The sequence below is a fragment of the Ricinus communis genome, chromosome 4, assembly GCF_019578655.1.
Source record: "Ricinus communis isolate WT05 ecotype wild-type chromosome 4, ASM1957865v1, whole genome shotgun sequence".
NCBI lineage: Eukaryota > Viridiplantae > Streptophyta > Magnoliopsida > Malpighiales > Euphorbiaceae > Ricinus > Ricinus communis.
The window spans coordinates 23,998,600-24,242,392 of NC_063259.1; the positions used below are offsets into that span (position 1 = coordinate 23,998,600).

The 243,793-nt window shown below is 32.5% G+C and overlaps 30 protein-coding genes, 7 long non-coding RNA genes, 3 other non-coding genes and 1 pseudogene across 68 annotated transcripts; 20 read left to right on the plus strand and 21 right to left on the minus strand.

Moving 5' to 3' along the window:
- The first annotated feature begins 4,601 nt into the window (after positions 1-4,601).
- On the plus strand, positions 4,602-5,619 carry LOC8264621 (protein SOB FIVE-LIKE 4). Its single transcript, XM_002514499.2, has one exon. It carries the CDS (start codon positions 4,912-4,914, stop codon positions 5,350-5,352), a length of 441 nt encoding a protein of 146 aa, XP_002514545.1. The 5' UTR covers positions 4,602-4,911; the 3' UTR covers positions 5,353-5,619.
- Positions 5,620-6,701: 1,082 nt separating this feature from the next.
- On the minus strand, positions 6,702-9,139 carry LOC107260907. Its single transcript, XM_025156591.2, has 2 exons — positions 8,638-9,139; positions 6,702-8,085 (listed from the first exon to the last, which is right to left on the minus strand). The coding sequence occupies exon 1, from the start codon at positions 8,805-8,807 to the stop codon at positions 8,658-8,660; it is 150 nt and encodes a 49-aa protein (XP_025012359.1). The 5' UTR covers positions 8,808-9,139; the 3' UTR covers positions 6,702-8,085; positions 8,638-8,657.
- Positions 6,931-7,532, plus strand: LOC8264622 (serotonin N-acetyltransferase 2, chloroplastic). Its single transcript, XM_002514500.4, has one exon. It carries the CDS (start codon positions 6,931-6,933, stop codon positions 7,504-7,506), a length of 576 nt encoding a protein of 191 aa, XP_002514546.2. The 3' UTR covers positions 7,507-7,532.
- A 357-nt stretch (positions 9,140-9,496) lies between the features above and the next one.
- LOC8264624 (chaperonin 60 subunit beta 4, chloroplastic) lies at positions 9,497-14,971 on the minus strand. Its single transcript, XM_002514502.4, has 14 exons — positions 14,696-14,971; positions 14,472-14,597; positions 13,634-13,771; positions 13,279-13,374; positions 12,893-13,135; positions 12,581-12,815; positions 12,139-12,308; positions 11,542-11,619; positions 11,385-11,456; positions 11,193-11,297; positions 10,836-10,928; positions 10,646-10,738; positions 10,104-10,230; positions 9,497-10,007 (listed from the first exon to the last, which is right to left on the minus strand). Exons 1-14 carry the CDS (start codon positions 14,966-14,968, stop codon positions 9,964-9,966), a joined length of 1,893 nt encoding a protein of 630 aa, XP_002514548.3. The 5' UTR covers positions 14,969-14,971; the 3' UTR covers positions 9,497-9,963.
- Positions 14,972-18,144: 3,173 nt separating this feature from the next.
- On the plus strand, positions 18,145-20,555 carry LOC8264625. The gene is made up of 4 exons (XR_003078367.2): positions 18,145-18,414; positions 18,948-19,748; positions 19,843-20,001; positions 20,085-20,555. It is a non-coding gene; the product is annotated as an F-box/FBD/LRR-repeat protein At1g13570 (transcript).
- Positions 20,556-26,057: 5,502 nt separating this feature from the next.
- On the plus strand, positions 26,058-26,997 carry LOC125369907. Its single transcript, XR_007215591.1, has 2 exons — positions 26,058-26,610; positions 26,777-26,997. It is a non-coding gene; the product is annotated as an uncharacterized LOC125369907 (long non-coding RNA).
- A 2,416-nt stretch (positions 26,998-29,413) lies between these two features.
- On the minus strand, positions 29,414-30,265 carry LOC8264628 (basic leucine zipper 43). Its single transcript, XM_002514506.4, has one exon. The coding sequence runs from the start codon at positions 30,176-30,178 to the stop codon at positions 29,576-29,578; it is 603 nt and encodes a 200-aa protein (XP_002514552.1). The 5' UTR covers positions 30,179-30,265; the 3' UTR covers positions 29,414-29,575.
- Positions 30,266-43,091: 12,826 nt separating this feature from the next.
- On the minus strand, positions 43,092-43,538 carry LOC125369867 (secreted RxLR effector protein 161-like). Its single transcript, XM_048373136.1, has one exon. It carries the CDS (start codon positions 43,536-43,538, stop codon positions 43,092-43,094), a length of 447 nt encoding a protein of 148 aa, XP_048229093.1.
- A 7,577-nt stretch (positions 43,539-51,115) lies between these two features.
- On the minus strand, positions 51,116-52,637 carry LOC8264630 (fe(2+) transport protein 1). Its single transcript, XM_002514508.3, has 3 exons — positions 51,992-52,637; positions 51,692-51,841; positions 51,116-51,567 (listed from the first exon to the last, which is right to left on the minus strand). The coding sequence occupies exons 1-3, from the start codon at positions 52,589-52,591 to the stop codon at positions 51,262-51,264; spliced, it is 1,056 nt and encodes a 351-aa protein (XP_002514554.1). The 5' UTR covers positions 52,592-52,637; the 3' UTR covers positions 51,116-51,261.
- Positions 52,638-52,854: 217 nt separating this feature from the next.
- LOC8264631 (protein PHYLLO, chloroplastic) lies at positions 52,855-69,594 on the plus strand. Of its 5 annotated transcripts, XR_001534927.3 has the most exons (29): positions 52,865-53,220; positions 53,292-53,504; positions 53,620-53,837; positions 54,266-54,383; positions 54,488-54,604; positions 55,214-55,315; positions 55,979-56,035; positions 56,191-56,250; positions 56,853-56,957; positions 57,024-57,218; positions 57,633-57,731; positions 57,917-58,486; positions 59,688-59,912; positions 60,513-60,815; positions 61,473-61,540; positions 62,036-62,194; positions 62,651-62,776; positions 62,862-62,993; positions 63,087-63,204; positions 63,717-63,872; positions 64,014-64,253; positions 64,414-64,581; positions 64,922-65,065; positions 65,751-66,209; positions 66,729-67,028; positions 67,114-67,271; positions 67,380-67,487; positions 68,411-69,034; positions 69,222-69,594. XR_001534927.3 is itself a non-coding variant. In XM_015716539.3 (28 exons), exons 1-28 carry the CDS (start codon positions 53,068-53,070, stop codon positions 68,694-68,696), a joined length of 5,157 nt encoding a protein of 1,718 aa, XP_015572025.2. In that variant the 5' UTR covers positions 52,865-53,067; the 3' UTR covers positions 68,697-69,594. The 5 variants fall into 5 exon arrangements, 3 of the variants coding, with proteins under 3 accessions (XP_015572025.2, XP_015572027.2, XP_025012318.2); XR_007215457.1 differs by lacking the exon at positions 69,222-69,594 and having other exon boundaries at positions 52,855-53,220; positions 67,364-67,487; positions 68,411-68,640; XM_015716539.3 differs by having other exon boundaries at positions 68,411-69,594.
- Positions 69,595-86,709: 17,115 nt separating this feature from the next.
- Positions 86,710-88,451, minus strand: LOC125369940. Its single transcript, XR_007215653.1, has 2 exons — positions 88,297-88,451; positions 86,710-87,030 (listed from the first exon to the last, which is right to left on the minus strand). It is a non-coding gene; the product is annotated as an uncharacterized LOC125369940 (long non-coding RNA).
- A 937-nt stretch (positions 88,452-89,388) lies between these two features.
- On the minus strand, positions 89,389-90,280 carry LOC125369909. Its single transcript, XR_007215597.1, has 2 exons — positions 90,149-90,280; positions 89,389-89,743 (listed from the first exon to the last, which is right to left on the minus strand). It is a non-coding gene; the product is annotated as an uncharacterized LOC125369909 (long non-coding RNA).
- A 1,010-nt stretch (positions 90,281-91,290) lies between these two features.
- Positions 91,291-92,146, minus strand: LOC125369900 (putative defensin-like protein 298). The gene is made up of 2 exons (XM_048373266.1): positions 91,936-92,146; positions 91,291-91,808 (listed from the first exon to the last, which is right to left on the minus strand). The coding sequence occupies exons 1-2, from the start codon at positions 91,988-91,990 to the stop codon at positions 91,408-91,410; spliced, it is 456 nt and encodes a 151-aa protein (XP_048229223.1). The 5' UTR covers positions 91,991-92,146; the 3' UTR covers positions 91,291-91,407.
- A 2,164-nt stretch (positions 92,147-94,310) lies between these two features.
- Positions 94,311-96,258, plus strand: LOC125369883. 2 transcript variants are annotated; one of them, XR_007215570.1, is made up of 2 exons: positions 94,311-95,268; positions 95,934-96,258. It is a non-coding gene; the product is annotated as an uncharacterized LOC125369883 (long non-coding RNA). The 2 variants fall into 2 exon arrangements; XR_007215569.1 differs by having other exon boundaries at positions 95,952-96,258.
- A 2,569-nt stretch (positions 96,259-98,827) lies between these two features.
- On the plus strand, positions 98,828-103,094 carry LOC107260915. Its single transcript, XR_001534923.3, has 2 exons — positions 98,828-99,999; positions 102,484-103,094. It is a non-coding gene; the product is annotated as an uncharacterized LOC107260915 (long non-coding RNA).
- A 2,584-nt stretch (positions 103,095-105,678) lies between these two features.
- Positions 105,679-107,066, minus strand: LOC8264635. Its single transcript, XM_002514513.3, has 3 exons — positions 106,947-107,066; positions 106,751-106,831; positions 105,679-105,985 (listed from the first exon to the last, which is right to left on the minus strand). Exons 1-3 carry the CDS (start codon positions 107,005-107,007, stop codon positions 105,777-105,779), a joined length of 351 nt encoding a protein of 116 aa, XP_002514559.2. The 5' UTR covers positions 107,008-107,066; the 3' UTR covers positions 105,679-105,776.
- Positions 107,067-107,768: 702 nt separating this feature from the next.
- On the plus strand, positions 107,769-108,318 carry LOC125369934. The gene is made up of 2 exons (XR_007215638.1): positions 107,769-107,972; positions 108,076-108,318. It is a non-coding gene; the product is annotated as an uncharacterized LOC125369934 (long non-coding RNA).
- Positions 108,319-111,046: 2,728 nt separating this feature from the next.
- Positions 111,047-111,829, plus strand: LOC125369929. The gene is made up of 2 exons (XR_007215629.1): positions 111,047-111,418; positions 111,517-111,829. It is a non-coding gene; the product is annotated as an uncharacterized LOC125369929 (long non-coding RNA).
- A 530-nt stretch (positions 111,830-112,359) lies between these two features.
- On the minus strand, positions 112,360-116,470 carry LOC112534049. 2 transcript variants are annotated; one of them, XM_025156584.2, is made up of 3 exons: positions 113,948-116,470; positions 113,055-113,116; positions 112,360-112,981 (listed from the first exon to the last, which is right to left on the minus strand). In XM_025156584.2, exons 1-3 carry the CDS (start codon positions 114,028-114,030, stop codon positions 112,761-112,763), a joined length of 366 nt encoding a protein of 121 aa, XP_025012352.1. In that variant the 5' UTR covers positions 114,031-116,470; the 3' UTR covers positions 112,360-112,760. The 2 variants fall into 2 exon arrangements, with proteins under 2 accessions (XP_025012352.1, XP_025012353.1); XM_025156585.2 differs by having other exon boundaries at positions 112,360-112,975; positions 113,948-116,469.
- On the minus strand, positions 115,832-115,905 carry LOC112534052. Its single transcript, XR_003078373.1, has one exon. It is a non-coding gene; the product is annotated as a small nucleolar RNA R160 (small nucleolar RNA).
- Positions 116,018-116,103, minus strand: LOC112534055. The gene has a single exon (XR_003078376.1). It is a non-coding gene; the product is annotated as a small nucleolar RNA R160 (small nucleolar RNA).
- Positions 116,471-117,586: 1,116 nt separating the features above from the next.
- LOC8264639 (cytochrome P450 87A3) lies at positions 117,587-119,954 on the minus strand. Its single transcript, XM_002514517.2, has 9 exons — positions 119,755-119,954; positions 119,223-119,550; positions 118,975-119,127; positions 118,631-118,879; positions 118,434-118,523; positions 118,268-118,346; positions 118,076-118,182; positions 117,825-117,952; positions 117,587-117,732 (listed from the first exon to the last, which is right to left on the minus strand). The coding sequence occupies exons 1-9, from the start codon at positions 119,952-119,954 to the stop codon at positions 117,639-117,641; spliced, it is 1,428 nt and encodes a 475-aa protein (XP_002514563.2). The 3' UTR covers positions 117,587-117,638.
- A 3,040-nt stretch (positions 119,955-122,994) lies between these two features.
- LOC8264640 (WPP domain-interacting tail-anchored protein 2) lies at positions 122,995-128,428 on the minus strand. Of its 2 annotated transcripts, none has more exons than XM_002514518.4 (5): positions 128,089-128,428; positions 126,493-127,039; positions 125,269-126,404; positions 124,841-125,020; positions 122,995-123,467 (listed from the first exon to the last, which is right to left on the minus strand). In XM_002514518.4, exons 2-4 carry the CDS (start codon positions 127,022-127,024, stop codon positions 124,883-124,885), a joined length of 1,806 nt encoding a protein of 601 aa, XP_002514564.1. In that variant the 5' UTR covers positions 127,025-127,039; positions 128,089-128,428; the 3' UTR covers positions 122,995-123,467; positions 124,841-124,882. The 2 variants fall into 2 exon arrangements, with proteins under 2 accessions (XP_002514564.1, XP_015571942.1); XM_015716456.3 differs by having other exon boundaries at positions 124,837-125,020.
- A 2,801-nt stretch (positions 128,429-131,229) lies between these two features.
- Positions 131,230-135,272, plus strand: LOC8264641 (retrovirus-related Pol polyprotein from transposon TNT 1-94). 2 transcript variants are annotated; one of them, XM_002514519.4, is made up of 4 exons: positions 131,230-131,362; positions 131,471-133,494; positions 133,637-134,297; positions 134,545-135,272. In XM_002514519.4, the coding sequence occupies exons 3-4, from the start codon at positions 133,652-133,654 to the stop codon at positions 134,838-134,840; spliced, it is 942 nt and encodes a 313-aa protein (XP_002514565.2). In that variant the 5' UTR covers positions 131,230-131,362; positions 131,471-133,494; positions 133,637-133,651; the 3' UTR covers positions 134,841-135,272. The 2 variants fall into 2 exon arrangements, with proteins under 2 accessions (XP_002514565.2, XP_048228520.1); XM_048372563.1 differs by having other exon boundaries at positions 134,584-135,272.
- A 7,197-nt stretch (positions 135,273-142,469) lies between these two features.
- LOC125369926 (defensin-like protein 295) lies at positions 142,470-143,108 on the plus strand. The gene is made up of 2 exons (XM_048373340.1): positions 142,470-142,583; positions 142,691-143,108. The coding sequence occupies exons 1-2, from the start codon at positions 142,529-142,531 to the stop codon at positions 142,984-142,986; spliced, it is 351 nt and encodes a 116-aa protein (XP_048229297.1). The 5' UTR covers positions 142,470-142,528; the 3' UTR covers positions 142,987-143,108.
- A 1,652-nt stretch (positions 143,109-144,760) lies between these two features.
- Positions 144,761-145,345, plus strand: LOC107260916 (putative defensin-like protein 263). The gene is made up of 2 exons (XM_015716507.3): positions 144,761-144,871; positions 144,979-145,345. The coding sequence occupies exons 1-2, from the start codon at positions 144,817-144,819 to the stop codon at positions 145,272-145,274; spliced, it is 351 nt and encodes a 116-aa protein (XP_015571993.2). The 5' UTR covers positions 144,761-144,816; the 3' UTR covers positions 145,275-145,345.
- A 2,880-nt stretch (positions 145,346-148,225) lies between these two features.
- On the plus strand, positions 148,226-149,142 carry LOC112534051 (putative defensin-like protein 298). 2 transcript variants are annotated; one of them, XM_025156592.2, is made up of 2 exons: positions 148,226-148,362; positions 148,607-149,142. In XM_025156592.2, exons 1-2 carry the CDS (start codon positions 148,311-148,313, stop codon positions 149,017-149,019), a joined length of 465 nt encoding a protein of 154 aa, XP_025012360.2. In that variant the 5' UTR covers positions 148,226-148,310; the 3' UTR covers positions 149,020-149,142. The 2 variants fall into 2 exon arrangements, with proteins under 2 accessions (XP_025012360.2, XP_048229233.1); XM_048373276.1 differs by lacking the exon at positions 148,226-148,362 and adding an exon at positions 148,369-148,539.
- A 16,708-nt stretch (positions 149,143-165,850) lies between these two features.
- LOC8264642 (transcription factor bHLH49) lies at positions 165,851-170,662 on the plus strand. Of its 4 annotated transcripts, none has more exons than XM_015716566.3 (8): positions 165,851-168,090; positions 168,178-168,405; positions 168,491-168,556; positions 168,662-168,730; positions 169,037-169,108; positions 169,294-169,494; positions 169,910-169,990; positions 170,095-170,662. In XM_015716566.3, the coding sequence occupies exons 1-8, from the start codon at positions 167,158-167,160 to the stop codon at positions 170,119-170,121; spliced, it is 1,677 nt and encodes a 558-aa protein (XP_015572052.2). In that variant the 5' UTR covers positions 165,851-167,157; the 3' UTR covers positions 170,122-170,662. The 4 variants fall into 4 exon arrangements, with proteins under 4 accessions (XP_015572052.2, XP_015572050.2, XP_015572051.2 ...); XM_015716564.3 differs by having other exon boundaries at positions 165,854-168,090; positions 169,910-169,997; XM_015716565.3 differs by having other exon boundaries at positions 165,854-168,090; positions 170,092-170,233.
- Positions 170,663-172,835: 2,173 nt separating this feature from the next.
- Positions 172,836-178,519, plus strand: LOC8264643 (putative pentatricopeptide repeat-containing protein At1g68930). Of its 8 annotated transcripts, XM_048373290.1 has the most exons (5): positions 172,836-175,628; positions 176,373-176,525; positions 177,295-177,865; positions 177,968-178,059; positions 178,168-178,519. In XM_048373290.1, the coding sequence occupies exon 1, from the start codon at positions 173,182-173,184 to the stop codon at positions 175,420-175,422; it is 2,241 nt and encodes a 746-aa protein (XP_048229247.1). In that variant the 5' UTR covers positions 172,836-173,181; the 3' UTR covers positions 175,423-175,628; positions 176,373-176,525; positions 177,295-177,865; positions 177,968-178,059; positions 178,168-178,519. The 8 variants fall into 8 exon arrangements, with proteins under 8 accessions (XP_048229247.1, XP_048229244.1, XP_015572019.2 ...); XM_048373287.1 differs by having other exon boundaries at positions 177,233-177,865; positions 177,968-178,519; XM_015716533.3 differs by having other exon boundaries at positions 177,968-178,519.
- LOC8264644 lies at positions 176,180-181,022 on the minus strand. Of its 2 annotated transcripts, XM_048373293.1 has the most exons (7): positions 179,179-181,015; positions 178,270-178,373; positions 178,002-178,158; positions 177,264-177,889; positions 176,854-176,962; positions 176,454-176,774; positions 176,180-176,375 (listed from the first exon to the last, which is right to left on the minus strand). In XM_048373293.1, the coding sequence occupies exons 1-7, from the start codon at positions 179,269-179,271 to the stop codon at positions 176,328-176,330; spliced, it is 1,458 nt and encodes a 485-aa protein (XP_048229250.1). In that variant the 5' UTR covers positions 179,272-181,015; the 3' UTR covers positions 176,180-176,327. The 2 variants fall into 2 exon arrangements, with proteins under 2 accessions (XP_048229250.1, XP_048229249.1); XM_048373292.1 differs by having other exon boundaries at positions 176,180-176,774; positions 179,179-181,022.
- A 3,675-nt stretch (positions 181,023-184,697) lies between these two features.
- LOC8264646 (amino acid transporter AVT6A) lies at positions 184,698-187,460 on the plus strand. The gene is made up of 5 exons (XM_002514524.4): positions 184,698-185,293; positions 185,598-185,750; positions 186,052-186,255; positions 186,445-186,910; positions 187,065-187,460. Exons 1-5 carry the CDS (start codon positions 184,882-184,884, stop codon positions 187,201-187,203), a joined length of 1,374 nt encoding a protein of 457 aa, XP_002514570.1. The 5' UTR covers positions 184,698-184,881; the 3' UTR covers positions 187,204-187,460.
- A 465-nt stretch (positions 187,461-187,925) lies between these two features.
- LOC8264647 (DNA-directed RNA polymerase 1B, mitochondrial) lies at positions 187,926-196,510 on the minus strand. 2 transcript variants are annotated; one of them, XM_015716554.3, is made up of 19 exons: positions 195,511-196,510; positions 194,353-194,583; positions 194,131-194,264; positions 193,983-194,049; positions 193,789-193,847; positions 193,495-193,612; positions 193,289-193,402; positions 192,939-193,070; positions 192,428-192,844; positions 192,185-192,235; positions 191,795-191,865; positions 191,354-191,438; positions 191,059-191,211; positions 190,906-190,980; positions 190,301-190,390; positions 190,127-190,174; positions 189,850-189,964; positions 189,655-189,758; positions 187,926-188,756 (listed from the first exon to the last, which is right to left on the minus strand). In XM_015716554.3, the coding sequence occupies exons 1-19, from the start codon at positions 196,321-196,323 to the stop codon at positions 188,646-188,648; spliced, it is 2,988 nt and encodes a 995-aa protein (XP_015572040.2). In that variant the 5' UTR covers positions 196,324-196,510; the 3' UTR covers positions 187,926-188,645. The 2 variants fall into 2 exon arrangements, with proteins under 2 accessions (XP_015572040.2, XP_002514571.2); XM_002514525.3 differs by having other exon boundaries at positions 194,347-194,583; positions 195,511-196,509.
- Positions 196,511-202,298: 5,788 nt separating this feature from the next.
- Positions 202,299-209,069, minus strand: LOC8264649 (heat shock protein 90-5, chloroplastic). The gene is made up of 18 exons (XM_048372742.1): positions 208,669-209,069; positions 208,161-208,234; positions 207,696-207,821; positions 207,513-207,606; positions 207,320-207,403; positions 207,054-207,197; positions 206,721-206,837; positions 206,247-206,294; positions 206,076-206,156; positions 205,777-205,881; positions 205,555-205,695; positions 205,197-205,367; positions 204,857-205,111; positions 204,283-204,385; positions 203,980-204,154; positions 203,770-203,875; positions 202,928-203,017; positions 202,299-202,845 (listed from the first exon to the last, which is right to left on the minus strand). Exons 1-18 carry the CDS (start codon positions 208,948-208,950, stop codon positions 202,639-202,641), a joined length of 2,403 nt encoding a protein of 800 aa, XP_048228699.1. The 5' UTR covers positions 208,951-209,069; the 3' UTR covers positions 202,299-202,638.
- Positions 209,070-210,061: 992 nt separating this feature from the next.
- Positions 210,062-213,613, minus strand: LOC8272797 (alpha/beta hydrolase domain-containing protein 17B). The gene is made up of 6 exons (XM_002535070.4): positions 212,394-213,613; positions 212,227-212,263; positions 211,362-211,598; positions 211,229-211,276; positions 210,384-210,838; positions 210,062-210,278 (listed from the first exon to the last, which is right to left on the minus strand). The coding sequence occupies exons 1-6, from the start codon at positions 212,699-212,701 to the stop codon at positions 210,206-210,208; spliced, it is 1,158 nt and encodes a 385-aa protein (XP_002535116.2). The 5' UTR covers positions 212,702-213,613; the 3' UTR covers positions 210,062-210,205.
- A 4,382-nt stretch (positions 213,614-217,995) lies between these two features.
- On the plus strand, positions 217,996-219,069 carry LOC112534050. Its single transcript, XM_025156586.2, has 3 exons — positions 217,996-218,192; positions 218,306-218,334; positions 218,548-219,069. Exons 1-3 carry the CDS (start codon positions 218,084-218,086, stop codon positions 218,902-218,904), a joined length of 495 nt encoding a protein of 164 aa, XP_025012354.2. The 5' UTR covers positions 217,996-218,083; the 3' UTR covers positions 218,905-219,069.
- A 1,040-nt stretch (positions 219,070-220,109) lies between these two features.
- LOC8264651 (UDP-glycosyltransferase 89A2) lies at positions 220,110-221,929 on the plus strand. Its single transcript, XM_002514529.4, has one exon. The coding sequence runs from the start codon at positions 220,355-220,357 to the stop codon at positions 221,789-221,791; it is 1,437 nt and encodes a 478-aa protein (XP_002514575.2). The 5' UTR covers positions 220,110-220,354; the 3' UTR covers positions 221,792-221,929.
- A 638-nt stretch (positions 221,930-222,567) lies between these two features.
- LOC8264652 (E3 ubiquitin-protein ligase RING1-like) lies at positions 222,568-223,214 on the minus strand. Its single transcript, XM_002514530.2, has 2 exons — positions 222,995-223,214; positions 222,568-222,821 (listed from the first exon to the last, which is right to left on the minus strand). Exons 1-2 carry the CDS (start codon positions 223,212-223,214, stop codon positions 222,568-222,570), a joined length of 474 nt encoding a protein of 157 aa, XP_002514576.2.
- Positions 223,215-224,155: 941 nt separating this feature from the next.
- Positions 224,156-225,403, plus strand: LOC8264653 (annotated as a pseudogene).
- A 625-nt stretch (positions 225,404-226,028) lies between these two features.
- LOC8264655 (putative pentatricopeptide repeat-containing protein At1g13630) lies at positions 226,029-231,416 on the minus strand. Of its 7 annotated transcripts, none has more exons than XM_048373171.1 (6): positions 230,521-231,416; positions 227,959-230,023; positions 227,690-227,760; positions 227,063-227,297; positions 226,589-226,732; positions 226,029-226,490 (listed from the first exon to the last, which is right to left on the minus strand). In XM_048373171.1, exons 1-2 carry the CDS (start codon positions 230,987-230,989, stop codon positions 227,970-227,972), a joined length of 2,523 nt encoding a protein of 840 aa, XP_048229128.1. In that variant the 5' UTR covers positions 230,990-231,416; the 3' UTR covers positions 226,029-226,490; positions 226,589-226,732; positions 227,063-227,297; positions 227,690-227,760; positions 227,959-227,969. The 7 variants fall into 7 exon arrangements, with proteins under 7 accessions (XP_048229128.1, XP_048229127.1, XP_015572102.2 ...); XM_048373170.1 differs by having other exon boundaries at positions 227,690-227,763; XM_015716616.3 differs by having other exon boundaries at positions 227,877-230,023.
- A 2,606-nt stretch (positions 231,417-234,022) lies between these two features.
- Positions 234,023-236,777, plus strand: LOC8264656 (DNA-3-methyladenine glycosylase). The gene is made up of 5 exons (XM_002514534.4): positions 234,023-234,769; positions 235,641-235,698; positions 235,792-235,875; positions 236,007-236,148; positions 236,345-236,777. Exons 1-5 carry the CDS (start codon positions 234,373-234,375, stop codon positions 236,621-236,623), a joined length of 960 nt encoding a protein of 319 aa, XP_002514580.2. The 5' UTR covers positions 234,023-234,372; the 3' UTR covers positions 236,624-236,777.
- Positions 236,778-238,234: 1,457 nt separating this feature from the next.
- On the minus strand, positions 238,235-243,380 carry LOC8264657 (protein NPG1). 2 transcript variants are annotated; one of them, XM_015716600.2, is made up of 7 exons: positions 242,941-243,380; positions 241,644-241,915; positions 241,269-241,521; positions 239,943-241,153; positions 239,578-239,725; positions 238,740-239,081; positions 238,235-238,647 (listed from the first exon to the last, which is right to left on the minus strand). In XM_015716600.2, exons 2-6 carry the CDS (start codon positions 241,815-241,817, stop codon positions 238,762-238,764), a joined length of 2,106 nt encoding a protein of 701 aa, XP_015572086.2. In that variant the 5' UTR covers positions 241,818-241,915; positions 242,941-243,380; the 3' UTR covers positions 238,235-238,647; positions 238,740-238,761. The 2 variants fall into 2 exon arrangements, with proteins under 2 accessions (XP_015572086.2, XP_002514581.2); XM_002514535.3 differs by having other exon boundaries at positions 241,644-241,888; positions 242,941-243,379.
- Between the last annotated feature and the right edge of the window lie 413 nt (positions 243,381-243,793).

Here is a 243,793-nt window from a genome sequence, read left to right on the forward strand (position 1 = left end):
CCTTGTTCCATTGTCTAGAGGCTTGTTTAAGACCATATAAGGATCTTTTAAGTTTACAAACTTGACCCTTTTGAGCTTTAGAATACCCTAGAGGAGGCAACAGATACAAATCTTCATCTATAAATCCATGAAGAAAAGCAATGTTAATATCAAGTTGATATAAAGGCCATTGTTTGATGGTTGCAATAGCAATAAGTAATCTGACCATGACTAACTTAGCTACAAGAGAAAAGACCTCAGTATAATCCTCTCCTTCAACCTGACTAAAACCTTTGGCAACCAATCTTGCCTTGAACTATCAACAGTACCATCAGCATGTCTTTTAATTTTAAATACCCATTTGGAGCGTATGGATTTCTTTCCTTTGGGTAAAACAGTCAAATCCCAAGTATGATTGGATTCTAAGGCACTTAATTCTTAATCCATGGTTTCTACCGACCTAGGGTCTTTCTGAGCAATAGTAAAAGATGCAGGTTCAGAATCCATAGATACATGAGCCACAAAATCTTTATAAGAAGAAGAAAAAGATAGGAAAGGGGTTGAGTTTGCAATGGCAAGTTCTGAAGAATGTCTTTTTGAAGGTTGAAAAGAGACATAATAGTCTTTAAGGTAACTAGGTAAATGAACAGTTCTAGGTGGAGGCGTAAAAGAAGGAAGAGGAATGCAAGTGGAATGAAAAGTACTAATATCAGGATCAACAACAATATCTGTATTAACAGGAGAATTAATAGGAAAACTTGTAAAATCATCATTTTCATGTGAAACAGTAGGTAAACAATCAACATAATTTTCAGAACTGTCATCTTCAACAAAAACAGGAAAACAAGTATCATTACTATTGGTTTTGACAGAAGAAAAAGGAAATATATTTTCATGAAAAACAATATCTCTACTAATAAGAATAGTATGTGAATCCAAATCATAAATTTTATAAGTCTTTTGCCCTGGTGGATAACCCAGAAATATACATTTGATAGCTCTTTTGTCAAACTTGGACTTATTTAGTTGAGTATTTGTAGCAAAACATAAACAACCAAAAACCTTAAGGGAATAATATGGTGGTGATTTCGAGAAAAGCAAAGAATAAGGTGATTTCCAGCCAAGAGCAGATGAAGGTAGTAAATTTATGAGATAGGTTGATGTAAGAATACACTCTCCCCAGAATTTTGATGGAAGAGAGGCATTGAGTTTAAGAGCTCTAGCAACTTGAAGAAGACGCTTATGTTTTCTCTCAACAACTCCATTTTGTTGTGGAGTATAGGGTGTACTTCTTTGATGAACAATGCCCTTTCTTGACAAGTATTCAGCTAAGGTGGAGTTTATGAATTCTATGCCATTATCAGTTCTTAATATTTTAACAGAGGTCTGAAACTTTTTTAATGAAAGCACAAAAATTCACAATAGTTTTAGGTACTTGAGTTTTATCTTGCAACAAGTAAGTCCATGTACATCTGGTATAGTCATCTACAAAGGTTAGAAAATATATAGCACCACTTAAGGACTTTTGCTTGAAAGGGCCCCAAAGGCCGGCATGTAAAATTTCAAAAGCAAGAGAAGTTGTAATCGAACTATTTGAAAAAGATAATCTTTACTGTTTAGCAAGAGGACACACAGTACAAATGTGATCTTTTGGTTTCTTTACATTCAGTTCTGAAATATGAGAACTTTAATCAAAAGAAGGATGTCCTAGTCTAGAATGCCAAAGAAGACAGCTTTGATCATTCATGCAACTAAAGGAAACATCCTTATTTTTATACAAACTTTTGGCAGTATTATTAATAGGTAAAACAAAAGAAGATATTACTTGTTGCAGTAATTCTATAGTGAAATGAAAACTTGAGGCATCTATCTTATATAAACTAGCTTGTTGTCTGCCAACAACAACAATTTGATCACCCCGCTGGTCCTGGAAAACACAGCCAAGAGGATAAAATGTCACCTTGACATTGTTATCAAAAGTTAATCTACTAACAGAAAGTAGATTATATTTAAAAACAGGAACAAACAAAACATTTTTCAATATAAATTTGGAATTTAAAACCACAGATCTTGTGTGAGTGATATTAGTACGGGTCTCATTTGGCAAGAAAATAGATGATGGTTTTTTTAAAGGTTTAGGCAAATTCAAATAGTGAAAATTGGCAGCCATATGATTTGTAGCACCTGTATTTACAATCCATATAGTTACACCATGTACATTTGCACATAAATTAGAATAGGCAGTAGAATTAGCAAAATCCATCTCCATATTTCCTTTGCCCTTCATGAACTTTTGAAACTCTTGTTGTACAACAGAGCTAACAATCTTACTAATGTCATTCATTTTAAAACCAATATCATTCTCCTCATCAAAAGGCGTCTCCATAGATTCTTTCTCAGAAACATATGCTGCAAACCTGCCTTTGTTTCCAACTTGACTTCATTTTCCAGAATTCCTCCCAAAATTCTTTGAAACTTCATAAGCATCTCTCAGCTTTTTATACCACTCAGGATAACCAATTAGCTTAAAGCACTCCTCCTTAGTATGGCCGTTCTTTTTACAGTAATTGCAAAATTTGTTTGGATCTTTTAGCCCTTTGGTTTCTCCTTTCCTTGTAAATTGATCAGTTTTCACCATCATTGCTGCATCTTCAATTAGTCTAGAAGCAGAATTAAAAACAACTTTCTGCTTTTCATCTTTCAAAACGAGTGCATAAGCCTTATTTGTACTAGGCATGGGTTCCATCATCAACAAATTACTTCTTACAGTTTTAAAAGAATCATTTAGCCCCATCAAGAATTGCATTATCTTATTTCTATTAGACATCTCAGCTAGTCTTCTATTAACATCACAGGTACATTTATTGCAAGAACATGAAGGTATAGGGGCTAATTCACTAAATTGATCCCATAATTTCTTCAGCTGAGTGAAATAGAGTGCAACAGACTTGTTGTCTTGCTTAATAGAACTAATTTCCCTCTGTTTGAAACTCCAAAGGTCCATTACATTCTCCAAATCTCTCTTGAATTTCTTCCCACAGTTCCTTGAGTTTCTTGCGTACATGAAGCCTTCTGATAAATCCTTTGCAATAGAATTCAGTATCCAAGACATAACCATCCAATCTTGCCTTTTCCAAACTTTATATTCCTTTGAGTTACTAGGAGGAGCTACTATATCACCAATTATAAACCCTAGCTTATCTTTTGCCCCTAGAACAATTTCTATGGAACGACTCCAAGAAAGATAATTGTTCCTATTGAAGAGTGTACTCACAAGAAAAGCCTCATTATTTCCAGTTGATTGATTTGATTCTTCAATTTCTAGGATTTCTGGTGTCTCCGAATTGATTTCAGTTGCCATTGTGAAAAGTAAGCAGAATTGAAAAAGTAAAATCAAAAAGGTAAACACAAAGATTGTGAATAAGATGAAAAGAAGAACAAATCAAAGAATCTTAATATCAGAAATGCTCTAATACCATGAAAAACTTGAATTCAAGTTCAATATCAATCAAGAATTGAGAGAATAGAGTAAAGTTATGTTTTTCGTCTATTTCACATTCATAAAACTTAATGAGAGTTTTAACTTATATACTAACTATAAGACAAAAATAACTTTCCAGCTCAGCTAATTTTGTTATAACAGAATTGTTATAACTAACTATAAAAAATACACTGTACACTGTGCTACATTATACTAATACGAAGTGCTGGACAAGAGTGGACATCCCTTTTTCTTTTGTAATAAACTTGAAAATTTCAGGCAGAAGCCTTGTCTACACAATCTGCATCCAAGAAAACGAATAGGACAAGGAGACTTACCATCCAGTTAGTAGGTCACAGGTGGCAACAGGTTAACTTGTTAAATGTGAGGACATGCTAAGTTGGCCAAAGAAATGAAAGTAGGATGGAAGCAATGGCCTACTCAATGATGGACAAGGCCTGCTTAACTCTTTCATGTGTAACAGCATTTAATTGAAAATACAGCAGGTGAGTTAAAGGAAACTGACAGAAGGCACAGAACAAGGTAAAACAATGCAGCAAGACATTCATATATCATATACTTAGTAGATACAAAATAGCTAGCTAGCTGTAGCTAGTCTTCTAAGTTACTTGATTTCTTTTTGTTTAGGAACTTCTTCTTAGAAGAGTTAGAGTCTCATAAATCCATAATACGGTAAACCAAGACGGACAAAAGACATGAGCCAATTTTACATGAGACTTAAAACAGAAAGATAAGGACAGTAAAGCTCAAGTAAAATGACCTTTACCCAATCTCACTCCGTCCGGATACAAAATGCCAAAACCCAGTTGGTTTATCTGCAAATTTTCCAAAGAAAGAGGCTGCCCTTTTGTTGATGACAAGACAGAGAATTAAAGATGTGAAATAAAAGCCTAGTGAAGGCTAATGTTGTAACCTATATAAGAAAATGGGTCACACATACTGGTTTTGGAGTGGGGCTCACCTGTACTGCTAGCTTCAAATCTGCTCTTGATTTATGAAATGCTCAGAGAAGTAAAGTTGGTAATTTTTCAGGTGAAACTGAAAGGTGTAATGACAAAATGAGCTACCCCAGTGCTTTACATTTAAGAACTTGGTTTCTTGTCCTGTTTTATCCAACAAATTTCCCTTCTTAATCACCATAACCAGTCCTCTAGTGATTCAACCTAGAGAAATGGTGGTGCCAGGATTGACAGGTGGTGAAATTTGCTCCGGCAATTGAATAATGAAGGATTTGTGTTCAGTGTCAGAGAGGGGTCTCTTTACCCCATGTGTGGGAAGATGCTCGTGATCAATGGTGAAAGACAAAAGATATAAAGAACTTCCAAAGGGGATATTCAACACTATAACATCCATCTACTTTATTGAAACTTTGTTCTCTTTGTTTGTTGTGCTGTATTTCTTTTTTCTATATTGCTCTTCTAGCTACAGCAATGGAGGCTTCTAGAATCCTAGGATGTAAAGAGGAAGACAGTGGGACTAGCGACACTGAGTCTGGGTGGACAACCTATATTGCCTCCCCATCTCAAGAGAACCGCCGCCGCCACCATGATGATGACGATCACAACACTTGCAATAAAGCAGATTTCAAAATGGGCAATTGTAGTTATGATGATGGAGGTGGTGAGAGTGATGACTCCATGGCCTCAGATGCCTCGTCTGGCCCATGTCATCATGAATTTCCATGTAAAAGCAATGAAAGAAATGTCGGCACAGGAACTACTAAATATTCATCAAGAGAAAAACTTCACAGACAGGTTAAGCAAAAAGATGGAGCAAGGCCATGGATCAAAGTAGAAAAACAAGAATTAGTACCAGAGGCAAAGAGTGCTGCCAGTCACATTCATGGCGGAACCAAGCCAAGGACCAAGTAAGAGGAATTATGCTCCTAAATTTTCACTTATCCTAAATGCTACGTACTTTTTTCTGTGTCTTTCCTGCTACTGCTCCTCATATGACTAGAAGCAGAGTGAACTCCATGCTACTGTTTGAGATTCCAAAAACTGAATGTGAATGTCATTAGTCGTTGTCTAAAAGCAAAGATGCCAAACATATTCCATGCACTAAATTCTTTGTTACTTTCTCAGTTCTCCTTGGAGAATATTGGCAAGACCATGAAGCAGACACCCATGTCGACATTTGCAATCCTGCGATATACATGCAAAATTAGAGATTAAAAAGAAAGTAGCTTGAAGAAATAAATTATATTATAAAAGTAATATATTTTATAGAAGAATAAAAGTAATATATTTTATAGAAAAATAACTAAATAACATATATAATTAGCTAATCTAACATTCAGTTATATTAATAAATTATTAAAATTAAAATAATATTTGTTGGTATAAGTTTATAAGGGTTCGTAAACCCATGATATATTAATGTGAGTCAATAATATGGAGTTTTACTATAACACTAATTCGGTAATCTAACATTATTCAGTTTATTTTTTAATCATCCACAATTAATTTGCTTAATTTTAATTAATATATTAATTTTTTATATCTTTTACTTTCTTAGATTGCTACTCAATCTATATATAACTTTCAATTATTTATATAAAATAGGAATTATATAAATGATATTCAAAATGGTTAAATACCATTAATTAAATTTTAAAAATAAATAAAATTAATATATTCTGTTCATCCATAACATAAGTACTATATATAATTAGTTAATCTAATATTTAATTATATTAACGAATTATTAAAATTAAAATAACATCAATTGTTGTAGATTTATAAAGCACCCTACATCCATGATATATAATAACATATATAAAAATAGAAATATCTTTTAAAAATCAGGACAGTTTTTCCGGCATTTTACTTGCAAAGCTATGTTTTTCAGTTAATACAGTTATTTACAAATTGAGTTAATTTAAATTAATAAATTAGGAAATAATTCTTATTTTAGAAAAAATAGAGCTTTTATGTGACATGAAAGTGGCCTTGTATACGCTTCAAATCATTTTCAATACCAGAAAAATAGATCGGCTAGGAAATAAATTAGGATCAGGGATAATAAAACTGACCTTAAGAAAAATAATTACAATCATAATAAGTAAATTAATTAAAATATTATTGGAATCATCTTAATAATTAGAAAGTTACATGTACTTTTGTTGGTTTATTTTTTTTGTTACAGAATAAAATAGGCTAATTTATTTTAGAAATTGTATTATCCAATTTTTTTTTTTAAAAAAGAATAAAAAGAAAAATACTATAAATTGTCAGGTATAGACATTGAAGAAAAAACTTTTTTCTTTTTCCTTTTACATTTTCAGCTGCAGCAGCCCCACAAATATCCCGCGCAATCTAGAAGATAACGGTAAAACAACAGCCACAAGTTCCAACTTCAAACCATACCCATAATCAGCCATTATCAATCAGCACCATCACAGACCTCCTTACTATAGAAGACGAAGCAAGAAGCAAACTTACAAGACAATGCTTCTGCGTGGCATTATCTCCAATCCTCTCCCTTCTCTCCACCTCAAGACCTCCCTTCTTCCCCACCAATTTGCCCCTGTTTCCATCCCGTCCACCTTCACTGTGAGTAACAAATACTCCATCTCCGACGAGGCCCTTGAGTCTCGAGGCTTCCTTCTACGCCGCACATTCTCCGACCTCAATCTAGACCACCTCAACTCCGTCTTCGTAGCAGTCGGGTTCCCCAAGCGGGATCCTGAGAAGATCAAACTCGCATTGGAGAACACGAGCTCCCTCCTTTGGGTTGAACACAAGAAGACTCAGAAGCCTGTTGCATTTGCTAGAGCAACAGGGGATAATGTTTTCAACGCCATTATTTGGGATGTGGTGGTTGACCCTTCCTACCAAGGCATTGGGTTAGGGAAGGCTGTGATGGAGAGACTAGTAGAGGAGCTATTAGAGAAGGGGATTGTCAACATTGCTTTGTATTCGGAGCCACGAGTGCTCGGGTTTTATAGGCCTTTGGGGTTTGTTGCGGATCCTGATGGGATCCGAGGAATGGTGTATTCTAGAAAACAGAAAAAGAAGAAATAATACAGAATGATCTTTTTTTTTTTTTCCTTCCTAGTCCTTTAATACTATTTGGTACATACTAATAAAGTTCTGATTTTTGGGTTCATTTGGTGATGATGGTAGCATTGTGAAACTCAGTTTTGATGATACCCCGGTCACTAATGGCCTCCTTTGACGAGTCTTTGACTCTTTCTGATATATATGGCAGTAGTTTAGCTCCCCAAATTGGAGTTCAAACATGCAACGCAAGCTTTAAATAGGCATGCATGCTTGAGCACTTGCAAATCACTTCCAACTTCTAACAGATGATCACAACCCAAGAATGCAAATGGGAGCCACAACAAGAAAGACTTTTGTTAATTCTCCTAACAGATGCAGGCACAGAATTAAAAAGCAAACAAACCCAAAAAGATTTTGGTGAAGGAGGACATGGCAATTCAAAAAGAAATTAGTTTCCTTTTGCCTTTTATTGTTGAAAGCTGGAAGAAGTACAACATTTCTCTTTGATATACATACAAGTGAGGTCTAGAATTGCCTCTACAACTGCAAATGCCCAGCTTTTATTGAGAAACATATCAAAAGATTTTCAAACTTGAGCACCTAAAACAATACATGAAAAGAAGCACAAGTCACTATTTATTTCATTAATTTGTTGGTACATTCAATCATATCAAGCTATAATGGATTAAAAATGACAATATCTGGCTGTTAAACTAGAAGATAATGGACATAGAGAGTAAAAACAAAAAAAAAACAAAAAAGAAAGATTCAGATTTAGATTGGATCCATAAAATCTGATCAAGAATTATCTCCATCAACTTTCAAGAAGGGAATTCTACATATTTATTTGCAATTACTGGATAAATTGCAACTTAATAAAATTGGAGGCAGATCACATGGCACATGAATTTATAAATATAAACCAAAACTTAATAAATACAACATTAAAATTGAACAAGAAAAATGAAGCAAAAACCAAAACCCAAAAAAATATTATAAATTTAATATTCTGAAGTAACTCCTAGGCTAAAAATTATCACTATTTTTATTGACTGGCAAGCTAATTGATGAATAAAAGCCTTCAATTATTATTTTCAAGAGAAAAACAAAGACAAAGAAAGAAATGAGATAAGAGAACGTGATACTGTATACCTTTTGGATAATAAGGAGATTCAAGAAACATCCTTGGCATTATGAAGAAAAGCAGCACTGCAAAGAATGGAAGCAATGAAAGCAAAAATACTAAAACCTATCATTAAAGAAAAACCTGCCACCATCAAATCCATTATGCACTGCAAACTTAAACCCATCAAGAATACCATATTCTTCTTCTTCTTCTTCTTCTCCTCTCTGTTTCTTGTCTTATATATATATATACACACAACAGCAACAAAACCCCAAATATCTGAACTGGGTTTTTTCTAATTTTAGCTCAATTTTCTTGATTCAAAGAAATAAAAGATCCTTTCTCCATCCCCACAATATAAAGCCATGATGAGAGAGAGAGAATTAAGACATGTTTTTTTTGTTTTCTTTTCACTTTGTGAAGGTTTTAGCAGGCTGGTAGTTTCTGTTTTTGTCAATCTTGGGCCGTTCAGGCATTATCTTATGGGCTGATATGGGACTAATTGGGCTTTCCCTTCTCAAAGGATGGATGGACATGGAGGTGATGAAACCAATAAAACCTGCAGAGAATTTTATCCAGACAGGTCGATAAGATTAGGTTATCTTTGTTCCTCTACTTGTTTGTTGTTATTAGGCTCGTAAGAGTAATGCAAGAAGAAAATTTATCAGTTGGGAATCATTTTCTTGGGAATTCAATAGGACCATGAGTCATACTTGATCAGGTCTCTGCACACTCCATATTTACTTGGCTTGTTTCTAGCAATAACTCTAGTAAATGCAACTTGCCATCCACAAGTTGCACCATCTTGTTATCGATGCAGTGCATGCACACAAGCCCAGCTTATTAGAACAACAGTGTCTATTAGGAGAAAAAGAAGAAGAAAGGGAAACAAAAACCAACTTTCTTATAGGTAACATCTAAGGAAATAACATTGTTGATTTGCCAGAAAGAGAACTTCCTCAGATGGTACATATACACAAGCCTTTCTACAGCATTATAGTAAACAGATAGAGCAAATTTATGATACATATAATACTAGTAATTTTTAGAATTTAACATTTCCTTGGAATATTTACTCTGTCACAAGCTAGTTGTATAATTATTATCAATGATTCTTTCTTATTGTGCAACCACCTTATCCTGGCGCATTACCCTTCTTTCTGCAATGCCAAATGGAAGAGTAAATGCTTTGCTTTTGTTCAGAGTAAACCACAAATTCCCTGGACTCAGATCGGATCTTGTACAGCTACCGGCGAGTTTATCAGCACCACTGAAAGCTTGTTGTGTCACTTGCATGGGTTGCTGCTTATTCCCTTGACGTGAAGCTGAAAGAAAAGCTAACTGAGGCATTTTTACAAAGTCTGTCGCCCCAACTGCAAGCCCATTGGTGCAATACCTGAGTCATTAAACAACAGAAATTAGGCACCGTTTATATTAGATGGACAGCTAAAGGTAACATGAAAGCCATTATATATGGTGGGGATGGACTTACTTGGTTTCTTTGGCATTGGTTTTCTTATTGGTAGTGGTTGTGGTACCTTAATTTCGACTACAACTGCATCAGAAGTAATAAATGTTTTCGCTACTGATGCAGCATTCTCCAAACAGCATCTAACTACCTGCCCCAGAATTTGATTAAGCATGGCAATCATCAGAAAGAAGAATGGTACTTGCATGAAGTCAAATGTGCAAGAATAAATCCTCTTGAAATGCATTATAATATTCTTCTCAGCTGATATTCTGTTGAGAATTGTACTTGCATGAAGTCAAATGTGCATCCAATCTAAATGCATTAGACACAACTTCCTTTCAGCTAAAATCACGCACTGACTAATGTATGCCTTAATACATGCACTATATGAATGATACTGCTACTTGTATATATAAATGATCAAGTTATATGTATTATGGCTGCACTACTCTAAAGCTCTGCAGAACTGGAACAAATTAGCATCCATTATCCATGACTATCAGGCAAAATGGTTATGTATAAGATCGTGGAATTTTTTAGATGAGTCAAATGATTAATGATACCTTTGTTGGATCTATAATTCCTGCACTTATCAAATCCTCATATCTGTCTCTTGCAGCATTATATCCATATCTTGGATCATCATTTGATAGAATCTACAATTTCCAAGATCAGAACAAATTCAGAGATCCAAGAATCTCAAGTTTCAACTTTGCCATCTAAAGAATAAATTAGGAACTAAAGTGAAAAGACCTGGTTTATGACAATGTTGCCATTTACTCCTGCATTCTTGGCTATCAGTCTCGTAGGATAACTCAAAGCCCGTTTGAAGATCTCAGCTCCAATCTGCATGAATACATGTATAACGAGATAACAATGGTAATGATTGTTTGAACAGGTCGATATCTAGGATAGAATATGCAGAACGTAAGATAAAATATAGTATGATATCTTTGTACAAATGGAAAAACATGAACCATTGATGAATGAAATTCGCAAACTACTCGCTTCCAATTGGTCAATCAAGATACTCATATCTAATCATATTGTTCACACTTTGAGTGGGAATAGATAAAAATAAAAGAAAACAAGGAGGCTATAGGAAGGTACCTTTTGTTCTTCGTTGTCCAAAAGTTCTTTAATAGCATCAACTTTAGTGGATAGCCTCAGAAGGCTACACCCACCACCAATTACCACGCCTTCCTCAATTGCTGCCTGCAATATTCAACCTAGATGCTTATTATTTATGATCAGCAAAAAATACCAAAGAAAGATCAAGAGAAGCAACCAGAAATCAGAAACCTTTGTTGCATTTAAAGCATCTTCAATCCGCAGTTGTTTATCCTTTAACTCAACTTGCGTTTGTGCTCCTACCTGTGATTTTTGATAAATCAAAAAGTCTTCAGATTTTCACATTTTAATTCGCAAAACTTGCTCATCACCCTAAGCGCTTGACTACCTGCAGAATGGCAATTCCTCCAGATAATCTTGCTATCCTTTCATTCAGTATTTTCTTTTGAAAATTTTCTTCAGTATTCTGAAAACCAAGAGACAAACAGTGTTGGTATTTTTAGGTAGACTATGCATTAGATCTTTCATAAACTAATTAATGAACAGCATTGGTCGTAACTAAGCTGCAAACTCCCATTTGTATCCTGACACTCTAGTTCCTAAGTGAGAGTTTTAACCAATTGCAAAAACTTTGTTTCCTCTCTGAACAAATGCATTCTTATTCCTGAAACTGTAAAACTCCTACTAATCTAGGAAGCAGATTGCATCAAAATTAAAGCACAAAAGAACCCTTTTTGAATCTATTTCCTATGTTTCTTTGCTAAGTGATTCCAGTGAGACTAAGGTTGACAAACTATTCATACCAACTTAACAGCCAAACTTGTCCTTAGACATGCTAATTCGGTAAGGCATTTTTATAGCTTATATCATTGCATTAATGAAGTCAAAACCATCTAACTTGCAGTCTTGCATATCTTGTCTGCATGAATATATTTGTCTTTGTACCCCATAATGACAAAGATATTATTAGAAAAGGCAGATGCACCTCAGCAAGACCGCGGATCTGAGAAACCCTCTTCTGAACAGCTGCTTGAGTGCTCCCGTCAGTAACTATAAGTGTAGAATCCTTTGTTATCACAACTTTGGTGGCAGAGCCTAAAACCTCCTTGCCAACCTTTTCCAGAGTCAGCCCCATCTCATCTCTGATTACAGTGGCTGCAAAACATCCGAAGAGCTTATCATGTATGTGCAAAACCAATAAACACCATAAGAAATTATTAGATATAAAATAGTTATCTATTCTATACAATTTAATTTTTCCATGAGTTGGAAATAAATATACCGTCACATAAAGGACTGCTTTAATAATACTGACAACTTTTATTTGCTATTCTATGCTAATATTCACAAATTTTCTATTTGGTCAAGATAATATGATTGGTTAATGAAATTCACAAGCGAGAATATATTGAGTCCAAATCCACTACCTCCTGTCAAGATAGCAATGTCATCTAAATAGTGGCCCTTGCGCTCACCAAAGGCAGGAGCCTTTATAGCAGCTGCCTTCAGTGCACCCCTGAGTTTGTTCCTAATAACTGGAGCCAAAGCTTCCTGCTCAATGCCCTCCGCAACTACCACAATGGGGTACTTCTCTTTAACCGCATTGTCCAATATTTTAAACATCTCCTTTGGATTTGTTATTTTTTTGTCCACCAGAAGTAACTGCAACCAAACAATTCATTCTTTAATCACTTCACAGAAAGAACATCCTCGACTATATAACAGCGTTTGGTTGCTACCTTGCAATTGTGGAACTCTACTGTCATTTTCCGTCGATCAGTAACGAAGTAAGGAGACAAATATCCACGATCAAATTGCATCCCTTTTACAATTTGTAGATTGTTGTCAATATACTCTCCTTTTTCAATTGTGACTACACCTCTCTTTCCCACTTCCCGAAGAGCATCAGATATCATTTTTCCCACAGCATAATCATTCCCAGCACTAACTGCAGCAACAGCCTCAATCTCATCATCCTCAACCTGCAATATAGTTCTAGCCAATGGTTAGTGTTCTTACAGACATAGAAGAAGCATCTCTGCTCCTCACTTTACATGCTTTTAATCTACTTCTATTGGATCTTATATGTTCTAGGCAAATGGGAGGGAGAAAAATAAACATTCACCTCTCTAGACATCAATTTGAGTTCAGAAACAAGGGCTTTTGAGGTTCTCTCGATCCCACGAGCAACTTGGACAGGATTCATGCCAGCTGCAATCACCTAGAAATTGAGTTATCTTTAATATAAAAAGTTTACAGAACTTCATATTAGTTTGAATAAAAGATGTCCATGAAGGAGATAGAAATTGATAACAAGGGGACATTTGAGGATTTAAATCAGAACAGCCTTTTCCAGCTTGTTCTAATTTTATTGTTTCAACATTAGCTTCTCTTAAACATGTAGAAAAGTAAGATCTTTCAGTTCTTGAACCATCAGAGTTCGGACTTTTTTTGTAAGAGACAGTGCAATATTGTCATACCTTCACACCCTCAGCTATTAAACCATGAGCCAGAACTACAGACGTTGTGGAACCATCTCCAGCAAGGTCGTTTGTTTTTGCGCCAGCTTGTCTCACCAGTTTCACTCCAACATTCTCCAAAGGATCCTCCAACTCAATCTAAGTATTAAAAGAGCAATTTGATTAGAAGAAAAGCACTTGACAGAAAACTAGAAGAGCAGTTCTCCTCTATATCAACAAAATCATTTCCACAAATCTTCTTATGAGTATCCACATAAACAACCTATATCCATTAGAGGGTTTTCCTCTTTGTTTTTCTTTTATTTTTCTAATATATACTGTTTAAGAAGTCTAAAAGTTTCAGGGATTCAATTAACTTGAATTTTATTTAGTCAGCTCTTGTGTTTGGAAAGGCCACAAGTACTAGATTTCAATTCTTTCAATTTTAATTGTTTTAAAGACAAGGCATTTTGAAAGAAATAAAACATGCCTAAAAATGAAATGATTTTGCAGGAATTCAAATTCAATTGAACTCTTCCTGGGATTTATTCCGAGCAAGTGGAGTTTGAGGGAGTAGGATTGTTATTTGACATTGCTGACATTTGAAGCCCAGCGCCTACTTTAAGATAGACTCACATTCACCATTAGAGCAGAAAGCTTCTAATCTTCAATACAGAGTTTTATCAATTAAAAATCTCAAATTTGCAAGTTCTGACATTCTCAATGAGGACCCAAAAGCGATTGCAATCGAAATCTAAATCTTGATTTGTACAGTGTGTTCGTAAGACGAAACATGAAGATAAACGAGCAAATGGACAAGGCAATTGGCTAATAATGGGTAATTAGTTATGCAAAATACCTGCTTGAGAACAGTTTCTCCGTCATTAACAATCTTAGGAGGTCCATACTTATTTTCTAACACCACATTCCTTCCTTTAGGACCTAAAGTTACTCCAACTAACTCTGCCACCATACCTACCCCTGCCTGCACCAACCCATATCAAATCACAAAACAAACATAATTTATTAATACAAGCAGTTGCCTAACATGTATATATATAGAGAGAGACGTTTGAAGAGTACCAGAAGTTTCTTCGTAGCAGAACCATCATGGTTAAAGTAAATATCTTTGGACATGGCTTTGAGATATAACATAGAAGAAGAAGGTGAAGAGACCCTTTTGGGAAAAGTTTGGTTAGTGAAAGATATTGCAGAGATTGGAGTTGGCGACGGTGTTGCCATGATTGAAGTAACTTGCATGCGTTCAGTTTCTGTTACTGATAAAATAGAAGACAGTGTTTGGTTTTGATGGATAGATACTTTTCCCTTTGGAGGATAAGGAGTTAGAGGGAACATACAAACTTAACGGGCAAAAATATCTCAAGCAGTTGATTTTGGCGCTTCTATGCACCCGGCTACCCAAGTCTTTGTATTTTAATAAATTATAAAATTATCACTTATTTAATTAGATATTAATTAATATTTTATAATATTAAATAGTTAGTAGACTAAAAAAATAAAAATAAATTAACAATACGAATTTAAATCTATTATAAAATAAATAAATCAATATATTTTTATTATTTCTCATTTTTTAATTTTATATTATATTATTAATACAAATTATTATTACAGTTATTATTTTATTTTTATAATTTATTATATTTTATATTTATTTTTTATTATAACACTAAAATTAATTTTAAGAATATGTTAATATTTTTATAACAAAAATATTTATATTAAAAATAATAAAAATTTTAGTCAACATAATTAAACGTAAACATAAGAAAAAATTATTTTATGTTTCAAAAGAATAAAAATATTTTTTTCAAACATTATCTTAATAATTTAAATTTATAAAATAACTTGTAGGTTCATATATTGTAAATTATAGATTCATCATATACCTATATCTAAGGTTCATAAGTAATAGCTTAGAAAATCATAAATTAAAAAACAAATTCATATGTTAATAACAAGTTCACCAGTAAAAATTAATAAATATACACTTCATATTTAATAAATCTTACACTAATAATAGATGAAGATACAATTATAAATAATAAACCTAAAATTTATATTCAATATACCTTACACTAATAATATATAAATATACAATTTATAAGTAATGAACCTAAAGTTTATATTTAGTGAACCTAACACTAATAATAAATGAATATACACTTTATAAGTAATAAATAATAGATTCACATGTTAAAAATATGTTCATAAGTAAAGTTAATGAATATATACTTTATATTTAATGCATCTTATACTAATATAATTGAATATACAAATTATAAATAATGAACCTAAAATTTATGTTTAATAAATTTAATACTAATAACAAATGAACGTATACTTTATAAATAATGAATCTAAAGTTTATACTTGATGAACTTTACACTAATAATAAATGAATATATATTTTATAAATAATTAATATACCGTTTGTGCATAAAACAAATTAGTATTCATAGGTTAAAAACCAACATGTTCATTATCTATAAACTACAAGTTCATCAAATGTACACTTGAGGTTCATTTAATATAGTACACATATTAATATATATAGAAGAGTCATTTAGTCTCAATTAGTCATTTGTTGCACATAAGTAAGCTTATTAAATATTTTTTTAATCTAAATAAAATACTAAAATACGTTAATTAGTATGAATATACACTTTCATAAGTGATAAATCTAAAATTCATATTTAATGAACTTGACACTAATAATAAATAAATATATAATTTTAAAAGTAATGAATATATAATCTGTGCATAATACAAATCAGTATTCATAAATTAAAAAACAACAGGTTCATTATCTATAAACTACAAGTTCATCAAATATACACTTGAGGTTCACTTAATATAGTACATACATTAATATCTATTGAAGAGTCATTTAGTCTCAATCAGATATTTGTTCTCTATAATTAAGCTTATTAAATACTTTCTTAATTTTAATAAAATATTTAAAATATATTAATTAGTATGGAATGAATGGAGTAACTATTAATAAAATTTAAAATAAAAAATAATTAATATTTAACAAAAATAAAATAATTTTAAAATTTAATACTTAATAAAATTATTAATTTATCAAATATGAAACATAAATATTGTATTATGAAATTTATAATTATCGTTTGTAACATGATTATTTTATTATTCAAAAGACCAAAAATAAGAAGTTATATACAATTAAAAGAAATAAAGTCTTGAAAAATAAATATTACACGTGTGTAAGATGACCAAAATTCAAAATGTTGTGCGAGTCTAGGTCTATGATATAATTTACTCTATTCCAAACACTGAGCTAACTGCATCGTTCTCAGTATGAACTGTCTATAGTAAGCCCATGAACTGCTGCTGATCGAAAGCCAGGCCAGACTAAGATTAGTTGGGCATGTGATTTTCATATCTCGGCTCAAGAGTGGCTCGATTAGCTATTCAAATTTATTTATTAAACACTTATTGAAGGCTTCATGAGTCGGAAAATATAAAATCCCGTTTATTAATATTAGTGAATTATAGATAAAAATATTAAAATATAATTATTTTAATTTTTAAAAGTGAAAATATCAATTAAGATATTTCTAAATAATTGATTTAAATTTTATTTTATTATAAATATCAATCAAAATGAAAAAGTTTCATTTTTATTTCCTTGATTTTTCTAATTACAAATTATTTAATTAAATGGATTACGCAGAAATTTACATATAAATCAATACACTGAAAACTAGAACTCAAGCTCGCAACTCTCAACTCTCAACAGAGACGTGACCATGACCCATAGAATTTTGACTTCGTTTGAACGTTGACTGCGCGAGCTCTTCATATAACATTGTGTAGGAATTTCATTAATCCTATATTTGGTGCATTAATTGTGCAAGGAAAAAGAAAAAAAAGTTAAAATGAGAAATAAAATAATGAAATTTCCTTTATATTGTTTGAATATAATATAAAATAATATTTTCTCCATTCTATATAATAAGGGTTATTTGAAGTTTTTTGCACAAGAATTAAGGATTCATTAAATGGCTTCAATCATAATAAAAAGCTAGTTTAATATGATTAACATATTTTTTTATTAATATATTTAAAATTGCTATTCTCTCTATTTTATACTGTTTTTTAATTAAAAAAATTTAATTATTTATCACTTTTATATTTTAATTCAATATTATTTTTTTATATTTTATTTTAATTTAGCTAATTTTTTTCTATATTTAAGTCTATTAAATATTTTTTTAATATTATATATTAATATTTTTTACTCTATTAATATTTTTTATTCATAATGAATAAAGATTAAGCTAGAAAAAAAATTATTAATGCTTTATGGGTTTCTTAGAACCCAATTAGTTTGGAATGAAAATAATTTTTAAAAAGACATTTTTTTTAAGATAAAAGGAATAATAAATTATTATACTTCTTTTAGATGAGTTTTTTTTAATGAAAATGATAAATTATAAGTATATATATAATTCATTAAATCTCTCTGCCTTGATTTCCTCTCAAAACGGGAGGAAATAAGTGAATTTCAGATTCCTTTCTTCTCTTTTTTAACAACTAAAATAGAGAAATTATAAAAAATAAATAAAAAAATCTAAAATAGAGAAAATGAGATAAAACCTCACTCTTATTTGTCTGTCTTTTCTCTTCCCTTCCCTCTAACCAACTAAAAGGCAAGAAAAAAATTGAATTGAATTAGACACTTCTCTTTAGAAATAGAAAGAATCAGAGTTGAACCAAGAAGGAGAACCTTATATTATGGCATTAATCAGAAGGTGTTGCTTCACACTCCCAATGATCTCTTTTTTTTTTTTTTTTTTTCCCAATTTTCTTTACGAAATATTGGGCTATCTGCTTCTGGGTTGTTACTTTCATATATGAAAAATGGGGTACCAGTATTTGATATGTTTGATTCTTTTTGTTATACTGTTAGTGATTTGATGAAAGATGCAATTTTTTTTTTTTCAAGTGCTTGTCAATTTACTTAAAAGTCAATCTTTTAAGTTTCTCCTTAGAAGTAAATTTAGTGCGAAACCTGAATTTAAGAAAGGATTATATATCGGTGTATCACTCTGTTAGTTTGGAGTTGCGAAGAATTAGAGAAGTATAATAGAGCAATGATTGTATTGGATAATTATGGTTCTTGGAGCTAATGCTTATTGCTACTGTTATTATTTGTTTATCTGTTTTGGTTTTTGTAGCCTGTACTCTATCTGAATTTAATTGATCAACAAAAAAGAGTTTCAATTAATCCCATCATCAACTGAATTTGGTATTCGGGTCTAATATAATTTTCTGATTATTTCAGACATAATCATTGTGGAACCATGGAAGATGATATTATCAGCCATCTATCGGACAATGTGGTGGACAACATTCTTATGTTCTTACCATTGCGAGATGCTGTAAGAACAAGTGCTTTGTCACAGAAATGGAGGCACAACTGGGAAACTCTTCCACAACTTGTGTTCGACAGTGATTTTGAGGAGAGTCTAAAACAATATCCAGCAAAGAATGAGCTTCTCTTCACTATCTATCAAATTCTGTTACTCCATCGTGGTCCAATACTTAAATTTACTCTCTCCATTTCAGGATCAAAGAGCTTCTGTGCAATTGATCCAATTGTATGGTTGCTTTCGAGGAATGGCATCCAGAATTTACTCTTAGCATTAAAAGGAATGAAAAATATAAAATGCCATCGTGTCTTTTTTCGTGCAAGAACTAAGACATTTGCAACTGTCTTCTTGTTTTTTCAACCCTCCTGCTACTTTCGAAGGATTTAATAGGCTAACCAGTATTAACTTTAAGAATGTCACCTTTGGTGATGATGTTCAAAACTTTATCTTGAAATGCCCATTGGTGGAAAATTTAATTATGCAAAACAATAGGAACATTGACCATCTTGACATATATGCTCCTAATCTCAAGGTCCTACACATTAAGGTGTTTCAATTCTATCTATTTCAGAAATACTCCACTTCTTATGACAGCTTAAATCAGAGGGCATGGGAATCCGGAGGTGCAGAATGGAAGAAAAATCAACATGCTTGAGGTTTTTGGTTGTCTACCCAGCATAGAGTACCTGCATGTAGATTATTATTTATTGATGGTAAAAGAATAGAAGTCCATTGACTTTGGAGTTTATTTATTAATTTTTAAGCGCACTATAATTGTATTTATCCTCCTTTATGTGTTTCTTGAAGATTTTGGCTGCAGGGGATATTCCGGAAAGGTTTCTAACTCCTTTCAATCTCCTAAAAACTCTTATATTACGTGAAATATCGTTAGATGAGGTGGCTGAATTTTCACTTGCTCTCTGCTTGATTAAGAGCTCTCCTCACCTGCAAAAACTTGAAATCAGTGTCAGTTCAAATGAACATCTTGTTGTGTGTGTTTTATATAGGTTCTCAAAAGCATTTGTTGAGATGGTTTCTTTCTTTTATAGGTAGATGAATGTCCAAATATTAACTCTGATGGTGCTGTAGAATTTCTGGCGGTTCAAAACAGATCAGACATTTCTTTGGATAAAGTTCAAGAGGTAGAAATGCTAGATTTAACAGGCAGGGGGCTTCAGATGGGGGTTTGTTAAGCTTCTGCTAGCCAAATCACCCATGTTAGAGAGAATGCACGTTCATCCTTTGCAGGGCATAAGCACCAATGAAGAACTAAGGCTTTTGACAGAGATTACTCGTTTTTGCTGGCCATCAGCAGTAGCAGAAATCATATACTCTGGCTTAAATCATGTGAATTCTTAGTGTGTTAGTCTGTTTATGTATGGAAGAATATGATATTTAACCGGCCTGATTGGAATTAATTTGTGGTTGTTTATTTTGATTTTTTTTATAATTAAGATATTTATTCTCGTACATGTAAAGAATGTGAAGTAATTTAACTCTTTCAATTATTTTGAGGAGAATCTTTTAGTTTTTCTTTTTTAACAGCAATGCATGACAATATTATGACTATTGCATGTTCATCCGCAAACTGTTCCTCTTGCTAGTTTGCTTGTGCTTAGACATTAGAGAAGGTAGAAGAATAAGAAGGAGGAGATGATTGATCTCGATCATATACACCCTTCTCCCTTTCTTTCTTTTCAGCTGCTGAATGGCTATGTATATCATCCAATCTTAAGCACATTATAGCTACTAAATTTGTTTCTTGTTTCTTGTTTATTGTTTCTTTCCTTTCTTCTTTTTTTTTTTTTTTTCCGTTACCATGTGCAAAAATTGTGAAATTTAATGAGTATGCTTGTTTTCATGTTATTTTTCTTAGATCACTCCAGGTGTTATTATATCATTATGCATTTTCAATGGATTTCAGTCATCAACCCTTTCTTTGTCTTGTCTTCAGTAGTTGTTAGTTCTTTACTTGCCCAGATTCTCAAATTTCCCCATTTCTAGACTTTCCAAACAATTATTAATATTTCAATAGGTGTCTTCATGGAATATTCAACTTAATCCTCCATTTCTTTTGAATTCTTACATTTTTAAACTTGCCAAACGGAGAAAACTTTAATTTGATATTAAACCTGTAATTATTGTCAACATGTTCAGGATGAGACAATTGCTTTGCTATCATCATTTCAAGAGGGCGCTAGTCAAATTAAGAAAATAGAGTGGGATGATTAACAAATTTTATTAGAACAACAGAAATAGGGCTCTATCATGTAAATTGCATTTCATTCAATGAAACATCTGAACGATAGAATCTGTCACACTTGATTAATCTTTCTGGCTCCAATTTGCAGAGACATGCGGTGGCCATTTAAGCATATCAATAGCCTGCAACCAGCTTTGAAACCCCCTTTCAACCACTAAGAAAGATATATAATCCTTCAAATTTCACCTTTGGTTCTTTAAACTCCGCAGTTGCACCAAGGTTTGACCTCAGCAACTCTAGATTATAATCATATAACTTTGAATAGTGTAAGTTTTCATCACCATTTATATAGTCTTCAAAGCATAATTCTAGGCCCTCTAAGCCTTCATTTCTCAATGATCGACTTCATATTTTTTTTCTTAAGCTTCCCAATAAAACCTTGCAAATCATATCTTAGGTCATTCCTAAAATCATACAAGTATTTCTCTGCAAGGTACTTACAAGTGATATGAAGATTTGCATGTACTTTCCTACAGCTCCGTTTTAGGTTCAAACACCTTAGTTGAATTTGCTAGTATATTGTTGTCCTTTTGAAGAAAAAATAGTTAGGTTTTTATGCTTGATACCTCCCTACGTATATGCATCTTTAAAATCCTCTTGTTCTTAAACAGTAAACTCCATTCAAAATTAAAGGATTGTTGAGATTGAAGAATTTTAAATGAGGGATTTATGAAATCTATGGATAACTCTAATTCATTATTTGGCAATTAGAAAAAGGTCTAAATTCATGGATTTTAAAAAGTCAATCATCTTCCAAAATACTTCATTTCTTATGGTTTTAATTTCTCATCTAGCAGGTGAGAAAGTTCAAAATAAATTTTTTAAAAAAAATAATAAATTATTATAATAATTTTTATTTTAATATTATCCTTAATAAATCTATATTATATTAGATTTTTTTAATTTTAGATAAAAAGAAAAAGAGAATCAAAATGATAGAATTTTCAAGATCGAAATCCATAAATTCTAGAATCTCTGACCCAAACTAGGCCTTAAGATTTTTATGTCTCTTTCAACATTAGATCTTGGAAACTTCAGCTTTTTCATTTTAGGACCCTCATCTTCACTCTTATTCTGTGCATGGCAACGAAGAAGAGAAGGAAGAGGAAGGTAATTTAATGGAAAGGAAAGAGAGTTGAAAAAAAAGAAGGAAAAAATTATTATCCTATTATGTTTGGTTACGTAAAAGCAATTATTAAAGGAAAAAGATGAAGAATATGTAAAATTTGTTTGAATGAGTGGGAAGAAAAAAAAAAAATTATTATTAAAAGACACAAAATAAAAAAAAATGAATAAATATGAAAATCTAATAAAAAATAATTTAAAATTTATATAAAGTTATTTTTAGATTATTATTATAAAAAAAAAGACCTTATGCATATGTCTTAATTCTTTCCCAATTGGAGTGTAATTAATTTCATCTTTCTCAAGGAAAATAAAGGAGAATTGTGCCCCTTCTACTCTCCTTCCCATCTTCTCATTCCCTTCCTTTTCCTTTGAATTACCTTTCATCTACACAGAGTGTTAATCTCACTTGCATTGAATATCTTAGCAGAATCCGATCCATAATGTAATGGCCCATCATTGACATTAAAGTGTAATGTTGCTTCAACCTTATTGGACTTAACATTTTCTTCGTTACCATTGGGTTTGCCACCAACATTTATTCTCACATTTCCCTTTATCACCTTCTTATATACCTCCACCATAATTCAACTTACTTGTCTCCCTCAAAATTGCTCGTAAATCCTAATATAGTATAGTTTGAATGAATTAATCTTCATTAAGATTAGTAATCTTAGGATTAGTTGCATCTCCTTGTTGTGTCACATACCCGGTAACAGGTTCTTCATGCTGCTCGCTATTATTATCACTCTCTTCTCCTACTTCAGTCTCGTGCTCGTCAGTCTCATGCTGACTTTTACTAACACATCCTTCATTTTCATTAAGAACAGATCCTTCAATTGTTTTCTAACAAATACATTAGTCCTTTTATTAATATATACAGGTTTATCACCATCCCTAAAAACTCACAACCCTCTCAGATTCACCCATGTCAAATATTGTATCCTCAAACTCAAAATTATCATCCTCACCATCATCTAATCTAACAAAGTCTGTCCTAAATGAACCTCCTAGCTATGGATAACTCACAGAAGCAAATCCTTTATTAAGGCCACCACTAGTTTTATGACCAATACTAGTCACCTTGTTAACCTTGCTACACCCAGCATGAACTATATTGCCTTTCTCAACGCCCTAAATAATGCCACTATTGTTCTTTTCAGGATATACTACATCAATCTCCCTTTCCCTTCATCCAACAATGCCATTTTAAACACACACCAGCATTTTCTAATATTTTTAGACGTGCCATAAAAATCACTACTTGGCTACCTATAATAATATATCCCCATAATATCCTAATGATTTCATCCACAAATCTATTCTAACTAATATTATCATATCAACTTCAAAAATTTTGTAATCCGTATCATCACCGATGAAGCTAATATTGCTAAATTTTTCAAGTGCATTAGACCAATAACATGCTAACCATTTTAATAGTTTAAAATTTACCAACTAGCACAATAAAAATAAGCATTATTTTAAGCCTTAAATTTAATATTTTACTCGAAGAAATACAAATTTGCACATATGCAAATTTAATAAAGATTTAAAATTCAAATCTCTTTTTTAAAAGAATTTTTACAAGTAAAGAATATGAATGAAGCCACTTTCAGATTGATTGAGCTGAAGTCTATTTTATTATAAACATCGATTAAAGAGAAAAATGTCTAATTCTTATTTCCTTGATTATTATTTTGAACTAGAAATTACTTAATCAAATGGAATCCAAAAGGAAGCTTACTGATCCATATAAAGTCAACACACTAAAATATAGTCAAATATAATAATGTGTATAACATGTACTGACCTTTAATTGGTGCATTTGTTAATTAATTTTAGGAGTTTACCCCTTTTATTTTTTCTTTCTCTCTTGGGTTTATGTCCTAATTAATGCCATTTACTCCATCAGGTTTCTTAATTTGACGACACAAAATGACTAAATTAATCTCTTAATAGAAATACTTAAATTAAATGTACTAATTATCTGTCATTTTTAATAAGGTAGAATTGAAAAAAAAAATTTAAACTCTTATTAATATTCTAAAATGATAGATATTTTAGAATTTTTTTTTTAAAAGTCACTTAAAAAGAATCAAATGAGTAAGTCTTATCTCAAACTAAACCCCAATATCAATTAATTTTGATTTATTTTAAACATTTAGTCCCATTATTTAGATTTACTTGCTTATTCAATTTTATTTTCTTTAAAGAATACTCAACAAATATAAAATATTAATATATTTATATATCACGTTGTTAAATAAATTTTTATCGTCTCATATATATTTTAAAACTGTTGAGACTCTTTATTAATAAATATGACAAGTTCTAGAATAAGGTTAAATATAAATATGCATATTCAAATAAATAAACGGTGATATATATATATATATAATATTTATCATAACATTTATTTAGTAATTAGTTAAATGTTTGCTATTGTTATTTTTTTCTTTAAAAAAATTTGAAACCAATTAGTTAGTTTATTTTTACAATAGACCGAGATATTTGTGGAGATTAAATTGTTTTCTTCCATTAAAATCATAAGATTCATTACTCTTAATAAATTAAAAAAAAAAATTAATTGCGGTGTGATGATTTCCAATTAAATATACAGTTACCATAATCTCCTCAACACGAAGAAGATCATATTGATAAGTGTCTGTCACATGGAGGCGAGCCAGCATGTGACATTATCAAACACCAAAAACCAGCTACCCCCATATCCTTTCTTGCATCGTCAACAACAAATAACTAAGAGGATGATAAATTTATTATTTTTATGATTATCGTTACATTTCTATTTTTATCTTTTTCTACTTTATGTATGTATTTTTGTTTCGTATTTTATATTAAAATTATAAATAAATATAAAATTACTCCCTCTGTTTTAAGAGTATAATCAACCCTTTAATACGTCTCAAATTATAATTCTTTTTTTTTAATTGTTAGTTCGGTAATTTTTATAGATATATTATTAATTATATAGATTAATTTTCACAATTTGTTTTAAGAAAAATAATAGTAAAAGTTAATAATATTAATTAAAATATTATATTTTTTATTTGCCTGAAAATTAAAATAAATTATCTTTTTGAAACGAAAATATTATTACATGTAATTAATTTTATATTTTGTATTTTAAAATTAGTGTTTTTATAGAATTTTAATAAAGGTATTTTGAAATAATAAAAGAAAATAAAGGTATTTTGGGAAAATAATAAAAAATATTAATAGCATTAGTTTAAAAAGGTTTACAATTATAAATTAAAAGTGATATGCTTTTTGACATTAAATGGAAAAATCTTTCTATAGAAATAATATCTTTTTAGTGATAAGCAATTATAATTTCAATTTGAACGAGTTATAAATAACAATAAACTCTTTATTGTAATAAGTTTAGATTTTTTAAATTCTGTCTTAAAAAATATTCCTTTATATAGTAATATTTATATATATAATTTTAAAAAGATATATATTTTATTTTATTGTAATATTATTTTATCTCTCCAGTCTTATTATTTTATCTTTAATTTATATTATTTTACTAATAAAATTAAATATTAAATTAAAAAATTAGTAATTAAACCACTATTAAATTATGATTTACTCATATTTATAAATTTTATCTAATTTTATATATAGCAGTTTATAGAAGTTTTAAGGTATATAAATAAGTAAGAAGAGATTATAAGAGACAAAGGGAAATAATGGAGTAAATTATATGGTTTAAGTCTGTAAATAAAACTATGAGAATCGGTTCTCATTGAATGGTGTCTCTAAAAGGTGATGTTTCCTAGGTAAAAAAATTAAAAAAATAAAATTAGGACATTGACCTCCAAGTGACAATTGGCTATGCTTTGACTTTTTTGGTTCTTGAATTCAATGCTCTCTTTCATGGAACCCTCTCTCTCTCTCTCTCTCTCTCTCTACCCCAAACCCAAAGTGATAAAGTCTCAGTTCTCAATGCTACATTTATATATAGCATTTACCATCTCATCTTCTCTTCTCCATCTTTATCTCTAGATTTTAATTTTCAACAGTCAAATCCTTGGTTTAACTTCATGAAAATGGCAAAGAAACTGATCACTTTCTTCATGTTGGTGTCATTGTTGCTGCTCTCAAGTGGAGAAGCCCCACCAGTGATATCCACTACCACCAAGCAACAATCTAACCCACAAGTATCACTAATTCCTTTCCTCTCATCTTCATCTACTTTTAAGTTCTTCTTTTCTTTTTTGGGTTCCTTTTTATTTGTTAAACAAGAAATTAGTCATATTGATTTCATTGTTTATTGCCACATGCATGCATGTTGCTTATTTTCTTCCTTTTCTCTTTTGTGTGTAGGATGAATCAAGCATCAACGACAATGATGGATGCGCAGGTTTAGGAAGTGAGGACTGTTTGATCATCAGGAGGTTCTTGGCTGATCATACAGACTATATCTATACTCAAGACATAACTGCACCCTGATTTCTGTAATTTGTTATTCTGCTTATATATGTAATAGTTTTAAAATGTCTTTTATGGAAGAAATGGAAACATAATAAAAAAATTGATTTGGCTGAGATAGATAGGAAAACTTTCTTTTAAATTTTTAGATTTAAATTTTAAATATATAATTGCGATAAAATTCTATTATTCGAAAGAAATTCTAAAGTGTTATGTAGATAATTTCTTTTATGTACTGATTATATATGTGCAAGATATGGTGCATTCCTATTAACATATATACTAACTGCCAATGTATATTATGCAAAAAGAAAAAAAAAACAGAAGGTACTGATTAATTACAAAATATATTATATACATCAACATTAATTTTGTTTACTTATTATTATATTTGCTAATTTCTTTTTATTTTTTTATTTTTTTATTTTAGCCTTAGTTATAGAAAGCAAAATAAAGTAAATGAGCAGCTACATCCATTTAGCACACTATCATTTAAGTGCTCACTACTAATTGTATTAATTGATGTCAATATCATTAAGGCCATTATTAGTACTAATGTGAATGAATGGTAGCAGTCTTATTTCATGGAGGTGGGCTTTTATAGTATTGTTGGTTTCAAACATTATCCAATTATTTTTTATACAAAAATACTTAAGGCAAAAATATGCATAATTAAATCTTCGTATATTATTTTTACATGGTAATTGTAAATTAAAAGATATTATATTATATTCAGAATTTTATTTTAAAGGAGATTTTAGACAAGCAATGTATATATTTGTACTAGTAGCTATATCTAATTTATTATATAAATAATATATATTGTTTTTATTTACTAAAGAATCTAGAGAAAAATCATGAAGTGGTTAAAAATCATAAGTTGATTAATTTTAGAATGAAATATAAATTGAAGATATTAAATTATAAATCAAATAATTCATTGGTAGACATAAAAATATTGTAAAAATAAATTTGACAAAATCTTTTCACTGAAATATATGAATTATAATTTAATTAAAGAAGCATAGAAATTATAGAAACGGGGCAAATAAACTTGTAGATAACTAAAAAGATTAGGCCAAGATTGTGAAGTAAATAACAAGAAAGCAAGCTCTATGAAACTATGACATTGGACCGTCTGTGGTTTAAATTTAGATATACAAAATAGTCATTCACACACAAGATGGCATGACGTACGCGGTCGTTTCTACTTCCTAATCATCTAGAGTGAAGTCTCTGTGATAACGGTAAATTTTGCAAATACGACTGAAATGATATATGCCCATTATATGTCCATCATTCTTATGCATGTAATTGTAGTGTTTTCTGGGCTTCCTTTTGATTTAAAATATGATGCCCTGTTGCAACTTTATGAAACTGAAACTGTTGATAATCTGCAGTGCTTCAAGTTCAAGATAAGCATATATAGCAAAGTAAGCATTAAGATGCTTGAGGTAAATGTATATTTGTAAATGCTTTTTCTTTTTTGTTTTTTCTTACTTGATTCCACAGAGATATGATACTCAGGAATCCGCATTGTCTGCTGCTTTATATTGAGTATTGATTCAGAATGCATCAGAGGATTGAAACAAAATCTAACAGAATGGAAGTTTTGTCAAAATGCTGTTTAATTTCTTACATCAGGCTTAAGGTAAAAGTGATTGAAACTTGAGAGTCAACTATATAATAAGAAATATTTCATGCCTTATCCAAGAGGATTAACATTAACATAACATATATATATATATATCTATGCTCTTTTATCAGCAGGAAAAGAAAACATTATGCAGAAGCTGCAACTGCGAAAGGCGGAAAGAAAAGACATAGGCCGCAGGCAGGCATGGACTTGACAGGCTGACGCAAGTGGCTGGCTATATGCCATGTATTGAAAAGAAAGTGTACCGCCATTGAAGCAACATCTGAAGCTGCGATGCCATGATCATAATTGATGAAAACCTTGGAAAATTTAAAGAGAACAAATTAAGTTTGGCAGGCGATGAGATGCCCCCACAAATAAAGAAATTTGAGTAATTTTGAAGAGGGTGGGCGTGTGTGCGATTAGTGGATAGCCTTTTCAAATGTTTTTGCCAATCTTATAGTAGTTAATTTTGTATGATGATGAGCCACTACCACCAGCACCTCCACCATCATTTGTCTTCTTGCTCCCTATCTCTCTTGCTATTGTAAGCAACACTTGACTGGAAATGGGGCCTCCCTCTCATCCCCCCTTTTCGAATTTGGCATGAATGGAGCCTGTTCAGACGAGGTCCACCACTGCCAAGAACTTTTACTTGTTTCTCCATCATATTCTAGTACACCTGAGAAAAGTTTTTTCTTCCCTCTTATAGCAATGATGTTGTATTTCATATCATGCATTGCCATATCCTTCTATTTTTTAACAATTTTAATCTGCCAGTTCTTTTTCATGTTCTGTCTATGATTAATAATGTAAAATATAATCAGGTCATCGAGTTCTTAAAATGATTAAAAATTATATATATTGATATATGTAAATATGATGATTAGACTGAGTAAGAAGAAGATGGTCAAGGGTTGTTATTGCAGTCTATTTCTGTTCTCATACAAGCTAAATTCGTCAGGGTAAAGACTGATTAACAACTGCAACAAACAGATAAAACATAAAGTAGTTATTTTGGAAAAACATCTCTCTCTCTCTCCTTTTTCTTTTTGTTTCTAATGAAGTAAGTCTACAGAACTAGAGATGGATTGGTTTGAAGATTCAGCTCTGAGATGGGCTGTGTTGCAGGGGACGTCTTCAAGGTCTCTTAAAGCACTGGCAGTGAAAGGACTACCAATTTGCAGGTCAGTTAGCATTTGGCGAAGATCAGAAGCTTCTTCTTTGAGTCTTGCGTTCTCCTGAAGAACACGGTCATGGCACTCAGATACATGATTCAATTTGTCTATCAGATTGTGGTTCTCTGTTCGAAGACGAACCACCTGAGACCATAGCTCATCCAGGTGTTTTTGTTTTCTCATTCGAGACCTGCGAGCAGACTCCCTGTTAGAAATCATTCTTCGCTGCTTCCTTTCGTCGATGATACTCAGTTGGTTTTCCTCCGCTTCATCAGAAGTTGAATTGTTGCTGAGACTTGAAGACTGTTGAGTGAAGTCTTGGACAGGCTGAGGGAAAGAAGGGTTACTGTAAAAGTTGCTTATGAGTCTATTATAATGGAAAGTCGGCATACTGGTCTGCTGCATCAGGCCAAGATTAGCTGAGAATGGAATTGGGTTTTCTGGCGCTAGATACTGAATACCTGTAAGCTCTCCTGGAAGCATGGCGAAAATCGTTGAGATAATAATTATTTAAGGTTATGGATCGAAGAGATTGTGGTAGCCTGGTAGGAGAGAATGGCAAGAGATATGAAGGGGTTTTATAGGAGGAAAAGAAAAAAATACTAAAGGCTAATGAAGTGGGCCAATTTCAGCTACAAGATTAACAGTATCAGGATTGCTTACATGAGCAGAATTTGGAAATAATTGTTAATTATGAATGGCACTAGAAATATGATGCATCCTATGAACATATGAACTGTAACATTGATGGGAAATGTATGCATATATCCACTCACTTCCTAAAGGCAATTGAAGGGTCAGATGGTTTGACACATTAATCCTTAGAGATAGGTAAAATCCATTACCAATCCCCTGAACTTTGTGGTTTTGTTCTATTGAGCCCCTTGACATCTATTTTGTTTCATTAAGCCCTCGAACTATTATTTTCCATCACATTTAAGGACTAATTTGACAGACTTGACGCAAGTGTTTTGTAAACACAGTTAAAGTGCATATAATGAAACTTTATGAAAGAGAAATAGATATAAAATAATATGACTAGGATAGAGAAAGTGATTTGTGTAAGTAAAACTAAAAAAAAAAAAAAATCAATTTGGAAAAAATTAACCTAAATCGAGTTGGAGAAGAGTAACTCTTTTACTTTTATTAAACCTCTCTTTTTTCCATCAAAATCATTATAATGTGCAGCTGAAAAATTCAAATTGACTCTCGCTACTCTGTAAGCTTGAAACTCCTTAAGCTCGTTGCTGTAAAGTGTTATTGTTTGAAGAAAAGGATCTACATGTTATAAAGGAAGCTAAAGATAATATTTTAATTGTTGTGGACCAAGTACATTTTGTTCTTGTATATTAAAATACTTTCTTTGTTTGGCTGATTATGGACAGTGAATGTGTTTATAGTGCTTGCCATTGTTAGGTTGATGTGGTCCCTAGTCTCTTTGTTAGCATAGAATCTTACTTATTGCTTTGTATGGTATGGAATTTATTGTAGCTTAAGATTCTAGGATTCATTTTATTTGGTCACTGTTAATTTATATTTTACTTGACAAAGTGCCTAATAGTCTCTATTTCACTGTTCATTAAATTAGTTCTTGTATTTATTTGATGTTGCAGAATGGATGATTTGTATGTTGAGATTATTATACATCATAAGAGGAAGGTTATTACAAGTAGTAATAGTAGATATGTTGGGGGTGAAACGACCGTGGTTGAAGAGTATTTTGACCTAGATTTGCTATCTTACCCTAATTTGGTAGCTTACATTAAGGAACTAGGACATATAGGTTTTACAGGGCTATATTACAAGGGTAGGGTTAGTGAGGACTTTATCTTACTGATTAATGATAGAGATATTTATACAATAGGAAGTAAGTTGTGCAGTGGTGATAAACTTGACATTTTTGTGCAATATTGTGAGCTGCCAAACATAGGTGTTGAACATGATAGCCAACCTTGGTCTAATGTAGAAAATTCAGCTTTTAAGGATAATGGTGAACCTCATCAAACTTTTGATGAGTTTCTATTTCCTCTTGACTTATTAACAAACGATGAAGATGATGAGTTGAAGGAAGCAAGAGAGAATTTTAGGAAGGATAGGAATAGAAGATCTGCTAAGGTAGTTAATAGGGAAAATAGAGAAGAAATTGCAGTAGATAATGTTGGCAAAATGGAGAAAGCAGAAAATGATGATGTATGTGGGCTGCCAGACAATGATGAATCTAATAGCTCATTGACAATGATGATATGGGGAGCTATTATAGTGATTCTGATATAGAATGTAAAGATTATGCATTGAGAAAACCGAGTTCAAAGGTCATGTTTGATGCTGAAGCTAAGGTGCCAGTCTTTTGTTTAGGCATGATTTTTTACCAATGTGCAACAATTCAGGTTTGATGTAGCCAAATATGCTGCCATGAAGGGTTTGACCATTAGGTTTGTGAAAAATAAGAAGAGACGAGTAAGAGCTTTATTGCAAGAAGAAGTGCCTTTAGGTTTTATTTGGTTCAATAGACAATACTGACGAGACATTTACAGTCTAGACTTACCATCCAAGACATAACTGCCATAGGGTGGACAGGAACAAGATGGCCAATAGTACCTTCCTGTCAATATTGTTGAAGCCTAGGATTATAAGCCAGCTTGGAATAAAAATTAAAGACATTAAGTCCTTATGCAAAATAGAATATAAGATCAAAGTGTGCATGTCCACATGTAGGAATACAAAAAAAAAAAGATTATGACAGAATTGATGGGTGATTTTAAAGAACATTTTGCTCATTTATCTGATTATATGGAGGAGGTAAAGGCTACTAATCCTGGCAGCATTTGTGTGGTAAAGGCAAGGAAAGAAAATGAAGATAATTTGAACTTGTTTGAAAGATTTTATGTATGTTTCCAAGGGTGCAAGCAAGGGAGGGTAGAGGGTTGTAGAAAGATAATAGGACTTGTTAGCTGCTTCCTTAAAGGCTTATGCAAAGGGCAACTTCTTTGTGCTATTGGTCGGGATGGGAACAACTAGATGTTCCCCCTTGCTTGGGGAATTGTGCAAATAGAGAATACATACAATTGAACATGGTTCTTAAGATGCTTAAAATTTGATCTTCCTTTTGGTGATGGGACTGGTTACACAATTATTTCAGACATGTTGAAGGTAATCGTGTGTAAAGTAATATTTTATTTTATGTTATTATATTACATGTACTTATTTGACATATTTTGTAGGACTTGGACGATGCTATACAAGCTGAACTACTAGTTGTATACCACCGAACATGTGTCAGGCATATTTATGCCTCTTAGGCAAAGAAATGGAGAGGCGAGAAAAGAAAGAAAGCATTCTGGGCTTGTGGCAAGTCTTCGTATAAGAGACAGTTGAAGCACAACATAGAGGAACTAGAGAAATTGGGAGAGGATATCATTAAAGATTTATTGGCACATCCTTTGAGGGATTGGACTAAAGCTTTTTTCGTAACTGACTGCAAGTGCGATGTTGTTGATAATAATTTAGCAGAAACGTACAATGGGTGGATACTAAAAGCCAAAATCAAGCTAATTATCACAATGTTAGATGAGATAAGGTATCAAGTAATGAATATGATATGGAAGAAGAAGAGATCTGCAAAAAGTTGGATTTATGATATCTCTCCAAGAGTAATGGAAAAATTAGAGAAGAATAAAGAGCTTTCCTATAATTGTTTCATGGAATTTAATGGAGATGATGGTTTTGAGATAACTAGTATCACTAATGCTACCGATAGACATGTTGTTCACTTAGATAACAAGACATGCAGCTGTAGAGAATGGGATTTGACAGGAATCCCCTTTCAGCACACAATCTGTGCCATATACCATATATTGAAGAGGAGCCTTACAATTGCATTGCATATTGGTATTACAAAAGTACCTATTTAAAGGCTTATTCTTACTCACTCTATCCTATAATAGGTCATCAAGTTTGGAAGAAATGAAATGAAGAACTAATTTTGCCACTAGCTTTTCAGATTATGCCTGGTAGGCCAAAAAGATGCAGAAGAAAGGACAAAAATGAGATAAAAAAAGGTTGGAAAACTATCCAGAAAGGGAAGATTGATCACTTGCACTTTATGCAAAAATACTGATTATAATGTAAGAGGCTGCCCTACAAGGACAAAAGACACACAGGTTATATTAACTATAGTTTGTTTCTTTATTAATTTGAACTTGTGAAATGTATATTTATTGTTTTATTTATCTTTTAGGTTAATCCAACTAAAATAAGAAGACAAGCAGCATCAAGCCAAATCCAAAGTCAAAACAATAAAGGGAAACAACCACTAGAAAGCACAAAGAATGCTGAAGCAGTTTAATGAATGACTATTATAATACAAGACAATATGAGAGCAACAAAAGTGATACAATTTCTACTACTAGCTTTTATTTTATATATTAACTGTATTTTACCTTTACACGGTTAATTTTTGGTGTTAGTGTTAACTTTTATGCATTTTACTGTCAAGTATAACTCAGAATGACGATGGTACAAGAAGTGGCAGATTTGGAAATCACTATATACCAAGAGCCAAATAATGTAAGGCAGCTCCAAATCCTGTGCTAGATTCTGCACAACTAGCTTGCAATAAACTACCAACATGGAGAGCTTGTTTGAAAGATAAAGGAATTGAACATTATTCAGTAGATTGGTTTGTCACTCGAGGTTACAAGTTACCATCAGCTCCAAATGGTTCAAACTATAAGTCAGTTTCTAGGAAGTAGGGACACAACGAGGAAGACTAAAACAACTCCAAATGGTTCAAATCTTTTTTGACAACAGATAATCAACATGAGTTTTTTTTGTTCTTTAATGTAAAGCATCACCAACTGTTTATCATAAATACTTATATATAGCTCACTTGAGATATTGAATTGTCAAGTCTTTTTTGGTTCACTTGATAAACTTATACTTTAAATATTTATATCTCTAGTATTTTTGGTTTTTATTATGTCTTGAAAAATATTTTATCTCTAGTATTTTTGGTTTTTATTATGCCTTGAAAAATATTTTATCTTTTGTAACAGTTGGGATGTTTGATTAACTTCATGTCAGTGATAATTGGATTTTACAATTTTACCATTTTACCTTTTTATATTCATTTTAATTTTACTTTGTCATACTATTAGGCAAATGCAACAGTTTACACTATATATAAATGGTGCATATTATGTATATAAATAGTGAAATTTTTGCTAATTTTCTGCAACAAAGTCCAATCTTCTTTCATAAAGCATTATGGAAGTTACAATATATCAATGGTTGCCATTAACAAAAAACACTTAAAACAACCCACATTCTGCTTAAGCATAATTAACTTCTCATTTTGTCTGACTCTAACACCTAAAAATATCACTTACAAAGCTTAAACAATAACAGACCTACAACAGTAAAAAAAAAAACCATCCCTATGGAAGTCCCTTGTCATTCTCATATACTTGGCATTTTGATTAGCTTCACTGAGCTCCTTCTGCATTATATGAACCTTTGTCAATATTTCAATTTCCTGAATTGCACTATCCAAACCATTGTCTTCTTTTTCTGAGACATTCTTGACTGAAGTTTCCATATGTGTATTCAGTACCCTTAACTCATTTATCATCATAGTCACCCTTTCACTGAGCCATTCATCATGCCATTTGAAGAAACCACAACTGATTTCCTACCATATGAAATCAACATAAAAAAATTAACACTTTTCACTATAAAAAATGCTAAATACTACTACAAAAACCATAATAACACATAATTACATAAAAACGACATCTTCAAAACTTCCTTCCTGGGTTATTTATTTCCTAGAGATGAGCAAACGAGCTCGATGCCCACAATAGCAGTAGACAAGAGCTTCATCCAACACTGTATTAATCACTTTTCCATTGTTTCGCCTTTCCTCATTTCTTATTTCATCATTGTTTCCGCTGTCGTTGCTAGAGGAAGCCATATCTAGAATTTGCGAACTGACTTTTCTATTTTACTTGTTTAGTCAAGAAGGAAACTCAACTTCCTTTATGAACCCTAAATTCCCAATTTCAATTGAATTTACCAATAATAATTCCTTTTCTTTTCCACCTCATTTTCTTTTAGTCATACGTGGATTTTATTAACTATTTTTAGTTATTATATTTAACACTGTTTACCAGTTGTGGCTTGCAAATATTCAGTCTGTTAAATTAGTTCTTAATATGATAAAAAATAATAGTTCAAGGGCTTAATGAAATACAATAGATGTCGAGGGGCTTAATAGAAAAAAACTGCAAAATTCAGGGGCTTGATTATAGATTTTGCCTTGGAGATATGCATGTGCACACTGTACTATTTTATGTATGTATGCAGAAGATCATAGTGCATGAGATCATTAGAAATGGATAATCATTTGGGTAAGATATGATGCTTACTTTGAGAAAAGGTTGATGATGTGGGAATTGCAATTATTAAAATATAAGAAGAAGAAGAAGAAGAAGAAGAAGAAGAAGAAGAAATAAGAAAATGATGTTAGTCAAATTCTCAGGGGAGGTTTTCCTCAGGAGGAGCCTGGACAATAAGTTCAAACTCTATCGACCAATTATACATTATGGTTGGTGACGCCAGGAAAATTCAGTTTAAAAAGTAAGTAAATTAATTAAGTAGCAATTATTTCAACATTACAATTTAAAATGACTCATTCAGCACTTGAAATTCTTGAGTTTGGAGGGGTCCAGTGTTGAAGTGGAATTATTATCTAATTAGTTAACATCAACTACCTAAATCCACATCTCTGCTAATTTTTTCTTTTCTATTAATCAACTCTGATAGATTTCAAACTCGAGACTTTACAGTTATAAAAATAGTTCCGTCACCGATTAAGTTACATCCGATTGGTTAATCAAAACTCTGTTTTTTTTTTAATTAAACTGATTTTAACTTGGCCAGAAACACCCTATGCAGAATCAAGTTTGATATCGTGATCATGATATTAGGACTTTCTTCATGTGTTTCCTTAGTCTCCGTCAATCCGCGTGCATTGTTTTTTATTTTTTGTTCAAAGGCAAAAAGCTCCATTTACCAAAATGGGGTGGGTTTTTGATGATTGTCCTGTGTCAATACTCAACTGTAGTAATGTCAATGAAACAGAGATTCAGTCCTATACTTTTCACGACAAGAGAAAAAAGAAAAAAAGTAAAACCGATCACTAGTTTTAAGGAATTATCCTCTTGAAAACCATTCAAAGTGTGCTTCTGCATATTAAAACTTCTGACTTGCAAAATCTTTTTTCGACCAAAGTTTGTGTTTAATCTTATCTGTCTATGTACAAGTATGCACTTGGTCACTGAATTATTAACCCAATAATACATGATAAAAATGATCGTACATGTCTATCGAGACTTTCATCACTAAAGTGAAGGAAACAAAAACAAAAACTATTAACAATTCACATGCATGATCAATGTGATATGTTAAAGAATAGATGCCTCTTCAACAAGATCACCACCTATTCTTAATATCAAAAACATGCACGAGCATCTCCATCTGAGCACCTAAACTAACTTTAGTGTATATATAATATAAAGAAATATCAGAACTAAAATGTGGCATCACTTAACTAATTAGTTCCTTCTGTTTGGTTTGTACATTTTTGCATTGAGACCCACTTGCACAATATAATAATTAGGAGATAAAAATCAGTAAAAAGAATAATGCTGGATCACAGAAATTTTGGCAAATCTTAGAGAGGCAGCAAATTGCAGACGCAAAGTGTTCATATTCTACTTAATTTATTTAATAGAGTTTGAATATTCTATATCTTTAGCTTTAATGATAAACTAATCTGATAATCAGTTTAGGTGATTCCCCACTGCAGAACTTCCCTTTTGCTCTAAAATTCCTTTTGCAGATTAGAAGAAAAGATGATTAAGGAACAAGAATCCAAGAAACTCATCCATACATATTAAAAAGAAAAAAGAACATATTAAATTAATCAATTTATGTTTGGATTTCATATGGCAACCTTTAATTTGTTTCTGTTAACAAAGTTAATTTATCGAGTGCATATGTATATTGCTCACTGTGCATGTTGCACTATGTATATGGATAAGGGCAAGCTTTCATGATTTGAAAAATTAGATTAGATTAGCAGGAATCTTGTACAAATTCAAAGTTGGATTAGCCAGAATGGAAAAAAGAAAATAGGAATTAAGAAAGTGTCTTATGTATATATATATATATATATAAAATATTGTGTAGTATAAAAAAAGAAAAAGAAATTGTACTTGCTATATGGAAAAATGGACTTGTAAATCACTTTCTGTTATGGCCACACAAATTGAAGATATGAAAAAAGAAAAAGAAAAGTTGCATGGTATTATGATTTTACTGTGAAGAATTTAGTTGAGAGTCTAATCAAATTCTGACCCTCCCCTTGTAAAAATGAAATATTAAACAAAGTAAAAAAAGAAAAAAGAAAAAAAGAAAAGGGAACAAAAGAAAGAAATAAAGGAAAAAGGAAAAGAGATTATATATGTAATGTTTTTGGGGCATCTAAAGCTGCCAAAATAAATAGGACAAGACATGATTGACCCAAAGTAAGTTTTGTGGGGAAAGATGCATATCAACTATTTTTCTACAATTTGACATAACATGTGGGTACAATTTTGGATGCTGTTTGTGGAAGGTAAATTTCTGCTTGCCACCCAATAATTTTATCTGTCCACTGTGCAACAAGTGACTGTTAAATTGACTACAGTGGTCGAGGCAATTCTGTAAGATTTTGTCTGATTGAATTGGGCATTGGATGGTGGCTGCGGTCTTAGTAGTTTTAATACATATTTTGATAATAGTATTTTTAAAAATTTTATGTGGGTATCATTTTCAATAATAAGATGTATTATATGCAGAATAGCCAAGAGAAATCCTTACACAATAATCGCAGTTTATGACAATAATTGTTAACAGAGAGCACATCCTGAGGAGAAAAATTTATGAACATTGTCAAGTGATCAAGAGAATGATTGAAAAACCTGAACTGTTATGTGCACTGTCTTCACTAAAATTAATGAAGATGCTTTGGTTTGATTATTCATTAATAAATATATGTATGTATGTATTGGAGAAAGACTATTCGAATAAGGGTCCTACCAATTGAAGAAAACAACAAAAACAGAAGAAGAAGAAGACATCATCATCAACTACAATAAACTACTGTTGCTGCACCTGTTTCTTTCTTTATCCACACAAAAAACAGAAAAAAAAAAAACAAAAAAAAAAAATACCCCTGCCTAACCAGTTACTCTAAATATAGCCACAGCTATAAAATGCAAACAGTGAAGAGAGAAAGCACCCAAAAAAAAAGTGTTAGTACGGCGGGGGACTGGATTTAACAGCTACCATTTGGCAACAAACATTGTTTTTGGGTAGGGCAATATTACAAGGGGAGGCATTTGGTCGTGCACACTACTAACGCTGCTGGGTCCATACATTTCTTTGCTACCTTGGGTGCCGGTGGCACCACCATCACCACCACCACCACCACCCTCCCACCATATTTGTACTGCCTGTCAACTCACTCCAAAAGAAGTCCATATTGGCATCTTTCACCATTTTTTTTACTCGCCCGGGGCTATGTGCGCGTGTGAATACACATATCTATATACTATATAATAAAATTCTTATATGATAAAAGTTTTATACGATAAACAATGAGATTACAATTAATTTTACTCTCATAAATTACTTTCTCATCCCTTCTGAAAAAACTATTGAAGGGTGTGACAGTTGTTCTGAGTATATTAATATTATATACATTGTATGAAGGATTTCAAAAAATGCAACTCAATAGATCAGGAAATTTAAATTGTAACTCTTCTACAATTTCTCACGGAACATTGTATATAAAATCTTGATAGTGAAATAATAACATAAAAATGAGATCCTAATATATAATTTAATAATATTTTATTGGTTTACACTTGAATTTTTAAGTGAAATTGCTCGCTGTTGAATTTCAGATCACCAAATTAAACAAATTTTCAATTAAACCTTGAACATTTTAAATTTTTTAAATAATAATATTCTAAACTCTAATATCCTTAAAATATAAAAAAGAAATAGATGCTCCAAGGGTAATGCAATTACATATTTGAATAAGTACTTCTCCAATCTAAGGTGCAAAGTATTGCCATCTTTTGGAAGTCACCACCTGAAATTACAATCTAGCTTGAAAATTCCATAAAAGCATAAGCCATTAAAGTCTATATTTTGAAGCCTTTTCTAAGGCTTCCCCATGATGGAGCCAACAAATTTTTGGGTACCATAACTTGTACCCTATGTGTGCCCTGTCTCCACTTTCCCCCCACTCAACCAAACCCTACTTTTCTCTTCCTTCTTCTTCTTCTTTTTTTCCTTTATAAAATACATTTAATTTGCTTAGGTCATCTCCAAACTTTAGACTGATTGGTCCAAAGAGGATAAGCTCTTCATCAATCAGTATATATTTATTCTTCTAATATTTCCTCTTTTGCTAATTATTATTTTTATAATCTCTGCAATATTCTTTATATAAATATATAAATATATACAACTTTTTCTTATAAAAAAAATATAGAATACTAGCATTTGGTGGATGGTGCATTTAGAATAATAATAATAATTATATACCATAAAACTTAGCACGCATGTTTAGTTCGTGCTTACGTTTGCTAATTAAGTTCGTAATCCACTAACAAAATGTGGATATTAAAGTTTGCTTAGCTGCTTTAAAAGAATCAAAAGAATTGACATCAACTTATTAATTAATGTAACTTGATTATATCTCCTAATTAATCAGTGGCGTAATTAATTAGATGGTGGCTCTACGTACGTGTCCATGGATGATAGCTCAAAAGATTTGGACACTAAGATTGGATTAAATTAATGCTGTATAATTCATTCTTATTTTTTATTTTTACAAAACTATTTTTAATATTGTAAAATTAAATAATAATTTTGTTAATCAGGTTGATAATAGTTGTAAATAAGAAAATGTGGGATGTTTAACATTTTATGGTTAGATTATAGCGTATGGGAAATTTGAGGATGAAAAGATTGGTCACCATCATATTCTTCTTGGTACTATCCACACCCACCCTTAATTAGTTTCTGCCCTTGCATACTTTGCAACCAGTAGACGTGCCACAATGATCAATCTCTATCTATCTTGTTCTTAATATAATAATAATTGATTAATTATTTAAAATTTTTCACTATCAATGACGAACCAACCTCCACATGTTTAGTAAATGATATGTTGTTATCGTGCAAAAGCTTCTTCTGTAAATTGATAGGCTGCCTCCATAGTGATATCATGCCATCTTTTTCAGGAAAACCAATAGCAAAATTAATTAATGGGTTGATATGGAAACATATCATGTTAACTATAAAGATTCGGAAAATGCTTAGCTAATATGGAGAGTCTTTCAATTAGTGTAAAGTTTTTTTTATAAAAAAATCAATAGATTTATAAGGATATTCCAACTCATCATGTAATTTAGCCTTTAAAATTATTTTAAAAAAAATAGAAAAATCAAAGCAAGAATCTGAACCAAAAAATAAAATAAAAATGAAAAGAGACAAAGCTAAGCTATTGCTAAATCTAAAGTTGAGTTTAGTGCAAAGTTGAAATTGCCTAAAATAATATTTGGGCAATGGATTATCGACAGCTTCACTTAGGTCATTATATTATTATGTCAATTGACGTTGAAATATTCGTAAAAGATAATTAATATTTATGCTCAATTAGCAGCAAATTATCATTGTAAATGTGCCAAAACATACAGCCAACCCGTTAATTCAGTAGCGTATTACTAATAGATAACCAATATGGATGACTATTAAATAAGGCACCAATCATTAGAGACAGGTTTACAATTGAAAATCTAATGACAAATCTTTTCATGCTGAAGTAAAATAATTATTTATTTTATAATATGTCATTGACAAATAATTCTTTTTTCTTTTTAAATTTTTTGCCACATCTTATTTTATAATTTATCAACGAAAATAATTCTTATTGAAATAAAAAAGAAATTCTTATTATATGTCATTGACGAATTACTTTTGTCAATGGAATGTGATTTGAAATGCCACCTATATTTTAATTTCATTAGTATTTAAGAAATTTTTCTTTGAATTTTCAATTTGCTGCTGGTAATTAAAATTATAGATAAAATATTTTTCTTCCATTATGTTGGCATTTAAAATATTCAGCACAAAATAAATAATTGGGTGAAAATGTCTTTTCCTAACATATGATAAGTAGTATTTTACCAAATAGGTAGATTGGAAGTCATTTGGAAAGATGTATCATTGGATGTGCAATTAAATTTTGATTGAAAAACAGCTGATGTTTAGTTCAAAAATTAAAAAGAAAAACAATAGTACCATTATAAACGATTTTATTTTCCAAAAAAACTATATACTTTGCACTTGTTATTTAGTATATATTTTTAAAAATATTAATTTTAGTATTATATTTTAATATTTATTTCAAATTTATCTTTAAATAAAATTATTAATCAAATTTGTTAACACTGCGTGAATTCTGGCGATAAAAAAAAATTGAATTAACACTTTTATTGCTATAGTGTTTTAGTACACAAAATTAATAAAACTCTAAAGTTAAAAGAATAAAAAATTAATTTTATATACTTCAATAATAATATTTTAGTCAAAATTAGAGTTGTTGACTCAATTCTTTCTTGTTGTCACCGGATTTCACATGCATTAGTAAATTTAGCAGATAATTTTAATAAAAATTAAAAATAAAATCAATATTAAGGTATAATATTGAATAAAAATCTAACAATTACATATTAAATTTTATAACAAATGCAAATTACAAATTCTTTTTGTAATTAAGCCATTTGGAGTTTGAGTAAGAAAGATTAGTGAGGGATTGTGCAAAGTGCCAACCTTTGCTTTCTTTGGGTTTGCTCTGTTGAAGAGTTTGAATGCACTACAATCCCTTGTCTTATTAGATGAAAATTAGGAGTTTAAATAAGAAGAAATAATGAACTAACTACTCAATCTAACAACAGTTCCTAAGAATAAGATAGCTTCCTAAAGACTAGCTATATTCCTAAAGACTTGGTCAATTAGTTAACATCTATTGACCAAGCACATTATTATTGCTAACAAACCCTCCCTTAAGCTAATTGTGGGACATAAAGTTAGCTTAAACATCTTGTCTTTGAACTCCCAAAAGACTTCTGAACTTGAGAAATGCCTTTGTTGGCAGAGGTTTTGTCATCAAATCTGCAACTTGATACTTGGTTCCACAGAACTCAACCTTAATGACTCCATTTGCAACCAACTCTCTTAGAAAGTAGAAACGAACATCAATATGTCGGCTTCTCCCTTATAACACTGGATTCTTTGTTAGCTTTATCGTGGAGCTATTATCACAATATATCACAGTGCCTTCATTATGACTACATCCAAGCTGTTCTGTAATTCTTCTAAGCCACACAGCTTGGCTTGAACACTCGTGCTGGCGATTGTAACTATAGGTACGTTTCTTGGATAACCAGGAAACTATCCCTCCCCCAAGCATGAACACATAACCTGACGTGCTTCTTCTATCATCCAAGTTTCCTGCATAGTCATTATCTGTATAACCAATTAAACCAGAGGTAGTTCCCTTATACATGATACCATAGTCCAGTGTTCCCTTGATGTACCTCATGATTCTCTTGGCAGGTTGCAAATGCAAATTGGTTGGCTTACTCATGAAACGACTGATGATACTGACCACATATGCTAAGTCTGGTTGTGTAGATGTTAAATACATTAAGCTTCCAACCATTTGTTTGAAGGTTGTCTCACATGTAACAGCTCATGCTTCATCTTTATGCAATTTTGTCCCTGGCACCATTGGTGTTTTTATTGTTTGACAATTCTCCATTTCAAGCTTCTCTAATATTTCCTTTGCATACTTCTTTTGACATATAAAGTTGCCATGAGAAGTTTGAGAAACTTCTATGCCAAGGAAGTACCTCATCAGTCCCAGATCAGTCATCTCAAAGGTGCTCATCATGGATGTCTTGAAATCTTTAAGCATTACTGCACTGTCACTTGTATAGATTAAATCATCAACATACACACTTACAATAAGTAGATTTCCTGCCTTGCTCCACTTAGTAAAGAGTGTTTGCTCACTTTGACACTTTTCAAAGCCTTCTTCATTGAAATATCTTTCAATTCTACTAAACCAAGCTCTGGGTGCTTGTTTTAGTCCGTAGAGAGCTTTATGTAGTTTGAGTACTTTCATTTCTGAACCTCTTCTTCTGAAACCTTATGGCTGCTCTACATAAACATCCTCTTCAAGTTCTCTATGAAGGAAGGCTGACTTGACGTCTAGTTGCAGTATTTTCCATTTTCTCTGTGCTGCTAATGCCACGATCGTCCTTACTGTCTCCATTCGAGCAACTGGTACATATACTTCACCATAATCAATGCCATGCTTCTGTGAGTAACCTTTCGCTACAAGTCTTGCCTTATGCTTCTCTATTGCTCTATTTGCGTCGAGCTTTGTCTTATAGATCCACTTGACTCCGACGACCTTCGTATTGTTTGGTAACTCAACAAGAGTCCATGTGTTATTCTTCTCAATGGACTCGATTTTTTTCTTCATTGCTGCGATCCAGTGCTTCTCCTTAATAGCTTCTTCAAAACAGGATGGATCATTGTTCATAACCATCATCATGTCACAGTTGACATTTTCGGCAGTAGTACCAACTTCGTAGTCACCAAGCCATGCAGGACTACGTGAAATAGTATTAACTTTATAGTCATCAAGCCATGCAGGACTATGTGAAACAGTATTAACTTCATAGTCACCAAGCCATGCTGGACTACGTGAAACTCTACCACTTTGAGTTTGACTACGTGAAACCCTACCACCACTTTAAGTTTGGGCAATAGTTGGTCTATCTTTACTTTGAAGAACATCATCGGTTGTTAATGTGTCAGTCTGCTCCTGTATGCTTCCTCTATCATCGGTTGATGATGTACCAGCCTGTTCCTGTATGCTTCCTCCAGTTTGTGTCTCGACATTTTCAATTGGAACAGCATCAGCATCTCCAATATCTTCCCTCCTTTGCTCTGAAATTTCTTCAAACACTTCTTCATAAAAAACATCATTATTTTCCCAGTTGAGTTGCATTAAGTCCTCTATTGTGTGAGTTGTTGTCCAGTCCCATTGTTTGTCCTCATCAAAGACAACATCTTTGCTTACAATAACATTGTTAGTAAGAGGATCAAGCAGTGTATATCCCTTCGATTCATCATTAAACCCAAGAAATACACATTTTCTGCTCCTGTCATCAAGCTTTGTTCTTCTTTCCTTTGGCACATGAGCATATGCCAGACAACCAAAGACCCTGAAATGTGCAACTGATGGAACTCGTCCTGTCCAAGCTTGTTCTGGTGTCATTTTTGTTAAGGTTGCATTTGGACATCTGTTGAGAATATGATTGCTCCATCTCACAGCAGCTGCCCATAACTCTTTTGGCATTCCTTTTTCAGACATGATGAAGCGCACCATATTCATCAATGTGCGATTCTTACGCTCAGCAACTCCGTTTTGCTGAGGGGAGTATGCTATGGTGAGCTGGCGTTTCATGCCATGTTCTTCGTAGAAGGTTTTGAAATCTACTGAGTTGAATTCACCACCTCGATCAGTCCTTAAGCACTTTACAGCTTGACTTGTTTCCTTTTCTACCATGCGTACAAAACATTTGAAGAAGTGAAGAGTCTTTGATTTTTCAGCTAAGAAATAAACCCATGTCTTCCTACTAAAATCATCAATAATGCACAAAACATATCTCTTGCCACTAAGACTTACTGGTTGAATAGGGCCACATAGATCTGCAAAAATAAGCTCTAAAACTTGAGTGGCACGCCAAGTGCTTTTCTGTGGAAATGGCAGACGATGATGTTTGCCAAGCAAACAATCTTTGCAAATTGTAGTGGCCTTTTCTAATACTAGTATTCATCGAACCAAGTTCTTAGTTTGAAGCTGTAGAAGTGCCTGGTGGTTTAAATGACCAAAGCGTCTGTGCCATAGTAAGGTAGTCTCCATGGTGCTAGTGGTAAGCATACATGTTGCTTGAACAAGAGACTTGTAGACATCTGGAAAAATGAGAAACATCCTATTGTGACTCATGGTAGTATGAACGAGCAGCCCCTTGCTTGGATGTAATATTCTACATGCCCCCTTATTAATCAAAATAGTAAGACCTCTCTCTTGGAATTGTCCAAGACTAAACAAATTGTTGGTTAACTCAGGAATATAGTAAACATCACAGATAACACAAATCTTATTGTTCAATGTTACCTTGATGTTACCTTTCCCTTGTACTTGCATTCTCTTTCCATTGCCTAGTTTGACAGAACTTTTGAAACTTGAATCCAGTGTGGTGAACCATGTGCGCCACTCATGTGATTGGAACAACCTGAATCTAGGTACCATTCATTCTTTTTTGTACTAGTAGAATGCAATGTCATTAACACTAGCTCCTTATCCTTTTCTGCACAATTAGCTTCATACTTCCAATCTGGACAATCAGATTGAAAGTGTCCAAGCTTGTGGCATTTGTAGCATATGATATGCTCCCTGGATGAATTCCCTCTACTGCGACCCCTACTGTGTCCTCGGAATGCTGTCCTTCCTCGGCCTCGCCCGCGTGCATATGTTCGATCATCATGTGCAGCTTGCAAGACCTGATAATCACTCTTCACCTCTTTGTCTTTCATAAACTTTTGTTCATGGACTAATAACGAACTTTGAAGTGCATCAATAGTTAAAGTCGTTATATCCTTGGATTCTTCAATGGAGCACACTACGAAATTCCACTTCTTTGTTAGAGATCGAAGAATTTTCTCCACAATCTGCATATCATCCATGCATTCTCCATAGCTACGCATCTCATTTGCAATGACCATGATACGAGTAAAGTAGGCTGTGATACTTTCATTAGGTTTCATTGCTAACATTTCAAACGAGCCTTTGAGACGATTGAGTTGTGCCCTTCGCACTCGTTCATTTCCTTGAAACTTGATTTGCATTGCCTCCCAAAGCTGTTTGGCAGTGTCACGATTGGTGATAGTTTTCAAGGTAGCTCGATCGATAGCAGCAAACAGATAATTCTTGGCCTTCAAATCTTTGAGGCGCAACTCCTCCAATGCCTTCTGGTTGATCACAGATTGTGTATCGTCATCGAGAGGAATTTCAGTCTCGATGACACACCAGTACTCTTTTGAGCGCAACAAGTTTTCCATCAGGAGACTCCAATGCTCGTAGTCTCCATCAAATCGGAGAATACAAGGTTGCGCAAAGTTGTTTCCACCTTCGTTCTGCATCTTTGTGAAACAAAGATTACGAAAGGTATAGCTGAAATGTTTATGTGCACTCAAATAAATCGAATAGAACAACCCCAAAGAACCTTGCTCTGATACCAAATGTTGAAGAGTTTGAATGCACTACAATCCCTTGTCTTATTAGATGAAAATTAGGAGTTTAAATAAGAAGAAATAATGAACTAACTACTCAATCTAACAACAGTTCCTAAGAATAAGATAGCTTCCTAAAGACTAGCTATATTCCTAAAGACTTGGTCAGTTAGTTAACATCTCTTGACCAAGCACATTATTATTGCTAACATGCTCCACCATTAATTAGCTTTCCCCCAATTCTTTATTATTGACATCAAAATACAAAGCCATATACTCGGCACAGGCAATGTGGAAACTGTACACTGCTTTAGTTATCATCATCATCTTTGAACCTAACCACATATAAACTGGCGTAAGCATTTTCATGTCAACTTCAAATCTTTTTGGCATCTCCATTATTAGAAAGTCACAATTAATTATCAATGACAAACTAATTTGAGTTCTTAAATAAAAGAAAATGATGCGTAGTATAAATAATTAAAATAAAAAGTAATTAAAAAATATACATTATTACAAATTTTTATTGGTAAAATAATTAAATTGTAATCAAAATTAAAATTAAATTAAATGTAAAATCTAGTCAATATTTATATTGTTAAGCAGAGATTTGAATTAGATAAACCATTATTGTGATGGCCATTTAACCATGCTATGATAGTGGTAGTGTAATTTCCTACTTCTCTTCGATTACGTTTTCTTTAGATCATTAATCTTTCGTTTATTATGAGATAAAAGTGCATTTTCAATTTAAATTTAACTAAAACTATGATCGAGAAGTGTACAACCAAAAATTGTTTCTATTATTCTCTAAGCCATTGTTTGGGAGGTGAGAAAGGGTAGGAAAAAATAAAGGAAGGTGTGAAAAAGGATGTAGAAAGACATCCATTCCATTGTTTGGAGGAGTGAAGAAAAACATGGAAAAAAGAATGCAAATAGTAAATTCTTCCCTTAATTCCACTAATTTTAATTCACCTTATTTTGGGAGAAAAACTTGTGTTTTCTTAGTGCATTTACTAATTTGCCCATCTTGTGGTATATATTCATCAACAATTTTTAACTTTTTGATATAAATAAATCACATTAATTATTTACAAAATAAATTTATAAAGATTTTATTAGTGAATTTTAATAATAAATTAAGAAAATCAACATTTAAAAATGACATAACTCAAAAAATATAAAATATAAAATATAAAATATAAAGTAGTAATTTAATTTTTTCTTTTTAATAAAAAGAGATTTTCTCACCTTTCTTTTTGGGTCACTTCACCTCTTTCCAAACAAAAATAACTTACTCATTCTTTTCAATTTCTTTCCTCATTTTTCTTTTCCCACTCTTTCTTTCCCTAATTGTTTTAATTTGAACATTTGTAACTTAGTCTCGGAAAAGTATAATTCATTTAGTAACTAGTATAAATTACCCATCTTGTCTTTAATTAAACAAATCAAACCTAAAAATATCAGTAACAAAAGTCTCGCTTTGACTAAAATTTGCATTAAAGAGAATTAACAAAACTTTCATGGAAAAAACCCATAAAACTCGTTGGAACAATATTAAATAAACATAATAAAATAAATCTAAAAATATGTATTTAAAAATAAAAATAAAATAAAAGAAATAAAGGAGAAAACCGCAGATGTCCTTAGAAAAAGTAGGACTACGGACTAAAAACAAAGAAAAAAGTTTATTAAATAATAAAATCGAAAACGAACCGTTTTGAAAATTGTTTTTAATTTTCTCCATTTATACAGGTTTAGCATATAGTAGTATATATATAATACAGTCATATTCTTGATCCAAACAAGACTTTTTCTTGAATTGCAATTCTAATTTGGTGTAATTTCTTCTCTTGTACAATGAATCATATATAAATACATATATTGCTGTCCACTACTATGTATTTAACATGTATTCTTCTTATTAGTTGCTGTGGTACTCGTTAATAAAGTCTTTCTATTCAAGTTGTACACTGGTTTTTCATGATAATATAGCAACAAAACAAATAATGGCAAAAAGGCTTTGACTTGATATCTAATTCTCACAAATAAAAATACCAACTAAATCTCCTGATTGTTATTATTGGTCATTATAGAAAGTGACATTATTAATTTATATATATATATTTAATGTGGGTTTGGTCTCATGAGGGATAATTTTAGATTAATTAAATTTGTTTTTAAACTATAGAAGATTTTCTTCTGCACCAAATATATATATTAAGTAGTGGGAGAATTATGGAATGATTTCTCTATTTACTTTGAGGTTGACTAATTGATGCAAAAAATAATATAAGAATTGGGCATTCTCTAAAATATCATCTGAGAAGAGAAGTGCAAGTTCACACAGAGCGAACCAAGGCCATATAAAAATGGTCACAAGTGGTAATGATTGCGATTTTTGATTACATATAAGAGAGAGTTGAGAGACACTAGTAACAGGCTTACTTGGGTGTCCCCATTTTTGAATGGGCAACTTTGGTTTTCTTTTTTGTTTTTTCTCCTCCAAAAGAAAACATACAATAACATAATATTATAATTTGTCCATAATAATAATAGAAGAAGATTTCTTGTTGCTTCTAGTCTTGTGGGTTTGTGGTTACTAGTGTTCAATGACCTAATCCATTTTCTTCTCTAGAAACAAGATCTTCATCTTCATCTTCCTATATATATTAAATATTAGTTAATGATTCAGAATAGTTAGCTCTGGCAACACATCTCAACCCTTAGAAGTTCGAAGTGTTATATACATAAAATGGTCCCAATAAGGTACTTCTGCATGTGTTTAAACTATATATATATATTGCCTAGTTTCAGTCACCTCTTTGCTTACACTATCTTGAGCTGGCCTTTTGTTGTTGCCCAGGTGTCGGAATCAATTAATATTCTTAGCATTATGAGTAAAATAACTTAAACCTGCTTATTGGAGCTTATATATTGGAAAATTCAAGCACTACAAATTGATTCTACTTAAAAAGGAGTGTCAGTAAATCTATTATCACTTTTTTTTTTTTTTGTTTCCTGTACTTGTTTATAAACTGGCATTCTTGCTATACCATTTCACCCTCTTAAGCTGTAATCATTCCTGACAATCTTGGAACATATATGTGAACGCACTATATTTATGATCAGCCATCTTCAGGAATGTGCTGATTGTCTTTTGTCTTTTATATCTGACCAATTTATTGTCTACCAACTGCTGTAGTCGTGTATTCTTGGTAAGGTTAGAGACCAACATTGAAGAAATTCTGAAATGCTCGTAACCATTATTTAAGTCAATAAAATATTCATACTCTGCTGGATATTATTTGTCACTAACAATAGACCTCCTGAAGAGGATATATCCAGGATGTTGATTCATGATCCAAAGGAAAAGAAAAAAAAAAAAAACCAACTAGGATGTTGGCATTAAGGACTACACTGAGTCAAGTTGCATCACTAAATGGCTCCACTACTACCATCTAGCCTTCCCTGACAGAGACTATACGTAATGGAAGCACTACTGGAGCGCCGACCACAATTATCCTACTTCAATCCCTCCTTTTCTTTTGCCTTTTAGTGTGTTATTCATTCCTGAATGATGGTTGCCATTCGGATCAATTTTCTTATTCCTGGTTATCTTGCCATGTTTTCTATTTTCTTTGCTTCAACATACTATCACGTGATGAAGAAGATCCACGATTGTTCTGGTACCAACAGATGTTACCATAATAAGATGATTGGAACTGTCGGAATTATTTTTGTACTTAATCAAGCTAAAGAATATGTGGCTAAATTTGCCTTCTGCACAGAAGATTGATGAAAAATTCATATCTAAAACTCTTGAAGATTAATTTCTAGTCTCTCATATAGGGACAACTTCGCAAGAGTAAGAGCATTACTTGACGATCTCCTTAATACTGCAGCTCTTAGCCGAATATTTAGATTTAATTACTGTAAAACCAAGGATACTCAAATAAATCATCAAAGACATTCCTGATTCTCAAAAATAAAGAAATTCCTAGATTTTTACAAAAAAAATTAAAATAATTTCAAAAAATGAAGATATTCCGAACTGTCTACGTATTCTAGACTGCCTAGGCCCATTTTGCCATTAATGACATGCCTCCAGCTCCTAGTAGAACTGAAACATATGCGAGTATCTGAAGCTTCAGATTTTGCTGCAGTTTAGGTCCCATAAAATCAGCTGCTAAGAGATCCACCAATGCCATGTAATTCAGTAATCCTGCCGATGAAGCATTTAATAATCCCACAACAATTAAAGCTGTAGGACTGTTATCACTGTATACATTTGATAAACCAATTCCTAGTGCAATACCCAATGGAGTGGTTGCTGAGAAGAAAAACACCATCATTGCTTTTATCTTCATCCCATATTCAGCCTGATCATATGATACAAGTATTAATATTAAGCACTTTTTGAGAAATTGACAAAATTACCAGTCATTTATTAGTGATGGTTATTCAAGATTAGGAATTAGTAGAGCGATTGGTTAATTAATTAACCTGTAGAATGCATCCTCCAAGACCCATTCCTTCAAAGAGTTGATGGAAGCAGAGAGCAGCAATGAGTGGTCTGATTGTACATGGATTATCTGAGGCCCCCATTGACAGACCAATCACTACTGAGTGCACTACAATTCCAAGTTCCAGTACCTGCATTATCATGCAAAATGTCTGTCAAGGACAAGACAAACTAAAACTAAAATGTTAAATTCACTGTTACATTGCAGTATATATTTGTCATTCCCATATTTCAGCCTTTCTATTATTAGGTTATAAGGCACTGGCTACAACAAATCATACCTGAGCCACGACACGGTGCCTTAGCAATACTTCCGAATTAGCCTTCCCATCAGTGTTATCCTCAACCGCAAGATTCCCCAATTCCTCAGCTCCTTTTATATGGTGATGATGACCACCTCCAGTTGCACCATTATCAATACCCCACTTCTTATAATAACTCATTGCAAACGAATCCACCATAAGCGTGAACAAAGCCGACAACATGGCAACAAACGTGGTAAAGGGAAACTTCCTCCAAGGATTTTCAGGCAAACACTCGGACCTCAAGCAATCAAAAGAGTCGGGCAATACATGCATGTACCCAGTTGCTAATATAACCCCTGAAGCAAAGGCTTTGACAATAGCAAACAAATCTCTATCGGGCATAAGAGCTGGGACTGCGCGCGAGAACAACGGCAGACACACTCCAATCATGCTAGTAATCAAGATTGAAGCTATTGCAATCAGCTTTAGCTTCAAAGATTTCGCCTTGTCGTGACACCCTCGACCGCCACCATCTGATTTCGACTCGCATTCTTCTGCAAATGCTGTTAGAGCAAAAGAGAGAATTATGAGCAGAGAAACAACCATCTTCGATCGGAGCTTTACCCTCGTAGCCATGATTCTATGTATAGTATTTATTTAAACAATGTTGGAGCTATAGAAAAGTAGTGTTCTTGCGATAGTGTTAATGGTGAATATATAGTCTGCATTGGTGCACTGTGACCGGGTTTTACTGGATACCAAAATGACTAAAATAGCTCTGGGGGACTGGGATTGATTCTGCTTAAAACGGTGTGGTAGAGTTTGTAAAATTCTAGACTAATGCTGGGCATTTCGGAGATTTTGACTCGACAGTAGAAAAATTGTGGTTAGCGTGTGTGAACACATGATTAACCATACCAACGAGAGAGCTCATCCCAGTACCAGGTTACGCTTGTCAGCTTATTTTATCTGACGTGGCAGGTCCAGCTCACGTCCCCTTATCTATTCACCTCGAAGTTTGAAACTTCCACTGTTTAGCAGCAGCAGCGCGCACACTTAACTCTCATTACTCTTATCAATTCCCTCACAGAAACAGAAGAAAAAAAATAAAAATGAAACCGCACATATTACTAATCGCAAACTATTCCTCAATTTCACCGCCGCTAAATCTTCAATTTCGCGTCAAAAAATCTAGAAATTCACCGTCTTTTCTCGCGTTTCTCAACAGAACCGCTCCTTTCCGCTTCAATCTTCTCAATTCTAAGGTCTGCTTTTACTATTATTTCATCTGCATTTTATTAATTTCCTGACGTTTATTTATTTTTTGTTCTTGCAGGTTATTATGGAAGCGGTGAGATATGATGGACCGATAATTGATTTTGACGAATTAGAAGCTGATAAAGATTGTGAGGTAGTTATAGAGACGTGCATTACACGCACGTTGACTCCAGCGTTGACTTTAGAGCACGGTCTTCGAAGTGTTAAAGAAGCTGTAGAGGAATTGAAGTTGAATCCTCCTGCTTCTAGTAGAGGAATTTTAAGATTTCAGGTACTTCTTTTTTAGGGAAAAAAAAATCAATGTGAAGCATGGCTTATTATGGCAATGTGTTTGATTTCAAAGGATTAGGATTGTGTGATTTAGAAATGCATTTATTTGTTTACAGGTTGCTGTGCCTCCTAGTCCAAAGGCTTTGAATTGGTTTTTGTGTCAACCGGAGTCATCTGGAGTGTTTCCTTTATTTTTTCTTTCTAAGGAGACAGAGAATGTATCCCGTAAATCTCTTTATTTGAATAGAAGCCGTGGTGTTTTTGGAATTGGAGCTGCTATTTACTTCATGGACTCTTCTTCTAGTATGTCCGGGGAGCAGCGACGGATAAGAAGGTTTGTCTTTTTGCTTCCCAATTGGTTCTTTTGTGCGCAATTTGAGAATGCAAGTAGTTAAAGGTCTGAACCGTATTGTTATTTAACTGGGAATGAAAATATGAGCAGACAACACCGTAATCATGAATGATGTTTCATAATTTGGTTACTGGGGCTGTTCCTTTGTGCAACAATCAAGAATGTTTCCTTAGAACAACTAATGTGCTTCTTTTCAATGACATGTGATTCAAAGGCTGGGGCCGTTGTGCATATGTGATAAAAGGATGATGGAGTTTTTGAGGTCTCGCCTTTTTAGTGTATACAATCTTGCACAATGCGGAGAACACTTTAATTGGATCAATGTTAAGGGCTTTTATTTGTTTAAAATAATTTTTTGATTTTTTTAATTTCTTATTTGGCTAAATAGTGCCCATGTAGTTTGTCTGCAGATATGTATCAAGTGATTCCATCCGTATAGCAACTTATGGTTTTATGGATACTAAATTTGACACCTTAACATATTCCATTAAGAATGAGGCTGGTTCCTTTTATCTTGTAGTTCCTCAGGTACTTGCCTTAATTTGCATCTCTTTTGTGCAACTTTACTGAGCTCCAGTTAATGGGAATACTATACATATAAGATGCTTTTATTGTAAATTTGATGTCAATAGATTGAATTACATGAGCATGAGGATGTCTCCGTACTATCAGCCACATTGGCATGGGATGATGCTTTCTTTTGTACATTTAAACAAGCAATTCAATCGTTTGAGTCCTCTATTTACCAGGTAATTTGATGTTATCATTTGTTTTTATGCAGTATTAGTTTGAGGTTATATTTGGTTCATTACTTTCCATGTGTCAAATATGTAGCTAATTGTAGAATTTATTAGTATAGCAAGATAATATTCAATGGACATCTAAATTATGCACTTGAAAATGGATATCTGAGTTTATATACAAAACCTATTTCATTTTGATATGCTGAATGTGCTATAGTGTATGAGTATAGCCAATAATTTTGCGAGTTATTTTGCCTACCGTTGCAGTTATGTTGATGTGTGAATTTATGTGAGTAGTACTTCAAAATCATCTTCCTTGATTTTGAGAGCCATTCTTGTTCATGTACTCTATCTGAACTGCAGTACAGAACTCCACAATTGTGTTCATTTGCAAATATCTTAATCTAGAGAGATTTGAACCAGACGTTAGCATGTGTACCTGTGCAATTGTTATTGGTTTATTTCCCAGTATCTTGCTTGCTGTTAGGTGGTACATTTTTTATTTCTAGTACCATCCTGTTCAGATGGAATATTCCTTCGAAAAACATTTTTTCTCCTTGTAATTTTTTGTTACTTGATTCTGTACCCTTTTTCAATTGTTAAATTACTTTTCAGGCAAGTTATCATTGTTGGCCGACAAGAGACAGAATCCATTCTTATTGCATGAGATCTGCTCTCAATAAGGGCTCTCTGGTGAAGGATGATACTTTCCAAATGGTATGCGTTCACTTTTTCTTGAGATAACACAAGTGGTTGATATCTATTACTGATGTTATTGGGGTATTAAAAATTTCTTTAACTGTACCTTTTATAAATTTTTTCATCTGTTTTTAGGGCTAGAAATTAGATTATTCATTCTGATTTGTAAAATAAGTGAGTCTGTAGCACAATTCGGAGCTCTATAAGGCGCTGGATTACTTCGCTTTGCATAGCGAGGCCTACGACTGTAATAGTCCTTTGAGAGATAACGCATGTAAATCATAGTTCTTGATAAAATTTCAAAGACCAGCCAAAGTGAGGCTTCCGAAGGGTGGCTAGAGGGATTGTATCCTGAAGGTTACATATTTACTATGATCCCTTCTTTTCCTGGAACTGTTACTCTCTCTCTCTCTCACGTCTCAACTGATTGGTGTTAATTTGCTTAACTTTGACCTAGTCTTTTTTCTACTTTTTCTGTTGCTCCATTATGTTGGGCTTATATTTTTATGTACTACTGGGTAGACAACATAGCTACTAATTCGGTTTTCAATTTGAAGAGCTTACACATGAAGGTAAAACGGGGGAGGGGGATTTCAGATTCTTAACGTAAAATGCTGAAATATAAGTCAGAACATGTATATGATCTTATTTTACCATTACTTGAGCATTGTGATTTTCTAGGTTTCCTCAAATGCACTGTTTTGGGACAGAAGGGATCAAGATGACCTCTTGGAACTGGTATCTCCTTTTACCTGGTAATTGTTCATCCTTTTCAAAATCCCTACTTCTCTACTAGGATTGGGCCTATTATCTTAAATATGCTAGGAGTACACTATAGATTATGCTCAAGAAAAGTTGTCTGAATGTTTTTATGTGCCAAATTTACTGTGCAGAGAGGGTTCTGTCAGTTTTTTTTCAGGCTTTCACCAACCATTGGTGTTTCCAACAACATGGTATGCTTCTGTTTAACTGTTTTAGGAAAAGTATCTCCTTCAATATTCTGTTTGTCACAATCTATGTAAATTGGAAATACAAGGGAGTAGTGGCTGAATGCAGCTACTGAGCTGAGAAGATTCAAACGAAAAGAATAAGCTATCTGAAAAATTTGAAGGTGGTTTGTGCATTTACTAGGTCAACTATATGCTAATAGATGTTATTAATTCCTGTACCTGGAGGATTAAGATCTACTTTGTTTAGTTAATTTCTTGGCGGTCATCATCTGCTGCAGTATGCATAATTTGGTTATGCATGAAGTAGGGATATATGATTTTATGTTGATATTATATTTTTTCAGAAACATAGTGAAAAGAGAGAAAAAGATAAGATTTTGGAAGTGTGAGCTTTTGGGTTCTTCTTAGGTCCCAATGAAGTTCCACTGCTATAATATCTGATTCCAGATGTGGGCCATGTGGCAAAGACAATATACTTCTGGGAAATGTTTTAGGACCTTCTCAATGCATGGATTAGTGTGTTTATCATACTTGTGTTGCAACTTTTACAAAGACAAAAAGTTTGACAAAAATTGCTAAGGTTTTGTGTCGTGTTTGACTATCAGTTGGATCATGTTGGGGGAACAAATTACTCCTGGCAAGACTATGCAAACATCAATGCAGTTTGGGCATCACTTATTGTGGAAGAGTGTTCTCGTCTTGGGTTAACGGTGAGACCTTAGTCGCACACCTATTACATTCTATTTTGTGCATGTCTGACTAATTATCTCTTCCAGTATTTTTGCATTGCTCCAGGATCAAGATCATCGCCTCTTGCCATTGCTGCATCAGTTCATCCCCTCACAACATGTGTTGCATGCTTTGATGAGCGCTCACTTGCATTTCATGCTGTTGGTTATGCAAGAGGTTCTCAAAAACCTGCTGTTGTCATAACATCTTCAGGAACTGCTGTTTCAAATCTTCTTCCTGCTGTGAGTTTCATTAACTGCATGCATGGCTCCTACTAAGGATTTCACTTATAGGTGGTGATATACATTTTTTTAACTAATGGTTTTTGTACTTGCTTTTATTTTGCTTAAATAATCTGTCATTGCATGTTATCTTTATTAAGTCAGTTATACCTGATAAGTCTGTGTTATGCCATTGAATATAATTGCGCAGCATATATAGACTTCTTCCTTTTTTTCTTTTCCAGAATGTTACCTCTTATAACTGAAATTTGGAATATGTTCATTACGTGTGTAATTTTTCTTTCTGCCAAATTTTAATTTAGATTTCTGGTTAACTATCTATTTCTTTGTCCATCTATTACATGCACAAACTTGGACTTTTTCTCTGAACTTGCATATGATGCATAAAATTATTTGATAGGCAACAATCTGCAGGTTGTGGAAGCCAGTCAAGATTTTGTGCCTCTTCTCTTATTGACTGCAGATCGTCCTCCTGAGCTTCAAAATGCTGGGGCAAACCAATCAATCAATCAGGTATACAACAAATGAATTTCATGCAAAATTGATATTTTACCTTTTGCAATTGGTTACTTTCCTTAATTATTTTCTTTATTTGTTTTATTTTATGTATGTTTATGTTATTTTTATATGCTTGTTTTTCTGGGTGTTACAATGCAACAACTTCAGTACTTAAAGAGATTGCTGAATTTGTATGGTAGGTGAACCATTTTGGCTCTTTTGTGAGATGCTTCTTCAGTCTTCCTGCTCCAACAGATAGTATTCCTGCGAGGATGGTGCTTACTACTCTTGACTCAGCTGTACATTGGGCAACCTCTTCACCATATGGCCCTGTTCATATAAACTGTCCTTTCAGAGAGCCCTTGGATGACAGTCCAGACAAATGGATGTTCAGCTGTCTAAAGGGATTAGATATTTGGATGTCTAGTGCTGAGCCATTCACCAAGTATATTGAAATGCCAAGTTCACTTCCTTGCGATGGCGATAATCGCATAGCACTAATACAAATTCTTGAAATAGTTCAAAGGGCTAAAAGAGGGCTTCTACTTATTGCTGCAATGCATACAGAAGATGATATATGGGCGGCTCTTATTTTGGCAAAACATCTTAATTGGCCAGTTGTAGCAGACATATTGTCAGGTTTACGTCTAAGAAAGCTCTTGTCTTATTTTCCTGGAGTAGAAGAGAATATTTTATTTGTTGATCACCTAGACCATGCTCTGCTCTCAAATTTTGTCAGGGGTTGGATGCAGTTGGATGTAGTTATTCAGGTATAGCTCGTGTATTTTTATATTTTTCTGAATTAGTTCTTATGGTGGTCTTCTGTTGATGCCCCTGACGTCTTAAATAAAATAATTCACAAAGATGACGGAAGGACAAAAATGATCTATGTGTTGCTCATATGAAATTTATTCTGAGCATCTAAGCTGAAGCAGGAGAGACTAGAATCTTGGACTGTGTAGGTTATATGGTTACTTTTTGTAGCTAACCTAGATTCCATTTGGGCAAAGTTAGCAAATTGTGGATGATGATGTGAAACATGTGATTACCAGAATGGAGGAAGGCAAAGTGTGAAGTGACGATATAAGACTGGAAATGCAATTTCAAAAATAGAAAGGGACAAAGTTGTAGGGAAAATTAGAAATTGTGGAAATGTTGAATATGATGTCTTTTAAGTAGTGTTGTAGCACAACACACAGAACTTCCATGAACGATTTCAAGTAATAGACTAGAAGTAGAGGCTGGACATTCCAAGAAAGGCTGGGGCAACAAAAAGAATTGTCTTGGGGTAATGCTTCAACCATAGTGTGAAAAAGCATCTCAATCTTATGAAAACCTGTTGAGGCTTAGAAAAAAGCTCAAGTGGTTAATTTTGAGTTGCATTTCAAGGCCCTGGATGCAGAATAACAACTATGGAAATCTTTTTTTTTTTTTTTTTCTGTATGCGTACATGACCATTAGTGAAAGTTTGACTAACCTTGCTCAGTTGATAGGTATAAGTTTAAGTGGTAAATAATTTTCTTAAATAGATCTGCAGTTGTAATCCACAGAACTGTTGCACTTATATTAAAGCCGTCCAGTAATAATTTTCCCATTTTGTTTACATTTTGATAAATCTTATGACTGAAGAATGGAACATGAACTTCAATTAAGAAAATGTTTAATAAGCATTTTTATTGATTATTCATGTTCTTTTACAAATTGCCACACATGCCTTTTCAGCTTTTACAAGAATGATTACATTCCTTAAGAATTCATAGTTCTATGTTTCTTCCTTCCATCACCTCGTCCCCTGAACATCATGTTTGCAATTTAAGATACATTGTTATTGCTCTGGCCTATGATCCTGTAATGGAGATGTTTTTGTTTTTATTATTGTATGTTTGCTCATTGTTTTATGAGTTCTATGTCTATGTGCTCGTTGTTTTATGAGTTCTATGTCTTCTTATTGAGGCTTCTGATTTATAACAGATTGGAAGTCGGATAACAAGCAAGCGAATTTTTCAAATGCTGGAGGAGCATTATCCGTTCTCATACATCTTAGTTGATAATCATCCATGCCGTCATGATCCATCTCATTTTGTAACTCATAGGGTGGATTGCTCCATTCTTCAGTTTGTTGACAGTTTAATGAAAGCTAAACTTCTTAATAGGAGCAGCGAATGGTGTGGTTTTTTAAGTGCTTTAGACAGGATGGTATTGCAACCCCATCCTATGCTTTTGTTATTTTAGTACTTTATCATTTTCAATCCCTACTCTTTTTTGATTTTATAATGAGTGATTCTCTTAATATAATTCTTACATATTCTGTTTAACACATATATGTAACTTTATCTTAGGTTGATGGATCTGATTGGTGCCATAAATATTTGAATGTTGCTAAATTAAGCTCCAGATATGATATAATTATCTACCAACTTCTCACATAATGCTTTGCTGTATTTTTTAATGTTAGCCATCAATTAATTCTATGTTTCAATCTGTGGTGATTTCTGCTTGGTTTGATTCATTGATTAATAGAGATGTCATTTAGATTCTCCTTTTCTTTTCCCTAAAAAATAAAACTCTGTTGCAGCATGCTCTTTTTGCAGTGTCATATATGCTAAATAGTAGATATTGATATTGATCTCTCCTTGTTTACATTGAACGGTCGTGTGAGATGTAGCCTTGGTTTTCCATCTGCTTAGGTGTTGTCGACATTGCTTCCATGGCCAATTGTTCATTTTGTTTCTTATCTAGCAGCTTTTCTACTCTTCTATGCGTTTGTCCTCCTAATTCTTTTGCAATTTCCTGTAGGTTGCATGGAACATATCATATCAGATTTATGCAGAGAACTTGTTGACTGAGCCACATGTTCTTCGTGCGATTTCAGAAGCACTTTCATCTGAGTCTGCTCTTTTTATTGGCAACAGCATGGCAATACGTGATGCAGACATGTATGGCTGTAGTTATGAAAACCATTCTTGTAGAATTGCAGATATGGTGCTGAACTCAGAACTTCAATGTCTTGGGATTCAGGTGGCTGGAAACCGGGGTGCTAGTGGTATTGATGGTTTGCTTAGCACAGCAATTGGTTTTGCAGTTGGATGCAATAAAAGAGTAAGTTCTGGGATTTGCTTGCATTTCTAAAAAGTTTTCTGCTATGAATTCCTGGTCTTTGATGTGATTAATATCCATCAAGAGTTCAAGTTGGAAGACAACTTATGCCTTCATGTGTTTCAAAAAGAACATTCAATGACAAAACTTTGTCGACCTCAAACACTAGAGGGGTGTGTGAAATTGAGCACAAATGCATGGCATGACATTTGCTTTACCATAACTTTCCATTTTCATTCAATTATTTGGAGTAATTAAGTGATGTAATATATAATCATTTAATATTTTGATCCTGTGTTGGGGCCAAAGGTCGTTAATAATAACAACAGAACTCAGTCAATTGATCACATCAGCTACCTATTATGGATAGTCAAATCTTGCAAACTGATAAATGATTTTCTCCTTGTTGCTAGTAATTTACTGAAAACCAGTTAATCAGGAATCAAAGAATTCTATGCTAGCCATATTTTAAGTTTACTAAGAACTTGATGAACTGCAGGAAAGTGCTGTACTTTTTCCCTCTTTTAGAAATTTTATCCTTTTCATCCGTTGCTCAACTTTGCGTTCCTGATTGCATTAGCTGACTTGTATATCTATTCTGCATTTGATTTCTAACTTCAGTGATTTTGTATCCTTTCATATTTCTGCAATCGTGTTTAGGTACTTTCTTTGATTGGAGATGTTTCTTTCCTTCATGATACAAATGGCTTGTCAATCTTGAGCACAAGGTAGAGAATTTACTTTGTTTCTTCTGGTCTCTATAATAGTATCTTGAGTTTTCATTGAGGTTTCTTGATATTCAATAATTCGTGTACTAATGTTGAGTTATAGGTGACGGCATGTCTTATGTAATCAGCTGCATGTTTTCTGTTCTTTAATTGATCTGATAATCTACTAGTAGTTACAGCTGCATGTCTTTTTGTCATACAGACTTTTTTACTGTTGTAGAATAATCTAGAATATTATAGAATATGGAGTAATTAATAGAAGATAGAGTATAATTAATTAGAGATAATTCTAGAGATTAGAATATTCTAGAATAATAGAGTATAATTAATTAGAGATAATTCTAGAGATTAGAATATTCTAGAATAAAAACTTCTCCAATTGTATATATATATATATATATATACTTCCATGATCAATAGACAAAACAACAATTTCAGATTTATTTCTACTTTTACATTTACTTTAATACTTATAAAGACTTACTTTGCTTGAAGGTTGCCAAGGAAGCCAATGACAGTACTCGTGATAAACAATCATGGTGGAGCAATCTTCAGCCTTCTTCCTATTGCAAATAGAATTGATCAAAGAATACTGAAACAATATTTCTATACTTCCCATAACATTTCAATTCAGCAGCTGTGCATGGCACACAGGTAAAGAAAAGCATCTGTCAGCTGGTTATATTTGATATACTTTTTTTTGAGTCTTGTTATGATTTATGATCTTCATCTTAAGCATGGGCTTGCTTATACTATTTTCTGCACATTGCATGATTTACTTTCATAGAATAGCTGCCATATGATTTGTGTTCTATGTGAAGTTAATCATTGCCTTAATTAAATAACTTAATAATTCGTATAGTTTTATGATTGAAAAAAACTCTAAGATTTATGGATTATCAAAGTAATGTTTGCTAATGAGGAGCCAATTTATCCCTGTTACGAGTTTTCTGGAACATATTTCTTGATGGCTTCTTTCCGAATTGCAATTTAGCTTATTAAATGTATTGAAGCTTCAGATTCTTACTGCTTTGGAGTTTCAATATATGATTTCTGAAAACAACATGATCTCTTCCTGACTTGAATACCATCTCATTAAATGGAGTGCAGCGTGAGACATTTACTAGTGAAGACTAAAAAGGAACTTGAAGATGCTTTGCTCACATCCCAGCGAGAGCAGACAGATCGTGTCATTGAAGTAGAGAGCTCCATCAGTGCTAATTCAACCTTCCACAGGTTGGTTTTTTCTCCCTTTTTTTTTCTAAACATTAAGGGCTTATTACTTGTGTGGTCCACTTACAAACTATGGTTCTTACCTCAGTACATTAAGAAAATCTGCATGCCAAGCAGCTAATCATGCCTTCACCGTTCTTTCAAGCCTTTCCGTTCCATTTTCCATCTCAGATGGTTTTTTCCTTTGCAAAATCCTCAAAATGGAGTATTCATTATACAGGTTAGGTTTCTGTAAGGGGAATAATTTTAAGTCACCTCAGCCTAGCTAATTATGGGCTATTTCGTTAACATTATTCAAGCTTTACTATGACAGAATTCAACTATGTGCCCCTCCTACTTCAGCTCCTGTAGATCTTGATACTAATGAGTTCCATAGGGAAGGCTACATTTTGTCGTTGTCTCTTGAAGATGGAAGTGTTGGCTGTGGCGAGGTTGGTTTTACTTAATACTATGTATATCACATTTTTAAATAGAAAATCAGAAATGGCTTATGATTCATTGGACTTTTAGCTTTTATTTGTTTATTTCTTTTACAAGCAGGATGGAAGGAATATGAACATATACCATTCGTTAGAGCTTTGATCTTTCTTGTGATTGTTATGCATATGTTTTGTTCTTTTATAAGTATTCTTTTACACAATGACATTGAAAGTGTGCAATATTCTAAAAGCTTGGATGTAGTATTTATTTAAAAGTAGATAAAAAATCTTGCTTATGAAGTGTTGGAGCTTTAAGTTTATTACATTGAGAGGGAGTTTTAAAATGTTTTGTATAATGGTGTAAAACAATGCCCTCTTTACCAATATATGTACATCTATTCCCATGAAAAACTTTCTTATACATTTGACCTCCCTTTACAGCCCCTATTAATATATCCATTGATGCTCTCTAGCCTAGTCTATTTTTATAATCAATCTCATGCGGCATTGCTCTTATTGAACAGGTTGCACCTATTGAAATTCACAAAGAAGGCATGCTGGATGTAGAAGAGCAACTTCGATTTCTCCTTCATGTAATTAAAGGAACAAAGATTAGTTTTTCCCTTCCTCTGCTGAAGGAATCATTTTCCTCTTGGATATGGAATAATTTAGGGATCCCGGTAGGCTTGTGCATCTCCAATGTGTATGCGTGATATTAATATAGGCAATTATCAGGAAATCGAGAATGATAGCTTCCATTCGTTAAATGTCATATCTCGTCTTTTTGATCAAGTTAGATTTGGTTCCTCTATGTTGTGCAGGAAAATTCAATCTTTCCTAGTGTCAGATTGGGCTTAGAAATGGCTATTCTCAATGCCATTGCAGAAAGACAAGGTTCCAGTTTACTAAACATAATCCAACCACAGAGAGGAAAAGAAGAAGCTTATGAAAAGTCCAACGTTAAGATATGTGGCCTTATTGATTCTAATGGGAGTCCTGCGGAGGTTGCTTATATTGCTTCCTCTCTTGTTAAAGAAGGATTTTCTGCATTAAAGCTAAAAGTAAGTTGTTCTGGGATCAATCATGTTTTAGATTGAGACAGTCTTTCCACAGTGCATTAAGTTTGTACATTGTACTGTCAATTTTGAAACAACTTATTTCAGATTGTAAATGCCTGCTAGGTTGGCAGTAAGCTGGATTTCTGAAAATCTTCTGCAACAGGTTGCACGTCGGCTGGATCCCATTCAAGATGCTGCAGTTATACAAGAAGTAAGGAAGAAAGTTGGTAGACAGATTGAACTTCGAGTAGATGCGAATAGAAACTGGTCCTATGAAGAAGCTATTCAATTTGGTTCTCTCGTGAAAGATTGTAACCTGCAGTATATTGAGGTATAACCTGCAGGAAATTTGCAAATGTTAGTTATTGCTTCTTAGTCTTTAGGGTTTACTTCAAGATATTCTTTGCGACATTCAGTAGCACATGGATTTGTTCTTCTCTACTTCTCCGCGAAGTGTTTATTAAGGAGCTATAAAGGGTAAAAAAAAATGATGTTTACTAAGAGGTCCTTGTGAGCTTCCATGTAATGAGTTAATTGTCACATTTTTATTATTCAACTCGATATATTTTATTCTTGGTTTGATTTGGACATTATCTGCTTATTAGTAGTGTAAGTACACTTTTTTTGGGCATCATTTTTCTTGACTGTCCTACAATGCTCTTATGATTCAGGAACCCGTGCAGGATGAAGATGATATTATAAAGTACTGTGAAGAGAGTGGCTTACCTGTGGCACTTGATGAAACTATTGACAAGTTTTGTGAAAATCCCCTTCATATGCTTGTGAAGTATGCTCACCCTGGAATAGTTGCTGTGGTAAGTGACAATGAATAATCTCTTAGTCTTGTCTCACATTATTGTGGTATCAGGGGATGAGCAGCATAATATGCATTCTTCTGAGTGAAGCATTGGCTTTGTAAACTTCATGAGTAGGTTTCTAGATATAGTATTGATCCAGTTGACGTGTTAGATGGTAAATAGTGAAGTGACTAAACTATAGTTTCTTATCTGCATTGACATGTCGAAATAATATTTAATATGAGCAAGTCAATCTATGAATGGTTGAATGTATAACTTTTAGATCTTCACTGCCAACTTTAAATGACTTTTGCTGGTTCTTAGACTGTTTCAGGCTCTTCTTTTCCTTTTATGACTATGACCATTCCCCATCCATAATCATCACCATCATGAGTAATGTAATTCTTGCAGACAATAACATTTTCATAATGGGAACTGGGACCATCGACATCACTTGCAAATACAAATAAAGGGCATTTAAAATACGCATTTACAGAAAAGTCAACAAAATCTTCTCATGAGTTAATATTACTTGCAAATACAAATAAAGGGCACTTAAAATGCTCATATGCAGAAAAGTCAACAAAATCTTATCATGCGTCACCTCTAGGGAAATTTTCTTTTACCCTAAAAGCATCCTGCATCACTAAGAAATAATTTCCCTTTTGATACATATTTGCTTTTGTTTTATTTGTCTGTTTAGGTAATTAAACCAAGTGTTGTTGGTGGGTTTGAAAGAGCAGCCTTAATTGCCGAATGGGCACATCAACTGGGAAAGATGGCTGTTGTCAGTGCTGCATTTGAAAGTGGCCTAGGTCTATCTACTTATATTCAGTTCTCCTCTTACCTAGAGGTGCAGAATGCAGATCTTTGCAGAGTTATGGACCGAAAGTTGGGGCCACCTGTAGCTCATGGTCTCGGAACTTATCAATGGCTTAAACAAGATGTAACAACTAAACCTCTGAGGATTCGGCATCTTCCATGTGGCTTTATAGGTGCATCTGTTTCTGATGCCATAGAATTCGTGCAGAAGTTTCAAATTAACCAAAAGGTTATTTGCAGAACTTTCACAGGGGAGCAAGTCTCTACATATGATTTTTCTGTGAATTCAAAGGGTTTCGCTTGCTCCATCAAAGTACAAGAGGTTGGACAAAAGAATGACGTAAGCACAGGGTTTAACAAATTCTTTTCTTATTTATGTTCTTTTCTCTTCTCATCTTCAATGGTGTCCTATGCTTGCTGTTGACATGCTGAGAAGCTTATAGATTCTTTGGGCAAATTATCACATAACATAAACAAAGGGTATCATAAGCTACTAAGCTTTAAACATGATTCTTATATATGATATTATCTAAATGATGATACTTTATGCTTCCATAATCTTTTCCCATTTGCAAAATTGCACCAGTAGGATGAAGACATTCATCCTTATTTGCTAAAACAGGATTTAAGTTTCCTTAGCTTGATTGTTTTTAGTTGGTTTCAATATGAAAACAGCAGTCAGCATGGTCTCCAGGCTTGTAGGTGGCGTCTTAAATCTTGAGACAAACTGCTTTGTAGTGGTTGTCAATTGCCAACAGGGGACTGTGCTATTACCAAGGCCAGTGAAATGTAGATTAGTATAATGTATTCGCTCATGCTCTCTACTCAATTGTTCACTTCATCATGATTTTTTGGGCAGGATAATGTGGTTTTATTTCTCCATGGATTCCTTGGGACTGGTGAAGACTGGGTCCCTATCATGAAGGCCATCTCAGGATCGGCAAGATGTATTTCAATTGATCTTCCTGGTCACGGGGGATCAAAAATATCAAACTGTGGTGCTAAAGAATCCAATAAGGAATCAGCTTTGTCTGTTGAATTAGTCGCAGATCTATTGTATAAGTTGATTCAACACCTAACTCCTGGAAAGATTTCCCTTGTTGGATATTCAATGGGAGCAAGAATTGCGCTGCACATGGCACTGAAACATGAAGATAAGGTACGTTAATTTCATTTGACATTTCAATTTGAGTTGAACATTTATGCTTATTTATATTTAGTTAAAAGAAAACTTATTTATGCAGATTAGTAGAGCTGTTATACTATCTGGTAGTCCAGGATTAAAAGATGAGATGTCAAGAAAATTTCGTCTTGCTAAAGATGTCTCCAGGTCACGCTTACTCATTGTCCATGGGCTACAACTCTTTCTAGATGCCTGGTATGCTGGAGAGCTATGGAACAGGTAAATTCTTGTTTTTCCTTCTTTCAGTTGCTATTTTTTAACTTTCTTTTGCTTAGGAACTTTGTGCTAGCATCAATTTTACGTGGCTAAAGGTTCTGCATGTTACAGCTTGAGAAGCCATCCCCGCTTTCAGGAAATAGTTTCCAGCCGCTTGTCGCATGATGATGTTTATAGTCTTGCAGAAGCTCTGTCTGGCTTGAGTATTGGTAGGCAGATGTAAGTTAATCTAGAACTTTCTAATTTTCTTTCTCATGCAAGGTTTCAGGTAGGGGTGAGCAAAAAAAACATTTCAACCCAACAAACGTGGAAACCAAACTGAAAACTCAGTTAAACAAGCCGGTCGATTTGGTTTTCAGTAACTGAATTGACAGTTTTATTACTTGTTTGGTTTTTGGTTCAAAAAATTTAAAAACCTGAACCAGTCTGGTCAGTTTCTTTGGGGGCATGGTTAGGTTAACCGAACAGTGCGCACCCCTATTTTTAGGTCCCTTGTGAAATTTTTTCACTTTTATCTTATTCTTTGTTATATACAATGAAAGAATTGAAGTCTTGATGTAAACAAACTAACATTATGCAGAAAACTGGTCTCAGCACCTACAAGATTCATGAGTAACAGTCTCTGAAAGCCAACTTTCATGAACCATGGCCATCATAAGAGTACCATCTAGTCAATGCACCTTTGGCAGAAATTATTAGACAGTAATTAACCAAAACGATCTCATGAGTTGTAAACTAATAAAATCCCCTGCAGCTCTATCTTTTTCAAAATATAAAGAATAAAAATTGACAAGTTTTTGTTGGATTTTTATTTTATTCTCTTCCATTCTTACTTATATTTTTTCACCAACTTTTCTTGTTTTATGATACATTTAGCCTACAATATATATAATTTTTGTCTGGATATTGACTTCTTCAAGTACATAATAAGGGACTGTCACTGTTGTCAAAATGAGAAACCCGTTCTTGATTTATGTTTGGAAAATAACTAAATGAAGGAACCAATTCCTGTGGAACTGACATTCTCTAACAAACATCAGTTATTGGTTGAACTTCTGGACAGCCTATTGTGTCAATTTGACTTGCAGTTATTTTCACTACTGTCTTGATTATTTTTGAAATCTTATACACTTCTATGACAGACCATTATGGGAAGACTTGAAGCAATGTAATATTCCCCTTCTAATCATTGTCGGGGAGAAAGATGAGAAGTTCAAAGAAATTGCCCAAAAAATGAGCCATGAAATTGGCCAATCTGGCGAGGGCAGAGGAGGAATGGGAAACAACATTGTTCAGATAGTTGAGGTTCCCAACTGTGGGCATGCTGTCCATATCGAGAACCCTCTATCTGTTATCAGGGCATTGAGACAATTTCTGACCAGGCCAAGAAAGTGTTCTACTCCAGGGCACAGTGAAGAGATGCTCTAATCCAGTACTGATAACAGATGATGACTGGGATGAAATTCATGCTCTCTGGTGTTCTGACCTTTTCGAAGTTCAGAACTAGAGGTTTTATCATATTGATGATTGCTTTGGAGATATTCTGCAAGCTGACCTTTGTAATGAAGGTTTGCAGTGGACAATTCAATCTGACAGAGTGCTGATCCATTTGACTATGAGGTCCAGCACTAATAGGGAAGATGCTCTGGCAGAGGAGAAACGGGCTGGTAAAGTTCATGTTTTATCTAACTTGGTTGGCTTAAGTCACAGCTGAAATACTCAAGGAGGGGCTCTCGAAAACTTTGTAGCTGCTGCATGAGAAAAACGTAAGTTGAATCTGTGGTTTATTTGTGTGAACCCCTCTCCATTTTTGGAAGAACTGATAATTGTTTACCATCATTCACATCTATCTTTTGACATAGTCTTCTCTTTTTCTTTACCTGTTTATGAGCACGCTTGTACTATTATTCAGACCAGACTTTAATACTTTGTTTATGCTTTGGGCATGGAAAGTTTTGATTGAAGCAAATCCTGATGCGCGGAGGTAATATCAATTGTTGAGAACTGGCTAATGAGGGCACTGACATCTTCTTGAGATAGGTGTCAGATATAATCTGGTGCACAAGTTTTTTTCTCCTGGAATTCTCTCTGTTAGTTAATATGGACGTTCAATGAGCGCAACTATCAGATTATTCAACAATATTTTTAGCAACAATTCCTTAGAGGTGCTTGCTAGTGTCTCTCTCTCTCTCTCTCTCTCTCTCTAAAATTAAGTATACGCTTGAATTAAGTTTTCAAGAACAGAAAACTACATTGCACCACGAAATCTCAATATAACGTATTAAAAATGATGTATCTTCATTTGTTTATTTCCGAAAGGGCACAACTTTGCGTTCAAATATTGATTGGATTTTGGCAGAATAGGCTGCTCGTCCTACACCTTCCGTAATAGGACGGATTCTTTCCTAGCTGATAATCATCCTTTTTCTTAAACAATTGTTTCTAACTTTCTATTAATGTGTATGCATGCATGTACATTATCAGAAAAAGAGCTGAGCGAGTTTCTAACTTCTATAATATTAGTTCCATAACTTGATGAGCATACACATGATGTACCCTCCTATTAACTAGACATTCGCCTCCCAATTACATGCAATTTCATGATAATAACTATTATAGGCTCATTATTTATATTATATAAAGTTTATTCGGTTTCCAAATTAACTCCCAGCTAAAACATTTCAGTAACAGCCTATAAATTTAACGTATCCTAAAAAATCACTCACTCTATCACAATGAAAGTCCAACTTGGGTACCTTCCACATTTCAATTGAAGGCAGTTAGCAGATTCTTCTTGTTTTCTAATACATATTTTCTTTCTTTTGTTAATTCTTTATTTTGTCTTTTAAACAGGCAGTCAACAACATCATCATTGTCATTAACTCCATCCTCGTTGTGTGGTCCCTTTTCAATTTTGCAATTAATTTGACATTTTTCTTCTATATTTTTTTTTTCAGTCATTAATATCACTATTGTTATTATTATTATTTTCTCTTTAAGAATTTGATTGAATTTGGACTACACAACAGCAGGTTAGTAGCCATCTCTTACTTTTTTTCGTTTCTTTTTCTTTCATTTTAGTCTCACCTCACTATCATCAACTAGTGAACTTTATTTGAGGTAGATGGAGAATACACCACATACTCTTATTGATTTTTTTAAAATTTTCTTTTACTGATCTCTTGTCGCTAAAGATGGGAAATTCATCTTTTTAATATCTGCAGAGTGCTACGATCATGCCATGTTATTTGGTGTGACCAATGATGAGAGTAAAAGATCCAAATCATCTCTACATATTCTCTTCTAGAACATTAATTATTGATTACTTCAACCCTATTATGTTTTACGTTATTTCCAAATGGTGGTGGTGATAATGGGCGGAGAGACGTTTCCTGACTATAGCTATAATTTTCTACATGCTCTATGTTCTATGGGGTCTATATTTTTTGTTTGTCACCTGGCGCTAAAGTGCACTCATCCCTTGACCTATTGCTTTACGCCCATGTGAGCTCATAGAATTGGCAGTCATTTTAAAATCAGGCATAAAGATACGTTTCACACCACATGGTCAATCTAATAACACTGTTTCTTGGATTGTGAAAGATTAGCTAAGATTTTATCAGCATGCAAACGTTAGGGTTTCTTTGTGATGTCCTCTTTAGCTTCAGTGATGCAAAATTCAATATGGTTGGTTTTTTAAGTTGTATTAGCTGCTCCAAAAATGTCCACACTTTTGATTGTTTAACGAATGTTACGATCCAAATCCAAGAAATAAAGGATTTAAAATTAGTTTCGGTCAAGAATATAGGAAAAAGAAAAAGAAAACAAATGGATAAGTTTAATTGAATAGCCATTCAGAGAACTGAAGCGAGCAAGAGCCTTTGGTTTTATTGAGAAAAACAGATTTGCTTTATTTATTAAATCGGACGGAGATTGCTTATAATCTTTGGGATTACAGAATTAAGATCACATTGGTTTTCATCAAGGAAAAGGTAATGTGTTGATTGTTTGATTTTCAACTAAAATAAATGGAGAACTAACAAAGATTTTCAAGCTGCTTTACATTGCACAAGACGAACCCTAATTCTGATAACCAACAATGAAGTAAGAAATGTAGGTTTCATATCCTTGCATGTGGTCACACCCATTTTATTCATGATTTCAGCAATATATATATTTACTGAATGAACAACTTCAAACTTAAGAAACTCTCATTTTATTGAATCCAAAAACCGATGAAGCTATATTAAGTTCGTATATAAAAAAGAAGGTTACCTTATTTTTTTTCTTACCTCGTTTCTCATAGTACATGACGAGATTTACATTTCATCTAACGTAATTCATTTTCTAAAAAAAGAATACAATAGATTTTCCCTACTTATCATTTAAATAGCAATGACCAGATAAATAAATGAAGATAGGTATTTTAGTGAATTATTAATTTGATATAGCAAAATATCATTGCCTATTTTAGATATATGTACTAATTCGATGGATGAGTAACATATTCATTAATTTTAAATAATTACATATATATCAATAATTTAATATTAAAATATAAAATATTTGTATATATACATTTATTCACTTACGGTAAAAATATATATTACTTTTACACCAGTACATTGCTCCACGGTACAAATTTGTGGATAAATATGCAATGAGATATACATGGGTGTGTGTGTTTTACCAAGTAGGATAGTTAAATTAATGAAATGGTATGATCTCGACTCCATCTGGGACATCTCCAAATGGCAGTTTTCTTTTTCATTGACAGAGGCTGACACTTCTGAGGATCACTAACCTTCATAAGCTCCTTTCCATGGCTTTCCACACCACTTGACTGTTATCCTTTCTACAAGGATAATGGTGGTCCTTTTATTTTTTTTTTTCTGGGTCAAAACGATAGTGACATTACGTGCAGTGGTTTTCCTGGTAAGATTTTGTTTTTTGTTTTTTAACAAGAGTGTGGTCCAGAAGGCTACGTATCTCGCCTCCTTCACACTGCTGATTTATGTTAATCAAGTTGATGAGCCGACCGGACATTAATTTCATTAAATTCATCCTTTGCATGAAATGCTTATGCAACTATAAATTCATTATTTGCATGCACTGCTTATGTAACATTTATGTAAGAATGACACTTTCTTTTTCTTTTTCAAGAAAAAAAGAATTTAGTTAAAATGGAAGTATATAATTAGTGCAAAGAAAAAGAACCGTCTAAAGTTGGTTAATCCAATTGACAATTAGAATTTCTTTTATTAAAAAAGAAAGAAAATGAAATGAAACTGAAAAAGAAAAACTTTTATCCCCAATTCATTTAGCAGGGGTAGCTAATTAAGTTGTATCTGTTTATGTACATTTTTTTATTTAATTAGCTTCGACTAAATTATTTTCATTACTTTATTTTTAACTAGAGTTTAAATTTAGGATTACACAACTCTAATAATTACAATTGAGCTACGGTAAATTCGACTACGAAGAGTGTTTCTTGATGAGTACCCACATGACTAAAATCCATAATGGCAGCTCATGAGTCCTAATCTCTCTTATATTGAGCAGCAACGCCAGTAATATCACAGTTTTTGTTAATTAAGCTCATTGATGCAATTAGCTTACAGTATACCTCCAATAAACCATGATTCTGTACTTTAGACTTAAATTCAAGTTCTTTTATAAGCGATACTAATTGAATTTTTAATCATATATGATGAATATAAAAAAAAAAAATGACTATCTCTATTATATTATCCACTACCTAAGCTTTTAATGATAATAATAATTATAATAATAATAAAACCATGCTTCTAGATCAAATCCATGCAAAAGGCATACAAGTCACTTAGGTCAAAAAGGGCAAGCTATCAGTGCCAGAAAAATTACTAATACCATCTGCACCTATTTTAAACCTTCCATTATTTCTTCTCTTTGAACGATCTATAGATCTCAGTGCCTGCTCACCACAACTCCGGACTTGCTAGCTTCCAGAGTCTTTTAATTATTTCTGTTTCTCTCCATAATCAATGGCCACACAAGCGATTGTCCCGGCTGACAATCGCTTAAATGTGGCTTTTCCTTTTCGCATTATATCTACCATTCTAAGCACAATAAGTTTGATCTACTCTTGCTTAGCCAAATCGAATGATCAAGATCCCTCACCAACTTCTGAATTATCAGCAATCGTCATTGATTCTTCATCTTCCTCCTCCTCATCATCATCGGCAGCTTCCAGTGATGACCCGAGAATAGCAAGGACACTAATGTATGAAGGCCCAATTTTCAGATCACTTCGAAACATGGTAACATCTAATGACCAATTGCCTTCTTATCACGTTGGTGGTAGTACTCTAGCAACAAGTGCAAACCAAAATCATGCTCATCATCAAGTTCTAGACCCCATAACTAGAGTTTTTCAAAACAAAGAGATGGGTAGGCACATACTTGTTCTCACTGTTCCAATGGTAACAGCATTTCTAACACTCTATAGCCGAGACCCCAATTCGCTCGTAGCCAGCTTAATTCTACTTCTCCTGTGTCTTGGATTCACAGCTACATGGAATGGAATCATGCTGCGAGAAATGTATCCTCGAGCATCAAATGCAACTGAGCAGATAGGTGTTACTCTCATATTTCTTGCCTTTTTTGCTCTGGTTGCTTGCTTCCTTCCACCTAAACTTGCTTGGATTCCTCTCCTGTATCTTGCTCTCTGTATATTTCCATTCGTCCTTATGTCTATATGAACTTGATCCACCCCATCATCAAAAGACTCGTCCAATGAATAACAGAAGCCATCCTCGTATTCAACTTTGTTTCTTTCAATTCCTTATCCTATAGTCACTATTCACCATATCTAGGGTTATCTCTTATGGTCTGTATATACATCATACTATCGAATTCAGAGAAATTTACATGTAAATAGTCTACCTAAAAATTTCTCATGAAGTTCATTGCCTTTTTAATTATATGTTTGGCCATTGTAATAAATTTGTTACTGTTATTATCTATTTATGGTCCATTGTTGATACAGAACATATTATTCCATTTTCAAAGTCTTTAGAATAGTACCCATGTACTGGAAGAAGAAAAATCCTGTTTGCATTGTTATTAATATCATCATCTGTGGTCGGTACCATATGATCCAAGATAATTGAACCTGTATTTAGTAAGACTATATATATTGAGGAGAAATTGTTTATCTAGGTTTTCACATCTACACTAAATCAAATAGATGATTGATACGTATTTATTAATATTAAATAATAGAATATGTGTCAATCAGTTGACTAGTACACGATAGACTTTTGTTCTTTTTTTTTTTATTTTTTTGTCTTTTTGACTTTTATGTTTTTACTTAAATCTTCAACCAGTTGACTAGTACAAGATAGACTTTTGTTCTTTTTTTTTTTTGTTTTTTTGTCTTTTTGACTTTTATATTTTTTTCTTAATAATTTATTATCCTTTAACTTAAATTTTATAATAACTTAACGAGTCATTCTATTGTATTTTAGGAGTACGGTACTATATAAATTTATAAAAATTAATTTTATTTTAATTTTAATAATTATTAACATAATTAAAGACTATAATAATTAGATTCTTTTTAAAAAATTATATTAATTAATTATATATAGTATTTATTTAATAATTAACTAAATAGTTACACTACAACTCATTTATATGAACAAGCATATACAATTTTTTTTTTCCTTTTTCTTTCTTTTGTATAGGAAATCCTCTAGTCAATGTCTCAAGGTAAATTTCTTTTCTTTTCTTTCTTTGTTTGTTTAAATTATTTATATATTATAAAAAATAAAAGTAAAATTCTAGATTTATACTCAATTTTACATAAATTAAAATATGCATCGATTATTAGATCAAGTCACTATCTACCAAGTACAGATATAACAATTACTGCATCAGTCCTTTGGTTGCCTCTTATCGAGCCCGTGGAATATTGGACGCGACACATGATGCATCTCAAGGCTGACTAAAGTCCACAAGTTGATATATTATTACTATTTTTATTCATTTTTCTTTATCTTTTTATTAATAATAAAATATATACGAATTATAGATATATTATAATAATTTTATAAGAACATCCTCGTTTATTTGATTGGCATACTTTTCACAATCATATCTAATAAACCCTTTTTTTGGATAGATGTATTCAATGGAGTTACAAACAAGCCTATTGGGTTTTTTATTTTTTTATTTAAAGACCCAATCTTTTTTTTTTTTCAGAAGAAAATATTGGTATACAAAAATCAAGGAGGCAAATGCCTTACATCATCAGAGATGAGAGTTTCCACAGAGGTTGGAACTTGTTCTATTCACACACATTCAATATTTACATAAGTAACTCACAATTCATAAAAGTCCATTTTATCACTCCTGATGCATTGCGCCAACGCTTTCTTACTGGCGTAGGATTGGAATTTGATTAACGATTAACTTCAAAATTTAAGCCACCCTTCTCATTTTGGATTCTTTTCTTTTTCTGCCCCAAGAGGAACTAATATAGCCAAACAATCTAGAATAACTACATATAAATTTTAAAATATTAATAAAAAAAAAGTCAAACTCGAGAATTTCTGCTACCAATATTTTACAACTAAATAATACATATATATATTTACTTCTATTTATGTTTTGTTCGCAACCCGTTAAGTTTTTAATAATAATAACAATAATAATAATTATATGCTTCTATTATTACCTCACTAAAATTTAAATTGTGCCCCACCAAAATTATAGTTTTAATTACCTGATTGAGGCTTTTATATGTGTTCATATATACGATCATGCTTCATTACTGATGTACATTCCATAAAAACATAAATACATCAAACGGTTTAATTTATTTGATAGTTATTATACTAATACAGTTTAAAGGAGTTGCTAACTAAACTAGGTAGCATCAGTAACTCTGTCTAACTAAGAAAAAGTTTACAAGTAAAATAAAATTAGGCATTTGAAGAAAAGATGTTTTGGACTTGAGATTTCATCTCTCGATATCAAGTATGTAGTCACCATATTAAGTCTGGCGATTAAAATTATGACTGTTTAGAAAGATATCAATAAGAAATCATAAAATCTTATAAGATAATACTAGCAAAAAATTGACACCACATTAATTCAATTATATCAATTAGTAATTATACAAAATATATTTTTTTAACGAGTCAAATTCGAGCGCTTAGAAATTAGAATTCGGATCTTAAATGTGAACAGACAGCAGATGCTACATACTTTTTTAAATTTGTGGTTCTTTTTCTTGTTGCATGAACATTAATGATTTTTTGATGAACAATCTCACACGAGAAATTATATTATGTATCGTATAAAATCAGCATCTAACATGAAAACTAAGTAATTTTTAATTTAAAAGTAATTAAACAGTTTTCTTTAGTTAATGAGTAGTATTTACTTTTTATTTTATTTTATTAATTTCTTACTATATGTAAAATGTCGAGATGAAATACTTATTTATTATATAATTTCAGCATATATATCTTTCTAATTTAATTTATTAATGCAATAATAATAATAATACTGTCCAATAAACTTTTCTTCTAGATTAATTTCAGATGTTGAAATCTTCGGAGGGGGCCACATGTTCCAGAAGCTTCTCAAAGTGTTACATCCATTGTGTTTCGAGATACCTGTGGTGTAAAGCTCATAAGTCGGATTTGCGTCTAATTTTGTAGGCGTGCGTCTTTTATTTATTTATTTAGAAAGAGAAATAGGATTAAATATTTCTAAACCCTCTTTTGAATTTAGTTTAATAAATAATTCAATTTTTTTTTATTGGCCAAGAGTATATTTGCACGTCTAAATTTTAGTTATATTAAATTATTAAATTAACTAAATAATACAAATTCAGACGTAATTAAATTTTTTTATAATATTTTTAACAATATTTTTTATTATTATTAATAATTAATTTTTTATCTTAATTTATTTTAAAATATATTTATATTCTAATAATAATTTTTACACTTTATTTAAGAAAAATATATATAAAAAGGGAGAATGTGACTCATGAAAAATGAAAAGAAGAAAAGAAAATAATAAATTATCTAAAAATTATTTTTTAAAATTTAAAGAGAGAAATTATTGCTCTTAAAAAATCTATAAAAAGAAAATAAATATCAGAATTCTTTAAGATTCTAATTCTAAATAAAAAATTGGATTTTTATTTTATTTAATAATTTAAACTTAGCTTATATGGAAATGCAATAACATTGCTCCAAAGAAGATATAATTTTAACATTTTAAATTTTTTTGAATTAAATTATTCTAAAATTAAAATATTAAAATAACTAAAAGATTTATTATTTATGTTAGATATTTGAATTAATTTATACTAAAAATAAAATTTTATTCGATAAAAAGATTTAAAAAAATTAGAAATTCAATAATAAATTTCAAGATTGAATTATAATTCATATCAAATTTAGTTTTTAGTTTTATTGACTTAAAAAAAAGAAGATGCTATAACATTTCTAGAAGTTTTAATGTATTAAAAAAAACTTAGGCTGACAAATGATAACCTAAAAAAGTAATCCCGGTCAACACTTTTCTTCCTGAATCCGGATCAATTTCAGTAAGACAAAGTCAAACACAGCAAACTGTATAAAGCTCAGTGCTCCGCGGGCACAACTACGAGCTGGATGTGTTTTCAGTAATTTCTGTTTCTCTTTATAAAAATGGCCACCGTAGATAATGGGCGGACTGATAATAGCTCCGACATGCCTTCTGCTTACCGCATTTTATATGCCATTCGTAGCAAAATATTAACTCTGATCCACTCTTTCATAGCCAAACCAAATGGTCACCATCCATCACCAACTTCCGATTTATCATCAATTGTCATTGACTCATCCTCTTTCACCTCCTCCTCCTCCTCCTCCTCATCATCATCATCATCATCGGCAGCTTCTGGTGATGACCCAATTTTCAGATCAGGTCGAGCAACAAATGCAAACCAAAACCATTCTAATCATCAAGTTCCACACTCCATAATTTTAGTTTTTCAAGAACAAGAGATGGGTAAGAATATATTTGTTCTCAGTGTTCCAATAGGAATAGCACTCGTACAACTCTACAACCAATTCCCCACTTCGTTTGTGGTAACAACCTTAATACCGTCTCTCCTAGCTTTTGGATTCACAGCTGCATGGAATGGAATCTTGCTTCAACAAATGTATCCTAAAGCATCAAATGCAAGTCAGCAGATATGTGTTAGTCTCATATTTTTTGCCTATTTTAGTCTGCTTGATTGGTTTCTTCCACCTACACTGGTTTGGATTCCTTACCTTTGTTTTGGTCTCTGTATATTGCCATTCATCCGTGCTTTTCGCGGCAGCACAAGGCATCCTCAAACTTAGCTATGTGGATATATATACAGTCAATGACTCACTATTCACTAGCTAGGGCTATGTCTTATTGATTGTATATTTTCTTTATAGTACCGATGTATCTGTTATCTATATTTTTTGTTGTGAAAATTCTATCATCTTTTTTAATAAATTGATGTCATTGATTCTCAGGACATTCGCAGTGAACAAATAATCTTAAAAATTATAACTTCAAATTTCATCACCTAAAAGCCCCACATCTCATTAGAAAAATTAAATATTCCACCTTAATGTGTATCAAATTTATCACATTATGTGCAGTGTAGTAATTTTATAAATTTATTTTATTTATCAAAATAATAACTTTAAAACATTAAAAACAGTTTTAAAATATGATACAAATAAAAGTGAGCTGTTAATGATAATATTTTTGTGGTCTCGTTAAGTTATTATTATTATTATTATTATTATTATTATTATTATTGTTATTATCTGCTGCTATGTATGTTGTTGTTATTGTTATTATTGATGTTGTTTTTTAATCTTTATCCACAATAATCCCATGTGAAAAATTATTTTTGAAAAATACCTTAAAATTTTATCAATTAAAATAAGTATTTATCTTCAGTAACAATTGTTGAAGGATGTGTCCCACATCGTATTTATAAAAAAATTTATAATAATTTATAATATAAAATTTGACTTAAATCATACTAATGGTTAGATCTAAATTAAAAATTAATTTATTATTGACCCATTCATACTTTTCTTATTTTTAAATTTTGAGTCTATAAGTTTCTATATGGTATTAAAGTCTGACATTGAATTTACCTTAGGGCATGTTTAACTTATGGACTATATAATTTAGGAGTTTAATTTTATATTGGCTTTTGAGCCTTATAATATTGTTAAATGCAAGTTGTATTTGAGGGGAGTGTTGAATTACAAATTATGATATGGACCCTAGACCATGTGGTCCAAGATCCATTCCATGTCGTTTTTATTTGTATAAGAGTTGGTGTATTAAATTTCACACGTGCGTTAAACATTTATGTAAAAAAAGTTTGAAAAAATAATTTATGTTTAGTAAGTTTGCATTAAATATTCATTAAATATATATTAAATATTTGTTATTTAAATATTAAAATATTATTGTTTGTTAACTTAATTTTTATTAAAAAAATATGTGTATCACAATATAAATATTTATAAAACTAACAAACACGTTTATAATATTTAGTTTATTATTATTTTTAAATAACTATAAAATATTAAAAAATGTTTATATATATACATATATATATATATTTAATTTATATTATTATTTTATAATCAAAATAATTACGGCATAATAGACGGGTAAACGACTTAACTTTTATAAATATATTTAAAATATTATTTTTGATATAATATTAATTTTAAATTTTTTTATTATAATTTTTAAAAATAAAAATTTCATACGTAAAAAGTAAATATACATATCAAAATAAAAAATTTTAAAATAATAATAAAAATAATAATTAAAACAGTCATATAACATACCAATAAATGATTTACAAAGAAAATAGAACATATATATTTTATAAATTTTGGTCCATATTATAATAAACCGTATTAAAGGATGTATCCTAGATTGAGTATATAAAAAAGTTTATAATATAAAAGTGTGAATCTATTAATTTGATTTAAATCATGTAAATAATTAGATTTAAATTAAAAATTAATTTATTATTGACTCATCCTCACTTTTCTAATCTTTGCACATGAATTTCTACAATAATAATTAATGTACAATAATACTTTTAAGATGAAATTAATGACCAAAAAGATTTAAGATTTTGAGATGAGTTATTCAGTGGAGCACATGCATATTATAAATCCACTTCTGCAGCTTTCCATTACTTTTAAATTTATTTATGCTGGCGTAATAATTGAACGCTTCAACAATCAATTTGTTTCGATGCTTAAATTAATATTTATTATCTTATTATTCCAGACATAGAATATTTTTTTGGTGGAAAATTTTAAAATTTCTTATTTTTATATTAATTTTTCTTTAAAAAAATTAAATAATTAGCTTTGGTATGTACATTTACTTTCATAATTTTATATTTTTAAAATTAAATTCATCAATAGTACATCTCTTGTAAAAGTCAAACCTCAGCAATTTCTTTTTGAATAGTATGAGAAGTTAAGTAAATATATTTTTTTTTAAATAAATTTCAAATTCGTCAGCAATATATCTCTTAAAAGAAATTTAAACCTCACCAATTATTTTCTTTTGAAGTAGTATAAAAGGTCAACAACTTCGATAGCAAGCAAATAGGTGTTATTTAAAAACATGTTTTAAATCATATCAAAGACTTTTATGAGAGATAATAATATTGATGATTACTGAAATTTATATTTAGTTTCATTTTAGTCACAAATTTTTAATTTATTTCGTTTCAATCATCTAATTTTAATTTTATTTTAATTTAGTTATTTTATAAATAAAAAAATTAACACGTAACAAAAATAAATAAATAAAATTATAAAAATATGTCACTTGTCAATTTCTTATTGGCAAGGTGATTAAATTGCAACTAAAATTAAAGTTGAAATATTAAAATAAAATAAATTAAAATATTATAATTAAAATGAAATTAAGTGCAATATTCATCGACCATTTATATTATTATCTTAATTTTTATTATATTAAATAACATAAGTAGATATTATAAATGGTCATTTTAGGGATACACCATTTGGCTATTTAAGTTGTGCTAAGTGATTGTTAAGATCAAAATTAATTGGTCGTTTTATTGGAAAATAATTGAGCATATAAATATATGATGGGTTCCAATTTGATGGAGTGTGCAATTATGTTGTTGTTTTTTTTTTAATAATTAGCAAATTTTATTATATGAAAGGGGAAAAAGCCAGCTTGCAATTATGTTAATTTTTATGTTGAGTTTAGATTAAGCAGATATAATGTAACAGAGCATAGAGCTAAAAATAAAATACTAAGACATCCTATAAAAACAATATATAAAGAACCCTTATAAATTAATAATATTTTACTTTAATAGTTGCAATTTAATTATCATTGGTAAAATGATGCCCGGAGATGAATTAGTAATTTATTAAGTTTTTATAAGAAGTTAAATCCATACATATAATATTGGGTTTTTAAATGTATCCTTAGGTTGGAGGGTATCATTATCTGCTTATGTCCATTGTATAAGTTGATTTTTCCTCTCAAGTTTTAGTAATATCCTATGCTCGGAAAATAGACAAATTAAACAAAAAATGACAAAAATTGTCAAAAATTATCCAAACCACTAAATTGATGTGACAATTCTACATTGCAAATTGAGGTGGCCAAATTGCTTTAAAACCAGACAAATAAAATGGCGATTTTAGTTTTTTCTTTTAAAAGGATTGGGTTGGGTTTCAAATTGACGTGGCCACGTCAACTTGATACACACCTGATGTACAATGAGAATCACAAATAATGTAATGAGCAGGACCATACACTCAGTAGCTGCCTAATCTGGATCTCTTTTGGATGCAAAAACACTTGGGTTTTCTATGGGTTCGTATCTCTTTTACTTCCAGAATTTTGAACCTTCATATTTTTACTTAGGACCAAAATGTTCAATTTTTTTTTCTTTTTGATACTAAAGTCTTTTATTATAATTTCAGATTTAGCAACCCAAAGATTTTTCAGAAAAATATGTCTGTTCTGCGTATACATCTATCTAATTTCTTACCAAGATTTTAAAATCTTTATTAATGCTATGTTTGGTTGAAGTTTATAATGAAATTGATTTCATTTGAAAAAAAAAAACGAAAAAAATAATAAAATAGAAATGATAAAATTGAAAGAGATATTTTTGTGTTGTGAGATGTATTGATTTACTAATATAGAATTTATTTGAAAAATCTATCTATTTTGTTAGAATTTAATTTATCTATAACCAATTCCACATAAATCTAATTATATTAAATATTAAATTAGTTTTCGCTCCATCTAAAGTATATAAATTTTAGATTCACATATAAATTCCATAAATTTAATGAATTTCAACCAAATATTAACTAAATTTCAGATTAACAGATAACCGTATCTAAGAATAAATTAAAAAGAATTAAAAGCATCATGGTAGTAATAGAACTTTTTGACTTTGAATGATATATACTTTTTTTTTTATATCATTAATAAACCTGTGATTTATCATAGCTGTTACTCAAGCCCAAAAAGAAAAAATATCCAAATAAAAATCATGTGTTATATATATGCAAGCCAACAGATGAATTTAGATGAGAGTGATAAATTAACAAAAGATAAAACTAAAATAAAATAGGGGAACTACTTATATATAAACCCTAAATTATTAAGCGATCAAATCCAAGTTGCATATAGAATCACATTCTTTTAATTTAGGTGCTTGGGTCCTTTAGCAGTTGAAAGGAAAACCATTCCTGTGTCAATACTGGATTTTCAAATTCTTTTCTGAAGATGAGAAGTGAAAAACAGAAAACAGAAAACTGAAGGAAAGGCTGAAGCGATCATAGATGCCAAGATATAGTGAGAATAAGAAATTTAAATATTAGATTAAAAAAGGATCCCTTGTAGAATGAATCTCTTCACTAATAATCCTTTTATTCAAAATTTGACAACATTCCTTCTGAAGAATATTTGAAAATTATCAGATATTTCTGTTGGGGAGAATAATAGCATAACTAAACTAACTGCACTTGTATCCGTTTACACCGCAATCTAGGTTATATTTCACAGGTTCTCCTTGGAGGACTTCTGGCACACAGTCACAATTTCCTTGATTATTACAAAACCCACCATGTGGACATTGAAACGCACAATCTACGTCCCGATAGCATTGTCTTGCTTCAATTCTCGAGGGTAGTGCATCTGCCAACAATATAGATATTTAAATTTATTAGATTTCGTATGTATACATATAAATAATTACTAGACTATCTATTTTATAATGTATTTGTTTATTTTCTACCCCAAAAGATTACAAATTTAAATATATATATATATATATATATATATATAGTTGCCTGGGAAGTTTTATGGGAATTTAGTAAACTAGTTAAACACTGATAGATGAAAAAGACCATTCCCATCATGTGGTAATTAAATCAGAATAAGACAACAAAAGTATTGAAAACTATAGAAGGCATGAAAATTATAATAAGCTGATTTGGTTTGTGCATTTGATCAAAAGAGCAATAGGAGGAGAAACGCACCGAATGAAACAATCAAGAGAGCCACAAGGACAAACAATTTGAAGGAAGAATTTGCCATGTGAGTGTGTGGGGACTCCTGATTCTGAGTGCTGAGTATATTGGGGATATTCAAGATTTGCACTTTGCAGCAATGTCACTAGTACGTTGCTTCCATAGGCAATTTATAAGTAGAGTGTAAAATCATACTTTAAGGCTATAGAGGAGTTTATGGAAAGGTTAAGTAATTTTGATATCCAGAATAGTTGTATTTTCCATATATGAATATGGGGTGGGATTTTTACAGTTTATTTGTTTATATTCGTACAATGATTTATTTAGAAATTTTTAATTAATTCAGATTGCTTAAATTATGCATGGCAACAAAGAGTGGATGAGAGGGAAAAGTATTCTAGAGGAAAATGAACGGAGTTTGATGGAAGGAAATATTTTACCATTTTTGTTTGATTGTGTTGCAGATAACCATTAAAAGAAAGAAGATAAATTAATTAAATTTGAAAATTATTATTAAAATCTATTAGAGTTATTCTAATACACTATAGATGTAGGATACTATATAAATTTATAAAAATTGATATTATTTTAATTTTAATAATTTATATTAATATAATTAAATGTTAGATCAACTAATTATATATAGTATTCAATTATTGATCAATTAAATATATTATTTTTATTTATTAAATTATCTTATATATTTTTAAAATTTAATTAGTGGTATTTGTCATCTATAAAATTTTTATCGTATAAATAATTAAAATTATATTTGAATTCATTTGCAATTTATATTATTCAAATAACATATAAAATAAATATATTATTTAAAATAATATAAATTAATAATCTATAATTAAAAATGACAGGTGCCGTGACGGTACTCTATCAGAACCTTCTATTAGAAATTGAGTTGATTTAGTTAATATGAGAATTGAGTGAATGGGTGAGTGTAAAGTCCAACTAATAGAATTGGACTTGGATTCAACCAATATGAAAATAGCTAGAACTAGCCAGTTGATTTACCTTATAAATTACTTGTGTTTCTTATTTTTTAGTAACGTGAGATTTCTAGCAAAATCATAAGAGAAAAAAATAATTAATTAAGTTTTTATTGTATTCCATGAATTGAAATATTTTACATACCAAATCTACATATAATTAATTTTATTTTCATTTCCTTCTGTTCCATTATCTTTCTATAAAAACTCTTATTGCCAAACACGAAGTAAACTCATTTCCTTCTATTCTTTTCCTTTTCCCTTCAATTTCCCACCCTATTAGTTAATAATTTATTGTTTGTAAATCCCATTTAAAAGGATTTAAATATATTTGAATGGATAAATTAATATTTTAGGACACCAGACAAATATGTTCTTCAATGGACTTGATAATATACAGGATTTATAACACGTAAAAAAACCATTAGGCGAATTGAATTATTTCAGTTCGAGAACAAGATTTTTAAAGCAGAATAAAGTCTTTTATTTTTATTATTATTCAACATTGGTATCCAAAATGTGATACTCAGTCGTCCTTATTTGGGAACGTGGTACTTATTTGTTTTCTGCCAAGGGTGCATCCTCTATATTGATTCATGAATAAATTCCTAAAATACCTTTTAAGACAATCAAATTCTAATTAAGAAAAGAATAAGATTAACACTGCACAAAAGAAAAAAAATAAAAATCTTAGCTGCATTTTCTCTTTCTTTTTTATTTTTTTTTATTTTTCATTAAAATTTTATTTTTTGGTCCACTGCCAATCATTTTTAAATTGGCGATGGTCCCTTTATTATTATTAATTAATTTTATAAATAAATATTAGTATTTTTTTTATAAGTTTTATAATCTTTCATTATAAGAGTTTTGAGTTATTCTTTTATAAGAGTTTTATAATTCTCCATTACGGGAGCGTTGAGTTCTCTCTTTATAGGAGTGATAAAGAGAAAAAAGAAATCAACTCTGACATTCAGATAATCAGCCTCGGTAAAAAATATTTATAAAGTCGATATGCATTCTTTGTAAAATTGCAATCTACTGCTCCATCAATACAAACGATAATTGTTAAAAGTAAATTTATTTACTGTATTTATTGGTGTTTGATGTATTTATCAATTCTCATTAATAGAATATCCATATTTTTTCTATAAAAAAGAAAAAGAAAAAGATAAGATTACTCTCTCTTGCCAATGGAACTAGCCCTCTTTTTCAACATTGTCAAAATTATCAACTTCATATTACATGATATACACATTCAGTATATATATTAAATTAAGTGTTACCAAGTGAGTAGTTAAATTAGTAAGGAGATAAATAGTAATTTTCTTTTACTGTGACTGAGAGACTGAGAATCTCTAGATTACTTTTATTTAGAACTTGAAAGTTAAGAAAAATTTAAAGATAAACAAAACTCAGTAGAGACAATCAGCCTTCCGAAAAGGATAATTGCTGATAAATATGTCACAAAAGAAACTTAATTTTTTGCAATTTATTGTTCATTAAGCATAGCTCGAATCAGGCATTAACTAATTAATTAAGCAAACTAGCTGTTGTGGGGGTGAAGCAGGCGCTTCGTAGCCGAGGATCACATCACAGACGCAGTTATTATTAATTCAATGGGCAGGGCCATACACCCAATAGCTGCATGCCCAATCAAAGAATCTCCTCATTATTAATTCAATTATCCATTATTCGAACAATAGCTGAAAGGTCCCTAATTCTAACAGTATTCATAATTAGCAAATAATCATTAATTAATAATACTAATTATCAAGAAACTCAATTAGCCATAGATTATATTAACCTGTTTATTAATAGTTAAAAATATAAGGGTACTCAAAAAGCTTTTATTTCTCGCCGATTGTTAATGCAAACATACACCACTTTCCGTCACTGACAAATGCATAAACCTGTAGAACAATGAATTTTCTTTTTGTCATTTGGGGTTACAATCACCGCCTTGGCAGCATTGACGCTAATGACGTTTCATGGAGTTGTCTTCATTAGTTTGAAGCCTTGGTTTGCAGAGGCAATAGCCGCTGTAACAACGAGCAGCCGGGCCTCCGGGACACTGAATGCTTTTGCAATCAGTATCATTGGCGCACGGGGTGTCTCCATTTATAATTGTTGCCTTTGATAGTGAGGTGCCTGCGAAAACTAACGGGACTCAATATTTGATAAATGATTCATGCAGTAAAAAGAAAGGAAAAATATATAGCCAAGTTATCAACACTGGACTTCACTAATTAGTTGTTCGGTTGTTTCTCCTAGGGTTAATTATAACAACAATCATTAAACTTTATATTATATTACTAAAATTTAAATTATTCTGTTTTAATTATTTAACTTTAATTTATTCTTCTTACAATTTAATCACTATGCTCTTAAGGGATTTACATATCACAATAATGTACATAAACATTTAGTTTTACTAGATTTAATATATATAAACTTTAGACTATCAATTTTATGATGTATTTGTTATTTTCTAGCAACAGATTAAGAATTTAAATAATAAGTTGAAATTAATATATATAATTACCTGGAAAATTTTATGGAAATTTAGTAAACTACTGTTAGATAATAAAAAGGGTAATTATTATCTCCCTCATGTGTTTTTCCATATTATACTATTTATCTCCTAACATTTAGAAATTTAATTTTCTTAATCATTTTATATTATAATTTTGTACTAAAAATTCATTCCATTAAAATTTTTGTTAGAAAATCGTTAATTAGATTTGATTTATACTATTTTCCTACTATATTTTATTTGTTGCACTAAAATCTCATCATATTTTGAAAGTTAATGCAATAAAAGAATTAAATTGATAAAAAATATAAATTAATTCTCAAAATTCTTATCAAAATTATAATTCTACTGTAACAAAACTATTAATAAAAATAATTTCTATTTTATTTTAGTAGTTTAAAATTAAATTATATGAATTTTTTATATTAATTAAGATAAATACTTTTAAGATATTTAGATTTTACTAGAATTTAATTATGCTAAATATCAGGGTAACTAAAAAATACTAATTAATTATTTTTGTACACATGCTAAAATTGATTTTTGTATAAAAATTAGAAAAGGAGAGTTTAGTATAATAAATAAACTATAAGAGACAACTGTAAAGATTATGAAGTAAATACTATAAAATCAAATCTAGTTAACGATTGTTTAACGGATATTCTAATGCAAGAGGTTTCTAGTATAATCATAAAATAGAAAAATGAAAAAATATATTTTTAGAATATTAAAAAATAACTAGTATAATATAGAAAAACACAAGAGGTAAATAGTAATTACTCCTAAAGTTCATTCCCATCATATGGCAATAAAATCGAAACAAAAACAAATTATTGAACACTATAGAACGCATGACAATTATAATAGTAGGAGAAACGCACCAAATGAAATAACTAAGAGGGTCACAAAGATAAACAATCTGAAGGAAGAATTTGCCATTTGAGTGAGTGACTTCCAATTCTGAGTACTGAATTTGTTGGGGATATTCAAGATTTGTGCTTTGCAGTAGTACGTTGCTTCCATAGGCATTTTATAAGTAGAGTGTAAAATGATAGTTTAAGGCTATAGAGGAGTTTAAGGAAAGGTTAAATAATGATAATATCCAATGCTATCTGTATTTTCCATATATGAATACAAGTTGGGATTTCTACAGTCTAATTATTTATGTCCGTATAATATTTATTAAGAAATTTCTAAATAATCCAGATTGCTTGAAGTATAGGAGGGGAAAGTACTTTAGAAAAAAAAAGGAATGGAGTTGAAAGGAGAAAGAAAAATAATAATTTATCATTGTGTTTGATTGTATAATAAATAACCATTAAACGAAAAAAAATTGTACAAAATAATATAGATGTGATGATAAAAATCTTTTTTAATATAATTTAAATTTTGAATTCGGATTTTGATATGCAACTATATTAAAACTCTTAAAATCAATGCTATAATAAAATGTAGAATTATATTTTAAGGCTATATAGGGTAGTTTAAAGAAAGATTCCGGAATATGAATATAGGTCGAGATTTTTACGATCTTCTCATTCGTATCTATACTTTTTAGAAAAAAATATTAAAAGAAGATAAATTGAATAAATTTAAATTATTATTAAAACCATAATAATTAATTAAACTTTAATGTCATTTTACAAGTTAAAATCTTTTATATACCGAATTTGGATATAAATAGATTTATCTTCAAAAAAAAAAATAAAAGAGATTATCTTTCTTTTATTCCCTTCTCTTTCTAAAAAAAGCTCTTATTGCTAAATATGATTTTAACTAAATTTTCCTCTATTTCTTTTCCTTTTCCCTTCAATTTCTCACTCTGTTAGTTAATAATTTAATTATTTGCAAAAGAAAATATTTATATGAACGGATTTCATGATATCTACGATTTACAGTACGATAAAAGAAAAGAGGATCTTAAACCTCAATTAGCAATAGATTACATTAACCTATTTTTTAATAGTTAGAAATATAAGGAAACCTAAAAAGCTTTTATTTCTTATTATTTATGCAAACATACACCTTTTAGTCAGGCAGAACACTGACAAATGCATAACCCTGTCGAACAATGATTTTTTTTTTTTTTTCTTGCTTTTCATTCGGGGATACAATCTGTTTGGCAATCACCATCTTTGCAGCATTGACGCTGATAATGATAAAGTTTTACGAAGCTGCCTTCACTAGTTTGAAGCCTTGGCTTGCAGAGGCAATAGCCGCTGTAACAACGAGCAGCTGGGCCTCCGGGACACCGAATGTTTTTGCAATCAGCATCATTGGCACACGGACTTGCTCCATTTATAATGGTTGTCTTTGAGAATGATGTGCCTGCGAGAATTAGAGGTAGATATTCAATTCAATATTTGATACTCTGATTGCATCTAAACCTGGTTTCTGGACTTAATAGTAAAAAGAAAAGTATATAGCTGAGTTATGAAAACCAGACTTCACTAATAGTTATTCGGTTGTTTGTTCCTCCTATGGGTAATTATAATAATAATAATAACTAAATTTTATATTTAATTTATTTCGTTTCAATCATAGCTTTCATTATAGTTCAGTCATTATAGTATTGAAAAATTGACATCACAATTTTATCTCTTAATCTTTGCACATGCAATTGAAATTTAAAATAAAATACATTGAAATTTAGTTACTAAATTGATCCTAGTCATAAATTTGACGTTCTCTTAATTCTCAAAAATAAAAATAAAATATTACTGAGATACTTACAGGAGGATACCATGAGAGAAAGCAGTAATACTACCATCAGGCAGTAAGCTTTTGCCATCTAATTTTTCTTTTCTGCTTTTTTAGCTGTTGCTTGTTAAAGTATTTTCTTTTAGTTAGTTCTGTGCTTTATGAAAGTCAATCTATCTAGTATTTATAGACCATGGCAATAACAACCCTTGGAAAATAATTGAGGGGAATTCATTTAATTCAAATATCTAAGACATGATCAGCCCAGATCATGAATTTATTACTATTCTTTTGTTGTTTCTATGATGTTAAGTCATGTAAAATTTATATTCTTTTCATGGTGCAATTATGTTCTGATCACATTTTTCTTTGGGCAGAATCTTGACCATATCACCTAAAAGGCAAGAAAATATGTAACGAAACATACAGATTTTATTTTTAGTCTGTAGATTACTAGAATTTATCTGCGAGAAGAAAAATTGAGAATTTTTACTAAAATATAGCAAAGCAAGAATAAAGAATTTCTTAAGTAAATTCAGTTTATTGTATTATTTATAGATAATTTTAATTGTATAGATTTATGTGTTATTATTTATTAATTATTGCACTTGCATCGATTAGTTTAAACATGAATGTTTATAGATAATAAATAATTTAAGTAATATAAATACTACTCTTAATAAATAATTTCATATATTAATATTTAATTAATTTATCTATTAAGTAATGTTAAAATTTATTTAAAAAACTTTCGATAAAAAGTAATTCTAATGCAAAGAAGAAGTCATAATTAGTCTTGTGATGAAAGAGACTAGTCGAAATTTGCATGATATTGCTGGATACTACCAGAACTTGATACCAAAATTAGGGGTGAGCATCCATTTCTTTGGTCCATAACAAGTCAAATTGGATTAACTGACCTTGCTAAAAAATGATATCCAAAACCAAACCGAATTTGCAGAGTAATTGAACCGAAATATTTAATTCGATTCAGTTTAATAATTATAAAATAAAAATAAAATTTCTGAATTAAATTAATAAATACCAAATTAAATTTTAATAAGGTTTCGTTGGGATTTTTTTTAGTATAATGGATAGTGCTCGCCCCTACTAAAATTCCAATATGCATGAACTAAGACAGATAGAGCAGGAGTGGTCCGTTGGTGGACCTAGTCTTAGGTAAAGTCTTTTATTATTTTTTTCTTTCTTGAAATATTAATACTGATTGTGATTTGTAAAGAACTTTTATTTCTTTTTAGTTATTCATGCAACAAAATTCTCATTCATCAGGATTAGCAGCTACAAAAGCATATACCCCCAATACAGTCTGTGGATTTGCATTTCCGGGGACAAATTGCTTTGCAATCACTATCTTTGCGACATCGACGTAAACCCTGATCTATGGAGCTGTCCAAAGTAATTCCAGGAGAGTCTTCTTGTATCCCTATGCAGACGCACTGGCTGCCATTACACGAACTAGATTTGCCTTCCGAACAGGCACTGCGTACGCAATCGGCATCAGAGATGCACCCCTTTGCCTGATTTATTACTATCGACGCCAAATCTTTGCAGGTGCAGAGTCCCTTAGTACAGTCAGGTTGGCCCTGAAAGCAGCCAAGATGTTTGCAATCAGCATCAGGGGGACAAGGAGTTGGTCGATTTACTACTCTTGATGCTTTTGAAAGGGAAATTCCTGCAAAAGTAATGATATTGATAACCCATTTCATAATATTAGTGTGTCTAGCTTTTGCGCTCAACTTATTATAATACAAGCGAGAAAACTAATACTTAAAACAATTATGCATTATACATACACTTACTGCTAGATGCCATGGAAAAGAGTAGTAATGCAATCTTGAGATAAGCTTTTAACATCTTTTTCTTCAGGTGATTGCTAGTTAAAACTATATTTTTTTAGATTGGTACTTTGTGTTTTATGAACCTTAATCTAGCTAAGATTTATATATAGGGCAGGATAATAACATTTTTGAAACTAATTAAGGGATTTGATTCAAGAATTACAACTATTTTATTGTTCCTATAGTGTAAAAAATATAAATATTCTTTTTGTAAGGTTGCAATTATGTAGTGATCATGCTTTTCTTTAGGCAGGATCTGCAGCCTTTAAGAAAACATATAAGAAAATCTGTGACTAGATGGTAATGGATATGGAACCCAAATTTGGATAACTTCACTTAAACCAAAACAAAAGTCAACTCCTTGACATTGAACAAGTTTGACAATTTCAGGATTTTCACCTACAGTAAACTTGAATAAATATTCAGAATTAAATAACTATATCTAACTGTTAACGGTCGTTGAGTTGTTTACATTCTCTACTCTCGTTTTAATAGATAAGTTGATATCGCAAGTTTAGTTTTTTTTCCCAAGTTAGATATTCTCAATTTTATTTATTTTCAACATCTTTTTTAAGAATTGAGATTTTCTTTTTTAACTTGAGTGAATTTGAATAATAGTGCTCATTTTTTAACATATTCAAATGGTAAATTGGACCGTTGATTTTTGTTTTAGCAACGGCTTGCCTTCCAACCAGAATGATCAGGCTCAACTTTGTGTTATGCCCTACTTATTTACATTAAAAAAATTTAGAAATTTGCTAAATTATGTATAAAGAATTTTCAAATTGGGTCGAGTAAAGAAAATTTAAACCTCAAGCTAGATCTACTTTACACTTCAGTCCGGATTCATGTGGGGTAGTTTAATTAAGTGTTATTCTTGCAAGATTTCAACCAGAGAGATAATGATAAAAAAGTAAATGTAAATCTAGTTGTTTTCTTTAAAAGAAAAACTTAAACTTGACTGCCATGGACGCTACCTGCAAAATTAACATTGAACAAAAACTAAACTTTTGTTATGTGAAAAGCTGTTAAACGCAAGACACTTAGAGAGTGTTTGATTGTTCAAAAGTTTGATGCAGTTGATAGTTATTTCTCATTGAACAACCATATTAAAGAGTTTAATAAAAATTTAAAAAACAGCAACTGATAGTTGATCCCTATGAGCTGTTGATTCTCTATTTTAAAGTTTTTTCTTATGCGATAGCTGATTTGATTTATTTATTTATTTGGACACTATTATTTTTATTAAAACTTATTAATAATAACTTATTTCAAATTGATTTCATATAATTAAATTTTTATATTTTAAAATAAATAATTATTATTTTAAAATTATTTTTAATAGTTAAATAATTATAATATTTAAGATTATGGTATTTGAAATTAAAAAAAAATTATTAATAGAATTTAAATTTAAATTTCTACTTTTAAAATAATTTTTATAAATATTTTTAATAATAAATACAATTGAGTTAAAGAAAACAAACTATAAATTTTTTAATTATTATAGATTATTTTTATTAATTTGTGTTATTAAATATAATATAATAAAATAAAAAATATTTAACGATAAATTATACCTCTAGTTGCCATTTAATATACTAATAACAACCGCTAATAAAATTCTATCAAGTGATTTAATTTATTAGTTATCAGCCACAAGCTATTAGCTAATAACCACCGGCTACTAACTGTATCGATCGACTAAATCAAAAAGACCCTTATAATTATGTCCTATTCGAGCAAGCTAACCACATATATGACTCCAATCCAACAATGTAATTATCTATGTTTATTTGTCCAATCTCTTGTCCATGGATATGTCATATAATATTTTTAAGAAATCTTAAGAACATGGTCATGAAATTTCTTGAAAAGAGAGGGCTTAAGACCATATTAAAGCAACAGAGAAAATTACAAAAAGCTTGAGGAATTTAGCAAAGCAGAAACAAAGAAAAGGGAGAATTGTGCCATTCCAAATGTTTGGAGCTGTTTGACTGACCGACTTCATTATAATCTCTTCGTTTCTTTTAAGTTGGATTGAAATTTAATCCTTAATATTTCGTAACAGAATTGACTAATGATGAAAAATAAAATGGCAAAAGAAATAAAAATAAATAAGAATTGGATTCCATTGATGGGGAGGGTGAAAGAAGAAACGAATAATAAGATTTTGGAATCTAAGAAATTTCTTGTAAATGGCTTTTTTATCAGCTGGTAATTTCCAGTTTAAAAAAACGAGGCTGGTAATTTCACTTGCTTTTGTCTTCTATTTTAATAACAAAGCTCACAGAAAATTTGCCGGCCCTTGTTTTCCTTCCTCATATATGCTTAATTCCACACCAAGAAACCCTCCAAATGTCCCACCAATTTCCATGGCCACCGCCATCAAGCTGGCATTCCGCCATGCTTGTAATTGTATTAACTTATCTCGCTTATTATGTGGCCCAAGTTCAAATTCTCTTATCACCCAAGCAAACCCAAAAGTTCAAACAACGTTAAGTTCAATTACGACCAGAATTATGTCATACTTGGGTCCTCTGCAACGGACACAAGCACCACATATTTTACCTTATAATGTCAATGATATCCAATTACAGAGTTTATGCCAGCCACGTAATCCAGTAAATCTTGGAGAAACTACACTCAGTCTGTCATTCCAGGCAGTTATTGCTTTGGCTCTTTCATTACAGAGCTCCTCTTCGGCTCAGGATCAGACTCAGTCTCAAAACATGGAAATTATGAATGTTGTTCAAGTTATTATGGTGATTGCCTTTGCAGCATCTTTTATAGGGATCTGTTTGCATGAGGCCTGTCCAAGGCTTTCACGCATCATTCAGAAAATTGGGTCCCTATTTGCTGTAGTTGGCATATTTTTACTAGTGAGTGTGTTCCAAAAAGGCAAATTAATTTGGATCAATTGGCTAGTTGGTTCATTGTCCTTTCTAGCCTTTCTCTGGTCCATCAAGTGAATCATTATGTTAATGTGATTGGAGTTTATCAAAATATTTAATGTCACCATGTGAAAAAGTTGTCAACTCCGCCTGTGTTGTATTTAAACAGTCGACACAGCCGGTCCCAAGCCCGGATAAAGGAGGAGGGTTATCATCATGTCGGAGATCAAATTTTGGTCGCGCACTGTTTACACCGCATTTCTCCAGCAGCCCGATCCTAGTGTAGCTTGCAGAAGAAGGGAACTCGAACCCTTTTTTTCTAAAATCAAATAGAAGAAGATCTTGGTTCCTGGATACTGCTGCTGTTGAAGGGCGACCTTGAATTAATCTTGCTGAAAAGGTTAGTGTCATTCTCGCTTCTTGGTTTTTTAATTTTTTTTCCAACTATAATTGCTGTCGGATTTATTTCAAGATTTCCATTTCTATGAAGATTCCAATTTAATCCGGCTCTGTTCTTAATAAGAGTAGGAGTGTATTGTTAAACAGTTTGTTGATATGTTGCTATTACGGATCCAATTATTTGGCAAACCATAATTTGTTTCTGATCAAAAAATTAAAACGAAATTTTTTTAATAACAGTAATACTCCATTCATTCCACTGTAGCAGTCTCTTCTACAAATAATTTTTTTAAAATTATTTATCACTTTTATATATCAAATACAACATTATCTTTTTTATTTTATTTTATCTTTATGTTGAAATATATTTAATAAAATTTGAAATATCATAAAAGAGTAGATTAGCTAGTTTTCTCTATAATTAATTATATTAAATGTTTTTTTTAATTCAAGTGAATTACTAAAAAGTGATATTTATAATAAAATATAGAGAATATTTTTTAGTGTTTGGTTATGTACAAATAACTTTTGAAAGTTATTTTGAGTTTTTGGAATATCTCAGAAGTTATAAAATACGTACACTTATAAAAGCTTTGTATTCTTAAGTTGTGATCAAATTTTAAAAAAGAAAACTATTAACACTTTTTCTTTAATCTGTATTTGGAGGGACAATCTTTAATGCAGTTACTGTTTCTGTAATGGAGGGACAAAGACAAACTATTCTGTAGATCAGTTATCCTAAAAGATTTGAGGAGAGTCTGCTTCAATTGGTTTGCATGAGAACTTTGCCGATTTGGAGAGACAACTTGTTTGCAATCAGCATCGATCAGAGACACCCACATATCTGCTTGATGAGCCATATATGCCTACAAAATCAATTGCACTGATACCAGTAATTTGTGTGAGAACTATTAATAACTGTATTGATGATGTATAACTATAAATTACTAGTTTTTCTAATATAGTTAGTGATGATCAAGGTGAGATTATATTTTGGAATGAGATGCCATGTATAATTCAGGGGCGGTCCAGTGGAATAATCCACTAAAAAAATCGTCTGAGAATCCTCAGTTGTATACGAATGTCCCTTAATTATAAAGGATCCATATACATTGTAATTGAGAAATTATAAAATATTGTTATTAAATTATAACTTTGTTGCTTGAGTAAATTTGTCACCAAAAGTATGGCTTTTTTAGTCAATGAATTTAGGAATTTCTTTTGAGCTTATGTTTCAATCATTCAAAAAACTTTTGGGTTTCAATAAAGAATAAATCAGGAATGATTAAATAAAAGGGTCGCTGAAGAGGGTACCACCATCTTGAATTTTCTTGCAACACAGGGCATTAAAGCAAATGGTAATAGGAAAAAGATTCTGAAGGATTGAAAAAGTTTAAAATTCTATTATAAACAAAAAGAAAAGCTTAAGAAAAGAATGAAGAAAAAAAGAAAGAAAGAAAAGCAATTTCAAATGTATCCAGTTGTTTGACAGACTGTATTGGAGTTTTTCTTATTTTATCAAATAAACATAACTTGGTTGCTTGGTTAAGAATTCGATGCTCAAAGTATGGCTTTATTAGTTAACGAATTGTTCTGAGATTTTCATTAAGCTCTGTCTCAATCATTCAAGAAACATTTTGAGGTTCAACAAAGAAGAAATCAGGACTGAGTAAATAAAGGAGTCACTAAAGAGGCCATGACCATCTTGAAGTTTCTTTCAAAGGCATTAAAGCGAGTGGTAATTGGAAAAGATATTGAGGAATTGAAAGGCTTTAACAAAAATAAAATAAAAGCAGAAAATGATTGATAATAATTTCAGCTTCTTGTCAATCGGTCAAGGAGGCTTTTATGATGGTATGCCTCTAGGAAGTTCTGGTACTTTTAACGTACTATGCCCGGCTCTTTCTTATCTTTTATCAAAGAATTATAAGTTTGTTGCTTAGTTAAATTTATTGCCAAAATTGTAGCTTTATTAATCAGCGCATCTTTTTAAAATTTCTATTGTTCACTTGTTTTAATCATTCAATAGATTTTTGAGGTTCAACAAAAAAGAAATTAGAACTGAAATGCTATATTTGATTGAAATTTATAAAAAAAAATTATTTTATTTGAATAAAGGACATAAAAAAATAAAATAAAAATGATAAAGTTAGAAAAGACATTTTAGTGTTATGAAATATATTGACTTACTAATATGTAATTCACTTGAAAATTTTATCTATTTTATATAATTTAGTCTAACTATAACCAATTCCACATGAATTAAATTTATATAGAATATTAAATTGACTTTTACTTCATTTAAATCATATAAATTTTAAATTTATAAATGTATTTCAACCAAATATTATATAAAGAAGTAATCAGAAATAGAAGAGAAACTTCACATCATGTATTTTGCTTATGTGAATTTTTAATTTTTTTTAGTTAATGGAATCTGATTAGAGTTTAAAATCAAGATTTAGTTTAATAGTTCTTGGGTAACTCTAATATCAATTGGACTACACTCAGTTAATAATGAATAATCAATTTCCTTAGTTACCGTAGTCTTGACGATCCTTTTGGGTCCGAGCTTTTTGACTCCACCAATAAGCTTTTATTGTTTCCTTGGTAACCAAGATAACCCTATTGCTTGAAACTTCGGCACTTTCTTTTTTTCTTTTCCTTTTCAACTTCTTTTGAATTTCCAACTCTACTTCATGTTTTTCGTATTGCTAATTTGCTATCATAATTTATGATTATGCCGACAAGAAAAGGAAAATTTCAACAAACTTTGATTCATTTCACACTAGAAAACATTTTCTCCAATTCATAATTGTCGTTTTTAGTGTTTCATTTGAATTAAAAAAATATTTAATAGATTTAATTATAAAAAATAATTAAATGAGATTAAATTAGTCTTTTAAAAATATTGTCAAAATTGATTATATATGTTCCAATATAAAGATATATAAAAAAATATAAATAACTATAATTTTTTATTTAAAAAAAATCAATTAGTATAAAATGAAAGAAATATATATACGTGAAAATAACGAAAGTTTATTTTATTATTGATGATTAATGAACATGGAGGATTGTTCAGATATGAGGTTTTCAAATTTTAATTTATTTTTATTCATGAGGTTTTTCAAAATTTAATATCACTACAAAATTCATTAATCAGTTTTATTGTTCTCATTCTTTTATAGTGTAGTCACTTTCTTCTTTTCTTTTACTCTTTACTGGCTTTCTTTCTTTTAGTTCTTTTAAACATAAAGCAATGTTGTAGATAGGGTGGGAACCAGAACTTTAAAAAGAAAGGAATTAAAAATATTTAAACTAAGAGGGACTAAATGAAAAATACAATATTTAAAGAGAAAAATTGATAATTATAATTAAAAGTTCAGAAGGTAAAATGAAAAAAGGAAGTCTAAAATACATGGGAAAATTCTTGAAAATTGAGGGAGGGCCAAAATGAAAAGAAAAATCTAAAATTCATATACGAAAAATTTATAATTTAGAAAGTGATAAAGATCTAAAACTCGCAGTGAACCTTCTTCCTCCTTCTGCCCCAAGCTGTATAAAGTACCGTTATTTGTTAATCGCCTTTGATTGGGTTTAAATTCGAGTACTTACAGTTCAATAGACGATTTCAATACGAATTGAGTTACACCCAATTAGCTGTTTAGTATGTTATAAAAGGAAGAAAAGAAACAGTTTAGATATATTAGTGGTACCTTTTCATTCTTTAGCCATGCTGCCTCTCCATATCCCAAACCGTCCAAATGATCCACCAGATTCCATCTATACAACTATCAAGCTTGTACTTCGCCGTGTTTATATCATCCTATCTTGTCTACTGCCTGATCCCAAGCCTAATTCTCTTATCACAACACCATCAATCTCTATCACAAGAACCATATGTTACCTATCACTTCAGTCTAGATTCCAGGTACCGATTCAAAATCGTTTACCTTACTACGTCCATGACATTGAAATTCAAAGATACCAACCCAAGAGCTCAAACTTTGGCAAGACTACCTTCAGTCTTTCGTTCCAGGCAGCTATAGCCTTGGCACTTTCATTCCAGAGCTCTTCCACAGCTCAAGATCAGCCTCATTTGCAGTCTCTATATGCCATTCTAGTGGCCATGGTGATTGCCGTTGCGGCGTCTTTCATAGGGATCCACCTGCGAGATTCTTGCCCAAGAACTGCTAGCATTGTTGAGAAAATAGGGTCTCTTTCTGCTTTAACTGGGATCATCTTGCTAGTGGGTGTTTTCCTTCCAGGAAAGTTAAGTTGGATCAGTTGGATAGTTGGTTCTTTATCATTTCTAGCTCTTTTATGGTCCTTGAGATAATTATATGTAAATTATAAGTAACTTGAAATTGATTGAAGTCATAGGAGACTATGACAAGATGCAACTCCGCCTGTATTGAAACAGCCGGTCCCAAGCCCGGATAAAGGAGGAGGGTTAAAAAGAAACAAAGAGCTGAAAATTTATAATATTAACTCATATTTATGAAAAATATTTAATCTAATTAGTTGGTGGTATGAACCTGTCATTATAGGTAAGTCATATGGTGGTGGGAACTAGTGATCTGGAGGGTCGTGATGTCTCAAATTCTACCAGCCTTGGGAAACAAATGATGAAGCTAACTATGGAAGATTTTTGGGGCCAACTATCACAGGCAAATATCTCTGGCAATAGTTGTTGATAAAAATATATTGCAGCACTATTCCTGCAAAGGTAAGTCCTCTCTTCTTCGGTTTCCAAATTGATTTATAAATTAATTGGATTTTTCTATATTTAGGATTCTAAGAAAAAACATTTATCATTTTGGGGTAAAAATTTGTAAAATTTTAAATTTAGAGTAGTTTGAAAATAAATTCTTACATAAGATGATATGTGGGGTGCACATCTATCTTCGAGTTAGACTAGCAGATAGGAGCTGTATACACTGGCTACTAATCCAACTGAAGGACAGCTATTCAAATTTTAAAAAAGTTAATTTTTTTTTAAAAAATTAATATTGCTTTAGAAATCTTTTAGGATGCTAAGAGTTTTAGGATTATAGACCAAATTTATCTATGGATTTATAATTGTAATTACTATAAAATTAATAAGTGATGTATTTCATTATATATATATATATATATATTAAATTTTGAAATATAGAATTTTTTGATATGTGTGATTATATTTTGATATATGAAATTCAAGCTTACGAGAAATTTATTATTTTATTATTATATATTAATTAATAAATTACATTTCTAGTTAAACAGTAACTTTAATAATATAAAATAGTCTTTTAATTATATTTTTAATATTATATTGAATAAAAAGTAATTTTTAATTAAATAATGATTCTAATTTCAAAAAATAAAATTCTACATTATATTTTTAATAATTTTATTTATTAATAAGTTAGTTTTTTAATTATATAATATTTTTTAATCCTAAAAATAGTAATATTAATTATATTTATATAGTATTACTTTATATGATACTAAAACTAATTAATAATTATTTTAAAAATAATTATAGTAATAAAATCTTAAAATATGAGCCGAAGAAGCAGATAATATTTTAGACCATGCCCTGACCTAGTTTATGGGTTGATCTATCATCATTGGTGTTATCTATAATCAAGCTCAAATTTCTTTGACTGAGAGGGGCATATGATCATATCACATCTCACATTGATTAATAGCTATAAGGTTCAATACCTCATCTTTTCCTTAAGAATCATTTCCTTATAAAAATAAAATAAAATCGTGAAGTCATAGACTGAAGAAGCAAACAATAACTTAAGAGCAAGTCATGATCTAATATGTGGTTGATGCATTATTATTGGCGCAGCATGTGAGAAGCTCTCAAAGTCCCTTGAATAAGGGGATATATGATTATAGTGATACTATATCTTTTATTTGACAAATTCTTAAGTAAACTCAGTTTATCACGTCATTTATATATTAAATTAATTACATGATGACATGTGGTTTTATTTATTAATTATTGTATTGACATTGGTTGTATCGTTAATGGTAATAGATAAACCAATAAAAATGCAACAGTTGATAAATGAAATCATCCATTACCATGTAATTAATTTAGTCTATAGATCACGTAAAAAACCGAATTTATCTAAGAATTTCTCCTCTTATTGACTAATAGTTAATAAGATTTGCATATTATAAGATTCAATATTACCTTCTCCTCTTACAAGCACTTCTTCTATAAAAGATAAAATTGTAATATTATTAGGTAAAGAAGCGAACAGAACTTTAAGAGTGATTTACGATCTAGTTTATGAGCTCGTCAATCTTTAAACTATAAAAAGAAGAGCGAAAAATACTTTAAGTGCAGGTTATGAGTTGGTCCATCATTATCAGCACTACATTGACTAAAAGTCAAAATAACTTAAATTTTATAAAATTCAATATCATCTTTCAGCACTGAATATATAAAGTATAAAATTGTGAGACTATAAAATACAAAAGTGAATAATACCTCAAAAGCGGATAATCATGTAATCTATGAGTTGGCCCTTCATCATTTATAATTACAGAAATAATAAGTTGTGCAGTTCGCGGATATGACGACTAGTGATAAGTAAAAACAATAACCTATCAGCAGCTAGACGTTTGAATCTCTCGTATGTTCAGAGAAGGCAATTAGGCTGGCAGATCGGTTATCAAATGATTGAAGCTCTTATTAAGTGCGCTAGAGGTCTCCACGTTCTTAATAGAATAATTTTTCTTGTTTCTTGTTTTCAGGCTTTATGGCCCCTTGCATATGGGAAATAAAAAATGGTTAAAAGAAGAAAAGGAATTTTGTACAAAGTGCATAGCAAGTAATAGGAAATTGTAGGAATTTGTCATATCGTTGGTTGTATTACATGGAAAATAACACTGGCCAAATTTGTCATACTTTGCTTCGTAATAACCGCTGAACTAGTCCGGACCTTTCCTCGGATAGATATATCTTTACCCTAGTGTGCAGTGCCCTTTAGCTACGGCATCTGTGTGTTTGTTCAGTCTCAAGGTTTTTGCGGTCTCCCCTTCTCTGTTTCCATGGTAGGATATATCTGCATATTCTATTTTCTAATGCTGATTTCTATATGTATAATCCAGAAAAGGATATTCCCCCCCCCCCCCCCCCCCCCCCCCCAATTTTTCCAGGATTCCGCGAGTTCACCTGATTCATTTTTATCTGCCTATACTGAAGGTATTGCAATGAGATTGAGATGGTCAGTGGCAGTTGTGTGATAGAATTTGACACCAACAACAATTCAGCTGCTAATAATCGTATCAGGAATAGGTGCAATAACTACTCGATTGATACAGAAGAAAAAAAAAGACTTACTCAAATGGGACCGAATCTCCATTGTACTAGCTTTTACTTCCCTACTTGCACTCCTTGGGGTCTCTTATTTTTCAACAACTGATGGGAAATTCTTTCCAAAGACATTTAGACACACATGGTCATATGTTGTGTTTATAATGGCGATCAATGTTGCCTTTTACTTGCCTATTAATGGATTTATTTTGAGCAAGACATATCCTAATATAGGCAAGGCATTTAGACTGATTGCCCTAGTAGGATTGGACCTTTCTTTTACTGTATTGTCATGGACTCTGCTACCACCTGACTTTAACTGGCTTCCATGGTTGTTCTTTATTGCGACATTTGGGGTAGTGCTCTACCATATTGCAAACATCTGCTATGTACAAACTGTGGATCAAAGAGAGATTCCAGGATAGATGCTGATCATCTTTTACCCAAAGATATGATATATTTCAAGGTCATACATAAAACAAAGACAAACATGCTTGGTATTTTGATGGTTCTCCAAACATATAGAGGGGATCCTTTTTCTTGATTCTTGCAAAGCAAGGACTCTGATGTGCTGAGGGCTCACTTTTATCACATCAATAACAGTTTTTCCTGTTTCTTCCTTTTCTTTTTTCTTTTAAAAAAAATTGACAATAATAGTAGGATTTTCTGTGAACTAAGTATTATTATACCATTCATTTCCTTTAATCTCTAAAAATCGAAGTTCAACACTTGAGAACTCGCTATGATCTAAGAAATGGGACATAAGTTATGATACACATGCACCAAATAACATAAATGATTTTGTATTACGTTCTTTCTTTTGAGTCAAAAGTGAATTTGTGAAGTCACTAGGATATGATGGTCTACTATTGCTTGTTTGGTAATTCTTTTGAGATGTGACTACAGAAAAATATTATGCAGCATGAAAAGGGTCATCTTTTTCATGACTGTAATCTCTTGTTGAGGTTCATATTTTTTTGCTTAGGATATATTATATCAAATAAACTTTAATTTTAAATTATTGTTATTATTAGCATCGGTGATCCATGACTACAAAATAAGATGAAGATTAAAAAAATTTCTAACTTAATTTGAGTGTATATCTCCATATATATATATATATATATATATATAATCAATAAATGAGTGATGTATATTATTAGTTTTAAATAATTGAATATATATAAATCATTTAATATCAAAATATAAATACATATATATACATGTTATTTAATTATTTATTATGGTGTATATATTTATGGATGAGAATTATCTCAAAATTAATATTTTAAATTTATGTGCTTAAATATCCATTATTTTTTACTTATTAATAACAAGTAAGCCTTTGTTGTTGGCTTGTATGTTTCTTCTTTTATTGATTTGAATTAGCTTCCTGAATAAAGAATAATTAAATTATTTTCTTAAAAGAAAAGCAAGAAGAAGCCTAATTCTATATATTTTTGGCCTCCACATAAAAAGAAAAAATCACATGCACATGACACATATTCTCATTGATGCCAATAATAACAATAGCGAACACTTGAGGCCTAGCTCAAGTTGCAAGAGCGTTTGCTTTTGAAAGTAATAAGTTTCGAACTAATAAAATAATAATAATAATAATAGCCACAACACTTAATGAGCCATGTTTCATCCTACAACTTTTCTAGGCACAATGTCACACAAGCACATTCAGAAACAAAGATGACTATAAGTATCCTCGTATCTTGTGATTGCAAATGAGCAGTTAAGTTCACTAACATGACCTAACATATTTTTACTTAACATCCTTCAGATGATACGTGCAATGCCGCCATGCTCTCATGCAAATTTCAAGAGGTTACTGAAAATAATGAAGATGGAGAAATTTCAGGCAAAAATAAATTAGCGTAGGCAAATGTGAGAAGGAATTAAGAAAAAGATGTTTGATAACTAATTTCTTCTTTTTATAAACACATATCAGGAAAATAGAAAAAATTCTCAAGTCATTCTGACAGAAAAGAATCTAAAATGAAGTTGAGGACAAGTCCTGGGAGGAAAAATAGGCACCTTGCTGGATCTCTCTTTATATACGAATTCTTCAAGAGGAGCAGAAGGAGCACGCAATGCAAAAGACACGGCGCGAATGAGACATCGAAGCCAATATATAGATGCCATTCTATGAATTATTCATAAGTTCAATCGTTTAGTTTTGTCTTTTTCAGGATATATGCTTTAGCTAAGTTCATTACAGTGTTGTTTTCATAATAAAAAAAGATTAAGCCATTGAGTTACGTGATGTTCCTGCCTCATTCTTTTCTTTTTTTGCTTGTATTTAATGGCAGATATAAGTCCCAAATCTTTGTCTTTCATTAAAGTTTCTTGGCTACTCTCCTTATATATAATTCACTTCATCATCGGATAAAATTGATATAAATAAATGTTTTATATTAGAATAATGAAAAGATGACTCGTATTTTAAATTTTACAATTTATATATATAAATTTTGAAATATAAAAATACTTTTAATATGTATACCTTTATTAATATATAGAAAAGAAATTTATATTTATATTTAATTTTTAATACATAAGTTACTTATGATAATATATATTTTTTTATGTTTATTGTGTAATAAATTAGTTTTTTTATTAAATAATAATTTCAATAAAATTTAAATTGTATTTTTAACATTATATTATATGCAAATCGGCAAAATTAATGTCGGGGAGAGCCTCTGCATGGTCCAAAAATTAACCTGGAAGAATATTATTGTTGGCTAGATTATAGTCAAACTATGCATTACAAGCTTACAACTGTGAAACTATGCAGTCTGGATTATTTTCCAATTAATAATTATACAATGTAACCATCAAAATTTGGGGTGAATCCTCAATCGATTAGGGAACGACATAATAACAATAAAAAATAATTTTCCATAATTATTGTTGGGCTGCCATGCATATGCTTATATGCCCTTAAAGACCTGGTGCTTTAAGCTAAGATGAAATCAATGTCTGGATTGAGTATTAAGGATCAAACTTCACCAATTTCAATAAAGACAAAGATATAACAAAGGAAGAATAGAGAAAATAGAGTCTAAGAAGCATTCATAGTTAATTTTTCTTTTTTTTTTTCTTATAAGAAATGTTAATCTTATTAGGTTTGGGATTATTCATATATATAAATCCAGCCCTTGTAATATTCAATGTCTTGATGCTTCTTCTTCACCAGAGGATGGACCGCTGAGAATGCACCTACATCTAAGATTTTGACAAGTGCAATGATCGCACAAGCATTTCTTTCCCTTGCAATCAGAGGTTCTTCTGCAGTTGAAAGAAATTACAGGTCCTAATCTGTTTTCATAATCACCAGCAACCATATGCGAAGCTTTACCACCGACAATACGCGGTTCTGTACAGACAAATCATTTCAATTTACATAAAATAATTAGGACATATATTAGTTTCAGACTGAGAGCGAGAGGAAGTAACAAGATGCAATATAAATAGAAGCAACTATAAGAAAGCTAGACTTTGCTCCCGTCTCTTCACATCCTATAAGCTATATGATGATTCTGCTCTATAATTTTGACCTATAATTAAAGAATGACGAGCTGATTATTGTGGGATCGAGTGTTACTTCTTCTGTTTTCCCTTTTTCTTCTTTTTTAAAGTTTGGTGAGGTTTACCCCCTGGATTAAGACACCACATTCTAATATTTCTTTTCATTTAAATTTGTAACTACCAAAATCAAAATCTACCAAAACTGATAATTAAATATAAAGTTTGTTAAAGATTGTAATCTTGTAGGAAGGGTAAGCACTAACTTATTCTCAAACGCATTACAGCCCTAAAAACAGATGAAAATATACTTATTGAGTATGTGAATAGGTGGATGTTTTACATATTGAGAGAAAATTGAAAAACATTTTAAACTCTTTTTTATTATTTTTGAAAGCTACTAATTTTTATATCCACTAATACTCTTCATTAACAAAATAATGTCTGGCCTGTTACTAAAAAGAAAGATATGTAACAAAGGTAGAAGAAAAGAAGAAGAAGAAACTTTTATATATATATATATATATATCCATCCCTTGTAATGTTGAATGCCCTGATATTTTTTCAGGATCATGAAAACGCACCAATATTAACTGACCACACATGCATTTCTTACCCTTACAGTCAGCGGTACTTTTGCAATCAAAAGAAGGTACAGGTCCGCTGTCTTCATAATCACCAGCAACTATATGCGAATCTGTGTGCATAAAAGAATCATTTCTTCAACTATATATACATGCAAGTAGTGATTAAAATAGAAGTCATTAGTTTCAAATTGACAGAGAGAGAGTGTGTGGAAAAGAGAAACTAACAAGAAGCGACAACTAGGAGAGCGATGAAGAATTGTAGCTTAAACGAAGTGTTGGCTGCCATCTTTCAGCTTTGCAATGTCCAAGAACAAGCTAATATTTAAAGGTGAAGCAATTTGATTTACAAGCTGCACGATGACTCCGCAGCAACACCTGTAATAGCCAAATTTAACAAACAAAGGTAATGGTGTTGACTATGCTATACCCAGATTGGATTAGATGCTACAATAAATGAATAGTTATCACATTGTATTTTCATGATAAATATCTTATCACATCCACATTCTTATCAAAAGAAGTTTTTTTCGAAATTGAATTCTCAAATTTAGAAAAAACAGACCGAATATTTATCATAGTGATCATTAGAAAAATATGACAAATATCACTTAGTGAATTTATAAATTTATAAGAATTGGAAGGATTTTGAGTTCGAATTTCGTCACTGTCATTTCTCGCAAGCTTTGGCGCCAATTATAACGATGGATTTATCTGGAGACATTAATCTGTCGCTAAATTTTTTCGCTTTTGGCAATTTCGTCACTTATTTTCCTATCATTTCCCTTGTCTATTTCCATCGCTCGTCTCTTTCTATTCCATCACTAATAGCAGTAGAGCTAATTCGTCACTATTTATCCGTCACTAAATTGGGATATTATAATGTTTGTTGCTTAGTCATGATTGTTTTTTTTCTGTTTCGGATCAATATTGGTGCTTACTTTAGTAAGACTTGAAAATCTCAAGGATTTTCTTCCCTTCATTTCATTATAAGGATATTCTTCCCTTCATTTTCATAATAAGGATTTTCTTCCCTTAATCATAATTACAAACCAGACAATTTCCCACTTATTTAAACACCATGTCCTAGAGGAGTACATGCACTCTTCTCCACAAATAACAAAGCATTTAGCAAACAGATCCAAAGCCTTTTCTTGCTTGTATTCATCCTTGTCAAACAAAGGATTAAGAGTATGGCAGCCAAGTCTTCACTGAAGCTAGCTCTTTTAGTTGCTCTCCTGATAGTTGTATCTTGTTAGTTTCTCTCTCTTTCTCTCTCTCCTCTCTCAATTTGAAACTGTTGTTAGTTTAAGCATCATTACGTGAAAAATAATCAAAGGGTTTGTATATATTGCAGATTCGCAGATGGTTGCTGGTGATTTTGTTAACAGGGGACCCATAGTTTCTTTCGCTTGCACACAGGATGCAGATTGCGTAGGTAAGAAATGCCCGTGTGATCAACGCTGCACTTGTCAAGCAAAGACATGTACGTGTGCTCAACATCCTGAAGAAATATCGGGACGTTGATTATTACTAGTGATGAACTAAACCGGATGTGTGCTTCTTCTCATCATTAATAAAATATACCTTTACTATATAATTATATGCTTGCTCACTAAATGTTTCTTAATTTCTAGCTATCTCTATCGCTTATAATATGGAACTCTGTCGATTAAACAATCCTGGTGCATTCTATTCTAAAATTGGATACAAAGTCTTTATAATTTAAAGTTTGTGTTCTCTTTTTATTATTCAAATACAAAACATTCGAATATATCTCATTCAATATTAAGCCAATACAATAAAAGTCAGTCTAACAAAAATGGTTATTTGTTGCTAGGAAAATCAATTCATGCTAGTCCATATCTTTTTAGTTGAATTACTTTTTTCTTGTGGGGAATGCTTTTTGTTTGAAGATAGCAATTTCATTGAATATGAGAAAATAAAGGGAACCCGTACAAGAGGGTTAGTATATTTGAGAGAGAGTATATCAGAGTTTGATTTTTCGTAAACATCTCAAGAATTCTTTTCTGAATGCACCAGATCAACGGGAAATTGTGTTCTTAAGAACGCTCAAAAAGAAAATAATTAAGAAAAAAGATAATTAGAGAATCCTACATTCCACAAAATTGTAAACTAATAACACATTTTTCTTGTGCCAGCCGTTTCATTATCCTTTTTGTTACAAAAGATAAGGTAATTATTGATACAAGGTTGAAAAAAATAAATTATACCAGAATTAAGTTAAACTAGTTGTTTATTAGTGTATTGTACAACTATTATTATTATTATTATTTTAATTATAAAATTAAATTGATAGATATGATTTAATAAAATTATTAATTTTTAATTTTAATTTATAAAATTTAAAAAATAATAGCAAATTAACTATTTTTAATTATTTTTAATTTTCTTAAATTCTAAAATTCTATTAGTGTAATAATATAAAAATTATTTGTCAATTAATTTTAATGTTAAATAAATTATAATTGATATATAAAAAAAACTAGAACTATACATAAATTTAAATTTCATGTGTGTCAAAAATAAGTACATATGTTAAAAAAAAAGTGTTAAAAATTAAATATACATATTAAAAACTTATAACTTTTTCTTGAAAGATAATAAATGAAATATACCACTTACAAAAGTATGATTATCGCTAACAATAGTTTCAATAAAAAAATTGGGACAAATAATTAAAAAGTCCACAATCACTGGTATTAGACATACTTAGCGGGGAGCGAAATAATAGATAATATATTTTTTAAATCTATATGTATAAATTAAATATATATAAACAAAAATTAATAGAAAAATTAAATAATAAAGGTAAACTCATTAATTCTTAAAGAAATAGATATAATTTTAGAGCACTAAATGCTCTTCGTGCTAATAAAACCATTCCAGTAATACTTTTCTTGGTATTTGGGGCGTTTAATACGAGTTTCAACATCTTATAATATTATTTTTTTTTAATTTTAAAAAATTAAATAACTGTTTTATAAAATTATATTAGGTATATAAAAATTTGAATAAATTATTAGAAACCAAATGTTATAGCAGTTTAAACCAATATTGAAGACGAAGTTATAGTGACTGTTATATGGTTTTTGTTGCTGTGTTAGATATTGCAATGTGGATCAATCTAAATGGTTTAATATTAAATCCATGTAGAACAAATATGAGAAACTACACCAGCCATAAGAAAAAGAATTTATAAAAAAAAACAAAATGTATGATATATATAATAGATTGCTCAACCCATTCATTACAAAAGTAAAAGATTTGCAAAAATATACTTTATTAATGTAGTGATTCAAACATTTTTATTTAATAACAACCGTACAAAAATGTTAATTCAGAATTGAGCTTCCTGAATTCTCAACTAGAGAAGATGGAGATCTGTTAAGACAAACGCAAATGTTACCTTGACAAACACAACTTGCACACGGGCATTTGGAACCAACGCACTCCGCAGTGGTTTGGCATCTGTAAGAAATAACAGGACCCCTGTCTTCTCCTACGCCCCGGCTAGCAACCATTTCTGAACCTGTGCACAACAATTTAATTAACTATTATACATATTACCCAACATAAAAAACTTACTACTTCATGATATATAGGCGCTGAAAAGAGAGAAGGAGAGAGCAACTAACAAGAAGCAATAACCAAGAGAGCAGCTACAAAGAAAGCTAGTTTCAGTGAACCCTTGACTGCCATATTTCTTCTTTGTTTGGAAGAATTAATTGTATATGTTTTACACTTGCTTTGGTATTTCTGCAGAAAAGTGCAATGACTCCATTTGGCAGTGATGATATTTTTATAGGTGAAGTTGTCTGGTTTTGAAAAGGAAAGAAAACCCCTCTTACCTGAAGACACTTATTCTGGCTTATTCATAGCAAAATCTCGTAGATTGTTTCCTATTTTAGAATCGTTGACTCAGCACCAGACCTTTTAGATAAAAGGCTTCAAATACTTTTTTGAGTTTTCTAGAAAATGACAAGAGAAATAAAAAGGGTTATAAATACAATTAAAATACTAAATAAACAAAACATTCACTACTTACGAATAAAACATCCAATCCCTACTCGAAAATCAAGAATTAAACTCAAATTTTATTTAAATATAATTCTAAACTCGTCCCACTAAAATCCGGTAAATCAAATACCAGAGAAATACTTGACTTATTGCCATGCCCGGAAACGGCACAATACAGACTCACAGAATCAACATATCTAAGACAATTATTTTGTAAAGTAAGGATTTATTTCCATTTCAGGACTAAATCTTAAAGATAATAATATTTCTGCAAATTGTTTAATGTCAGCGTGGACATTTTTTTCTCTTTCCTTTTTTAGGCCAAAGAGGTGGACTACTGGACATGCTACAACAATTAATTACTACCGTTATAGATTGATATTATCTGATCAAGATTCAGGAAAAAGAATTAGAAAACCTACCATTTTTTTTTTCCTATGACAAGGCTTGCGAAACATTATAATCATAACCCAGAAGGATTTCCTTGCCTTACATATCATAAGATTTCAACTATTTAAACAGCAGGGTGCAAAGGAGCCAATGCACCCTTGTAAACAAAACAAACAGTTCAATCTTCATCAACCAAGAAAGGAACATGGCAGCCAAGTCTTCATTGAAGCTAGCATTTTTTGTTGCTGCTCTTTTGGTTATCGCTTCCTGTAAGTTCCTCTCTTTTTGGTATTAATTGATTTTTTTACTGCACATATATTTGAAGGAAGGAAGCCAATATATATAAAAATCTGTTGTATATATACAGGTTCAGAAATGGTTGCCGCCCGCGGAGTAGTGGAAAGGGGCCCTGTAATTTCTTTTGATTGCAAAGTCACTGCTGATTGCACCGGTGCCAAATGCTTGTGTGGAAAATGTGTTTGTAAAGATGGCCATTGTACTTGTGCTGCAAAATCTCAGTCCTCGTTAGATGAGAAATCCGGGAATTGAATTTTCATTTAAATCCCTATTTTCTATTTGGGGTTATTAAGTAAAATCTATGAATCAGCACTAAAATAAAAGTTGTATCCACCTTTTGATTTATAATTGGGAGATGGTATTTGCATTTTGTTCTTTCCTAATTCATTGTAGCCGTTTTTGGGCATATATTCTCTTTCCTTAACATCTCTTGTTAATCTGAAAGAATGGAGTTTTTAGTGTTAAAGTAAGATTACGTTAATTTCATTAATCCTTCTTTCCTCAATGCTTAACGAAAGAAAAAGAAAAAAAGGAGAGTGAAAAGAAACGATGAATTTGATATAATATTAATAAAAGAGTTTCATTATGTTTTAACAATATTTAATTCAAAATGAATGATAGAAAATTTTATCTAAAATTAATTTGAATATCTTTAAGAAATAAATAAATGACTAGTGATACAAATAGTACCATCTCAAAAGTAAAAACATATATACTTAGTATAAAATAAGAGATATTTTCACATTCGCCCGTATTTGGTGTTATATTTAACAGTGGATTCTAATAATCAGGGCAGAAGTAGAACTTTTTATTCATGGGTCCAGAATTAGCTTTTTATTGATGCTTTATTTGAAATATCATAAAATTAAAGTGTAAAGAAAAAAGAGTTTTCGTTAATTATTTTTCTCAAAAGTTATTAAGAAAGCTATTTCATTACAATCACAATTACATATTACATAATTTCAAAGGTGGTTTCACTCGAAGAACATGCCCCGAGGCAAGCACAAATGGAAGTTACGCATTTGTTTTTATGGCAAATTGCTTTCCAGCATGCATCCAAGAATATGTTTGCAATCTCTGGCAAAGCTACAACCATCGAGAGCCAAGGCTGCTACCGAACCTTTTCCTTTTACTCCATTATATGTACATCTGAAACCATGGGTCATCTCCAGATTCCTCTATGCATCAGATGCATTATAAAAAAAAAAACTCTGAAAATCATATTATATATATATATATATATATGTCCCCAATATCTCAGCTGTTTACACAGCATTATTTATGTATATGTACAATCATCCATTGATTAAATGGTTACGCTGGAACTTCATCTGATCGCGGCTCCTCGTTGATCATTATGGCTCTCTGGCCAGCAGCTGCTAAGTTAGACCGGTGATCATCATTGCATACGCACCAGTGTTTTATGCAACTGCAAGATCCACATTTCCGGCAGACACCGACCCTGCATCCTTCAACTGTATCACAGCGAAATGAGACTACATTCCTTCCTTCAGCTCCAATCTTCTTATCTGAAACTTTATAAACATTATTTATTTCATTTCACTAAAAGAAGTTTACATTAATTGAGAGATAGAGAGTAATACTAACAAGAAGCAGTCACCAGTAGCATGAAGACGAAGGCTAGCTCCAGTGAAGACTTGTTCATGGCTCTGAGAATATATATGATTGGTAAAATGTTAATAATTAGCTGCTGAGATATAAATGTTTGCTTATTCTAATCTGTCTCTCTTCTCATCTCTATTTATATACATACAGACGGGGTGATATCTAATATTCTTTTATTTTCTTATTCTTTAAATCTAATTAATTATTATTCAATTTCGTTTTATATATTAATATTTTTTAAGATTCAGTTGTGGATTATGTGATTTTATTTAATGGTACGTGTGATATAAAAAGTAATTTAATATACTAAAAAAGCCTATAGAAGTACTTTTACAATATATTTACTGCATATTTTTAAATGATTTTATCGAGAAAACTTTTTACCAAAAAGAAAAATAATTTTATCAAATTAATTGCTAGAGATTGCAAAAGCAAAATGAGTTTTTTTTTTTTTTTTTTTTTTATATATATATATATATATTTCTTTTACTTTGCACAAAAAGTGTGCAAAGACTCCATTTCGTGTGGCAATTGTGTTAATATGTGGTTCATCCATTTTGCACAGCACTTTGCGTACCAAACATGATTTATTATTGTGGATTGATCTTTTCTATTTTCTCCGGAAAGTGATGTTTATGTAATACTTATTTCAAAATGGAGGAAAGTATTAGAAGGCATAATATATAATAAAAGAAATAATAAGATATAATGAAAGTATTTAAGGATTATGTTAATGCAAAAAGATAATGACATATAATTTTTCTGCATATGAATTTGTTTTTGGAGTCTTGAACTCTTAACAATAAGATGAAAGTAGCTAATAAGACAAAGAGTGTCACTCCCATTGGTTTTAAATGTTAAATGAGGATACTTGCCTCCAACACAAACATTTGGTCCAACTGAATACGCCACTACCGGCCGGACAGTAGGCGATATTGTTCGGTGTCCCCTTTTCCATTACTTTTTGGCAAAATAAGCATAGGAACCCCCATCTGCTTTCTACACTATGGCAAATTTCTTTTGAGCATCCGAGATTATATTTGCAGTCCTTCAACGATTACTAGACCTCTTGCTTTTGCTCAAACTATGCATATCTGAAATCATATAGTAACTTACTAGATTTATCTCTACAATAATTATAAGCTAGGTGTTAACTGAAATGAAACAGTACTAAATCAAAAAAGAAGGTGAGAAGAGACCAACAAGATGCAAGTGATGATGAGAAGCAAAGCCATCTCGCCTGCAGACATCTTCAATGTTTATGTATATTGGCAGTGAATGATGTTTAAGAAAATTTCAGACCCCAGGAAATGCACTCTTTTAAACAAACAAAGGCAGGTAGCAAACAGATTCAATCCCTTATCGACCAAAAACAAAGTTGGCAGCCAAATCTTAATTGAAATCCGGCATGTGTTGTGGTTGCTCTCCCTTCTGGTTATTTCTTGTGAGTTCCTCTCTTTTATTATCAATTTGAAGGAAAGAAGCTAATTCATATGAAACTCGTTGCGTACATACAGATTCAAAAATGGTCGCTAGCTGGGACAGAGGCCCTGTTATTTCCTTGCAAAGTTCCTGCAGATTGCACTCTGAAAATTGTATTTATCGATATGGTCATTATCAATGGGTGAATTGCCATTGCCGCTGCAACAGTGAGATTGAGCTTCACTTTGAAATTTGGCCGACAGGTCTCCATAAACACACTGGCCAAAAATGCATACGATGTTGTAGCCACCATAACTGGTTTCAAACAATCAAGAGCAATTCCAAACCCTCAAAGCCCCTTTTCTAGCATCCTTTCGGATCAAAACTGTTTGCATAATTTTTGCAAACCTGTAGACGGGTGTTGTCGAGTGAAACAAAAAGGGAGGCACATAGCTCTATAATAACATTTATTTAATCTTTTTCTAATGCACAGAGAGCTCTATAAGCTATTTCTAACAGCCAAAGTACAGGCACGGTAAAACTTCACAACATCTTTTACTTGCCCTCCTGCTAGTCGTAATGCAGGAACAATTAACAGTTTCCACAGACGAACATCACAAAAATACAAGGCAAGACAGGTCAAGGCAAAAAAGATATCCAGCTCAACTAAACGCTTTAACGTTTGATAAATCCTTCAGAAATACACGTGAATTATCCTTTAAAAGCAAGAAGAGCCATACATCAAAATCAATCACCCAAGATATCAAATATTTGCAACTCTTGCAACCGGCTAGAGTTTTTGGAATTCAGAGGCCTTTTACTCTAGATTGAAATAGTTACCCAAAAATTGCTTGCACCAGGCATAAAACTAGTGGAATTAAGAAAATTGTAGCCCCACAACAAAGACTACTTTGTCATTTCAATTGAAAAAAAATTGATATCAACATGAAAATTGAAGTCCATAGCACATATAACGACCATCAGAAGAATCAAAAGCGGCAGCAAGACATGTTTGAATGTCGAATGTGGAATTAAAAATAGAGCCAGCTTCTGTTCTTCAAAATTGTTACTCAACTTAACAAAATGACCAAGTTAAGCTTCCTTGGAAAAAGGAAAACTAAGAACAACATTGATATTGCACCATGCTCGTAAAGCCTGTATAGCATATAAATATAACAGGCTATGAATTTTAGTGCTGACAAAGATTGCAACATGCCACATGGTACAGAAAGCTTTCGAAACATCCATCACATAACATGCCCATACTAGCAACTAAGAATCCCACCATGAAAGTCATAAGAGAACCCACGATGATTGTACCGTTAGATATGCAGGAAAGAAATCAGAGAACTTTGAAGGATATGAAGGTTCCACATGGAGTTTTCAGCCATTAGAATCTCATCATTTTTCTCTTTGCCTCTGCACATTTGACAAAATTTAAGACAAACTTTTGGGGTCTTCGAATTTGCAGAAAAGAAAAGGATTAATAATTGAGATCTAAACCATTGAAAGTATTAAAGCAAAGCGAATCAGAGAACTTTGAAGACCATAACGATAAAATGCGATTCAACATCTTAAATCAGATCTAAACCAACTCATCATCTTGGCTTTGCCTTTTCCAAAACTTCCATAGAATAATAATTAAAAACATAAAAAATAAAAAAAGTTCATGCAGGCGAAACAGACTCTCTGCAAGATTACAAAAGATGTCATAAACTGCAAAGGAGTGAGTTATTCGCCATTGTTAATATAGCACCTTATAATAATACCCTTTTCTCGTTGATTCCTTGAAACTCTGCAACTTGAAGAATCAAGGGGCTATTTTGGTGCTTTTGCGAAAAAACAACTAAATATATTTCTAATTTCTTGGTTATACGATCTCCTACCTCATTGTCATACCTCTGAAATTTTTGATCCGGTTGAGATACTTTTATATGGTGGGTCTCTAGGGTTTAGGGCTTTAATTGCGGGAATTGGGATTAGGGTTGGCAAAAAGCCTTTGAGCTACCTAGGAAAGTTAATCATCTACCCAATATTTATTTGGATGCAATTAGGCCCCAAAAGTTTTTTAAAATTGAACAGTTAACCCCAATTGTTAACGGCGTAAACATTTTTTGCTACAAGTTAGTACAAGTGGCTCCTTTTATTCTTTAGCTAAATTTGGAGTAGACAAAAAAAGAAAACGGCCCTAAAGTTAACCCGTGAAGAAAGTAATTCAAAGTTCAACATATGCAACTGTGGGACCAATGGTTGAAGTTACTGATTTCTATAATGTAAGAAATTAATTAATAATACATACAAAATAAATTTTAAATGGTACATATTAATGTTTCACATATACTCATAATTTTATATTCCAAAGTTTTATTTTACAGTGTATAATAGAGAAAAAACCTTATAAATGCAATTTAAACATTAATTAATGATGTCACATGTTTTGAATAAATAATTTTTTAGGTCTAATTATGAATTAAATTATAGATTTTCTAATTTTTAATAATTTTATACTATTGTTTCAAAATTTTAAAACAGGTGCTCATTTTTTTTATTTATTATTAAAAAAATTTGTTGGCAACAATTTTTAAAATTTTACAATGAGAAAAATGACTTGGCAAATTAAATCTTTTTACTACACCAAAAATTATCAGAGTCTATAAAAAATTAACTGTATTTAGATGTATGATATGTGAAATGATATGCAAGTATATAAAACTTTTAATGACCATATTATTAAGTTTGATAAATTTTTTTATTAATTTATAATAGTAAGTATAATCGAATTGTCAGGCCATTTTTTTTACTATGAAATTTTAAAAATAGTTATTAAAAAATATTTTTAAAAACAATTTAAGATTATAGATATTTATTTTAAAATTTTAAAATAGTTGAATAAAATTATTAAAAAATATAAATTTTGAAATTTAATTGATAATTAGATGTTAATTTTTAACATATATCTAATAAAGGGAGTATTTAAAATCAAATTATGTCCAATTGAGAATTTTTAAAGGACAAAAAGTCATGTTGTTACACAATAGAAACCTGCAACTACAAGAGAATATTGGGAGACTTTCAAATCGCTTCAACCCACCCATTACAACCAATTTAACTTCATCACTTTCATTTTTATTTCGAATATATATATTATTCAAGCTTTGCTGTAACTTGAACATGTAAACCATCACCAAATGCTAAAACTGGGCACCGAATCATCTCTCCTCCCTTGATTTTGGTCAGCCTGATATGAAAGAAATCAGCTTCTGTAAGTCAATGATCACTTTTTGATTTGATATATTTATATAAACTCTTGCTTGTATAGTATAATAATACCTGTATTTGGTGACAAAGACATGCAAAAACACAGCCATCAGAACCTTGCTAAACTCAGCTCCCGTACAAGATCTTGATCCTCCTCCAAATGCAATGAAGTTCTTGGCCGTTGCTACCTCTCCCATGTTCTATTGTTTTTCACAATGTAAAACCAAATGTTATCAGTATACAAGTATAAATAAAGTCACAAAAGATTAAGTACCATTATGTTAATCAGAATATATAGAAATATATGAATCTTGTCTACCCACCTCCCATCGAGATGGGTTAAAGGCAAGCGGATCCTCGTAGGTGTTAGGATTCAGCTGCACAGCTGCTGGAACAACTAAGATAGCCCAGCCTTTTGGAATTGTATATCCTGCAACATGACAAGAACATTCAAAAAAAAGTAATAATAAACCAGTCTCTTGAAACTAACCTAGTTGATGTGGTAACTCACTCACCGTCAACTTCAATGTCTTTTAATGCTCTTCTCAAGATTCCAGGAGCAACACTTGCCAGCCTGAGTGATTCCTTGACAACCTGCAGTTTACCACTAAACCAGTAAGTTATCATTAGCCTAATGAGGCAAAAACAGTAATCATGGAAGTACAAGATTTTTAAACTGACATGATGAGTGTAGGTCATGGACTTGTATTCTTCCCAAGAAAGTCCAGAATTTTTATTCTCACGGTTCTTGACAAGTTCCTCATGCTCCTCCTATTCAACGATTAATTCAGAAGTAGGAAATGTTAATTGATGCCATCGAATATTAATCAAGAAATTTTTCCTCAGAATATATACCAGCTCTTTTGGTAACTACTAACCGTTAGTTTCTGCACCATAGAAGGGTTATCTGTAAGAAAATTAATGCATACAGCAAGAGTAGACGATATAGTCTCGAAGCTGGCAAGGAGGATCCCAAACATCACATAAATGGCAAAATCATCTGTCCAGAATGTCTCCTTTTTCATGTCCTCTACGATCTGATCAAGCATATCTTCTTTCTGCTTCTTCGGGGATTCCCGTCTTTTTCCTAGCTCATCAGCTATTAGTTTTAATATCCTCTTCTGGTTCTGCAAGAACATAATACAAAGTTCAATCCACATATAGTAAAGTTAGTCCTATATAATAAATTGCATTTATAATTTGAGAATTTTAATTTATGTACCTTCTTGCACTTGTAAAATGATGTGCCTGGAACATTCAGAGGAAATTTCATAAGTCCTTCTAAGAAATTGGTGAAACTCTGGGCTAAATCTTTTTCTGATGATTTTGCAACTTCATAACCAAATAACCTTCTTGCAGTGAAATCAAAGATCATCTGCAATCATCTCAGAAAAAGACTCACTAAAGTTATAACTTACTATAGTATTGTAGAAATAGAAAGTCATTACTGAGAATTCTCAAATTTCTTACATTTGAAATGACACTTTTCACTTCCACTCTCGGCAGCTCAGACCAATCCTGCAAGCTTCCACTTATAGCATTTTCTAACCCAGGCAACAGGTCGGCTTTGAGTCTCTCAGAGCCAAAGTGACTGAGAATCAAGTTTCTTAGATACTTGTGTATGTAATGTACTGAAATAATCGATGTAACATCTTGGCGAAGAAGCTTTGCGAACGAATCCAAGTACCATCTTTCCACTAACTTCCCTTCTTGTTGAAGAAGAAAATAGCTGAAGTCAGGATTTGATGATACCACAACTGGCCGTCCTGCCAAATTGGTCTTGAATAGTGACCCATATCTGTAATCACAGAAAAAATAATAAAAACAACAAAAACGTAATTGATGCCATGCAATCAATTGTTTGGGTGCCTGCCGCCAGGATAGTATAAAAGACCAAAGACAGTTGTGTTCCAGTAAAAAGCTTTTAACTCTAACTTTCTGCATTAAGTTTTTGAGTCACTTGACTATTGAAATTAAGTAGAGATGGATTCTGTGTGCTTACTTTTTCATTCTCTTCTTCATGAAAGGGGAGACGTCTAGTGATTTACTTGTCCTGAGAAACTCAATAGTCTCCCCTATAAGAGGGAAACCCATGGAGCCAGGAGGCAATTTCCCGTTACATTTTGGGTTTTTCCATCTATAAACCCAATGTGTTATTCCTACAACTACTAAAGCTACAACATAAAACCAATAAGGCCACATCTTTCTACATATAAATGTACATATCTTGATACCTAAAGAAGACTCTATAGTATCAGAAAAGAAGAATTCAGAAGATCAATACTACTTATGGTTTGGTTAGTTGTCGTGAAAATATGTTACTTCTTTATATAAGGTAATGTTTGGTTCGGCTGATAGCTGATAAATTAAATTATTTAATAAAAATTTATTAGCGGTTGTTGTTAGCATATTAAATGACTATTGAAACTATAATTTATTTTTAAATATATTTTATTTTATTATATTATTTTTAATAATATAAATCAATAAAAATAAATTCTAATAACTAAAAGTTATCTTAAGAGTAAGAATTAAAATTTAAATTTCACTAATAAAAATTTTTTAATTTTAAATATTATAATTATAAGTATTTTAATTATTTAATTATTAAATATAATTTTAAAATAAAAAAATATTTATTATAAATTTTAAAAATGAATTATATGATATCAATTTAAAATAAGTTATTATTTATAAATTTTTAATAATAAATACAATTGAGCTAAAAAAATTAACTATGATATTTTTAATTATTATGATAAAATAAAATATATATTTAACGATAAATTATAACTTTAATGGTCATTTAACATACTAACAGCAATCGCTAATAAGATTTTACCAAACAGTTTAATTTATCAGCCATCACCTGTTAATCAGCCGAACCAAACATGCCCTAAACGCTTTAACATGTAGATAGAATATCATTGTACACGACATTTGGAAAGATGGGGATTATATTTAAGACAAAATTGAATGTAAAAATGACCTGATTCGAAGAATGAGATATAAATATTTTTTAAAAGAAAAGCACCATTCTCATTCTCTTGAATAATAGATAACTAAGCTATCATTGTTATTTTCTAGTTCAGCAATGGCTAGGCGTGGACTTGGTCTTACTTATTAATTCCTATATATATATATATAAATCCAACGACTAAGCCAAGCTATATTAATTAAGCTATAATATAGTCCTAAAAATGAAGAGACTGAGTTAGCATACTGTCCACTACATCGTGACAATGTGAGGAGTTTTATATAGTTTTGTTCTAAAATAAATTGCATAACATTCGTTATAGAATCTACCGAGCTAGAGGATAGAAAGATGATGTGAAATTAAGGGGACAAAGTGAAAGAGTTATTGAAGAGAAAAATGAAAGAGACAAAGGTTTTCATTGACAAACCCGGATTTGAGTTCCTACCCACAATGCCCTATAACGACTCTGTCCTGGAAACAAAGCGCACCATCATTCCTTGTTTATTGTCTCTTCATACTACTGAGTTTACCACTCTTCATTGCATTATAGTTAGCTCATTGTCCGGCATCTTGTTAATCTCAAACGCCTGCTTGCTTGCAGGGGAAAACTTTCTGGGATTTTGGGTGTCCTGATCTTTACCATGGAAATCGTAATCCCGTTATGGAATGAGAAATTAATCACGAGTCTCCATATAGTAGCTAGCAGCATGTAAGAAACTGCATAGTGACAGTTTGTAAGAAACTGTATCTTCAAGAAATATGTATAGATTCATAGTTAATTTCATGACAGCTAACTGTAAAATTTCTCATGAGATAGTTGATAATATAGTTTCAGCTCTTACCAATATATATTTAACTTAGCCTCCCAATTAAAGTTTCTAATTCCACACCTTCTCCTCGGTGCTACCTAAACTAATCCAGCAGTCCATTGACAAAGACTTACTAGCGGTCTCTTTTTTAAAAAAAAAAATTTCAATTATTTGTCACTTTTATATATCCAATGCAATTTTTATTTTATTTTATCCTTATATTAGAATAGGTGTAATAAATTTTACAATAGGATAATTTAGTCTAATTTAATTAATTTTTTTAATAATTAAGTCTATTAAATATTTTCTTAATCTAAGTAAACCACTAAAAAGTAATCGTTAGTATAGAATGGAGAGAGTAATATCATTGTATTGTTTATAATGAAACCACTAAAGACTCCGGACTCATGATTTAGATGGCTCTTATTTCCCGCTGCATCCTACGGAATCACTTTTGCTTACTTTTGCTTTCTTTTCCTATGGTTAGCGATGGATCCAGCGGATTTTGAGAGGGGTTCTAGCAGACTCTTTGGGAAGCCCTCTCGAAATCTGTCAGATTCATTAATTACTAAAATATGGTTTTGTATACATGAAGAATGGCTATTAGTTACTTTTTTCAGTCCTCAAGAAAGATGGCTAAATCTTTTTAATAGTAATGTCTTCGTTTCAGGCTGTGTTGTTACGAATCAGATTGTTCTAATAGGGAAGAGATGCATTGCATAATTTCCTGTCTAGAAGATCTACTAACTGGTAATTGAATATCTATGAATTTGACTTCAACCTATGGATAATGATTTAAGTTCAAACTAAAAATGAGACCAAAAGAGTTGACTCCATTCCCTTTTTGCGATCGGTATCTAGTAGCTAAGAGTACTAAAGGCAGGGATGCTTCTGATAACAGCAGCTAGTCTATTACCCCTTAGCTTCAAGCAGGAATACTAGAGGAAGAAAGTGGCTCGCATTCAAATGACAGTGAAGGTATGTAAATTAATCTTCTTCTATTTGTTATGTAGTTAGCTTAGTTTCATTCACATTTTATAAATAAATAAATAAAAGGAGAGAAACAGGTGGAGCAGATGGATGTTCTTGAGGTTTAATGCTTGAATAAAAAGACCCTCAGTCAAAAGAATGGTTTTGTTGATATGATGCCCTCTTGATCTGCTAGGGACTCTCATTTTGCTTGTTTTCTTCCCTATATACTTGTCTCAGTTTTCTGCCCATCCCTTTTGCTTGAGAAAATACGAAGAAAAACTACTCTCTTGTTTATCCAACCAATAGAAAACGTGATAAGAAAACTCACTCCTGACTTCCATGAGCATGTCATACCATAATTTCTATAAATGTATGCATAAGATTTGAGCTCAGACAACAATATATTATTGCAATGGAAGCAGAAATAAGCTTCTAAATTGTAAAGGATGAAATATGTGAATATGCAGAAGTAGGCATTCAAAAGTATATGAATACAAGAATCGCATTGGGATGAAAAGCCAGTCAGTTATATTTTTACATTTTACATTCAAAGAATTGATAGTGCAACTTCCTCATTATAAACATATATAATTTACAACGACTAGCACCCAAAAAGAAAATAAATGAAGAAAAAGAGGGAGGAAGATTTATGTGCACAACTATGAAACAGAACAACAACACACTAGTACAACACTTGTCAAATGCAAGATTTCACCTAGCCATCACAAATTCTCAAATAGGACAGGTTTCTGGCGTAGGAAACATATGACTATCAATGCAATTAGTGCAACAAAATTTGCCTTAAATCCGAGTGTTTGGTTAGCACGCCTTGCCTGTTCATCAGTCCTCTCTACTTTGCGTTTTGAGAACATGTCAGGAATTTCATCCGTGGAATTGGAACTGCCTGCTCCAACCTCATGTCAGCTTACATATCTGTAGACGTGTATCCATCTGATTCTGTGGGAAACAAAATTAATACAAGGGGCCCATTTTTAGAGTGAAGACTTGCAGTAACCAAATATATGAGGAGTACAACAGAAAGTGCTTAGTTCTTCATGTGATCATCACGATAATTAGTGATTTCGTATGCAATTTTGATAAGAATCAACCTCTGAAATGAAGGCTTGATCAAATCATCTCGTGCATTGCAATAAATATGATATTTTAACAATGAGAGATATGGTGATTAATACAATTGACTCTTATAATGTAGGAAACAATCATGCCAAAGCACATCTTTCTTTCACATAAAAAAACATAGTAAAGTGATGCGTAAAGGTGAACAAAACAAATATTCAAGAAAGAGGGAAGAAACGTGTAGTCTTCAGTAATAATGTGACAAATAACAGTATAGGCCATTAAATGTAATTGTCTGTTCATCACAAGTTGCTCTCTACTGGTGCATTTGACCACTTTCTTAGACTCTGTATATTACTTCAAGTCTAATGTGCTAGCCAACAGACACCAGCATTGCCTAGATGGAGGCCTTAAAAGCTTTATATAATTGTCAATGAACATTCTTTCACAGAGCTTCATTTTGGATTATCAGGAGTGCCAAGAACAAAGAACTAAAGCCTTTAACTAGCTTACCAGATAATATAAACTTTTCCTTGCATAAATGAAGTAAAATTTTAGTATTTCTGGTCCCATAAGTAAAATAGGAGGCTAGAAGAACTGCAAATGATTCTTACAGTGGGTCTCTTTTAGCTTAACCAAGATTTCGAGTTCGAACTTTGGGTATGCAGCTGCGTTAAAACTCTTGAGGAAGTGTTTTGCCATCCGCAAGAGTTCTACCCGGCACGCTCTAGATAACTCTAGATATATATATATATATATATATATACCAAAAAAGAAAAGCATGCATCTGATTACAATGTTCACAGAAATGCTAATTGTGAACTTCATGGGCTAATTGAACATTTAGGATTATACAGAATGATGGATAAGTGTTCTCATCTAAAACAAATGCACTCTTAAGAGGAAAGCGAGGCAATAATAGGTACTCCAGTCTTCAGGTACCAAAAACCCCTGAGCATCAAAAAGTCAAAACTAGAAAATAGGTAACAAATACAGTGATATATGGATTCTGTACTTTTAAGTGTTTATGGACAGCAGATAGAAACAAGAATCTCTAACTCAACCTCCTAGCTTGAACCTATCCCACTATTTTGTTCTTACTGACAAACAATTTGGATTGGAAGAATTATAAGAACAAGAAAACCTTTGCTTCTGAAAAACAGCAAAACATGCACTCAATAGAGCGAAGATCGTGATAGTTTGGTAAAAGGAATTCCTAATAATGTAGAGAAAGGTTCCTAGCAGATACCTGCCTGGGGACTTGTAGATAAGGAAATTGGTTTCCAAGTAGCCTTTCAGCAAGTTTGATTAGATAAGCCATTTTCTGAAAAGAGCACCTTTTTATTGTCATTGTCTCCATGTTTGAACCCGGTTATAGAAGCATCTCTTAACTTCTCCACCAGTAATTTGTTCTCCTTCATCAAAGAAAACAGCTGCACAGAACATGTTATATCCCAGGATTTCAGTAAATGTTCTAGTCTTTTGAATCTGTTATGGACAGATACATAAATTTTTAAGGGAAAAAAACAGAAAATAGGGTAACCGAACCGAAAAAGGAACAAAAATAAAGAAAAACTATGAATATCAGTGGACATATCATGAAATTCATTTGCACAAATTTGTTTGAAATAGGGCCAGCAGCAATAATGCTGCTGGTGAATATGCAAGAAGAAGTAAGTACCTGATTCTGGATGTAGTCCCTTTCTCTGGATAGTTGCATGACTGTGTCCTTGATAAGTGTGGTCGTCAAGTTAATTTCTTTTGCACTTGTTGCTTTTGAGTTGTTAGCTCGATCCAAAGAAGCCTCCAAGCCTTCCACTTTAGATCTTAAGAAATTTAGTTCTTTATCAAGTTCCATATTAGTTTCAGACAACAATATGCATTGATCCTCTACAGTCTCAGTCTTACTTTCAGCTTTGGATACCTTAGATTTTAGATCTTCAATTAATGTTTCCATGTCCCATATTGCTGCATATAACATATTTTGTTGTTCTTGACTTGCTTCAGATGATGCCTTTGAATGCTGAACTTGGATTTCTAATTCCCTAACCTGCTTTTCAAGTAAGCTCACCTTTTTGGTATTACTCTCTGCGCTACTTTTAAGAAAACTAATTTCATCTGAGAGTTCCGAATTTGTATCTGTTAACTGTGTCACTTTGGCCTCTGCAGTCTCAGCCCTACTTTCTGCTTCGTAGATGCTTTCTTTCATTTTCTCCACTATGCTTACCATCTCACTAACTTGCTCTTGACTTTCTTCAATGAAGTCATTTGCATGCTTTAATCGTAATTCAGATCTTTTCAGTTGTTCCTCAAGTGAATTTACTTTTTCCATCAAAGAGGGCACTTGAGAGCTTTTGGCTATGTGTTCGCCAATTTTGCCCTCTAGCTTCTTCAAAGCAGCATCTTTAGCATCTAGTTGTTCTAAGCAACTATGGAGTTGTGATTTCAGTTCAGCTTCTCGTTGGAATGAACCATTCAGGTTAAACTGAAAAATCTGAAGTCGGCCAGCCATTTCCTTTGAAATCCCCATGAGAACCTCAGCAGCATTTTCTGCCTCTAAAAATCTTCCCCAGACCACTTCTGCTGCTTCTTCCATGTGCAAAGCTACCTGTTCTGTGTAGTGAAGTTTTAGTTTCAGCTGTTCCTCATTCCTTCTTAGTTCAGATAAATTCTTTTCAAGATCTAGTTCTCTAGCAAGACATTTCTCCAACATTCTTAGAATATGTCTTTTTTGTTCGGCTGTATGTCTTTTTGAATTGGTTTTGATGTTTGGCAGTTGACCATTGGCTGATAGCTCCGTGGAGTTATCATCTTTCCCTGTTAATGTAGCAGTCTCAAACAGGTGAAATGAGAGAAAGATGAAATTTCCTACATTATTGTTTTGAAATTAGTAGATTTAACTCACAGTTCTCGAGTTTGAAAGCTGAAAAAAACCTCTGTAACTTGACCGTTTGCATCTTCGCCTCTATGAAACGCTCTTGAGTCTTCTTCAATGATTCCTCAGAATCACGCAGTTTCTTCTCAATAATAGCAACTAATTTTGCTGAGTGTCTGCATGAAGATATTTTATGACGAGCATCAACAATTTCTGCTTGAATATTATCTGTGAAATTCTCCACCACTCTTAACTCAGAATCCAAAATGCCAGATAGAAGATCAAATTCAAGTGCCCTCTCAACTGATGTTGCTGAGATATAGCTGTATTCTGCCATTACCTCAAGATTGTTATCCCATGCCAATAGATGCATTAAAAGGCCATGCAAATTCACCAACTTCTCAGAAGAAAATCCCAAGTCCAAGTCTGCTCTGGTTAAAACTTCCATGGTACTTTCAATATCTTGTGTGCCCCTTCCACCAGATAAGTTTCCATCATCTACATAACCTTTGCCAGATTCTGCATTTATGGTGCATGCTTGGGCAATAGAGTAACCATCCATTTCTACTTCCAATTCCTTAATTTTGGAAACATAGAGGAAGGAAACAAGGACAAGTAATAAATCAGTAATGAGCATTTTATTAGATATTGAAATTCTGATATTGAACACTTAGTACAAAAGTAGAGCTAGGAATTGGAAAGTTAAGTCACAGCAGCGAAATAATAGCATAATGAGGAACTCCAAATAAATACAGAACACGGGTATTAGCAGACAATTTTGCCTTCATCCCATAGCAGGCAAAAGATGCAGCATACATCAGAGACATATAGCATCAATGCAGATCTAGAAAATAATTTTTCAGTTTGTTTTCCCCTTCAGAACTTAAGCCTCCTCGGTTAGGTTTGGGAGAACAACTATGAATCAATGTAACATAGAGCATCCCATTGATAGGAAAGGATGGTTATGTAACATTCTCTCGAGCTGAAGCTCTTGATGCAGTCCACAGGGTCTACAATCTATGGAACTCTAAATCCAAAAGCTAAAAGGCTTCCAGCCACATCCAGCCGCCTTCAGATATAGTAATACAGTAAACTTCTTTACCCCTAACTTTACACAGCCTTAAATAGACAAGGGATAATAATTTGTAACTGCCTAATGAATTTTAGATCACATTGAAAATCTCAATTGTTTGAAATTCAATTCACTAAGTAGATCTCTTGAGACACTAACTACTTTGCAATAAAATTGAACTCCATCAATGCATCAACTTCATTACCAGATGACAAGAAACCAACAACCATCAATGAATTTTATCCATCCATCTCTTTAAAGCTGGTGAATTATGCTACAAATCTTTAACAACCTTAAAAGCTCATAAAGCAAGACAATCAAGTCAATTAAATCCTAAATTAGAAACAACACCAGTTTCAAACTACACATTACAGTCAAACTAAGTCCAAAGAATTCACATTTCATTAACAACCAACTAAACTAAGCCACATCCGAAAGTGAACCAAAAAAAGCAAAAATCGAAGGCAAGACCAGGCTAAAGAACAGTATCAACTTGAAAGGAAAGAAGATTAAACACTATCAGTGAACTGGATTTATAAAGAAAAATAAGTTACCTTTAAGATAAAATCTCTGACAGCTTTTGAAGAAAGAACAGAGAAAAAAAAAAAGAAAAAAACTGAATCCAGCAGGTAACGAGGATTGAAAGTTGCTATCTTTAACTAACTCTTCACTTCAAAATACCGTTGATTTTACTGGGATCTGTGTAAGGTGATTGTGTTCAAAGTTTAAGAAACTAGGTGAAGGGTATACTGGGCAGTCAACTTCAGTGGCAAATCAACAATCTTTTTATTACGGGTTCAATGAAAGGCCAGAGATGGCGCACGTTAGCCAATGAAGAACAAAATATGGTTGGTTTAGTTGAATTATTGTTGTTCGAGGTACTTAGCTCCTGACAAAATAGATGGGTATATATATTATATTAATATAAATACTTACAAAACGTCACGTTTGGTCTGTACTGCCATTTACGAACTTAAGAAAAAGAAAGAAAAAAAAAAAGAATTTTAATAGAGAAAAACATGAGAATTTTCTCTTTTCTTTTGTATTTTTGTGAAGAAATTGGATTTTATTTGGATTTTTATTTTTGTGTTCCTAATATCTGGGAACATAAAAATGATAAAACATTAAATGCATGAGGAAGAAATTCAAAAACTTATTGATAAATACTATTTAAAATAAAATTGAATATCTTTTCTGAAAAAAAATAATTAATTAAATTTCTATGTTTTTTAATCCAACCATCTTAATTAATTTTAGTCTCTTTCTTTTCTTTTTTCTTAGGATCCTATCGATAAAAAGATGATTTCCTCCTTTTTCTAGTATTACTTTTTGAGCTATATTTTGGTGTGTAATTTCTCTTATGAGATCATTTATATTTTAGAATAAGCCAATAGCTTGTCAACTAAGTTAATCAATTTAATTAATGGCTTAATTAGATGCGGGCGCAAGCTTTACATCTCTTCAAGTTATAAAAAAAAAAAAAGGATAATAATGCACGATAAATATATTCAAAAAGAATAAATATCTGTTTATATCCATGCCAATATCTAATTGAATAATAAATTTTAAATTTATTTTCATATTTATAAGGTTTTAAATAATTCAAACCTCAATCATTAATTAAAAAAAATAATTCAGATTTAGTGTATATCTTCACTTATATACTAAACCGATAAATGATTAATATATATTTATTAATTTTGAATATATATATATCAATTATCCAATACCAAAATATAAAACATTTTCATATATATGTCACTTTTCTATTTATTTTGATGTATACACCGACTCTAGAAAAGAATTTTCACATTAATGAAATAATTTTTAAAATATTGTAAGTCTTTTATAAAATAATATTATTAAAATAAAAAAATTTATTAAAATTATTTATTTATCAATAAATGAGTAATTTATTAATTTAACATTAAATAAATTTCTATTAAATATTGTAGGTTTGTATATTAATACCGTTTTATCTTTTCTGATATAATAAGTATTTATGCAAGTAACTAGTCATTTACTCGTGCGGTTGCATGACTATTATTATTATTTCGATTATAAAATAAAATCGATAAATACAATTTAATAAAATTTCTAATATTAATTAATAATATCTTAAAAATAATAGCACTCTAACTATTTTTAAATGTCCTTCTTAATTTTCTTAAATGTTAAGATTTCATTAGTATAATAATATAAAAATTATTTTAAAAATATTTATTAATTAAATTTAGAATTATATGAATTAATACTATCAATATAATTAATATTATTATTTTTAAAATTAAGAATTTATTATATAATTAATAAAATTAATTTATTATTAGATATAGTATTAAAAATATAATTTAAGATGTTATTTTATAGTATTTGAATTTATATCTAATTAAAAACTAATTTATTAGTTAATATAATATTAATATATAATTAATATGCTATTTTTAAGATAAAGTTAGTATTGTTATATGACTAGATAATTATTTATTAATTAATATAATATTAAAATATAATTAATATGTTATTTTTTAGAATTAGAGTCAGTATTTAATTAAGAATATGACATATTAATTAATAAATTAATAGAAAAAATTATAAAATTACATATAAATTTAAATCTTATGTGTCAAATATATCAAAGTAAAAATTTTATATGTTAAAAATTAAACACACATATCAAAAAAAATTTAGATGTTAAAAATTTTTATATATTAATTTAATTTGGATTACATCCAATTTCTTTTATCTTTAAGACTGCAGCTAAGCATACGCAAGGCTCCAATTATTTTGTGGGAAAAAAAAAATTCTGCAGCTTAATGTTTGGTGCTTTAAGAAAAAAATTTCTAATTAATAAAAAGATTAAGCTATTTTTAATAAGAACGATTCCTATTATAAAATCAAATAAAATAAAATGAAATAAAAGATAATTAAAGGTTTATTGATAATAACCTTGGATAAAATTCGATTACGCTCGATGCTATTCATTGGAAGGTCGTATGAAAATAATTTTTTAATTTTATTATATTGAGAGTTAAAAAGAGAAAAATTGAAAATTTTTAGCCTATTTTGATTAGTTACATAATAAATAATTATTAAAAAAATGAATAAGAAATGTGTTAAATTAATTGTTCACAAAACTAAACATACATGTAATTATCCATGCAAAGATATTTACAAGAACTAAAAACAAATATATATACTGACCACTTGGCATTTCTAAACATCTCTACTTGTAAAACCAATAGATGATAAATAGAAAAAGGCTCATCACAAAGAATTGAATTGAAGTTAATGTGGGATATTCAAGTTTTAATGGTTGGTGATAATAGAAACACTCTTTCATACTATAGATTCTGTCGTACGTGAATGGAAATCCAGTTCCAACAAATTATCTTCAAGGATTTTGCATTTCCTTCTCCATCTCTCATAAACGAAACACAATCAAGAAAGAATCAGGACATATCTGTGCTTCAGTTTTTCTTTTGTCAAGCATATCACAGTGGTTTAAATGCATGATATTTATTAGATTTCTTGCCTTTTTTTATTTTCTTGGCAACAAATTTCGTTACCTTTTTAAATCAAACGATCAAGATTCTTTCAGATATTTGAATCTTGAATTAAATAAATTTCACTTAATTAGTTTAAAGACAATAAGTTCTTGTCTAACATGTGGCCTATAAAAACTAGTTAGATTGAGGCTCATAAGATGTGACCAATCGAAAGACAGTTCAAGCAACAATTAGACAAGAAACTGAAAGAAAGAAAATACCCAGATGGCAAAAGCTTGTCTCAAGGTGGCATTACTACTTTTTCTCGTGGCATCATACTGTAAGTGTCAATCTCGTGCATGCAAAAAGAATACTAAGTGTTAATCTGTATACATATATATTTATAATTCTATATGAATGAGTTTTCCAATGCCATTAATCTTTGCAGGCATGTCTCTGTCAAAGGCATCAATAGTAATACATGAAGGTATCCCGTGTGCCTCTGAAGCTGATTGCCGGAAAGTTCACTACTGTTATGGCCAAGTTTATTGTATCCAAAACCACTGCGCCTGCCGAATAGCAGATCGAGAAAGACAAGAAGACTCTGCTAGAATTATGCATAAAGAGACCTCCGTGCAACAAGATGCTGCTAAATGTCACAACGATAAGGATTGCAAAGCAATTTGTCCCCCTAATTGCAAATCCACCAACTGTATGAACGGCACATGCTTCTGTAGTTGTTAGGCCAGCTTGATGAAAAAAGATGTATTTAATTGCTCGAGTAATTAATAATAGCTAAACTTCCTTTACAGCAATATGATCCATAGATGATCCCACCGGAACCAAGGGCTACTGCAATTTTTCTTTTCCCTTATCATTTAGAGTCTTCTATAAGTTCTACACCAAGTGTGACATATTTAGCTTTAAACGATTTAAAAAATAAAAAATTCTTTAAAAAAGAAAAGACCTTCTAAGAAGAACTTAAAAAAGGAAAAAAAGAAGACCTCTATTGCGGTTTGAGTTGTATTTTACAGTGTTTACTTTCCTTGTTTATTACAGCAGTATATAGCAAAATATCTGTACCTTTGTTTTTAGAAGATTCTTAGGCTATTTTTCCTAGGTTTTCTATGTTTAGTCCTTGGTGTGCTAATGAAGGCAGGGCGGCAGAAAATTTCTTCTGTGGTAATACTTTTTCTCATGGTATCTGAGCTTTAGAGAAAACTGAATAGAGTCAGCCATGGCCGGCGACGGAAAGAAACCAATGTCTCCTTATATCTTGAATTCGAATGATAATCCTGGGAACCTGATTACTCAGGTGCAATTAAAAGGTGACAATTATGATGAATGGGCTCGGGCGATACGAACTTCGCTGAAAGCCAAGAAGAAATTTGGATTCATAGATGGAAAGATGAAGCAACCTGATGATGATTCATCTGATTTGGAGGATTAGTGGACTATGAACTAAATGTTGGTATCTTGGATACTTAACACAATTGAGCCAACTTTGCTATCTACCATAACACATATGGAGATACCAAAGGATTTGTGGCAAGATATTCAGGAAAGATTTTCGATTGCCAATGGACCTCGTGTTCAACAGATCAAGGCGGAACTCACCAACTGCAAACAACAGGGGCTTTCGATTATGAGCTATTATGGAAAATTGAAGCAGTTGTGGGAAGAACTTGCAAATTATGATCAAGTTCCAACGTGTCGATGTGGAGGTTGCAGATACAACATCACAACTGCACTTGACAAGAAGCGGAAAGAAGAGAAACTACATCAATTTTTGATGGGTCTGGATGACTCAATTTTTGCAACAGTTCGCTCAAATATTTTGAATGCTGAACTGCTGCCTAACATGAACAAGGCATACTCTTTGGTGTGTCAAGAGGAACGAATTCAAACTATCTCACGAGGAAAGGAAGAACGTGGAGAACCCATGAGTTTTGTTGTGCAAACTGGTGCAAAAGGTCGCAAATCAGAAAATGAAGTCAAGGATAAATCAGTGGTGTGTTCACATTGCAAACGTGAAGGACATTGTGCTGAAAGTTGTTTTCAACTCATTGGATATCCTGATTGGTGGGGCGATCGACCAAAATCAATTGGACGCGGCTCAGGTCATGGACGTGGGGTGCAAAATACCAGTTAAGGACGTGGCAATACACATAGGGCCAATACTGCACAGGTGATTCAGCAATCTTCCCCAACAGCAGCAGTAACATAAGAAGAGAGAATGATGCATGGATCCTTGACAAGTGAGCAATGGACAACTTTTGTAAACCTGCTGAATTCTTACAAACCAGTTATCAGCGAAAAGATGACTGGTAAGGAAAATATGTGCTGGATAATTGACTCTGGAGGTTCACAACGCATGACAGGAAATCTGGAATCTTCGACAAATATGAAAAAAATAGTGGATTGTCCAATCGGATTGCCTGATGGCAAGCAAGTGATGGCACTGCAAGAAGGGTCAGTTTATTTAGGCAAAAATATCCATTTAAAAAATGTCCTATATGTTCCAAATCTACATTGTAATCTGATCTCAGTATCACAACTGAATGATGACTTAAATTGTGTTGTACAATTCACTGATAAAAATTGTGTTATACAGGACCGCACTACGAGGATGGTGATTGGAGCGAGTGAACAATGCAAGGGGCTGTACTACCTGAAGACGGTGACTTCGGCTTGTAAGGCGAGTCGTGTGGATGTTTTTGAACTTTGGCATAAGAGAATGGGTCATCCATCTAAGAAAGCAGTAGAATTACTTCCTAATGTTAATTCAAACAGTATTGATTCTGTTGAAAGTAAACCTTGTGATGTTTGTTTTAGAGCTAAGCAAACTAGAAAAGTGTTTTTATCTAGTGATAATAAAGCAAATGAAATTTTTGAACTGATACACTGTGATTTATGGGGTCCTTATAGAGTTGTTTCTTCTTGTGGTGCCTCATATTTTCTAACTATTGTGGATGATTTCTCAAGAGGTGTATGGATTTATTTGTTGATTGATAAAACTGAAGTGGAAAATGTCTTGTGTAATTTTCTTGTCATGGTTAAGCGACAATTTAATAAAGAAGTGAAAGTGGTCAGAAGTGACAATGGGACAGAGTTTACTCGCTTGAATAATTATTTTGATGAGAATGGAATAATGCATCAAACTTCTTGTGTAGGAACACCACAACAGCATGGACGTATTGAGAGGAAACATCGTCACGTTCTGAATGTCGCTAGGGCCCTACGATTTCAAGCAAACCTTCCTATTAAATTTTGGGGTGAGTGTGTATTGATTGCTGCATATTTGATAAATCGAACTCCTTCCAAACTTCTAGAGGGCAGGACACCTTATGAAATTCTTTCAAAAGTCTCCCAATTATAGTCATATTCATATTTTTGGGTGCTTATGTTATGCAAAAAATTTAAATCGAGAGAAAGATAAATTTGCAAGTAGGAGTTGTCGTTGCTTGTTTATAGGATATCCATTTGGTAAGAAAGGGTGGAATCTGTATGATCTTGAAACAGGACAATTTTTTATATCTAGAGATATGGTGTTTTCTGAAGATGATTTCCCATATGCCCGGAAGGATATGACACATTCCAAACAAGATGTTTCAAGCTTGGGTTGTGTAGATATAATGGATCAAGTTAACGATGACGTGTTTGACGAGGAAGGCTCGGTAAGTGTGACCCCTGAAAATCCGGTTCAAGTGCATGATGATATGAATAATGTAGTCAAAGGGGGTACAACAGTCTTGGTGGATGGATATGGGCAACAGGAACTTGGGCGTGGCCTTCGAACAAAGTGTCCTTCTACCTGACTAAAAGATTATGTGACTCACACCATTCAATGTATTAGCCCCTCTGCTTGTTCATCCACACCAACGTCCACCTCAGGTACACCTTATTCTATAGCATATTATGTGAATTGTGATAAATTTTTTCCACGACATCGTGTTTTTCTGGCAGCTTTGACAGCAAATAAGGAACCGAGTTCTTATGCTCAAGCACTAAAAGATGATTGATGGAGAGAGGCCATGAAGAAGGAGATTGACACTCTTGAAAATAATGGAACATGGACGGTGGAAGACCTGCCACCAGGAAAGAGAGAGATAGGGAGTAAATGGGTCTACAAGGTCAAGTATAACTCGGATGGCTCAGTAGAATGATACAAAGCATGTTTGGTGATTCTTGGCAATAATCAGATTGAAGGGATTGACTATAGTGAGACTTTTGCTCCTGTTGTCAAGATGGTGATAGATCGTACTTTCTTGTCAATAGCAGCTGCAAAGGGTTGGGAACTTCACCAAATGGATGTGCATAATGCTTTCTTACATGGTGATTTGGATGAAGAGGTGTATATGAAAATGCCTCTGGGTTTTATGACTTCCCAACCAAGAAAAGTGTGCAGACTGCAAAAATCTCTTTATGGGTTGCGTCAAGCTCCTCGATGTTGGTTCGCTAAGTTAATGACTGCCTTGAAAATGTATGGGTTTTCTCAGTCCTATTCAGATTATTCATTGTTTACCTTGCGTCAAGGTGAGATACAATTGAGCATCTTAGTGTATGTGGATGATCTTGTTGTTGCGGGGAATGATGGAATCGCCATTCAACAGTTCGAGGCATATTTAAGTGAGTGTTTTCACATGAAGGACTTAGGCATATTGAAGTATTTCCTAGGAGTTGAGGTGGCCAGAAATGCAGATGGTATCTTTCTCTATCAACGAAAATACGCATTGGGTATTATTAGTGAAGCTGGGTTGTTGGGTGCCAAGCCTTCTGGTATTCCTATTGAACAAAATCATCACTTGGCTATGACAGACAGTGCACTATTGGCAGATCCTGAGAAGATTGATGCTTAATAGGTAGATTAATCTACTTGACGCTTACCCGACCTGAGTTATCATATAGTGTTCATGTTCTAGCCCAATTCATGCAATGTCCAAAGGAATAACAGTGGGATGCAGCTTTGCGTGTGGTTCGATATTTGAAAAACACTCCTAGGCAAGGTATATTTCTCTAAGATAATTGTGATATGCAATTGTCTGCATTTTGCGATTCGGATTGGGGAAGCTGTCCTTTAACTTGATGATTCCTCACCGGTTACTTTATTTTCTTGGGAAACTCTCCTATCTCTTGGAAGACCAAGAAACAACACACAGTGTCCCGATCATTGGCTGAAGCAGAATACAGGTCTATGACTACAACTGTCTATGAATTGAAATGGTTGAAAGGATTGCTCTTATCTCTTGGTGTTGTGCATTCTACACCTATGAGGTTGTATTGCGATAGTCAAGCAGCCTTGCATATTGCTACAAATCCCGTGTTCCATGAGCGCACTAAGCATATCGAAATTGACTGTCATATTGTACATGATGAAATTCAGTGTCAAAATATTGTGAGTGCTTATGTTCGCAGCTCTGAGCAACTTGCTGATATCTTTACTAAGGCCTTAGGCAAACAATAATTTGAGTACATCCTGTGCAAGTTGGGCGTTTGAGATCTTCATGCACCTACTTGAGGGGGGTATTGCGGTGTGAGTTGTATTTTACAGTGTGTACTTTCCTTGTTTATTACAGCAGTATATAGCAACATATCTGTACCTTTGTTTTTAGAAGATTCTTAGGCTATTTTTCTTAAGTTTTCTATGTTTAGTCCTTGTTGTGCTATATATATATGGCAGAATTTTTCTTCTGCGGTAATACTTTTTCTCAACCTCCTAGTTTTATATGGGAGTGGCCACGGCATAAAAATTCAGCTTTGCAAAATATGACCTACAAAGGAGCGTGATATTGGAAGAATTTTCATCCCAATCTGAAGCTAAAAAATTGAGAGACTTTATTCTGAAATAGTGCAAACATTATTGTAACAATTCAATACATCAAGAACAAATACAATATATCCTTTTGTCTTCTTTTTCTTTCTTTTTTTCATGTATTCTTTCCTTCCTTTTGCTTCTTCTCATAGAAAAATATAGTCTTTATTCGCTTATTTGTTCTTTTTTGTACAACACAAATTTATAGTCATTCACCACTTATTTATTAAATGGATATTATTTTTATTGTAATTTTATTTAATAAAAAAAATAAAAGAAAATTATATACACTACGTATTATAAAAATAATAAAGAATCCTATTTAATATTCTAAGAAATAAAATAAAAGTTAATACTAAATTGTATATAAGTTTACTAATACATATACCGAGTTAAATGTGTCATTAACAAATTACATTCTTTATTATCATTATTGAGTGAATACAATACGATAAAATTCAATCCAAACTCTCTGTTTTCCTTTGGTGTTTCTCTACTTTCAGAATAATTACCAAATAGATGTTACTACCAATTTCAAATTCATCAAGAAAAGCTACTGTGGCACATTTATTTTCTTTTTCTTTCAACTAAATGAGGTACATTTAATCATGCAATAATAAGCTATACATCTATATTTATGTTCAGAATCTTGAGTAAACAAACAAATCCAACAAAAACAGGCATCAATATCCAATGCTATAATCTTTAAAAGGCAATATAATAGAGCAACAACAAAACCAGTAAATAATATGAACAAGGGAGAAAAATTTCATAGTTGATCAATCTGATCATAACCTAAACAAAAGAAAAAAGAAATAATAATAATAATAATACTATCTTGTAAACCCTCTAACAGAGAAAGGGAAGATATATATATTGATCAGCAAACAAAAGAATTTTAGATAACTACATAATCTCAGAGAAACTGAAACAGAAACCATAGATAATGATTCAAGTCTAACAATGAATCTGTTCAGTGAACCATTTGAGCACTTTAAATGGAAGCTTTATGATGCCCATTGCCAAATTCGCCAGACCAGCACAACACACACAGCAAGGGCACAAGCAACTCAACACGGTCCTGCCATTACCAATACCCAATATCACAAAACAGAAAACGATATACTAGTTAAAAGAGAATCTTGATCATCTACCCAAGAATTGAAGGGTTTTGTTAAGTAAAAGATCAAGAGCACAATGAGTAGACTAACAAGAAAGAAACAGAGTTAGAAAAAAGAAAACTAAACATACCCAATAACCCAGATAACTGCACCCACAAGAGATAAAACCAGAGCAATCAAAGAGTTTGGATCTTGTTCCTCCAAAGAGTAAGATATATGGTAAATCACTTTGTGTTTTCTTCACTAATTCTATGAGAATTAAAAACAAAAGAGTTTGAGTTAAAATTTCTTCATTAACTGTCTATTGATATTAGTGAAAGTTTCACATTTAAGTAAAAAAAGATAAGAAATCCGATTTTATCAATAAATTTTATTATTTTTAGTTATTCTTTTACTAAAATAATTTTAGCAAACTTCTTAATATATTGTTTAATAATCCAAATATTTGTGGAGTTGCGAATGAGATTCAAATATACAAAAATTGCATTAAAACTCAAAAAAATTGTATAATAATTAGCAATTCTAAAGTAATAAAGTAAAAAAGTAAAAAATTAATTATAAATGTTAATATTTATGTTAATTAATGAAAAATATTTTAAACTAACAATTAAAAAGAAAAATGACCTATTAAAATTGGATAAAAAATGTAGTAATTTAATTTATAGCATTTAAGATGTTCATGATATTGCATTTATAATTTTGATTTTAAAAATAAAAAAAAATGTTAGACATCTTAGGCCATTTGTACCAATGGATTATTTATTGTTAGACTTTTTAGGTAAAATGGAATAGGTCTTAAGCACTAAGGAAGGGGACTAATCTTCGTATTCATCAAATAGGGTAAGGAACCTTCTTCATTCCAAGATAGATAAGGAACCTTCTTCATTCCAAGATAAATAAGGTAAATAGGGCTGATATCGAAGACAGAGACTCCTCCCTCTCTATCAAGTGCGGCACAAACTAACTATATCTATCTGTCTAAAGGACAATTTCAAAATATTAAGAATAGTTTTATAAATGCATTATATACCATATCGGATAGGCAAAAGTTGATACAACTCAAGGTGGGTTTATATAAATAAGACCAATTTTGTATTGAATCTGTTGTGAACGGAAGGATTTAGCATTGTTTACAAACCTAATCATACATATAATTATCCGTGCAAAGATATTTACAAGAACTACATACAAATATATATTGACCACTTGGCTTTCCTAAACATCTCTACTTGTAAAACCAATAGATGATGTTGAGGAACAAGCTCAAATCACAACCAACAAAGACCAACAGTCCAAGACCTCCAGGAAGAACCAACAGATAAAGACTATTGGTCATGGCCTCAGACCAGATCATCACAAGCACCAAAAACAGGGAAAAGGAGCAACATTTCTTCCCTAAGGAAGAAAGGTCACTTCCACCTTTCCCAAGCTAGAAAGGAACGTTAGAATAGGATCACAGATAGTAAAAGAACCGTTGCAAGTATACATGTATATAACATAACACATATACTCAAATAATCTTAGAATTCTTATGTAAGATAATCATCATAGATCAATATAATCAGTTTCAACATGGTATCAGAGTAGGCTTGATCCTGTCATCCCTTACCAATCCAAACTCAACAATCTCAGTTCCCTAGAAACTCTCAAAGGCCGAAAAATTGACTTAGGACATATTCGCACTTTTGGCTGTACAGCCTTTGTCCACATTAGGCGTCACCATAAATTCGACAGCAGTTCTGTCAAGACTATATTCCTAGGATACTCCTTTGCCAAAAAGGGGTATAAATGTTATGACCCCCCTAATCATAAGGTCTATATCTTTCGGGATGTGTCATTTGATGAGGGTTCCTCATACTTCACCACTATTACCATTCCCGATCATGAACCCCCTCCCTTATTATTTTCAAATAACTCTCTCCTTTTTGACAGCTTCACCCAGGAACCTACATCTAACAGGGAGCACATATCTAAGACACCTCCTTCAGGGGGAGACAATCTCACTACCGAGGCACCTTCTTTAGGGGGAAAGAATGAGTCACAAGAAGAAGAAATTGCCCTACGTAGATCATCTCGGTTAATCAGACCTCCTGCCAAGCTAAGAGACTACGTGTCTCACAAGGTTTTGTATCCAATTCAACACTTCTTTAATTACTCTTCAGTATCTGAATAATATAAAATATATTTAGGGAATCTTACATCACACACTGAACCTACCTCCTTCTATGAAGCTAACACTGATCCAAATTGGTGTAAAGCTATGAAGGAAGAACTTCGTGCTTTAGAAAAGAATGATACATGGGATATTATCACTTTGCCCCAAATAAAAAACTCGTAGGATGTAAATGGGTATATAAGATTAAGTACCAATGTGATGGTACTATTGAAAGATATAAGGCTAGATTAGTTGCAAAAGGATTCACTCAAACCTATGGAGTTGATTTCCAGGAGACTTTTGCCCCTGTAGCCAAAATGAATACTGTTCGCATATTATTATCAATTGCAACTAATTCAGGTTGGAGTTTGTTCCAAATGGACGTAAAGAACGCTTTCCTTCAGGGATCTCTAGATGAAGAAGTCTACATGACTCTCCCTCCAGGACACAAGTCTTCCTTAAACCATTCCTTGGTATGTAAGTTGAAAAAGGCTATCTATGGATTAAAGCAGTCTCCAAGAGCATGGTATGCCAAGCTAAGCCATTTTTTGTTAAAAATTAATTTTCATAAATGTATTTCAGACTCATCTATGTTTGTAAAACACACTCACACATCCACTATTATTATCCTAGTTTATGTCGATGACATTATCATAACTGGTAATAATAATGAGAAAATTGAAGAAGTAAAATCAAAACTAAAAGGAGAATTTGATATCAAAGATTTAGGTCAACTATCATACTTTCTAGGGATAGAAATAGCCAAATCACATAAGGGCTTATTTTTATCCCAAAGAAAATACGTTCTCGACCTACTAAAGGAAACAGGAAAAATAGGAATAAAACCAATGAATACCCCAATGGAGACTAAAATCAAACTAAACTTAGAAGAAGGGGAACCTCTTGACAACATAGGAAATTATCAGCGCCTAGTAGGAAAATTGATATATCTTACTGTCACTAGACCTTATATTGCCTATGTTGTGAGCATGGTAAGCCAGTTTATGCATGCTCCTCGTACCAGTCATCTGGATGCTATCGATAGAATTCTGAGATACCTTAAAGGCACTCCAGGTCAAGGTATATGGATGAAAAATAATAACAATGCTAACACTATAACTAGTTTTTCTGATGCAAACTGGGCTGGAAGCTGTAACAGAAAGTCGACTTCTGGATTTTGCATATTCATGGGAGGGAACTTAGTAGCTTGGAAAAGCAAAAAACAAACAGTGACTGCTAGATCAAGTGCAGAAGCAGAATATCGAGCCATGGCATCAACAGCCAGCGAGCTCATTTGGATCAAACAAGTGCTTACCGACATGAAGATAGGATGCAAAGGCCCAATGAAAATGTACTGCGATAATCAAGCAGCCAGGCACATTGCCTCCAATCCTGTCTTCCACGAACAAACCAAACACATCGAAGTTGACTGTCACTTCATAAGAGAAAAGGTTCAGTCGGGGGAAATTGAAACTCCATTCATCAAAAGCAATGAACAATTGGCAAATATCTTTACTAAGGCTCTAGACAAATCACGTCATCATAGCCTTCTCACCAAGATGGGTTCCATTAACTTATTTGAACCCACCTTGAGGGGGAGTGTTGAGGAACAAGCTCAAATCACAACCAACAAAGACCAACAGTCCAAGACCTCTAGAAAGAACCAACAAATAAAGATTGTCGGTCATGGCCTCAGACCAGATCATCACAGGCACCAAAAATAGGAAAAAGGAGCAACCTTTCTTCACTAAGGAAGAAAGGTCACTTCCACCTTTCTCAAGCTAGAAAAGAACGTTAGAATAGGATCACAGATAGCAAAAGAACCGTTGCAAGTATACATGTATATAACATAACACATATACTCAAATAATCTTAGAATTCTTATGTAAGATAATCATCATACATCAATATAATCAGTTTCAACATATGATAAATAGAAAAAGTCTGAATACGAATTGGATTGAAATTACTGTCAGGTATTCAAGTTTTAATTGGTTGTGAGAACAGAAACAATCTTCAATATTATAGATTCGCATATCTTCTAGGATTTCATACTTTCTTCTCATCTCTCAAGAAGGAAACACAATCAAGAAAGAATAAGAACATATCTGTACTTCAGTTTTTCTTTTGTCAAGCATATCACAGTGCTTTAAATGCATGATATTTATTGGATTTCTTGCCTTTTTTATTTTCTTGGCAACAAATTTCCTTACCTTTTTTAAATCATATGATCAAGATTCTTTCAGATACTTGAATCTTGAATTAAACAACTTTCACTTAATTAGTTTAACGACAATAAGTTCTTATCTAACGTGTGGCCTATAAATACTCGTTAGATTGAGGTTCATAAGATGTGATCAATCGAAAGACAGTTCAAGCAACAACTAGACAAGAAACTGAAAGAAAGAAAATACCCAGATGGCAAAAGCTTGTTTCAAGATGGCATTACTACTTTTTCTCATGGCATCATACTGTAAGTGTCAATCTCGTGCATGCAAAATGAACACTAAATGTTCATCTTTATATATATATTTATAATTCGATATGAATGACTTTATCAATGCGATAAAATTTTTGCAGGCATGTCTCTCTCAAAGGCATCAATAGTAATACATGAAGGTATCCCGTGTGCCTCTGAAGCTGATTGCCGGAAAGTTCACTACTGCTATGGCCAAGTTTATTGTATCCAAAACCACTGCGCCTGCCGAATAGCAGATCGAGAAAGACAAGAAGACTCTGCTCGAATTATGCATAAAGAGACCTCCGTGCGACAAGATGCTAGTAAATGTCAGAACGACAAGGATTGCAAAGCAATTTGTCCCCCTAATTGCAAATCCACCAACTGTATGAACGGCACATGCTTCTGTAGTTGTTAGGCCAGCTTGATGAAAGAAGATGTATTTAATTGCACGAATAATTAATAATAGCTAAACGTCCTTTACTGCAAGATGGAAGATTAAATAATACTAATGATCGATAGAAAAGAAAACAGCGATATTTTTATGCGATCCCATCGGAAACAAGGGCTCCAGCAATTTATTTTTTCTCATCATTTAGACTCTTTGATAACCATGTGTGATATATCTTAGCTTTAAAAACTTTTAAAAAGAAAAATATTTATCTATACCACATTAAAAAAAAGAAAAATTATACGAATAATTTATATTTTAGTATTAAATAATTAATACATTTTTATTATCGTGAATTCTAAATAAATGAAGAAATATATACATTAAGTTGGGTAAGAGGATTTTTTATTTTTTATTTTTAAAGAGAGAGAGAGCTCCTAATTTTATATGGGAATGCCCACAGCAAAAAACTCAGCCTTGCAAAATATGGCCTAGAAATATCTGAGTATGTACATAGACTTTGGCCGACTTTGTATTGAGAGAAAAGAAAACTAGAAACAGGGGAAACCTTATAATTATATGCTCAATTTTGTTTAGATCTTGTTCCTCTAAAGGGTAAATCGCATTGTTTTTTCTTCAGTAATTAATTATAAGTGTTGGTATTTATATTAAGTAATAAACAATATTTTAAACTAATAATTAAAAAAGAAGTGACCTATAATTTTAATGACTAAAAAAAGAAATCTATCAAAATTAGACAGAAAACATAGTAATGTAACTTATAGCATTTAAGGTGTTCGTCATATTGCATTTATGATTTTATTTTTAAAAATAGAAAAAATGTTAAATATCTTACATGATTTGTACAAATGGATTATTTATTGTTAGACGTTTTTGGTAAGATGGAAGTAAGTATTTATCAAAATAATAATCTCAAATATTAAATACAATTTTATAGAAACATTATATATCACATCCGGTGGACAAAAATTGATATAAATCAAGATAAACTATTTATATTTATTAAAATATAGTATAAGTCAGGTATCTGTAAAGTATTTGAGACTAATTTTGAAAACACGCTTCTGAAAGCACTAGGGATAATTTTAAAAAAATAATAAAAAAAAGAGATATTTTGATAATTATTTTAAAAGAACGAATAAATGGTAAAATTTCCTCTATAAACTATTAAGAACCTACCTATTTCAATATTTCAGTCTCTTTTTTTTCGTTTCTGCAATTATAAGACCAATATGTATTGAACCTGTTGTGAACTGAAGGATTTAACGTTGTTCACAAACCTAATCATACATATAATTGTCCATGCAAAGATATTTACAAGAACTACAAACAAATGTATATTGATCACTTCGCTTTTCTGAACATCTCTATTTGTAAAACTAATAGATGATAAAGAGAAAAAGGTTGAATACAAATTGGATTGAAGTTACTGTCGGGTATTCAAGTTTTAATTGGTGGTGAGAATAGAAACAATCTTCAATGTTATAAATTTGCATATCTCTCACTGAAGGAAACACAATCAAGAAAGAATCGAAACATATCTGTGCTTCAGTTTTTCTTTTGTCAAGCATATCACAGTGGTTTAAATGCATGATATTTATTAGATTTCTTGCCTTTTTTTATTTTCTTGGCAACAAACTTCATTACCTTTTTAAATCAAATGATCAAGATTCTTTCAGATATTTGAATCTTGAATTAAATAAATTTCACATAATTAGTTTAAAGACAATAAGTTCTTGTCTAACGTGTGGACTATAAATACTAGTTAGATTAAGGTTCATAAGATGCGACCAATAAAAAAACAGTTCAAGAAACTGAAAGAAAGAAAATACCCAGATGGCAAAAGCTTGTCTCAAGATGGCATTACTACTTTTTCTCATGGCATCATACTGTAAGTGTCAATCTCGTGCATGCAAAATGAACACTAAATGTTCATCTGTATATATATATTTATAATTCGATATGAATGACTTTATCAATGCGATAAAATTTTTGCAGGCATGTCTCTCTCAAAGGCATCAATAGTAATACATGAAGGTATCCCGTGTGCCTCTGAAGCTGATTGCCGGAAAGTTCACTACTGCTATGGCCAAGTTTATTGTATCCAAAACCACTGCGCCTGCCGAATAGCAGATCGAGAAAGACAAGAAGACTCTGCTCAAATTATGCATAAAGAGACCTCCGTGCGACAAGATGCTAGTAAATGTCAGAACGACAAGGATTGCAAAGCAATTTGTCCCCCTAATTGCAAATCCACCAACTGTATGAACGGCACATGCTTCTGTAGTTGTTAGGCCAGCTTGATGAAAAGAGATGTATTTAATTGCTCGAGTAATTAATAATAGCTAAACTTCCTTTACAGCAATATGATCCATAGAAAGAAAAAAGAAAACAGCAATATTTCTATATGATCCCCATCGGAACCAAGTGCTCCTGCAACTTTTTTCTTCTTATTATTATTAAGACTCTAACATGTGCGACATATCTTAGCTTTAAAAGATGAAAATAAAATTGGGAGACTTGGTAGTTTTATATGGGAACGCCCACAGCAAAATACTCAGCTTTGCAAAATATGACCTAAAAAGGAGCATGCTGTATTTTATTACATTGTATATACAAAAACTTTGGGCAACTTTGTATTAAGAATAAACACAGAGACTTCACGATTATATGCCCAATTTTGTTTAAATTTTGTTACTCGAAAGAATAAGATATGTTGAGTTCAAGACTCTTTATCTACTGCTTAACAGTATTACTGAAAAGTTCACCTTTATAAGTAAAAATCTTTTTTATTTAATTTCATATATTCTATTTTAATTTTTATCATAAAAGAATTTGAAACATGCCTTTGTCCGCTGCTCTAAGTTAAAAAAATGTCTTCTGTTAGGATATCTATTTTAGAAAAATAATGACTTCAAAACATCAAATATGAGCAATGAGTTATCTTCAACAAAAAAAATAAAAATAAAAAGGATTATATCCTACTTTAAAAGTTACTATTCTAAAAGTAATTTTAAACTGAGTAATTTAATGAAAGATTTTGGTTTTATAGTAACATTTTATGGAAAAAAAGAAGAAAAAAAATTTAGTTGTTCTCTCGATTCAACCTTTCCCAAGTTTTATGTAATTTTACTAAAAATCAGTCAGTTAAAAGAATTTTCTTTAATGTGATTTTGGTGTGTCATACGGTTATTCTATTGATTGAAGTGGAAAAAAAAAAGTTTGAAAAAAAAATAACTTATTAAATTACCAGTCTCCGAAAGAAAGAAAGAAGACATGTAAAGTATCTTATTAAGAATATGGTTTGTTTGATTCGGCTAATCAATTCAGCTAATAACTGATGGCTGATAAATTAAACCGTTTGCTAAAATTTATTAGCACTTACTATTAGTATGTTAAATGACAATTGATGATATAATGTATCATTAATTATATTATATTATATTCAATGATACAAATTAATAGAAATAACTTATAATAATTAAAAATATTATTGTTAATTTTAGCTCAATTAGATTTATTATTAAAAATATTTATAAAAATCATGTTAAAAGTAAAAAATTAAATTTAAATTCTACTAATAAAATTTCTAATTTCAAATATCATAATTATAAATATTATAATTATTTAACTATTAAAAATAATTTCAAAAAATAATTATTTATTATAAAATATAAAAGTTTAATAATATAATATTAATATAAAGTAAGGTATTATTAATAAGTTTTAATAAGGATAATAATATTCAAATAAATAAATAAAAATTAAATAAACTATCAGTTGATAAGAAAAAGCTCTAAAATAGAGTTGATACAATCAACAGGTGATTTAGACTAAATCAATTATTAGCTGGTGTTTCTTAAATTTTCACCAAACACTTTAATATAATTGTTCAATGAGAAACAGCTATCAGCTGCATTAAACCTCTGAATCAAACATTTTTATAAAGTTATATATTTATTATTATTTCATTTTCTAAAAAGACTGTAAATATTTAATATTAGTTTGTAAATTCTTTAGTCATATGAACATAAATTATAAGTTAGATTCATGAATGTATATCTAATTACTATGAATTAGAAAGTAAGAGTATAGGCTTCGTTTGATTGGTGATAAAATAGGATAGAAATAAATGGTTAAATTAGTAAAATTAAAATTTATTATTTATATTTACATTAGTTTTAGGCATCATTTAGATTAATTGATTCTTGAGTTTATGAATTTAGAAAAAAGTCATAATAAATTTTAATTTTTTAGATTAAACATAAATATAATGAGTCCTTGTTTAAAAGTAAGGAGTTTTTAGGATAATATACATTTCTTAACATTGAAATAAAATAATATATAGCAATTCATCATCTTTTTTGAAATAGTGGATTTCAAAATTTTTTAGAAGAAAAGTTTTAGAGAATGAGAGATTTTATTTTAAAGATGAGAGATTTTTAAAATTTATAGATTTAAATTATTTTTCTGTCTCCAAACGATAGATTTAAGATAAATATATGAATTCTATAAAATTCTTCATTTGAAATTTCTCAATCCAAACAATTTCTTAAATATTTGTTATATATTATAATACTAAATTATATATTATTTTTAAAATAATTAAATATTATTATTATTAGTGTTAACAATAATTATAATTTGATTTTCGTACTGAATCAAACAATATAAAAAACATAAATATTTTTATTCTCACTTCTTTCAATCCTTTTTTGACTCATTCACATTATTAATCTTGAACCAAACATGTTAGATTTAATGATTATTTATATGAGTATTATTTTACTTTAAAAGTGAGATTGTGAATTAAGTTAATATTTAGTTAAAATTTATAAGATTTAGAAAATTTATTTGTAAATTCAAAGTTTATATGCTTTGAATAAAGTGAAAATTAATTTAAAATTCTACATATTCAAATATGTGTAGAATTAATTATAACTAAACTAGATTCTAACAAAATAGATAAATGAATTCCATAGCACTAAAATTAGTTTGTCAATATATTACATAACACTAAAATATCTCATTTAAATTCATTATCTTCATTTATTTTCTGTTTCATGTGTTTTTCTTAAATGAAATGGATTTCAACTAAATATATAAGTTATAATATTTTCTTAATCTTCTTGCCGAGTGATTTTAGACCCAGCATCTATTGAATTCACTACTGAAACTTGGCCTCAGGTTGCTGTATATCTCCTGTAGAACGACGAAGAATTGAGAGAATTTGTCAAGCATATCTGAGTAATCTAAACGGTGATTTCTTGGATTTCATGCCTTTTCTACTTTCCTTGTTACAGATTTTAGTTGCTTAATTTGAAGATAATATGTTTCAGTATCTGGCAGAATATAAATGCATTTCGCTTGATCAGTTTAAAGGTTAGTTCTTGTCTTGTCCTATAAATTTTCACACCTGAATTGAGGTTCAGAAAACGCAACCAATAAAAAAGAAAAAATAAAAATTTTAACAAGCAACAGAAGAACTGAATTAAGAAAAGAAGATGGCAGGAGCTTGTTTCAAGATGGCAATATTATTTTTATTCATAGCATCATACTGTAAGTATATCTTCCATGCACAATAAGTTTTTCAGGACTGAATTACAAATACAGTTCTATTTTGCAGGCATGTCAATCTCAAATGCATCAAGATTAGTAGTAGAGCAAGCAAATGGGTGCCGCTTCCTCTATGATTGCATAAATTTTAGATGCGGGGAAGGGCGCCATGCTCAATGTATTGACAACCAATGCAGCTGCAGATCAACACGGAAACCGGCACCAATAATAGTAAATCAAGAGTGTGAATCTGAGGCTGATTGCAAACAACATTCCTGTCCAATAGGCTTAGCTGGTTGTTTAAGTGGTCGATGCGTCTGCTTGCCAAGACAAGAAGACTCTCCTCAAATTATTCATGAAGAAACCTTCATGGAACATGATTCAGCTGGTAGATGTCGCAACGACAATGATTGCAAAGCGACATGTCCCCCTGGTTGCAGATCCGCCAACTGTATGAACGGTACATGTTTTTATAGTTGTTAAGCTAGTCTGCTGGAGAAGATGTATTTCCATGATTAATGAATAAGAAACACAAGAAGTCCTATTTACTGTCAAGAAGGAGATTATGTTAATCTTCTTACTAATGATCGTTGCAGATTATTCTTATTATTTAGTCTCTTTGATGAAATGCTTCACCGTTTGTGACATTTAGTACGGATTTTCTAAAAACTAGAAAAGAAACATTGGGAAAATAGAAGAAAAGAAAAACCAAGAATTAGAAGAAACGAGATGGGAAAAGAGACCTAATTTTACATGGGAATGCCCAATTTCCCATAGAAAAAAATTGGACATTTCAGAATATGCTCTAGAAAGGAGCATTCCTGAATTTAATCACATTTGAGTATATACAAAGACTATGGCTGTTGAAAGAGGAAATAAAGAAAGCATGGCCTCAGACACTGCACAGGCAGAAAGCCTGTGCAGGACAGGTCATCACAGGCCCTGAGAAAGGGAGCAACCATCCTTGTGGCAGGAAAAGACCGCTCCAACTTTTCCCAGAAAAAGAAAGAGTCGTTGGATAGTAATGCGAAGGCAACAGAGTAGAATAGGCTACCGTTGGACATATACATGTATATATATATCAACAGATTCAATTGTAAAATATCAAAATCATAAAATCAATAAACTCATCATTTCTATTTTCCACATGGTATAAGAGCGGGATTCAAACCTGTGAGATATCAATCAAGCAAACAAAAACCACATTCTCAGAATTCTTTTTTGGAAATTCATCATGTCTCAAACCGATAACAGATTGACCAATATAATCCTCAGAGGTAATCAAAATTACTTCGAATGGTCAAAAGCTGTCTACATAGGGCTTAGTGGCAGAAGGAAATTGGGGTTCATCACTGGGACTAAACCCAAACCCAAACCTACTAGACCAGAAGACCCGACAGAAGAAGAAGCAGAAAAAATTGAAGAATGGCAAACGACAGACCACTTGGTCATGTCACTACTTACCAGCACTATGGAGCCCCAAATTTCCAGGCTCTGCATGTTGCTGGAATCGTCAAAAGCAATATGGGACAAGGTAAAAGGCCTATATGGCCATCAACAAAATTTTGCTCACATATTTAATCTCAAACAGGAATTGGCCAGAATCACACAAGGCACAAAAACAAGCTCACAATATGCCACAGAAATATTGACAAGATGGGAAGAACTCCAGACTTACTTACCACCTTCAACAGACACAGCAGAAATTCAAAAGTGAGCCGACAATGATCTAGTATTCACTTACCTGGGAGGATTGGACTCAAGCTACGAGAGCTTGAGATCCCAAATCCTATTGTCCCCGGAACTACCGAGCATCGACACTGTCATTGCAACAGTCCAGTGCGAGGAGACACGAAGGAATCTTATGAATCCCTCGGCCTCTACTGAACTCGCGAAAAACCAAGCCTTCGCTTCGCGTCGCCCCGATATCACCGCAAGAAAGCGAGCGAGGAGGCGAGCCCAGCGGCGGTGCGACCAACGCAAGAAGCGGTCGCGGTAGTGCTCGATGCTGGCACCTACATCCCAAGCTCAAGCCAACCCGAGGTTGGGAAGGGTACGAAGAGAAAGAAGAAGAAGACCCGAAGGAAACCCTAGGGAGAAAAGGGAATTCGGGGGCTGGGCGTCATATGCAGATAGTTATATGACGCCCCGACCCGACTCCCTAGGGTTACAACAACCCAACTCGGGCCAACCTTGGACCCGACCCGACTACTCCGGCCCGAGGCACCAGGCCCATCAGGCCCTCCAGGCCCAGCAGGCTCAACAGGCCTTCCAGGCCCAGCCAGCCCACCAGGCACTACTAGCCCAGTAGAAACATCAGGCCCAAATGGCCGAAATGTTGGCCCAATTGCAAGCCTTGGTTCTCCAACCCAACTGATTTAGGTTAACTTAACCTAACGGGTCAGGTTCGGAACACAGTGCTTTAAATTCCTTACAAAATTCTTTAAAACCCTGTCAAAATTTTTAGATTATTGACTCAGAGGCAACAAATCACATGACCTGGGATCCAAAACACCTAACCAACCTCAATTTGGTTTCTCCATCTCACCATGTGAGTGTTGCAAATGGAGAAAAGTCAAAATTCAGGGATATGGCATTTCAAATTTATTTAACTCACATATTGAAAATATTTTATATTTGCCTGCATTTAAATCCAATCTATTATCTGTAGGTAAAATTACTTGTGATTTAAACTGCAATGTTATTTTCTCACCTACTTCAGTCATTTTTCAGGATCGAATCTCCGGGAAGACGATTGGTGAGGGAAAACTAGAAAATGGCCTCTGCTACCTTTATGCACCTCCCAAGAAATGTTTTTTGTCAACAAACCCTAACCAAGGCATACTAATGCATCAGCGGTTAGGGCATCCATCCGACAATGTTTTGAATAAATTATTTCATTATAACTTAAGTTCCCACAATTGCGATGTGTGTAAATTTTCTAAACACACTCGTTTACCTTTTTCCTTATCCTTCAGTGTATCTGAAAAAGCTTTTGACTTAATTCACTATGATGTTTGGGGACCTGCCCCTGTAACTTCCTATAATCATTTTAAATATTTTGTCACTTTCATTGACGATTATTCTCATACTACCTGGGTGTATTTGCTAAAAGGAAAAAATGAAGTCTTTTCTCGTTTCCAAGAATTCTATAATTTCATACAAAACCAATATAATGCTACTTTAAAAAAATTTCGATCCGACAATGGCACAGAATACATAAACCAAAACTTTTCTACATTCTTTAAATAAAAAGGGATTGTTCATTAAACCACTTGTATCAATACTCCTGAACAAAATGGTATTTCTGAACGAAAAAATAGGCATCTTCTCAATATCGTTCGGACTCTCCTTTTTCAAAATAATGTTCCATCGACTTTTTGGTCTGATGCCTTTTTAACTGCTGCTTACCTGATTAATAGACTCCCCACTGCCATTTTAAAACATTTAAGTCCCCTAGAGATTCTCAAAGGTAGGAAAATTGATTTGAGTCATCTCCGGGTCTTTGGTTGTATTTGTTATGTTCACATAAACCGCCAACACAAACTCGATAAGAGTTCTGTCAAGACCCTATTTTTGGGATATTCCTCCACTAAAAAGGGATATAAATGTTATGACCCCTATACTCATAAAACCTACATCTCTCGTGATGTCTCATTTCTCGAGACAGTCCCTTATTACACCACCCAAACTCATGATAATCCTCATGGGCCTTGCCCGCTAGTATTTCCGCCTAACTCTGATTTTTCTCTTAGCAGTCCTACTCAGGATTTTCCACAGGGGGAGCCGACCATTGTCTCAAGATCAATTCCTTCAGGGGGAGACAATACAATTGGAGATACAACCTCTGAAAGCCAACCTCAACCTCAGGAGGAAGCAATCGCCTTGAGAAGGTCCACTCGTCAAACTCGCCCCCCCCCCCCCGAAATTAAGAGATTATGTATCTCATTCGGTATCGTATCCTATCCAAAGCTTTATTTTCTATGATACCATAGCAAGTCAATATCGTAGCTACTTGAGCCAGATCTCATCGCATCCTGAGCCAACCAACTTCTACGAAGCCAACACTAGTCCAAAATGGTGTAAAGCTATGAAAGATGAACTTCAAGCGCTAGAAAAAAATGACACTTGGGATATTGTTCCTCTTCTTGCAAATAAGAAACCAGTTGGATGCAAATGGATCTACAAAATAAAATATAATAGTGATGGGACCATTGAGAGATACAAGGTTAGACTCGTCGCTAGAGGCTTCACTCAAACTTATGGAGTTGATTTCCAAGAGACGTTTGCTCCAGTCGCCAAGATGAACACTGTCAGAATTCTTCTCTCAGTTGCAACTAATCAAGGGTGGAGCCTATTCCAAATGGATATAAAGAACGCCTTTTTACAAGGAAACCTAGAAGAAGAAGTTTATATGAATCTCCCTCTAGGACACAAATCAGCAATAGATACTTCCCTGGTATGTAAGCTAAAAAAGGTCATCTATGGGCTTAAACAATCTCCAAGAGCATGGTACGCCAAACTAAGCCTCTTTCTATTAAAAATTGGTTTTACTAAATGCGATTCTGACTCCTCTATGTTTGTTAAACACAAGCTCACACACACCATCATTATTCTTGTCTATGTTGACGATATCATAATAACAGGAAATGATGACCAAGATATTAAGGATGTCAAGCAAAGTCTAAAGAAAGAGTTTGATATTAAGGATCTTGGGCAGCTCTCATATTTCCAAGGAATAGAAATGACAAAGTCCACTAAAGGTTTATTCCTATGTCATAGGAAATACACTCTTGATCTATTGAAAGAAACCGGAAAATTAGGGGCTAAACCAGCCTACACTCCTATGGAAACTAAATTCAAACTCAACCTTGAAGATGGAAAACCTCTAGCCAACATAGGACATTATCAACGTTTGGTAGGAAAGTTAATATACCTCGCTGTCACTAGACCTAACATTTCATTCGCAGTAAGTATGGTAAGCCAATTTATGCATGCCCCTCACACTTGTCACCTAGAAGCTATAGATAGGATTCTCAGATACCTAAAGGGAACCCCAAAACAAGGAATATGGATGAAAAATAACAATTCTAACTCTATAGTTGGATTCTCTGATGCAGATTGGGCAGGATGCAGCGATAAGAAGTCAACCACTAGTTTTGTTGTCTTTGTGGGAGGAAACTTAGTAACATGGAAAAGCAAGAAACAGAACGTGGTTACTAGATCCAGCGCAGAGGCTGAGTACCGTGCAATGACATCTACAGCTAGCGAACTCATCTGGATCAAGCAAGTCCTCAAAGATATGAAGGTTGAAATCAACGGACCTATGACGATGCATTGTGATTACCAAGTCGCCCGTCACATTGCATCTAACCCTGTGTTTCATGAACGAACTAAACATATTGAAGTGGATTGCCACTTCGTCAGAGAAAAAGTTCAAAAAGGAGAAATTGAAACTTCGTATATCAAAAGCCAGGACCAACTAGCTGACATCCTTACAAAGGCACTCGATAAACAGACGCATCACTTAATTTTAAGCAAGATGGGTTCGATCAACCTCTATGAACCCAACTTGAGGGGGGAGTATTGAAAGAGGAAATAAAGAAAGCATGGCCTCGGACAGTGTAAAGCCCGCGAGTAAGTCATCACAGGCCCTGAGAAAGGGAGCAACCATCCCTGTGGCAGGGAAAGGCCGCTCCAACCTTTCCCAGAAAAAGAAAGAGTCGTAGGACAGTAATGCAAAGGCAACAAAGTAGAATAGGCTACCGTTGGACATATACATGTATATATATATATCAACAGATTCAATTGTAAAACATCAGAATCATAAAATCAATAAACTCATCATTTCTATTTTCCACAATGGCCAACTTTGTATTAATAAATTTATCATGAATTCATATTTATTTATGTAGGCATGTCAATCTCAAATGAATCAAGATCATCAGATCAAGCATATGGGTGTGACTTCCTTTATACATTTTGGTGTGAGAAAGGGATCCATGCTTATTGATAGACGATACATCTGCATACCAGCACAAGAATACGCATTCAGTAATACTATAGAAAACCATTAAAAATCATTTTATCCATAAATGAATTATAAATAGTGATAACAGGTTTCTATCTAGTAATTCCATGGATCTTTCTGCAAACCGTGGTCGATCTCCACAGCATACTGAGTCAAAAAGTTAAAAGAGCGAGTGAGCTCATCCCATTACACGTGTTATCACCAGCGAAAATTATTAAAAAGATCGTTTTAGAGTATTCGACCTAGGAGACCTTATGGATCACCCTACAACTTAGTTTAATGCCAAAGCAACAAGGACAAGACATGTGGACTCCGTCTTTGGAAACTACAGCACTAGCAGCCAATAGAAAAGCCATAGTACTAGAAAAAGTAACCAATGAGGAAGGAGGAAGGGTACAGACCAATAAAAGCAAAGATCCCTAAAAACCCTATCCATATCTCATTATAGAATATGATGAAAGAAATCATGTAGAAAAGCCATAACTCTAAAACCCTTTGTTCTTTTCTTTCTTCCTTTCTTTTCGGAAACCCTCACTGACTTATTTATCGGAGTGGTATTGCTGGTCTCCCGATCGGCATTGTCTCCTCACTCTTGTTGCTTTGGAGGACTAATTTTGAGCAAACCTGACCAGAGTCATCAAATAGAGTTCATTTGCAAATGAATTTTGTTTTATATTTAGTGTATTAAAATAGTAAGTATAGATTTTTTTTTTTAATAAAATGAATATTGTGTTTACGTAGTGTTTATTTGAAATCAATAAAATTTAAAAAATTTATTTTGCAAATCTAAAGTTTATGTGCTTTAAATGAAGTGAAAGTTAATTTAAAATCCTATATAATCAAATTTGTGTGGAGTTGGTTATAATTAAACTAAATTCTAATAAAATAAATAAAATTTCTAAATAAATTCCACATTAATAAATCAATGTATTCCATAACACCAAAGTATCTATTTCAATTTTATTATTTCCATTTTAATTTTTTTCCATGTTTTTTTCTCAAATGAAATGAATTCTTTTATGAATTTCAACCAAATATAGCATTAGAATACATTATAATAAAAGAAATTACAAAGAGAAAAAATATGATGGAAAGAATAAAATGAAATTTTACAGAGAAATTTCCGGCGAGGATACATAAATGTTACAAAAAGGTTAATTTCTTAAGCAGACTCATATTAGTGATTATAATTGGAGAATAAAAGTAAGAAATAACTAAATTCTCGAACATGAAAACATGGACCCTTGTTGACATAGTTAAATTGGGTTGCTGCCTAGCCACCTTGTTCGTTTTCGGTTTCTACATTTCTAGGCCTCTTCATGACCTAATATACCTGAATCCCATGCCCCAATTTAATTATATTTGGATCCTTAAGAAAGAAAAATTGCCATTTGGAAGATTTAAAGAATACGTTAGAAGTTATCTATACTGGTACTCTAATTCTCTTTGTTCAAATAATATGCTTATTTTGTTAAATACTTAGAACTAATTGACAAATATGAAGGAACATTTCCACGAATCAAGTTCGGCAGGTGTTGCATATCCAAATTCAGCACCATAACAAAAGGTGTGAATAATTTAGGAATTAGCCCACATCAACCCAAGAAAAAACAACAAGAAGTTGGGAACTTTCAAGAAATCAACCGGACCAGCCAATCATAGACCCTCCGATTAGTGTTTTCAGTTTAAAAGTGAAAACAACTTCCACCCATTTCTTAATTCACAAAAGCATTGATAAAAATGGTTTTAATAGAGCGTGTCGGGCAATAATTGTTATGAATGGTAAAATACTATTTTAAAATTTTTAATGCAGCTAACTTAAGATTTGAATTCGAGACATTAGTCAAACTAGAAAAAATCACTACTATCTCATCTACACGTTATTATATAGTAATTATTTTTTTAATTCATTAAAATATTGATTAATATAATTTTAATTCAAACGGTAAAAATAATTATTTTTAGGAGTACAATGTCTTAATTCTTTAAATTTAGTGAATTATTATTTTATAATAAATGTAACTAGATCCCATATCATCGAGCTATTTGACGATAGATTTTCAATAAACTGAAACTCAATCCAAGTTTAATATATCAATATTAAAAAATATGGGAGTAAGGAAAGAAAAAAGGTGACATTAGAAATGATGGATGCTTGCCATGATAATGATTTGTGCTAAAACAAACCAATCATCATTTGCTAATAATAATCAACATCCATTTCTGGTGGCACAATTTAGGTTAAGGACCACAAAACATTTGCCAGCTAATTAGCCCAAAGGGACCAGCACCAGCAGTCGGTTGGGATGATAATTTTTGGGCTTGTTTTTTCCATGGGCCATGGTTGAGCAGTAGTACCTAACCTTCTGTGGTCCTTTTCTCTAAGATAAATAAATGCAGGGCGGGTACGTACCCTATTCCAAACAAGGACATTATATCCTATATAATCCCCATAATTAAAATTTATGCTAGGGTTCCTTCTGTATTTCTTTTTGTGACCTCCAAAGGGTTGCCCATAATTTGGTTTTGATTGAAAAATCAAATGGGTTAATGAAAAATTGATTGTTTTGATACTAGTTTTGAAATTTTTTGGCATGTATTGATTGTTGCAAATGTAATTGTATAAAACTATATAATACTTGTGATCAAAGATAAATAGCATAACTGAAAGGCAAAAACCAGTCCTATGAAACGGCAGACTTCCTCAAGACTAAATAAATAAATCTATTCCGAGAAATATTTTGCTAAATATCCTTTTTTACTAATCAAATTAGAATCAATTCTTAAATAGAAGAATAATTATAATATCATATTTTAAATATAATTTATATGAAATTATATAATTTATTAATCAATAAATTACCAACATAACTTTACCTCCAAGAACAATCAATTAAAATTTAACACAGATTTCTTAATAACTTATATAAAACTTGTATTATATACTAATTCTTAATAATTAAATTTTGACTACACTTTAATTTTAAATATTATATTGTATTTCAGTTTTTATAATATATTAGTCCTAGTAATATGATTAATGAAAGGTGTATGATTTTTTATTGGAATAAATATTAAAAATTTGAGAGCTTTATTGGAGATTAGTGTACCCCACTAATAAGAAATAAGTGGAGCCAACAAAGGATTGTCTTTTGACACTAACATCTTGTTTCTAAATTTCAAAAGTTTTTAGCTAGTTTTAATTTTATAGATTGGCGCTTGGAGTTTTATATATATATATATTTATTTATTTATTTATTTGTCACAAATCAAAGTCTTATATTAGCAGGTGATTAATCTAATTTTGATAAATTTAATCTAATTTAAAAACTCATTCTCTAAAACTAGTTCAAATAAGAAAGTGCATAATCTATTATTATTATTATTATTATTATTATTATTATTATTAACACGAATGATAATAAATTACCTCAGCAATTTAGTAATTAATAAATTTTACCACATATATAGAATATGAGATATAAATTAGTAGAGTTTTAAAGTGAGTAAAACCTTATAGTGAGCTTATATTGAAAAAGAATGAGCTTTTTATTTATTATTATTATTATTCTAATCATATCCCATCCTTTCTAATTCTAATTAAACTATATGTTAACTACTCAATAATTTTGATTTAATATTTAGTTAATAAAATGTCTATATTGACCTAATTTATAAAGGTTTAGTATTGCCTGCTACCCTCTTAACCTATTAACAGTCTCTCTATAAATATATACATATGATTTTTCAACTGAAAATAATTAAACTGACCCATTGTTTCAGCTCAATTTTTCCTTTTTTTCCTGGCTCATAGTTGGATGATATCTAAAGTCACTTCAATTCTGAGACGTATGTTTCCTTCTAACATTAAATGATAAGTGATCCTAGTGCAGCCCCTCCTCTATGAAGGAGGCTATACAGCACATGGATATAAAGTCAAAATAATACCCAGAAAAATAGAAGATATGGAGCTTTAAATTTTATCTTCTGAAATATGCCAAACCATTTAAGGTCCATAACACTCATCTAACCAAAAAAGAAATATATATATATATATATATATATATATATATATATATATATATATATATATATATTACCTATCCAATTTCCAGTCACTAAATTTCACATTTCCTGGAGCCAATTTCCATCCAAGCAAAACGATATTTGTGAATTACCAACGTGCTTTCAATACAACTCATTTCTTTACCTTAATTGGGAAGGCACCTTCCTTCATGTTTAAAAGACTTTTGCTTAAGATGGATTTTTTGAGCAAAGATCAATGGAACTGAAAAGAGATGGGAAAGTTTCTTCATGTCAATATCTAACATGGCAATGACCTTAGATAGTTTGGAGGTATTCGATCTCCATAATTTTAGTATGACAACTTTGAAAAACATGTAAAATTAGTAGGAATAATCGAGTATGGGACAGTATGAATGATAAAATCAAATTTTAAACAGATTTGAAATGTATTTTTTGACTGAGTAATTAAGGTTTAAATACCTAATAAGGAGGGGCACCCAACTCAGTGCCATCCCCATCAATATTTAAAATAGATCCATTACTTGGCTTGTGAAGGGATGTTTAACTAACCTCATGCCTTTGTACGTTTTCCCCTTGCCCATGTTAGGTCTTTTCTTGTTTTCTTGGAATTGACAGTTGCAAATCTCTCAAGGTTTTGGACTATATGTGCATAGAGGTTTTTGTATTGCCTGGCTACTCATTGTAAAATGAATCAATATAAGATTGCTAATTCTTTTTTTTGTTTTAAAGTGTAAAGTACTAATTCAATAGATTTTATGCATTCACATTACCTAGCCAACTCCCAATGATTTCATGCCTTTCTTCCTCTTGTGAATAGTTAGCTAGTTTTAGCATTTTGTACCAGATGAAAGAAAACATAGAAACTTAACCATAAATTGTATAGTCAATAAGTAGAATTTAGTTTCTTCTGCCCTTTGCCATGCCAGAGCTTAAAAGGTCAAAAAACTTGTCTCCTTTTCTTTTGACTTATTAACATATGCATAGAAAGAGATCTATGAATTTATTCCTAAGCGACAACAAAATTGTAAAAACTTGAAATCTTCAAATTTTTATGTTCGATAAATCTTGATAGAAAAAAAGAAATGAAATCTACCCCCGTTAGACCTAATTGGATCTAAAAAATCTTATTTTTTTGAACATGAAGAGATAAGGAAGCCATCGCAATTGCCGGAAATACTAAGCCTACTAAAGGCACAAAAATGGAGGGTAAGCTGTTGAGAATTGTTTTATTGAGTAATGCAGCCATTAATTGAAAAAAATAAAAAAATTATCTATCATTTTATCATATTCGTCATTTCAACCACTTTGATATATTGAATATCGTAATATTTTAATAATCAATATGTAATTATAAATGGAGATAGAAGAATCGAACTTGAAATATAGAAATATTATTTAAGTTGAAATATACATCTCCAAATGCAGATTTGGGATTTAGCTAGCATGTGTTTTCCTTTCCTTCTATTTGATAAGAACAAAGGATAAAAGAAAATGAAAGTTTCAGAACACATAAAAATATTTTATGAAAGAAGTGTCATTAGGTACATATAGAGGGCACATCAAAATAGTGTTATAGGTGAGATATTTGAAAGGAAAATACTGTTAGGGCTTAGGTTGGTGAATGGTCAATTTGTTTCAATTTTTTAATTAACTCAGATGTTGACATAATTAATTACTAAATTCCTATGAACTTTCGATTAGCAATTGGACGTAAGACTGTATTTAGTATATATAAATTCTATTAAAATGTTATGAAATTAATTTTTATCATATTTGATTAGATTAAGATTTTGATTTACATCTTTAATCCTATAGAATTCATTATGTTTGATCTAAACTCTATCGAAATTGATAAAAATTTGTAAATGATTCTAAGATTATTGACCCTACAGCGAGGCTTAGGCCTGTTTAAATCTTGGATTACATGGTGACATCCAGGGATTAAATCATATGAAGAAGTCCTTAATTTTCTTGGACTTGATTGAGACACTGCAATTTGTCTATCAACGATATAGACAATTGGCACATCCGAATCAATAGATAACTCCTAAATCTATCTAACATGCAAATAATTCTCACTATACTATACTATTTAATTTTGTATTTTTCTGGGTAAGCTTAAGTTTGCATTTTTTTATTTTAATTTTTGTATTTTAGAAAATTTTATTTTAATTGTTTGGACAGTGAGAGCAGAAGAGTTATATGTTTCATACGAAGGAAAATGTTACTTCATAAATATTGAAAACACATTTTAAAAATTTAAAAAAAAAAATACAAAGTTATCTTTTAGCATTATCTACACATTAATTTCGAGTTCATACCAAAACCCCCATCAAATTGAATTGAAGAAAAGAAATCTTGAGAGTTTTAAATTGGGAACAGCCATCGGACCCAAAAAGAAAAAAGAAAAGGAATTGTTATAAGAGTCTTTCTAAGTTCTTGAGAGGAAAGATAAACTGATCTTCCTAAATTTCAACAAAAACATATGAAAGTGGTTTATGTGTGGCCACAATTATTGCCTGACAGTGAAATATTTTAGCAAAAGAATGTCATAACAAGAGAACAAGATGATGATGAGGGTGGTGAAGATAATTTTTGCCCACAAGAAAATGTACTTGTCTGTTTTTCAGAAATTAAAGGAAAAAAGAAAATAAAAAAGCAAAGAATATATTGAATAAAGAAGGTTTTTTTTCTTTTTAAGAAAAAACTTATAAATGAAAGCTAATGCTTTGTGGGGATTTACGTGTTTCTTCACCTCTAAGACAAAATTCATGATCCCATTAGTGGAGGTTTGGTAATAGCCCTTTTAGAAGTACCTCAAAATCTATAAAATTTATTTATTTTATTTTTGTTTTGCAATTTTTCTATTTGGGACAAACTATCTAAATTGAGGGGACAAAGAGTTTGGAATAGTAGGCTCACTTTTATCACAATCCTCTCCCACCAAAAGGGTCCCATACCCAACTCCAACTTTCTTAGAAACACATGAGAGAGTGAATGAAAAATTGAAGAGGAGAAAAAGCCACAGAAAGGTCTTCACATTTTCAAGAGGCATCTTCTGATGAGAAGGGGAAAAAAAAAAAGTGGATCTTATAGAATTAGGGTTTTTTTCTGAAAAAGTTAACCAAAAAAGGACTAGAAAAAGTTTGAAAACAATCACTCACCAACATCTCATCATGCTTTTTTTTTGCAATGATGTTTGCATGAAATTCATACAACTTGAAGGGGATTTATCATACCGTTTGTAGACCCCAACTGACATTCTCCCCTCTCTACTCTTCAAGATTTGTGCAATATCTTATATAAGTTTTGTGATATGGTTTAATTAGGAAAATAAAAAAAGCATTTGAATGTGTGTTTAGAGCTTAATATCCATACTAAGTCATCTACAAGTGTAATTACTGAGTTAATCCTGATTAGCAATTATATAGTGTAGATGCATAACATGTATATCTGCGTGCATGCATGCCCACCTACCTAATTTCTTGATGAGTTGTTCCAATATCATTACCACACGGTTAATTTATTTTGTATTATTATGGGTTGTATTTGCATTATGATATATATAGTAACTTTTAATTGAGATAAAAGAGGAGGTTGAAAATTTACTTAATCCATTTGATAAGGGAGTGTATTAACAATGTTTTTGTTAATTAAGATTTAATTATAATAAGAAGTACTTTTAATAATATATCTATATTCTTGAATGTATCATATGTCGATATGAACTGGTGTAATTTTAAAATTGTCTAAAATAATAATAATAATAATAATAATACTCTAATATTTTTAAAAGAAAATAATTAAATATTAAGTTGGGTATATTCTTAGTGAATAGTGAAAATGAAAAGAAAAAAATCTAGGATGGTTACCACAAAATCAACAATTAATTTAACCAATGTAAGTAGAGTAATATATTGAAATCGGTGGTATAACATAAAGTTCCAAACGTGCTTCCTTTAATTGATTAAAGCTAAAACCAAAGCCTACTTTATTAACACGACTCCACAGCACAAGGCAAAGGCAAGTGAGAGAGAGAAAGAGTAATCATCAATAATACACAGAGTCTTTGATTCATGTTAAAGAATTGTAAAGCTCTACTTAATTAAGGAGTGTACCCAAACAAACACAAAAAAGAAAAAAAAAAAAAAAAGAGAAAGAAAAAGGGTAAACTATGGTTAAGGGATCTCGAATCCCAACTCCCATCCCATGTTGCTTTGGATGGGATTTGATTGTTGCTTGTTTTTAGCTTTCCAAAAAGAAGAGCCATTGCCAACCATGAACCAACTATCACCCTGCATTTACATTCCATGTCGTACATTATAATAATAATTATTATTATTATTACACACATAATTGTAGTTCCTAAACTTTTATTGTAATTTAGAGTGTATATCTTACAAGTTTACAGTAGTGGGTCAAAGATTTTCAAAAATTTTAAATTCATATACAATGATGTACAATTTTGTCCCCCAATCAATAGGACTCCCATAAAAGGGCAAACAAGTACATGTGGCAATACCCCATTTGCCCACTTCTTGGCTTTTCCCATAATCTTTATTATTTCACAAATTTTGTACTAGGGAATCCGATCCCCTTATTCTATATTTATATATAAAGAAAGAGGGTGGTAGGTTTCTTTATTTAATTTTTGTTGTCTTCTCCTTTGGCCTATACCTTTTAAGGATTTCTTTTTGGTTTATGGTTTCTTATACAATGTACAATAATTATTAATTTTGGATGAAGAGAAGAGGTCACTGTACATATGTATCTATATATATATGTGTGTGCACATTTTTAAATACATATATATTATTTGTGTACGCATACATAATTTGTACTCTTTTCTTCTTCTGCCCTCTTCTCCAACATACATTGTAAAACCAACCCAATCAATGCAAATCATTTTCCTTCTTACATAGTTATATTCTAAATCCTAGGGTTATGTAAAATAATTAGGGTTTAGTAAAGAAAAGTGGGAGGAGATTCCATTAATTTAAAGCTTAGGTCTTGGAGATTGCAAGTCCCAATGCCAACTAATAATGACACGAGAAGAAGAGAGGGAAAGTCCATCGACAGTCCATAAGGTATAGTAAATTTAAAAGGAAAATTAAAATTAAAATAACAATACCAGTAAGTTTCAGCATAAGTAATTTCTTTGTTTATTCTTCATGGATGAAAGAAAGTGTTCAGTTCAAACTTGATGGGTCAACAGCTCTGAGAAAGCAAGTGATGATCATAGCCATTAGATTCAATTACTTTTGCAGGTGAACCCAGTTGCAAGATTATAAATAAATAAAATAAAATAAAAAAATTGTAAATAATATGAAGCAAATTGGGCCACTCAAAGAGACATTAGTTTATAATTAGGAAAGAATATTTGACATCAGGGGGCAAACTCACAGTTCATATATTTTATAAATAAGCAATCTGCTGATCAAGAAAGATTAATGTATTTCTTCTTTTTAAATTTTGATTAAATCTCAAACTGAATATGTACTTAGCACATTATCACATATTTAATATTGTATATATAAAGACTTGTAGTTGTAACTTCACGTACAATTAATGAAATAATATGTATATATATTATATATATATATATACACACTTGTCAACCAACAGTATTGGTTGGTCGCATGTTTTATTTAATTTTCAAATATGGACAAGATTGTAGAAAAAATTTAAATTAAATTAAGGAGTGGGAGAGCAAAAACTAGAAAGGGAAAGACAGAGGCTTATGTTCTTCATCTCTTCCTGGCACTCTTCTTATTCGTCACAAGATGAGGAAGAAAACAGAGATATTCATGAACTAATTAAACACTCTGTATTTGCATTACAGAAAGTGTAATTTCTCACAAGGAAAAATAAAATAAAAATAAAAGGTCTGCAATGTTATACAACAGCTAAAAGATTCTTGAGTGCTTAAAAAAATCATCACTTATACAGGGTAGTTTAATATATTTAATTACTTGATGCAAATAGGTTTTAGGTTTGAGATCACAAAGATCTCACATTCTTGTTTAGGTTTGAGATTCAGCAAACAACATTTTGGCCAATGTTTTTTTTTCTTTCTTCAGGAACCAGATTTCAATTTCTAATTTCTAATAATTGATGAAGAAGTATGATGTTCATGGCTGTTAGGTTTAGCCATATATTTCCTTAGATATTGTTACATATAATACTTATTTTTTTCATGCAATGTACGAGGCCAAAGCTAGCAGCAATAAGAGTGGTTCATTTAAGGATACCATCAAAGAATTATTTTATGAACTTAATTTATTATGTTATTAAAAGATTCCTCGAATGAATTTCTTGAAAGAATCTGTTTATAGAATTTTGTTTATGTGTGAGACTCCGATATGATATTATAATTTAAAACTGAATTGATTTATGTGAGAACTGAGTGAATAATAGAGTGTAAATTTCAGTAACATATTTAAATTTGAGTTTAATTAATTAAATTATTACTCTTACAAATTTTTATATCCTAACAGAATTATAAAATATATCGTATACCATAGTCAGTAATGGAGGTTTATAGTCTTCTATGGAGAACAAAATGCACTTAGAACTTTATTTTATGAAAATAGTAACCTCATATCAGTAATGATGAATTGTGAATTGTGACGTGATAACTTGAATTTAAGGTTTTTTTTATAAGTGAAAAACTGGTAACCATGTGGTAACAGATTAATCTTATTTTTTTATTTGCATAAGAAAAAAGAAAGAAATAAATAAATAAAACATGCTTTTGCAGCTGAATAATGGAATTACTTTGTGTCCAAGGTTTCAGAGAACAGCCAACCCAAAATGATACATAAGAGGGCGAAGTTATCATAATGAGGAATCAACACCAATATACCATCAAAATTCACCAAAATAATAATTAAGACCCACCGCATGAGTGACCCATCTGGTTCAGTTTCTTTAATCTCACACATAATAAAAAAGAAAATACGTGTGAAAATGAGCTGAAGGGCTAGATTTTGGGTCCTTGACCAAACAAACCTCCATTAAAAGGATCTTAATAAGCTCTAATTCCAAGATTCTAATGAAAGGACAGAGTTAAATAATTAATGACATACATGTAAAGATAGATAAAGAAAATCCATAATGAGAGTTGGCAATGTCAGTTGCTAGCTATTAGCTAACACAGACAAACACACTTAAGTGATAATTAAAACATTAAAATAAACAAAAGTTGTTTGTAGTTAGGAAAAAGAAAAAAAAAAAGTAGTAAAAGCAATTCAAGTTACTGTAAACTATAATAAATGTTAAAGTAAAGAGAAATAGAAATGTGTTTTTAATAATTTTACAGTAGCAGTGGCGGTGGTTAATCATCAAGAAGCTCTCTTTTTGATGCAAGCGTGGGTTATAAATCCAGCACCTTTGCCATTACTCTTCTCTTTCACTCTCTCTTCATCAGACTCCAAAATTCACACATACCCATCTTCTTAATTTTCTCTTTCAACAAGTAAAGTTTGTTTCTTTTTCTCTATTGTCATTTTTTTTGGGGGGCTGCTATAATCTATTTCACTGGTGTGTATGTATCTGTGTAAGTGGCAGTGTTATAGCATAGGGAGTATGTAAGCTGAAAAAAGCAGGGAGAGGGATTTGAACAGAACAGAACAGAGTATAAACATTTCAATAAAGTTTTGTTTTTGAGTGGAAAAAGAAAAGGGTGCTTGAAAGAAAGAGCAGAGTACCTAAAAGTAGCACAAAATCTGAAATGGGTATCTTTCTTCTATTGCCACATTTAGCTTGGGTTTCTCTCTTTCTCTCTCTGTCTGCTGCTTAACTCTGACTAGGGTTTTTGAATTGGGCTATATTTATTGTCCTGAAATCAATGTTCTTTTGTTTGTTTATTTGACTGCTTCTATTGGGAAACCCTTTTTGCAGCTTTCTTTGAACTTTCTTTTTCTTTGAGTTCTCTTTTCTTGTCTTGGGAGTTGGGGGGTTGCTTTGCTTCCTTTGTTTGTGATTTTGGTCCACTTCAATTTCACCTTGTTGGGTTTAGCTTTGGAAATGGTATCAATTCAACTTCTTTGATCTGTGCTGCATATTTTGGGACCTGGGTGTTTTCTCTTGCAGCATTATTAGGTGGTCTACAAGCCAATTAATTGAAGTGGGTTTTTCTAGTTTAGTTAGCTTGGCTTCAAATTGTTTAATTTTGTTTGGATAGAGTGGGGTTATGGAGGAGAATATGTGAATACCTCTGTGAAATTTGAAGTTTCTTATATTAGAAGTTCAAACCTTGTAGTTTCTGTTGTAGCTTATTTTATAATATATGCTTTGAAATCAATATTTTTTACTAGATTTGTTATTCATTCACTACTAATTTTGCCTGCTTTCTTTTAAGTCTTTTATCTATTTGATCTTTCACTAATCATTTTGAGCAATTAGGGAATCTTGGGAGTGATTACTTTGGGGTTAGCTTTCTATAGTTCTAGAATTCTAGAGACTTCACTAATAGTTCAAACACAATTGTGAAAGGTAGGTATCTAGATTGGCTACTTTTGGTATTCTTGTGAAGGAGAGAGATGGATATGAGTGACATGGATAAATTAGAGCTAGAGAAGAGGGGTGATAATCCTATAAACTACCATTCACCTGCTAATATGACCTCAGACTGGCGATTTGGCAGTTCTAATATTACAAATACATCTTTGGGTTTGGTTCCCACCGATAATCAGATGCCAGTTTGTAGAGGAGATCTACTTGGAGCTTCTTCTTGCTCTACTGCTTCCATGGTGGACTCATTTGGTCCAGGCTTATGGGACCACAGTACTAATTCACTGAACTTGGGGTTTTGTGACATTAATGTCCAAAATCATCCAAGCACTTCAAACACAATAGGACATAGAAAAAGTGGCCCAACTTCTTTGAGAGTTGGTACTGATAAAGCTCTACAAATGGGGTGGAATCCACCAAGCTCCATGCTGAAAGGCGGCATTTTCTTGCCAAGTGCCCCCGGTGTTCTCCCACAAAGCTTATCTCAGTTTCCTGCTGATTCTGCATTTATTGAGCGTGCTGCTAGGTTTTCTTGCTTCAATGGTGGCAATTTTAGTGATATGATGAACCCTTTTGGAATACCTGAGTCTATGGGCCTTTATTCCAGGAGTGGTGGTATGATGCAAGGACCACAAGAGGTTTTTGCAGCTAGTGGATTGAAAACAGTAACTGGTGGACAAGGTCAGAATAATGTCACGATTGTGGGTGAAACTTCTAAAGATGCATCTATGTCAATTGAACATGTGGCTATTGAAGGTCCACTTAAGAATGAGAGGAAAAGCGACAGCCTTGTAAGATCTAATGATGAAGCGAAACAAGGTGCTGGCGGGTCTGGTAATGAGTCTGAGGAAGCTGAATTCAGTGGTGGTGGTGGTCAAGAGGAGGCATCTACGTTGGAAGGAAATGGCATGGAATTGTCTGCTAAGAGCCTTGGCTTGAAGAAAAGAAAAAGGAATGGACAGGTAGGGGTCATGTTTGCAATTTCTTTCCATATTTTTAGGCCCTTACATTACATCAACTATATATACATAGCTGCTTTTATGTGGTAGGATATTGAGCTTGATCAGGCCAAGGGAAACCTGCAATCTGTTGAAGCTGCAAAAGATAATGTCGAAGCTCAGCAGAAAGGAGACCAAACCCCAACTTCAACTCCTAATAAGACTTCTGGAAAACAAGGTAAACAAGGGTCTCAGGCTTCAGATCCGCCAAAAGAAGAATATATTCATGTCAGAGCTCGAAGAGGTCAGGCAACAAATAGCCATAGTCTTGCAGAAAGAGTAAGATTCTATATCAAGCATTTAGTCAATCTGGAGCAACTTCCATTCTATTGTTTGGGCTGTAGCTGATTGATCCTGGCTACAGGTACGAAGGGAAAAGATCAGTGAAAGAATGAAGTTTCTGCAAGACCTTGTACCTGGTTGCAGCAAGGTTGGTTAATTCAAATTGATCCCTAAGGGTGTGTAGCGAAGTTGAGTCTCCATATAAATAAATACTGTTGCAGTACTTATCAAAAATGTTCTTTGAATTTTGCAGGTTACGGGGAAGGCGGTGATGCTAGATGAAATTATCAACTATGTCCAATCATTGCAGCGACAGGTTGAGGTATGCCAGTGACATCTTGTTTAATTTTTTCCCTTTGATGGAGTGTTTTTTAAGTATACCAGTTGCATTGTGTTTGAAATAATTCAATTTCATTGAGTTATGTTTGGATACTGGTAAGCTGCTCATGTCATAGGCTGCTTAGAATCAACTAGCTTATATGAGATTTCTCACAAGGCCATGCTTGTGATGGAATATACAAAATAATTTTTGCTCTGAAACTTTAGTTTTCTAATTCAGAATTATCTCTTGTTCAGAACTTGTATGCTTGCTTTTGTTAAGCTGAGATTACCTTTTGTCTGTTTCCAGTTTCTATCAATGAAACTTGCAACAGTGAATCCAAGGCTGGATTTTAACATAGAAGGGCTTCTTGCAAAAGATGTAAGTAAATACAAGTTTATTTACCTTATCATGTCCAACGTATTCAGTTTTTTTTTTTTTTTTTGTTTTAAAGAAAAAACTGTGGACTGACTTGTGGATCAGTCGAATGCAAATTTACTCTTCTGGTCACACTTGTGTCCTCTATTGGGTCAATATATTATTATGAATTGTAACTGTATGTGCAGATCCTTCATTCACGAGCTGTTCCTTCATCTACTCTGGCATTTTCCCCAGATATGATTATGGCTTATCCACCATTTAATACATCTCAGCCAGGACTGATTCAAGCTTCGTTTCCTGGCATGGAGAGTCATTCTGATGTTCTTCGGAGAACCATTAGTTCCCAGTTAACACCACTGAGTGGAGTATTCAAGGAGCCTACTCAGGTACCTCTTGGTCCATTTCTGCAATTTAACTTCATGATATAATTTTTACTTGATTTGCAATTCTAAAATACCGAAAGTTAGTTGTTGAGATGTTCTCCTTGACAAAGAGCATTGCGATAATATTAAGGGATTCCTTGAATGAGCAATATGGATGTTGGCAACATTAATCTTGTAGGAATCTCTCTTTTGAGGAAATTATTAGGGGGTACTTATGAATTTAGGTCTCCATGTACGTTTCTGTTTTTTCTTTGTTGTTAATGTAAAGAGAATGCTCTGAAGGGCTAGGTTGAATGTTATATTTCAATACAATGTGCACAAAATTCTTTGGATACAACAGAAATCAAATGAAATTATTTTTTCTACATGGCCTTCTAAATGTGTCATATTTTGCATTATTTATGAATATGCTTGCCAGTTGCCCAATGCATGGGATGACGAACTCCACAATGTTGTGCAAATGGGCTATGGAACCGGTACTACACAAGATAGCCAAGATGTAAATGGTATTTGCTTATTTATTTTACCCATTTAACCTCTTGAATGGTAGAAGCTAAGTATATTCTTAGGCTGAACAAAAAGTTGCCATCTTTGTTGCAGTAGGATCATTGCCGGCAGCAGGCCAAATGAAAGCTGAACTCTAAATGTTCGCCTTTCTTTTGTAAACATTGTATTCTTGCTTCACTAATTTTAAGGACAGAAGGTATGCCAGATTCTCGTGAAAATACGGAGGTTGATAAAGAAATGAATGCTTCTACCCCAGCATCAAAGCTTGGAGCACTAGTTGCATTCCGGAAGCAAGGTCTTGAAAGCTTAAAGGGTCATTTGCCTTGCCTATGGAAGCCATGGAAGGTGGGCATTTTGTCTTGGCGGTTTTGTCCAATCTGATGTCACATTGATCTCCATGCTTCTACTGTATGAACTTTACATACTAGATTCCCAGGAATATTACAGAAAGGTATCTGTCATGGAGTAGGATGCTCCAAATGGTCGATGATGAGCGTGAGAATGTATAGATTGATGTTCCAAGGATCTCATGATGAATATAGGCTAATAGGGAAAAATTTATAGGACAATGGAAAAAAAATGATGGCATTTTGCTCATATATCTCAAATTTTTCGTATATATTACCTCATGGAAGAATGCATCCTGTCAATAATTTCTTGATCATCTGTAGCCCATCATCTGTTTCAATTTGCAGCAGTCTGATATCACCTTAATATTTCATCGGTTGTAGAGCTATTAGTTGATTTGGTGGCTTTGTAGGCCTTATATGATTGAATCAAACTTTTTCTTGTTTCCTAATATTTGTCTGAAATACACACAAAAATTAAGAGAGGATTTTCTTTTGCGTTTAAGGAACAAAAAGCTGTAATGATGCCAGATTAGGCTTTTTATGGTAATTAGTTAAGGATTTTGTTTTTTGGAAGTTAAAATTAGCATGTCTGAAATCAAAAGGGCTTGAAATAATATTCTTTTTTCTTTAATCTTATGATTGTTTGAGGTTTTGGGCTTAGAGTAACTAGAAAATAATTGGGTTAATTGTTGTTATTAGGGTTGAGCACGGCTCGGTCTAATTCAGATATCTATAAATCACTAGTACCATACCAAACCTTGGTTCTTTGAAAATTGAAGGTACCAGTATCGTACCAAATATAAAAGGATCCGTACCGTATTATACCAATTTTTACGGTTAAATACAGTTTGGTTCGGTGTTATTTTCAGTTCTAAAAAATTTAAAAAATACAACTTTAATTTCATCTTTAATCAAATACATTTAGAAAAAATATGATTACCAACCTAAAGAAAGTAGCATGAAAATCTGAATTAGAATTGCAATAACATTCTTGAACAACCTGTTTTGCAATTTAGTCACTTGCAAGTATAATAATTCATTCAATTTTCAAATACAAACCATTAAAATATATGTCACTGTTAGCATAAAAATATTTTATAAATGACAATCATTAAAATAAAATATTTTTCATAGTTGCAGCCAACAATCTACCCATCAAAAATAAAAATAAAAAAGTAAAAAAGAAAAAAAAATATCCGGGACTCAGCAACAACGACACAGTTATAGAAAGAGAGAGCGTTAAAGAGAAAGACGTCTACGCGAGCCAATTCTTGCTTCTGCCTTTTTGCGAGCCAATTACCTGTGGCGTTAAAGAGGAAGACGTCTGGGCGAGTCAATTTCTTCCTTCTTTCTTTTGATTTTCTATTTAGAAATTTGTCTTAGGAATTTTGTCTTTCTGAATAGAAAATTGAGAGGTGCGGCAGTGTGTTCTAAAGAGGAAGACGTCTACGCGAGCGAATTTCTTTCTTCTTCCTTTTGATTTTTTGTCCAGAAATTTACCTTAGGCATTTTGTCTTTCTGAATTACAAAATGGAAGGTGTGACAGTGTATTCTAAAGAGGAAGATGTGTTCAAATTATTAGGTGTAGGCTTATAGTATGTGGTAAGAAAATGTGTTAGGGTTAAGTTAGTAGATAGTAAATTATAAATTTAGTATTAGAATAATGTATATTAGTATCAGTATACTATATGATATATTAGTATATAACTCATTTTTTTTATAGAGTATAAAGTACATTATAATATGTAGTATTTTTTTCTTATTTCCGATAATAATTTCTTAAATTATATAAAATTGATAAATATAAAATAATTTTTTATAGAGTATAAAATATTTTATAATATTATAGTTATTTTTAATAGGTATTATTTATATAATATAAATAATTATTAATAAATATATGTACAAAATTTGGTTCTACAGTTTAGTTCGGGTCAGTACAAAACGGATCGGTTCTGGTACGGTTATGGTACAATTTTTACTAAAGAACTAGTACCATTACTGTAATAGAAAAAAATCGGATCAGTTCAATTCAGTTATAAAAAATTTCGATTATTTCGGTTCTGGTATTTTTCAGCACAGTTATTCAGTTCGGGCGAGAATCACTAAGATCCATGCTCAGCCCTAGTTGTTATTATTTTAATTATAAATAATAATTTAAAATAATTAACAAGAATTTAGTATTTTGATTTTTTATTTTATTCAAATAATAACTCAATTTCAAACAGATTAAGTTTCTTTTATTTAATAAAATCTTAATATATTTCAAATAAACTAATTTTATGACAATTCAATTAAATGTTAAAAGGTGAGTTAGATATATAATAGTTTTTTAATGAAATATTATATATTTTTTTAAAATAAAAAAGATATAATAAAAAAAAGACATCTAAATATAAAACATGCAAGCATATTTTGCTTTAAATAATAATAGTAATAATAAAATTCTTTTCTTCATATTCAAGTTTTAACTATATTCCTACACTAAGTTTTAATTGAGAATATTAAAAAGATTTAATGAAGTTTTACAATTATTTTATTTCTTACTTAAATTTAGAGTGTAATTATTAATTATTATTTAATTTAAACCATCCAGTTTTTTTTCTTTTTCTTTTTCGTATTTACGAGGAGACAGGAGGAGTACTTGACTGATAGACAGACCTGTGTTTTTCTCTGAACCAGATCATGTCCGGCATCTTCAACTTTAATAACCCGAAGTTGAAATACGGACCTTATTTCCGGTTATTGACTTCTATTCTTCAAGTACAACTAATTACTTTGACATCAACTTCATTTCCCGCCGAAATTAATTTATAATGCAAACAAACTAACAATGTACAAGATGTCCTCTTCTTCAAATCAGTATTCCTCGTTACTAAAATTCTGCTGCGAGACCCGAAACCAGTCCCAGGCCAAGAAGCTTCATTGCCACATAATCAAGACCCTAGCTAATCCTGAACCTTTTCTATATAACAATCTCATGAATGCCTATGGCAAGCTAGGCAACATAGCATATGCGCGCCACTTGTTCGATGGAATGCCCCAGCGAAATTCTTTTTCATGGAATACCATTCTTTCTGCTTATTCGAAATCTGGACATCTGCCAAAAATGAAAGAGATTTTCAGTCTCATGCCAAATCGAGATGGGGTCTCGTGGAATACTATTCTTTCGGGGTATGCTTCTTATGGTTCAGTTAGTGACGCTGTTAAGGCTTATAATTCAATGATGAGAGATGGCGTTTTTAATTTGAATAGGATTACGTTTTCAACAATGCTTATATTGGCTTCAAGTCGAGAGCTTGTTGATTTGGGTAGGCAGATACATGGGCATATTATGAAATTTGGGTTTGGAGGTTATGTCTTTGTGGGTAGCCCCTTGGTTGATATGTATGCAAAAACGGGTTTAGTTTATGAGGCAAAGAAGGTTTTTGATGAGATGCCAGATAGGAATGTGGTAATGCATAATACAATGATCACTGGGCTTTTGAAATTTGGGATGATGGAGGATTCAAAGCGGCTGTTTCATGGTATGAAGGAAAGAGATAACATTTCATGGACAACAATGATTACAGGGCTTGTACAAAATGGATTGGAGGAAGAAGCTATTGATTTCTTTAGACAGATGAGACTAGATGGGATAGGTATGGATCAATATACTTTTGGTAGTGTGTTGACTGCTTGTGGGGGCCTCACGGCCTTAAGAGAAGGCAAACAAGTTCATGCTTTTATAATTAGGAGTGATTGTACGGATAATGTCTTTGTGGGTAGTGCACTTGTTGACATGTATTGCAAGTGTAAAATTTTGCGATATGCAGAAGCAGTTTTCAAGAGAATGAAATATAAGAATGTTGTGTCATGGACTGCAATATTAGTGGGTTATGGCCAGAATGGCTTCAGTGAAGAAGCTGTTAAGGTTTTCTGTGACATGCAGAGAAATGGAATTGAGCCAGATGACTTTACCCTAGGAAGTGTGATAAGTTCATGTGCAAACCTAGTCAGCTTAGAAGAGGGTGCTCAGTTTCATTGTCGAGCTCTAGTTTCTGGCTTGATCTCTTCTATAACAGTCTCCAATGCACTTGTCACATTGTATGGTAAATGTGGAAGCATAGAAGATTCTGATCGCTTGTTCAATGAGATGAACTTCAGAGATGAAGTCTCTTGGACAGCATTGATATCAGGATATGCACAATTTGGAAAGGCCAGAGAGACAATTGAGTTGTTTGAAAGAATGTTGGCTCATGGTCTGAAACCTGATGCAGTTACCTTCATAGGAGTCCTTTTGGCTTGTAGTAGAGCAGGATTAGTGGCAAGAGGACAGCAGTTTTTTGACTCAATGCTAGAAGAATATGGAATAATTCCTGTTCCTGATCACTACACTTGCATGATTGACCTATTTAGTCGAGCTGGAAAGTTAGAAGAAGCCAAAAACTTTATCAATAGGATGCCTTTCCCTCCTGATGCAATTGGTTGGGCCACTTTGCTAAGCTCATGCAGGCTTTATGGTAATGTGGAAATAGGGAAATGGGCAGGTCAGTCTCTTCTAGAACTAGAGCCCCAGAACCCTGCAGGTTATATCTTGCTTTCTAGTATCTATGCTGCTAAGGGTAAATGGAATAATGTAGCCGAATTAAGGAGAGGAATGCGAGAAAAGGGAGCCAGAAAGGAACCAGGATGTAGCTGGATCAAATATAAGAGCAAAATTCACATTTTTTCAGCAGATGATCAGTCAAGTCCATTCTCTGATCAGATTTATGCGGAGCTGAATAAATTAAACCAAAAAATGATAGAGGAAGGTTACACACCAGACGCTAGCTCAATTCTCCATGATGTGGAGGAATCAGAGAAGATAAAGATGCTTAACCACCACAGTGAGAAGCTTGCAATTGCTTTTGGATTGATATTTATTCCTTGCAGCCTTCCCATACGAGTAGTTAAAAATCTGAGGGTATGTGGGGATTGTCACAATGCTACTAAATATATTTCAAAGATAACTCAAAGAGAAATACTCGTAAGAGATGCTGTTCGGTTCCATTTGTTCAAAGATGGAACTTGTTCATGTGGAGATTTCTGGTAAAATGATGTTCTCACTGTCCAAAGCCGCAGGTGGGGAATCAAAAGCTAATATTACCTAGGGTGCTGACAAAGATCTATGATTTGAAGGGGATTATGTGACTGCACAGGTAGATAACTGGAGCACCTGAGTGCTATTTCGCTGGATTTATAATTCTGGAGGAATAAATTTATACGGTTAAACTAATGCAATTTGACTTCAAAATGCGGGTATGTACGAACTTGAACTTCAGTTATATGTCAACCAGTTCCCTGTTTAAGAATTTGACATGTTGGCAATACTGTGACACTCACGTCATCTTTGTTTTGTCTACTTCTCCATGGAACATAGGTTTCTACCTTTAATTTATCACTGGAAACTTATTGACATAATAGTTATTTATGCAATAAGGGGACTTCTATGTCAGAAAGCAGAATACAGCATCGTATTTTGAGTTGGATTCACTCCATTGGCAGCTGCAAGCTGCTGCTGAAGTTGGTTCCTGATGGACCCATCTGATTTAGAAAGGATTAAAGGAAAAACAGTTTCTATAACATGTAGTTGTCAACTGTTACTTAAAGTTTTCTTTCCTTCGGAAATTGTATCTCCATATATGAGCTGTCTGTAAAAAGCAGATTCTGGATTGTTTCTAATGAAATTATTGCAGAACTTAATTTAGAGTTTCTTTCAATAAAATTCATATAGCATAATAACAGACATTTTTGTAACAAAAGAATAATTAAAGTCCCACTTATATCAGTGAATGGATGGTAGATACCCATTGCATCGAAAAACTGGAGAGAATGATTTACCTATCAACAAGCAAAAGATCACAAAATAATAGGAGCATTTTTTGGCCTTAAATTCAAAGAACGAAAAAATATGAAAAGTTATCTGAAGATGACATGGATAATCAGGACAAACTTCTTTTATTCCTGTGATATCTTGATGGACTCCTCTTTACGTTGCTGCAGGTTCTGCATCAGATTGAAGAAAAGTTGTTCAAAGAGAATTCGTACCGGATAGTACCTTAGTATGAAGCTGACAAGAATTACCTGCAACTTAGTACAGATCTCAATTACTTCTGCTACAGGAGCCCAATCACCAAAATTCCTTTCTATGAACTGGTAAGCAACACCACTCTTTCCTCTGCCAACTATAAAAAGTCCACCTTTAATTTCTCCTTCCCCTTTGAAGTTGTTCTTTACACGCAAAGCTTTTGCACGCTTGTAATTTGCAATAGCTCTTGGGTTGAAAAGGAATCCTGATATGAACTTGTCCTTTAGCAATTGCCCACCACCGAGAGCTTTGAAGAATTCCATATCCCGATCATAAAGTACAATTCCACCCCAGTATCGGGGCCAGAAGTCCTGAACCTGCTTGATAAAATAGCATTAACACATGAAACAAAGAGGAGTTTATTGAATGGCAAGAATTTGGAAGTTCAGTAGATACCTCTGACTCTATATGTTCATGTAGAATTGCAATAAGTTGAACTCCTAGTGCATCAAAGATGGGTTTTTTGGCATACAGTTGATGAGCTTCAGCTCTGCACATGATGCACCTGTTTTGAAATCAAGATTTTGGAATTGGAAAAAAAAAGGTCAATTCACCATTCAATGACACCCAAACATATGTGAAAGCTGATTCATTAGTATTCAGGAGCTGCACTGCTCTAGTCTTATTTACAGCTAGTGGTTATCATGGGTTCTTGAATTCCCAAGTTACATGTTAATTGCCACCATGTCTTAGTGGTTTTTATGTGGATCACTCTTTTAATTGTATTATGTTGCACGAATTTTGTTAATGGAACTGGATTATCTACACAATAAAGCCAAGATGAGATGCAGAGAATTTCTGATTACCCAGGGCGTCTGATGCAGAGTAGAACTGCAGGTTTATCTCGCCACAGCTCTGAGGCCTTCATTGGGGGTGCCCTGGTTTTGACCAGACGCTCCATTCCAACCTTGTACTCAGGAGTAAGTTTCTCAATTGATATATTCTCAATGAAAGAATAAGGGGCAACTTCGTCGACTACTGGAGGAGGCTGTACACAACCACAGGCTCTAGGTTCAGCTGGCCCAGCTGCAACAATCCCTTTAAAGATGTGTCCATCGTTAATCTTAAATTCAGCTAGCGACTGCTCAAGCGCTTTATCATAATTTATACTATGATTACTAGGATATTTTGATGTGCTCTGCATATATTTTGAGTTAATGGACTTGAAACTCTTGAAGGTGCTTTCATTTCCAGATGCTGCGCTGGTCATTTTCCTTGGCGGGAGTGCATATGATTTGGGCAATGCCTCTGAACATGCAATGGTTCTGTCTGTGAAACGGGCGACATGACCTCTCTTCATTCCAAACTGGGATGAGAGGTCTCCATTGCTTAAGCTCAAAAGCTCAGGCAAAGATTTCCCAGATTCCTCTAGCTTATCTCCATACTGCATAAGCGCACGATCATGCAGGTATGATCTTATTTCTAGTGCATCCTAGAGTAAGAGAAAGACAAGCACAGAAGTTGTTAGTAATGATGTTACATATCAAAATAATGCCTAATTTCTTAGCAGATTTGAGCAATAGCAAATGGAAAAAGAAACCAACCTTTTGCCGCAGTGTCATGTTCATTGCCTCCATATCCTCTGAATTCATAATCTTCAAGGTTGGTACATCATCCCAACCATCTTCTACTAACTTCGGGAGCAGCTTTTTTAGGGCTCCATTCCCTACAAACTCCTCTATTGAAAAAGAGGCCATTTTCCTTTCGCAGCAGAGAAAGCAGTACAGACAATCTTGTCAGTGTAAGAGATTTTTGGATGAGATACAGAAACTGTTATTGTTGTTAGGCCAACCACTCAGACATAAAACAGACCTCGAGTATAAATACACAAAATGTGTAATTAATGTGCAGTGATGATGACGAAACACGGATTGGCTTAACCCTCTGTCTTGTATGTGCCTTCCCCAGCCTGGAGACTGAGAAATCAATTGGACCATTCGCTTAGTGAAAAGTTTAACAAATCCACCCAGATGGTGACTATTGACTAAGATATTTTTTACCCTTTTTTATTTAATTGTCTAAGACTTGGTAATTTTTTATACATATCATATGGTTGAAGTTATTCCTGCTAGTGGATAAATATAAAATTGAAACTTATACTTTTGGACTTCTAAGGTCTGAACGTACTGCTATACCAAAGAATGAGAAATGGTAGATAAAATCCAAAAGCTATATACAAGAAGAAATCTAGGAGCCGGTCAAATTCAGATGCCAACAACAAATTAATATAATAAGAAAATTGATTATGGCAAGCAATACCCAAATAGGTCAAATAACTTTTGATTATTGTAAATGATCTTTGTTAACAGATTGGTCCCAAGGGCTGATGTGTTACCATTTGCCGGCCGAAGCCTGTTATTCTATTTTAAAATTGATGCAACTTGCCTAGGCTTTATTTATTGCCTATTATTGTACGATATCTTCTAAAGTGACAGTGTCTGTCATGTACCTCTGTTTAGTTTGCGAACAAGTCCCAAGTCGGTTTTTCCCATTCAGTGTCTCTGTTGTTTAATTTTGTCCTGGTTCTTATCAGTAAAATATCTGATTATTACATTTTTATCATTTTAATTATAACAATATTTCAAACAATAATTTTATTACAAACACTTTAAACAGCTTTTTTATTAGCAATTTTGAAAAACTTTTAAGTTTCGCCCTTCGTTCATAAGTTAATTGGCCTATTCCCAACTTTATTATTATTATTATTATTATTATCATCACCTCGCACCTCCCCGCAACTTCTTTTGCATGCCTGAACTTGCTGCCTTGATATTTCCCTCTTCGGTGACAGACAAAATGGATCCAACTCTCCATCAGTTATAGGAAGATTGGAATTGGCTACACAAATGTGATTCTGGAAACTCCTCAAGTATAACGTACCAGATACACTAAATTTTGTTGGACATTCTTATCGTAATGAGCTCAGAATTTGGCTGAACCTGAAAGCAGCAGCAGCGGTACATTCTGTTGCATTCTACATGGTATGGCTGGAAGTAAGATAACTGGGCAGCTTGTTGAAAAACCTCAAGATCTTCTCAGCCATCTGCCTTGTACTACCATTTCCATGATGAAAAGCACTAATTAAATTGGCAGGCAACAGCCTATCCTGCGATATATTTGAAGCAGACTTATCATCCCCTGTCATCAAGAATTTCTCAACAAACCAAATGGATTTATGCCACAAACCTTCTTCTCTATTCTCTTTCACCACATTCAGAACATGCTGTAGTGCATTCGCTTGGCTCAACATGCTAACACAGTTGTCCACATCAACCTTGTCGTCCAACAAAGTGCATATTGCTGACAATGCAGCCTCAACAACCTCTCCACCGCCTTGGGATCAACCAAACAGAATGTATTTTGGGAGGAATAGGCCCCACCGTGAACTGGACAGGTTAATACTTTTCTCTTTGTTGAAGAACCAGAAAACGAGAACTTGCATCCAGGATTTGCTTGGTCTTCATAAACTTATTAATTCTGATGAGAGATTTTTCAAGCCAATTGCAGATACTCTCTGAACTTCATCACTTGATGATTTCATGAGCAATTCGGTGAATACCATTGTGAAATTATGGTTTCTTGCTAGAGACAGCATGTCAGGTTCATAAAACGTTGTTGTGAATCTGACTAGAGTTCCCACCAGAGCTTCTAAATAAGGACTTGCATACCTGCTCTTTGTTCCAGTTATCTTGATTTGATTGATCATCTATAGGACTCTGGGGACTGTGTTTTTCCTGAGAAGAGCAAGACTGAGTGTTAGATTCTGGTGAGGCAATTTAGCTAGGAATTTTGCTGAAACTGCATGCCTTTCAGTATTTGTGTTGACCTAGCAGTAAGTTCTCTGGCTGACCTTTCGTCTTGCATAGTCTCTCTACTAAAACGTAAATGAGTTTACTTTTTCATGCTTACATCTTTCTAGTATGTCAAGAAGAAACTCCAGCCCCTGGTACTTACCAACAATTGTCTAATTCCTGGACTAGGATAGCAAAATTATTCTATAATTAGTACTAGTAATTGCACACACCCTATGATTCAACTGATGCTTGTTTTATATCTTCTGATACAAGAGGGTGTATGAATACATCATCTAATCGAATAATCTTAACTCACATGAAGATTCAAAGCAAAACAAGAGAGAAAGAAAAGATCGGACCGACATCCAGCTAGAGTTGCTGTTCCTGCTGCGGCCTTCCTAGTATGTCTACTATCTAGGTTGTTTCTGGAGAAGTAACTTACTTCCCTTGGAGAAGACATTTCATGATATAAGCATGCTGTTAACTTCTCTCTCTCTCTCTCTCTCTCTCTCTCTCTTTTCAAATCTTTGAATCAGTCACTCATGGCCTATTATGTCTATTAAATTATCTCATGTACCCATGTATATGCTTATGCAAATACTGCTCATAATAATGCATCTAGGGTTATGAATTGAGAAAGAAAGCAAGGCATACAATTATAACATAAGTAGACTCAGACTCAGTCACCTCTTAGACTCGGACTCAGTCAGCTCTAGTGGGAGAGACACAGGTGCTGAGAACTTCAATACGGTTTGGTTTAAGGTTGCTTTCTGATTTTCACAGGTCAATTTCAGAGCTATAATTAAGGTCTCTTAAATTTATGTTGGTGAAATTATTTTCTAGTTTTATTTTCTTAATCTATTTTAAAGCTTTTTCATGAGTGAAAATGAAATACCTTATATTTGGCTTCTCTGATTGGATCAAATCTATATGGTAGGAAGTGTCTTGTATTGGGTGGTTAGTATCTACTTTTTTTCTTTTCTGAAACATTAGCAAATCTATTTAGAATACCAAACTTAATAACTTATATTATAAGAAAACAATTGGTATAGTTATAATAACTAACTAAATATTCATAAAGTTAAAATAGAGTAAATAAATAAATTATAATTATTTTTTATTGTAAAAGATTTAATAGATTGGGAGCTATATAACAGAATTAACTATCCATTTTATTATTTGTTATAAAAATAAAAATTTATCTAGTACAAAAATGAATAGTTGAATAGTCGAATTCAAAACTCCAACCTTTAAAAAAAACCATTTGAATAAAAATAATTATTTAATTAATAATTATATAACTTATTCATATAATAAAACATCATATTTGTGATTACCCCCGTAATCATCATATTAAAATCAATGATACATATAAAATGGTTAAAGTTTCGATTCCACCCAAAATCTGAATCGAAATTGAAATGAACAACAAAGAAACCGGAATAAAAAAGAAACAAGAAAGGGAAAATTTCGGAAACCAATGAGATAAGCCCATTTTATTATCAAATACAAATTATAAAATGGACTTCGGTCCATGTAGTTTTATGGACCTCGAGATCTATCCGGTATCATTTAATTGGTAAAAAGATTTATGTCAGTATCTGATACGTACATCATATACTGACGCGTGTCAGACGCTGATATGCGTCAGATGATGACATATTTTTTTCTTAAAAAAAAATCTATATTCATTAACTTATGTTCATTAAACATGTGTTGAATATTTATCGTTTAAACATAAAAAATTTATTGTTTGTTAACTTAATTTTATTGAAAAGATATGTGCACTATAATATAAATATTTGTATTATAACTTTAATTTGATTCTTCCTATTTATCATTGTGTACGGACAATTTATATTTTATCTATATTATATATGTTCATTTGAATGAATTAGAAGTATGATCTTCATTAATGACAAATATCTATTAAAAAACTAATGAATATTATGTCTATAAATGATGAATAGTTATATCAATCATAAAAAAATTTCAACATGCATCACAAAAACAATAAAAGCTTTTATAAATAATTGGTATTTTTATTTGAGAATATTGATGAACATTATATATACAGACAATGAACATTACAGTACTAGATAATAAATATTAATATTAACATTGATGAATAATACATCAAAGAAAATGAACATAAACGTTAATCATAATGAATATTAAGTTCACAAATAATGAATATTTCAATACTAAGAAAATTAATTATTATAGAATATTACATCTAATGGACATTATACATATAGAAAATAAATATTTTAGTACATCTAAATTAACAAAAAAAATTAATATGTATATGGTCTAATAAAAACTATTTGACATGTGTTACTATATTCTGACATATATGATTTTTAATTTTGACACGTGTACTTATTATTGACACATGGAATTCAAGTTTAAGTATAACTTTTAATAATATTATTAATTTTTATAATTTTAAAAATTTTAAAAAATAATAAAAATACAGTGATAAAAGGTCCAGCATTATACACTTTAAAAGTTGAATGCACCATATATTTTTAAAAAAAATGCACCACAATATAAATATTTAGCTTAATATCTTTTTTGTTTACCAACTATATAAGAAAAATTTATGTTATATATATATTATATATGTATTTTTAATAGATTAGTGTGTATGATTTTCATTAATAATGAATATCCATTAACAAACTAATGAATATTATACCTATAAATGATGAATGTTTATATCAATCACAAAGAATTTTCAATATGCATCACAAAAACAATAAAAGCTTTCATAAATAATCAATATTTTTATTTGAGATAATTGATAAACATTATATATACAAACAATGAATATTGTAGTACTAGATAATGAACATTAAGATTAACACTGATGAATAATACATTAAATGAAATGAACATAATATTAACCATAATAAATATTAAGTTCATAGACAATGAATATTTAAATACAAAGAAAACTAATTATTATAGAATATTACATCTAATGGATATTATACATATAGAAAATGAAAATTTTAGTACAAGTAAATGAACAAAAAAAATATTAATATGTATCTAGTCTAATAAAAACTTTTGATATGTATTATTATATTCTAACACATACGATTTTTAATTTTGACATGTGTACTTATTATTGGCCCGTAGAATTTAAATTTATATATAATTTTGTAATTTTTATTAGTTTATTTATAATTTTTATATTTTTATATTAATAAAATCTTAAAATATAAAGAAACTAACAAAGACATTAAAAATATGTAGTTTATTATTTTAAAACATTTTAATCTATTATAAAATATTAAAAAATCTATTTAATTTTATATAAAAATTTAATTTATATTATTATTTATAATCAAAATAACTACGACGGTCGTACAACAACGGGTAAACGAGTAGCTTTCACAAATATATAAAATAATATATTCAAAATATTATCTTTAAATTCATTTAATTATAATTTTAAAAATTAAAAATCTCATTTGTTAAAAATAAATACACATGTCAATAAAAATCTTTAAAATAGTGACAGTAAAATAATTATGACAGTCATATAACATATAATTAAATAACTAGTTTTATAAATATATGAAATTTATTCAACATATAATTTTTAATATAACATTAATTTTATAAATTTATTTTGTTATATAATTTAAAAAATTTTAAAACAAAACAATTTAAAAAAAAAAAAAAATTGAAGCAACCAACATTTTTTTAAACACATGAAATGTGGTTGTTTTCTTGGCTGGAAATATATTATTCTCCCTTTCCTACTTTCTATTTCACATGGGCGACATTTCTTCTTTTTGCCTTTAACAAAATGCATATTTTGCAAAATCTCTCTACACATGTTCATGTAATCCGGTCTATATAGAATCCATAGACAATATTATAACAATTGATTGTCAAACATCTCTACACTTGTTGCAAACCATATCAATTAATAGAATTTCAATAAAATATCACTGAAAAATGACATAAAACAATCCGATAAAATATATCAAATGAAAATATCTCTTCATGAGACCAATAATTACCATGTCTTAGTTGATTTACACACACCACTCTCTCTCTCTCTCTCTCTCTCTCTCTATATATATATATATATATATATTAAAATTCGAATTCGAAATTTTAATTATCATTTTATTTATACTTTCTTGAATTGATTTAATATATATTAATACAACTAAAACAATAATCAAAGCATTGTAAATTAATATTTTTATGATCATAATTCATAACTAACAAGTGGTTTCAGTCGAAATCAGTTCTGATGAATTATTGCACAACTAAGATAAGTATGCCACACCCAGTCTACAGATTTAAGTCAACAAAAAGACAAACATATTACTCATAAATGCCATATGCAACTTGCCTTTTTCTCTTTTCCTGATACATAATATAATATATAAACAAGTATCCAGAGAAATTCGAGTTTTTCTTTTTTAAGTACGACTCAGTATCATTGAGCTGAAACTTGATTGGCTTTTTATATGGTATTAACTCTGTTGATAAGAACGCTAGAAATGCATAAATAATTCTTTTGCTTACTCATTACCAGTACAATTCGCTTGTTCCACACTTCTTCTTTTTTCTTTCTGAAACCAGCTTCAGGAACAGAGCTATGAAGTTAGACAAGAAAAAGATGAAGAAAACAACAAGGGAAACCCACAATCAAGAATCCCCATTGCTTCCCAAAACAAGAGCAGATGGCCAAGAAGCGAAAGATTTCAACGGAGCTTCATTTCTTGGAGCAGTGTTTAATCTTTCGACAACTATTATTGGTGCTGGTATCATGGCATTGCCTGCTATTATGAAAGTGCTGGGAGTTGGTCTCGGGATTGGTATGATAGTGCTTGTTGCTATACTCACTGAGTATTCTTTAGAGATTCTTTTGAGGTATAGTAAGGCTGCAAAAGTGGAGTCTTATGGTGGAGTCATGGGAGATGCTTTTGGGAATATTGGCAAGCGGCTGCTTCAGATTTTTATACTGCTTAACATTGTTGGGGTCCTCATTGTCTACATAATCATAATTGGTATGCATATATATACATATATGGTTTAACAAAACTTTAATAAAAACTATTTATGATTGATGATTTTAGCCTTTCATTTTAATCTTATACTTATGTTGTGAAGAGCTTTCATCAAGAAAAGCTAAAGAATTTGGTGATAGAACTTTGTTGTTTTCGCTTCCAGTTTTTGGTTTGTTAATGTGTAAAACTGTAAGCTACAGGGTAAACCGTAGCGTGATGAGCTGAAAATTTTCTTCTGTCTAACAATGACTGAACATGAATGGTTTTTTGATGACCCTCTATTCCAATCTTTTTATATGACAAGGTGATGTACTGTCTGGAACATCTTCAAATGGAGTTCATCATGCTGGTGTATTGGAAGGATGGTTTGGAAGCCATTGGTGGAATGGCCGTACATTTGTTCTTCTTTTCATTACTCTTTCTGTATTTGCTCCATTGTCATGCTTCAAGCGGATAGGTCAGTCTCAAATAATGTAAATTTAATATAATCTCCCCTGTGAAGAGTAATTTTAGTATTTAATTATCTGCAGGTCAAGTAGTTTCTGATTGTCATGATATTCAAGAGAGTTATTTTTTATATGACCGTGCAATTTGAAAGTTTGTTCTGCTTCCATAGCTCCTAATCTGTTTGTAATCAAGCTAATAAACCAAATGATATTTTAATAATTGAAGTGTACAGAATTCAAAGCATTTCTATTATATTATATGCAGTGCAGACCTCAATGTTGTGGATTACTAATAATTTCCGATGCTTGCAGATTCATTGAGATACACATCCGCCTTAGCATTTGCACTTGCAGTTGTTTTTCTTATTATTACTGCCGGAATCACAATATTCAAATTGGTTAATGGAAGTGTTGCCATGCCTAGGTTTGTTCCTAATGTCTCTGATATCGCATCATTCTGGAATCTCTTCACTGTCGTCCCCATTCTTGTGACGGCATTTATCTGTCATGTCAACAGTAAGTGCTTCAACTTCTATAGCCAAAAAGCCTCAATAGGGAATTTCATTTAAATGTTGTAATAACTAATTAAATATTGATATAGTGCATGCTGAAGTGACTGAGTTTATAGCAGGCTCATTAGTCACTACAGCATTTGTTCATTGCAATGACTCATTGCACATATTATAACCCTTTCATTTTCTGCAGTTCATACAATTGAAAATGAGCTGGAAGACTCTTCTCTGATACAGCCAGTCATGCGGACATCCATATCTCTCTGCTCTACTGTCTATATATTGACAAGCTTCTTTGGAATCCTCCTGTTTGGAAACTCCACATTAGATGATGTGTTGGCCAACTTTGACACTAATCTTGGTGTCCCTTACAGTTATGTGCTGAATGATGTTATTCGCATCAGTTATGCTCTCCATCTCATTCTTGTTTTCCCTGTAGTCTTCCATCCGTTGCGCTTGAATTTGGATGGTCTTCTTTTTCCTTCAGCCAGGCCACTGGTTTTGGATAACTGTAGGTTTACATTGATCAGCATAACACTCATCAGTCTCATTTTCTTGGGTGCAAATTTCATATCTAGCATCTGGATTGCTTTTCAATTCACTGGAGCAACTTCTTCAATTGTCATTGGATTTATCTTTCCAGCTGCTATTGCCCTGAGGTGAGTATAGTTCAGTGATGATTGCTTGTTAGATGAGCTGAAGCTTCTTTCTGGAACATAGTGGTGTACCCTTTCACAATTGGGTCGGTCCACCACTTTATAAGTTACTTTCAATAAGTTAAAGACTGTAGTTAAAGTTTTCTGGTTTTTTCAGGGATCCCCATTTAGTGGCATCGAAGAAGGATAAGGTGTTGTCCGTATTCATGATTTTTCTTGCTTTGTTCTCAAGTTTGGTGGCCATTTATTCTGATGCATATGCATTGTTCAGAAAGAACCCTTCCCCACATGAATAATGATTGTGTTCGGTGTCATCACTATGCATAGGAGAAATGGGCTGTGGTTTTTTCATCATTCGCTCAGAGATCTCTATGCAGTAAAAGCTGCAGAGTTTTCCGAGGGAAAACAAGCTCCATAAGTGGAAGAAATCCTCAACAAGTTAATGTACAAATATATAAATTTTATCATGTAATGTATGTCTCCACAAGTGTGCTGCATTTTACTTAGATCTTGATATAGAAAAATAATAAATTGTTTAGTTCATCTTGCCTCATCTTCAAGACTTTTATTAAGGGTGCATGTTTTCACTCTGCATCAACTGATCTGCTGTCTCTAATTTCCTGGTTTTAGAATTGCAACTCAGTTTCAAGAGACCTGGAGAAAGGTACTTGCCAATAGTAATATTAAAGTAACACATGTACTTATGTTGCTGAATCTAGTTTTCAGGAACATCTACCCTATTGTGCTGTAAAGCTGTCAACACTTGTTAGCATCCGAGAATGAGTTAGCTTTTTCTCCTTTTGACATTTTCCTAAACCACTGAAACAAACATGAGTTAACAACAATGAGTGATAAATGGCAACTGAACTTTTCAAATCTCGGAGACAACTAAAACATGTTTTGTTTTCATTAGCAGTTTCAACATAAGCTTTAAGTTAGCGCTGTTTGATTACAAGTGCTGGGGAAAGAAGGAAAAGTTCTAAGATGCTGGAACAAATATTAAATGCACTCAGAAGCCTTAAAAAAATTAACCATGTATTATTTTACTTGCGTATAAACAAAACAACTTGCTTTCAATAATAGCAGGACGGACAATAACCAGTCATAAGAAGAAAAACATAATCACAGATACTGCAAAACAATGCGTAAAGAGGTGGCAAACTGCCACAGAACACAAGCCTGTCAATTCCTATGCTGCTCTTCCATTGCTTTTATTGTTTGAAACCTATAAAAACCTATTGCAGTCAGCATCTCTGAAGATGCAGTTTCGCTGGAAAAGCTCCGAAACTTCTTGAATCCATTTGAATCACTTCATTAATATAATATATTATTCCTACTCTGCTGAAGCTTTGATGCCCTTTTGCACATAGCCCAGCTTAGGACAATATGGCTTGTTTTAGTAATTCGAGCTGCTGTTGGCCATACAGCATCTTGCACTACCTTAATTCCTTATATAGTTGCCAAATGCATCCAAAGACTGCCAAATTTGAAGTGCAGAGCCAGGATTGCAAGGGGTATCTCCTGCTGATGGTTATATGTACAGACGAACTTGTCGGACTTGGAGACCCATTGTGTGCAAACCTGGAGTCTTTTCTTCCCAGCCTTTACTCCACCAATTGGTTGCTTGGTACTCGTGAGCTTCACAAATGCATGCACAGGTTTGAGCGGATATAACTGTCATCACTTGCCAACTGCATGACAGATATATGAAGATACACTTGGAGGAAACGCTCACAGACTAGTTGAAAAAATAGGGAGACTCCAGAACATCTCTAAGATCAAAGTCTCCTCGATCCGGTAAGGGAGGAAACTTCAACTTGGGGAATGACTTCTGAAAGCCTTCCAACAACTGCAAATACAAAGAAGATATTAGATAAATATCAAAACCCAGCATACAAAATGTCAACTTTAAAGAAATGTGCACTCCATTTTTTCCAGTAACAATCATAATATGATAAAAAGACAGCATCACTGCTAGGATTATAAATTATAAAAAGGAATTGATGACTGATCATAAGTATTTTTCCCGTAAGACCATGTGAACTTACTAGAGTGACCCTTTTATTCCCTCCAAGTTTTTGCCATATTCTCAAGGGATTGAACTCTTAAACTTTCTTATCAGATTGGAAAGTAACTCCCTCAAGCACACAGAAGACCTAAGAGCAGTACAACATGCTTCTGTTTATGTTGCAGAAATGATTAAAACAAATGCCCAAGAAACTTCTATTTTTATATATGATATATTTGTTAAGGAATGAGGAAAATTATATTAGGAGGACAAGTCAGTATCCACTAAATAGAACATAAATAGATGAAATCAAAATTTCAGAACTTCCAACCATGTTGGATATCCACTACGATACCCGATAAAGATTCTCAGAAGTAGAACACTGAAGAGAAGTCAAAAGGGGGATGCTAGTTCATAATAAATACTGAGGCAATCGCCAGTCCTATAAAATCCTAGTGCTCCTCTCTCAAATACACATTCTTGAACTAGATGAAGCCGAGGATTGTGCTTGACAATGCAAACAGAAGTATATCGAAATCTACATTGGACTTGGCAACAATCATCTATGATTATTCTTCCCACTCAGTCTCAAAGAAAGCAAATAGAAACAGACAGGAAAAGAAAAATTGCATTACCAGAATGGAATATTGATGAACAAGGTGCAACCATTTTTCCACAACAAAATAATTGGCAAAAACTATACATGTTATAAAGCATTATATAGAGAAAGACACTTTACATTCTCTAGTATCGGTGCCTCATAGAGTTCAACAAAGTTTTCTCTAAGTATCCTATTCATCTCGTCAACGTCGCATGCATGTGTCCAGTATGAATCATGGACTCCTGTAGTTGGACATCAAGAAAAAATAATAAGATGCCAGGTATGTTTTACCAAGGCATAAAGAGAGAGAGAGTGAGGAGGACCACAGCAAACCTGCAAAGTTCAAGCCTGCATGTTTGCAGGCAACAGCAGTCATCATCATGTGAGAACCATCAAGGGAATGAACAAAGTTTGGTGGAAAAGCTGTTCTTTGACGCTTTACCATTATCTAAGACAATCAACGTAATATAATCAGAAACTAAGACAGAGTAACATTTTCTTCTTGTCAATCACACGAGAATTTTCCTTTCTCTTTTTCACACAAAAGTTGTTACAGCATTACGCCAATAAAGAACGTGGGAAAAACAAGAGAAAATTTCCACGTAACCACCTTGTCTGTTTCCTTTTGTAATGCCAGCATCTGAAGGGAAGTCTTAATCTGCAAACAGTTCAACAAAACATCTCAGATACATGCGTGCATAACAGTTGGGTGTAGCATTAAATTGTTCAATGATATCTAACTATCAGCCAAATTTCAAAGTTCTATTAATTTCTTGAAACTTACAAGATGCCTTCCCAACTGTCTATAAGGTTGTACAACAGGAAGTCCAAGAGGAGTGGTCCATTGCACAGGTTGATTTTCTGAAGCTATTACCTGTTCATGTTCCAACTTGTCAGCCACAGCACAATAATTACTGAAATTACAGCTGAATAATTCTTAGAAAAGCAGAGGGAAAAGAAGATAAAAAGTTTTAACTTGCCCAATAACCAAAGTTTCAGAAAAGCATCGACATTAAAGGCTAAGGATGCATATAGAATATCATCGGCGAGCAGACATAAGAAATCAATAACCTGTCATCCTTTCTCCATTTTACAATTGAAAATTCATGAGCAGAAAATAGGACTATTCCAATCCGGGGACCATCCCACCCATTCACTATTGGAGACAAGATCCATGAGCAGCAACACAAACTTAGTTGCGTCACAAATAACTAATATACATTCTCCTCATAAAGGTATCAGGTACAGATGATATGATCCCCAGACCAGAAATCAACCACAATCCTAACAGCTAAAGACCACATGAGTTTGGGCTACACAATTTTCTCTGAACACAAGCATGAATCCATATTTTTAAGTAAATGAACTACAATATAAGTCATACCACACCTTTGCACATTCACCAAGCCAGGCCATGATACTTCTAGCACCTTCAAACATCTCCTCTAAAGCCATCAAGGTGGTCTGTCCATGGAGTAAATTGTTAGTACAGTCTTTAATTACAAGCATATTCACACACTCATTCCAGCTTTATTTACTTACTTTTGCCGCATAGCAAGATGCAGCATACAAGGATGGATCATCTGCAACAGCATCACGTTCTTTTAACCTTCTTTTGATTTGGTCACGAGCACCAATATAAGTGACACCATACACTGATGTCATCACTGTCTGCTTCACCAATTTCCTGTCGACCTAAGGTTTCCAAGTTGTGAAGAAAACTGTTAGTTAAGTCATTCGCAAGTATAACCTAATTGTCTTCATTGTTGCAGCTCAATCATCAAATAAAAAGAGTCATTGGCTAATATTCCTGTATCGTTGAGCATAGGAAAGATACCTGATTGATTAAAAGCTTAGCATGCAATGCATTTGGATTAGTTCCAGGATCTTTCTCCGCATCTGTCCTCATTATATCAAGAACCCTACATCACAAGAACTATAAATTTAGATAGTTTAAACAAATAAATCCCTTTCATAAGGCTATTCAACATAAGACCAGAAGCATCGGAGGAAGTGGACAATAATGTAAAAAGTGAATTTAGAATCCAAAGCTGCCCGTTTTGTGCTCTATTTTCTCAGAGTCATCAGTGTTCTTTTATCCGTTATTAATATATAGATCTTAAAAGTCCAAAGTGCAGGACTTGGGCGTTATATAGTTGCAAATTATGATAGTGTCATCATGCTTGATTATCAACACACAGTAGTTCCTTCCACCTACGTTCTTTACATTCTCCTAAATGCCAGTTGGACACATGCACAGAGGGAGAACAGAAGCTACCTGGCGGCTATTCCCGAGTATACATCTGCAGGTTTCTCTCCACTAACAAGATTGACTGCAGCTGCTCCCAACTGAGAAGAATAAAATAAAACAATACTGTTAATAAACATTAAGAATTATAAAATTCTTCATACAATATAAATTTTCATAATATGACGGAATCTACTGCAAAGTTGTCAATTTGAACAAAACAGGAAATCCTTAGTCACGAATGTTCATTCCAAAATCCCAAATTATGATCCCAGAAACACAGAATGCCAAAAGAAGGGGAAAAAAATTAATAATATCAAATTCAACAACTTGCAATTTCAGGACAAAGCTTCAACCTGAACTGAGAGAGCTTAAATTACTGCAGTTCTCTTAATCCATAGCAAATATAAAGCTTTTTACCTTGTCCCTTCCAAGGGCAGCATAGTGTTGCAAACCGTTGCAGGAACCATCCTTGAATAAGAAAGAATAGAAAATAAATATAACTTGTTCAATTGGCAAACACAATCAAAACATTAGTTAAAAGAGTTTGACAAGCCATTACATCTGTTCCCTGCTAAATTTTTGCATAACTGATCATAGGTAGGCACAGACTTTAAAACTCTTTCCTAAGTAATTGAAAATGTGACCAAACAGAGAACACACCTGGTGGATGGGCATATGTGAAATAGTAGTTTCTGGAGAGGAGCTTCTAAATGCTTCTGCGAGATTAAAACATGTTGCCAAGCATTGAAAAGGATCCTCTGCACCCAACCACCAGCGCCTTCCTTCAAGAGGGCGGTCTGCAGAATCAAAAATATCATCCAGATGATTCTCAGTAAATGCTACCCTACCCTCATAGGATAACTTGTCTACACCACCAGCATATACATTTGCCAAATGTATCTTCAGCCAGCGGAAGCCAGACTTCCCAAGAGGGCGCCCCTCTGCAAACTCCAGAATACCGCGACACATATCAGAGCCAAGATGGTTCAAATGTGGGTGCATAGGGTAAGCACGGCCACGAAAATCAAGGTTATGAGGGTAGTAGAAGCCATCCTCATCCTTCATCTTCCGAGCAACCTGATCCAAGCAAGAAGAAGTCATCACATCATCCACATTTGACAAAAGCAAATAATACCAGTGAAAGTATCCTGGCAAAAGGAGAGCTTCTTACAGCAAGTTTAAGTTCAATATCACACCGCTGTGAATGTCTCTCGCTATTCTCTTTCTTCACATTTTTCACTTTCCACTTCCATTTTTTAATTTCATTTTCATCTTCTGTTTCTAGCTCTTCAGGCAAAGGTTCCTATTGAAAACATCAAGGAAAAAAAATGTAGCATCAGTAAGGCAATAATAGAACAACAGAAAACTTTGGAAACTAAAAATAACAAGCACAAAAATGGCTAAATTGAACATTTATACAAGTATAACAGATGAAGAGTAATTATTGACAAAGGTGAGTTGCTTTCTTTACCGCAAAAGAATATAGAACCAAAAAAAATTGCTTATACAAATGTAACTCACATCTTCACGGTCAATCAAACCAGCTAGACGGCCTCCATTAGCCCATATTCTGTCAACTACTGTAAGTATCTTCTTATTTATTCTCCACTTCGTATTTCCTAGTGTATTGAGGGCCTGATTCACACCAAAAAAAAGTCAAATTACATTGCAACCAATCAGCATATGGCCAGCAGTAACAAAGAGAAGCAGAAAAATTGGACTCAAACCTCATAAACAGGCTCTAATTGTTTCCATGGAGTCCTTTTAACTGCATTACGTTGTTGCTTTGCTCCATGGGTCCGCATAACATAGGATGGCAAAAATAAGTATGCACCTTGATCATACCTGAAATATAGGCAAACTTGAAAATTAGACGAAGTAGTGCAACACTAGTTAGAACCAAGATGATCAATTAAAACTATTTTTACCCATAAACTTGATAGGCAGAATATATATATATATATATATAAAGAAAAGAAAAGAAAAAATAAACTTAAGAGATAGAAGCTTAAATCCATTACCCTTCCCAATTCAAAGGAGGAACCAACATTGGCATGTAAGGGATGACCATGTGCCTGGCCTATATAACAAACAGAAATCACTTTCACCTTTCTTATACCACAAAGATATATGCTAGAAAATTTGTTCAATTACACATAGAAGGACTGTATTAGCGTATTATGAAATATATCAAAGACAACATCGTTTTACATACAGATTTCTCAAGGCCGTTACGAACAATTGGGTCACATTCAATAACACCGTATCTCCGGCTAGTTTTCCTATCAAAAAATTACAAAGATTTAACATATAATGGCACATAAAGAAATAAAAGTCGTTATACAAAAGAATAAACTTCTCACTGTGTGTCTTTCATGACATTTTTGAGGGTGTGCATAAATGCAGGGCGAATATCAGGTAGACCATCTCCCAATTGATTGACTGGAGGTTGTATATAGGCTGTTTCAATTAACAATTGAATCAACCGGCAGCCAACCTGGATGTATAAGAATCAGAAACAAATGGAAGAGAGAGAGAGAAGTATGCAACTTCTACATATACAACAAGAGATCACAAACCTTAACCTGTGCTTCCTGACCCCAGGGCATTGAATCATCATGGCCCTTCGTTAGACCTCTTACTTGCTGAACCTTTTGCTTTTTCATGAGTTCAGTGACTTTTTTCCTCAGTTTCTCCTGTTCTTTAGCAAGTTTCTCTGCGTCACTGGTCACAGGTTCCAATTTACCTTCAGGTTCCTCATTTTTTGTGCTTTTCTTTTTCTTCTTTGTCTTTTCCAAGAACCTGTGTATCCTAGCCTGAAACAGAGGGGATAATTATGTAGAAATAGAAGATACATAAATGTTCTTCTTCATTCTATTTCATAAGAACACATTCTAACTTAACAGGCAGCTATCTGCACTTCCAGGCATGCAGTCTTAGAAACTTAACCATGAGGACATTGTTCATTCAAACAAAAATATGAGGAAAAAAAATATAGTTCTTTTCAAACTGAAGAAGACCATTTTGAAAATGATACCATACCAAATTTAGATATTACAGATACTTTCTTATACCATTTGGATCATTTAGTATTCAATATGAAAGCCACAATGGAAAATGAGCATTTTCTAAAAGACATGCATAACTTCCTCAAGAAACCCTAGTTTTATAAACAAATACAGGAAGAGAATGTGCAATGGAAGGTAAGAGATAATTTCTCTCCAACTAGGAGAGACGAGGTCCAAAGCTTTAAATTATCTTGCAAATAGGATACTTGCTAAGACTTTCAAACTTACACCTTTGCCACATCATTATATATCAAAATGGCATTGAACTACATAAGTGATTAAGACCGTTCAGATATTATTACCATGAAACTACTCCTAATGCATTTTCTACTAAATCATCTTTTCATCACTTCATATTTACAGTGAGACTAGGCCCTTACTAACATAATGGGCATTAGGTTATTAATCATCCAGTATATTCATCATAGGTCATAAAGACAACCGAACAAATATATATCTTTATGATACTTGGATCGTAATATCTATTAAGATGTCCCAAAAATGTTGTAACTTGTAAATTCTCTATTCCTACTAAGTTAAAGAACAATGTTAAAATTACCTGACCTCTATTTCTATATAATTAATCAAAACCAGTTCAACAATGTACTAAAAAAGCTTTCAAAAGAAAAACAGAGAAAAAAAGAAACGCCAGGATTAAATGCTAAGCTTACTCACCTCATGCTCAATTGCCTCACCAACAGCACAGGCAGCTTGAACCACCCTAACACTCCCATTCCCACCATTAGTTGTCATCAACAATCCCATCAATTTATGCATAGTAATAACAGCCATCATATCCGCAGGCAATGCATCGAAATAAGGTCCATGAGACAACTTATTATTCTTTTCCCTACTCAATTCCTGCTCTTTAGCAATAGCATCTCTCAAAGGCTCGAACCAACCCAAAAACAGAGACTTTATATAAGGCAAATTGGGAGCTAGTTTCTGCTCACACATGTCAGTTAACAATTCTTGATACTCTCTAGCTGCTTCTTCCCATGCCTCAGTCTCCATCTTTATTTGTCTCTTTTTAAGTATGGTGTATTTGCCTATGCCCATACCAGCTATTGTTTTCTTTCGCTGTTGCTGCTGCTGTTGTTGCCTAAAGTGTGCATCCATTTTCTTGTGGTGTTTATTGATTTCCTCTATCTGCTCTTGCAATTCATCACACCCAGAAAAATCTGATTCGTCCGTTGAAGCAATTACTTGTGCAGCTGCAGTTGCATAACCCTTGAACAAGAAATGAGAAAACCCGAACGGGTTTGTTAAATTTGTGAAACTGGGTTTGATAAATTCATGATTCTGAGAAGATAATCCACTAATTCGGCGAGAACCCAGAAACGAATAAGGTGAACATAGGAGTGTTTGAGCTTCTGGGTGTCTGACTTTTTGAAGAATGTCTAAATCTTGATTGAGTTGTGTACAATCTGAAGAGAAATTAAGCTTCTTTGAAGACAAAGAGGTTCTTCTGGCAAAGTTTCTCCACATTATTGGCAAGTGAAAGAATAAAGAAGAACGGAAATCTAATCTTCAAATCAATGTAATTGAAAAGAAAGATAAAGACATTAATGAAGGGAATCGATGAAATATTTGAGCAAGGAGAAATGAGAATCTCTCAAATAATTGAAAGAGGCCAATGGCGAAAGTAGCCGCTTTTTAAACCCTCCTTAAAACCTACAAGACGCTCAAGTCATAAGTCTCTCTGCTTCTTTTGTTTGTATCCATGGGTTTTGGAGCCCACCCGTTTTTTTTGACCCGATTCTGAAAGCATTCAAGTTTCAAATAATGCTTTCTGTTTCGGATGACATCCTGATTCTTTATTTCGTTTTTCAAAATTACAGTGATACCAGTACAATAAAAATTAGAAAAATAAGAAGAAAGGAGAAAGGAATTTGAGAAGGAAAGAGGGAAAAGAAGCTTCTCATTCATGTTCATAGTAAGTAGCATGAGGAATACATCAATCGGATGGGAATATATACCGTCATTCCATCCCTAAATTCTAGGAGACAGCTCATCAACAATAACAGAAATCTGACACATAACAGTAATAAAGAAATAACCAACTAACAATAGACACTTGTCTTTCTATTTACACAAATATTTCCCACATAACACTCCTGCCTCCTTTACAAGGTTAAGTTTTGGAAACCTTTTCTCTAGATTAAATAAAAACTGCCATGTAGAGTCTTCTGGCAACATATCAGACCACTGAACAAGGACTTTGGTTGCAGCTTGATTATCTCTCTTGACCATTTTCCTATCAAGAATGGCTATAGGTATTGGAGATTGCACTTGGACAACAGGTAAGTCAGCTGAAACAGAGATATGCTGTGACACCGATTTCTTCAGTTGAGAAACGTGGAAGACTGGATGAATAGAAGCACCAGCAGGTAATCGAAGTTTATAAGCCACCGTTCTAACTTTGTCTACGATAGTGTAAGGACCATAGTACAAGGGAGAGAGCTTATAAACTCTTTGGTTAGCTACACTTAGCTGTTTGTAGGGCTGCAACTTGAGATATACTGAATCACCAATAGCAAATTACCTCTCGGATCTATGTTTATCAGCCATTTGTTTCATACGATGTTGAGCCCTTTTAAAATAAAACTGAAGCACCTGTAAGGCTAGCTCCCTATCTTGTAGAAATTGATCAACAGCTGCAATTAGGGAGTCGCCAGGGAAATAGGAAATATGCAATGGAGGTGGCATTCCATAAACAATTTCGAAAGGGGTTGCAGGAACAGAGTTGTGATAGTTCATGTTGTACCACCATTCCGCTAATGGCAACCATTTAAGCCAAGATTAAGGAGTATTACCCATCATTTATCTCAAATAAGTTTCTAAACATTGGTTGACTACCTCAGTTTGGCCATCTGTCTATGGATGATAAGCAGTGGATCGTTTCAGCTCAACCCCTTGCAGCTTAAACAACTCATCCCAGAAATTGCTAATAAATATAGGGTCGCTGTCACTCACGATGGACGCTGGCATGCCATGGAGTTTAAAGACATTATCAAAGAACAATTGAGCTACAATAGTGGCTGTATAAGGATGACTAAGAGCCAGAAAATATGCATATTTGCTCAAACTGTCAACAACAACCAGAATAACATCCTTCCCTTTAGACAATGGTAGCCCTTCAATGAAATCCATACTGAGGTCGGTCCAAATTCCTTCTGGAACAGGCAGGGGCTATCTCAAGCCGGGAGTGTTAACATTTTCAAGTTTATAAACTTGACAAGTGGGACAAACTCGAATATGGTTCCTGACGTCTTTCTCCAATCCTTTCAAATAGAATTAAAGTTGTAGCCTCTTAACTGTGGCCTGAACTCCGGAGTGTCCCCCTATGGGAGAATTATGAAACAGTTGCAAATTTTGTTCTTTGACAAAACATGATTGCCTACCACCAATTGCCCTTTTCTGCGCAAGATACTAGAAATCCAAGTGTATGGGCTGTCAAGTAATTGTTGTTGTTGTAACTTGGAAACCAAATTCTGTATATCATTATCCATGGACCAGCTAGCTTCAATTTCTGAAAATAATTCAGTGGCTGCTGAGGATATAGTCAGAACTGATAATTCATGACTGTGTATGCGAGAGAGAGCATTTGCTGCAATATTTTCTTTTCCCTTCTTATAAGTAATCTCAAAATCGTAACCGAACAGCTTAGCCATGTATTTCTGCTGGTTGCTAATTGTTATCCGTTGCTCCAGTAAGAATTTTTAAACTGTGGTGGTCGGTCTTGATGAGAAAGTGCCTGCTACATAGGTAATGATCCCTTTTTTTTTTACAGTAAAGATAACGGCGAGGAGTTCTTTCTCATAAACAGAGAGAGACAAATGCTTGAAAGCCAAGAATTTACTGATAAATGCAATAGGACGGAAATCTTGCATTAAGACGGCGCCTATGCCCGTGTCACAAGCATCTGTTTTTACTACAAAAAGCTTATCCAAAGATGGAAGAGTTAGTACCAGAGCTGTGGTTAACGCTTCCTTCAATTTATCAAAAGCTTTTTGGGCATTGGAGTTCCAACAAAAGGCATCTTTTTTTAGTAATTCAGTCAAGGGTTTACCGATAATTCCATAGCCTTGTATGTACCTTCTATAGTACCCAGCTAATCCAAGAAACCCCCTCAATTTTTTTTAAAGTTAAAGGTACAGGCCAAGATTGTACAACAGTAATCTTTTTAGGGTCAATTGCCACCCCTGCAGCTGAGATAAAGTGTCCTAAATATTCCACTGAAACTCCCCCAAACATACATTTACTAAGTTTAGCAACCAGTTTATGTTCCACCATTTTATCAAAAACCACTTTCAGATGTTGCAAATGTGTCTCCAAGCTATTGCTGTAAATAAGTATATCATCAAAGAAAACTAAAACAAACTTTCTAAGATAAGGCCTGAATATGTCATTTATAAGGCTTTGGAAGGTGGATGGTGCATTAGTGAGCCCAAAAGGCATAACAAGAAATTCATAATGGTCATCATGAGTCCTAAAGGCTGTTTTATGAACATCTAAAGGAAGCATTATGATTTGGTATAACCAAATCTAAGATCAATCTTAGTAAAAATAATTGCCCTATGCAACTCATCTAATAGCTCCTCAATTACAGGAATGGGAAATCGATCCTTGATGGTGTTTTTATTCAACTCTCTATAATCAATGCACATTCGCCAAGTATTATCTTTTTTCTTAACTAAGACAATAGAAGAAGAGAAAGAACTCATACTAGGCTGAATCACACCACTATCCAGTAATTCCTTCACCATTTTCTCAATAACATCCTTTTGCAAAGAAGAGTGTCTATAAGACCTAACATTAATTGGTTTAGCCCCTTCAACCAATAGGATTCTATGGTCATGAGATCTATGAGGAGGTAATCCCTTAGGCTCTTCAAATATATGATTATACTTTTCAAGTAATAAAGAAATTTGAGGTTGGTTTACCTTCAAATTGAGAAGTGTTTGCTGGATGATCCCTGCCTGAGAACTAGCTATATTTGCAGGAGAAGTTACACAACCAGACTTGGATATTTGTTGAACATGTAGAGCATATAGGGTTGTATGGTCAGAGTGCATTATCATCTTATTGATGGTGTTTTCTAAAACTTGTTGAACTTTGGTCTCCTGATTTCCATACAGCCTGTGAGTTTGCCCTTCCAGGTTGAACTCCATTATCAACTCATAGAAATTGAACATGATGTTACCAAAGGAGGAGAGCCATTTAATTCTAAGGACCATATCGCAACCACCAAGGGGCATCACCCAAAAGGTGCAGAAAATATTATACCCTGCATTTTCCGATTAAACTGGTCATAACCCTGGTTACACACCATCTCTTGCCCATTAGCAACTGTAATGTACACTGGTTCAATGGGGTTTAGTTGACAACCAATTCTTTTAGCAGTAGCAAGATCTAAAAAATTGTGGGTACTACCGAAGTCGATTAGCACATGAATTAGTTACTTTTACATGTTCCCTTCACTCTCATGGTCTGAAATGGCTTTTGATAGATACCACCCATAGCGTGTAATGAAATCGTTAGAAACTGATCTGTTATCTCCGTATCCTACTGCATTTCCTCTGTGATTTCACCATTTTTTTTCTGGAAAATCTTGCACTGTGACCATATGCAACTGTTTCTTTTTGCATTGGTGCCTCGGAACAAACTTCTCAAATCACCAGAAATAAAGCTTTTTTGCTCGTTTTTCATTGATTTCCTCATCTGTTAATCTTCTAGTTCTTGGGTTAAAGGGTTTAGGGTTATTGTATTTAGATCCATGGGTATTTGTTTGATAGTTCTGGTTTGATTTGTAGGTATGTGAGTTAGTATTTGGAATAGTATTTGGAGTAGGAAGGAGAGGTAGTCTGGGTGTTGGTAGGATTGATGGTTTGGTCAAAGGGCTTTTGGTGTATTTAGTGGCCTGTAAATATGAATCTTGCATCCGAGCTAGAGCATAGGCTTGTCGTACACTGGTGGGATTCAACATTCGAATAGGGATTCTCAACTCCTCCTTTAATCCACTCAAAAAACAGCTAAGTGAATATTCCTCACTTAATGTAACCTTGTGAGAGAGCACATCAAATTCTTCCAAGTAATCTGATACTGACCCAATTTGAACGAGCATTTTTAAATCAGCCATAGGGTCCTCATAAGCTCGTACCCCAAATCTACACTTGATTGCTCGAACATAATCATCCCAAGGAGGTTCTCCCAACTCACCTCTGTTTTTAATGAATGTTTGATGCCATTGCAAAGCTCGTCCCTCTAAGTGAATCGAAGCCAGCCTAACTTGTGAATTGCTTGGAGTTTGATCAATCTGAAAAAACCTGTCACATTTAAACAACCACCCTTTCACATCTTCCCCATCAAACTGCAAAAATTCAACCTTAGTAAATCTGAAAGCTAAGTGATAATTAGTATTGCGAGTGCCTTCCTGTATATAGTCAGTAGTGGAAGTATGAGTTGGAAAACCAGAACTAGAATTAGATGAAGATAAAATATTGTTACCAGGCTACCTTGAGTTCATCAGTGCTCGAATCTCATTCATCGTCAAAGTCATGGATTGATCATGTTTCTTGCTAAGATCAATTATGGCCTGGTCTTGTTTTGTTACAGAGTCCAAAAGAACCTTGTTGTTCTCAGATAGCATTTCTCGCACCATCGATTTAATAGACTCTTCCATTTTCTTAAATTCTTGAGATCTGGTGTTATTTGAAACAGCCATGACTGTCAAGATTTACAGATGTAATAAGAAGAAGAAAAATTTGATGATGGGTTATTTGATCAGAACTGCTCTGATATCATATGATACCGATACAATAAAAATAAGAGAAATAAGAAGAAAGGAGAAAGGAATTTCATATGGAAAGAGGGAAAAGAAGCTTCTCATTTATGTTCATAGTAAGTAGCACGAGGAATACATCAATCGAATGGGAATATATACTGCAATTCCATTCCTGAATTTTAGAAGACAACTCATCAACAATAACAGAAATCTGACATATAACAATAATAAAGAAATAGACAACTAACAAGAGACACCTGTCTTTCTATTTACACAAATATTTTCTACAAAACATACAACTTCTAATTTATTCATTTATTTAATACATCGTGATTTTTATTTTTATTTTTGATATTACAACACTAAATAATGTTTCTATTTATGAAACTTTTCAAAAAATAAAATAAAATAAACTAGTGATTTCCCATGGAATCATAGCCTCAGAGCACTTCTCCTATTTTAATGGTTAAACAGATCTTTTTGTCTATGCCATGGCGCTAACATGTTGAAAATGCTAAATGAAAAAGATTTGTTCTTTTTGGCCATTTTTCCCTTTAATTCACTGGATACTTTTCCAATTGAATTAAAGAATACTCCCTGTATGCTTTAGGAACAACATTATGGATCACAGAATATACATACTTCAGAAACCAATAATAGGCATGAATCAAAGATCTAAAACTATAAGTTCTTATTTTTATAAGTTTCTGAGAAGATAAAAGACAAATCCTGTTGTTTTCTATTAAATGGCATTTGTGAAGAGCATTAAAAGAATGCAGTTCTGCTATTTGTCTTCACCCCATCAAATTGACAAACATCTAATCCCTAACAATTTATCTCCATTCTCTTGAACTATAAATCATAATCAGCTTCCTTCTCACACAAGATTCACCCCTGCCCTTCGCTCTCTTCTGACTTCCTTCTGTCTCTTTATCTATAGCCTCTGCATCATTTCCCCACTATTTCGCTAGCGATTAATGTAATGATCCTCCAAAATTGTCTAATATGTCTACAGTTCAATCATTCCAAGGATCACTCTCTGCCCTAACTTCTGATGGTTCTATAACTTCTGGCTCCGAGACCGCATCTACATTGGCATCAGATTCTGCAGCATTATCCTCGTTTGCCTCTGCTGCGTCGTCTTCAGATCTACCCCATCTCCCTCCAAGTGCCATAGCCATCATTTCATATATCTTATTACCTAATTCAGCTGGGCTGTCAGGCTGCAACAATACAGGAAAGGTATGAGTAACTTCAAAACTATGCATAATTGCGTACAAATGCCTGCATGTAGAAAATCCTCACCGAGAATCCACTAGATATCAATGCTGTGTCATATAGGAGGTCAACAGCTCTCTTGGCGTCACTGCTATCAGGTGCATTTTTGCAGGCAGCCTGTAAAGTTCAACAGCAAAGACATTAAGAAAATTGAAAGTAGAAAGAAACTCATCAGAATATTTCAGCTGCAGTCCCGCAACCATAAAATTTATATACAGGGCACTGCTTGCGTCCCATATCGACATTATCTTATATGTAAATCAAAAATCAAGAAACTCATCAGGCTATTTCAGCTGCAGTCCCACGACCATAAAATTCATATACAGGATACCACTTACATCCCATATCGACATTATCTTATATGTAAATCTAAAGTGAATTACGATATTACAGATATCAAATCACTATGGGCTGCTCAAAATTTATTGATGATAACATACACGCAATTCACATCCAAAATCACTCTGCCGTATTACCAAACAGTAGCTACTTCCTTAACTGCTAGTACTGATCAAATCAAATTACATATGCAAGCATATTAGTGCCTCAATTTTCTAAACATTTCTCAGTGAGTGATGGAAAGAATGCCATAAATCCTCTCTTCCTATGATCTTGCTTCCCATGAGAAGTTTGAATTCTTCCAACCTTAGTATTCACAAATAACACCACAACTGCACTGTTTCATCATTTTCTACTAAATGCAGCCAATTTAAAGTTACACTTCAACATCAGTAGCTTGTTTTACTTTATGAATTATTTAATAAGAAATAAATTTTTTTCTGTAAATAAATAACAAGTAGCAGCAAAGCTTCATCACATTAACCAGCAAAGCTTCATCACATTAACCAGCATGGAGTAGAATTGTTTACGTTTAAGTCTTTAATGATAGGGTGGTCTGGATTAATTTCCAGTATTCTCCTTCCCCTCATGAACTCCAAGCTGGAAGTGTCTCCAAGAGCTTGTGCTTTCATCAACCTACAGAAAGAGGAAAACTTTGAAACAAGATGACAAGATGTGCTTGCGGTTTGTACTCTTATCTTTTGGGGAGAAGGTTTGAGGTTATTAAAAGACATTCCTACCTTTCCATATTGGCTGACCATCCAAACTTGCCAGAAACAAGAACACATGGAGATGAGCTTAGACGCTTTGAAACTTGGACTTTGGCTACCTTGTCACCAAGTTGCTGCTTTACCCAATCACATAGAAGAATGTATTCCTGCTTTGTTTCTCTTTCCTTGACCTCGTCCTCATCACCTGGTATTGCATCATATCTCGTTAGCAAAGATGTGCATTGCAGCACCCACAAAACAGGAGCAATGAGTATGGGGAAGGAAAAATTTTGAACAGATGCTTGTAATAATATAGAAGTTGCAAGTTCCAACCAAGTTCTAGGTCTTCCTTGCTGATATCAACAAATTTCTTTTCTTTGTAGGTCTGCAGGTTCTGGATGGCAACTTCATCAATAGGCTCAATCAAATAAAGAACCTAAAAAGAAAATAAAAGTTATAAAAAAATAACACATAAGAATATAGGAAGATAAGAAGAAAAAAGGCAGTTGCCTCTACCAATAAAAGTAGCCAAGAATTTGAGGCATATTTATAAAGGAAATATTAGACAGGTAAGGAAAAAAGAAAACAAAACAACATAATCCACTAATACCAGCAGCAACCAGGCAAAAAAGAAAGGAAAACAGAAACTACAAGTATTAACTTTATTGATGTACATATGTATTAGTTTCATCAGATCAGCTGAAAAACACTTGGACCTGCTTCTCATAACTCTGTTTCAGTATTTATTATTTAATGTATTGTTTGACATATTTATTCTACACACATGAATGCTTATATCACATTTATCTCCTTTGGTTAGTCTAAATCACTTTAAACTAAGGAAACAAGCAGTTAATGCTTGCGAATAACCATTCAAGTAATAGGATCGCCAAAATCTGCAAGTTACCTCAATGCCTTTTTGAACCAACTTCTCCAAGAACGGAGCAGACTTGGCACTTTTCAAGCTGTCTGTTGCCAAGTAATAGATAGCTTTTTGGTTCTCTCCCATGTTCTCAACGTATTCATCCAAGGTTGTGAGATCATCCTCACTTTTGGAAGAGTGGAAGCGCAGCAGTGGAGTTATGCGCTTGTGATTACCAGTGTCCTCAATGCATCCTAATTTCAGAAACCTGCCAAAATTCTCCCAAAATTTCTTGTAATCCTGAAATCACATGAACCATAACCACGTTCCTTAGAAAAACTCGAATCACATGTGGAAACAAAATATATAGAGATCGGTTGCTAACCTCCTTATTTTCACTTTCAGAGAGCTCTTGAATCATGTCAAATGTTTTCCTGACAAGTCTCTTTCTCATTATTCTTACAATACGACTCTCTTGAAGAATTTCTCGAGAGACGTTAAGAGGAAGATCATCAGAGTCCACCACACCCTTCACAAAGCTCAGATACCGTGGAAACTGCCAGAAAAAACACTTATTCCTTTAAGAAAATTATAACCTAATATTTGCAAGCATAAAAAACTTTATCTAATGTTTACAAAAGCTAGTCATCTGCGTTTACATTCCATGGAAAGCTGTTTAACATATAACTATTGACAAAGAGATTCTTTAGAGTTTTAAGCTATCAAGTCATGGCAACGCTTACCAGCTCTCCATCAAAATCATCTGAGATAAACACACGCTTCACATACAAGCGTATATTCTTTGTTTTTGGATTTATAACTTCCTCATTGTTAAGAGGCCCCATTCCAGGAATATATAGAACGCTCCTAAACTCCACCTCTCCCTGCAGAGATGTCAAAGTACAATTCATATGTAAACCAATATGAGTAAACTAAAGTAACCACGAAGGCAAAACATTTGATACCTCTGTGGTAAAGTGTGTGTATGCAAGTGGATCCAAGAATTCATTAAATGTTTTCTTGTAGAACTCCTGGTACTCATCCTTCTCAACTTCCTTTGCATTTCGCATCTGCAATATACCAATTAGAAACAAAATATAATGCACAATAATCAGTGAAGCTATAGACAAAGCATCCTCATAGAGGAAAAAGAAAGAAAGCAGAGAGGTATGTAGTTGTGAACCACTTTTCTCTCTTTTGAGTAAAGCAAGATCCATAACTATGACTCAGTACAATGTCCTTAATTATCATTGCAGGTACTAACCCATATCGGTTTTGTTTCATTGGCTAACTCCCAGTCCCAATACTTCTCAGTTTTAGTTTTCTTTGTCTTTTTCTTCTCGCCCTGCAACAGTTAAGTAAACCAACTTACATGCCACAGTAAAACCAGAACAATATCCACAGAAGCACACTCAGAACTGCTAAGCTAATTTACCTCTGGTTGTTCTTCTTCTCCTTCCTTTGGTTCTTCCTCCTCTTCCACCTGCCAAAATCTCAATTTAGTAAGGACTGTTTCATTAGGAATTGAATTTACCGTTACAAAGGACATCTCAGAATTATAGTAAAATGAAAGAGCCAACTATGATAGATGTGAAGGACACATAATCATAAAAAGATTGCTAGGGCCAGAGATTCTTAAAAAGAAGTTTTAAAAGACCGCCAGGTATCAAAACAATTATTTTATGCTCCAGTAAAGCCAACCCCGAGTCCCAAAAAAGCCCCACGATAAAAAATTTAAATTAAAAAAAAAGGGAAGAAACAGCACCCCCTTTCCTTGCCAGTTTGTAAAGAACAGAGAGCATACTACACATGAATATCTAAGTAGCCATCCATCATTTAATTATATGGGAATGTCCAATAGCCTCAAAGATTCAAAGGTAAGGGAGACATTTGCTGTAGACATTCTCACCTCAATGGTCCTTGATTTTTCTTGCCATGTATAGATGGGGAAAGAAACAAACTGTGAGTAGTTCTTCACCAAACCCTGAATTCTAGCTGGATCTGAAAATTCATATTTATCATCCTCCTACATGAAAGCCATGATATGTTAGGCTATTTTAGGTCTAAAATAACAATATTGGAAATAAGCCTATATTCCAAGTTAGAAGTAGATAGAACAATATGGTCCCTTAAGAAACAAGAAGAGAGACCACTAGTGCTGTATGGTATTATTGCCTTCTAAGATTATGCTGAAAAAATATTTTCCATTCGAATTATACATAAATCCAAAAGGCTAAAGTACCCTTAGATAAAGTGTAATTTGTGTTCCACGACGTAGAAGCTTTTCAGTATCAGTTTCTTCCTTAATCACATATGAGCTACTATCAGCTACTGATTCCCAGATATATTGCTTGTCTGACCTTGGGCTCTTTGTCGAAACAACAACCTGATTGCACATAAATTTTAACAAAAAGCTTCATCAACCATCTATCTGCTTTCTGCAACAAATTAATATGAAAACATAGTATTGCAGCATATCAAAAAGAAATTGTAAAAATCATGAAGCACCTTCTCAGCCACAAGGAAAGCAGAATAGAACCCAACACCAAATTGACCAATCAAACCATTGTCCGCCCCAAGATCTTGGTTTTCCTGCATATGCCAAAGAATACTAAGTGACAACTCAAACATATGTCAGAGAATAAGTGTCACTGTGCCACTACATGCTGAAGTTCACAAAACTGGAGGATAAACAAATCACCTTAAGAGCCTTCAGGAATTTTGAAGTGCCACTCTGAGCAATAGTTCCTAGACAGTCAATAAGCTCTTCCTTTGTCATTCCAATGCCAGAGTCTCTGCAATTTAAAGGATTTCAACCCATTCAGCTTCTTAACATCTTTTCTCTTTTGATGAAAAAATAGTGAAAGAAGTAATTGTAACATACGATATAGTGATGGTCCCATTGTCAGGATCAGGTCTTATGCGTATCTCCAAGTCACCAGCATCTCCTAGCAAAGAGGGCTCAGTCACGCTTAAGAATCTCAACTTATCTAAAGCATCACTTGCATTGCTGGAGCATAAAAACAGAAACAAGTCAAGATATTGTAAAATGAGAGACTGCCACTTGCTGGCTTATGCACATTAGCAAAAAAGAAAACAAATTCGAGAAGCTAAGAAAAATAAGTCATTTCTTCAAGTAAATAAAGAAGCCTCTACTGGCAAGCCACCTGTTTCATCTCATCTCATGTCAAGGTTCAGGATTAACCAACAAAAAAAAAAAAAGAACAACTTACACCGTAGCCTATATTATGAAGTGCCTGGGACTTGACAAATATTAGAGTAAGAAACTATTCATCACTAACACACGTTATTCTAATTTTTGCTTTGGCCAATCAGACAACCTTCTCACCTCACAAGCTCCCTAAGGAATACTTCCTTGTGGCTGTAGAGACTGTGAACTATCAAATCCAACAAGCGACTAACCTGAAATGATTAAAATCGTCAATGTTAGTCCTTACAACAAGATTTAACTCCCACCTGAGCACAACATAACAGAACTCGATGATGTAAAGAGTGCCAAAAAAAAAGCCTCAACTTCTATACTCGTATTATCGTATAGACCAATAACTAATGCCCCAATAAAAATTCTATTCAAACGGCTTCCTCAATAACATCCACAAATAGAAAAAGAACCTTGACGATTCTCTTTCTTAAAGAGTTCATTTACGTCCCTTCATAATTTTGACCCAGAAGTTTCAAAATTGCAGGTAATTAGCGCCAAAGATTAACTATTTGAATATCAAGAAACAAACTTTCATCAAGTGGGTTAAAGTAAAACCAACCAGACTCAATTAGCACAAACTCACACCCAATTAGCTAAAAGCTCCAAATTGACCAAAGAGAAAAAAGAGACCCACCTCAGCTTGATACTCAAACTTCTCACCAGAAGTATCAGAGGCTTCTTTCTCAGCGACAGCAGCCTCACACCTGACAGCAAACCGATTATTTCGTTTATCAAGCTTCCATTTTAGACCAGAGCAAGAAAAGCCCTTTCTGAGACCATTATTATTGATTTGTGGCAAAAATGGACTTCCTAGATTAAAGGACCTGTTACTTGGGTGTTTAAGTGAAAAGGGTGTTGAAGAAGGAAGATAGAGTAAAGAAGCAGTAGATAAGCTTCTGCTTAGAACTGGAGCCATTAAACCCTAATCAGATAGAGAAAGGAGAGAAATCTTATTTGGGTTTGTGTTGCGTTTATGTATGAAAACCCTCGAGGGGTTTAAGGGGAAGAGAAGAGGGTTCTAGAAGAAACGTGACATTAACAATGTTGGGGGTTTTTTGGTTGTTTTACTTCTTTCTTGGAGGTTTCTGTTTGGTATTGTAAGGCCTTGATATTGCCATCTCAGCTCCAACAATATCCTTTTCATTTTTTCTTTTAAAAAAAAAAATCAATTATTGGAGAAAAAAAAAAGGTGTGACTATACTTTCTTCTGCCTTTTTCTGAGGGATTTTATGAAGATGTTCATCTTCAGTGGTCAAACCATAAGAGTAGTGTTATAGAGCACTGAAGCAAATTATAGAATGATAAAAAATGGCAGGACAGAATTTGAAATTAATTAGATAGCTCTTGAGTAAATTAATGAAAAATAATTCGTGTGCTTTCAATAAAGAAGACATAGGTTTCTTTTTTCTTTTTGATATATCATAAAGAAAAGAAAAAAGTAACCATCTAATTATCACACTTTCTTATCCTTTACAATTAATTTTACCAAAAACACAGTATTTTGGGACTTTGGCACCAGCCCACAACTGGAGTCAAGATTTTTCAGTCTATTTGCTTGGGGACTCCTTCACTTTTCTATACCAATGTTGATACTCATGATAGAATTCTTTTTCTACTTCAATTGTCTACTGAAATCCCGATTGGGATGGAAAAGGAGTACAAACTTTTTGTGTCCCCTTGTCCTGTCAAACAAAATGTTGAACAGTGTTGCTAGAATTGCCAATCTTGCGATTGCAGACTTGCAAGTTTTTCAACTAGCCCTTAAAAGGTAGGCGTTTAAGGCTTCATATGCGCATATCCTGTTCTCATATGAGTGATGCAGGACATCGAGAGAGCAACAAAAGTTTCCACCTTTCCCTGAAGTGGTCCATATCCGCCATTGGCAATCTACTATGTGATCAAAGTAAAAGAGCCGGGACTTTTTCAGGTGCATTTTTGGCTCCTGATTACAAAGACTTGGAATTGCATGAAAGTAAACCGAGTCAGATAGCAGAAGAGAAGATCTTTTATGATCATTGGCAGAAAGATGCAAAAAGAGCCTAGCTAGTTTAATTACTTGCTTATGCGTGCATTACAGAAGTAATAAAGTCAGCACTTCCATCTACAATATCTCAACCAATAAACCAAGCAGAGAGCTATGCAAATTAAGGATATTACAATAGAGACAACCCTTAGGCTTCCGAAGCTGTCTGCTTCAGACAATCAACATTGCACAATCCAACAGATCTAACCATATCTCCCAACCTGTCATTACCAGGCAAGGACAAATGATCAAGAATCAACACATCATAAACATGAAGTTCAAGAAAAACCATATCCTAGACTAGTTGGTTAGTTAGTTTGACTTACCGATCGAAGCTGTTCCTTGCTCTTTCAGGCTGATCCGTGCTGTTTCTTGCTTTCGCTGCACGATCAATGCTCTTTCTTGACTTCTCTCTTCTATCAGTGCTGCCTCTTCCTTTTTCTCTACTATCTGTACTCAGCCTCGTCTTTTCTCTCTGCCCAGTACTTGGTCTAGCTTTCTCTTTATGATCTGTGCTTGGCCTTGATTTTTCCTTATTGGAATCTGGAACGTTCGCTGGCTGCTGCTCAGGTTGATCTGCACTTTGTTCGGATACATTTCTAAGATGCGGTGGCAGTTTCTCAATGGCGGATATGAACTTCCTGAGGTGCCTTAAGTACTCCGGATAGAGTTCTAAATTGCAGTGATTTCCTCCTTTGAGCCACAAAGGTTCATATTTTTCTTTACAGAGCTCCCACAACTGCTTCCCATGGGAAAAATCCACAACGTCATCTTCAGTTCCCTGCAATTAATAGCAGGGCAATTGTATTATCATAACAGCTACTAGCTGCAAGCTACATTCATTTAGTCTGTCTTAAGTTACAGGAATTCATTCAGTGGTTTTATGGCTATAGTTCTTCTCGCTTAAGATACTTGTGGTTTATTTCGGTTTAATTCGCTTCCCCTGGGATCCGAACTCATAAACTCAAACCACAATGATAAATTTCCTAGTTTAAGGTACCCAGTTTTTTAGTACATCCCGTGTCTGAAATTTCAATTCTTCATATAAAGGGCACCAGTCCTATACTGTAGGCAACACTTCCGCAAGCCTTGCAGAGTTGATCAGACTAAAATTGTATAGAAAGTATTTGAGATATGCCTTTTGCACGATAGAACTAGAAGGAATACTCACATGAATTACCAGAACTGGGCAGTTGACTAGTGGAATTTTATCAATGTTCTGTAATAAAAACTATAAATGGTTACACGAAAAAGAATACAAATGAACTTCAATAAACTAGTAGACCAAATGTGGATGTACAAACCTTATAAATGTCAAACCAAAAAGTTTTCTTAACAGGGTACATGACCCTAAGCCCAGACAAGATAGGACTATGAAGAATCACAGCTCGTAATTGGGGCAAACGAGTAGCCAATTCAAGAGTAGGTCCACTTCCTACTGATTGGCCATACAATATTATGTCTTCCTCTTTCACTCCATATGTCTCCTCCAGGCATTTGTATGCAGCCTCTATATCAGCATATGTGTCTTGTTCACTTGGCTATTTGGTATCAGTCCATTACAGTAAATCAGAAATCTTATATCACATATTGCCAAAAAATAGACAAAACAAGGCTCATTATTCTGGTCATATATTTGACCAATTTTGCTTATAAAATTTGCTTGCAGGATATAATATAATTGAACAGACGCAGCTATGATGAACTGTCAAAACACTAGGTATGTTCCTAAGCTCCTGATATCTATAATGCAAATGTCTTTAACTTGATACATAGATTGAGCAGGCCTGGCACTGTGATTAATCTTTTGTTTATAATTCAAGAAAGTCGTCCCTAACTACCCCTCTTCATTAAGAATTACCCCAAACTTCACTACTTTGTGTCAGTCTGCCAAATGTGATTAAGCCCGGTAAACAAAACAACATGGAAAATGGATATTTGACTCCAAATTACCATTTAGACAGGCCTAGATTCTTTTTTTCATAAAGTCCACTGTCCTTTGACTCTGTAAGTCCATGTGTATGAATAAACAACCACAGAGATTTTGTCCTCTACATATCAAGTTAAACAACAAGAAACAACAACTTGTCAACTCATTTTGACTACCACCCTCTAGCCATAAAGTTAATGTTTTATAAACTTTTTTTTCTTAAAAAAGAGAGTTTATACCTTGCCGGCAGACTGTCCATAACCAGAATAATCATACCTGAACAAACACCACCCAGAAAAAGAACATTCATTTCACAAAATATTTAAACCCTTTTCATCAATCAAGAAACAATAACATCTACTATTAAAGAAATGAAATAGATAAATAAATAAGAAGAATGACTAACCCCATAAGATTAACATTAAGGTGCAAACTAAGCTCAGTGAAAATATGATACATTTGACCAAGATCAGCAGCATTGCCATGAGAGTATAACACAGTCAAAGAGGCTGATGGGTGCTTTACGTACATAGCAATAATCTCATTCCCTTTCTTAGTACAAAGTCTCAACACATCAACGACGTTGTCTCTTTGCTGTACATCTGAAGAGATCCTTAGTTTCCCAGTTTCCTCATCAACGACTATGTTATAAGATGGTGGGTTTGGTGGGAAGAAGGCAAATTTTGCTGCCATTGAAGATGTTGCTGTTCCCATTTTAAACCTAAAAGGGTAGTAGTGATTCGATATTGTAGGTTTGGTTATGACAAGTGCATGGTTATAGTTTCAGTATATTTGTTTTTTTTTTTAAGACAATTTGAAGGGTTTCTTTTTTCTTTCTTCTGTTTCTCGGAGCGGCAGAGAGAGAAGAAAATAAAAGATAGGAAGTTGCGATTATTTATGATGTATGAGACAAATAGAAGTATGTTGCTTTGGTAGGATTTCTCTAGACTTTGTGTTTTGGTTGTTCTTCTTGTTTGTTTCTTGAGAAAATGGATGAAAATATATGGTTTTGTTCTTTTCGAGAAAGAGAGAGACATGGAATGGAAGGAACAAAATTAAAGGGAGGAATTATTGTTGGTTATTATTCACCAAGCCTAAATTTAAGCCTGCTATATGTTCTTTCCTTTTTTTTTTTTTTTTTTTTTTTTTTTTTTTGTGTGTGTTCTAACATAATATATATTTGAGAAATTACAAAGATTATACTTATAGTTTAACTAATTTTTTATTTTAAGTCCATAAGTTTTTTTAATAAATCAGTATATATAATTTTTTTCTGTTAACAAAATTCCATAGTACTTTCATAATAAAGTTAATGGCCTCTAACGACAGAAAAAGAAAGAAAAAGTACCAAGTAAAATATAAAATAAAAATATCATCAAAATTAAATAATATCTTGACATTACTAATCAAATAAATTAGATGTTGTAATTTATTAAAAAAAGACCATATACTTAAATTTGAAAGATTATTAAACTGCAAAAGAAAAATACCCAACCCATATTAAAACACAATTCTTGAGTTAATTTTGTTAATTTCCAAGTACATTTATACAGGCAGCAGTTAAGTAATTTTGGTCCAACACTTTCTTTTGAATTTGAACTTTCTTTCTTCTAGGAAATGGAACTCGATGTAATGAAATAAAGAGTACCAGATATCACTTGTGATTTGTAATTTGTTGATTGTAATTATGCATTATACTGTTCTAGCAATTAAAGCATTTAAAATAAAATTTATAATATGGATTAATTCATTAAGCTACTCAAGATTTTATATATAAAATTTAGTAATATGGAATAATTATGCACTAATAATTAATGAATCACTACTCATAATAAACTATTCAAGCTTTTTTTTCAAAAGAAAAAATGAAAGGTGAAATAGAAAGATAATGGTGCAAAATTACTTGATGGATAGAATCCTTCGAATCACTTTAGTTATTAATAGATTTTATTTCCTTTCTTATTTATATATTCAAATATTCAAGTTTTTCTTTTATTTTATTTTTTTTAAAGCGTTAATAAGTTTTAAATTTCACTGAACTAAAAAAGAAAGAAATTATCACGTATTTGGTTCATGATTTTTAATTCTATAAATCCACTTGTTGAAAGTTGTTGGCAATGGCTCTTGCTTTAGCGTATATTAGACAAAATATTTGAGAGAATAGAAAAGGGTTTTATGCTACCAAAAGTGGATGAATAATGAATTGAGTGGGACTTAAAAGACTTTAAAAATTCAAAGTAAATTAAATGGGTGGGACTGGTGTAGAGAATAAGAGGGAACACTTCATGATTACATATAAGTACATTACATTTTATTTTATTTTTCCTTTTGGGACTTTTTGAAATTGTGGCTCTTCTTAATTGCTTTTCATGGCAAAAGCCCTCAAATTTGAAAACAAGAATTACCGTTTCTTTGTTGTTATTTCTATTAAGTGTATCTTAAAGCTTCTAATCATATATATTAATCGTATAATGTCAAACCCATAAATAAAAATTACATAATTTCTTTTAACTAGGATTAATTTATAGACCAAAACTAATAAGAGAATGACACATATATATATATATAAGTACTTTATATTTTAATATTAGATGATTGACACATATTTCATCGTTTAAAATTAATAAATATGTATCAATCATCTATTAATTTGATATATAGATAGAAACATATACCAAATCTAGACAATAATTTTTATATTTTTATTTGACTTTAAAACAAGAATAATTCTTGATATATATATATATATATATATATATATATATATATATATATATTCTTCCTTCCTCCCAGTACCCAACATATAGATCCACTTCTAGAGAGGGAATATAAAAACGAAATACCATCTTAGGATTTTAAAAGAATAATATTAAGAAATTATAAATGAATCATCTTATTAATGAAAAGAATATTACTATACTCTATATCTTTTATTAATTATTTTTATCACGTCTCAATATTTCATTTATAAAATAACTAAACTAAAGTAAAATTAAAGTTGAATAATTGAGTTAAAATAAATTAAAATTTTGTTACTAAAAAGTGAGAATTTGTATGGTTATCCAGGTTTTTAAATAGGGTTACTTTTCCATAAGTTGTGTGGTTAGCTCAGTTGTTGTGTCATGATGAGTATAGAATCCATGGAGCCCAAGCGTGCGGTGCATGGCTGGTGGAAACATCTGCAACTACAAAAAGCTATCAAGAAGCTCCAGTCCATGCGACCAGACAATAAGTCTTCCTGCCTACGTTGGATAGTTATATATATATATATATATATATCTATCTTTCCCCCTTTAAAGGGAACTTGAACGCGGAGCGTGCATTGCCATGCTTTTCATGATACGCAGCGTACAGTCTGGTGTCTTATGATACAAAATGCCTTGTTTAATTCATATCTATATATAATTGCCTATATTTGAAATTTATCTTAAGTAGCAACATCGTTTTATTTTATTAAAAAATAAATTTATTCAAGTTATTTATTTCTAATACTAAACTGTGTTATTACTTTATGGTGAAATAATTATATAATCTGCAATTTATTAAACGTTCTAAATCGGATAATTTTTCTCATTATTTATCCTATAAAAATAAAATGTGAGTGGTTTTCTTCCTGCTTCTTTAAGTCCGACACTATTTTGCCTTTATTATGAATATTTTATATTTTGCTATTGAATATGAATATTTTTTATATTTATATATATATATAAATATTTTATATTTTATTATTAAATAAATAATATATTTTTATTATTTAAAATTAATATATTTCGACTATCTATTGATTTTGGGTAAACCCTAAAACACACGACAAACTTAAATAAAAGAAATCCCTATCTGCAAACGGTGCTCAAGTATCTTATATGGAAGGAAAAAAAAAAAAAAATGGGTGGTGGTTGAGGCTCTTGGACATGTTGAAAGGTTGAGGGCAAACAACAAATGGGTCCAGGCCAGAGTATTTGCTGGTCTTGGGCTGACCATTGGAAATCAGTTGAAATTGTTAGTACATTTCATCACATGAATTTATTTCTTCAAGGTCACCTCTTCGATTTCAAAGTCATCAAAAATCGTCAATGTGAAATGAAGTAGCACAGATTTAGAGAATCCTAGTTTGAATTAAGAGTTCCGAATTCAAACATTTTGGTCTTATTTACACTTTATATATTCAAATAAGGATATCGGTACATTAGTTTTATGGTTGCTATACATCAGTTTTACGGTTGCAGATAAAATTAAAAATTGAATTATTTGTCATACATTAAAAAAGTATAAGTATAAGAAAAGAAATTATAACATATTTAATACAATTTGTGATTTTATAATAGTAGATAAATTTAGATAGGTATTTTCTCTAATTAGCATAAGCAAATTTTGTAATTTTTATAATCAAAATTTCAAACTATTAATATATTAATATACAAGTCAAATTTTACTTAATCTGGACTCCGCTCGTTTACTAAATAAATGCAAATAAATCTTTATTAAGCTAAATGTTGAAAAAAATTCACGAGCTACTCAACTTATTTGCTACGATATTGATTACTAAAGTTACATGCCCTCCAAGGAGCAAGCAAGACCCTCGACGGGTGATTTTCTTTTTTGTTACGTGGTTCATAAAATTTAATTTCACTTTTGAAAAATATCCGATCTTCAACTTTACTTAAACTTAAAGATTCCGGTACATACTCTTAGTTAATAATCTAGCTCAATCGATAAGTATCTTATTTTTTATGTTCCAACATCTAATATTGAAATAGAATTTAGTTATTACATTAACTAAAATTTCAAATTTGAGTTTTATATAACTATATTAAAATTTTTGAGATAACGCCTTATTACATATACCCAATATGCTCCAAATATTAACTCTAAATACATCTAAAGAAAAGTATTTAATTCAATGTTAGTTTTGACAGTAACATCTTTTCTTCTTATTTATGGTTACTCTGGAGTAGCCAGGTTATATAATTTGTAAATGGTGCAAGGGTTTGCATGGACATGTGAGCAGAGAACATGCCTTTCTGACTTAAGAGAGGGATTACCATGTAATTTGGTATCACAGGTTCCGATTAAACAAAAAGATGTTTGGAGAGGTGGTTCTCAAAGTTTGAAATTCGTACTCATCACATTCTTCAAGGGACCAACACCCACCGATTTTCCATTTTCTAAGGGGGAATTCCATTCTGTATTTAAGTCTTGGCGATCCCCACTCTATAAATACGTGATCAACTTCTTCTTTGTCAAATTCAAGATTTCCATATAATTAACTCAAACATCGGCAGTTAATTCTTTTCTTTTTTTTAAATATTATTTATATGCATATTTTTATAACCAGACAAATCCATTTTATTTTAGGGTCCGATTCTTGTAATATTGTTGATTTATTGTGACAACAACAATGATATGGCATGTTCTTTAATTTAAAATCTAAATAAAAATGTAGAAAAATTATGTTAAAGTCATGTGGGAAGCAATAACAAAAAGCTCCCTACAACAGAGAAACACATAGGAAAACTTGAAAATTCAACAATATATGTATAGTTCCTCGTACAGTGAATGGCGGCAGACAGGCGCAAAACACACGTACCTTCCATTCCACGTTCTTATATTCTATTCTCTATACATAACCTGTAAATGCCATCTGTATTGGTTCACTCGCCATTAGTGCTCTTTTCTTAACGATATCTTGAAAAGAAGAAAAAAGAAAAGAAAATATGCACAAAACAATATGGTATATATATATATACATATATCATAATATTGTGATCGAGAATTCTTAGAGATTTTCGCACTTGACGGTCCAATGTGTGATGGCTCGAGCGTTCATGCAATAATCTGTTATAAAAATTATTATAATACAAGATTAAGGACTTCATTTAAATTTGATTATATTAAACATGGGAAAACGAATGTTGGGACCATAGTCTTTGACTTGGGTATATTTATAGGCTATAAAGCCTATTATATTTGACTCTTGGAGTTTTTTGTTGAATCTCTGATCCTTTGCTTTCATTTATTTCTCTTCTTCTGCTGCTTGAATTAACAGAATACAGACATACTCAGGAAGGAGTAACTAAAGGGAAAGATATAAAAGATATGACTGCTGTTGCTGTTGCTGTCACTTTGAGGTTTATCATGTGCTTGTTGCTCGCAGTACATCTGTTTAGTGCTGCATGGGGCGACACTAATGCATATGCCCTTGAAGGTATACTAGCTTGCTTTTTCTCTTGAACCCCTTTTGGTCTAGTTTTCTTTTATATATACTTTTAGGGTGTAACATTTTTCTCTAATTGAAAATTCATTTGATATATAATGCAGATGAAGAAGACTTCTTCTCAACAGAAAAGGTAATCGCTTTGTTTGTTACTCTGTTATTATCTGAGTTTAAAGTATTTAAAAAATATACATATATCATTGCTTTAACAGTTGAACACAATACATGAAAAGTAATTAAGTGATTTGTGATAAATAAAGACGATGGTTCTTATTCATTCATTTATTTTCATGATTTTTGAGTTGATTAATTTGCATGTGGTGTTCATTACTTCATGTGTATTTAGAATGTACCGGTGGATGGTATTCCTAATGGAAGTGTTGCAACCAAAAGTGAAATAAGGGGGAGGAAGATGATTCAAAACAAAGTCATCATCAAGAGGGTAGAAATTAGAGGCAGTGGAGCAGCTGCACATGGAGAGACAGCAAGTGAAAATAAAGCAGTGGCTGGAAAATTGGGCAGCAAAGGGAATAACATTAATAGTAAGAACAATAAGGAGGAACCCATGATTGGAGGAGGAACTAGTAAGGGAAGCATTAGCCATTTTCCTCATAAAAGTATGAATAATGAGGCAGCAGCTGGTTTTGTAGCTTTCAGTGCTGATTACCATGCTCCTAGGCATCACCCTCCTAAAAATAACTAATTAATAGAGGCTTATAACTGAAAATCTAAAGTTTGTTGCTCTACTTTTCTGTGTCTAATAGCTCCTTTTTGTTTTATATTTTGAAGTAATGCTTAGATGGATGCTACTGCAAATGTTACTTGCTCAAAAGCAACTAATTAGTTTTTTTGGTTGTTTATAAGTGAATTTACTCTATATACTTGTAGAATGTTCTAATTCAGTCTTCTATTTGAATGTGTTTTGGCTTCTTGGTACTAAATTTATTTTGCATATAACAGTTTGGATATCAAATTATAATTAATCGGAATTTAATATTGGAAAGTCGTATATAAACTATTTCTGATGTATTAACTCAATGGTTAGATTAATGATAAAAATTTCGAATGATTTATACTTAATAACGAGAATAACATATATTTTAAATCTATAGTACTTTATATTTATCATCTATATAATATTGAGTGTAACATAATAGAAGGAGCTAAGAAAAGCCGATTATGTTAAAATAATACTATAATATCCTAATTTATATTTTTATTTCATATAATTGTTTTTAGTTTTTAAACGACAGTACTTCATTATATTCTAGTTTAAATTTTGTGCATTAGTTCAGAATAATCTTAAATAATTTTAATTTAGAATATTTAAAATGATTTTGAATTGAAATATTTTAAGATGTATTTGTCTAAAAATATACATGATTCAGTAATTTAATCCCTTATATTCATTTATTATTAAAAAAATCACGATTTCTACTAAATAATTATAATTTCCAGAATACATATTTTACTTTTTAAATAATTAATATCGATTAAACTTTATTATGCACACTTTAATCTGTTTAAGCTCAATTAAAAAATTAAATAAATTCAAATTCACACGAGGCAAATTCAAACTAATCAAAGTTAAGTTATAAAAGTTCTAAATTAGGCTTTCCCTTTCAAGTGACATGAAACACGTGTTTCATTCTAACTATATATAAAAATCAATAAATTAATAACAGGTTGCCTACATAATGTAAATTACTTTTGTTATGTTAAGAGTGTTTAATTTTTAATAAATTTGATATATTTTTTAAAATTCTCAAAAAGAATACTTCAGATTATATTAATGCCTTTTCAGATTTATACTATTGTATGTAATTCATTAAAATAATAATTTTCATATTTATATGGAATTGGTTAGCAGGGAAAACCATGTAATTATAAAATAAAATAGTAGGAATGTGTCTTCTCTTTTTGTAAGAGATTGACACCGACAGTCACAGAGCTGTCCAAATCTTTCTTAATGACTATTTGTCCGCACAAGACAATCCCACATACTAAAACAATGACCTCATTAGTTTAGATCATCTTCCCTCATTTCCAAAACCAAAAAGACTCTTTCCACAATTCGCCATAACCCTCTCCACCGATTTGGAAAAAGAAAAAGAAAAGAGAAAACAAGTAAAATACCGTCTCCACCTGTCATCATGTCCGCCGCCGCGCCGAACAGTACCGGCGCTGGAGCCAAGAAACCACCGCATATACTAATTTTTCCCTACCCAGCACAAGGCCACACGCTTCCTCTTTTAGATCTAACCCATCAGCTGTCTCTCCATAACCTTACTCTCACCATTCTAACCACACCCAAAAACCTCTCCACTCTCTCTCCGCTTCTCTCCACTCACTCTAACATTCGACCTTTAATCTTTCCTTTACCGTCTCACCCTTCACTCCCTGCAGGCGTAGAAAACGTTAAAGAGCTGGGCAACACTGGAAACTTGCCCATAATTGCGTCTTTAAGAAAGCTTTATGATCCCATTATCCAGTGGTTCCGTTCCCAGGTTAATCCCCCTGTTGCTCTCATTTCTGATTTTTTTCTTGGGTGGACTTTAGCCCTGGCTAATGAGATCAATATTCCCAGATTCACATTTTATTCATCCGGTGCGTTCTTGGCTTCTGTCGCTGATCATTGTTGGAATCATATTGATGTTGTGAAGAATTTAAAGGTTGTTGACTTTGTTGACTTGCCCACAACGCCGTCGTTTAACGAGGAGCATTTGCCTTCTATGTTTCGGTCTTATGATGAATCCGACCCGGATTGGGAGGTTGTTAAGGAAGGATCGCTGGCTAATATGTCGAGTTATGGGTGTGTTTTTAATAGCTTTGAAGCTTTAGAAGGTGAGTATTTGGGTTTCTTGAAAAAGAAAATGGGTCATGATAGGGTTTATGGCGTTGGCCCGCTTAGTCTCTTGGGTCCGGATCACTCCCCCCGGGGTAACTCGGGTTCGTTTGCTCACGTGTTTAATTGGCTTGATGGGTGCCCGAATGGGTCAGTGGTTTATGTGTGCTTTGGGAGTCAAAAACTGATGAGTAATACACAAATGGAGGCATTGGCTACGGGTCTCGAAATGAGCATGGCCCGATTTATTTGGGTAGTGAAAACGGGCTCGGCTCACCAACGGGAATCCGGATATGGAGAAGTACCCGATGGGTTTGAGGACCGGGTTGCCAGACGGGGCATGGTGGTAAGAGGGTGGGCCCCACAGGCGAAGCTACTGAGTCACGCCGCGGTGGGCGGGTTTTTGAGCCACTGCGGATGGAACTCGGTGCTAGAAGGGATAGCGAGTGAGGTGTTAATACTGAGCTGGCCAATGGAGGCTGACCAATTTGTGAATGAAAAACTGCTGATGGATCTAGGTATGGCTGTGAGAGTGTGCATGGGCACTGACTCGGTGCCGGACTCGGCGGAGTTAGGGAAAGTGATTGGTGAGTCGATGAATGGAGTTGGATATGAGCAAGAGAAAAGGAAGGCTAGAGAGTTGAAAAGTAGAGCACTGGGTGCTGTAAGAGAGGGCGGAAGTTCATTAAGAGACCTAAAGGAGTTGGTCAATGAGCTAAACAAGGACCATGGCTACATGAATTAATTCAAATTTGAGGTGAATTTAAGCTTTTTCCTTTTCAAAATCATACCAGGGACAAGTCACTTTTGTGTCAATGCAAGATGAAAAGATATATATGTATTTTGAGGAATGCTTTCCTAAATAAAAGCTTTTATTTATACATGCGCATTGAATTAGTGGATTTTGTTTGAAGAGTTTGTATTCTAGAAAAACAGCAGGTGGAGTAACATCTCTGCCCAGAATCTTTCACAGCTTGCTTAATTCTTGGAACTACAATTTTCAATTTCAATACTATATTTTAATATTTAATAAAATTTATCTGTCAAATCAAAAAAAAAATTAAATTAACATTAGAACGGTTGATTCGTTCCATTACTAAAATATTATCATTTAAATATATAAATTAATTTTTTTTTAATTTTAAAGTTTCAATAATTTTATATATTTAAAAGATAATATTTTAATAGTAAGAATATTTATTGTGTCCATAGATTTTATTAATAATTTTATTAAAGGTTAAAAATTAAAATCAATAAAATTAAAAATTTAAACAATACATCCTAAATTTAATAATAAATTCAAACTATAGAATTCTTTTTGGCAATTAAACTGTTAAAATACAAGCTTAGTAATGGTTGATAATATAAATTACATTCTTATATAACAAATATATTTGGATAATATATATCAAGAATTCAGACTATATGTTTGTGCATATATATATGGAAGTTAAAAGAAGATAATATTATCGACATTAGAATGCTACTATATATTACACTGGCTAGCTAAATAGTTTAATGCTAAGCAATCTGAAACCTACACAAAGGACATACTCTGCTCCTTTTCAGCCAATCGTAAATGCAAGTATCACGATAATGATGGGAACATGGCGTACAGACTACTTCACTACCAATCAAAAGCTCATCTAAACAAATGGTGCATTGGCTCATCGAATCTTTGATTTCCTTCACCTTCTTGAAAGCTTCAGGCGATGACTCAGATGCAGGGTCTAAGCTTAAACCACCCCCACCACCGTCGTCCACGGTGTTAAGAACTATGGGCGGAATATCAATATTAATCATTAAATGCAAGACCTTGCGATCATGCCAATTCACTTATGGAGTATTTTGCTGATCATGGGTTCTTGAATAGGGACGTGGAGATCAAGAAGCATTTGTAGTAAAATAGAGCTGGATGTTTGTCTGCTATGCATGGTGAGGCGAGAACGTTCCACGAGAATGGCGGCGGCACATTCAAAGCTATCATTCTCATCGTGGCTACCATCATCGTCATCTTCCTCCTCCATTGTTGAATCGAGGGGAGGATGCATAAAGGTGGCTGCAACTCTGATACAGAATATCTCACTTGAGAATGAATCATCTCCCGGTTCGACAATGTCATACAACGGAATCATACTGCATTGAATTTCATAATCTTCTATCGCCATCTCCATACATACACGATATCGTGTGTATGACGACATGCATGGAAGAAAAGAAGAAGAAAATACACATATATACACACACTAAAAATGATAAATATAGATGCTTGTAAAAGTCTTAATTTTGCATCTTCAATTTGATAACAATTTCTTGTTTTTATGGCTTTCCCTAGTAGTAGTTTGCTTGTAATTACAAACACATTTAAACTTAATCACTATAGTATATAACAACTAACTAAACTAAGTTTAATTAACTCCGCTTGCCTAAACACCAGTGATTAACTTGTTCTCTGAACTCACAGAACAATAAAAAGCAATCTCTTTATTTGTTTTCCTGTCATAATGATGGTTGATAATTGATTTAATAGTGCACATATACATCCACTTCAGACTATTAGTTTTTGTGGTTAAAGCAAAAACTATTAGTTTTTGCACTTACAGATCACACACACGCACTAAAAACGAAAAATAAAAAATAGAAGAGAATTCCTCTAAAAAATTCTGAACAATCTCTTCTTTTCACACCCTTAGAAGGCAACTATGATCAGTTTGAGGCATGAATACATATATCTGATGAAAATTCATTGATACAAAATGAATTACTGAGTCTAATTCTTGAAAATACTTGAAAACATGCATATGAATACATATATCTGATGCAGTAAAATTTGATTTGTGGATTGTTTTGGTTTAATTCCTAATTTTTGTTAAGAGTATTTAAAGCTTACTATCATTTAGGAATATTTTAAATTTTATCTTTATTTTCTTTTTCCTTTATCCTAAATAGTTTCGGTTTAGGATTTGCTAGCCCGTTCTGTATTAGAGTTTCCCATCATTAATTTGAAATTATTTTTATTTTGGTTTGTTATTTCCTAATCGTAATAGAAATTGGATATAAATTATTGGAAAATTCTTGGCTTGCCTTGTGGTTTTTCCATTCTTGATTCTTCTCTTATAAACATCATCTCTCAAAACCACCAAAAAAACAGTCTTCTGCTTATTAGAACAAGTTGAGTCATGGTACAGGCACCGTCTTTCATTGTTAATAATCCACAAAACTGCAAACTGGCCATTACCATTCAACGTAGAACTTACTGCATTGGCGTTAATGAGGATGAACATTCATCATCTATAGGAGTTGGAATCCTTGACAGAGCTACTATAGATTGGGTAGTCCCAACTGTTCTTGGACCTAAACCTAAGCCATGTAAATTAGGTTACTGGGCTCTACCATTGAATGATGTTAGAATCTTGGTAATCAAGAAAGGGGTTGCACAAGAAGATGAAGACTGTTTATGGTTTCTTCAAGTGAACACCGAGTATGTTAGGAAGCAGACAGAAATATTAAAGGAAGAAGTTGTTGCTTGGAGTAAAGGTGGAACAGGCAATTTTGATAAGCCTGTTGTTATAACTGGTCCATCTGGTGTAGGTAAAGGAACACTGATCTCAATGCTTGTGAAGGAGTTTCCATCAATTTTTTAGTTTAGTGTTAGCCACACGACTGGTGCTCCAAGAAACATGGAGGAAGATGGGGTGGACTATCATTTTACTGAGCGAATTGCTATGGAGAAAGAGATATAAGATGGGATATTTCTTGAGTTTGCTTCTGCTCATGGGAAACTATATGCAACTAGTACTGAAGCTATTGAGGCGGTGGCCAATAAAGGGAAGAGATGTATTTTTAGTATTGATGTTCCAGGTGCAAGATTGGTAAGGTCAAGTTATTTGGAAGCAGTTTTCATCTTTATTTCTCCACCATCTATGGAGAAGCTTGAGAAGAGACTTCGTGCAAGAGGGGCTCAGACAGACGGGCATGCGCAATGCTGAAGCAGAAATTGAACAAGGAAAATCATCAGGCATATTTGATCATATTTTGTATAATGATAATCTCGACGAGTGTTATAAGAATCTCAAGAAAGTTCTGGAATTGGATGGAATTCAAGTTAATCTGGCTTACAACCATTCTATAACGAAAATTGATGATAAAATCATCATACGTTGTAAAACAGAAGAAGTAGACAAAGATCAAAGAGACTGATAGTACTGGATGCATCATCTCTGAGAGGAGGGGCACCTGGAAGGACAAGGATTAACAAGCTGAGCTGAGCTAACGACTGGAGACCCATTTTAACTTAGTTATTTTGAGTACAAGTTTGGATTCGTATAATTATAACTTAACCAAAGTTTAAATCTTCTCTTAATTTAGCTTCATACTGCAGATGATATCAGTCAAATATCATAATCCAACAGTGAACAAAAATTATTTAACAGCAGAATTCCTAGTTTTTTTTACTGTTCAGGACAACAGATATAGTGTACATATTCACTGGCCTACGACATAAAATAGGAGTAGTTTATACCAGGTGTATAGAGGGAAAAAGGTGTTTGTCATTTGCATTTCAATTAATTGAGATTCTAGCAGAACAGAGGATTCCCATCATCTGCATTTAAATTTGAGTTGTAATAGCCATAGCCAGAGTCATTTTGGCATTTACCTGACCTGTAATGGTAGTGTATGATTATAGAGGTTAAAGTTTAATTGCATCCATGGAATTGAACAAAATGATAAATTCCTGTCAAGCCACTATCCTTGGAAAACAAATCCAGCAGCAAATTGAACATGAATGTCCGGGACAAATGATTTAGTTACCTCACACATCTTATGACTTTGGATTCTACAACCATTTTGAAAACAAAATATGGGATGGATATCTATTCATAACATACTGCAGGAGAATGATTAGCATGTCGTTTCTGTTTTGGGTGAAACGTTCGAGTATGAGCATTTCAGACCAGCAATAATGAAATCTGCATGAGAGATGAAGAGGGGGAAAGATCTCTTTATAACCGTCTTCCATACACTTTGGTAAAACTCAAAACTTACGTCGTTTCATTTGCACAAATGGAGGTGCACAATTCCTGATTTTATTATACATTAGTGAAAAGATTGGATGACTTAGGAATTTTATTTACCAGCGTACATAGAAGGTACAAGATTATTTATAAGGGCACATGACTGAACTTCTGCAGTGTTGCCTCTAAAAATATTTTATGAACAGCTTGGCTAAATGCAATGATGACCCAGAAGAAAAGCAGCTTGCGTACATCGCTTTTGATTTTCCATTGCTCACAAGAACAGAGTATTCTTCTTTGTGCTTCTGAAGTAAGTTGATGAACTGCTACGCCACATGCAACGGAAACCCACAACAAGAGAGGCAGCTTGCATGTATCCCATTCCAATTTCCGTTAATCATACACACAAGTCTACTGGGTTGGTCAACCCTGGGCGAGAAGAAATATTAGAAAAAGATATATTATGGTTCCTGAAGAATACAAGTTAATTACAGACTTCACAAAAATAAAATGAAGTATTCTCTCACCATGTGAAATGAGGTCTTGCACCACCATCACCCTCTTCTAGAGGATTTTGCTACTATAAAGATTGGCCAAACTCACATCCACTTGGTGTGATTTAGCACATCCGAAAAACAACCAAGTCGATGAATGTCACCTATATAACCTTTCTGGCACCAGAAGAAACAAACTATTATGCAAATCACATTCGTAATCACATGAAGGCCTAGAAAATATGTACAACATGAAGGCCTAGAAAATATGTGCATCACATTCATAAGTACATGAAGGCGAAAATCTTCTTGATTCATTGTATAATTATTTAGTTAGGAAGGAAAAAAGCACTATTGTACAAATCAAGAAACAGAGGAATGAGCACTGTTTAAAACAAAAGTTTCACCACAGAAAGTAAAATTATTTATTTCTAAGCAATTTTGCAGTAACATCAGTAATCAATTCAGAGAAAGAGACTTGACAAGGAAAAAAGTAAAGAGGCTTACCTTCCTTATGCTGTCCAAGATCATATGGAAGCAGTAAATGGAACTTTCACTCTTATGGCAGCAGATGCTGTAACAATTCAGATGGAGATATCGTCTAGGCAGAAATTATATGAAATGAAACTTCAGAGTGATGGATGTCATCAGAATACTCCTGTAGCTTTGAAGTTCCATATTGCTACATTGTATTTAAACGATTTGAGATGCTTCTTCACAGTTCATATACAAACTCATTACCCTGAAGAAATGCCCAGAAGATGTAAGGGAGTGTCTTTCTTTTTTTTAAATAAAAAACAAAATTTATCATCCAGCACCAAGGGGGTGCTAACCTATAAAAGAAAAGGCAAGGGATCTTATCTCTAAATTGATATCATTTCCTTTCTAATTGGTTCCTTGCAACCTAAGAGGCTGAATACTTGTAACAAGTCGTCCATTGTTGCTAAGAATTAGAGAAAATATAAAAAATCTATAGAGAGTGAACTTTTTAATATTCATCTCCATTATTAACAGCACGCAAGTCCAACACAACACAAATTTTTACAGGTATTGATGATGCATCAACAGAATGTATCAGCTAAAAGGGGGCTAGAAAAAAGCTTTGACAAGTACCGCTGCTCTATAAAACATCACCTTATGTAAGATATTGTGACAAGAATTGCATTGTTCTTGGAACACCTATTATCCCAGGAATTCGAGTAAGCCTGCTGTATTACAAAATTGTCAATCCATGAGAACAATTTTAAATTAATTTCACGGTCAAAAGTACAAAGCCACAAAAGATCATATGCAGTTATGTTATATGTCATATAACCCATACCTCATGCAATGAACATGGCATATAGGTCAATAAGGCCATCAGATAGCTCTTTCTGCTGACGTGATGAATGAGAATGGGTTACCTTTTCATTGACTACTCATAAAGCCAGCCAGATTTTATCATTTCAGCCAGTAATTCAAACTCTGAGTTGAGATGGCCACATTGGTGGAAAGCATTAAGCAATACCTCAAAAAGGTCTTGATCAGGACATACTCCATCAGATAGCATCATGCAGAAAAAGTACTTGGCTTCAGTTACTAAACATCGTTTGCATAATCTGCCAATCACAGCACTATAATCTCTGATTGAAACTTCAAACCCCTTTTCCACCATTTGGCGGAAGTATACCACTGCTTTATCAACATCACCTTTGGCACAATGTGCCTTGATTATTGTAGTGTAAGCATATTTATTCAGGTTGACTTTTCGGTTCTGAAGAGAAACCAATAGATTGTCAGCATCCTTTAGATCACCATAAACACAAAAGCCATTTATGAGAATATTGTATGTAACTGATGTAGGCTCAAGGTTATGCAGCAACATCTTATCATATAACTGAAAGGCTTTTCTCATGTCTCTGGCCTTGCAAAATGCTTGGATTATGGTATTATATGAGACTTGATCTGGGGTAAGACCCACAGCATCCATATCCTCAAGTAACTGGCAAGATTCTTGCAACTTCCACTGTTTGCAAAGTCCTTTGATTACTACAGTGTATGTGATATGAGTTGGTCCTATAGCTTTCGCTTTCATTTCAGACAGCAACTCAAGCAAGCTCTGCATATTACCCTCTTCACAGTATACATTCATAAGAGTGGTATAAGTTACTGCATTTGGTTCCAATCCATGCAGCTTTATTGTATCCAACAACCTCCTAGCCTGAGATAGCTTTCTATTTATGCAGAATCCATACATAAGAGAATTGAAAGTGACTATGGTAGGAGATATCCCTTTCTCTCCTAATTGTTTGTATAATTTTACAGCCTCCCTAGTATTACCACGTTTTATGTACCCATCAATCATAATATTGTACAGAATAATATCCAATGACAAATTGCTTGTTATCAGATAATCAAAATACATTCTGGCCTGTGATATCTTACCTTTCTCACAAAGACCCATCAAAATAGCGCCGTGTATTAAAGAATTCGGAATGATTCTGTTCGAACACATCTTTTCATATAGCAGGATAGCTTGCTGGACTTCTCCTTGCTTACACAGGCCATGAATGAGGGTAGAATACGTTATGAGATCTGGTCGCAAGCCATTGGCTTCCATTTCACAAAATAATTTGAATGCCACATCTACTTGTCCGCTTTTACACAAGCTACCAAGCAATACTGTAGATGAGATGATACTCAACTGAAAACCATGTGAAATCATCTCTTTATACAACTTTAATGCTTCCTCAACATTTCCTATCTGGCAGTGCCCACATATAAGTACAGTATATGTAACAAGATTTGGATTTGGCCCTTTAATTAACATCTTCTGAATGATATTCCAGGCCCCGTTAATCAGACCTAGTAGACGAAACCCTTTAGCAAGAATGTTGTATGTCACCATATCAGGCTCTAGCCCATGGTTCTCCATATCATTTTTTAAATCCAAAGCTTCTCCCATGGAACCCGCTATGCATAACCCATGAATAAGAATATTATAACTGTATGCATCAGGAAGAAGTCCATGCTTGAGCATCATACAGAAAAATGACTTGGCAACATCTACAAAACCCAATTTACAATACCTTGACATGATGGTATTAAATGAAACAACAGAAGGCTGAAACTCCTTCCCTTCGGTATCCTGAAAGAACAAAACAGCATCTTGAAACCTAGACTGCCTGCATAAGCCATCCACAACAATGGAACTAGTGTACTCACTCTGAGGAGCGCCGCTAACTTTGATTTCATTATACACATCCCACATAATATTAGAATGTCTCAGATTATACAACAAACTGTTATACGTTTGTATTGAAACTATAAAGTTGAGGTCTTTCATCTTCACAAGAACAAATAGAGCATCATGCACCATCGCAGATCTTGAATAAGCACAAGCCAACATATCCCACACAACATTACTTGAATCCCAGCTCCTGAAGCTACCCAAAAGCAGTTCACAAAGGGAAGGAGCTGACCCAGAGCCTATCAGAAATCACACCAAATCTATAAACAACACAAATGAGCAACATTCAAAATTCATAAGAAAACAAAAATAAAACAAATATAATAAGAACCTATCTACAGCATATCATCATGTTAGCTTCAGGAACAGGCCCTTGTTTGAAAAGTCTAAAAAAGCAAAAATTTAATTCAATCGAACTTTATCTTGTCATATTCATATATGGAAAGTCTATAGTTGCTAGAATTCAGTTCTTTCAACTCAGTAAAAAGACAAGGCATCATGACGAAATGATATCTTTATCTAGACAAGAATTTAACAAAATTGGAATTGAATTCTTGCACATTATTTATTCCAAACAAGGCCATAGTACATCTTTATCTAGACATGAATTTAACAGATTAAAGTGAGCTGAGCCTAACATAAAGGCCCTGCTAAAAACATAACACAATTCAAAGATTCGCTTCACTTTTTTCGATTATAGAAACAAATTTAGGGGAAAAATGTCAAACAAACAAACCTTCATGTAGCAGCATTTGATCCAAAACCAATCGCAACTCATTTAATCTTTTCTTTCTAGCCAAAACGTGCGAGACAACAAGTCTAGAAAATCTAGAATGTTGGAAACCAAATTCATTACTCAACAAATAATAAAAATCCACAGCAGAATCAGCATCCTCAACATTCAAATGCTCAATTATTTGATCAACCTGAGAATGATTAAGCATAAAGATCTTTTCTTTAAATAAACACTGATCCATAAATCTCTTAAACACTGAATACTTAAGACCAGACAGAATCACGGGAACAGGGTCTCCGGGGTCTGGAGTAACAGAAGGAGTGGTTCCGGGTCTATCGACGACAATAGAGGCGGCGGCGGTCGAGACGGAGGAAGATTTAGAGAGCACGAGAGAAGATAAAGAAACGAGAATTTGATGAGATTTTAAATGAGAAAAAAACTGGAGAGGATGTCTCCATTTGCTAAGCATGGAATTTTCTTTGTTTCCCGGGAAATTTACTGGATTTGAGATATATATTTAAATCAAATTGAGCGAATGATAGAAATTAGGGTTTTGAGAACCGTTAGGTTTATTTTCCCGGCAATTTTGAAGTGATAAATGACAGGAAAGGATCTTAGGGGTTTTAGGAGTTTTAAGGGTTTAGTAGCTTTGGTGAAGCTGTTGATGTATTTCTTTTCAGTGCGGTTAACAGGCAAACTAGTGTCGCTACGACGTCGTGTCTATCAGAACTATTTACACAATGCTCGTCGGCTTTAAGAACAGCTCATGGGCTTTACTCATTTTTTAATTGGAAAATTTTTAGATATATTTTAAAATTAAAATAAATATTTTTATTGTATACATTTTTTTTAAGAATACAGTTTTCTATTTTTTTTTTAAATCTGCCGTGTGTTTATTTTTTCAGTTATTTTTTATTATTTTTTAATTTTTTATCCAAGAACAACTAAAAAAATTAAAGAATATATTTTAATATTTTAATAGAGTAACAATAAAAAATAAAAATATATTATAAATTTAATAAAAAATAAAAATAAAAATATTTTTATTATTTTTTCTTTAATTTATATTTCAATAAAGTCATCGTTTTATAACTTTTATTTATTTATATTTATACAAAATTGAAAAAAAAAATAGCGTCTTCTCCTTCAATCAGTAAAAATATTCTTCAACAGGTTTACGTTATTTTCTTTTTATTTATTTTATATGCTATTTGTTTTTATTTATTTTATACGGTTAAATCTAATATTTTATATTTCTGTTAGCATCTAACTATTTTTTCCTCTTAAATGCATTCATGATAAGATTTTAGCATACTTCATATACAAATTTTATGTCTAGCTCCCTTACTAATTGGACTAAATCCATAATCATCTTTAATTGCAAGATTTTCTTGATTATCATGTCAAAAAAGTTTGGAATAAATTTGAGTGACATAATTAACTAATGTATGTTAAAAACAGTTAAGATTAACTTCTAATAATCATGGATGATTATTCGAACTCAAACTTAAAATCCTCAATCACCAAAATGAAAATTTTATAGTAATTAGCATCCTCTAACATCAACAGATGGAAATCATAAATTATAAAATAGTATGGAGCGTAATATTTAATTTTAAATTTTTAATCTTTATTTGATATGTTAATACTATTGAACTATACAGGTAATATTTGAGCTTCGAGCTTTAAGATTTTGGTTCGATGGTCAAGATTAAGGCTCGAGATGTATTAAGACTAAGACTCTAAGATTATACATCTTAGTTCGATTTTCACTTATTACATAAGTTGATCTTTATTATTTTATTTATTGAGTTTAATACTTGCTTTCGAGTGCAAGTGAATTATTGCTTTTCTTTTTAACAAATTAAAATGAAAATTCATATCAAAAAAGTGTAAATGAAATGGTAGAGGTCTCTTTTAATTTTGTTAAGGTCTCGAGTTCAAATTTTGAATATGCAGTTATGCTAAAACTTTTAAGAGAGTGATTTGTGATTGTAAGAATTATGTTTGACGCTCTAGATTAACTCTAGATATATGTATATAAAAAAAAAACAATAGACAATACAATCTTCATCAAATAATAATTAATTCTGTAATGCACTAAATAAATATTGAAGGGAAGAAGGGCACATCACTCGCCCATGTACACCTTACCTCAAACTTATGCAATTGCTATTCAACAAAACCCTAATTGCACAATCTAAATCAGAAATGTAACACATGTAACAGTGACAATATTATATTATTACATAAGAAAGACTAAGAATTACATTGTTGTGGTGGGATGAGATTTCTTTGTCTATGCAGGCAATAGGTATGCCTCAAACCTTGAAAGAACACAAGAGTACAAGTTAAGAATAGTTTGGTCCCATTACACCTTGCTCTGAGTAAAACATTGCAACTAAACGTTATCTCCTGTAAGAATTTCCAGATTAACACAATGAAACTACAACTTCAACTGTAAGTTCACATCAAGCAATATGATAATCAAAAGAGCTCTAAATAGCTAGCTAGAAAGTACGTATACTAGTGAAGACTTGAGAGTTTAATAGATAATTAAAATCTTTAGAGAGAACAAAATATATATATATATATATATATATATATATATATATATATATATATATATATTCTCATTTCATTATCTAATATATTTTTATATGAAAGTCTGTGTTTTTTTTTTCCGATGCCTAGTGATTTACATATATTTAGAGTTAACTTAAAACGCATCGAATAGAATTTTTACGAGTAGTAAAATATTATTTTAAAAAATTTTAAATTCAAACTTAAAATCTTATACACTATCGGATTACCAATTTTTAAAATAGTATATATTATTTTTATTTTTATATATTGATAAAATCAACTATATAATTTTTTTTATCATGAAAAAATTATATATTTTTATATAAATATATGTCAATTTTATATAAAAATACATAAAATCACGCCCATTCCATATATAAAAGCCAAATATAGAACATTACCTGATTATACTTTTCATTGGTAAATGAGATTAGAGATTGATTTTTGCTCGGTCTTGATATGACACTTCTCAACATGATGATGGTAGCCAAAAGGAAATATTCCCGTCACTCATAAGACCTAAAGCAAGCCATTACTGATGACTCTACAAATTTGGAAACATAAACTCATTTGATATATAACTGATGTGGTCCAGTTCCATAGATTAATCTGAGCTTAATGGGGTCAAATGTTTAAATTTGTTATCATACAGCCAAATGTAGAAAACATAAACAATATGTTAATGGGGACCAGACCGCCACGCAACCACCTTATATATATAAACTAATGAACCCTATTCTGCAAAGCTATTCATTATAATTTTATAAGCATCTTTCTTCTGCTATTATAATTTTCTTCTCGAATCACATATTTAAATCCTCAATCACATCAGCTTTTGCATATTTACATATTTATATAGACAATATAGTAAGGATAGACAACAGGTGTTGATAGGGCTAAGCTACCAAATAAAATTTCATTAGCATCTGTCTGCTCTCCCTGCTTCAGTTTCCTTAAGCATCTTCTTCGTTTAAGTTTTTCATCAGGTGAAATAAAAATAGAGACTAGAGAGTCTGCTCATATATATGTTTTGCTTAAAACCCAAGAAGCATAAAGAGAGTAATTCATACTGAAATTCACACTTCACCAACTTAGGTGCAGCAATTCTTTTTCTTTTTTCTTTTTCCTTTTTATTTGGACTGCCCAAACTTTTTAAAAGGCTCCTTAATCCCTATACATATCTCTTATTGTGTATCCTATCTTTTTCTATCTACCCAAATAAAGACACACATATCTTTCTCATCCTAGCTAATACCTTCTCTAGCAATGTCTAAAGCAACTGTAAGAAAACAAGTTCTAGAGAAGAAGAGCATATTCACCAATGAAAAAGAAAGGACAACAAGTAACCAACTGGGCTTCTTCTCCAAAAATCTCAAAAAAGTGTATCCAATTGGCCTACACAGGAGCAATTCTTCACTATCCCTATCTTCTGTATCTTTATCTTTGTCACAAAACTCCAACGACTCTTCTCTTACTGATTATTCCAACACCCCTCTTGATCAAAAGATATCTTTAGCTCTTCGCCTAATCACCCCACTGGAAAGAAGAGAAGTTCCAGCACTTTCAAGGAATGTGCAGCAACAGCAACAGCAGCAGCAGCAACAGAGTCAAGAGTCTAATGGTGGGGAGATAAGGAGGTGCAACTGGATCACAAAAAATAGTGGTAAGCTATAGTGTAGCTTTTTCTATCTTATTTACACAATTACAGTCTCACAGTTGCAATATAAAGCTGCAATCCCAGGGTTTTGATTGTGTAATGATGCTCTCTTTCTCTTCAACCAAAAAGAAAATGAGATGATAATTTTATTTCTTAAATTTTCATATATATATATTTAAAATGAGTCCAATTGTGGATGGCAGTACTCATCTTCCTCCATCGACTCTTTGTATTCAAGAAACATGCAAGTGAAACTTGAGCTTTATGTCAATCGTCTTCATTTTCAACTCTTGTCCTAACAAGAAAGAAAGAAAAAGAAAAGAAAAGAAAAGATGGTTATAGTGCATGCATCTCGTTGCTTCATTATTAAACATTTTGACTTTTCTCTAGTGGTTAGACTGTAAAATCTTTATCGTACCTGACAAACAAAAATTAAACATAATGACAAGTTATTACTTGTCAATAAACTTCAACTTAGTGGTATTAAAATATGGGTGAATTCTGCAATGCCCTAGTTTACATGACTTCCAATACTTTTATCTATTTACTGCTAATATAAAAAATTATTTTAAAAAAATTTATATTGAAATATTTTAATATATAATTTTATGTAAAAATTACATATTAATATATTTTATCTAAATTTAACTAAAATTTTAAAAACGAAAGAAGTGTATCTATATATCAATTTAAATAAAATCTCAAATTTCAATCATAAAATAGAATTCAATTGTGTGCCGATATATACTAATCACCCAATATCAATTAATTATACCATGTGCCAACCATATAGATATATATATATATATATATATAATTATAATTATAATTATAATGTGTAGCACTGAATAAATCAAGAGATTTCAATGATAAACAGATAAAGTCTACGTGGCATTTCATGACGAATGCTGGGGAGTTCCAGTCTACGACGATAAGTAAGTGAAAGAGTTGTATTATTTAATCAAAGCATTACTGATTATGGAAAGGTATAGCAGCCTAATTACAGATTATAATCTAATATTCAACAGTCAATTGTTCGAGCTGCTTGCCTTGTCTGGTATGTTGATGGACTACAACTGGACTGAAATTTTAAAAAGGAAACAACTCTTCAGGTAGTTAATTTCTTAATTTTGGACTACCACCACTCCTAATCATTAATTAGGTTACCAACTTTGTATTTTCTAATCCTCATTTCTTAATCATTTTCTGTACCTACTGATTAAGATGTTTTCCTTTTGTGTAGAGAAGCTTTTGCTGGATTTGATCCGAATATTGTTGCCAATATGGGAGAGAAAGAGATCCTCGACATAGCCTCCAATAAGGCAATCATGTTGGCTGACAGTAGAGTGAGATGCATAGTAGACAATGCCAAATGCATAGCCAAGGCAAGTGTTAACAGCTTAATGTTAATTTTTCCAAACTTTACTCTTAATAAAATGGAAAATGATTGCATAAATTAGACGATGATGATTGAAATATTTTAATTATTTGATATTAATAAATATGTGTTATTCAATTTAATGTGTTGATTGCTCGAGAATATGTAATATTTTTCTGATAAAATGTCCTTAATTGCTATAGATTGCAAGGGAATTCGGATCGTTTAGTAGCTTTATGTGGGGGCATGTGAATTATAAGCCAACGATCAACAAATACAAATATCCAAGAAATGTACCCTTAAGGACTCCAAAAGCAGAAGCCATTAGCAAAGATCTACTGAAAAGAGGATTCCGATTTGTGGGTCCGGTGATAGTATACTCATTCATGCAAGCAGCAGGGTTGACAATTGATCATCTTGTCGATTGTTTCAGGCATGGTGAATGTGTAGGTCTTGCAGAAAGACCATGGAGGCACATCTAATCTAACTCTCTCTCTCTCTCTCTCTCTCTCTCTCTCTCTCTCTATATATATATATATATATATATATATATCCCAAAAGGGTTGTAAATACCATGATGCCATCGTATTTATTTAAACTTGTGCATGAAATTCCATAGGAGCATAATTGGTCTTTTGCTTTTTGTTTTCTTTTTCTCATTTTTTGGAATTTTCCCTTAATTTTGTTTTATTATCTTTTTGTTCATCGAATAAAACATAAGGTTTATGGCGTGTGATTAAGACTTTTTAAACAACAAATTGGAGATGAAAAGAATCTGCTTGTTGCATTGCTGGTTAAGTACATTAAATACTGATCATCATAATAATTGCTCCCTGTGGACAAAGAAGGTTTTGATTAGTTTATAATGAGAAAATTAAACATGATTATTTTAAATTCTTCTTTCGCTTCCTCTGGGGACGATAAAAAGGTAGTCAGAATTTTAACATTCTACTGCCCTTATTCACCGTAGCAATTAGCTTAGGGCACTTAGAAAGTTTGTTATCCTTTCTGAGTGTTGGTCTAAGTATCGCATTCAAATTTCCTTGACCATTTAGACAAACCCTTGGCATTATCAATTAACTTGACCATTAGGTAGGTTTCTCTATCCAAAAAGTTACACTAATTAATTAGCAACCATAATTAAGATTCTGCAATAATGAGAGTGATTAAATAACACATAAACTTATTAATGATAAACTAATGGATCAAGTGGAATATAAATAGTTTTTTTTTTCTCTAACCATTACTTCCACTCTCTCATCATATGCTTCAAAATCAATACAGCTACTATTAAAAAAATTTAAATCTGCAAATTAAATATCCCTACTCCAGCAACACTATGATAATCCACCTGCTCTACCATTAGCTTCAACACTGAGAAAATTGGAAGAAGGAAAGTGTACGAATCACTTAAGGGTACGAATCATTCAAAAGGTTGCCATCCCTAAGAGATTCCAACTGAAAATCATCATAGCGATAGAAGCAGTCCCTAGAACTGGAGATTCCTTATCCCTTCAGTTCAGAGGCATGTTGCATGGTCGAACCCAAAGAAAAAGCCATTTCATTAAGCAAGATTTCTGATAGTTGTTCATCAACCTCCAACTCCTTAAAAACGATCACATTTCCTGTCAGAAGTGCCACGACCCGCCTCTCAGAATTCTCTGCCTATCCATTTTAGATGCAAATTCACACAATGACATATGTCTGCCCACATAAATGACCCTTCGATTGAAACTCAATTAAATATGAGAAGATATAAAATTAACACATTTTAATTAATAATCTTTGCTTTGTGTTTTTTCTATATATATATTTTATTATTTTGATATCCAAGTGGTACAATATTGCCAACTCGCAGTTCTTATATTCTTGAGGTTAACAGCTTAAACAGTACGTAAGTGTACAAATGGAGCTTATAGTTTTAACTTCTCATGCCGCTATATTCTGATAGAAATGACTATTTTTATGTAATAATATGCAGTTAAATGCGTTGAACATTTTATGCTATTATCACTGAGAAAACAAAGAAAATGGAGAAAGCCAGCTTTACATATTAGGAAAGAAAAACAAAAACAATTGGGAAGAGTGCAATGTGAATAATCACCTTTCTAGCTAAAAGGGAAAAAAGAAAAGACAAGTGTACAATTGTTTACCCAAGTATTAAAAATAAACATAAAGAATACAGAAGAAACAATGTTAAAGAATTATCTTCAATAGACTATAGCCCAGTTCAACATACAATTACAATGGCTGAGCTATTATTGCAAACAATCAATAAATTATTTAAATACCATTACCCATCTATACGCTTCAGTAGATCCAAATGCTACTAGAATTCTCCTCTTCCAGTTGTGGTCAGTGCTATCAATTCCCTACTACCCTTCCTTTCTGATTATAATCAAGTGCTAGGTTGAAAATAAAAGTAGGAGAATCATCTATAATGACAAATGGTCCTTCCCAGGTACTAGGACCATACAATGGTGAAATGTAAACTGGTTAGATTTGGCTGAAAAACGTAAACGGGAGAATAAATAAGAAAAGATCAGTTAATATACAAGTATATGAAAGAGTAATAATCGCAAAGTGTATCTGGTATACCTTTAACGAACTGCAGCCCGTTTTAACGAAGAGTGCTGAAGCTTTCAATAGGATCGGATTCTTCAAGCATAGAGGCTGCCAGAAAGCAGTCTGTGGCATCAGCCATCCGTCCATCATCTCTATGAACCATTCCTAAGTAATACCAAGCCATTCGGTTGGTAGGTTCAATCCTTAATGCATCTGATAGTATGCTTCTTGCGACTGGCAATGCATTGGGGCCCATCTTGGACAACAGGGCTCCAATCAATATTTTGCCAGGCACATAAGATGGGTCAAGTAGCAGAGCATTGATGTAACAACACATAGCCTCTTGAACTTGTCCGCGTCCTTCACACATTATGCCTGACAGAATTTTTATAGAAAGAAAAGAATTAGTTTAAACAACAGAATATATATATATATACCTTTAATCAGCAGCACTTCCAATCTAGACGGATAGGTATTTCTTTCATTTTCATCCTAACATGAGCTACAAACAGCTGAAACTTCTACATGATAAAAAATAGACAAAGAGTTTCAGGCTCACTCTGAATAAGCCAACTATAATAATAAATTATTGCCTCCATTAATGGTTTGCAGTACCACCAATGCTTTTTTGATCCATCTCCTAACTGCTACGCTGTTGAGAGTTTGAGCTCTCCTTTGGTTTAGGCTCATGTTTCTCTAGTTAAAAGATTCCGAAAAAAAAAATTATAAAGATGAGAGGTCAAAATATATTCTGTCATTCTTTCTCTATACATGAGTACATAAAGATTCGTATTCAGCCTCTCCAATGTACAAAGGAATTAAAAATAAACACAAACTTTCAAAAGCCTTGTAAAAATAGTTAAGTTCTTACCTTCTGTGTAAAGCAATTCTGCAGAGTACGGTTTCAATTCTCTGGCTTTTCCAAGACAGACCTCCACATCCTTCCAATGCGAAAGCCTAGAGTATAGACCAGCTAGACCTTGCCAAACTTCAAATTCATTGACTTTTTCATCCTCAGCCTATCACAAAATCAAAAGGATAAAGATGAGTTCTGATCATTAGGCTGATAAATCAAATTCTCAGTGAGACATTCAATTGAAATGAAAGTTTAAGTATTCAAGATAGTGAAAATCTGACTGAAGCAGAAATATAAATGATGCTACTAAAGAAAAAATATGTCTATTCTTCAATAGTCAGTATAAGGATGAGTGTATAAAGAAGCAGCAGCATCTTTACCTGAGAACTACTTCTGAGAGGACCAAAAGATTTCCTTCGAGCTTGAACCAATGCAAGGAGGTAACGATAAGTTTCAACAGCATCCATGGGCAGTGACTGGGAGATCTTCAATTTTGCTTTTAGCCTGAGCAATGGTCCTTGCTCCCATTTTGCAGTCTCATCCAATGCAGCATCAGTGACCACCTCAGCCTCAGGGAATCGCTGTTGAGCAGACAAAACCAGTGCAAGCAATCTCCAACCTTTTAATATGGAGCCACCAGTTGCATCAATGAACTGCTTTGCAAATCGTAAAGCTGCATTCAGATTCCGTTGCTCTGCGTATTGAACTCCCAAGTCAAAAACCAGATCCGGATTATTTGGCTCAAAAGTAATGGCACCATCCAATGATTTTAATGCTTCAGACTGAAGACGAGACCTTTCAAAATCAGAGGAAGAAACTTTTGCTTGCCTTCCCAAACAAAGACCCAGCATGCGAATGGCCACACCTTTTAGATGTTCATCAATCCCCTGAGAATTACTGATTGCCCTTTGTGCATATCCCACACCCTCTGCAGCAAGATGAGAATCTTCGCTGCAGATCTTGGCAGCCAACAATAATGCCATGAGATCATCAGGGCGTTCATGTTTGTGCAAAGACTTCCTCAATAGGTTTATAGCAACATCATGTTTTCCTGCTCCACAGTAACAAAGAGCTAAAGTATTCCAGCGGTCAACACGATGAAATAACCCAGGCATGATCTCTTCAAGCTGCTTTGCTAAAATCGAAGTTTGGCTGCATAGTGATAGTGCAAATGTTAGGTGCTCCACAACTGATGAATCCCATTTTGTTTTTCCAAGGTAAGATTTCCTAATAAGAATCATCAAAAGTAAAACTGCCTCTTCCAGATTGTGTTTAGGTACATATGAACCATCAATATGAGCAGCTAAACTGAGCGGGCCAGCTTCTACTCCACTGTGCAATAAGAAAACTGCAAATCCTTTCTGAATTCTTGCACAGCACTCATCATCAAGGTTCCATTGACTAAGGAGAGCTCGCCTATAAGCAGACATTGCTTCATCATAGCAACCAACCTGCTTCCAGAGCTCTGGAAGTAGCTCTACAGCTTGACTAACTGTATCTTGCAATCTATTGTCTACTTGTGCATCAGGTATCCCCTGATGAAAAATTTTCTCCACAGCATCAAGCACGCTTTTACATTCTTTTGCAGCATCTGCAATACATGCAAAAAGTTCAAAAGAAGAAGGTCAAGGTGTATTAAAAAGATAAAGGGTAAACGATAAATCTACCAAGAGTCTTTTTAATCAAACATTAGAATAGTGGCACACCATTTATTCTTCCGAGTTTCTGAAGAGATTTGGCTTTTAAGTATATTGCTTCAAGAACCAGGCTAGCAGCATGCTGCGAGACTGCATGCTGTGAATCACTGCGAGGGCGACCCTTCTTAGAAGACTGTTTGTCAGAAAAGGCTGGTTGTAATCTTTCTATAGCTGCTTGGAGATCAATGCCATCAAAAACACGAAGGGCACCTTCAACGTTACCTCTTTGATATTCTAATCTTCCAAGAAGGGCTCTCGCTTCCTGCAAAATTTAAATAATAACTATGACACATCTTATTTTATTCATGCGTCTAATGCTGAAGCACATCAAAAGAAAAAGTCAACTAACAGGAGGTAAAGCAGCACTGAATTTATGGAATTAACCTCAAAATTAAGAGATAACCCCTCTCGTAAAGAAGATTCAGCCTCTTGAATATTTCCCTCATCAAGCTTTGCTTCAACTTCAGTTGTTTTCATGCAAATACCATTTGCACATACTTCTCGGACCAGTGTTTGTTCTTCATACTCACCAAATTCTTCAGATTGGCTGCCTACCATTTGTGCTCTGTCTCTTCTCTTTCTTCATAAATTTTAGAACTTTTGTCTCTAACCTAGCAGAGTATAAGTTTCTGCTCCCAGAAATGCATCCAAAATACCTTATCAATAAAAGCAAGAAAAGAAATAACATATTCTAATATTATACCTTAAAATTGGTAAAAGAAAACTTTGCACCGTAATAAGTTATCCACCTAAATTTTCAAAGTGAAAGACTATAAGAGGAAGAAGAAAAAAATAAAAGAAGAATCTTTTCCTCAAAAAGATTTGGGCATTTAAAGTCCAATATTCTCATTGCTTTCAAAAATTATATAATGTTTCAAAAAGCAACCAAAAACATAATAATGGTATCTAAGATCTTAGATCCAAATCAATAGGAGAGCCATAATTTGATTTTCAAAATAACATAAACAAACATTATAACTAAAGAATTTTCAAGGTATGATTAAAAGCCAAGAATCAAGATCATAATAATACAGTGGAAATGGAAAGATCAAAAGCGAAGACTTATTTTTGTAGAATCCAAGAACGAAAAGTCAAATCAATCAAGACGTGAAACAGTACCAATATCAGGCAATTGAGAAGAGATCTTATATGGTAATTACTAATACAGCAAGTGAAAGACTTAATAAAAGTTGCTAAGTAACTCAAGATCATAGATTCATGTTCCAATTTCTTATTAATTAAAAAAACAAAAAAGACAAAGTGAATGCATCCAATCAAATTGTTCCATAGCCATTAGTTTCTTAAGCACTTAAAGAATCCAGAATGTACCCAGCTTATGTTATGAAGATTCAGTAAGCATTATTGCATCAGCATCAACTAATTCATGAAACGTCCAAAAATAACTTTCACATAAAAAAAAAAAAAAAATTGATCAACTCCCGCGAAAAGAATTTGAAAAAACATAGCATTCATCAACCTTAAAACAAAATGCACGTTCAACACTAGCTTACATCACCCCTGAAACCGAAACCGGAACAGTAATAAAAAGCTAAAATTCAAGATTCAAAATTCTATAACCAAAAGAATGTTCTCATATCTCATAATTAATTCTAACGTATATGATTATAAACAAATAGGGGGGAGGAAAAAAAAAAGAAACGAAATGGCGGAAAGAACTCACCCAGATTGCGAGATCTGAAAGAAACCCACCAGAGCATTGATGAATCAAATCCGTACAAATAAATATCGAAACCTTCAAATAAGAATTGGTAGCAGAAAATGATAGGATGGATGGAAGGTTAAAAGGAGCAGGAGAAAGATGAAATGCAATCGGTCGAGTTGACTCAGTTTGAATTCAACAAAAGCTAATACCACAAAACCTAAAAACGAATAACACTTCGATTGATTTCCTTTCTTTTGCTAAGTTCTTCGGCTCTCTCTCTCTCTCTCTCTCTCTCTTTCTTTGTTGTTTTTCTTTTTTTAACGTCTCTCTTTTGCTACTTAATTTTTGTCAAACATCAAATTTAACAAATATTTTTTATCAGATTATAAAAAAAAATGTGTAATTTATAACAAAAATTTAATTATTGAATGAAAAGTTTAAAGCACTCTCGACATGGATTTTATATCAAATTATTTTGTACATTTAAGAGTTTATGTTTTATTTTCTATTACTTTAATAAATATATAAAAATCTAAACTAAACTTTAGATATTAATAAAAGTAAATGCATGAAATATAATGAAAATAGAAAGAAAGAAAAAAGCATAATTAAGAAATTATTAGGAATGGTATTTGCATATAAAATTGACACCTTTTTTGGTTTTAAGTTTGATCTATAACCCATTGAGATGAATTTCATTTTTCGTTTTGCAATTACTAATATGATGCAGAAGGAAAAAAAAAATAGATTTATTTTGTTGAGCATTAAGAGAATTTGTTAGAAAAAATATATGATAAAAACTAAACAAAACAAATAATGATTATAATTACAGTTCAATTTGTCAGACATGAAAGATGATTTTTTAAGTTTA

What these genes read in the sequence shown, in the direction of transcription:
- LOC8264621 (XM_002514499.2), top strand. Translation starts at nt 4,912, where the DNA reads ATGGAGGCTTCTAGAATCCTAGGATGTAAAGAGGAAGACAGTGGGACT.
- LOC8264622 (XM_002514500.4), top strand. Translation starts at nt 6,931, where the DNA reads ATGCTTCTGCGTGGCATTATCTCCAATCCTCTCCCTTCTCTCCACCTC.
- LOC107260907 (XM_025156591.2), bottom strand. Translation starts at nt 8,807, where the DNA reads ATGGTATTCTTGATGGGTTTAAGTTTGCAGTGCATAATGGATTTGATG.
- LOC8264624 (XM_002514502.4), bottom strand. Translation starts at nt 14,968, where the DNA reads ATGTTCCCTCTAACTCCTTATCCTCCAAAGGGAAAAGTATCTATCCAT. An exon ending in ATGCTTTAAATGCAACAAAG is followed by an intron (nt 11,298 to 11,384) that starts GTTTCTGATTTC and finishes TGAATATTGCAG; the next exon opens with GCAGCAATTGAGGAAGGCGT. An exon ending in ACCAATGCCAAAGAAACCAA is followed by an intron (nt 10,008 to 10,103) that starts GTAAGTCCATCC and finishes TTAATGACTCAG; the next exon opens with GTATTGCACCAATGGGCTTG.
- LOC8264628 (XM_002514506.4), bottom strand. Translation starts at nt 30,178, where the DNA reads ATGCTTCCAGGAGAGCTTACAGGTATTCAGTATCTAGCGCCAGAAAAC.
- LOC125369867 (XM_048373136.1), bottom strand. Translation starts at nt 43,538, where the DNA reads ATGGTTGGAAGCTTAATGTATTTAACATCTACACAACCAGACTTAGCA.
- LOC8264630 (XM_002514508.3), bottom strand. Translation starts at nt 52,591, where the DNA reads ATGGCTACGAGGGTAAAGCTCCGATCGAAGATGGTTGTTTCTCTGCTC. An exon ending in GGCACCGTGTCGTGGCTCAG is followed by an intron (nt 51,842 to 51,991) that starts GTATGATTTGTT and finishes ATGATAATGCAG; the next exon opens with GTACTGGAACTTGGAATTGT. An exon ending in TTGGAGGATGCATTCTACAG is followed by an intron (nt 51,568 to 51,691) that starts GTTAATTAATTA and finishes TCATATGATCAG; the next exon opens with GCTGAATATGGGATGAAGAT.
- LOC8264631 (XM_015716539.3), top strand. Translation starts at nt 53,068, where the DNA reads ATGAAACCGCACATATTACTAATCGCAAACTATTCCTCAATTTCACCG. An exon ending in GAGCAGCGACGGATAAGAAG is followed by an intron (nt 53,838 to 54,265) that starts GTTTGTCTTTTT and finishes GTTTGTCTGCAG; the next exon opens with ATATGTATCAAGTGATTCCA. An exon ending in GTAACCTGCAGTATATTGAG is followed by an intron (nt 64,582 to 64,921) that starts GTATAACCTGCA and finishes CTTATGATTCAG; the next exon opens with GAACCCGTGCAGGATGAAGA.
- LOC125369900 (XM_048373266.1), bottom strand. Translation starts at nt 91,990, where the DNA reads ATGTTAAAAGCTTATCTCAAGATTGCATTACTACTCTTTTCCATGGCA. An exon ending in CTTTTCCATGGCATCTAGCA is followed by an intron (nt 91,809 to 91,935) that starts GTAAGTGTATGT and finishes TTACTTTTGCAG; the next exon opens with GAATTTCCCTTTCAAAAGCA.
- LOC8264635 (XM_002514513.3), bottom strand. Translation starts at nt 107,007, where the DNA reads ATGGCAGCCAACACTTCGTTTAAGCTACAATTCTTCATCGCTCTCCTA. An exon ending in TCTCCTAGTTGTCGCTTCTT is followed by an intron (nt 106,832 to 106,946) that starts GTTAGTTTCTCT and finishes TTATGCACACAG; the next exon opens with ATTCGCATATAGTTGCTGGT. An exon ending in AAGTACCGCTGACTGTAAGG is followed by an intron (nt 105,986 to 106,750) that starts GTAAGAAATGCA and finishes TTGTCTGTACAG; the next exon opens with AACCGCGTATTGTCGGTGGT.
- LOC112534049 (XM_025156584.2), bottom strand. Translation starts at nt 114,030, where the DNA reads ATGGAAAAGGGGACACCGAACAATATCGCCTACTGTCCGGCCGGTAGT. An exon ending in ACCAAATGTTTGTGTTGGAG is followed by an intron (nt 113,117 to 113,947) that starts GCAAGTATCCTC and finishes ATATATTCTCAG; the next exon opens with AGCCATGAACAAGTCTTCAC. An exon ending in GCTACTGGTGACTGCTTCTT is followed by an intron (nt 112,982 to 113,054) that starts GTTAGTATTACT and finishes ATGTTTATAAAG; the next exon opens with TTTCAGATAAGAAGATTGGA.
- LOC8264639 (XM_002514517.2), bottom strand. Translation starts at nt 119,954, where the DNA reads ATGTGGCCTTATTGGTTTTATGTTGTAGCTTTAGTAGTTGTAGGAATA. An exon ending in CCATGACCTACACTCATCAT is followed by an intron (nt 118,347 to 118,433) that starts GTCAGTTTAAAA and finishes GGTAAACTGCAG; the next exon opens with GTTGTCAAGGAATCACTCAG. An exon ending in GTCTTTGTCACCAAATACAG is followed by an intron (nt 117,733 to 117,824) that starts GTATTATTATAC and finishes CTTTCATATCAG; the next exon opens with GCTGACCAAAATCAAGGGAG.
- LOC8264640 (XM_002514518.4), bottom strand. Translation starts at nt 127,024, where the DNA reads ATGGATGGTTACTCTATTGCCCAAGCATGCACCATAAATGCAGAATCT. An exon ending in AGCTTTCAAACTCGAGAACT is followed by an intron (nt 126,405 to 126,492) that starts GTGAGTTAAATC and finishes CTACATTAACAG; the next exon opens with GGAAAGATGATAACTCCACG. An exon ending in GGGACTACATCCAGAATCAG is followed by an intron (nt 125,021 to 125,268) that starts GTACTTACTTCT and finishes TGTTCTGTGCAG; the next exon opens with CTGTTTTCTTTGATGAAGGA.
- LOC8264641 (XM_002514519.4), top strand. Translation starts at nt 133,652, where the DNA reads ATGGTGATTGGAGCGAGTGAACAATGCAAGGGGCTGTACTACCTGAAG. An exon ending in CCTTCCTATTAAATTTTGGG is followed by an intron (nt 134,298 to 134,544) that starts GTGAGTGTGTAT and finishes ATCTTGAAACAG; the next exon opens with GACAATTTTTTATATCTAGA.
- LOC125369926 (XM_048373340.1), top strand. Translation starts at nt 142,529, where the DNA reads ATGGCAAAAGCTTGTTTCAAGATGGCATTACTACTTTTTCTCATGGCA. An exon ending in TTTTCTCATGGCATCATACT is followed by an intron (nt 142,584 to 142,690) that starts GTAAGTGTCAAT and finishes AAATTTTTGCAG; the next exon opens with GCATGTCTCTCTCAAAGGCA.
- LOC107260916 (XM_015716507.3), top strand. Translation starts at nt 144,817, where the DNA reads ATGGCAAAAGCTTGTCTCAAGATGGCATTACTACTTTTTCTCATGGCA. An exon ending in TTTTCTCATGGCATCATACT is followed by an intron (nt 144,872 to 144,978) that starts GTAAGTGTCAAT and finishes AAATTTTTGCAG; the next exon opens with GCATGTCTCTCTCAAAGGCA.
- LOC112534051 (XM_048373276.1), top strand. Translation starts at nt 148,485, where the DNA reads ATGGCAGGAGCTTGTTTCAAGATGGCAATATTATTTTTATTCATAGCA. An exon ending in TTTATTCATAGCATCATACT is followed by an intron (nt 148,540 to 148,606) that starts GTAAGTATATCT and finishes TCTATTTTGCAG; the next exon opens with GCATGTCAATCTCAAATGCA.
- LOC8264642 (XM_002514520.4), top strand. Translation starts at nt 167,158, where the DNA reads ATGGATATGAGTGACATGGATAAATTAGAGCTAGAGAAGAGGGGTGAT. An exon ending in AAAGAAAAAGGAATGGACAG is followed by an intron (nt 168,091 to 168,177) that starts GTAGGGGTCATG and finishes TTTATGTGGTAG; the next exon opens with GATATTGAGCTTGATCAGGC. An exon ending in TTGTACCTGGTTGCAGCAAG is followed by an intron (nt 168,557 to 168,661) that starts GTTGGTTAATTC and finishes TGAATTTTGCAG; the next exon opens with GTTACGGGGAAGGCGGTGAT.
- LOC8264643 (XM_048373287.1), top strand. Translation starts at nt 173,182, where the DNA reads ATGTACAAGATGTCCTCTTCTTCAAATCAGTATTCCTCGTTACTAAAA.
- LOC8264644 (XM_048373292.1), bottom strand. Translation starts at nt 179,271, where the DNA reads ATGGAGAGTTGGATCCATTTTGTCTGTCACCGAAGAGGGAAATATCAA. An exon ending in AAGTTGCGGGGAGGTGCGAG is followed by an intron (nt 178,374 to 179,178) that starts GTGATGATAATA and finishes TTGATTTCTCAG; the next exon opens with TCTCCAGGCTGGGGAAGGCA. An exon ending in TTTGTGTATTTATACTCGAG is followed by an intron (nt 178,159 to 178,269) that starts GTCTGTTTTATG and finishes CTGCTGCGAAAG; the next exon opens with GAAAATGGCCTCTTTTTCAA.
- LOC8264646 (XM_002514524.4), top strand. Translation starts at nt 184,882, where the DNA reads ATGAAGTTAGACAAGAAAAAGATGAAGAAAACAACAAGGGAAACCCAC. An exon ending in TGTCTACATAATCATAATTG is followed by an intron (nt 185,294 to 185,597) that starts GTATGCATATAT and finishes TTATATGACAAG; the next exon opens with GTGATGTACTGTCTGGAACA. An exon ending in GTCATGCTTCAAGCGGATAG is followed by an intron (nt 185,751 to 186,051) that starts GTCAGTCTCAAA and finishes CGATGCTTGCAG; the next exon opens with ATTCATTGAGATACACATCC.
- LOC8264647 (XM_002514525.3), bottom strand. Translation starts at nt 196,323, where the DNA reads ATGTGGAGAAACTTTGCCAGAAGAACCTCTTTGTCTTCAAAGAAGCTT. An exon ending in AATGTCATGAAAGACACACA is followed by an intron (nt 194,050 to 194,130) that starts GTGAGAAGTTTA and finishes ATTTTTTGATAG; the next exon opens with GAAAACTAGCCGGAGATACG. An exon ending in CTGCCCTTGGAAGGGACAAG is followed by an intron (nt 191,866 to 192,184) that starts GTAAAAAGCTTT and finishes TATTCTTCTCAG; the next exon opens with TTGGGAGCAGCTGCAGTCAA.
- LOC8264649 (XM_048372742.1), bottom strand. Translation starts at nt 208,950, where the DNA reads ATGGCTCCAGTTCTAAGCAGAAGCTTATCTACTGCTTCTTTACTCTAT. An exon ending in CTTTCCTTGTGGCTGAGAAG is followed by an intron (nt 207,198 to 207,319) that starts GTGCTTCATGAT and finishes ATGTGCAATCAG; the next exon opens with GTTGTTGTTTCGACAAAGAG. An exon ending in ACACACACTTTACCACAGAG is followed by an intron (nt 205,696 to 205,776) that starts GTATCAAATGTT and finishes ACATCTCTGCAG; the next exon opens with GGAGAGGTGGAGTTTAGGAG.
- LOC8272797 (XM_002535070.4), bottom strand. Translation starts at nt 212,701, where the DNA reads ATGGGAACAGCAACATCTTCAATGGCAGCAAAATTTGCCTTCTTCCCA. An exon ending in TTTGGTTTGACATTTATAAG is followed by an intron (nt 211,277 to 211,361) that starts GTTTGTACATCC and finishes TTTTTATTACAG; the next exon opens with AACATTGATAAAATTCCACT. An exon ending in GCAAGGAACAGCTTCGATCG is followed by an intron (nt 210,279 to 210,383) that starts GTAAGTCAAACT and finishes TGGTAATGACAG; the next exon opens with GTTGGGAGATATGGTTAGAT.
- LOC112534050 (XM_025156586.2), top strand. Translation starts at nt 218,084, where the DNA reads ATGACTGCTGTTGCTGTTGCTGTCACTTTGAGGTTTATCATGTGCTTG. An exon ending in TAATGCATATGCCCTTGAAG is followed by an intron (nt 218,193 to 218,305) that starts GTATACTAGCTT and finishes TATATAATGCAG; the next exon opens with ATGAAGAAGACTTCTTCTCA. An exon ending in ACTTCTTCTCAACAGAAAAG is followed by an intron (nt 218,335 to 218,547) that starts GTAATCGCTTTG and finishes ATGTGTATTTAG; the next exon opens with AATGTACCGGTGGATGGTAT.
- LOC8264651 (XM_002514529.4), top strand. Translation starts at nt 220,355, where the DNA reads ATGTCCGCCGCCGCGCCGAACAGTACCGGCGCTGGAGCCAAGAAACCA.
- LOC8264652 (XM_002514530.2), bottom strand. Translation starts at nt 223,214, where the DNA reads ATGGCGATAGAAGATTATGAAATTCAATGCAGTATGATTCCGTTGTAT. An exon ending in CGCCGCCATTCTCGTGGAAC is followed by an intron (nt 222,822 to 222,994) that starts GTTCTCGCCTCA and finishes TTCCGCCCATAG; the next exon opens with TTCTTAACACCGTGGACGAC.
- LOC8264655 (XM_048373173.1), bottom strand. Translation starts at nt 230,989, where the DNA reads ATGCTTAGCAAATGGAGACATCCTCTCCAGTTTTTTTCTCATTTAAAA. An exon ending in TCAAATGCTGCTACATGAAG is followed by an intron (nt 230,024 to 230,520) that starts GTTTGTTTGTTT and finishes GATTTCTGATAG; the next exon opens with GCTCTGGGTCAGCTCCTTCC.
- LOC8264656 (XM_002514534.4), top strand. Translation starts at nt 234,373, where the DNA reads ATGTCTAAAGCAACTGTAAGAAAACAAGTTCTAGAGAAGAAGAGCATA. An exon ending in CTGGATCACAAAAAATAGTG is followed by an intron (nt 234,770 to 235,640) that starts GTAAGCTATAGT and finishes AATGATAAACAG; the next exon opens with ATAAAGTCTACGTGGCATTT. An exon ending in ATGCCAAATGCATAGCCAAG is followed by an intron (nt 236,149 to 236,344) that starts GCAAGTGTTAAC and finishes TAATTGCTATAG; the next exon opens with ATTGCAAGGGAATTCGGATC.
- LOC8264657 (XM_015716600.2), bottom strand. Translation starts at nt 241,817, where the DNA reads ATGGTAGGCAGCCAATCTGAAGAATTTGGTGAGTATGAAGAACAAACA. An exon ending in CTCTCAGAAGTAGTTCTCAG is followed by an intron (nt 239,726 to 239,942) that starts GTAAAGATGCTG and finishes ATTTTGTGATAG; the next exon opens with GCTGAGGATGAAAAAGTCAA. An exon ending in AGAATTGCTTTACACAGAAG is followed by an intron (nt 239,082 to 239,577) that starts GTAAGAACTTAA and finishes AAATTCTGTCAG; the next exon opens with GCATAATGTGTGAAGGACGC.